The following is a 285,482-nucleotide window of genomic DNA, read 5'->3' on the forward strand; positions in this document are numbered from 1 at the left end:
ATTTACTGTTTTTAGTGACCAGTGCCAACACAGCCTAAGAAGGAAGATGATGTCATTTCGGTGACAAAAGGAGCTGGTGAAACTTGTTGGCAGCCCATAGGCAGGGAATGTGTGAATATGTCAAACCAAGAGAAGCAAGTGCTGTCTTTGATTGGAATACGTATGGGAAGTTTGGGCTTTCAGAAACTCTACTTTTGCCTAATGAGTGCATAAAGCTGGGCTAAGAGTTAGAAGTTGAAAAGTTTTGTATCCAATTTGGTTATACATTTTTATCTCTGTGACTGATCAGCTTTGGAAGAAGACTTCTCACTGTTTTTTACAATCTTTTGTCTATCTATGGGGAATTGTAGTTTGAAACAAGAGTCCAATCAAATAACGCAACACCAGTGCACTCAAATTGTCTTAGAAACAGATATTTCCTCAGTCTGATGGGTTCACCCAGACAAAGGTTTATTCACATTAACTTTTTCTAGGGGGAAAGAAGGAGGAGAGGGTGGTATTTATTTGAGGTCAGGGCTTTGGGCAAGGCAAGAGACTCAAATTAACTGGCTGGAGTCTTTGACAGGTTTTGGTCAGTGACTGCAAAAAATGTGTGGGCAGATGTTAAGCTGAAAAAAGTCAGCAAAGCCTCATTGCACTCAGTACAATTGGATGGTTCCACACCAGCTGACACGGGGAAAGCTTTGTCTTCTTGCTCTTCCAAGAAGGCAGGAAAGAAAATGAATACCAGCTGACTGAGTTCACTAAAGAAATGCCAGAATGTGGCCTCGTGTGACCAAAGTAAAGGTGGTGTATCTGCCTCACTGTTCTGGTAAGGGCCTCTTGGTGTGCAAAGGCAGCAGCAGATCCAAGGGCCAAAAGGCTTTAATATTTTCAAGGATGCAGAGAAGCACCTGGAGTTGGAGATATGTCATCAGAGAAAATTTATCTGAATTATCTTAACAATGTTCTCTCTGCTGGAATTCAGAAATGTGTCTTCATCTTGAGGGAGAAGATACCAGTTTGCAGGATGTAGGGAAGAAAGAGATCCAATCTGTGAACTGGGAACATCTGGCTAACACTTCAAATGAGACATTGACATCAAACACTGCACTTTAGTTAAGTGCTACCTCCCAGAGCAAGAGAGGGAAGAGAAGAGGGTGAGGAGTTGAAGGAGTGAATGGTAGGAAGTCATCTGAGACTGTAATCGCTCCAAAGGAGGGATAAATTGGGGCGTTTATTTGTTTATGTGTATTTACGCATATGTGTGAGAGTGGAGCAGACGGGGAAGTGATACCCCATGTGTATCTGTGAGACAGTACAAGTGAGAGGCAGAGGGTGGGTGAGAGAGTTGCTCTAGGTATAAGCAGAGGGAAGGGGAAAGGTGTACAGGGAAGGGAAGCCAGATTTTTTTTCTTTTTCCTTTGTTTCTTCTTTGACACTTTCTCATTACTACGAGGAAAGTAGAAAGCCGAACCTGTGGGACAGTTTGTGGAACCGCCTGATGAGGTTTTTGTTCTGAGTGAACACTCCAATCCCGAGCATTAGTGACAGCCCGGCAGAGTTCACCGAGCCTCTCGAGTTCGCAGACGTGTGTGCCGGGGCTGTATTTTGGGTACCGGGCAGCTCCTCAGGAGTCCCTTTGCCCGGGCTGTGCCGGGCGCCTCTCCGTTCCTCCTGGCCCCTCGCTCTCTCCCGCCGTTGGACACCGGTTCTCCCGGCGCTGCCAGCTGCAGCGGAGCGGGGCTCATCCCCGCTGGTGTGTACCGGGAAGCAGCAGGGGCCGGAGCCCGGCGCCGGGAGCGGGCGGTCCGAGGAGCGCTGTCCGCGGTGCTGCAGGAGCGCTCCCGCACAACATCTGGCCGACGGGGACTGGAGGCCCCATCTGGGACGGGGGGAACGACGCCGTGGGGACTGGCCGCGGATCTTGACGTCGCGGTGCCCCCCCGCCCCGGCCCCTCCCCCGCCCCGGTGGGTCTGCGAGTGGGCGAAGGGGGCGCACATCTGGGGGTGCACATCTGGGGGCGACACATCTGGGAGCGGGGGAGGGCGGGGGCGGGGGGAGGGAGACGGGGACGAGCCGGCAGCGCCGAGCCCTCCCCTCTCCCCGCCCCTCCGCCGCGCGCGGCGCCGCCGGGACCGGGAGCCGGGAGCCGGGAGCAGGGAGCCGGGAGCTGGCCGGGCCATGCCAGCCGGAGCCCCCGGCGGCGCGGCAGCGTGCTCGGCGCGGCACCATGGCCGCTGAGAACCGCTCGGAGGCGGGCGGCGGCGCGCCCTGGGCTGGGCTGCCCGGTGAGTCGCTGCTCGGGGGCTCCGTGTGCGCGGGGCGGGCGCAGGGCATCCCCCGGATAGTCCCTGCCGGGGGTGTCGGCATGGCTTTAGGGTGCATGGGGAGGGAGGTGCGCATCCCGGGGGGATATGGCACCTGGTCGCCCTAGGAATGGGGACAGGTGTCTCTCTGCCAACTTTCCCACCCCTCCTCGTCCCTCCGGGAACCCCGGGCTGCCCCATGGGTCGAGACCCCCGCATTGGTTCACTGCCCCGGGATGTGTAGAGCCGTGCGGTCCTGACAGGGCAGCGGGGCGATGTCTGGCACCCCCTTCTCTGCTCCCATCCAAACCAACACCGTTCCCGGGATCCGTCGTCGTCGGAACCTCAGGTCCCTCTTGTCACCGAGCAAACGGCCCTGTCGGCACCCTGAGTCGAGTATATATGAGCAGCCTGCAGCGCCCGGGGCAGTCACCCCCTCAGCAGGAAAACTAGGAGGGGGGTTATTTGCCCCCTTGGTACCTTCTCTGGGAATGAGATATTCTGGGTGAGAAACTACCTGAATGCTTTCTTTGCTTCCTTCACTATTCCAACAAGAGCAGTAGGGACACAATCCCATATGTTTTGGATACTTTGTCCCCATGCTGGACAAACCTCTCTGACTGTGGTGGCCACCTCCCAGGACGTGACTAGGCAGAAGTTTTCCCTCTCTCCACAGAGCCCTTTGCCAGGTTGGGCATTGCAAATGGGGCAGATCTTGCCCCTTCTCTCACCCAGTGTGGATCCTATCTTCCCTTTAGCCTTTTCTGGCCCTGCTGCACTCTCCCTGCTGGTAATGACAGAGCGGTACTCTGTTCTCTGTTGGCCCATCATGGACATAGGTCAGGCAGCCACACCCTTCTTTCTTCCCAAAATAATGACATTGGCTTCAAATCAGAAAACAGTTCTTGCCATAGATACTTCTATGGCAAGGAGGAGCAGAGTTCCCTTGTGCCCTGTGGCAGCTGGGACCAACTGGGCATTTGGAGGCTCCATGTTTTGTCACAAGTGCCTCGAGTGCCCTCCAAGAGCGGCCTGGCTTCTCCTGCCACAACTTGCAGAATGAGCGGAGGGGTTGGAAGGGTCAGTACCAATGCAGTTGGGTGGCTTTTTGATGCTGACAGTACCCATCAAAATGCTGAAATACCAGGGTCTTAGAGTCAGGCTTTTGGTAAAACATCACCAGTGACAATGCTCACGTTGAAATCACAGGTGACAGCAAGATGCTTTTTGCTGTCACTACTACTGGGCATTACCTCCTGTTTCCTAACACCCTGACTTTTGTGATCTGAGAACCTGCTGCTGCTCCAGCCTGGTCTAGGCCCCCATGAGGCATCCCACCAAAGAGCAGGGCATCCAGTGGAGATCCTAAGAATCAGCAACCTATTCCTGGTTCACCCTTCAGCTGGATTTGTAGCCAGTGGTCAGAGCCCTGGATGGGGAAGATGGGGATGGGAGCAGGTGTGTGCAGTAGCCCCCAATTCCTGTGGGACTCAAGCCAATGTGCCCTTGCTCAGAGCCAGCAGAGCAGCGGCAGCCCCAGGAGTAACCTGGTGAGTGGGCACAGAGGAAAGCTGGCTGGAGAAGGAGGGGGAGGGCTACCAGTAAAAGTGGTTTGTTTATTCACACAAGGGGCATACCTGTCTCAGTGGGTGGGTCTGTTTTCTTTCATAGAAGAGAAATGAACTGAAATGATTAATTAATCCTGTGATCCAATTACTCTGAGTTTGCAGAAGGAGCATGGTTTTTCTCTTTTAACTGTCCCCACGAGCATCTTATTGATGTCAAGTTTTGTCATGGCCGGGGTTTTGTTTCTTTGCTTTTTTAAATTAAAATGACAAACATCTCCCTAGGGGAAAAAAAAAACCAAGGAAAAAAAAGAAAGGAAAAAAAAGAAAGAAAAAAGACAAAAACAGGGAAGAAAAATAGTGAGACCAGGAGGAGTGGCTGATGCAGAACAGTCCCTAGCACACCTTTGCATGGAGCCCTTCTCTGCCTGCCCTGCTGAGACCTGGCCAGCAGCATCCACAGAGTTGAAGAGGTTTGGTGAGTGCACGGCTGAGGTGGCAGACACAGCTCTGCAAGCAGAGCTCTGCAAAGGCAGCGGGGAGAGCAATAGTGAGAGGAGAGGGAAATGGAGGCTGTATTCAAGGGGTTGCTGCTTTCTGCACAAACGCAGCTCCTCTTTCCACATCATGGACACACAACAAGAGTTTCATGTATGCAAGCTGACCCCTTCTCCTTGGCACGCTAAATCAGGGCTTTGACAGGCATCTTCTGAAGAGGCGGGCATTGTCCTTGAGCCAATTACCACTCAGTCTGACACAGGTCTACGCCCTTGTTGCTCTCCAGTAAGCCAAGGGAGGAGGTTTGCTTTACATTTCAGCATCCATTCTGGGCTGCTCTAAAAGTGCATATTTAAAGGATGTGTTTCGGGGAGACGCGACAGTGTAGGGCCTGGCACAGCAAAGAAGTGGAAGTATTGGACCTGATCATTCCCATCTACTTCCTCTCCACTCTTCAACCTTATCCCAGCATCCCCTGCTGCCTGCTCCTTAGCCTGCCCAAGCACCAGCACCCACCACAAATGTGCCAGGTGTCAGTGGTGAGGTGTGGCTCCACATTCAGGCAGTGTTGAAGCCTCTTTAAGATGGTGACTGGAGCCATGCCAAATCCATCCTTCATCTGAAGGATTCAGGTGACCAGTCAGAAAACAGACACCAGTTTCTAGGAAGACTCGTGTTTTACTGCCCAGGGCCCCAACAGGCCAGGCAGTGAGGGTCTTAATGGATGGCTATTATCTAGCTCATAGCCAAGTGGAAGAGTCTGCCAGCCTTAACTGTCCCTGGGAGCACTACCCACCACAACACCCCTTTAGCCCTCTAGGCACAGCAAAGTCTTGCTGAATCCAGACCTTTGAAGGTACTGAGGTGAACCCTTGGCCTATATTCGGACAAATTCAGTTGCTGAAGCTTGAAGGAGGAGTTAGGCACTTCCTGGAGAAATGAATCTGTGGCGAGTGTTTCCTGGGCAGGCTGCCCCACTTCAGAATCTTGCTGGTGCAGGAGCACAGGGCAAGGTGTCTCATCTACAGATCTCCCCCTTGATGCTTAGAAGCAGGGTTTTAGGAGCAGACACCCGACCACTCCCTGTCCCCCTTGCTAGAGACACCTGGAAGCCCTCTCTCTGTCTGTGTGTGTTGGCAGCCATCCCACCTTGCCTGCAGATCAATGCGCTGGTCCTCTTGGGACTTGACTCTGTGCTAGGATAATCATTTGACCTGTGTTCAGACCCTGAGTCCCCTGGCACAGTGAGCATGAGCAAATGATGCTCTGCTGGAGATGCTCCCCAGTCTGACCCCTTGCGTGCTGGGCACAGCTGCTCACACCTTCGCTCCAGGGCTGCTCCCGGGACCCTCCAGAGATGCCTTTAGCCCCGAGGCTGCACTGCACAGAGGAGGAACTCCAACAAAGGCTCACTTTGTACCTTGCATGATGTAAGTTTGTGGAGAAAATTGACATCACCAGCCTGTCCAAGCCTGCAAATGCAATGGCTGTAGGCACAGAGCCTTGTCCCCCTGGCAATCCCCAAAATTATTGCTGGAAGTCCCACAAATCAGAGCTGTAGGAGAGACACCGGCCCTTCTGCCTTACTGTGATCCTGTTCCCATCACTCCTTTATGTCCTGTGCAATGTTAGCTCCAGTCCCACTTGGTGCATGAGGCAGCAGCAAAGATCCCCAAGTGGCTGTTCCCTTCCCACCCCCCTGCACCAGTGTGAGGCAGGCTGAGATGTGCAGCTGCAGAGGAACCTCTCCCACCCCAGGCGCTGTTTCCATGACTCAGAGAGAGCTGGAGAGGGACAAGGGGAACCACAGCTCTGTTTACTTTTATTCAAGAGCCTCGAAGAGGAGTTTCATCCCAGGTCAGCTGATGAAAGAAGGGCAGCAGCTGGGAAATTTGTCCTTTAAAGGCAGGACTCGGTGTAAACCATGGAGCTCCTCATGCGCAGCAGGCTTGGCCAGAGCTATCGCCATGTTACTGAACTGTCAAGGCTGGCTGTGCACCTCTAGCCAAGAAAGCCAGGCAGAGAAGCAGCCCCTCTGGTATCACATCTGCTATTAAATCTAATGTATTTTATAGCATCTTGCACCTTGGCGGAGGAGGTAGCTGGAGATTGGCACAGGTACCTCAGCTGGAAGTGTCTGGAGGCAAAATGTCATCAGCAGATTTAAGGTTCATGGCAAAGCTGGTTTGTGTTGGCCATTTAATGGGTTAATGTCTTTAGGCTCCTTAAGCAGAATTAAATTGACTTGTCTATGGGAAACTCAGAGCTTCAGTTGTGCAACGCTGAGGTCTGAAAACATCACTCTGCAAACACGATGTCCCGGGCTCTCACATCCGCTCCAGGTCACAGGGCAGCTCTCTAGAGGCATGCATGGCGCCAGGCTTCGCTGCCCCCTCACTTGCAGACCCTCCCGATGTTGATGTTTGCTCCCAAGTCCCAGGCAGTACGTCAGGCTAGCTCTGCCGAGGAGGGATAAAGATCCTTGAAGGATCTTTGCATGACTGAGATGGGAAGGAGCATCTCTAGTACCTCTAGGGTAGTTTAGATCCTTGCTCTGCTGGCAGTTACATCATGTGCAGTCCCAATTAAAGCCAAAAAAGTGCATGCATGTGTGCAGAGAGGAGGGGAGAGCAATGAAACTCTTCTGGCACCAACCTTTGACTGACAACAGGCATGAGTTACCTGGCCTTGGGCCTGTCTTTCTGCAGCACTTAGATGCAGCATTTAGCACAGTGGTCTCTACACTGCTCGCAGAGCACAGATCACCCACCAAGTGATGCTCAACTTATGAAGCCCTCTGCTACCATGTGCAGTCAGAGGCACCTCCTTCGTCTCCATCCCTCCCCTCCTCTGTTGTCACTATGGATGGGGATTTCCTACCTGTTCTCCTCCCCTGGCCCCCACACTTCCCGTTCTGCCTGTCCATACTCTAGTCTCTGCTGACCACCTTCTTCTGTAGCTCCTCTCCCTCAGTCTGTACCTTAGCTCAGGCATCACCTCCAACTCCAAACTATCTAGCAGGTCTTGTGGCCAAGTGAGGTCTCATATATTCATTCCTTTTTCATTAGCACCTCAAAGATTCCCACATGCTATCTGTCCCCAGGACTAGGGTTCTCCTCTCTCACATACACGTCCATCCAGTAGGGTCCTTGCCCTTGCCCAACATTCTGTGCTTGGCTTAGGGCATCAGATATCTTTTCTCTCACCCATTGCTCAGCTGCTTCATTCGTCCTCTCAAAGCCCCACAGAGCCTCACATGGCTTCATGGAGTAGGGGGCTCTCATTTCCATTGTCAGGTGTTTAAAATTTCGGATGAGGTGCCCTATGGTACCTCAGCTCTGGGGAGAGTTACAAAGAAACATGTTCTCCCTGCCCTACTGACACAGATGCTCTGCCAGAGCAACACTGCATCCCTGACTGTTTGAGCTGCATCCCCACCCTATGGCTTGTGGGGACCCTGTGAGGACAAAGAGGGCGAGTGCAGGGTGCTGCAGGCCTCTGCATGGGGGCCAGCCCCTGCGTTATTCAGCACCAGCACTGGCTCCTGGGATGGGGCTGAGGGGGTTGATTCCCCATGTGGGTGGTGGAGACTTGGTGTGGGTAACCATGGCTGTGTGGGGCAGTGGCAGGGTGAGGGGGCTTCCCCAAAGAGGGGCTGAGTCCTTCCCCCTTGGTTTCCCCAGGCAAGGCCTGTCCCTGGGGCAGTGGGAACTGCTTTTATAAGCAAACAGACTTGAGATCTTGCAACTCCTGGACCTCTAACCCCCAGTCACTCCTCCACCACTGTCCCTCCTACAGTCATCTGATCCCAGCCACTAACCTCTCCCTGGGGAGAGCCCAGCTAATCCAAGTAGTCACTTGTTGCTGTAATCCTCCCTCTCTCCCTCCTTCCCCTCTGCTGGCTGATCCCAAAGCCCTTCCCAGCAGTGGGACCTGTAGCTGCAGCAGGGTTATTTCTGTTGCACTACCTTGAAACAGCTGGGTTCTGTTAAAGATTCAGCCCAGGCATATAAAAGAACGTGAGCATCTCTCTGAGGCAGAGAGCATTAATGCAGTGGATGGGAGGGGGGAAGTGTGGCTCCAGCCCAGGCTCAGCTGGAAGCCCAGCACCTTCCTGGCTCAGCAGCATGGGCTGAGTTCTGCCACCAGCTGGGAGCTGCAGCCCTGGGACAGTCAAGAGGGCACTCGGGGGAGGGCACTGTGTCTCCCTCTGCCCCACTGTGGGATGCTGCCATGGTGAGCCTTCTCCCTCCATAATGTTACCCATCGGAGCCAGCTCAGGCGTGGGACCTGCTGGGGGAGCTGCTGGTGCCTGGGAGCTGCAGGCTGGGCACTGCTGGGTAAGGCTGGACTTTGGCTTGCATGGCATTTGCCGTGCACACTTGCTGATAGCATTCCACTGATAGGTTATTTATTTGGCCTAATAATTGGTTGACAGACGGTTAATTAATTGTCAGAGTGACCAGTGTGCTGGTGTGCTATTTATAGGAGTTACTTTCAATCAGTTTTTTAAAAACACTTTTTCTCCAGCTCGCTTCTTGTCTGGTAATGCTAGTGTGGCCTCTTACAAGCTGTGTATGACACAGGGCATATTAAGGATACAGACAAGACCGGGGGGCCAGTTTGGGCAGGGGTTGCAGCTCTGTCAGCTGTAGGATGCTGGTGAGCCTGATGGGCTGGGCACTACCTACATGAGCAGCTCATAAGCCTCTGATGTGCAAGTGCTTCTCACAGCCAAGTGCATGCCACCTTGGATGCAGTGCCTGTTTTACTCTGAAACGCAACAATAGCCACATAGTTACAAGCGGCAGTGAAGGCAGGGGAGCTCCTGGCTTGCTTGGGGCAGGTGGTGAGATACAAAACTTCAACACTCTCTTCTGGCCCCAGACACAGTGAATTTTCAAAACCTGATGTACAAACACGTGTCAAGAACAGGGGGTTCTCTGACCCTCTCACTTCCCCCCAAAAGCTGGCCACTCCTGTGGCACTCTGCTCACTGCTTTTCCAGTGGCTCCAGGAAAAGCTATCAGAGACTCTCAACATGTAGGGATGGAGGAATGTGCTTTGCCTCATGAGAACCAGTTGAATAGCAGAGGAAGAAAGGAATAAATTATTCAGTGGAAAAATAAAATGCCTAGAACCACCTCATATGCTACTGACAAGAAACTATTCCTGTGCCGTGATGGCTCAGATCTCCCTTGGAGCAGGATAAGGACTTCAAGGGTCCATCAAACCTTGATGTGCCAGAGGAGTGAAAACACAGTCACCAGCTGGAGCCAGGAAGGAAGGGGGAGCCCTGCCATTTTAACACAACATTTAGACCCTCATCTCTCATCTCCTTTCTGTTTTTCCAGTTGTTTATTGTTTTCCTCATTCCGGATGCAGAGGCACAGAAGTAGCCTGACAACAACCCTCCCCCTGCCAGGCACAGGGCCTCCCCTTGGTCCTCTCCTGTGTATTGTATTTCTACAATACACAGTTAACAGTATCTAGGAACTCTGTTTTCACACTCTGAGGGGTGTGAATCTGTCAACCAGAACAATCCTTCACTAGCTCTAAACTGGTGCCATGATTCAGGAGCTAATTAACAGCTATTAGATAATGCAATTAGCACCACAAACTGTCACCCCTCCCTGAGTATCTCTTCCCTTTATGGGCATGAGCCATAAATGTTCAGCATCTTCTATTCCCTCCTTTTTCTCTCTCCTCTCCTCCATGTGGTGATGGCTGAACTAACTGCCCAGACCCACATCGCATCAGCAGTTTGACATGACAGGACTAATCCCATTAATATTTTCACCCTCGCGGCACTTTGAGGAAGGTAAAGACAAGCAGGGGGCTGCCGTGGGGCTGGCCAGGCTCTTTCCAACTGTGACACCAAAGGTGATGTGCACTGGCCCAGCCTTCTGCATCCAGCCAGAGCAGGGGGTGATGTGTGCCTTCTCCTGGGATGCGCCTGCAGTGGAGGGGGTCAGCTTCCCTTCCTCCTGGAGACAGGCAGCACCAAGAGCCCCACAGGATCCAGCCAACCAGGATCTGGCAGCCACAGCCACCCCATCCTGTCCCTAGGCTCGAAGTCTCTTCAGTTTTGCTGTTGCTCCAAACCAATGCAGATCAAAGGCCCATCTCCTCTGGGAGCAGCTCACACTCATAAGTGGCTCTTAAAGTAAGGGTTCCTCTAATTCCTCTCCTTCCTCTAAATGTCTTCCTCCCCAGGCTGGTGTATGAGTGTGGGGCTTGTTTTACGGTGGGGATGCTTGAAGAGCACACTGGGTGTGTGCACAGCCCTGATCATTCCCAGAGATCTTGCTTCAAGCTGCATGTGGATCAGATGTGCCTCTACTCCCCCGCCCCCCTCCCCCCCCCCCCCCGCCTTCCCCCAGCGCTGAGGCTGAGACTGGGATGGAGGCAGTGCCAAAACAGGAAGGGGCATGGCTGGTGGTGACATGAGGGACACAGGCTGTGGAGGGGCGGAGGGAGGCTGTGCAGCACAGGGAGGAGAAGCAGGGAACACTGGGACAGTAGGGCTACTTGGTCCAGGAGCTCATCCCATAATTTGAGGTGCCACCATCACATGGGTGTGTGTAAATACCAGCCTGTCTAATTGTCTTCGCCGCGTTGGTGGGGAGGGTGACCAGCTCCTTCCACACAGGGAGCAGTAGAGGCAGGAGGGAGTTAAACCCTCCATCCCACACAAGTTGAGTGCTCAGCAGGTGCTCAGTCACTAACTGCACCTAGTGGAGCACCAGCTTCTAGCTAATTCAGACTTTTTGGGTACAGGGGGATCATCAGCAGTCCATGACAGGGCTTTTGCCTCTTCTACCTGGCAACAGGCTGTAAGGCAGTTTTCAGGAGCTGAGAGTCTGGGAAGGCTTGCTGGAGTTGCATATAAGGTGTGCAGCAAGGAAATAGCCAGAGTTTTCTGCTGTATCATTGGATATCACCCTGTGACTGAGGAGGGGTGGGCAGCACTGGCTTTGCTCTCTTGTTCTGGAGCTGTCTCCTCACCCAACAGTGGTGGCACCCACGATTTCAGGTAGCAATGGGGACCCTGCTGTGCCAAGCACTGCCCAAAATAGTTGGACCGCATCCAAAGTACAACCTTCTCTGCTTGGATCTGTGACTACCTGTGCCTTATGTCTTCATCCATAACATGCAAGATGCTGTGTGGGAAGGGAAAGTTGTTTCACTATCTTGATGACGCAATTGCTGAGCACTGCAGCAGCCACAGAAACCCTTAGCCCGAAAGATGCTCTTGGTGAAGAGTTGGAGACTCCTAATGGCTTTGGTGGAGAGGAGAAAACCAACCATAAATCATTGCCAAAAGTCTGAGAAATTTTGCTGTAGCTGGCTGGTGCAAGCAAGTGTGGCAGAGCACCCACTGAGCACTGCAGACATAGGATAACATGCACAAGCTGAAAAGCCAGTTGGTGTCACAGATAGGAGCCTCAGCCCCAGGAGCCCTTCTGAAGTGATCTCTGAGCTTTGCAAAAGGCTAAGTCTCCTCCCTTGTCTACGGTGTCATCATGAAGGTGGGAGGCAAAAGAGGATGGAGACAAGGAGGGTGATGGGGGGGGCATGAGGGGAGGGAGAGAAGAAATGTGCTCCCGGAGGTGCAGGCAGCGAGAGCTGGGCGCTGGGGTACATACAGGAGACATTTAGTGGGGAGACCCCATGCCTGGAGAGGTTCCTTGGTGTCTGGGGGCTTCACAGAATTGGGAACAATGACGTGGCTGGCATGAGGGTGGAGATGCAGTCACATTGGTGAGTTTGTCGCAGCACCACAGCTCTTTTGTGTGCTCCCTCCATCCTCAGACACATCATGCAGATGCAGACAGATCTGTGATTGCTTTGAGGGCTGTGTCCCTACCCAGGCCCTACCCACCCAACCTGGATACTCTCCATGTCAAAGGCAAATGGCAGGATCTATCCCCAGTGCCTATGTAAGCGTGATGCATGGCTTGGTCAACTGCTCTGAGCCCTAACAAATTTGTAACATCCTTGGCCAACTCCCAGCTCTGGACTGAGCTGTCTGCCCTGCTCAGGAAGGCAAAGGCAGTGCAGAGCTGTCCCAGTGAGTTCAGAGAGGGAGTAGCAGACAGAAGAGTGAGATAGTTGGATGAAGAGAGCAGAAAATGGGGGAGGAAAGGGACGCTCAGTGAGCTGGGGCATGGCAGAGAATAGCCAGGGCATCTGAGGCGAGGCTAGTGGTGTACACATCTACAACTTGTATGTGTTGCTGTATGTCTGTGCTGTATGTATCCTCACACCTTTAAGCATTTTCACTCCCTCTCCTTCCCTCACACAGGTGATTGCTTTATTTTTGCTATTCGGTGAAGGTTCATTTTCAAAATGCCCATGTAAGCCCTCCACCCTGAGGCTGCAGTTGCCTCTGCCTCATCACACCATTTTGCAGCATGACCTCTGGGTGGCATCCAAACGCACGTGTGTGGGTCTGCGTCAGCCTTTCCTGCTTGTCTCGTGACCTGTATAAACAGCTTTGTAGAGTGGGTTGAGATGGACTTTTCTTACTTTGGGCAACTGAGAACACAAGCACCTGTCAAGGCCGATAATTAATTAGATGCACTTAGAAGAGGAGGCTGGTTCATGAACAAAAGTGAGAAAAGTGAAACCCTCATTTTAGCAGAGACAATGGAAAGGTTTCTTTTCAAGATTTTCAGATTCTTCTTGGAAGAGCTGGGGTAGATGTCTGCATGATTGCTAGGTTGTCTGATCGGTTTGACTAGCTGTTACAAGAATGACAGTTAAATCTCTCCATCTCACCAAAGTGAAGAAATTAAAACTCATTTCAATTGTACTGAAATCAACCCCCAAACTGCCATGATTATATATTTCTAAGCCATTTTATATACTTATCACCTCTTCTGACATCCCTGGCTGGGTGCCCAGGAAGGATGGCAGCAGAAACCTCTCTCCCTCTCCCTTGATGCATCCCTTGCACTTGGAGCTGGGTGTAAAGCTGGGCAATGCCACTAGGCTTCCTCCCTCTGTTGGTATCTAGAATTTAGCATATACCAAAGGGTACTGCTTTCTTTTCAAAGCATTTTGTCTTCATGGACCATATGTAACAGGCTCAGAAGGTAATGGTAGAGAGGTATTTCTTTGTCCCTCACCCACTTCTTTCCCCTGCACCTGGAAGAAAAACTCCACCGCTATCGTGGCTGTAGCCTTGCTAATGCAGAAGCTGCCCAATGGCTACATTGGTGCCTGGCTTTAGCATCTCAGCAGCCATGTTTCCATTTAATTATACCCGCATCTCTTTAGAAAGTGGTTATATTAAAACCTTGGCTATTTGCTGATGGCAGAAATCTTCTACCATCACCACAAAAGAAAGACAAGGGCATTTATTTTAAAATACTTTAAATAGATGAACTGATCCCTGCCAGACCCCGTTTGGAAGAGGCGCATGTTAATGGCCTTATACACTTAGCAAAATCAACTTCAGGAGTCCCAGGCATTGGAAACCAGCACCACACCAACTTGTAGACACATGCTGTGCCAAGGGCACAGTGTCCCACTGTGTGGACACCCACTTGCTCACTGTTTTCCGCTGGGTTCCTGGCAGCAGCACCCATGGGGCTGGATGGGCTGCCTGGCAGGACCACTGCCCTGGGTGCCAGACAAAGCTGCTGGAGAGGCTGCCCTTGATGGCTCGTGGGGTTGGGATGACCCCAGCACCCAGGGTAAAGCTGCTGAAGGCCCAGCATGTTTTGGGGGTCTGTGTGGTGCAGGAGAGGTAGGTCCAGTGGGAAGCTCTTCTGTCTAGTCCATCTCCCTCAGCACCTTTGCTTTTCCTTCACCTTCCAGGAAATTCCCCTTTGTCCCAACACAGCAATTTTGGTCTACTGATTTTTTTTTTTTAAGGTCCATTCTACTCTTACCTTGGGGAGTTAACCACAGGCATCTTGGTTTGGATGAAGGCAGTCTTTCTGTCCATAATTCTCATCACCTTTCATAAATAATTCCATGCTGAGATGTCTGACTTCACCCTGTACATCTCCATGGCTGGGGTGGCAGCAGCTGCAGTGTGATGTGGGACTGGGGTAAGGGGCCATCACTTACCAGTGTCACTGACTGATGGCACTCACGCAGCTCCTCCCTCTCCTGCGCCTGCTAGGGCTGCGCTGTGAACCGGGCCAAGCCAAATTACCCATTTTCAGCCTTGGCTTTTCAGCCAACTGCATCCAAGCAGTCAACCTATTGGACAGGTTGGTGCCCCCAGTAAGATGTTGTGGGAGTCACACAAACTCCTTGGGTCTGAAGCTGTAGTGTAACTTGCTGTTTTCCTTGTCACAGATTTCATCTTCCAGAAGGAACTGTTTGCTGCCAGAGACACAGGTGAGCTGAGCGGGCCATGGCACAGGCTTTGTGGATTAACCCCCCTCTTGGGGAATGCTTTGGGGAGCTCAGCAGGACATGCCTGAGGCATACCATAAACCCGCTCTCATCTCTGAGGCAGGGCACTGGCTCCAGGCTGTGCTGTTCTAGCAGCGAGTGCTGTGTGTGCATCACTGCTGGGCTCTGCAGCCCCGTTCCCCCAGAAGACCTTTGGTCTCTGCGTGCCTCTCCGGGGCACATGAGGTCTGTGCTCCTGCCAGGATGCAGTTTCTGGCCCTGCAAAAAAGGACCATCTCACCCTGGCCAAAGGGCTGTCCCTAGATCTGACCCTGCTTCTCTCTCTGCAGCCTCTGTGCCTCCTCTACTGCTAAAAAAGGGACACAAAAACTGCCTCCAGAGAACTTCTGGGGGAAGGCTGTAGTGGCAGAGAAAGACCAGGAATGCCTTGAGATTTTTGAGCACTAGCCAAGAGCAATGACGGCCTGGGAAACTGAGGAGGCAGCAAATGCTGCCAGCACAGGCCGGCAAGTCTGATATTCTCCCTTTCTTTCCCCGTTCCCCTTGCAGACTCCATGCACAACCTTTCTGCTCAGCCCTGGCAGGCAAAGATGGCCAACCTGACCTATGACAACTTCACCCTGGGCAACCGCTCCGAGGTGGCCATCCAGCCTCCCACCAACTACAAGACAGTGGAACTGGTTTTCATTGCCACAGTCACTGGCTCGCTCAGCCTTGTCACCGTGGTGGGGAACATCCTGGTGATGCTCTCCATCAAGGTGAACCGACAGCTCCAGACCGTCAACAACTACTTCCTCTTCAGCTTGGCCTGTGCGGACCTTATCATCGGGGTCTTCTCCATGAACCTCTACACTGTCTACATCATCAAAGGCTACTGGCCGCTGGGGGCCGTGGTGTGTGACCTGTGGCTGGCTCTGGACTATGTGGTGAGCAATGCCTCTGTCATGAACCTGCTCATCATCAGCTTTGACCGGTACTTCTGTGTCACCAAGCCCCTGACGTACCCTGCCAGGAGGACCACCAAGATGGCAGGGCTGATGATTGCAGCTGCATGGATATTGTCCTTCGTTCTCTGGGCCCCTGCCATCTTGTTCTGGCAGTTCATTGTGGGCAAGAGGACAGTCCCTGAGAGGGAATGCTACATCCAGTTCCTCTCCAACCCAGCAGTGACCTTTGGCACGGCCATTGCTGCCTTCTACCTTCCTGTAGTCATCATGACAGTGCTGTACATCCACATCTCCCTGGCCAGCAGAAGCAGAGTGAGGAGACATAAGCCTGAAAGCAGGAAAGAGAGGAAAACCAAGTCCCTCAGGTTCCTCAAGGGCCCCCTGGTCAAACAGAACAATAATAACTCTCCCAAGAGGGCTGTGGAGGTGAAGGAGGAGGTGAGGAATGGGAAAGTGGATGACCAGCCATCAGCACAGACAGAGGCCACTGGCCATCAGGAAGAGAAGGAGACATCTAATGAGTCCAGCACTGTCAGTATGACCCAGACTACAAAAGACAAGCCTACAGCAGAAATCTTGCCAGTGGGGCAAGGACAGAGCCCGTCCCACCCGCGGGTGAACCCAACTTCCAAGTGGTCCAAGATCAAGATTGTCACCAAGCAGACTGGGAGTGAATGTGTCACCGCCATTGAGATCGTCCCAGCTAAGGCTGGAGCCTCTAACCACAACTCCCTGGCCAACAGTCGCCCAGCCAATGTTGCCAGGAAGTTTGCTAGCATTGCCAGAAGCCAAGTGCGGAAGAAGCGCCAGATGGCAGCCCGAGAGAAGAAAGTCACCCGCACCATATTTGCTATCCTGCTAGCCTTCATACTCACATGGACTCCATACAACGTGATGGTCCTCATTAACACCTTCTGTGAGACCTGTGTACCTGAAACAGTGTGGTACATTGGCTACTGGCTCTGCTATGTCAACAGCACCATCAACCCAGCCTGCTATGCCCTCTGCAATGCCACTTTCAAGAAAACCTTCAAGCACCTTCTCATGTGCCAGTACAGGAACATTGGCACAGCCAGATAAACTGGCACTCAGGGACCACTTCAGTAACATTATGGAAGCCCTTCCCTTTGCCTCCTTTGCCAGCAGGGGTTCCTCTGCTCCCCACTCACAACAGTGCAGACTGTGCAGTGATTGCAGATGATGCCCTTCATCTAATGCTGACAAAGATCCAAGGCACCTCTGAGCTGCAAGTCCTTCCAGGGCCTGGGGACTAGTGTGGGGAGCCAGCAGGAAAGCCAGAGGCAAGAGGAGGAGATGTGGTCACCAGGAGCCCTCCCCAGCAACATGCTCTTGAGATTGGCCAAATGACATCAGCATTTCTCCTAAGACTGGATGCAACTTCTCCCCTGGCTGACTGTCTCCAGGACATCAGAGCTTGTCTGCATGCAGATGGGCTAATGCTGGATGCTTTCAATGGGCTTTTAAAGTGTTTATTACCCAAGAAACGAAAAGAAACCAGGGCCAAACATTTGCTAGACATCTTGTACCAGGCTAGCTCAGACATGCTAATGGGGAGCCCTACTGGCCCAGCCAGGCCCCCTCCCAAGGCAGGCAAGATTGCACCCTAACGTATGGCAAGCTCCTTCCTTTCTCCTGAGAGTGCCATCGGGCATCCTCATGCAGGGACCCAGGGCAGAATTTTTCCCTGGACTTTGACTCCACTGTCCTCTTCATGCCCTTTCTGCCTTCAGCCAGCAAATGCCTGGACAAACAAGCCAAGTATCTCAGTCCTGGATGAGGAGTGTGAAGTCCAGTCACCTCCTGTGGTGATGGAAACTAACTGCAAAGAAAGCAGTGGTGTGGTGCAGGAGTTAGCTCCACAGCCTGGGGAATGTGGCCCCTGAGAAGTGGGCAGCAGTGACTGTGAAATTAACTGTCCTTGGGTGGGACAGGTGGGACCTGGGGGCCTTGGAGGCAAGTGGGAAGAGAGTTTACAATGTGGCCAAGTTGCCCTGTGTTTCATCTGGACCATGAGCAGGTCCCCAGTCTCCCCATGGTGGGTGTGGGAGGCCTGGTGCATGGCTCTGGAGGCGGGAGAGGCCCTCTCCTGCCCGGATGCAGCAGGATGCTCCAGGGAGGCTGAAGGAGCCAGTTGCTGAGCTTTGTAAATGGATGTAATGCTGTCGTGGGTGTTGTGGCAGAGCCCTCAGCATGCGGGCTTCAGCCAGCGTCCCAGCCTCCGCCCAGCCCCACTGTGTGTGCAACCCAGGCCATCCCAGGACTGCTGCTCAGCTTCTTCCAAAGCCAGGTTTCTGGAAGCATTGGTGGACACAGCCAGGTGTAGACAAGGAATGGGACAGGGTCACTCTAGCACTGGCAAATTTTGTGTCCATATTTCTTTCCCATCCTCACACCAGGATGATGCTGTGTAACCTGGAGAAAGGTTGCCCCAATCCAGATGGAAACCCCTCCACCACTGCCTTTAGGATAATTCACACAGGTGTGCCCAAAATGCCTGGTGGGCTTCTGGGTATATTCAAATGGTTACAACTGTGGCCCAACCCATCCCATCCCATCCCAAGACAAATAAAGACCTTGGATCAGAAAACAACAGCCACAGTGTGAGGAGTAAATGAGTCATCACCTGGGTGCTCCTTCCCAACTTCCCAGTGTCAACTACCGGTGACATTTCCTGCAGTGTGGGTGGCAGCTCCATCCCTTCTGCCGAGGTTAAGGTGGGGCAGCCTGAAGCGCTGCTGAGAAGAGGCTGTGAGGTCTGACCCATGTGTTTTCTCCAGGACCATGCTCATGTGGCACCCAGGCAGCCACCGCCAGTTGCACAGTAACTTCACTGGTGGTCCCGGTGTGGCCAGCAAAGCTGGGGTTTGCTGGGGTTTCCAGCAGCACTGCATGGGGTCAACAGGTTGGTTCTGATACTTTTTTAAAAAAGATTTTTATTGGAAAAGAAAACAAACCCCATTTCCAAAAGGAGTGAGAGCTCCCACCCAGCACCAGTGTTGGTGTGGCAAAGGCAGAGGGGCTGCAGCCCCAGTGTGAACACACATGGTTAGAAGGGATAGAGGAGAGGAGACACAGTGGTTCCTGGGGTAATGGTTGTGTTTACCTCAGCTGCAGGTAATTCGTGCCCTGGCCAAAGGGATGCTAGAATAAGCCTCCCGAGCTGAGAGCAGTCCTCAAGTGAGTAAGGGGCAGGAGTAATGGAGTTACTCTGGCATTCAACACCCACCCCTTCCCTCTGTCACCGGTAGCTGGTGGAGGAACAATAAGGCTCCTGGACTTGCCAAAGGATGTGCTAAAGGCAACTCATTTGTGCTGGAGGGTGGAAAAATGTGTGTTCCCATCCCAGCTCTCTGGGCACATCCCAGCGAACCCCAACACGAGCCGAGAGGAGATGAGTGAGAGGCATTGGCAGTGGCAGTGGGGTAGCAAGGACGGAAGCAGCCTCTCCTGCACGGTGGGTGGGTTTGCTCTCTACAACACTAATGATTAAAACAAGGCATCTCAGAGAAACAGGAGGTCATGGAAAGGAGGAAGGAGAGGAGAAGGAAGACTGTAGCATGGGCCAGCTGCAGCTGGGCATCCAGTCCAGTAGGCACAATGTTTAGGGGCCGATGAAGATGATGGCTTCCTGTTCTAGTCCTTCCCCTTGCCCTTCTTTGCTGCATTCGAAAAGCACAGGAGACAAGAGTTAGTGTATCTGCTGGAAGTCACTGGTCCCCCAGACAGAGCTGTGGTAGAAATGTAGCCAGCACAGCCAGCATGGCACAACACAGCAGTTACATCCTGGCAGGAGGCTACCCAACATGTAAACCCATGTTTTTCACCAGTCCCAGGGAGGAGAGCAGGGGATCCCCATCCCACCAAAACTGGCAATGACTTGCGAGGGGACCACGGTTTTTCCTAGCAGTACTTGCATCCCACCCAGCCAGCAGCTGCACTTTGGGGTTGTCACATGTGCAGCTGCAAAGGAAAGAACAACCTATGTAATTCCCCGCACCACCAGCAAAGCTCAACTCCAATGGGCCAAGATACCTCTGAAAAACCCTTACCTAGGGTCCCAGCAGGACCCTTCTAGGGACAGGGGTAGTGAGAACTGACCTTTGGACTTCGACTTGATCTTGGAAGAGCAGGGCTTGGTCACAGAGACGATCTCCTCACACTGGGCATTGTACAGGGCTTTCTTCAGGATGCCTGAGCGAGTCTTCAAGCCTGTCTGAGCACTACACCCTCCCCAGCTCTCAAACTTGTACTTGCAGTCAGCTGGATGAGAGGGGACAGGCATCAGAGCTATTTAGGACCTGGTGTGGGCATCAGCCCCCATCACCCACCCCAGCATGGTCCCCAGCCACCCTACCTCCATGTACCCACCTCCAAATTTCTTCTTCCAGTTGCAGGGGATCTTGCACTTGAGCTTCTTGCTCTCATCTTTGCAAGTTCCCTCACGGTAGCCCAGGCCACAGTCCTTACTGTTGGGAACACAAGGTCCCCAGCGCCAATCCTCACACTTGGAGCCATCCTTCTTTGCCTTCTCTGTGAGGAAGAGAGGAGTGGGTGCTCTCTGCAAGGACAGAAGAGCATGCCCCAGGCTGCCCCCACCCGACTGGCTCCCTGCCCCGGGCTGCCCCCTCACCTTTCTTGGTTTTGCCAGCCTCGGTGGTGGCAGCCAGCAGGATCAGTACCAGGAGGAGGAGGAGGCCCCGAACCTGCATCCTGCCTGGGAAGGAGGGAGAGGGTGAGGTGGGTGGGAGGTTGGGGTGCAATGTGGTGTCGAGCAGAGGGCATAGTGGGCTGTGGGCAGCCTGCACGGGGGTAAGACAGCAGCTGCCTCCGTTGCACACACCCCCCTCTACGTGTGTGTGTACACCCCTGTGCCCTGCTCATTGTCACCTGTTAGAATATGTGCATTAATTGCAACAGGCAGGTTGATTGTATAGCTCAGTAAGTGCCTCCCACCAGAGAGCTAGAGGGCTGAGAGATTGTTCCCATCCTTGCAGCCCCCTCATTGCCCTTGTGTGTGGTTGAAATGCTCTCCATGGGGACCCCCACACTCCACACAGCAGCTGGGGAAGGTCCTAAAGTTGGGTGCCTGTGGATTCTTTATTGAGCACCCAGCAGGCTGTCCAGGGCCAGGGGGCACAGCTCCCATAATATCTTTCTCCAGTTCCAGAGGATGCCGGGGGGGAAAGAAAAAAGCCTGGGAAAAACAAACTTGGTGCCAGGCAGGGTCTGAGAGTCAAACCAATGGATTAAACACCAAAAAAAGCAGTGTGGGACCTTGTTGGAGGGATGGAGTGGGAGTGCTGAGCCCACTACTGGTGCCACCTATGCATACAGGGGGGTGCACAGGTGTGCATGCACTTGGGAGCATGTTGGGGACAAGGGTGCACACACTTAAGGGTTTGACTCCTGGGACCCTGCCCTGGTGGCCTTGGAACAGGTGACAGCTCCCCTCCAGCTGCCACCATGAGACTCTGTGGGATGCTGCTGGCAACACTGGCGTCCCAGCTTGTGCATATGTGCAGAGCTGGCATCCCCTTCCCTGCTCCACTAAAGTCCTTTAGGATGCCACCCATATCTGTGAGGCAGCAGCCAGCCAGAAAATAAATCGCACCTGCCCTGGCTCTACAATGGGCTTGATGTGCTTGGCAGGACTGGGCTGTAGAGGACAGGGTGAACTGCAGGCCCAAGAGGACATCAAAGCAGGGAAGAACCTGGGATCAGTGTTTGCTCCCTGCCCCCAGGCTCCCCGGGCAGTGTGCCAGAGAGAGCAGCATCCCACATTATTCAGGCTCCAGTGCACTCACCTTTCATGCATCCGCTGCCAAGCTGCCGGCTTCGCTCTGCATTGAACTGTCACAGGGAATTACACAGACTGGCTGGCTGAGGGCACAGTCACAAGGGTGAGATCTGCCTTCCCCCTTACCCAGTCGGGCTGAGAGCCATCCCGCCGAGCACAGCTTGGCTCAGCTCTGTTCCCACCCACCTACCTTCAAAGAGGACAAGAGCTCAGCCCAGATGGGCTGGTTATAGATGACAAGGCTGGAGCTGAGCTGAGTTACAGACACAGCTGTCCTGCTTTCTGCAGCAGCTCTTATAGGGCAGCACCTCTGACATCTGCACATATTCACAGCATCTCTCTGGCTTCAGGTTCTCTGTAAACTTCTTCCATACTTGGCTGCAGAGCATTTCCCTGTGCTCCTTGCACCTACTTCCTAGCCCAGTGCCTTCTGCTCCGGCCCTTCAGACAAGGCCTTCAAGCCCCCAGGGCAGACAGCCCTAGCTGCCATGCTCACCCCTGTCTCCTTTCCAGGCATGAACACTGTCTGCTCCCTCTGGGTGCTGTGGGGCCCTGCCCATGTGTGCAGAGGGATGTGACAAAGGGCACTCTGAGGGCAGACCAGCTACAGCCACTGGATCTGCTCCGAGGCTCCGCCTGGCATATCATATCTTCCAGGCAAAAGTCTGCTGAGATCTTCAGTCATGGCTCATCCTAATGCATTCACAAGGGAAAGCGAGTGCAGTTTTCCGACTGGTTTTCCAAATAGCCTGATCCCTTCTGAACACTACGCAGGGCTAGGTAGTGCCACTGGCTTCTCCTAATGCAGGCCACACCCCCTCCCCAGCTCCTCTCCCCTCGCTACTGCCCCGATGCACTCCAGGTAGCATGGCAGCTGCTGGGTTTGCAAGACCCCTTGCAGTCCCTCTTCCAGCAGTGGGACCTCTTGGCTGGGCTCAAATTGCAGATGGCTCTGGCAGAGGTGGGCATGGGACTGTGGTCCTGCCTCCGCAGGCTGAGCTGCTCTGGGCAGGGAGCCCAGCACTCGGGAATCCCAGCGCTCGGGGAGCCTGTGGCCTGGAGTGCCAAGCACACAGAAAGCATCAAGCTCCCTGCTGCCAGGAAAGGGGAGACTGAGCTTCTCATCGTGAGCCAAGGCCTTAGCATGATCAGGAGGTTCTGCTGGAGGTGCTGAGGGGAGCAGACCCGGGGGGCTCTGGGGCTTTCCAGCAGGCGGCCTCACCTTCAGCTCGCGGGAGGAGAAGGTGCTCCAGGGAGAAAATGTTCTGCCCGTGCACTAGGGGCAGAGAGGGGAGCACCTCTGCTCTTTGCTCCCACACCAGAGTAGACACTGTGCGTGGCCCCAGCACAGCCCTTTCCCCTTGCCCCCCGGAGAGGCTGGCGGTGGCCGAGCCCCGCTCCGGGGCAGCTCCCCAGGCTCCAGTAGGTGCATCTCCCACCAACTGAGCTCTCCCCAAGAGACAGTAGGGTGCTTCCCAAGAGGACTGGGGCTAAGATACCAGGCCACTGCCTCAACCCGTCTGCTCTCCAGGTGCCCTGAGTCCCTCTTAAACTCCATCCTCCTGCATCTCGGGGCTCTTTCCCAGCTCTCGCAGGCGATCCCGCACCCCGGGCTACGCCGCCCCCGGCACCCCTGCCCCAATCGCCCTTTTCTGCAGCTCCTCACCAGGCAGGGCCATGTCCCCCACCAAGGCAAAGCCCCTTCCCCCTGCGGGGAACCCTCAGCCTGGATTACTGCCGCCTCGCTGGGGAGGTGAGGGGGAAGTCGCCTCTCGCCTCGCCGGAGTCGCCCATCTCCACGGCGTGGGGCGGGCAGTGCCGCCGTCCACGGGGGCTTGGGGTGGGGGCCCGACCCCGAGTGCGGGGGTGGGGGGCCACACTCACCTGCGGTGCGGAGCGGAGCAGCGCGGTGCGGAGCTGCTGCCTTTGTGTGGTGGCCGCGTGCGGATCCCTGCGCAGCGCACAGCGGCCCCTGACGTCGGGCTCGGCTGGCAGCAAAAAGGTGGGTTTTTAGCCCAAAACTTTTCTCAAGCTCCTCCTCTGCCCCCCTAGCCCCCCCGGCAGGCAGAAAGGCAGGGCGGCGGAGGGGGCAGGCTGGCCCCTCGGCCGGCGGGGAGGGGGGAAGGCGGGCAGGCGGTGGCTCGCTGGTCTAGGGGGTGTGCTGGGCCCGGGGACGTCAGGTCCCGCGGGGCACGGCCCCTGCCCCCTGCCCGGTCTCACCTTAACGCGGTGCTCTCCCACTCGCAGCCACTGCGCGGTACCAGGGAAGCTGTGAGAATTCAGCTTAACACGCACCCCAATATCGCTGAGTGGCCGAAGGGGTGCACAGCTGAACAGCCGGTCAGGGTCTCTTCTGGGGGCTGCCGCTCTGAGACACGCTGGAAGGTGGTCCTGGGGCCTCGATGGAGTGAAGGGAACCACACCGTGTTTCTGCCAGCTCCGTAGATGCCTCTTTCCCCATCAAGGCCACTGGCATCGATGGACCGACCTTTCATGGTCTCTCCCTGCTTGCTCTGCCCCTCGTGGGAGGGCACTGGGGGGGAGGTAGTTGCTCAGTACCCAAAGCAGCACATCACTAACATGCTGGCCCAAGCATCTCTCCAGACCATCCCTTGTGACCTGCCTGCCGGTCCCCAGCTCAGCCATGCTGCAGCCCTTCTCCTTGGACCAAGCTGCGGTATCAGACTGCTGGTGGGGGATGAAAAGGACCTTGCAGATATGACTGCTCCCTTCCCCACATCTGCCCCTTTTCTTAGGAGGTGAGCTGAGGCAGGGGCCAAGCCAATTCTCCTCTGGAGTTAGCAGTCAGAAAGGTGAGTGTCATGCCAGAAGAATCAGGCTGTGGTGGGGAATGGAGCCGTTTTGCCATCCTTATTCTGGAAGAAGGTTGCTGAAAGCAGGACCGGCACAGGTGGGGTTGCAGGGCAGGAGGGGCTGGTTTTTATGAGCTGCTTTGAAACCAGCTCTCTTCTCAAGAGATCAGTGCATTTAACTCACACCCTGCCAGCAGTTTCCTGAACATCTGCAAAGGTTTTGAGGAGGCTGGCAAATGTGGGAACATGGAATCTCCCCTGCCTGCTGCATACACAGCAACAGGTACTGCTCTGGGTGGTGAGGGGTCTGGACATGCTAGGCTGTACATTTGAGCCCAGGATGCAGAAATGGATCCTGACAGCTGGGCAGGTAGCAAGGCCAACAGCCTCCCCCAATTGCTGGGCCTTTAAACTAAAGCTGAAGAAAGCTGCCAAGAAAAACTTCACTGTAAAAAAAATGGGGAAGGACCTAGGTGTGCATCACATTTGCAAGTCTGAGATATGGGACTGTGATGAGCAAACCAGGGCCTGGTAGAAACCTTAAAGAACTAGGTGTGGAGTGAGCAATGCTGCTTTTCTTCAGCTGTCTCTGGCCAGGAGCTGGAGATCTTGCTGGGGTCCCCAGGGCAGAGCAGCATAAGGTATGGTGAAATCCTGTGCAAACTTTCACTCCTTCCCTTTCCAGCCATTCCCAATCCCCTCCTGTTGCCTTCTTGGGCTGGAGACCAGGAGACAAGTGCTGGCCATGCAGGAGAGCGGGGATGCATTGGTGCACATCAGTCTCAGTAGTGCCTGTGTTTGATCCCTTTGGGCCCTTTCTGAGGGATGTGGGGTAAATGGCTCCTTCCCCCGCTCAAACAAGCAGCTGTGTTTGCAGAAAGGGGCCTCATGCTGAGGGAAGGAGGAAAAAGAGGGAGTGTGACCAAACCAGGTGCATTTCCCCACAATTGCTCAAGCTTTTTACCTCTAAAAATGTCACAAGCTAATTCATGGCGTGTCAGCTCTGCTTTGAACATTCCATCTTTGGCCAAAGCCTGCTCCTTGGGAAACTGATAGTGCACGGTGCAGCACTGCTGCACATTGGAGAGGGACGACCGTTTTCCTTGTTGAGGTGTGTGGCAGGTAATCATTAACAGAGTCAACTGCTGTCATCCCAGCTTGCTTGCATGGCCTTCTCCAGCCTGCACCCATGCACCCTGTGTATATATCCCCAGGTGTGTTTCCATCCCACAGGAAGGCAGACAGACCTCCAAACCTCCAACACCTGACTAAAAGGGAGAAAGGGGAGATACCGAGGCCCTCTGCCCCAAAGCTACACTGCCCCTTTCCTAGTACTCCTCATCACAGTGATTATGTTACAGCTTCTCTTCCCCACCATATACCTGACACTGGGTCAGGTGCAAAAGTAATTGCCATGGTTACTGACAATCCTCACTGTTGAGACATGGGCCAAGTGCTGGGGTCTGGGCACTGAAGCAGATTGGGCCCCCTCCTCCCAGTTGCATGTAGGCTGGGTCCCAGGGGAGGCCAGGACAATTTGGTGTGCCTTATACCTGCTACGGATCCCCACTGTCAGCTCTGGGCAGAAGCTGAAAGGTTGAAGACCATAAAGAGAGGCACAGGGGTGGAAGGGGCAATGCAGCCAGAGAAGGAGGCTGCTTCTCCAAGCAGAGGGGGCAGCAGGAGCTCCAGGCAGGCTGCCAAACTGCCCTCAGGAATCCCAGTTCAAGGTACCAGTATAGCTCCTCATCACCCACCATGTCCATCTCTGGCTCCATCATCAGCACTTCACCAGCCAAAGTGATTACATACCTTCTCCAAAGGAAACTATGCAGGAGAGATGGTGCTGGCCACAGTCATCCTTATGAGTCTGGGGCTGGAAGCAGAAGTGTCCCTAATCCTCTGCTTCTGTAATTGGAGAGCAGTCCTCCCACCAGAGCGGCAGAGATAATCCCTGCCCTCAGTGCTCAACACCGGACACAGGACCAGTGGGAAAACAATAGGAATAGCCCCTGGCAGGCTCATCTCCTGCAGAGCAGCATGGCTAGGGACAGCTCACCACAAAAAAAGGCCAACAAATGGTTTTAAATTGGACAGCTTGCACACTACTACAGTGGCTGGATGCCACTGTAGTACCCACCACCCATTGATTGCTGTGGGCTGCATAGGGCAGGGCAGGGCAGCTGCTGGGGCTGCTGCCTTTGCCCCAGGGAGCAATAGCAGGCTGCCAGCTCCTAACTCACAATTCCAAGCCCTTCTGGATCACTTGGGATGGCAGTGCGCTTTCTCCCTGTTCTGTGTTACACTGAGTATTGATGTATGACATGGAATGGGGGAGAAGGTCCCTAGGGACAAAGACCCCATATCCAGCAAAGTTCCAGAGGCATGCTGTGCAGGGAAGTGCACAAGGGCCTGGGCCCACAGGGAACACCCAAGAGTACCCCCCAGGTTAAGATGGGGGCAGGGGCCTTGGGGTATGACCTTGTTGGAGCTGTGCAAGGCATCACTGGTGCAGTACTCTATGCATTCTTGTGGATGCAGCAGGAGATGGGAACTAAAACATCAATCTCTTTATTTCAATGGCAAGAAACAACAACATCCAAACAGTCAAAGTTGAAAAGCAATGGGAACACAGGCTTGTGCCAGGCCCTGGACCTGCTGGAGCCAGCATCCTCACGGAGTTACAAAAATACAATCCTACAACAGCATCTAGGAAACACAGACCCAGGTATTGCACAGAACTCCTGCCCTCAGTGAGCAGGGCAACCAACGCCCCCTCCGTCTTCAAAATACCAGCAGGCTTGGAATTGCACAGCAACTCAGCTCACGCATGCACGGAGGGGCCGGGGGGGAGGGGGACAGTGTGTCTCTCAACTACCTGTACAAAAACTATAAGGGAGAAAGGGAGAAGCTGGCGCTGTAGATGCCTCTGGGCAAAGCTGGGTGTCCCATCTGGGAGAGCAGTAGTGTGGACCTCTGAGAAGATGACAGTGCCTTGTTTGTCACTGGTCTGCATCCCAACTCTGAATGCATTAAGATGCTAATGTTATTAACTGCCAGTGCCACTAGCCCCTGCCCCTCTGCACTGCCCTCTGCCTCTGTTCCCCACTACAGTATCCCCCATCCTCAAAGGGAACTCTGCCCCTGGCCAAAAAACCTGAAGAGTATTCTGGTTCTCTGTGGTATAATTACCTTTTTTTGGTATTGGTATTAGGAGATTCAAATGGTGCCATCTGGCACTACCCAGTGGGTGCAGCTGGGTGTAAGTGCAGAGGGACTGTACAGACCCCACGCAGCAGCAGCAGTATCCTCTCCCAGGATCCAAGCTGTGAACAGCAACCCACTTCACTGCCCACCTGAAAGTGCCAAGCAGGTTTGCCAGGCCCAGAGCTATCAGCTTTCCTCCTCTGCTGGCACCTCCTGGTCTCAAAGAATGCCAGTTCTCTGAAAGCCTTGCTGAAAGGCTGGCTTGATGCCTCTGCATCAAGTGTCCTCTGCAGGGGAGATGGTTGTGGTGCCTCATGCTCCACAGCAGGCCCCCCTGCAGGCGTGACTCAGGGCTGGGAGCCCATATGCTTCCCAGGTTCCTTGTTCTGCTAAAACTGGAGACAGTGAGCTGGTAGCCTGCCCAGGGACTTTGAGCCTTCGCTGGGTGAGCTCTGAAGTTTTCCCTGCAAAGTCCTGTGCCCACTTCAGGGAATGGCAGGACTTGGACTCAGAAGATGCATGTTGCCAGGTTGAGGGGCATGGGGGGGAATCCCTGAGAGCAGCACTGACCCCAGCATTGCTCCTCCAGCCCCATGCACAGACTAGCATTGAAGGGGAAACTTAAGCAGGGAGGGCAGCTGAATCCAAGTCAGCATTTGGGAAATATAACAGGCTTCACCACAGGCACTACTCAGGGTCAAGTGCAGCTCTCCACCATGGCTACATGCTGCAGTAGGCTCACAGAGAGATGCCCAGCAGACACTGGGTGTGCAAGCTGTCCCACCCAGCCCTGTGGAGGGAAGGATAGTGGGACGGCTTGGTAGCCTTCCTCTGTGCCATCCATACTCCGAGCCAGAAGAGGCAGGGGCAGTAAGTTGTGCTGCTTCCCTTGCAGCAAAGTCTGAGGCTCATGGCCTCTGCTGTCTGCCTGCAGAACCTGTGTCTCCTGCAGCTGTGCCAGACAGGAGAGGAGAAACAGGACCTGAACCTAGCCAAGCACCTAAAAGAGGGGCACTGCCAGCAGAGAGAGGGGCTGAGAAATGATATCCCACAAGAATCATAGGCAGGAGCCTGCAGAGGGGGCACTGGCATTACTCCTGTGTACAAGAGTGACTAGGGGCTTCAGCCTGGCTTCTGCCTCAATATGGCCAGGGGATAGAGCCCATCTAGGGCAGGGAATGTGGTGAATGAGAGGTGAAGGAGTGGACGCACAAAGAATCAGGCTTCAAGTCCGAAATACCCACTGTCCTTATAAACAGAGTCCCAGCCCAGCCTGGGGCAGAACTCTGCTGTATCCATCTCCAAGGACCAGGTTGACATCTAGGGAGGGTTGGGCCAGACTCATAGCACTGCCAGTTGGCATTGTCCTCTTGTCCTGCCCAAGCTGGCTTGGGCTAAGGCACACCAAGCACTACACAGCTGTCTCCTGGTCCTCCCGCTGGATCATCTGGTAGTGCTGTCGGTTCTCGAGGTAGGCAGCTAAGTCAGGGTCATTGGCTTTCTCAGCACGGTGCTTTGGGGTGTCTCCCTGCATAGGGGAGGCAAGAAGTCAGTGCCAAACACTGCCTAAATACTGCCTTGGCACCCAAAGGTACCCTCATTCCCCCATACAACTGGGTCCAGCAGAGCCTGCAGCCAAGCCCCAAGGCAGGTGGTAGCCAAATGCCCATGTGCTCACCATGGGATGAGAGCGTGGTCCTGAGAAGCCTGACTGCTGCAGGACTGGAAACTGTCCCCTGAAGGGCCATCAGCTCTAGGCATGGCTAGGACAGAGACTGACCCTGGCCATCACCAGCCACTCAAGAGGAGACAAAGGCTGTTCCCCAGGACCTGCTCTTTCCCTACACTGGGGAGGCAGGAGGGAAAGGATAAGGAATGAGGGGTATGTCTGGGGAATGCCCAGGAATACCAACCCCCCTTCCCTCTCTCAGCCTGGCTAGCACTCCTGCTCAATCCTGCTCCCGGAGGAGGATCACATTTCACCAGCTTATTGCAGCCATCTGGACTGTGTCCACTAATGAACTCCCGCACTCCATAAAAAGCAAATCTGTTAACAGCTCCCAGCTCCATCTCCTCTCCCTCCCCTTGCTCCTTCTCACCAAGTGCCCAGGCTCTGCCGTGCCACTGAGAAAAGCCACAGAAACCTGGCACTCTGCCACTGCCATTGAAAACCAAGGCTGGAAGGGACACCCGGCCTGCCCCACTCATCCCCCGGTGCCCAGCAGGCCACAGGCAGCTGCAGCAGGGTGCCTGGTCCTCCAGAGCAGCCCACAGCCACATTTCTCTAACAGGAACAATGATCAGACATGTGGAATCTCCACTGGGCCCGGATAGGGCTGCCCACAAAAGCCCACCCATGGCTGCAGTGGTGTCATGCACCAAGAAATCCCCTCTTTTGCATGTGCACCCCAAGACTGGGCGCACCCCATGGTCCTGCACACATTCCCCAGCAACCACATCATCAGGGGGACAGAGACCACTCTGTGCTTCGGTGCTGGCTCTCCTCAGGGACCTCCTCCTCACAGCCCCCAAATGCAATTGCTCATTTAACAGAGGAGGAATTGAGCTTCTTTCCTGTCCCCCTGCAGAAGCCCCTCTGCAATGCTGCCTGCAGCCTGAAACCAGAGCTGCCAGGGCCTCTCTGCCCGGCTGGGCTCAGGCATGCCAACTGATAAGGCTCAGCCTCCCTCACCACTGCAGGGAGTGGGATCAGCCCACTCTGAACCTGTGCTACAGGTCTCACACCGGGGTTTCTAATGAGGTGGGTCCTGCCTGTGCAGGCAGGCTGTGACCCAGAGCCCATGCGAGGTCAGTGCAGCGGCGCAGAGGGGTCCCCAGACAGCTACAAACCCTGACATGCACAGGCACGTGCAAGCTCACTCCCTGGGGCAGGCAGCATGCCTGAGTGAGGCTCCCTTTTGTGCTGGCAGGCTGGGGACTGTTCCCCTCCTTCAGGCAAATGAGGGGGCTGGGGACAGAGAGGAGCTGTGCCCCCAGATCTGCTCTCTCCTCATGCCTCTGCCAGCCAAGTCTCCATCCAGCCCAGCCCCACTCTGTGCGCTGTGCAAAGCCTAAGCCTTAGACAGGACCAAGGAATAGAGATGGGGAGCCAGAGATTATCTGTACAGCATCTCCCTGGCAACTGGCAAACTGGGATTGTCTAAATTTGACCTCCAAGCTCCACTAGCTCCAGCAAGTTTGCACCCCTCAGCTGGGCTCTGAACCTGTGCCCCAGACCTGTCCAGATTGGACCTTCTTGGCTTGTTCTACATCTCTTCTCCTACAGCCCATCACTACAAGTCTCCACCAGACAGATCTGACCACATTCTCTCTGCTGCATGCCAGCCCTAGGAACCTCTTGTATCAAAATATGGCCTCAAGCCCCCCCCTTCTGCGGCATCTCTGCCAGGGCTGGCACAATTCCCTGATGCCAAGGCACAGCTCAATTAACATAGCATGTAAGGGAAAGTGCTGCCACTGCCTGCTCCTGCTCCCCACGGGCCAGCTTCACCCACTGAGAGGAGCTCCCAGCTCCCCCATCATGACTGCCTGTGGGGGAGAGTGGGGGGAGTCCTGCAGCTGGGAGGGAGCTTGCAGGGAGAATGTCCTTGCTCTGACCCCGGAGGGTGGGAAGGGGGAGACAGGGATGAGACATTCCAGCCCCTCGCTTCTAATTTAATAAAACAACAGGGAGAGAAGTGCAGCGAGGAGAGGGATTTAACCCCTCTGTAGCTGGACTCTGCTGGGCAAGCATGTGTGCTCCATGTCAGGTCCTTTCTGGCTGGCAAACACCCACCCAAAGCACCCTTGCTCTGCTCTCCTGCTGGCCCTGCTCCTGCCAGCCCTCTGGTCACCCCAGAAAGCCCCACTGCCACCCCCTCCACTGTCACCTGCAGGTCTGTCTTCATGAGCGAAGCCCCGGCCTCCACGATGTAGTGGCAGATAGTGCGCTGGCGTAAGGCTGCAGCCTGGTGCAAGCTGGTTTCACCGCTGGGGAGGAGAAAGCGGGAGATGTGAGATGTCCCCCCAAATGGGGACAAGCAGCACATGCGGGTGGTAGCGAGAGACAGCAATTCAGCGGCAGCAGAAGCTGATGGTGGGTTGTGTGCTTGTCCAGGAAGCCCTGGCAGAAGAGGGGGTGATACACAGGGGCAGTCAGTCCAAAACGGACTGGGAATCATGGCTGGTAATAAGAGCACAGGCAGCTGAAGTGCCCAAATGACCGGTCACCTCGCAGAGGGTCTGGCCAACAGGTAACACAAGTCAGTCAGCAACTTACTTCTCCTCCTCTGTGGCGTCAAGGATTTCTGAAGGGGCTGTGGAAAGAAAGAGTGCAGGGTGAGTGAGATCCACCACAGGGCAGAGACAGACCTACCTACTCCCTAGTCACATTCTGCATTGTTCCATAGAGGCTGCTATTTTCATGCTGCCTGACAAAGTCCCAACTCCAAAGCACTCAAGTCAGCAACAGCATCTGAGCCCAGCTGATCCCAGGGAAGAAGTGTTGGTTGTGGACTCATTATAGAGAAATATCTAAAGCAGCCTGTATTTCAGTGGGAGCTGAAAAAACTGGGAGCTGCCAAAAACAACAGGTCAGCTGCCCTGACTGCAGAAGCAGGACACTGAGAAATGTTTCTCAGAGACATGATGGGTCCTGCCAGGATGCAGCAACAGCTGTGGGGACACCCAAGTACTGGCAAACAGATGCCAAAAGGGTGATGTAGCAAACCCGGAGGGAAGGGATCTAAGACCAGGAGCACTCCCTCCAAGCAGAGGGTTGGGCTTTTTAAGCTGCCAGGCTCCTTTGCTAAAGGTGGCACTCTTGTCCCCAGCTCACCGTTCTCGATGATGTATCTGACGATGTCCTTGCTCCCTGATTTGACGGCATGGTGGAGGACAGTCTGGCCTGAGGAGTCTCGCACCATCAGGTCTCTTCCAGCTCGATGCAGCTCTTGGAACTACAAGATTCCCAGATTGCTCAGGATGAGCTGCCTTTCCCAGCTCCAAGACCCAAGCCCTGGCACTGTGTCCCTGAAGTGCCTGACAGGTTGTGTGGATATCTGAGGCTGACGGGGAGCTTTGTCCAGCTCAGCAGTGCTGCCAAGTCCCTTTCCTATGTGTCCCCCAGGAAAGGAACACAGGTTCTTGCCAGAAGCCTGCCTGTTTTCCAGTCACCACTCCTGAAGGAAGGTCCTTGACAGGAGCTGCTCCAGGGCAACTGGGGTTTGCATGGTTGGCAGGGTTTCCCTTAGCCTGAGGGGCATGCCAGCTGAGAAGGCTGCAGGGAGGCTGCCCAGAGCCAGCCCTGGCTGCTCATCACAGCAGGCTGTGGGAGCACCTACCTTGCTGAAGTTGCCACCCTTGGCAGCTTCTATTAGAAGATCATCTGCAAAGAAGGGAGATGTATCAGTGTCAGAAAAGTCAAGCTGTAACACAATTTACCTAATGCTGGAGACAAGGGTTGGGCACCAGAGGTGTGGAGCAGTCTGCTAAGGGTACAGCACAAGATCCTCCAGGTGCTAATCCCTTGGTCAGACATGGCTCCTCCACCTTCAGGAATGTAAGGGACAAGTCAGGGGAAAGAAGGAGACATCACATAACTGGGGGTGCAGCGAGACCTCAGCCCCTGTGAGGTGCATGTGCAGTCTCTGCCCACGGGCAGGATAACTTGTGATGGAAGTGGGGAGCAGATCTTCTGGGCATCAGCCAGCGGCCAAGATACTCCTCACCAATGACTCACTCACACTTCCAGGCTCTGATCAAGCTTTGGGAAACTCTTTCCATTTGCTCAGCTTGGTGAGGCCCCTGTCCTAGTGTTCCCACCTCCCCAGTTGCCCAGTGGAGACAGCCTCCCAACCCAGCTTAGAGTGCTCAGCTCTGCGGGTGAGAGATTAACCCCTTGCCACATCATTTCCTGCACAGTGGAGCCGGGAAGGTGCCTGGCTGGGCTGCTCCACTAGTCACTGTCAGGTGTCTCCTGCCCTCCTCTGGGGTCACCTGACCACAGGGCTCCCTGCTGCCACTAGCACATGGGCAGCAGGGCTCCTACCTGCTCACCAGGGAAAGAACAGGCCAAAAAAAACATGGCAGGAAAACAAAAAAGTACGACCTGAGAGGGTGTGACAGGGGCTGGGACACAACTCACCTCTGTGTGGGAGGCAGCACTCAGGCTCAGCGCTGGAAGGGAAGAAGAAAAGGTGTAACTAACTCTGCCAGTCCTGGCAGCAGATCACCCAGAATACACGACGTGGGTAGAGGAATGGCTGTGGAGAAACCTGCCTGTGGCACTCCTTCAGCAGGCAGGAGGAGAAGCAGACCAAGAGATTGCTCTTTGGCCATGCCATCTACTTCTTCCCTGATCTGGGTTCTTCCCCATCCCCACTGCCATTTCTACTGCTGCTCCTAGCTCCATTGCTCTTCCATACCTGAGGCTGGCCTTAGCTGGACTGAAAGACACCCATGTCTTTTGCCCCATGGGCCAGGTGCCGGAGCTTTACCCCATGCCTCAGCCACCCGGTGATGTTCCACTGCTTATAGCAGCACTGGTAGAGGAACAAGGAAGACAGGATGGCATCTCACCCGTTGGTTTAATTCAGCACTGAATTCCTGCTCATTTCTTGGGAGCCCCTCTGTAATCTGGCCCAGGGATCAATGCTGTGAAGCCAACCCTGCTTCTCTCATCACTGCCCATCCTTCCTGAGGTACCTCATTCCAGACTCACCTGGGGGCAGGAGAAGAGGGTGGAGAGGAGGAAGAGGAGGGGAATGCGAAGTGGTGCCCAGGGGGTGTGGCAGATGAGTCCACGAGGTCGGGCATGGCAGGAGAGGTGCTCACAGTCTGGGTGATCACTAGCTCTGGGTCCAACACATAGAGCTCGTCCTGAGAGATCTCTGTCACATAATTCAGGTGCTCCTGAAAGACACAAGTCAGGCCTCCTCAGAAGCAAGACTGCCTTCTGCATAGCTCCATCCCCTCACATCCCGTGCCTTGCAGCCCACCCACTTGCTCAGCAAAGTGGTGGCTTGAAGAGTCCTGTGCCTGGGAACCTTCACATCTCCTTGTCCTTTTCAGGCTTCCTATCGCCTTGCCAACTTATCAATGCTGTAAACCTCATCTCCATGTCCTCTTCTCCAGATCACTGGGGAAAGCATCTAATGTTGGTGAGGATGACCCCAGTCAGTGAGTTCCCTGACCAGTCTTGCTATGTTTGCTATTCCTTACCCACTCCACTCTAGGGCCCTGTGGGCAGCTTCCAAGCCAAGGCTCTGTGCTACCAGCCACACTTTCTCCCTTTTCTCCAGGAACCTGGAGGTGCTGGCGCTGGTCCTGAACCGGGTGTGTCATGCCATCCCTTGGGGGATGCCACAGGGCAGGGCAGCAGTGACCCCAAGTCTATGCCTGCCTGTTGGTCTGCATGAAGGTGGGACACCCAAGCACCTTTCCAGCAGATGCCAGGGGGATGATGGTGGAGGACGAGGCTGCACTCACCTGTGCACGGTCTATCCTGTAGAACCGATTGGCCGTGGTTGCTGTAAGACAGGGACAGAACGAGACAGGGTGATTCTTGGTGTGAGACAAGGAAGACAGCCACTTTCCACCACGGAGTGACAGTGAGCTATCCAGCCACTTCATGGCTTGCACAGAGGGCACAGCAAAGCAAACAGCACCCCCTGACCAGGAGCTAACAACTTCCCTTTGTGACTTTGCTGCTTTCTTCTTCTTGCCTCTGTGACCATCATGCCCCTGTGAAACATGCCTTTGCTTGCTATGCCCCCCTCAATGACTCCTGGCAGGGAGCTACAGGGAAGGCAAGAACACATCTAGCTGATGCCATGGCCTTTCTGGTGGCTTTTGTGTGCTCCACCATTATCCTAAGCAGATGAAGCTCAGGGCTGTGCAGTGCACATCTCAGCATTCACTTACACCAGGTGAGGAACTGCTCTGCACATGGTGCACCTTGTTGCACAGTGCTCAGAAGTGGGGGCACTATGGGGGGCTGGGAGAAGGGGGAGCTCAACCTCCTGCTGACCTGACTGAGTAAGGTCCCACAGACTTCCATGAGGGCATGCAGAGCATGTGACTGCAGGCACAACAGAGCATGCCACCACCAGCTGTAGATCCAAGACCCTGTCTCCTAGGATGGCAGGAGAGCTTCAAACCAGCCTCCAGCCTGTCTGAGTGGAGCCCTCTTCCTTAGAGAAGAGATCACCACAGGGGGAGAGGAGGTCCTACAGAGCAAGTGGCTATGCTAGAGCCAGACACATGCAGCCACCACTGCTGGGGGAGCAGGGAGGGGTTGAGGACTTTGGACATCACCAAGGGAGAGCAGGACAGGTAAGAACACAGTGCCAAGACAACTGGGTTCCCATGCAGGGCATCAAGCATTTCCCCTATGTCCTGCCAGGCTGCTAGTGTCAGTCCAGGAGAGATTGCTGTCATGGGACCCTTGGGGCCCCAAGGAAGTCTTTCTGCAAACAGAGTCAGGATGTGCCAGAGCAGATGAGAGAAATGAAAGAGCCACATTTATCCTGTCCTGGCTGGAGATTTACAGCCAGGGAGCTACTGTTCAAGGCCTATAATTTAGCCACTTGAACAAGCCTGTGCTGTGTTGAATGAAGCTCTGGCATCTGACACATTTTCCCAAGCTCAGAACCTACTGCTGGGAGATTAGCGGGAGAAGAGGAAGTGGCTCTGGTAGAGCAGTCTTGGTAGTGACACATGGGAGCAGCAGCACCAGCAACCCCACATGCAGGGCTGGAACCTCAAAGGGAGAAATTGCATCCTCTCTGCCTAGTATGAGGTTCCCGGGCCCACCTTTCAACCCATGGCTGTGCTCTGCTGTGCTCTACACCCTGCTGCTGGGAAGTCAGGGAGATGAAGTGCAACCAATGGGCATTTCTCTCAGCCAGCTTCTAGGTACAGAGGGAGCCTCTTAGTCAGTGAAGGCAAAGGGAGAGGAGAAAGCTACTTTTCTGGCAGGGAGGAAGAAGCAGTCAGAGCTCAGCAGGGAGCATGCTCCCCTACAGCACTGGGATGCTGATGGTGTGCCTGGCTCCCAGCATGCGGAGCAGGGGGGCCCCCTGCCTGCATGACACAGGAGAGCAGCCCTAGCAGAACACAGGCTGCCAAGCTGCCTTCAGGTCCGAGGGCAGGAGACCAGCAGACATCCTTTGCTTCACTCCTGGTCAGCAGCCAAAGACAAGGCCTGGGGCAAAGCACTGCTGTGCTCGACCCCAACATCCATAGGTTCCAAGCATCACATGGCCCCCTGTGGCTTGTCACTGAGTATCTGTCCTCTCATCCCCCAGATTCACAGAATCATCAAATTGTTTACTTTGGAAAAGACCCTTAAGATCATTGAGTCCCACTGTTAAACCAACACTGCCAAGTTCACCACTAAACCATGTCCCTAAGTGCCACATTTACACATCTTTTAAATACCTTTAGGGATGGTGACTCATCTGCTTTCCTGGGCAGACTGTTCCAATGCTTGACCACCCTTTCAGTGAAAAAATTCCTCCTAATATCCAATCTAAACCTTCCCTGGCACAACTTGAGGCCATTTCCTTTTACCCTGTCACTTGTTACTTGGGAGAACAGGCCAAACCCCAACTGGCTACAACCTCCTTTCAGGTAGTTGAAGAGAGAGATAAGCCTTAGCCTCCTTTTTTCCAGGATAAACAACCCCAGCTCCCTCAGCCATTCCTCCTATGGCTTGTGCTCCAGAACCTTCACAAGCTCCATTGCCCCTCTCTGGACATGTTCCAGCACCTCAATGTTCTTCTTGTAGCAAGGGACCCAAAACTGAACACAGGATTCGATATGTGCCCTCACAGTGCCAAGTACAGAGGGACAATCACTGCCCAAGTCCTGCTGGCCACACTATTTCTGACACAAGACAGGATGCCATTGGCCTTCTTGACCACCCGGACACAATGCTGGCCCATATTCAGCCAACTGTTGAACAGCACCCCCAGATCCTTTTGGCTGGGCACTTTTCCAGCCACTCTTCCCCCAGCCTGTAGCAATGCCTGAGGTTGTTGTGACCCAAATGCAGGACCTGGCACTTTGCTTTGTAGAATCCTCATATCCCTGGCCTCGATCCACCAATCCAGCCTGTCTAGATCTCTCTGGAGCCTTCCTATCCTCCAGAAGATCAACACTCCTGCCCAACTTGGTGTTGTCTGCAAACTGACTGAGGGGGCACTCGATCCCCTTGTTCAAATAACTGATAAAGCTAATAAACAGAATTGGCCCCAATAGTGAGCCCCAGGGAATGCCACTAGTGACTGGTCACCAGCTGGGTTTAACTCCATCCACCACCACTCTCTGGGCCGGGCCATCTGGCCAGTTTTCTACCCAGTGAACAGTGCAGCTGTCCAAGCCACGAGCAGCCAGTTTCCTCAGGAGAATGCTGTGGGAAACGGTGTCAAAGGCTTTACTGAAGTCTAGGTAGACAACATCCACAACCTTTCCTTCTTCCAATAAGCAGGTCAACTTGACAAAGGAATAGATCAGGTTAGTCAAGGAGGGCCTGCCTTTCACAAACTCATGTTGGCTGGGCCTGATCCCCTGGTTGTTCTGCCTGTGTCGCATGATGACACTCGGGATGATCTGCTCCATGACTTTTTGTGGCATGAAAAAGGCCTGTCAGGCTGACAGGCCTGTAGCTCCCCAGATCCTGCTTCTGGCCCTTCTTATAGATGGTCATCATATTTGCTAACTTTCAGTCAACTGGGACCTCGTTAGCCAGGACTGCTGGTAATTGATTGAAAGTGGCTCAGTAAGCACTTCTGCCAGCTCCCTCAGTACCCCTGGGTGGACCCACCCAGTCCCACAGACTTGTGTGTGTCTAAATGGTGTAGCAGGTCACTAACCATTTCCCCTTGGATTATAGGGATTTCATTCTAGTTCCTGTCTCTGTGTTCCAGCTCAGGGGGCTGGGTATCCTGAGAACAACTGGTCTTACTATTAAAGACTGAGGCAAAGCTTAAGTACCTGAGCCTTTTCCTCATCCTTTATCACTGTGTCTCCCCCTTCATCCAAAAAAGGATGGAGATTCTCCTTAGCCCTCCTTTTGTTGTGGATGTATTTGTAAAAACATTTTTACATTTTAATCTGGCAGTAGCCAGATTAAGTTCTCATTAGGCTTTGGTCTTTCTAATTTTCTCCCTGCATAAACTCATGACATCCTTGTAATCCCCCAGAGTTGTCTGCCCCCTTTCCCTTCTCCTGAGTTCCAACCAAAGCTCTGTCTTTAGCCAGCTTGGTCTTCTTCCCTGCCAGCTCATCTTTTGGTACATGGGGATGTACTTCTACTGAGCCTCTAGAATTTCCTTCTCAAAGCATGTTCAGCCTTCCTTGACTCCTTTGCCCCTTTAGGACTGACTCCCAAGAGACTCCATCAGCAGTCTCCTTAACAGGCCAAAATCTGCCCTACAGAAGTCCAAGATGGCAGTTCTGCTGGCACCCCTCCTTATGTCGCCACAAATGAAAAACTATCGTTTTGTGATCACGATGGCCAAGGTGGCTTCCAACTGTCACATCACCCACCAGCCCTTTCCTGTTCAAAAATAGCAAGTTCAGCAGGCCACCTTCCCTAGTTGGGAAGGTATGTCAGGAAGCTACCTTCCACACACTTTAAAAAATTCCTAGACTGCTTCATTTCTGCTGTGTTGTGCTTCCAGCAGTCATATGGTAAGTTGAAGTCTCCCACAAGAACAAGGGCTGGTGATGGTGAGACTTCTCCCAGATGCTTACAGAATACTTCATCTGTCTCTTTATCCTGGCTGGAGTCTGTAAGAGACTCCTACCAGGATATCTGCCTGTTGGTCCTTCCCCTGATTTTTACCCATAAATACTTAACCCTACTGTCACCATCATTAAGCCCTAGACAACTGAAACACTCCCTAACAGTGGCTACCCCACTGCCTCTCCTTTCTTGCCTGTCTCTTCTGAAGAGTTTATAGCCATCCATTGCAGCCTGGTTGCGTGACTTGTCTCACCATGTCTCCATGATGGCAACTATGGCAGTTTCCTGCTGCACCATGTCTTTTCAGTTCCTCCTGTTTGCTGCCCATGCTGCATGCACTAGTGGTAATGCACTTCAGTTGGGCTACTGATTCCACCACCCTAATTCCTATGCCCTAATTCTCAGGTGCCTTTGTGGTTTCTAACCCATCAATAACCTTTGCATCTTTGCTGCCACATGGATCTCCCTCCTCTACTTCCACTGAGATGGCAGACCAAAGGACCCTGCTAACGCATCATCAGACACAGTCAACACTCCCAGGGAAGGATGATACTCACAGTCCAGGAAGCACCACTTGGGTGAAAGCTTCTGGAATGACAGTGTCTTTGGCTTGGCTCCATCTCCCTCCTGCATAAAAAAAGAGAGGACAAAGTTGTATCTTTTGGCCTCCCCATTTCTCTTCACAGCATCCCTCCTGCTTTGGGAGGTTCCTGGAGACACAGAGGACCACAGGTGCTCGGATGTAAAGGAGAACTTGAACACAGGCACAGCACAGAGCGACGGGGAGCAGAACGGGACAGACTGGAGCCAACGCACACCAGCCCACCGTGGAGAGGTGTCACAAGACAAGCCCATGAGACTGGCACAGTGGACATAACAGATGGGCCCAGTGGACAGAGTGAGGCCATACACACCTGAAAGAGCAGGCACTCTAAAGCAGAGGGCTGTGGAGGGAAATCCTGCAGAAAGGCAAGGTGTGCTGTTACAGCCTGTGTCTGGCTGGCCCCCAGCCCCTCTCTCATCCCATTGATGTGCTGACATATCTGGCTTTACACACTGCCTGGCCAAGGTCCCTGGTCCCTGCCTGGCTTTAAGGTCAGAGCACAGTGGATGTCCAAGGAGAGAGAAGAGGTAAACCGTGAGGTGACCAAGGAACACCACCCTCAGTGCACAGTTTTAGAGATGCAGGAGGTAGCAGAGGCATCAGTCTACCATGTTGACACTATAGGAAACTGTTACCCTCTGAGCCCAGGAGCCATGTGCCCGCCTGTGTGTGTCCTCACCAGTGCCTGTGCACAAGGTGGGCAGGGGACAGACATGCAGAGCAGAAAAAGAGCAGAAGAGGCAGATGACAGTGTGCCAGCCCAGGCAAGCAGCTCCACAACTCAGCCCTGCAGGACACTACGCACACGCTGGATAGGATTCCCTCAGGCACAAGAGCCAGCTAACTGGGGACTGAGCAATGTCCCTTCAATCTTCTGGGTGAGAATCAGATTGAGCAGTGCAGCATCAGGAGCCACACTATGGACTCAGAAGGCATTGCTCACTAGGAGTAAGAGTTACACAGTCTGTGTACAGGTCACAGACGTGCTAGCACATTGGCAAGAGCGCAAAAGTTAGTACTTGCAAATGAAAAGAGTTGGAGGGGTTAGAAACCTAATCCAGGAACCTGGAGAGGGCAGAGCTGTGCCAGGAAGCACAGAACCTGCAGAGGATTGAAGGGTGATAGACCCCCACAGGATGGGTGTCTATTTCCACTACTCCATAAATTTTCTGTGTCACTGACACTCTGGGCTTGGAGAACACAGTCAGAGGAGCAATGTTGAGAAAGAAGCTGCCAAACAGCAGGGAGCTACAAGCCATCCAGCTTGGGATCCTGCCTCCACCACATGGTGAAGGTAAACCATGACCTGAAGCAAGAGTGTGGGTGTGTGGGTGCACGAAAGTCAAGAAAGTTTAAAAATCCTTTCCCTGAACCCCTCCATTCTTGGCATCCAGCCACAACCACTTCCCACACAGAGACTCACCTCCTGCAGCTTCTCGATTTGGGTCCGGCACAACTCCAGGTCACTGTCTCCTGGAACTACGATGATCCCCAGTGGCACAGCTGCATGACAGGGCACAGACACAACTCAGGGAGCAGCCCGTGCCCCATCCCCAACACCTCGTGCAATTTAACTACAGGCTTTGCTTTAATTTCGGGTACTGAAGCTCCCGCCCCTTGGTCACTCAGCTGGTCACTCACAGGCTTCCTTGAGCTTTTCCTTGTCATAGTTCAGCGCCTCATAGTCACGCATGCTGATTCGGCTCACCCGGATCCGCAGCCGCTCGGGTACTGGCTGCTGGCTGTGTGCAAGGGGGAAGGAGACGGAAGAGATCAGAAGGTGACAGACCACTCTCTCCTTATCTCCCTCATCCCTCCAAAACAAGCAAGAGCACAGTGTTCTACAGACTGGGTGGGGAGCTTGGCATCAGCAGCTTCTCCACCACCACGGTCTGGCCATATTTCTGTGACTTGATCCTTTCCCAGACCCTCTACAAAAAAGAGGATTGAAATGCCTCCATGAGTCATGGATCAGTCCATCCCTTCCCTCTCCAACCCTTCTTCCCTGGAGAGAAGGTGGCAGATCGACCTGAGGAACCTACTCATTGAGCAGAGGCATGGAGTTGCGCCGCTTGGTCTTCTGCACCATGTTTGCTTGGTTGCGCAGGGAGATGTGGATGCAGGAAGCTGCCAGCTTGCAGGGTTCTCCATCCACCTGCATAGGGATGGCCTTGGATGTGGTGAGAACCACCTGCCGGCACTGACAGAGCCGCTCCCCATGGCCACCGACCTGCAAGGCAGCCTGTGAAAGGGTCCATTGTGAGAGTAGAGCATGGACTGAGGGGTGGATGAGGGGAGCACCCACTGGCAGCTAGATGTTTTAAGTGAACCAAGTTCTGAGGGTCTCAGGTCTGATTTCAGAGAGAAGGGACCCACAGAGGCCAGGGCATGACAGCACCTCACCTAAATGTCAGAGAGCAGACGCTGTCACACAGGCCAGCACCACAGCTTCCCCAGAGAGGATCTGTGGAGCTGGCTGACACCTGGTCAATGGGACTAGTCACTTCCTTAGTTGTTAGCTACAACTGGCAAAAGCACTGACTTACCAGGGATGTCATGGTGAAGCCAATAACTTCAATGCATCCATCATCATGGCGCTGAGGCTCGAAGTCATGGTGCTCTCCAGGGTTGCCCCAGGGCATGGTGCCTGCACAGTACCTGTGAAAAGATGGTAAGAGATGCATGGACAGGCACCCCAAACCCAGGCAGGGATCTGCAGCACATGAGTGAGAAGGCCAGCATATGAAGACAGGTCCTGGGACTGCTCACCTTGGGATATTCAGGAAGACCAGACACTGGGGCTTCAGGTCCTGAATCTTGGAGGTCAGGTCTGTCCCATCACACTGGAGACAATACAGAGGTGTTCAGGTTGCTTTAAGGGGGAGCCTGGTCCATCCTACCCACTTTGGAAGAAATGGCCTCCCTCCTCTGCTCCCTACAGTGACTGTCCTCCAAGTCAGAGGAAGCTGATGTCCCAGGAACATATCCACTCCCCAACACTGAGATACTCAGTGTGCCAAGGGACCACTCCTCACATCTCCACAGCTCAGCCCTTCACTGCACCAGAGCACCCCAGCATACTCACAACCAGCCTGACATGCTTTGCCAAGTCCTTGGAGCTCCCAGTGAGGAAGTCAGAGAAGGCCGTCTGCCAAGGTAAGAGCCAGTGTTAGTGTCCAGATGTTCACCGAAACGGGCAGCCAGGAAGCCTGCCACTGACCTGCATATCTCAGCTGCTGAAAACCACAAATCCCCTTTTCATGCACTGGCAGAAGCCCTCTCCTCCTCCTGTCCCAAAATGACCCAATACATTCCATTTGCTATACTGCCTACCAGAAACCCTGGGGCACCTTCAGTAACATGCCTCAGTATTATTCCCTTGCCAGCCCAGTTCTGACTTCAGGGAAGAGCTGGCAAGGTGAGTCTCTGCTAGTGAAAGGCTCAAGTCACAAGAGACAAATTCAGTCTCAAGTTGTAAGGAAGCATCACAAACCAGAGCTGATGTGACACCATCTAGAGATACCAGGAGGGACAGTATGGGTCCCCTTTGGGTTTAACTGTACAGACAGGAAGAGAGACGCAAGCACGCCAGATGTGAGATGGTACAGAGCAGCATTTGGCCTTTAGTATGCTCAAGTACCAGCCACCCAGACACTTGGGTAGAAGGTATATTGAGGATGGGGAGACAGAGGAATAAATGCAATGCTGAGACGCAATCTAGAGGTGAGATACGGGAAGGTGGTATAATTAGCCAGGGAGCTGTAACTGGCCCAAGATATAAAATAAAAGAACAAAGTAGTGTGGGGACTCTATGGAAAGGCTTCCTGTTCCTCTGCAGGGGCGACAGCCTGCCTCCCCACAGCTCTGGGGAGGTCCTGCCTGGGTGACCAACTGTGAGCCAGAGAACAAGAACAATAGTGGCAGGAGATCAAGACAGCAACTGTACTGCAGGCCATGGAGCAAGCTGTACTGCCAGCAGCACTCGCAGCCAAAGAGGAGCTGTGACTCCCAGCACTGCAGCCTTTCTCCAGCAATTCTCCAGCTTCAGGGTGGGTGAAGGTCCATGTAACTTGGATGAATGAGTTTAGGGGGCAGACAGGAGGCAGGTCCATGCCTGTGCTCCAGATGTTAAGGTTGCTATGAAGGCATGCTCAGATATCCTCCACACACTCACCCCAGCATAGAACATTTTATTCCGAAACCGGCTGTTGAACTTCTCTGGGTTGGCCTCTAGGGAAAGGATAAAAAAGTTCAGGTCATTGGCCTGCACATGGAAATATTTCACTTGCCAGCTCTCCCCAGACATAGTTCTCCAGCCAGCCTCAGCCAGGAGTCAGACCCCAGCTCTCTTCCTGTGCAGGCAACCCCTCTTGCCGCTCTGCAGTGTCAAACTGCCCCACATGTTTAACATTCAGGGGAATCTCTGGGGAAATCCTCTTGTTCACTTTCCTGAGGAACCCAAAAACATGAACGGGTCCATCCCACAGACCCTGCCCAAGCCCTGCCACTGCCCTGTACCTCGGGATTCATGAAACTCCAGCGTCACCCGTGCATCAAAGCCAAGGCTGAAGTAGTTATTAAAGACATCCAAAGGCAGCTGAAATGGAAAGGAGGAATAAGGATGAGACTGCCGGTGTGTGGCCGTGGCAAAGATGAGGTCAGGTTGCAGCAGAGCCACGTACAGTGCTCATGAGGCTGAGGGAGCCTGCTTGCCTTCTCCCCAGGAAAATACAGAGGTCACCAGCATGAGATGATGGATTGGTCCCTGGCTCCTAGGCCCAAGGGAACACACTCTGCTGTCTGAGATATCTGCAAATACCCATGTATCTGCTAAAGAAACAGTCTCAGAGAGGACTGGGTTTATACCTGTTGCAAGCTATGGTTAAAAACCTCTGGTAGACATTTAGTTCTGAACTCTACATGCCTTGCCACGAGTGCTGTGACTCAGAGCCATGATGAGAGCAGTGAAATTGCAGGAGGGAGAGAGAAACACCAACCCAACACTCTAGCCCCAGGTGCTAGGGCTGCCTGAGCCAGTGGGAGAAAGGAGAATGCAGACCCCCAGCACAAGAAACAAATACGGAGAGGAGGTGTCCCACCTTGTCAGTGGCTGCATCATCCTTTTCCTCAGGGTTTGTGTCAGGGTTTGGTTCCACATGGAGGTTCCAGCGATCGAGCTGCACTATGTTCCCATCTTCTACATGAGACAGGATCTTGGACAGAGGCTCATCCGTGTAACCCTGGTGAAGAGAAGGACTTGGTGAGTCTCATGCCTGCTTCCCACAGAGATGCCCCAGAGACAGCAGGCTTTGGTAAGACATCCCAGAGCATAAGATGTAGAAGAGATCAACTCTACTTGAATGCACAACAAAGTGGGACTTTAAATTTAAAACAATATATCTTCCTTCTAAAAATCTCCTGAAGTTTGAAATAGTGATTGCTTTTGTTAACATCCTACTAGACTATTATCTAATGCAGAACAATTCAAATGTTAGAAGAATGGTAACATCCAAATGGCACTTATTTGTTGATCTGTTTTATGGGAAGTCAAAACAGTAGCCCATGCAAAATCCCACCCATGTGTCTGGAAGAGGAGCTGAAGTGCTCAGCCCTTCTCTATCAGCAGTGGGCTCTCATGCCCATCACTTACCCCACCCCAGTTCAGTGTTCTGGCCAAGTCATTCCCTGTTCCCAAAGGTAGGATGGCCACAGGAGGAGGTGGGTTGATCCGTAACTGGTCCAGAATGGAGAGTATCCAGCCCACCTGCTCAAGCAAGAGAGTGCAAAGGAGTGGTTATTTCAGGGACCAGCAAGCAGGCAGAGGTGGCTCAGAGCGCTAGTGATGGCAGAGATGGGGTCCCCTTAGCCACCACCAAGGCTATTCGCAGTCTTTAATGCTCCAAACAGGTGATGCAGGAGATACTAGTAACCCCAGTGAAGATATTGGCCTCCCAAAGAGCTACAAATCCAGACGTTACAGACTATCATTCCCTGAAGCAGGGCATAAGGGCACCCACAGTATCCAGTGCCACAGTGCAGTTTGCCCCATTCTGGATTACAATAAGGAAGGGCTGCTTCCTGCATGGAAGGGCATGGGGCAAAGGGCATCACAGGCACCAAGGGCCTGGGGGACTCACCGTGCCGTCTCCCCCACACGCCAGGATCCGGAGGTTGTGGACTTTGCGGTACAGCTCCAGCCTGCAGGGAACGGGGAGGTTAAGGAGGGAGGGAAAAAGTACTGAAGGTGTTACGCAGCAGCTGCCTCACAGAGCCCTTGGTATTCGCAAAGTGTCTCCCCTCCCATTGCCACAGGTGTTCTCAACAGTGGGCAAAGCCACAGTAACTTTGGTTTCACCAGCTCTTGCATAGGAAGAGTGGAGTGTCCACAGGCTGTGCACACACAGATAACCCAAGCAAGGAGACAAGACTCACACAATGTTAATTAAATATAAGGAACTAAGTCTGGGGACCTCACCCCATAGATAGTCTCTTTGCCACTAGCCTTCAGACTAGACCAGCCCTCCAGCAGGAATCACCGACTGACCACAAGCTAGAGAGGCCTCTCAAAATACTGGAGGTCTCTTTGCAGGTGGGAGCTATGGAGCATCAAGCAATCTCTGGGGCAGGGATGGAGGAGAGAAAGATGCTGCCTCCATCAGTACTCACGCCTCCTTGGGTCCACCTTGGCTGAGGTCAAAAACTTGCCGTGGATTGAGATACCACATGAAGGACTGGATGATCTTGGCTCCCTATGGGGAGAAGAAAGACATCGGGTAACAGGGAGTTCCCAGTGGACAGTGGAAGAAGGCATCTGGTCCTGGGGACAGCCCAAGACAACATCATTCTGAGAGGCACAGAGGCAAAGCCTGGCCTAGGTAGGAGTTGCTGGGCAGAAAACTGGCATTGTGGTGATTGCCGTGCCTCTTCTGCAGCTGAGACATCACCAAAACCATGATGAGACCTTGGCAGTCAAATGGCAATGCCCTCACGGAGATGCCTTCTCAGGGAGACACTGGGCAAGGCCATACCTGATTCCCACCGCTCTTGGGGTTCACAAACACCAGTAAGGGCTTCATAAGAGGAGCTGGCATGGGCTTGATGACAAAGGGTTTCCACCTCCCTTCCTGCAAGAGACACCACAGGTCATTCAACAAACCTGGGAAAACGCAAACTCCCACCTCCAGCTGAGCCCTAACATCACGCAGGTCAGAAGGGTGAGGAAGAGAACATCCCAGTCACCCCATAAGCCTCATAGCTGGAATATACCCTACCAGGAGGTATCCGCCCTCCAGCTCAACTTCCTTAACCTCAGCACAGACCCAGCAAAGCCCCCCCTTTGTTTCCCAGCCCTGCTCCTCACTGTTCAGTCCCTCTGCCCTTCCAAGACAAGGTTATTCCTTGTCCCCTGATCTCTTACCTCGGCCCCCTTTTTGCTGGATTTCCGCTTGAATGATGTCCTCTTCTTCTTCTTACTAGATTTTAGTGGATTCTAGAGACAAAAGAAATAAACATAGCAACTCCATAAGGAGCCACTGGGCAAGTGGGAGTTGTGAAAGAGCCACAAGAGCCAAAATGACTTACCTGGGGCCGTCGGACCCGCAGAATCCAGGTGGGAGGAACGACGACAGCAGCATGAGCCCCCAGCGAGCAGGGCTCTTCAATGTGTTGCAGCATGAAACATGACACTTTGCTGTGATACTGGGGAATGAGAAGACAGAGAGAAAACTCAGCTGCTCAGTTTTCTAGGGACAGCCACCATCTCCTCCCAGCTCCCACATGCCAATACAAGGAGTGCTGAAGGAAACCATACAGAAATTTTGTAATGGGAAGGTAACGAAGAGAAAGTTTCTAGAAGGAGTTCACAAATATCACAGTACAGCCTCAGTCAGTAGGAGGAGCTGTTAAGGGTAGGCTGCAGAGAAGCAGCCTGGGGAGTCTCAGCAGAAAGCAGAGGTCATTAGGTGCAGAACAGGCTGGGCAGGCATTCTATGGGGGCTTTGCTCACCGCTTGCTTGCACCAGGAACAGCTGATGGCTACAATCTCTTTACTGTGGAAGGCAAACTTCTGCTGAAAACCCTGTGGAAGAAAGGATAAGAGGCTTAGGGAATTCCCTCTTCCACTTTCTACCTTCCAACAGGACTTTCCCACCACTAAGAGAGAGATTAACAAAGAGAGCATGTCTGCAGCTGGAGCCCTCTAGATCCCTGTCAGATAGCCCCAACCACCACTATGGCACCAGGGAGGTCACTGTGCTCTGCAGGGGTGTCCTTAATGCTCAAAGAAAGCATGACAGGAAGACAGTCTCCTCCAGGATTGATTGGGCCCAGGGGGAAAACTATGTGGGAAGCATTTACGTAGTGCTTCACTGAGCAAAACAGAGCACGTGTCTTGGTTTTACTGCCAAACAAGAATGGTGGGATGTCCCTGGTTCCCAGCCCTGTTCTTGTCTCTCATTTGACCTTAGATTTCCTGAGGCTGAGAAAAACACCCCAAGATACCTTCTCACCTTGCCACACTGCCGGCATTTCCCTTCCTGCCGCCTCCGGTGCACCCAGTGATGCCGGACAACGATGGGCTAAAGGGAAAATGAAAAAAGAAAAGAAAAAAAAAAAGGGGAATGAAAGGCCCAGCATGTGAAGGAATTCAGGAACAGGCAGAAATAATGGACCCAAGCCACCCAGGACCACTGCTCTTGCAGCAAACCCACTGCTCACAGGCACCAGCCCCAACCCTCTGAGAGAAGGCAAAGCCAAAGAATTGGGGGCATGAGGCCAAATTAAGATGTTCAGAGAAAAGGGAATCAAAACCAGAAGAAATAGGAAGGAGGAGAGGGAAATTGAAGACTGAGAATCACAGAAAGCAGACCGAAGAGACAGGGAGCAAGCAGTAGCACATCTCAGTCCCTTAACATCTCTGTCCAGATGCCCCTAGTGCCAGGTGAAAAACCTGCTGGTGGAAGGTGTGAAAATCCCCAGGGAGACACAGTTTGTGCCCATAGAAAGACAGAAGTGCTTGCAGCTAAGCAGAGAACCTATCTTCCCCATTCCTCTAGGACAGCGGCGGACCCAAAGCCCCCCACACCCACTTCTCCCTGATCTTTGCCCCAGGGCAATCCTGCAGCCTGCCTCAGCCCCAGGGTGGGCAGCAAGCAGGCACCTCTACCCTGCCTGCAGGCTCATGGTGGGAGAGGGTTGGGACTTGCAGGAGTCACTTGCAGTGAGGGACTCAAAAGTTTTGCAAGGAAGCACCACATGTCCTAAATCCTACCCTGCTCTTCCAGCCCTGGATTAGGAATGGCACTGCAGAGAGAGGAGCAAAAACAGAAGAGGGAGTGAGAATTCACAGGCTGTGGCAGGGCCCAACAGCTCCAATCCTGCTCCTGACAGCTTTTGGGATCATGATGACAGAGGTACAAACTGGTAGGAGGTTTGGGTCAGCTCCAGTGTTGCCTGCTCTGAGTGCAGCACACTAGAGAGGACAAAGAGACCTGTTGGCTTTAGCAGACATGAATCTAGTAGGAGCAGAAGGGGGGCTGTGCCTTGAGCTGAACTCTAAGTCCCAGCAGGCACATCTAGAGAGAGGGCTGACCCCAGCTGAGATCCCTGGCACCACAAAGGCCAGAAGAGCACATTTCTAGGGAAATGGGAAGGAAGAGGCCTTGAAGGAACTGAGAAGCATTAGAAAGACAAGATGGAGAAGCAGAGTTTGAGAGAGAAAAAGAAAAATCAAGAAAGGGGAGAGAAAATTTGTAGAGTTTGGACAGAAGAAAAATACAGATAGAAGATTGAGAGAGGTAGACAGCTGTCAGCAGAGCCCCAAAAATAAGTGAAGCACAAATAGGTGAGCTAGGCTAAGAGTGACATGGGAAGGAGATATGGCAGGAAGAGCAAAGCAAGAAAGGAAGGTTTAAAGTGATGCTGAAAGCTTTGCTTTCTGATGTCACACTGGCATTTGAAAGCAGGTAGCCCTGTGTTTGAATACCTTTCCTCTACTGCATCTGCTGTGCCAGCACAAACACAGTGTGGGGGCAGCTGTGTTACCATTATGGCCCATGACTGAGCCATCCACACCCACTCCAGAGCACTGCATGGGCTACACTGACTCCATAGGCTGGAGGGTGAAACAGTTGCTTCCATCAGTGCAGCTCAGCAGACAGGTCCCAGGCCACCTCTTACACCCAGTACCTTAAAACATGGGCTAAAGTGGTCTGATAGCACCACTGCAGACATCTTCCACTGCTACCTGCAGTACCTGTGACACCCCAGTCAGGGCTGAGTGATAAAGCAAGAAATGAGCCCATACTGCTTCCTTCCAAATTGCAGACTTGGGAACCTGCTCTTTGCAATAGCCCTGCCTATTGTGCCTGGGGACCAACATGAGTGGGAAAGTTTATTCCAGAAAACAGTCTGCAGGTTCTCGCCATGCAGATTCAGGAACTTCAGAACATGCAAGTCATCGTATGCTTTACATTCCTTGTCTGCAAGCTCCCCACTCCTCAAACTCAGTCTGCACTGCTGCTGTGCAAAGAAACATTCCTTTTACTGCACCACCTCCTTGGAGCAGGAGGCAGCATGATGCCTGAACTCTGATGGGCAAGATGCTGGCAGCATCTGGTGTCTTTGTCACCACACTGGAAAGAGCAAAGGTAGATGTGGGCAGTGTCCGAGGCACATCTCTCACCTCGCGTATGTTCCGGGATCCTGACTCCCTGAAGGAAGGTTTGCAGCGGAAATTTATCTGTAGATTGAACACACATGAGAGGAATCAGTAAAACCATCATACCTCAAGGCAACCTACTGGAGTTTACTGTACTACAGCAAGGCCCAGAAGTTCTAGAGCTGTTTGGTACTTGCTGCCAAACCCTCACATATCTCTGTTACTGAACAAAATGGGGCCAAGGGTCCCAATCATGTCACTCCTTTTGGTACTGTCTCCTCAGAAGACCCCTCTTTGCAATTACACACTGCAGTTCCCCAATCTTCTTGTGTTTTATTGCCAAAAAGGAAGGGCTGTTACAGTTTTGTGAGCTGCAGAGAGGGCTCAACAGGCTCTACTCACTTTCTCCAGCTGTTCAATGCAGGGTGTATGCACTACAATCTTGCAGGCTGCACACTTACGCCTGGAGAGCGGTTTTTGCTGCAGGATAAGAAAAGGGGAAATAAAACATGCATGTGAGTGAAAACACACAGTGTTCTGAGGCCGGCAAACTCAGCTTCCCATCATACCTCCTTCATATATTTTGGGATACAGAACATGCCCCATAGTAAAGTTAGACACAGCCTAGACTCCTTGCAAGTGAAGGGATCTAAGCATGTGCCTACAGCAGATGCTCTCAGGCCTGGCACAGAACAGAGAGGTATTTTCCCCACTGTCCTGTCCTGCAGTTCTTGGTCTCTTCTGACACTGCCTGAGAGCACCATGGTAGCTGGTCTGGGAGGCACCTGTAGGGCTTCCCCAGTAAACCCCATGAGCAGGCACCGTCACATCACTGCTCCATCCTACATCATAAGTAGGACTGAACCTGCAAGCTGGGAGGGAGGACTGCAGCAACCCTGTAAGAACAGTGCTGCCTGCAGGGGCCTGGGTCTCCAGCACACATTTTTCTCTTCCATTGAAAGGTCTTGGATTCAGATTATTCTTATAAGGGTGTGGGATCCTAACACCCTCTCCCTGGAATACTCTGGACAAGTGGCAGCCCTGCGTCAAGTTCCTATTGCAAACTGAGCACCAGCACTGGCAGAAACTACAGACTCAGCCCTCCAGTGTGCAGAGGCAGGAGGGACACACTCCCTGCCTTGGCAGCTCCCCAGACCTCTGCATGTCCTGCATCTTCAGCCTTTACCGGGGAGGTGGGTGATCCCAGGTGACTCACCAACAGCTTTGCCATGCAGTTCTGTTCCCCAACATAGCAGAAGTCCCCAGAGACATTGGTCTCAAACCAGATGTGCTCCCCATATATTGCAGTCTCCTGAAAGGCACAAGACAACACATTTCTCTGAGAGTACCCCCAGACAGGAAACTGAGCCCCTAAAATGCTTTATGCAAGGGACAAGATACTAGACAATGCTAGGGGGTAGGAGGTATGCCAGGTTGGAGCTAGGGGTAGGCCAGGAGACAAGATGCACACAACAGAGAGGGACAACATTCGGACAGAGGAAACCTCACAAAGCTGCTGCCATGGCCAATCTGTTGGAAATGAAAGGGCCCCAGGAAACTAACTCCTACATCCCAGTTGCAGTGTCCTGCACAGGGGAGCTGATTCATCACCCCCTGAGAGGAGGCATTGGGACAAATTCAATGCAGGGGACTCTCCTGAACCAGCTTCTGCTCTACAACCTCAGGATGCAGCTTAAAGCCTGCCAGGCTTTGCTTGTAAAGGAGCAGAGACTTGCTCCTTGTTGCTTGGCCCCAGCCACCAGATCTCAGCTGTCAGAAGCAGAACTGGCAGTGGAGTAATTATGTCATACTCCCAGGAACCACTTGTGTCTGCACAGCTTCTCCTTGCAGCATCAAGCAGTGCTGCCAGCAGCACAGACATTGGCACCAGCTGGTGGCAATGGCAGAGGCCATAAATGTGTCAAAGTCAGTCACCTGGGAAGCCTCAACCTGGGAAGAGCCTTCTGCTTCTTGGTTGGGAGCCTATTCCATGCAATGCCCAGCAAAACAAGTTACAACTTACGCTCCAGTCCACAGTGCTGCGTATCTGCCTCTCCGAGTCGCTCCTCAGGGCTAGTGCAGGGTTTGGCTGGGCTATCATGTGCTGGAGGCTGGATTTGGCAATAGCTTTCCTGGAAGACACAGTGAGGCTGCCTATTAAATCAAGGTAGGAGGAATAACAATCTGCTTCTAAGATGCAATGTCAGGCTGGAGCAGACAAGCTTCCTCAAGACCAAGTAGCTGGAAATGAGGCGCATCTTGAGCACAGCTGGCTGAGGAGTGCCTGTTCCTATGACACAGCGCTGTGGGATGAAGAGGTGCTGCCCACATTGCTGACAGCTCAGCTAAAGACACCTTGTACCCAGCAAAAGCACAGCCTGGGCCTGCTGGGTCAATGCCCTTGGGGATGACAGTTCCATTGCAAAACACCCTGGAAGTCTCCAACAAGCTGTGGTGGGAAAGCTGCCTTTGCAGGGACAATCCAGAGCCCCTGGCCCACAGACGCTCCCTGCAGCTCTCCCATACTAACGCACATCAGAGCTTGGGGTTCTTGCAGGGACCAGCACAACCAGCCAGAATAAAAGCCGCTGTTTGTTTGCGGCTAGCGAGCTTCTCCCAGATGTGCTAGGGTGGAGGAAAGGAGCAGGTGATCCAGCCAGCAGGAGAAAGTGTGCACCTCCAGCCCACAACCAGGCCTGCCATCTCCCTCTGGCCCCAGTCTGGCAGGAGAGGACAACCGCAAACTCCAGGGGCTGCACTGAAAGCATCAGCAGCAGCACTGGCCCGAGTGGAAGATGCTCAAGGTATGCCAGCAGCACTGCAAAACGCCAATGGTAACCAAGGCCAAAGGCACCGAGTCCCTTCCCTCCTTCCCCACCAAGCCTGAGTCTGCATCCAATTTCTCCCCTCCCCAAGGCACTGATTGCCCACTTGCACGCTGTCGCCATACATACAGCAACCGGGGGCTCCAGCCATCCGGGGCAGCGTGGCAGGTGGACTCCGGTCCCAAGCACTCGGGGAAGGTGGCAGAGGGGCACCTGGCTCTGGCCACCCCTGCACAGTGTTGGGCCAGCAGCCGTGGGTGGCTGGAGGGGAGCAGCCCAGGTCGGAGGGGATCACTGGAGCGCCGGCGCTGGTTGAGGCGGCGGTAGCGGCCTGGTAGGCCGTAGGCAGCCCGGCTGTACACAACCTCGGTGGGCAGGTGGTGGGAGGAGGAGCGGCGCAGGCAGCGGGGGCCCCATGACAGCAGCCCCCCCTGGAGTGGCCGCAGCTGGGGCAGCATGGCCAGCCATGTCTCCTCAGCCCAACGCTCATGCTGGCCCTGCTCAGCTTCTGCTGCTGTGCCACCATCCTCTAGAGACTCGGATGTGGAGATGTCAGCATGGGGAGCCCTGTTCCCCTCCTCTCTCATGGGAACGAGGCTGGCCAGGAGGACAGAGGGACCCAGCAGTTGGGCATCAACGTCTTGTGCCTGGCCCCCACGCTTCGCCTGCACAGCAAACCTGGGGCTAAGGCAGGGCGGCGTGGTGCTGGAGCGTCGGCGGGTGCCAGGACGCCGGACCAGGCCCAGGCAGGAGAGGGATGCCTCTGGAGTGCCTGAGCCGCGGCGGCGCTGGGCCAGCATGGTGGAAGGCAGCCCCACCTGGGAGCGACGCCTGGCCTTGCCTGTGGGCACGGCCACCACGCTGGTGTGCCGCAGCCTCTTCCGTCCAAAGTGCCGCCTAAAAAAGGTTTCCATTGCAACTGGATGGTGGCTGTTCAAAGAGACCAGGAATTAAGTAGGCTCCCCCATAGGTCCCCAGGCCAGGCTGTGGGGGTCAGGGCAAGGAGTCAGGAGAAAGCAGGGAACAGAGGGCTGAAGCGAGGAGTGGGGGACATGGCAATGCCTCCTGGGGCACGTGGCAGGGTCCTGCTCCCCACAGCTCTACTGCTCCCTGAGTTTCACTGCTCAGCCCAGGGGGCTGCGATGGCAGGGCAAGTGTTCCCACCTAACTGGAACCCTGCTCTCTACTGTGGGATCAGCAGAGACCCTGCACCCCAAGGTACCAATGAGCCCTGGCACTTCAACTACCCCCACTGCTTTTCTGATGCTGGTCCATCTGGTTTCCCCACAGGAACCACTCTGGCTAAGCACCAGTCCCACCAAATTTGCAGCAAATTGAAATTAAGCCCTTGTGAATCCTACAGAAGAAAATGAACCAGGCAAGTAAAAGCAGTGCAGGCAGATTTGGTAGGTCTGGCTAGCTCCAGTGCTCCCCTCTTCCAGAGCTAGTGCTTTGCTTCCCACCTTCTGGCTGCCACCTCTCTTCAACTGGTAGAGAGGATTTATTCAAGGCCAATTCAAAAAAACCCCACAGTTTGGTAGAAGCAAACTTCTGGCTCTTCAGCTGCTCCCAAGGCAGGGGACTCTGGATCATGGCAGCCTGCAAGCACACATAAGCCACCACCACCACTCTCAAGGATTTCAGTTCTGTACAAGGCATCTCCTGTACCCACCACAGGGTATGGGTGTGCTGCTCACCACTACGCTAAGACTGACATCTGCTCCACTTGCTTCTATCTTCCTTCCTTCTTATGCTCTTTTACACACTCACTTGCAGGTCAGCAATACCAGAGGATCTTCAGGAGAACACTCTGGCCCAAACTTTTAAAGTCCCAAGGCCCACACAAACAGGCAACCTTGTCAGAAGCTTCTTCCCTTTTTATTTGGGAAATGCTGTAAGATGGGACATATTTTATTTTCTGGACAAACTAGAGTTTTTGATAGTGCTTGTAGCACTAGGGGCTGTACATTTTTTTTTAAAAATGAGTACAAAGCTGACTTTATATTTTTGGAAAAGACCAGGCTTGGTTTGGATTCCTCCAGCCTGGTGGGCAAGGAAATCAGCTCTTTAGTTTGTACAGTCTCATCACCATGCCTGTACTCAGTAATGTAGCACAAAGAGAGAAGGAAGGAAGGACAGCGACGGCCTCCAGAGAGCAGCATCAGGGCAGCTAAAGCCTGGCTGAACTGAAAGCAAAACCAAAGCGTCACCTCTTCAGAAGTATTTCTCAAGTCCCACCACTGCAAGCAATGCAGGCAGGCACTTGGTCACCAGAAAGTTCAATCCACTGAGGCCCATGCAGCTTTGCAGAGGGCAAAAGCACATTTTGCTGATGACCCTGATTCCAGCCTGTCCCCAACACTGTAGTGCTTCATTCCTGTCCACTGCCCCCATTGTCTGCAAGACGATGCACAGTAAATTGCATAGAATCTAAGAATCCAGACTTCCCCCATACAACTTGAGGCCATTTCCTCTTGTTCTATCACTTGTTACTTGGGAGAAGAGACAGACCCCACACGTTGCTACAATCTCCTTTCAGGTAGCCGTAGAGAGCAATAAGGTCTCCCCTGAGCCTCCTCTTCCCCATGCTAAACAACCCCAGCTCCTTCAGCCGCTTTTCCTACGATTTGTCTTCTAGACCCTTCGTCAGCTTCATTACCTTTCTCTGGACATGCTCCAGCACCCCAATGTCCTTCTTGCAGTGAGGAGCCGAAAACTGGACACAGGATTTGAGGCGCTGCCTCACCAGTGCTGCAGCATACAGGGAGACAATCACTTCCTTAGTCCTGCTGGCCACACTATTTCTGATACAGGTTAGGATGCAGTTGGCCCTCTTGGCCACCTGGGCACACTGCTGGCTCATGTTCAGCAGGCTGTTGACCAGCATCATTACCAACAGGTGTTAAAAATTGTCTGAACAAATAAAACATTAAAAAATGCAAGTGAGAATGCTGCTTGGATGTGGCACACTGCAACAGATCCTTTTTGGCTGGCTTTAGCTGCTGGGGGAGACATAGTGACCAACTGCACCCCAAATGAGCTGAACGGCTGCTCCCTCCTGTCCCAGATACTCCACCAGCATCAAGCTGCTGTGGGCAGGAAGATCTCACAACACAGCTTCCTTCCTTTTTGCACCACAGTCTCGTGAGGAAATCTGCTAGAACAACCTTGGCTTGACATTTATGTTTGAGTACTAGCTGATTACCAGCCTTTTTATCTTCAGGGTTGTCTGTAAGTGGCACACAGCCTCAAGCTCCAACCACCAATGGTGAAGGTTATTACAAGACAACCCTCTGACAGCCCATGACAGCAGGACACGGCAGCTCAGATACGTTGGGTGAACATATCCCCACCTCTTGCATCTTATTTCCAACCTGAGCTCCAAATGGTGTACTGCAGGTGTTGAGAGCTGCTGCTGGCAGAGCAGATGGACAGACTGCCAGGGGTGCTCAGGGTTGATATGCATCAGCAGAGCTGCATGCAGAACAGCCAGGGAACCACACACTGGGCGGAGAGGAGCCTGAGAGGAGCTAAGCCCTGGAAGCCCCTGGCCTAACAGCAGCACACTTCTGGGATCTGCACTTTTTGCCACTGAGAAAAAGATGGAGAAGAGCCAGCACCTGTGGCTGCTCTGCAGACTGCATTGCTCAGCTCAGTTAGGTAAGGAGGCTGGATGGAGGCAGCCTGGCATTTGCAGGGTACAAAGGAAAGGAAGTACTGCTGTGTACACTAGGATATCAAATCTACTTATGAGCAGATATGCACTACCATTTCAATCTCCTCCTGTGAATAAGGAAAGAGACAGCAGCTCAGGTCTGCTCATGATTTTCAATCAGAGCTCTTGGGAGGTGGTTTTTTTTTTGGATAACCAGAGCCCTGAAAGTCTCCTACACTCCCAGCCTGGTCTCAGTGGGCAGACACACTGCTGAAGCAGGAACATGTCCTCGCAGGGTCTAAATGCCCTTGGAAAGTACAGCAGGGATTGAAGAGGAAAAACTCGCATCTTGTAACTTCAGTGGACACGGAGCTCATGGATCAGCTGATTCAGAGACATCTCTCCAGACATCCAGCAGCCATCCCTCATGTGGTGGTGGTAGTTCTAAAATCAGACAGGCTGACTCCCAGGGCTAAACACGCAGTGTCCATCATGGTATAACTTCTTGCCCCCATCAGGAGGAGCACCTGGATATTCAGCTCCATTATTCTGCTTTGCTTCACTAGCCTCAAGCAAACTCCCATATACTAAACTGAACAGGCCCTCTGTGCCCTTAGGTACACAGAGCGATCTTGTGCCATAAGCCCGCTTGGCCCTTTCTCCACATTATTATTCCCTCTGTCCCTCTAGCAACCTGGTCTATTCCTGCCAGTGCCCAGAAGCAAGAGAGATCTCAGGTTACCTTCATACAGTGGCATATCTGGCACCTGTCCCCTGGCACCAAAGGTGACAAGAGGACCCTACTGCAGGACACTGCTGGCAGCAAACACACAAGTCTTGAGTCATAGAGAAGCCTGGATATGAAAAACACCATTAGCTCCTCCTGACCTTTCAGCAAATCTCCAGTTAGTCGACTGGAAAGCATTTTTTCCAACCACGGGACTACAAGGAAAACGAGTCAGAGTGCTTTGCCCTGTTCCATGACGAGCACCTGTCCTGATGGCAGCTGGTTGGGTTCCTGCATCCTGGCTTGCTGTGGGTGCTGGGGACCTGCTGTGGCACTGGAGCTGGCAGCATGTGTGCAGGAGCCCGTTTCAGTTTACAAGCTGTCTTCACCTGTCAAGGACACTTGACTTGTACAGATCAACCATAAGGAAAGTATAACTGTTATTATTAGCCACCCCTGCATGACAGCCAGATCCCCTGGGCTTCTGCCTCTCTGTCTCCTCCCTGCTAGGACATCAGAGGGACTGAGGGACAAGAGCCTGGGAGCCCATCCAGAGAGCTGCTGCTCATCCCCACCCCATCCCCACCCACCACTTGCCTTCAGCCTCGGTTTCTATCACAAGCTTGTGCAGCCCACATCCCCCTTTCAGTGCTCTGATATTCAATCTTCCCATGTACGTTGCTGTCCTCATACCACCCTTCCTGAGATCCCGTCCCTGCTCTCCCATGCTGCTTCCCACGTATCAGTCACCAGCCTCTCCCCTTAGGGCTCCCTGGCCAACCCTCTCTGAAGGGCCACAAAGAGTAACCTGCACAGATGAGGTCTGCTGAGGAAGGTGCCCCCGTGCCAGACATGGAAGAGAAAACACTGGACAAGACATAGTGTAACCTTCAGGCTTTTGTTGCAGCAATCAGCAAGCTCCCAAACTGTGCAGTTTGTTTCTACTCAGAATTTCCATTCCAGCTGTCATCTCTCCTACCATCATGCAAATAAAAGAGTCAGGAACTCCCCCATGTTGGGTCCAGCAGGAGCAAGGAGATGGGGCTCCCCCCAGCACAGGGGCAGGGAAGCTCCATCCAAACCATGAGCCTTTCAAAGTGTCACAAGGGGTGAGCTATGGGCTATGCTCAACTGTTTGGGGATTCATACATTTGATCTACTGCAACAAGTGCCATCACCTATAGGGGCCACAGCACCTCACTCCCAGGCTTCTGAGCTGCAGGAGCATGGCATTCCCAGGGCAAACCATGGCTAAGGACATCCTTGGTTGCGCTGTCACCCTTCAGGGGAAGAGATTACTGCTACAACTTTAAGGCTGCCCCTCCAGGCTGCAGAAGCCCATTTTTGGTCCTAGCAGGGCACTCAGAGGGGAACAGGTCTCCACCTATCTCTCAGTGAGCCCTGGGTTTGTTCAAGACAAATTCAGACCTCTCTTCTAGTGAGAAAGCAAGGAAAGTGCTTAGAAACCAGCTGGTGGTCAGATGCATGCAGCTGCAGAGAACCTCCTCCCAGTCCTGAGGTCCTTGGGGTCTCTGCATTGCAAGGGCTACTGGGCATGGACAGCGAGAGCAAGGCACCCCTGGCAATACCTAAGCAAGTCTGCTAACTTGTTCAGAAGCCTGCCAGTGTTACTGGGCACTCTGGCTGACCATCCTGGAGGCCCTGGGACAGCACTGCTTCACAAGGGATGAGCAGCTACATCAATTTGGCCTCTGCACCCATCTTGTGTGTGGCTCAGCAAGAGCATAACTCACAGCCTCCTGCTCTCACACATAGACACCTCTGTTCACAGTGTCACAGCACTGCCAGCACTGTGGACCTGACACAAATATCCTATCACCCCAGACATGAAAGACTAACAGGATACCTGCACAAGATGACCAGAAGCAAAACCTGTCCACAGGCTTTATTTCGGGTGACAGAAACTTCACAGTACACCTCAGCATCACCATTTCAGCATCACTTCTGATTGCTGGTGCCCTGGGCAGATCACCATGCAGTTCACACCAGAGGTGAGACACAGGCACTAACCCCACACCATTTTCGGGTATCCACAGTCAGTCAGAAGCTGGGGACACACGGAGGAGATGCAGCCACTAAGCTTCCTTCTTTGAACTAGCAAGGCAGGGGGACGGATAAAGCACTGGGGACCAGCAGCTGCCTTGCAGGGGGATTGTAGCATGGTAAAGAAATGAAACACCACAGCTTTGCGGTTTGCCATGGAAGGCTTCTCCAAGTGGCAAAGCCAGGTGGAAGACCACTGCCTGGCCCTGCCTCAATCAATGCAAGGCAAAAGCCATCTCACCTTCATGCCTGGCCCTTTGAAAGACAGTGTTCTCAAGTTTGGTTTTCTGGGAAGAGTATGGGCTGGGAGCAAAATGGTCTGAGACTTTTTTTACAGTTACTAGCATTATCCCAACATCCTTGTGGCAACTCCATCCTGCCTCATCCTAAACTCTGTATGATGCTCTGGTGCCACCTCCCCTTCACCACCTTCTCAGGGCAAACCTGAGATGTCCTTTATAGTATATCTGCCAGACTAGCTCAGATCCTCTACTTACGCTTCATAAAGTCAAGAGTTTGCCAGTCCTAGGGTTCAGAGTAACGTGACTTCTTTCCCAAAATCCACGGAAGACAGTATTTTGTCTTGATTTAAATCAAAGCCATTCCCTTTGAGTCTCCTGGGCTGATTCTGGGCATTCATATTCTTGACAACTTTCCACCACCACAATGTTATGAAGTTTATATGCCACTACAGTAAATAATCTGCCTCCTGGCAATCAAAAAACCTGACAGCACTGATATAAACAATCTGTTGCTGCATTTGGCTAAAGAGCCAAACAGCAAGACTGATAGCCTCGAGCTGTGAATTAACCAGGAATAAACGCAGAGGATGAGCCACTGCTATCAGTGATGCAGGGGTCGACGGAGAGGCCAGCCATGCAGTTTCTATTTTGGTCCCATCAGCAGGACCAACAATGCAGGCTGGGAAGGACTTGGAGTCACTTTCTTCTCTCTCTCTCTCTCTGAGCTCCCTTTCCAAAGTGACATGCACAAAGTAAATCAGCGAGGGGGGGCTTAGCAGGATGTCCTGGTGGTTTGGGTGCCCAGCTTGTGGTTTCTTTTGCAGATTCCCATTATTGTCCCCAGTGCTGGTCACTTCCTTCAGTATGCACAGCTTTGTGCCTCACAAGGCAGGACATGCTACTTAAAGGGTGGCCAGTCCCACGGCCCAGCTGTCTGATCCAGGCCCCTTCCCATCCCCCACCCAGCACAAACAAAAGTAGAAAACGAGGGGACGAGAAAGAAGAGGAGAAGAGAAGGGGAGAGCATGGGGAGAAGCCCCTGTGACCTGATCCGGAGCGGTGCAGGGGTCCTGCAGGTGCCGAGCGGGTGGCGGTGGCCGCGCAGCAGCTGTGGGCCAGCCCTCCCCTACCGGGCCAGCCCTCCCCTACCAAGTCCTAGTTTGGAGAGCGAGTGCTTGGCTTCTCCCTCCGCTCCTCCCCGTGCTGCAAACCCTGACAGCGCTCGTTAAAATAACCAACTGCACTTCCTCTCAGAGCAGCCCCAAGGCCGGCTCGCCCCTGGTCGCAGGCGCGGCCACCAAAGGGGGGTCAAAAAGAGGGGTCCCTCTGGTGCCCAGCTGCCCTCCAAATACCCAGCTGTGGCTCGAGGATGGCACTGCTTCCCTGGGAGCGGCAGGAGGACAAGGGGAAGAACGCGCCTAAGAGGCGATTCTCTCCCGCCTCCTTGGGACCTGGATAAAGGGGTTTGCACAGCTGATGAGATCAAAGCCGCCTGCCATGGAGAACCTGCCTTCGTGCACAGGAGGTAACTTGCTCCTGAGTTATAGACAGTCTTTGCTCCAGGCAGGCTCCACAGACGTCTCAGGAGCTTTCTGTCTTCCCTTGTTGCTAAAACTCTCCATGGGACCCTCTTGTAGCCAGGCTGGGGACTTCCCCATCATGCTTCACCACTCTCCAGGTCCCCCAGTTGTCCCTAGGGACCTGCTCCCAGCCAAACACAACCCAGCTCCCTTTTGGGGCCACAAAACCCACGTCCGCTTTGGTCTTTGTAGAGAGGGGAGGGAGGGTCATGCCACAGGCCAGCTCACTCCAGGACGCGTCATCAACTATTGTTATTTCGGTCACTTACCCGGTGATGGGAACCGATAGACAGACACACACACACACACACACACACACGGCTGTAGTGAGTGAGTCAGCCTGAGTGGCTGCAGCTCGGACCTCGTCCTTTCACACCCCCTCCCGCCTGTTCCTTTCCCTTGCCTACATGTCATGGCTAAAATTAGGCAGGGAGCTCTTCTCCTCTGTGTGTAGGAACGTGCATGTATTTGGACCGTGCCCAGTGCTCCTTGGGGCCTGGAGAGAGACTACAGTAACAGGATCATAACAAAACGTCATGGAGGCTGCAGCCTGTGTGCCAAAGGCGGCCAGCTGCCTTCCCTGATGGGTGTCTTGAAAGCAGTTCACAGGAAACCATTAACCAGAGGAGAGCCAGGCCTGAAGGCTGAGCTACCACCACTGCTGCCACCTCTATCACAGCAGAAGGAGTGAGTAGCCTTTGCAAAGCAGGGGGAGACAGGGGTAGGAGAGGACACGTGAGCACCACCAAAGCTGCTGTGGGGATTGCATTCAGCCCTTTTCTCACAACGCCAGAGGGGAAAGGGAGCTGGAGATACCCAGGGCAGGCAGGAGATGTTCGCGCCTGCTCAGTCCTCTCTCCCCTCAAACCTGGCAGCTGATGAACGATGGAGGGCCCTTTCCCTGCACAGGGTATCTACACATCCTTTGGACTTTCCTTCCCACTTCCAGGAAAGAGCCAGCTGCCACTAGCAGTCAAGCAGGTCCCAGCATCCTTGCAGCCTCAGGGTGGCCACGTTGCCAGCTGCAGAAGGGCCCCTAGGAACAGTCCCCTGTCCATCACTAAGACCCATTGACTGGGACTGCCAGGATGTTCTATCAAAGGGGAAATAAAAAATGTGCTATAACTAATCAATCATTCAGAACAAAGTAGCCTGGTAAGAGATATGTGCAGTTCCTCCCCGGCCCCCTCTCCAGCCAAGGAAGGTAACAGAATCACAGAATGGTGTGGGTTGGAAGAAAGTTTAAAGAGCATCTTGTTCCAACCTCCTGCCACAGGCAAGGACACATTCCACTAGACCAGGTTGCTCAAACTCCATCCAACCTGGTCTTGAACAATTCCAGGGAGGGTTCAAGCTTCCAGCTTGTCTCCAATTGCCCTGTACTCATCCTGCTCTCCCTGTTCCCCAGGGTCTATGCACAGTAGACACCCCTGCTGACATCACCTGCTGCTCCTCACCCCCACCACAGTCCTACCTCCTTCCTGGGCTGGCAGGATCTGGACATGCAAATGTCAGAAACAGCCTGGAGGGGTGACAAAGGAGGATTCCAGCTGGCCCCAAAATCCCTTCCCAGTCAACCAGACCAGCAAAAGACCAGGTCACTAATTCTCCAAGTCCCTTTCCCTAGAGGCAGCGGGAGTAGAAAGCCTAAGAGCCCATTCCTCAAGCCAGTAAACCTTCTTGTTGCCATTCTCCTCCTTCCCCCATGACTTACTTAAGCCCTCAGCCTGTAAACATGCACATGGGAGAATGGGTCATGATGGAGACCTTTGGCTCCCTGTGTTGCTGTCACAGGTTTCAGTCTGCTGTGTTCAAGCAGAAACCACTGCTCTTAGCTGAGAGGCTCCCCAGGCCCACGCAGCCCTGAGCAAGACTTTCCAAGTGAGGAGACCCTGGTCCCACGCACTTGAAACCACACCACAAGTGGCAGCCCCTGCAGGTGTTTGGAAGGGGCAAAACTGCTCAGCATCCCTGAGAAACCTGGTCCCCAGTGACCTCTCCACACCACAAAGCCTGAGACAAGAAAGACACCTCCCAAGCCTTCATTGTGACCCCGTGACTAAGCAAAGTACATGCTGATTTGCCACACAAATGGCATTTGTTGGTTTAACTGTGAACTTGTTACTGATATCAAGTCTAACCTTTAGTTTCACTTTTTCACCTTGTGGCAGTGACTGTCTTTTATTCTGCACCTCACATCAAAACTAAGCACCTCATATAAAAATTAAAGTAATTCCTTTTAACAACGTTAAATCTATCTTTTTTTGGTTTCGCTGAATGTCAGCTTCTCTCTCTGCAACAAATGAGAGGGCAGGAGGAAAAGCTGATTTTTTTTCTCCTCCACCCTTTTTTTTCTACATGCCCTCAGCATATCTGCTCTTACGTGCTTTGTTTTCTTCTCTCACCTTAATATCCCCACATCTGTCAGCTTCTGCAGCAACCATTGTCCTTCAAAGAGGAGATCCCAGGCAAATAGGTGATGCTGGTGCAGAAAGTAGACCACTGTCCTCCTCCTGGAATGGACTAACACTTCAGCATAGACCTTTAACACAGGGCTGCCTTGCTTTGCTCCCTGAGTTTCTCTGCTCCTCCTCCCACACCCACAGAGCAGCACCGAGTGCTCTGCAGACCTCCAGTGTTGGGGGAAGCAACCCAGGCTTCAGGTGCAGAGGTTGTGTGGTTGCTGCTGTGTGACTCTGAGTGCTACCAGGACACACCAGCCCGTGCAGCGGGGAGCTGGCTAACATCTGCCTTGGCTGGAGGCTTGCCTCTGAGCATCAGCCAGCCCGTGGCAGCAGCGGACCACTTTAAGCCATCAAGCTCACCAGCCACTTCAGCCATGGCAGCACAAAAAAAACTCCGCACAGATGCTTTGCCAAGCCCTTCCTTGCAGAAGAGAGGAAAGCAAAACCAGGAGCAATGAGTCAAGTGACCCTGCAGAGGGGACACGTCACAACACCCAGCTGAAGCCAGTTACAGGGAAAGGGCTAGAGTTGCACAGCAGAGCAACAAAGAGCTCTGAAGACCGACCCTGCCCTCTGGTGTTCAACCCAAGGCTCTTTGAACCTCTCCGAAACCCCTCCTCCTCCCCTCTGCAGAGCACTAACTGGCCACGCTGCCTCTAGCTCCCAACACCTCCAACCACTCCCAAGCAGCCCTGAGACACAAGTCTTTTGTGTCTACAAGGTCAGAGACACAAACTGGAGACCAAGTAGCAAAGTCAGAAAGGCCCAGGATGCCATGCAGACAGGGTGATACTCAGAGAAACCGTATAGCAGAAGCCACGAAGCAGCAGTCCTCACTGACAATCTTCTACTGCAGTACTTGCACATGTGCGGCCAAATCCTGACCAGGCTGATGTGCTGCTCTGCAAAGACCATGGTGTAGGGAGCCCAGGAATGGATGTGGGACTTGTCTCTACTTGCTGATCTCCTCGGGAGCACGTGTGAGTGAGGTGTTGGTTAGTCCAGGAATTGGCTCCCATGCAGCAACTACATTCCAACAATGGTGATTGTCTCCCAGGCCGTGATTTTCCACCATTTCTAGCAGTCACAGTCCTACCAAACTTCAGGCTGCTTCAGCCATTTTACTAAACCAGCCTCAGTGCTGTCACCTTAGGTCTTCCAAGCAATCAGCATGCACTGTGCATAGGTGCTCACGCCCACAATGGTTAGGACATAGAGGAGGAAGACCTCAACTGACCTTCAATCCAAACACCAGCAAAACAGGAGCTGAAATGTTAATCAATGAAAGTCCAGCCATGAGCTGCCCTTTAGAACACGGTTAGTGACACAGGCAGCAGGCAGGCAGCCTGGCTTTCAGTGGCCTTGGTTAGTACAGACACAAGAAGGTGAGGTAGGGTGAGACGGGGGTGGCAGCGAGGAAAGCTCTTGAGAAGAAACACTGTGGCAGCTGCTGGGACTGCACAGCCTGTGGCAGCTGTTGGGACTGCACAGCCTGTGCAAGCCAATAAAAATATCACATACTTATATACTGCTGGCCAGTGCTTTATCCTCCTGGATCCCCATCAGGCGGGCTGGCTGCCCTGAAGACAAGGGAAGACACCTTTGTGGGGCAAGTGGAGTCTGGGGACACAAAGAGTAAGCACTCCCCAGGAACATGCCTGGCTACCTGGCACACAGCACTATCCTCCCTCTCCACAGTTTTGCTGCCCCAGTGTCATCCCCCCACCACACATGCTCTCCCCTTGCCTCGGCATTTGCAGATCCCAGGGGCTCCAATGGCACTTGTGCCATCATCCCTGCTGTCAGCCATAGAGGTCAATGCAGGCAACGTGCCCATGGAGCTGGAGTCAGCAAGGACATTTCTCCTTTATGAGCCAGTCACCAAACATCAAGCATTACACTCCTGCTTCTGGGATACTAACTCAGTTCAGAGTTCCTCCGGGAGTAACCTCTAGCCCAAGCCAGCTGGCTGCAAGAGGGCACACGACTGAGGGACCAGGGCTAGGTTGGCACAGAGAGGAAGCCCTCCTTCCCTTCCTCATCCCCTTTGCTGGCCTGGCTCCTGGCAGCCTTCATTCACCTCAACCGCTGGGTCCAGGCATGTATTTGAATTTCAAATAAATCATGAAGGTACTCTCCAAGCCTTGCACAGAGAAGCATTGTTTGGGCAGGGCAGAGCAGCTCACCTGCCCTCAACCCTCTGGCTAGGCACAGGCACCAAGCCCTAGGAGCCCTGACCCACCACCAGCCAGGGGCTGGGGAGCAAAGCTCTTAGTGACCCAGTGCAGATGGAAAGCATTTTTTTGAGACCTCTCTGATACCTGCCCCCACCACATCTGGTTCCTCGCTTGTTCATGCAACAAGAAAACCTGTGGGTGTGTAACATTGCTTGAGCCCAGGTGGGGGATCCTCACCAGCAGCCTGTGCTGGAGCATCTCCTGGCCCTACGCCAAGCTGTAACGCTGCTGGGAGCCGCACTGGGGAGCGAGGTACCTCCTTCCATGCACCCTGGCAGCTCTCAAGGGACAGGAGCCCCGTAGCTTCTTAATCCTGCCATCTGCCAGCCTCCAATGGGTGCAAAATCCCTGCAGAAAACACTCCTCCCCCTCACCCCCGCCACATTTCAGCAGCAGTAGCTGCCATGCGCCTGCTGTCAAGAGTGCGCCACACCATATTCCCTTGTGTGGTGACCTCAGGCTTGGGCAGTAAGAGGCTTAGCGCTGGATCTGAGAGGCTCCTGGCCAGGGCCAGGGTGTCAAGGCAGGACAAGATACAAATAATCTGACTGAGTGGGAACTTTCCCATGGAGGGGTGAGCACATGGCTGGCTGCATGGCCCCCTGTTCCCTCTCTGGGATGGCTACAGGCCATGCCTGGAGGCTGGGAGCTCAGGAGGAGACTGAGATGTCTTAGGTACTTCTGCTCTGTGACTCTCTATCCTCGTCCTGTTGTTAAGTCCTGCCCTAGAGTGGAGGTGGGACCCTCCACAGCCAGGGGGGAGCAGACAGCAAGGAGTTCCCCTGCTCTCTGGCTCCAGATCCACACCTGAGCTGCAAACAGCAAGCGAGGGGTGGACTGTTCCGGCACCCACATTTCCTGTGGAAGCCAAGCTGCATCCAAATGAGAGGAAAACGTTCTGCAAGAAGGCTCTGTGTTAGTTGCCCTAACTTCCTGGACCAGCCAGTCAGTGGGACATGTGACTCTCCACAAAGCCATAGCATGTGTCGGAGCCATGGCTGTTTCAGCCCCGCAAAGAGCTAAGATGCAGCTGGCAAACAGGGAAAGGGAGATGGTGTGAGCAGAGTGATGAAAAGTGTGAACACCAAGCTCTTTCCTATTGGCTTTGGGTGGGATTTTCATGCCTCTCTGGCTGGGTGCCTCTCCGTGGGGCTGGGACTACAGCCTGCCACGAGCTGGCATCCTGCAGTACTGCCAGGGCAGCCCTCCCAGAGCAGGGTTTCCCACACCAGTGTCACGTAACTACCACCCCGTACCCACATCTTGGGCAGCAACCCCCAGTCTCCCCAGAGACAGGTCCCCAGCTCTCACAGCTGGGCAGAGCTTCTCCAAGATGGGGCATGCTTAGCTCATTTCCCCAGGCCCTGAGCCACTGGGAAGGGCTGACAGCCATGAGATGGGCAAAGCTCAGGCAGGCAGTTTCCAGGTGTGGGAGCAATGGTCACAGGTAGAAACTGGAACTGGCAGTCTAACCCAGACAGCACAACCTGCCTGGCAGGCAGGGCTGAGACAGGAGGCCCATTAACTCTTACTGTCTGGGACAGCAAGGACTGGGAAGAGATCCTCTCAGTTCCTCATCCTGGCACAATAAGGAAGAGTTTCTTCTGGGGGAAGACATCACAGTTAAATACAAAACTAACACCCTCAGGCATCAACCCCTAAACCAAAGGCAGCAGGAGAATAGTACCGTGTCTAACTCACATCCAGTGTGGACAGGAGGACTCCATCCCCACTGGGCACTGGCCTGGCCAGCGCAGCTTCCTTGCTTGTCTTGGCAGAGCTTCACCCTCCACTTGGTGTCCTGGTGGGAAGGAGAAGAAAGCCTCCCAACTCTCAGAGAGATTGCAGCTGCTGCCAGGTCTGCAAGTTGCACCAGAAACACAGGCTATTACTTTTGTAATACTGGAGAGCTGGTCCAGGGAAAGCTCTCAAATTCAGGATTGCAAAGACAAAGCCACTTATTCCTCCAGAGCCTGGTGCCAGCTCAAGAACTAGCAGGACAGGTTTCCCCTATTTCTCCATCTTCTCCATGACCCCGAGTCAGACCTGCACCAGAGTCCCTACCTCTAAATGTCTCCAGCAGAAGCCATTCACCTCCTGCCAGCCCTCATCTCTTCCAAAAAAGACTGTTTATGGGCCCAAGGCTCAAGGGTCCTCAGCCTGCAGCCCTAGCTCTGCTCTTGAGCTCAGCATCTCAAAGTCAGCATTGGTTTAAAGAACCAGCAAGCAAGCGAACGAGTGGCTGAGAGATAACTCAGGAGCTTCAGCTCACAGACTCACCTGAGCTCCACCACGACCAGAGCTGCAAGTTCAATTTAAAGGCTTTGCCAAGTCTCTGGGAAGACTGCCTGCTCCCCAGGCACGGCATGATGATGAGTGAAAGAAATCCTACACTGTACCTCCCACCACCTGCCAGAGTTCAGGCTGCCTTTCATGACAGCATCGCCCCCATAGCAGTGGGCTGGCCTCCCCTTACGAGCATCTCCTTAGTCTCCAAGGGGACCCACACAAGCAAACAGCTCCCAGACTCTCCCTGCTTGCACTACTCATGGCTTTGCCTCTCCTCTCTCAACACTGTCTCCTTGCAAAGACCTGTACCCGCTTCCCAGTGGCTGACTCTCTTCCCACTGTTTTCGCTCAAAGTAGGAGAGAGGTCCATCATCCTCCCTCCTCTCAGCCCCTTGAGGAGATTACCGGGTTTCCTGGAAAGGATGGTCCAACTCCTAAGAAGATTAAGTGGAAGGTGTCCCTGCCTATGGTGGGGGGGTTGGAACTGGATGATCTTAAAAATCCCTTTCAACCTAAACCATTCTATGATTCTATGATTAAAGGTCCTGACACCTTCTCCAGCACAGGCACATGTCACTGTGGCAGCCCCTGCTCTGATCTTGGGAGTGCAGCAGAGCTGCCAGTGGTTGCCAGAAACTGGTGAGACAAGGCAGGTGGCAGGCATGGACCACAGCAGGGAGGATCTGAGTCTCTGGAAGCAGCCAGACCCACCACACTCTGATCCTTCCCTGCCCTATCCCACAGCCCCACCATGAGCTGGCAGCTGCCCCAGCCTGACTCTGCTGGGAGGCTGCATTGGCTGCCAACAGGCACAGCTGCTCAGGGTGCCTAGTGCTTTACTTTTTTCCCCCAGTGAGATAAAAAGTCCCTGAGTTGCCCCACAGGAGGTCAGGCCCTGAGCAGAGATCACAGAGCAAACACGGCAGCGGAAACAACTCTCCCAGCACATCCCATCTGCCCTGCAAACAAGCCCAAGTGTCACTGCAGGAGACAGCTGGGGATTCCCAGAGGTGACACTGGCCTGGGCCCAACTAAATGCTACCCAACACCTGTGAACAGGACGGGGAGCAGAGGCTGGAGGGTTTCAGAACTAGAGACAAAATCTGCATGCATGGAGGAGGAGTAGGAAGATGATTGCTCAACAGCTAGCTGGCAGCAAGGTAAGTTGTGAAAAAGCCTATCCCGAAGGAAGCACTGCTCTCAGCCTGTCAGCCTGCAGAGCACAAACTTCAGGACTCTCACCATGTCTGGTCTTCGCCCAGGGCACCTGGTGCTTACCCCACTGCACAGTCCCTCTACTGCACCTGCACAGAGGAAAGCAAGCCCACAGGCCAGGAAGTTTGAGGGTACCCCCACATGGCAGGGATGGGGAAGGCTGCACTGCTGTCCCAGTGGCACATCATCCCCAGCTTTCACACAGGCGCAAGCATCAAGCTGCGAAAAAGACAGCGACGAGCAACGCCCCAGAAACACGTAGGCGGGTGCTCGGCTCAGTTTCTTGAGTGCCGTTTACCCACAGGCTGTGCCACCCACAGACCTTCCCTGGGGCAGTGGCAGGCACCCCCAAGCTCACGTGCAGGCTCCAGCACCAAGTCTGCCAATGGGCCACAGCCAAAATCTTGGTCCCCTGCTCCCTGCTGGACAACCATCTGCCAATTTGTCCCACTGGTGGCTACACTCCCTGCTTATGCTGTCACATCAGACCCAGCCATTACACATACCTCCTTTGAAGGGAAATGTGTTACAGACCCTGAAGCCCACAGGAAAGACCCATTTCAGCATCCTACCTCTCCGGGATGGGGGAGAGCAAGAAACAGGTTTTGTTCCCAGTACTCACACTCCTTCCCCAGTTCCCCCCTGGAAAGGGTAAACTGTGCTGTTCACTCACAGCACAAGAAATGGGGCACCTAGAAAGGCAATTTAATCCTAACCACCTATTATCTGATCAGCCTCAATCTCTTTATCAGCCCAATTAAAAGAATTACCCATCCATGGCCCGGATGCATGTATTGTGCACTTGTCTCTGTCGGCTCTAGAGCCAATTACTCCACCCTCCTGTAAGGCAATTACAAGGTACAGAAATAAGCCTTCTTGCAAAAGGCTTGCAAAAGTACCACCAGAGGCCAGAGCCTGGGGGCTCACTCCTCTGTTGCTTCAAATCTCCTCAGGGCTCATCTGCCCTCGGGACAAGACAGGCTCTCTTGCCATTTTGTGGACCCCTGCCCCCCCAGCCATGCCTCCCAGTGTCGCTGCAGGCAGAGCTCAGTAGTGCATGCCCACCTCAGGAGACTTCTCTCCTTGAAGCCAGCGCTCTCCAGAGACCCATCACTGCCAGGGAGCAAGCTCCTGCCCATTGCCAAAGCTTCCTCTAGACCCAGCTACATATACTCTAGGTAAAGCTCAGAATGGAAAGGGGTGCAAAATTCCTCACTAGTGGCTGTTGGAAAACATTTGGGGGTTAGGGGCTGGTTGTACTTCTTGACAAAAGAAAGTGCAGCACAGCCTTCCCCACTAATTCCCTCAGAGGAGGTGAAGAAACTTCAAGGCATCGTCTGCTCCAACGCTCAGGTGGGCATGAATTTAGTGGCGTGCAGCCAATTATCCTGCATGAGTTCCCATCGAGTCTACCTCCCACAGGCATGCGTGGGAGCCCCTTCAATCTCAGAGGTCCGTGAGAATCTCTCCTCCCTACCCTGCAGGTCCAGGTGCTACATTCATCACCCTGAGCCAGGAGGAACTGGGTCCCTCGATCAGCAGTAGAAAAGCAAGAGAAGTATCACCAAACAACCCAATGGGCATTTCCAGCCATCTTGGAGGGCCTGCTGCCTTCTCCAGCTCAGCACCTCCTGCCTGCCCCACTTTGTTTCTCCCCCATGTGTCCACACTGCCAAAGGTTGTTCACATGTGGAGAACTTCCCCTCAGCTCTGATATACATGGTAATGGCAGCCTGAACCCCTGGGAGTCAGAAAGAGATGCCATGCAGTATTGGGGACAGGCCAGAGACTGACAGGAGCTCAAGGAAGCCACTGCCGATAGCTTTGAAAACAGTTTAGAGAACACTGCTCTGTGGCAGAGTGACCTTGCAAGCCATCCACTCCCAGTTCCAGCATGGTTGTGGAGGTTGAAATTGGGGCCTTTCCCCTCCATTCAGCACCTGTGACAACACTCAAGTGCACTGGATCCTGCTTCAGCTGTTCTGGCAAGTTTGTCACAGGGCCACCAAGATGGCTCGAGGCAGGAGTTAACAGATACAAAGAGAAGATGAAACAATGGGGGCGGTTTGGCCTGCAGAAGAGAAGTTCAAGGGGGAATATTAATACCATTTTCAGCAACCTAATGGAAAGATACAGAGAAGACTGAGCCAGATGCTGCCCAGAGGTGAACAGTGACAACCTGAGAGAGAAGAGACACAGGCTGTAACAAGGGAAACTTGAATATTTACCAGAGGAAAAAAATTCCCAAGGAGCTGAACTATGGGAGCAGGTGTCCCACAGAAGCTGTGCTCTCTCCACGCTGGCGACACTCATAACTCAAGATCAGCAGCCTGATCAAATATGACCCTGCTTCGAGGCGGCAGGGTAGACCAGGTGATCTCCAGAGGTCCCTTCAGACCTCAGTTATTCAGTGTTTTCACAGATTGGCAGGGGCACCCCTTCGCTTACACGGTCCAAGAATCCCCCAAATCCCATGAGGCCAACACTGAGGCTAAGGGAGGCGCATGGAGCCCAGCTGGCTCTGGGAAGGAAGCACGGGAAGCCGGGATCCCAGCCGGCAGCACGGGACCAGCACAGCCGTCGCGCGGCGCGGCAGGACTGCCAGTCAGGCGAAACACGGGACGGGCGCGCGGGGATGGAGACAGGCGGGTCTGGGCGAGGGGAAGCGAATCACGCGGAGATGAGGCTCCGACTCCATGGGGAGGACAGCGAGCGCAGCGAGGGGGATGCTCCCCAACTTCTCACTGCTCGTGCCAAGAGCTCGAAAGGAGGAAAACGCAACCTCGTCCCGCTCCATCCCCACACCGTGCGGCGCATCCCCCGCGTGCGCTCGGCCGGGCCTGGTGCAGTCCGGCGGCGGGAGGCTCTCCGGGAGCCGCTGCTCCGCCGCCTCCGTTCCGGATGCTCCAGCCGCCCGCAGCCAGCCCTTGCCCGGGAGCTTGGCCCTCTCCGGCCCCGCTCCGCCGCCAGGTGCCAGGGCGCGGGGTAGGCGCCACCCGGAGCCCGCCCGCCCGGCGGCACCCACGGTCCCCCCGCTCGCACCGCCCGGTGCTCACCTGCGTCCGAAGAGCCTGAGGCCAGTGAAGCGCTTGTTGCTGTGCCGGCGGCTCAGCGGAGCCGGCGGCGGCCCCCACTCGGGCTCGGCGCCGCCCGACGCTCCGGAGGAGGTGGCTGTAGCGGTGGCGGCGGCAGCGGTCTCGGAGGAGGCGACGGCGGAGGGCGAACCGCCGGGCGGCGGGGACCGAGCCGCCTCCATGGCCGGGCTCAGGGCTCGGCGCCGCCGCTACCGCGGTGCCGCGCTAGGGGAGGGCAGCGGGGGCGGGCGGGGGGCGCGGCCGGCCCGGCTCCCGCCCCGCCGGGGCCGCGGAGGGCGGCCGGGCAGGAAGTGCCGCCGCGCACCGGCGGTCGCGCCGTCAGCGCCGCCTGCCGGGAGCGGGACTGACGGCGGGGTCCGTCCCTGTGGCTCCGCGCCCGGCGCCGCCAGCTCAGGAAGCCGCGTGTCGGCCCCGCCGCCGCCCCGCGCTCGGGAAAAGGCTTGGCGGCGGGAGCGGAGCCTCCCTCCGTCTCCGCCTCCCATTGTTCACCACCGGACGGGGGGACGGAGTCAACAGCCCCGCCACCGCCCTCTCCGGGGACCGGGAGCCACCGCCGGCCTCGCTCTTACTCAGCCCGGCGAGTGCCTGCCCCTCTTCTCCCTGAGTCCAGGGGCACCTTGGCCATCCAGCCGCCGCCTCGGTGGGCAGGGGCTGGCCTGCTCTACGTGGCTGTCAGTCTAGGCAAGGAGCGGCTCTCCCAGCCCTCCTTTGCATGGAAAATGTGCTGGCCGCAATGGCAGCTTCACCGCTTCCCAGGGGTGTGGAGCCAGACTGAAAGCCAGGGCTACGGGAGCTGCCTGGGCAAGGCCCCGTCTGCCTGCCACACGGTGCTTCTGCTGACCATTAGTACCCTGGGGCAGGTCCCGCTGGAAACTTCGAGCACCAGCCGTTCCCAGAAGGGCTGGTGGGGATGGGGACACACTTTCCAGCTCCCCAGGAGCGTGACGGCCCAAGCAAAGTCCCACTGGCCCAGTGTGCTCACAGACTGGGCGTCAAAAGCACCCGCACAGCTCTCCAGCATCCTGACTGGGAGGTTGTGCTGCGCAAGCCCAGCAATAGCACTAGGAGAGGAGGAGGGGATTGCTGGTGAGGCACCAGGCAAGTACGGGAAGCCTTTCCCCCAACCCCTGAAGCACGGGCTGTCAGCACCAGCCACAGCACCTCAGTCCCCCAAGAGTAAGAGGAAGATGGTAGATCCCAGCTCGGTGGGTACCTCGTATCTACGTCCCCCGGAGGGCTCTGGGGAACGTCCCAGGAGCGATGCCGCCACATCTGCCGCACCACGAGCTGATGCGCTCAGCCAGCCCGGGGTTCACTCTCGCTCTTCCTCCCTCGGCAGCTGCTTTCCGGAGTCATCCTGAGGGCAGGTCCCTGGCTGTGCTCCGCCACGGCCGCCTGCCTGGGGCCTCGGCTTTGTTTGCACCCTCCACCTGGTTCCTCTCTCTGCACTTCCTGGAAGTGTGAGGGCGGCTGTCATTGCAGCCGACTGCGCTGCACTCTTCCCACGGCGCCGGCCACCTCCTCTGCTGGGTCCTCTCCAGTGAAGCCTTTCGCGCACCCTCAGCAAGCAGGAGCATGCCCTGGCACGCCAGGCTGCGTGCCGAGGAGCTGCGCCTCCCTTGCTGGGTGGCTCTTTGAATGCCCCCATACTTGAGACAGCCTGCTCTCCCAAAGCTGCACCAGCACCACCATGCAAACTGGGCCATGGCAGTGACAAGTCCTCCGGCCACCCACCCTGTGCCATGCACAACCCTTCACGGCACCACAGCACTCACAACCCCTAGGTGTGTGCATCCTCTCTGTGCGGCGGGTCTGAAAACACCCTCCAACCATGAGCGTCGGCTTACTTTGCACTGGAGTTTGTTGAAAAAACACCGTGGTAAACCAGGGATGGGCACTGTGGAAATCAGAACCATCCAGGAGGCTCCCAGCCAGCCTTCAGAGAGAGGAGAGACGCCCTGACATTCATCATCCATCCCCCAGTCTGAGGGGACACAGCATGAGCCTGCAGACCCAGCCTGTCCCCACCTCCGAGAACTCCAGCTCTTCACAACCAGATGCTACTTGGTCTAATCTGGCCCCAGGAGAGCTTCAGATCATCAAGGGGGTCTGTGGACAGCTTCAGTGAGCCACAGAAAAACACGCAAGCAAAGCTGGTCCTGGCAGCCTGCACGGATGGCATTTCAAAAGGGGCACGTGGTCTTGCTTTAACCTCCATCATCAAAAGAAAAAAAAAGAAACATCAGCAGACCTTGATCTCACCAGGCAAGCTCTGAAACTGAACACAATCTGTGCTAATTAGTGTACAGAGAGAGGAAAAGGCAGGTCCTGGATGCCTAACTCCAGCTCAGAGATCATGGAGGGAAGAGGTTTTGTTGTCACGGGAAGAGTTTGTCATCCCCCCTGCTTTGCATGCCGTGATGGGTTAGGTGCATTTGCTCCCTGCCTGCGGACTTTTCCGCTTTATGTTCTGTGCTCTGTCTCATGGCATTGACGTCTAGCCCTCTTACCCAGGAGCACCGGTGCTTGGTGAGGCTGTCAGAGAAGTAACACGCCCTGCCCTGGGACTTGCACCATCCTCTCTGTGCTGTGTCTGTGTGTCCTTCCACAGTTCTGTCCCTTGGGCTTGGTGCAAAACTGTGGAGGATCCCCTAGAAAGGCCAGTTCTGGCTGTTCTTGGGATGGAGGTCACTGTGCTGGGTGATTTTGTGAACCAGCACCCTTGTCTCTGCACTAGTCGTGCAGCCCCTGGTACAGAAAAGATTAAGCTGCCTGCTTCACCCAAACTCAGCAGGATACCTGCCTGTGGGATTTATTGTTAACTGGGATCAAGGGGTGGCCAAGGGAAGGGATGTCCCTTGGTTCAGGGATCCCAGCTCTCCCCATGTAGGAGTGTTTGGATGCAGTCTGGCATTGCCTCTAACCTCCTGACTGGCCTGCTCTTGGGGAGTCCCACTCCACAGCCCCTCTGCACACCCCCACTGCATGGAAAGCTGCAGTTGTGGCTATGGGGACAACCAGGGGAGGCTAACTTGGTGTCATCTTCTGCCTCAGGGAGCTAACCTGGCTTGCCTGATGTGGAAAAACCACAGCAGGAGAGAGGACAGAAGTATCCTCTCTGGCAGCAGCAGGGTCTTGGGTTAGCTTGAATCAGGGAGTGTGTCTGGTCTTAATAGCACTTCCCTCCGACTGTGCCAGCCATCTCCTTTCCCCGACTGCACAGAGGGATGCGGAGACAGATGTCTCTGTCAGAGCAGAGCAGGCTCGGCTTGCTGGAAATGAATGGGAATTTGATTATGCTGCTCTGCAGAGCCAGGCTAACACGATTAAAAGGCCAGCAGGCAGGACTCAGAGGAAGGAGATCCCCTTTCTGCCCCTTTCTCCCTGCAGAAGGAGAAGGTCTCCTTTCCTTCCTCCCCAACCCCTGCCCTGCCCAGGCTGTTCTGAGACTTCACAAATACCCAGAGTCCAGGCAGATATGAAGGCAGACAGAAGAGAAGACAGCAGAGAGTTGCAACCAGCTTCCCCTGGGCCCCTCAGTGCTCCTACCTCCCTCTCTCCAGTAGCCCCTGCCAGCTCTCCCCTCTGTCCTGCCTGCCCTGTGACCAAGCTCCCTTGCTATTTACATTACAAAGTAGCCCCCTCTGCTCTGCTCTCTGTGTTATATTTAGCTCCCTGGCACAGAACAGCCTGTGAGATGCGTTAGCTGTGTCCTATCTGCCAGCCTGGGGACTGCGCCGAGCAGCCGAGGTGCCCCACATCTCCCTAGTAGGGATGGGAGCTGGCAAGTTGATACCCCTCTTTGCTCTTCAGAGGCTAACACTAGGCTGGGGGGCACAGAGGGACACAGGACCCCCTCTTCCTCCTGCCAGAGATGCCCAGCCCATGCCATGAGGAGCCCTGTGTGGCGTGGGCTGGTCCAGGTTCTACCTCTGGAGATGGCTGAGAGCAGAAGGGCACTTGTCTGACACCCTGCACATCTATGGGGCAGGAGACATGCAGCATAGCCTGTGGGGAGCCCATGCAGGAGCTTTTGTGCGCTTGTGGTTTCCTTTCCGGGTAAACACCCCTCTGATCTTGGTTGATGGGAGCAGTGGCAGTGACAAAGGATACTGCTGCAAGCATCACCCTGAAAGCAGCTGAGAAAGTGAGGAAATTGAGAGGGAGCTCAGAACTGCTTAGGAGAGGTTGGAGGGTGCTGCTGCGGCCCACCAGCACCTGTCCCGGGCCTCCCTGGACCCACATCACAGGGTTTTCCCTACAGCAAAGTTCTTCCAACCTCTAACTTGCCTTATTGCCACCAAAGCTGCCTCAGTCTCAAGCTAGAGATGATCCTGCCCCACCACAAAACCTTGGTGGAGACACTCAAGGGAAGGAGGAGCTGACTTTGGACTCCCATTGGCAGAAGTTACTCTCCAAGGGGTGAGGTACAAAGCCTTGGTGCTTGCTCCAGGTTTGCTGCAGTGACAGAGGGCATTGGGTCCTTCTGGCGTTGCAGAGGCACCTCCCTACTGGGAAAATTGTCCCAGAATTTGCAAATCTGGTGCACAAGCCAGCATCATTAATGTTTGGCACGAAACTGCTACTCAAAGCCCTAAATATAACCTGAGTGCTGAGCTCTCTTCTACCCGCCCAAGGCGCCTCCATACACCGTGGCAGCTATTTATGGAAGGAACTTTATTTCCATGGGATTAATATAATTTCTGCTCATTTCAAAACCTTTATATAGCAGCTTATGCCGCCTGCCCCTTGTGATGACTAATGGGTCCCAGCAGGAGCAGGCAGGTTGGCAGCAAGAAGACTGAGGCCTCCAACCTTCTCTTAACATTGAGGACACTTGTAATGCCCGCGGCCCACAGAGGAGCTCCTCCAAAGTCTGTACCGGGGTTCAGTAAGTGTCTCCAGATCCAGAGAGCACAGCAAAGGGATTTCTGTCAGCCCCCCAAAGCTTCTCATGCTGTAGGAGGGGCACCTGATGGAAAGTTGGCCAGACTCAAACCTCCATGGGTTTCACAGGACAGCACAAGCAGATCTTCCACCCCAGACTCTTCCTCTCCCATTTCTCATTCCCTTCGCTTGGCTGCCCAAAACGCAGGGTGAAGGAAGCAACTCATCCCAAGCACCGTTTCTTCCTTCGCTGATGGCCTGCAGATAGCTGCAGCATTCCCTCCAACCCCCCAGAATCCTCTCTTCTGCAAAGCCTGCACTGAATGGAGCAAAGTCTCTTGCAAAGAGATCCCTAGTGAGGATTGAGTAGAACAGAGGTGCTTTGTGTAAGGGCAGCATAGGCTGGAGCATGTCAACAGAGCCACCTGCTTGGGGTGGCTGGGGTGGCATGGGTAGGATGTAAACAATCCCCAGCAACGTTAGACAATTCTGAAGCATATTCAGGCTGATCAAATTAGGTTGCAATATGGTCCCTTTCCTCCCCTGGAGGGGAGGCTGGAAAATTGCAGCTGGCTAATCCATTCGCAAAACTGTGCACATCTGGAGGAAGACAGCTAAGAGAAGAAAAGCCTGCTCTGCCCTCTCTTCTTGGCACAGTGATTTCTCATCCTCGGTGGCATCAGGGCAGAGCCTCAGTGAGCAGCTCTAAGTACAGAATGAGGACCAGAAGAGCTACATGTTGCCCCAGCTCATGGCAAGGATCGGGGAGGCAGGGCACCTCAAGGAGATCTCTGCCACCCCAGCTCCTGCTCGTCACCCACAGCAGGAATAACAAGTGCTGGAGATGAGTCAGCTCAGGGGCCCCTCCTGCTCTGCAGGCACTAATACACTTTCCTATTAGTTCTCATTACTGCAGTATTAGAGAGCAATTTCCTCATAGCTTGCACCGCAGCCCTTGCAAAGGAGAAAAAGAGCTGCTGTACACATGGGAGTGTGGATGGGGGTGACTGACAGCTCCTGCCCAAAATCTGCCTCCCCAGAGGAACTCTGCACCCCAGGGTCCCCAAGTCCCAGACTAGAGACAGGAGAGCCCATCCAGCCTCCATCCACCATGGCAGTGAGCATGGCACCAAGATCCTCCATGTCAGTCTTCCACCTGCTTGTAAACTATGTGGCACTTGCTAAGCATGGCATGACATGGTGACACGGCCAAGGCAGCTCAGGAGAACCGTAAGGAGGCAGCTCCTGCCTTCTCCCCACTACTCAGTCCCAGACCCTCACAGTAACCCAGGGTCAGTCCTGCAAGTGCTCACATTTACTCTGGGCAGATACAGGATCAAATGATTTCTCCTCAATTACACCTAAAAGCCATTCTGCTAAGATTGGGGGTAGTAAATAGTAGAAGGGCTCAAACGCCCTTCTAGTGAAAAAAAGGGGAGGGTGGGACCCTGGGCCTTTCTCACTGTGACAGAAAGAGTAGAGCTGAGGTCCTGGAGATGCTGACCAAGCAGGATTATGACATTATGTTTGGAATTGGGAATAGGAGCTCACTTGAGTGTCACCAGGCAGTGGCTCCCACAAGCTGTAAGCTCTCTGAGAGCTATGAAAACCACTCTTTGCTTCACCAGCTTTGCTTGGCTATAGCAGAGGTGGGTAAGCAGAGCAGTCCTGGCAGAAGAGTCACACCAAAAAGCAGGACAGATCTCCTCTTGCTGCAAGGTGCCCCCAAAAAACACATTTATAGCCTAAGCCCTAATCTCAGGCCCTTCATCTTTGTATCACTGCTCAATTTCCCCAGGTGGGATCAAGGTTTCTGGACCTGGAAATCAGGAAAGGGGACATTTGCCTTGGGGAAGAGAAGGAAAAGGAGAACAGGTGCTATGAGAAGTCCCTTGTATTCGATGCACTGAACAACAAAAAGCTGGTGCTGCAGAGAAAGAGGAAAACTTCCAGCCCATGGCCCCATGACAGAGCTCATGGGAGGCTCTTGGGCACAGACTGCTCCTGGGAGGCATCACAGCCCCAGGATGGGAACAGGGAGTTGGATAGAAGGAAAATAAGGGGACCTGCAAAAGTGACAATGGGACTGCCACTGCAGAGGGAGTTGTTGCATGGATGGGGAGAGATGGGACTAACTGGTTCCCTTGTCTTTGTGCTGAGATGGTTTTTGGTGAGAAGGTGCTGGTGGTTAGTGGGAAGAGCCAACCCTGACCCCATAGGAGGGAGATGCCCCAGGGCAGGGCACTCCTCTGCCCCAGCCCAGCCCTGACACTTGGGGACCGAGGTGTTCTTACCTGTAAGAGGCTTGCTTTCTGATGGCCAGTTGGAGGAACTGCTCCTCCACCTCTGCCACGGCCACTGCCCCTCTCATCTCCTCCCAAGCCGGATCCATGCTGTGGAGGCCCAAGTGCTGTGCTCGCCCAGTGCTCTCTGCATCTACTGCTCCTTGGAGACTTGCTGTGGCCCCCCTGGCCACCTCACCATCGTTCCTGGCAGGGGAGAAGTCTCTCCAGCTCCCGGGACCTTCAGCCATGGTGAAGTGAGGTGTCTCTCTAGGCGAGGAGTCCTCCAAAACTTCTTGGGCAGCCTGGTCTTGCCCCACAGAGTCCCACGGTGCTGCTCTGCTTTGCCTCCCCGGGGCCGTGGGACAATCCCAGTGAGGCTTAACTCCCTGAGGAAGCACAAGCACGAGAAAAAGCAGCGTCCAACTTTTTGCGGTGGTATTTATCAGCCTCTTGATAGTAGCTTGGGCAGCTCAGGCACTGCCACTCCGAAGCGGAGGAATATCTGAGAGAAACACGGAGTCGCTGGTGCTGCTTCTCGGAGGTGCCGGCACTGAGGGCAGCGGGCAGGGAGTGGGAAACACAGCGCTCGCCGGAGAAGGGGTCTTAGGAGAGAGCACGGTCCGGGGATAGAGATGCTTGCAGCAAGCGGAAGAGAGCTTGGGTTGCCTTCTTGCGAGGGTCCCTCTCCAGCCACGTCCCTTAGTGTCCCCAGCAGCAGCAGCCGAGCAGGAGCAGCAGGCAGAGGTAGGCAGCGAGTAAAGTGCCTGTGCACTGCAGCAGCTCGCAAAAGACAAAGCAGAAAGTGAGCGTGAGTGTGTGCTGTGTGCGTGGGGAGGGGGCTGCGGGGAGCTGCACGGAGCAGGCAGCCTGGTGTCACCTTAGAGACACTCGAAACTGGCACTTAACCCTTCGGAGTCTGGGGAGGCAGAGGAGGGTGACCACTCAGCCACCCCTCTCTGCTCACAGTCCAGCTGGCATCTGCCTGCCTGCAAAGGCTGCTCAGGGAGCTGGGTCTGAGCCACTTGTCTTAACCGGACCTGCCATCAGGTGAAGTCAGGCAGCCTGGAAAACTGCATGACAGCAGTACCAGCAGAGCAAAGTACCTGTTATTTTGTCCAATTATCCAACATGGATGAGACCTGTCTGGGCACAGGGTCCCTGACTAAAGTGGTACTCAACCAAGCAGGTATGGCCGTAGCATGGCCTCCCTCCTCCCAGCTGGCTCAGCTCCTTGCCATTTAGGAGGCCACATTATCCCTGATTTTTCCTAATTCAAGGCATTTTTTAACTCCAGTCTTGGCATCCAGAGGTAGAAAGGCCCTTCTGTTCTCTGCCCACATCCATCAGGAGAGTTGCATCATCTGTTTGTCCTGGGTTGGGACTGAACTTTGTGACCACAGTCCCAGCTATGGCCTGCCTCAGCCTTGCCCACTCTGGTGCTGTGGATGCCAGCTGGGGTGAGAAATCCCCACAGAGCTCCCATATGTGCCTGATTTGTTCTGCCCCAGATTCACATGCTGAGGCTTTACCTGCTAGGCACTGGAAAATTTGAACTTCAAGTCTATAAGAGCTAGCCCCTGCATCATGACAGGGCCCGACAGTCATGCATTACACCAAGAACACATTGCTGTCACCCCTAATCCCAGTGTCATCCCATGAAGGTCTGGCACGACTGGAGCTGGAACTCGTCCTCAATGTGCTCTGACTGTTGTATTACCTTGGCAGTTGTCAGGAGCAGCTCATTCGTCTTGCCAGCACTCCCCATCACCTCCATGTGGCCCTGTGACATCTCTGCTGCAGGGTGCTGTGGCACAGCATATTCCCATGCCATTCCTGACCCCAAACTCGGAAGCAGCAGAGGCTGGAGAAGGGCTGTGGCTTTCCCTGGGAACCACAGCCCAGTGGCACCTTCAATTCAAGTTACCTAACCTTTGTCTGGTCTTAAATGAAACTATGACATCTCCCCCTCTCTATTCCTGCTGGAGGATTTGCGCCTCCCAAGGGGTACAGCAGCCCCCGTGCCCACTCCTCCACAGAACCGTGACTGGCAGGGAGCCCCACACCCTCTTTGCTGTGTGACTCAGCCCCTGCAGCCCCCACAGGGCTTTTGTTCCCCATTAAAGCTGGAGTGCTGCTGGCTGAAACCTCCCTGATGAGCAGAGCTGGCCCTGGGAAAGCAGCTTCACCCTCTCTCGCTGGGACAGAGACCTGCCTGGGAGCTTGCCAGTGCTCCCTGCATGGATGCATGGCCCTGCTCCGTGTCCTCTTGCTGCCCATGGGCACTGCAGAGGCTGGGAGCAGGCTGTGGAAAGGGAGAAGCAGCAGGTGCCCAGCTGGTGCAGAGGGACCTGTGGCACCTCAGTTCTTTTCTCCACCCATGGGGCAATGCCTCCCTGTCTGCCCTGGGGCTGTCTCTGGCCTGGCGGTGCCCCTTTTCCCATGGACTTATGAGAGTCACCTTCACCTGTGCTGGCCAAGCTGCCAGGGTAGGACAGAGCTGGGCTGCCCAGAGGAGCTACTGGGGATGCAGGTCCACTCATGTGCTCAAGAGATTTTGGCAAACATCTGTCTTATCCCTTATGGTTAAAGGCCACCAAGCTGAGGAAGGGAATGGCCAGTAAGGGATGGATGCAAGTTGAAAGCTGGAGGAGAGCAGGCTCCAGACTTCCAGGTGGAAAGGAGTAGAGAGTATTTCTCACTGGTGGATGTGTTGGTGCCATAGGAAAGGAGCTTCAGGGTGGGAAGCAGAGGCTCTTATTGCAGGAAATGTCCCAAGAGCCAGGCAAAGCAAAGCTCTGGGGTCACAGCGCCTTTGATCAAGGCTGAGAGAGGGCCTGGACAGTGGGTACCTCCTGCCTTCCCAGGGGGGCTGATCCTGTGCTACAGAAACCTCCTCTGCAGGGAGGAGCTGGCCCTTTCTATCCACATGCCAAACTGTACAGATGTCACACAGGCAGGGCAGGCCAGATTTTGTGTGTCTGGAGGAGACAACACAGGATATGCCTGCATGAGGGAATGTAAAGGATTTCTCAGGCTTCTGCATCTTTCTGTGCCCGCCTGTCTCAGCAGGACGTTTCACATGTCTGTCACAAATGGGGTCACCCTTCACTTGGAGCTCCCTCAGGACCTGGGAAGAGCAGGCAGATGCTGCCTGGGGACAATGTGGCTGGGCAGTTGTGTTGGGTCAGTCCTGTCCTCCTGGCACCTAAGGCACCCTTCAGCTGAGCCAGGTCACCTGTTTACATAGCACTCACCTGTGCCCTGGGTAGGGGTTTCCTCCTGTGTTGGCACATGGAACAGTGCAAGGGTATATTGGTATTACAATACAGACCCCATCCTCATTTTTGCAGGCACAGGCAGAGCATGAGCCTTCTAGGAAGCAGCATTTCTAGTGAGTACAGCTCTGGGAAGGTACAGTCTCCTCCCCTGGGCAGAAGAAGAGGAACCTCCACCCTGCTCACCTCTAAGCCCCATTCCAGCCACCAGGTTAGAAAATCAACACAGATTTGTTGAGGCAGGCTGGGTCAGTGTCCATCCAGGTGCCATTGCTGTTAACAAGCCCTCAGTACCTGTGACCTCCCCATTCTCCCCAGAAGGTGTCCAAAGCCCAGGCTCCTTGCCAGGCAGCAGGACCAAAGCCTGCTGATCACATGATGGATCCATGTGAGTGCTAGCACACTCCCAAATGGGAACAGCAAGAGGGACCGTGCTGGGCTTAAGAGAGTGGGGATACTCTCCTGAGATCGCTAATAGGACTTGTCCTTCTGTAACAAACAAAACATACCCACGAGGCTGCTGCTATGCAGTGCCAGTGACCTGCTTGGCAGTGCTGTGCCTCAAAAACCAATTATTTTCTCTCTTTTTTTTTTTTTCTTTTTTCAATTGGCCTGCTAACAGAGAGCAGTCAGGAATAATTTGTCTCTGAAAAACGAAGTCCATGTTCCGTTAGTGCTCCTTTGCTCAGGGGTTGTAAGTGTCGAGAGTGCACAGGCTTCCTAGAAATGTGACCCTAAATGAGCAAAAGCCCATCTTGGCATCGCAAAGCTTGACTGGAGGCACTTGGAGCAGACCAAGCGCAACTGAGTGAGGCTGAAGGTGACTTGTAAAGAAGGTGACTCTTGCTTTGCTAATTCTCTTGTTCTGCTCTAATTATCTGCTGTAGCCAAACTGGTAGATGTGATTGGCTGGCTGCATTTCAAGAGGCATAGCAGGGATCAAAAGATCCTAATGTGCCTGCTTTGAGCAGCTCAGAATTATCTAGTAGACTGCAGAATTAGGAGGATTTGTCAAGATGAAGGGGAATTTTCTCCTGATGGAAGGGGGTTCTGGTTGCTCTGGCCACGTCAGTGATAAGGCACCAAAGCCTGAGAACTTATCCTTTTAAGAATTTCCCTCTTGCACCTGTTTTCCAGTGTGGATGAAGGATGCATGCCAGAATCTCCCTGGAAGGCAATTCCTAAAGAGCTGTGTGAAGTTTCACAGGGGTGAGCAGAGCAGGAGCCACTCCCTCGGATGAAATCTGGTGAGTGCAGAGAGCAGCCCCACCCCACAGTGGGGGAAGGTGCATCATACTGATGCAGGAATAGGAGGCTGCTTTTGGACAAGGTGTAACAGGGAAAACATCAAAACTAGTTCTGGCCCAGGACACAAACTGCAGGGCAAGGCCAGGCATTTTCTTGCTTCAGTGGGTGTGCAGGGGAAGGGAGCTCTACAGGGGTCTGCAAAACCCACGTCAGTCTAACCCACCACTCTTCAATGACCTGTCACGACAGCGTGGCATCAACTTTACTCTCTCCACAAAGAAATTGTAATCCACAAAAAGAGACCTTTGCAAGCCCCAAGCCTCACATCCTTCTGCTGTGGCAGAGTCAGTCCTGCAGTACCATCCCAGCCAGAGGTGAGAGACAGAGCCACTTTGTAGCATCCCTGAAAGGGGCTACTGCTTGGGCTGCCTTCCAGATATGGAGGGCCTGACTGCAAGGAAGAGTTGTTTCAATAGCCAAATTCTAATGTACCCACTTGGAGCTTTCTAGAAAATGAAGATTTGTTTTCTAGATCCTGTTGCCTTGTGTTTCACATAAAATCAGGACAAAACAAACCAGTTTTCACAGATGCCAATGGACTGTCAGAAGTACAGTCAGCCTACCAGCCAGGACCCAGGTCATTGCCAGTCGGAGCGCAGCTACTCTGCTTTTACAGTTAATGGAAGGATTTAAGTACTTTTTCAGACAGGATGGGACCAGAGCTATGTCTTTGTTGTGCAGACCCCCTCACAGTCCCTGCACCTCACAGACTTTCTTCCATGATCTTCCTCCTTTCAAGAGGATGATAGTGGTATTTCAAAGGGGGAAAAGGAACTGAGACAGAACAGTTCTGACTTGTTCAGAACTGCAGAAGAAATGACAGTGCTGCTGGAAATAAAACATGCAAGTTTGCTTCTTAGCCCCCAACACTGAGCATGGGGTCCCAGTACTGAAGCAATTCTGCACGTGGCCTGGGAATGGAACAGGGAGCAGGAAGTGAGGAGCTGTGCATGTGGGCTGGCGTGACCATGCCTCAATGAAAGGACCTGTCAACCCAGGATTGATGCTGCAACTTTTTATTTTATTTTTATTTTGCTTCACAAAGCAAATGCAGAGCAAGTGATAGGAGGAGGAGAAAAGGTAGCTTGGAAAAAAAACCTAAAAAAAAAAAAACAACAAACAAAAAAACCCGACCAACCAACCAAAAAAAAAACCCAACCAAAGAGGAGGGAAGAGGCAGCTGCTGGAGTATAAGTGGAAAGTGAGCTGCTACAAGAAGTTCATAGATGCTAAGCCCGCACTAATTCTTAATAAAATACAATACTGAAAATAGGATCTGAGAGTCTCCAAAATACAATATCTTAAGGGATCGGCAATAATACAAAATAAGGTTCATTATGTACAAACGAGTTCTGCTCTTGGTCTCTGTACAACGGTGGGAGTGAGAGGCATGGGGACATGCTCAGTGGAAGTGTTGGGGTGGAGGAAGGCGTGCTTGGACCCGGCAGTGGTTCTTTGTGCTGGGGTGAAGGTGGAGGTTGGGAAATGCAGTGGTATCTGGTGACCTTGAGAAGAGCTATGCTGAAAGGCACCTTCTTCCTCACCCCACTGGCCACACAGGTGTGGCTGCAGCTAGCTGTGTCCACATTTTTCCTAAATGGCTTTGGGGGCAAAACCAATTTTCAAAAGGTAGAAAAGAAGGATATGAGGGCCCTTCCCTCACTTCTCCTATTCATTGAGCAAGAGGCATCCCATCCTTCCTCTCCAGGGGGCCTTCTCCACTCCCAGACTGGGTGAAGAGGAGAGGCTGGGGCAGTGCAGAGTGAGTCCAGGGTGCTTGATGAGAAGCAAGTGGAAGAGGAACCTGCTGTGAGACCTGACAGAGTGCGCAGGGACTCCTGTGTTAAAACATGGGGCAACCTGCCACATCGCAGATCTCCAACACTCATGTCCCACGTTGTCCTTTCATCAAATGGCAGCTGAGGGAATGGAGCGAGGAGACACTTGAGCCTTTCTACAGGGTTTTTGATGGGGAGGGAGAAGGATCAGAAATGAGTGTCTGGGTGCTAAAAAGGATGGCACAGGCTTGAGATGAAGTCACTTCAACACCAAAATTGGCAAGTCTGGCCTGAGGGATGGTATGACAAGCGTTTGATACCTTTGGTGTCAGTACTTAGAAGGAAGAGGTCTAAAACTGTCTTTCGTTACCCTGGCCAATTCCAACATGCCACCCCTTTCCTGACAGATGTACCTGTCTCCAGAAATGCCAGTATGTCCTCAGCGGTTTTCACAACACTATATGTTGTGTGCACACGGAGGATGTGAGGGGAACGATGGCTAATCTGACAGACCTCCAATGGGTTTCAGAGCCTTCCTTGGTGGTTCCTAGAAAGACTCCATTTGTCATGAGGCCAAATTGGGGATGGAGAGCTGGGATGGGGGTCAGATTATAGGAATGTGTTTCACTCACTCTCAAAGGAAATGCCTCCAGAATGGAAAGTGAGAAGACCACTGACCTGGTTAGCACTGCACTGTAGGGCCCAAGCTGGGAACAGATGGAGAAATACCACTCCTGCCAAAGCAGGGGTGCTGAGGGTGGGGAGAAGTGGGTTGTGGGGGAAAATTGTTATCTATTTCAGAGCTCTGGTTGTCTAGAAGCTGCTGGCTAATTTTTATGGTGATTTATCTGTCTGGGATCTGTCTCCCCCACTCCGTTTGTGTGCAGATTTTTGCAGATATTTGGTGTTGAAATTACGTAGGCATGTCCATCAAGAGAAAACTAGAGCAAGGAAGAACTAGGTTTTCTCTCAATGGAAGGAGAAATATACTAACTGATGGAGGGCAAGGAATGAGCTCAAACTCTCCAGAGCCATCTCTCCAGCACCAGCATCACCCACTCCTAAGTCTCCCAGGCAGGACAGTAAATCCAACACACTCTCTCTCTCTCTCCAGGTGCATCTGATGTAGCCAAGGGGTACAGAGCTGGGGACAGCCCCCTGGGTCTGGAGGCTTTGGGGAGTGAGCTGAGTAGTTTGGGGGCTTCCCCTGATCTCCCTCCACTTCAAGGTGAGCCCACATCCATAGGGTAGTGCTAACTTAAGCAGGAGGTAAGGCCAGGAGAAGAGGGTATCCAGGGCTTCTCCAGAGATCTACTGCTGGTTCTGGCAGTCCTGTGACTCCCCTTAGAGAGATCATTACTAATGGGAAGAATGGGGAAGGGGAGGAGCTGAACCCAAGGCCAGTTTACTAATGTCTGAATGCAGTGTCCTCTCCAGCCAAGTCCCCTCAGTTGCTTGGTGAGGAGGGAATCCTGCAATCTGACAAATGAGGCCTTGAGGTCCAGCAGCTGCTACAAGAATTCAGTTGTCTCACTGGAGCTTGTCTCCCTGAGGGAAAGAAAAGACAAAGCATCAGTCAAGGTTCATTGCAGCCTCCTATCCAAATTCACCTTTCTGTGTGCCCAACTAGTTTGCTCTGATCAGGAGAGCAAACTGACTCCTTCACCAGGTCACTGAATGGAATGCAAACCTGGGACCACCTGAATCATCCAGCCCTCTGCAGCTCTATGCTAGTGGGGCGCTGTTTTATGAAATCTCAAACTTTTGCTTTAGAAAATAAACTTGTTCTTATGCTCTCTGCCAGCACCGGCCTCCTTCAGCCACTGCTCTTAGCTGATTGCCTGCCCCAGGTGGCTCAGTTGTCCTTAGCTTGCAGCAGAGGGGACAGACATGCCTGCTGCTTACTCCCATACGCCATGCTGTATTTTGGGCTCAGAAGGTGGCCCCATGTGCTTACCTCTCATGGAATTGCTCTTTGAGGTGGGTGAGAGTTGTGTCAGTTCGGTTCTGGTCGGGACCCTCCAGCTGGGTTTTGCTCAGATATTTGGCTGTCTCATGTGTCCTGGCCAGATGAGGCCTTCCCTCCTCAGATTGCCTTTTTTTAGCCTCCCACCCCTCAGGATGGTCCATGGTTAGGAAGGAGCTATAGCTCTCTTCTAAGGAGCCAGCACCCTCATCATAGAAAAGAAGGCTCCGTGACTGAACTGGAAAAAAGGAGAGCATTGGTTAACAATGAGGATAAGGTCTCTTGCAATGGGTATGGGTCATGACAGTGGTTTCAGCACATGCTCACCCAGCCTTGTCCATGTCTAACTATGCAGGATACCCTCCTCCCCCCCAGCTTCAGGAGGCAAATGAAGACAGACCCCTGGACACATAGCCTCTTCAGAAGACAACCAGTCTGCCCTGGGACTCTTCCTTCATATTCCTTCCTTTGACACTTGCCATGTTTTAGGACAGCAGTTAGCATGGAATGACAACAGGCCCCAACAGAGTTTTTACCACTGACAGATTAGGAATCTTCCCTCACCACAGCCCCAGCATATGGGATAGGCACAGAGGGGAGGATGCTATGCCTGAGCAGGGACTGTTGAGAGCAGAGCCAGAAATGGTTTGACAAGTTCAAATGGAGGAACCACATTAGACTCACTCTTACTAGTTGTGTAAATGTCTGGTGCTGGTGTTGCTTTCACTGTCTGTGATGCTGAGGAGAACTCAGGGAGACAAGGCATCAGGGATCCCAGGATCAGAACGAAGCAGAGTGCCAGCACCTAGAGAGGAGATCAGCACAGAGTCAGTGCCGCTGAAGAAATGCCATGAAGAACCATTCCCCTCCACAGCACACAAACATGAGGCTGTGTAAGAAGATCCGATCAGGCTGACAATTGGGTACCTGTGGTCCCCCAGGATGGGAAGGGACATGCTGTTCTAATCTCTGCCTCAGATCTAAGAAGGGAAGTCAGAAACTTCCTCTTGTTGCTTTATTTGGAGTATTTCTGGTTCAATAGTGAGAACTTGTCCATCCAGTTGAGAAGAGATAGTGGAAGGCGTAGCTGAGAAACAAGCTGAGAAAGAATGAGACTTAAGGGACGAACTCTGCCTTGACCAAAGGGAACCTGATCGTTGGCTCAGCAGGAGCTATTGTGGGTTGTAAAGAAAACAAGCTCACTTGGAGAAATCTGTGAGGTACCACAGGACATAGCAAGGTGAAGCTACTATCCACGCGAGGATAGAAATGACAGCAGAATTACAGTTGCCTAATACCTGATAGTAAAGATGCTGAGTCCAATGAAAGGGTTAAATTTATGCTTGGCATGTAGGTATGCAGGACCATGTGTGCAAGACCTTCTGCTGTCAGGCACACCAGTCAGAGCTACTAGCTCAACAGGAGAAAGGCATATGAAATCTCCCTGGAAATGCCCCTCAGGTAGGTCTGGACCTGTCTGGAAATTCTGTTGTAACTGTAAAGCTTCAGAGTGAGATGCCAGTGCTGATTTTAAGAGCCTCTATAGAGCTTAGAACTGTCAGTAAAGAGCAAGAAGGGACATAGGGGAAATGGTACAGAGCCAAATGCTTATTACCTGAACACCCATGCTGCCAGCTCAGTACTCAGACTTAGCAGCCAAAGAGGCAATGCATCTGTTGGTGATTTCTACTACCTATGTATATACTAGCTAAGTTTGACCTGGGGGGACATCTGTGGGCACAGCCAGCAATTGCTTGACTGCTTTTTGGAAGTTCACCTATTTCAGAATAGCTGTGCCTAATTAATGCACAGAAGTTGGTACATCAAGGTAATTTTGACCACCAGTGGATTCCAGGAGATATGGAAGATAGAATAATAACACGAGGATACTGCACTATGTAAAGAGGGATTTTAATTGTCCAGACTCTTCATGGCTGGTTTTAAGGAAGGACATTAAACATGGACAGCACAGATGCTGTCTAAGTACGTCATATCAGGCACACAAGGCATTTAGAATCCTTTTTCCACAAAAACAGAGAAAAAAAAATTATGAATAAATGTTGCTTGGAATTATCACAGCCAAACACACAACTTGCAGAAAAGGGAGCCAGCCCTATGAAGTCTGTTCTTCCCTTCTAAAACAAAACAGGTTTTTGGGCTGGGAAAGAGCAGTATACTTAACATCTTGCTTTAACATGGCTTTCAACTGGGGCTTTGCAAAACAGCATTGGTTTTGCTCTGTTTTGTTTCAGGTTAACTCTGATGCTCTGATTCAGTTCTAGTTCAAACTCTACAACACTTCATAACAATAACTTGTGTTTTGACTCTGAGTACAATTCATCTCACAGCTTTTGACCATCTCATTACTCGACCTCTTAAAAGTGAGGGAAATCAAGCTAGAGAAAACTACTTCAAAACCAGTTGGAAAAGTGGAGGAAAAATTAATCAAAAAAAGACATACTGAGACTGTATTTATCAAATGGTTCACTGTCAAACTGTGAGGAAGTAGCAGATGGAGTAGCAGAGAGATCTGTTATAGATCTGGCAAGATTCAGCATTTTTAAGCTTTACTTGAACGATGGACTGTATGAAATCTGCAGATGGGAAGGACTACAAGCAGACTGGCTTTTGGTCAATATTCAAATTCAGAATGATCTTGATCATGGGAAGAAGTGGTCCAAGAGAACAGTGGGAAGATCTATACAGACAAATGTGGAGACCTGCTGAAACCTCCAAGGTGGCAGGACTGATTAACAGAGGAAACACATCAGTGACTACACGTTTCAGCTGTTCTAGAGAAGAAGATCTGGAAGTTAAAATGGAGCACCAGACAGGCCCAAATCGGTGTCACTTTGCAAAAGGCAAATCACAGCCAATGAATAGACTTCCTGGCTGGATCTGTACTGGCCTTCAGGTGGAACACTGTGTCCAGCTTTGGGCCCCATACTTCCAAAAAGATCCAGGGCCACTGAAGAAAGTTTGGAACAGAGCTCTAGGAACAGGCAGTGATTCAGTAATTCAGCCTACAAGGGAAGATTGAAGAAATCATAGTGATTTAGCAGAGTAGACTGAAGGGAGTTGCTCAAAACCAAGAGTTTTCCAATATGTAAAATGCAGATGCACAAAGGGGGAGTAAACAGATCTTGCTTGGGCAGAAGAAGTTCTAATAGGCTTAAGCTGTTGCAAGGGAGATTGAGATGAAATAGCAAGAAAGCTTTATCTGGAAAAGATAACATAGTACTGAAATGGTTTGCCCTGGGAGGCTGAGTACTGCTTACCACTGGAGGCCTTCAAGAACTGGCTGTACAAATATCCAGCAGGAATGACACAGAGCTAAAGAAGAAGGGTAGTCTGCTTCACTCCTATGCTGCAAGGCATGATGATTCTACATATCTTTTGTGATAAAAAGTGCTGTATTTGAAAATGGAAAATGGGAACTAGGAGGCTTAAGAGAGGAACTGGCCAAAGATAGAAAAGCAAATTACAAATTCTTGAAATGCTTGGAAGCTAGGAAGCCTGAGAGAGTTGGTGTGTGGGCTGGGATGCCTGGAATGAAGGGAGCAGCAAGGAGAGATAAGACACTGTTGGGACGCTAAATTAGGTATTTTATCAGTCTGTGGCACAGGGGATATCTGGCACCTCTTCTGGACTTGCTTATTCCAGGTAGTAGCATTGAAGATTTGCTGCAGCCACGGATATTCTGATGAGATGCTGCATTAAGGAGCAATAAGCCACTGGGCTCAGGTAGGTCACACCTGAAAATGTGGAAAGAACTCGAGAATGAAGACATAGAGCAGCAAAAAGAAAAGACAGTCATTAAAATCTGGTCTGACATGGGAGCAGCAAAGAGTACCAAAAGCTTGAGCAGATTTCGAAAATGCTGGAAATTATAGAGCAGGGGCTCTGGAACTATGGAAACTGAACCAAGAGCAAGAAACAATCCCTCAGGACACTGAGGATACTGAGAAAATGGGGCAAGCTTCTCACCATCTGTCTGCTTTTCGTGACTGTTAGCAGTACAAAAGTGATTACCAGATAAAGATAACTAACTCTGACAAATTTGTCATGACCAGCTACTATGACAATCCTGCTAAGACATCACAAGGGTGAAGGTTATATTTTTACCATGGATCAGAAACTTTCCCCCAGCCAAAACTGAGATGAAGAATAAGCAAATGACTCTATTTATGGCTACACCGTGGCATGTCCTAAAACTCCTCAGTGAAGCCAATATTATTTAACCATGATCCTCCACTAGGAGAAATGAGAGGTAAACAGGGATTACCAAAATAACAGACAACCCTGATTAATTTTGGTTAGTCAAAAGGGCAAACAAAGAGAATTCCAGCTGGATTTAACAAAGCCTGATGTGCAGGCATAGCAGAACATGTCATTTCTTGGTAATAAACACAAGCTAATGCCCACTGGGATGAATACTTGGACTGCTTGTCCACCTTGCTGAGTTAAACATTAAGCATTACCAACTCAGCAAAAGAAAACTCTACCCACTACGATGGAAGCTCATTGAAGATTTTTTCTGAATGGCTGATAGCTAATGAAAGGCAAACAAAGTGCCATTTTGCCCAAAGAACAAGACAGTGAAAATGCAGGAATTATTCTAATGTTTCTGCATAAACAACTGACAATACCAATGCATGTATGACCCAAGGCCCAGCTCTGGTGACTATAATACAAAAGGAGAGAGCAGATGTAACTGGCAACACAGCAGGGCAGCAGGGAAAAGGGCAGAGGCAATCTACAAAGCTGTCTGGAGAAGCATGGCCAATAAGGAATACGGAAATGAAGCTTATACCATTAGACAGGTCCCGGTCTGCGTGGAAGCCATTTTATAAGGTCTGGAGACTTTCCCAGCTACCAGAGCCTGCAGCTTCTGTAACTGCTGGAGCAGAGTCCTGTGATAGGAAAGAACGCATATCAAAACTTGATAAGGAGGCAGCAGCCAGTAAGCGAGGCAAGACTATCACTACTCTCTTCATATTTTATCTTGATTTTTCCTCCTTCTGAAAACAAGTATCTCCCCTTTGCTGTATCTTGCCCAAGTTCTCTGAACAAACAGACTTGGGAAGTGAGAGACAGAAAAAGATCTCACCAGCAGATCCACCACCACCTTCACTGCACCTACCCATTGCTGTGAATGTCTCATTCATTTAGGACTCCTGGCTGCCTCAAAGCCCAGCCTGTCAACTCCCAGAGCAGTGGAGGGCCAGGGTACCATGAAAACCAAGCTCTGGGATGGTGACTGAGCTTTGTAGACAGCTCAGGCTTTTGGCACAGACTTGTCTGCTCCCACTTCACTCACTGACACACTCTGAAGCTCCAAAGCATGAGGCAGAGAGAGAAATAAGAAACAGTTGTGATCCACTCCAATTTATTCCGTCTTGGCAAACTCTGCAGAGGAATACGGGCAAAGCCAAATCTTGAGTTCAGCAATTAATCATTCTCTGGCTGCTCTGGTTGGAACATGTACTAAGGTCTCTCTGCCCCATTTAACTGTTCATGGGCATCCACACACATAAACATAAAACAGTGGTGTTACCAAGAGCTACTGAACCCTTCACTGAGCTGGTAAAGGAATCTGGAATGAGGGAGACTACAAAGCACAGAGTTCCCAACAGCTGCAAATTACTGAAATGCAGACTACTGCTGAGTTTCCCTGGGGGAGCACTGACTGTTTTACACAAGTATGTTTGAACTTTTATGAAATGCCAGGTCCTAGGGCCAGGTGATTGCAGGAGAATCCCGGCTTTATCTCTTTCCAAATCCTCTTCAGCTACCTGTACACGTGGAGACAAGCACACAGTGTCCCACTGGCAGTGCTCAAAAACCAAATCCAATTAGAAAGAACACAATGTGTATTTTGAAAAAAAAATCTCCCGGTTTTTAGGCCAATCTCCTGATTTTTCAGGGTGGGGCTAATGCTTTTTCAGCAGCAGGGCTGCCCACACTCCCCAGAGAGGCCAGGGGGCAAGTTGTGCCTAATGCATGAGAGCAGCTGGGCAGCTGTATCTCTGGCAGATGGGAGACCTCTGGCTCTTGCACACCTCTGCCAGACCACACCTGACAGCCCCCAGTCCTGGCACCAGTGGCTGGCCTGAAAGCCAATGCCACAGCACTCATGTCATGGATGGGAGGAAGGAACGCGGTAGAGGCGCTAGGAGTTCTCCATGAGCTGTAATGGCAGCAGAGGAGTGGGTGAGGAACTGGCTCTCTGGCTGTGGTTCTCCTCTTCAATTCAAGCTGATATAAATGGGGCTACAAAAATGAGCATCCCCTTCACCAGCCCTGCACTTGACCCTGCCCTTGCTCACACCTGCTGCACCCAGTAAGGGCGAGCAGATCTGGGCCCTTCTCCAGCTCCTGCTGCCCATCCCCACTGCAGGGGTGGGAGTCTTCATATTTGCTTCCAAGGAAGCAAATTCCCCTGGTGATCAGTTGGCCAGCTCTGCATATTTGAAGCACGGGTGCTCACCAGAGCTTTGGGTGAGGGACCTCTGGGGCTGTGGGAGCAGCTTGCTCCTTTCAGGGGAGCAGCAGCAGCAGCAGCAGCAGTGAGGGAGATTCTCTGAGCTTGTTTTGCCCAGAAGAGGCTAAGAAATGGCTGGAACACCATATGCACAAGGAATTACCCTAGATTTGGTTGGAGCTATCTTTATTAGAGGAAGGGCCTTTCCCTGTATTCACCAAGTCTGTTCAGCTTTCTCAAGAGAAACCTGAAACAGCCACAATATGTCCAGGGCCTTGTATTCCTCCAAAGAGCCCAAAAGCAGAAACAATGGGTCTGAGAGGCTGGTGTGAGAGGTCTCCCTTGATACATCTGTCCTGGAGAGAGCCAGAGACCTGGACGGCAATGTGGAAGGCAGCATGAGCCCAAAGGGCTGCAAGGAGAAGGAGGAAAATATAAGGGATATGGGAAACGCCTTCCCTCCCTCCCCTTGCTGCGGCGTGGCCTGGTCATCCCAACACAAACATTCCAGGCTTGCTAACCAAACCCAGCTGCCTCATTGCTGTCACAGGCTGAAAACCAGTGCCTTGCTGAGCAGCACCCATCTACCAGGAGCTGGGACAGCCTGCCTTTCTCTTCTCAGCCCTCTGCCCCAGCACTCCCTGACTTCCCTTCCTGCTCACCCTGCCCTACCCATGGAGGGTCAGGTCTAGCCCCTCTTACCTGTTCGCGTTTTCTAAGGTCTCCACTTTTTTCCAGAGTTCATTGTTTTCTGTTGTGTATGTCTCGACCCTATGGGAATAAAATGCATAAGCCAGATAGATAAAGAATGTAGTGCTTGCCTCTCTTGGGGTGTGGAGGCTCAGTAGCCTCATCCATCACCTGCAGATATGGTCCTGGAGTCAAATGTTACTGGCCCAATGTTGCTGCCAGCCCTGATGGAGCAGGGATGAGACTGCAGGTGAACAGTTAAGTGTGACAGTTCAGGGTTTCCCGAGGTTTGGGAGAGAACATTTGGGAGTAACATTTGGTTACAGGCAGATCAAGTCAGGATAGACCCAAAGTTACACAGACATTTCCATCACTTCCAAACCCCCCTAAGGAGCATGAAAAAGGAGGAGGAGGACAAAGTAAAACCTCTCCCACTCAGACTGAGAACCTGCCCTGGCTGTGCACCCTGGCTGTGAAATCCAGGCTGCTCCGTGCAAACGCTGGGCCAGTTACGACTGCAGACACTTGAGGGCAGCAGAGAACCTGCAGGCTCCGTCCTACCGCTTCCCAACTGCAGTGGTTGGGCTGCAGCTGGGACAAGGGAAGGGGAATGCCTCCACGCCTGGAGGAAGGCAGGCCAGGGACACAGCCTGATCCTGACGGAGGCTTCCAGGACAGCCTCTGAACTAGGCGTTCCGTGCAAAAATTGGGCTTGCAGCAAAAGTGTCAAACTGAATGGTGAAGAGCCCAATTACAGGTTCTGACTAACCAGCTTTTACAGAAAGCCAAGCTGACCAAAGACATGTTCCATTAAAAAAAATCACTGAATGCTGCTTTTGGTTCACATTTAAACCTGGCATTGTTTGAAAGCCATCTGTCATAGCAATGCTCCAGCGTAACAAACTGCTGAGTACATACAGGCACCACGCACGGCCACAGCTGGGAAACAGGCCCCAGCACCAAACGCCCTGGACCTGTCCCTTAAGCAAGGCCAGCCAACTCCCCAGCTCCAGCTTGAAGGATCTGGGTGAAGGATCTGGGTGTCAATGTGGGACACTAGCTGGAGATTATGTGCTCTGATGCCTGGACACACACATGCACACTGAGATGCTCCGTGAGAACCTGAAGATGCCTCAAGTCATCTGTTTTAATTAAGCATTTCTGTGCAACTAGAGAAGATAAACAGGTAGCATCAGGAAGAAGAGTTAATTAAGGTTGGGTTTGGGGGTTGTTTTTTTCCATTTGCTGATCTCAGATGGTGTTAGGAACTGAGAAGAAGATAGTATTTATACAGAAACATGAATTTGCTCCTGGATCCTAGCATTCTTCTTTGCCCATTATGGGAATGCCCATTAGGGGTTGCTAGTACAGAAGTTATTTTCTACCCTGTCAGTGTTATGTGATGTCACCATAAGCTTATGCCTGCTATACATGCAGGACCTCAGGGTTGCAAGGAGAAAAAGCTAATGCAGAGAGTGTGGGGAGGGAGTGTGGGGAATAACTGTAGTGCAAGGTTTTTGGGGTTGGAGCTATCCAACCACAGCAAGGTTTTTCTTGCTGTCAAGTGCTTGTGTGTCCGCCTTCATGGGAAGAGAGGGGGAAAAGCCATGGGTAGCACTCTCAGAGAGCCCACTGCTTGTGGGACAAAAAAAACAGAAACAACTTCTAGTGGGGAAACAGGACTCTTACCCAAAATCCCACCTTGTTGGCAGCCAAAATGGCTTGTGTTTTGCAGGGGATCAGCCAAACTAAGCAGCTGGAAACATAAAATTTCTTGAGCAATCTTTATCCCACAAGAAGGTTTCTAGGAAGGAGGGGAATAGGGGCAGGATCCCAAACCAAACTCCTGTGCAGCCAGCCTTGCAAGAAATCATACTTTCTTAGCAATTCACAAAACACTAGAAAGGAAGATTGTGCATGGACAGGATTCCTTTTTTTTAAAGATAAGACTGAGAAGAAGAAACTTACTTTTTCTCTAGACACTCCACATACTCTTTCTTCTTCCTGCGACTCTCCTGAGCAGAGATCTGGGAGGGAGGCAAACCATCAGAGAGGAATCAACATCATAAACGTCTGGACATTTTGTGGCTCATGCATCTTGTCTGTTCCCTGCACACACAGCACTCTAAATGGGGAAGTCGCCTTCCAGTCTGTCATTCCTACTGGTCTCCAGGCCAAAACTGGGAGGGATGGATGCTGTAGGTATGCAGCCTTTCTTGGCCTGTAGGCCACAACCATTTGTTGCAGTATGTCCCTCACTGCTGAAAGCATCTTTAGGGTTGCTTTGAACTCTTCTGACTCACATGGGTATGTGCTGTGGCCATCTGGGCTGATTCTGCCCCAGATCACTTATGAGTCACCTGGTGATTAATTCAGGCTCTCACCATTTCTCCCACAGGATGCTTTCCTATACCAGTATAAAGTCTCAGAGCCTCTGCTTGGCTCATGAGCTCTATGCATCACCCATCCTGCATCAAGCAATGGCTCTGGTTTCCCTGCCTCCACCAGCAAGGGAACTGACCAGGCCAGTTAGTCTGATCTGTGATGCCTTGGCCTGTGGGCCCTATGAAGGCCACACATTCCCAGGAGCTGGGCTGGAAGCCATACTTCCCGGATATGGCTGTATGCAGAGCAAGCATGCAGAGATGACCCATGGCACCATTTTTGTGGGTTGGGAGGTTCGTGCTAATGTACCAAAGGCAGGATCCCACCTCTTCTGAGCTGCAGTGCAGCTGAGGAGGTGAGGGTAACTATAGCACTGGTCAGCTGAGGATGCTCTGGAATCATGGGAACTGCATGATTACATTTTTTGCAGTCACCTTGTTCTTGATTTTCCTCCTGACTCTCTTCAGTGCTTTCTCCTCTGCTTTGGTGAGGGGCAGCTTGGTAGGAATGGGGTAACCCTCAGCAATCAAGGTGCGCTTCTCCTCTTCAGTCAAGAGCAGAGGGCCAGAGGTTCCTTGTAACTTCTGAAACACACAGAGAGCATCCATCAGTGCCAGCAAGGAGTTCTATCCCAGTGATCCTCTTTAAAGCCTTGCAGAGCATCCAGAGGCTGTATACATCAGAATAGAATACACTGCTTCCCACTGATACTAAATAGGTGCAGGACAGTGCTTTTTTTTGCTCTCAACCTGATCATGGGGGCACAGCTCAGCAACTCTTTTCCTCTTTTACTTGGGAGGGGATCTGCTCTTTTGTGGTGAGGCTGGCTACACAATTCTACTGCAGGACCCTGCCAAAGAACTTTTGGGCAATGGATAAAATGGTCTGCTTACGGGAATTCTCAGTAGTTCCTTTCTCCCCCATTAACCTCCTCAGAAAGTCCTCTAGTGCATAGGCCATTTCCCAAGGTCGGGGGTGAAAGACAGTACCTGCTAAAACAAGGTAGCTGATGGTAGGTATTATGCAAGACTCATTGTGCCTCTCCTCACTCCTCACCATCCTGTCCCCACATCCCCGTGCTAAGACATCACATTGCTTTGCCAGAGCATTGCAGCTTGGAGACCATAACAAGAGCAGGATCCCCTATGTGAGCCTTGGAAAGCCTCCAAATCCCTCTGAGCACCAAGGAGCCCTGTGTCCCAGTGATGTCCTGCTGCCTCCTTACGTGTGGTGCTGTGAGGAGAGGTGAGGAGGAGATGGCAGTAGAAGAGCGAGCAGCAGGCCGGGCTGGGCTGGAGGGAGGCAGGGACCGAGGGCTCTGAGATCCATCACTGTCACTGCCATGGCTGCTGGGTGGAGTTGGAGGCATCTGCGCCAGGTCATCTACTGAGAAATAAGGAGGTCAAGTCAATGGCTCTCATGTCAGCCTGTTGGTAGAGGCATAGGAGAGGGTAGAAGAAAGGAGAGGGTGATGAGTTTCACAAGATGGGGTGGATCTGAGAACCAGGATGGACTGAGCACTGCCCGAGACAGAAGTGAGACTGACCTCAAATGTGCTAAACTAGGAACTGCAGGAGAGCTGGTAAGGGCTTTGCCAAGACACTGAAGGTATTTACAAAACAATAAGGTACTCCAGTTCAACCAAAATGAAGTACAAAGCCCATGATGTTCACAAGTACAGGAAGCTCTGTGAGAGAAAAGCTCTTCCAAAAGCACTGCTGGGCTCACACACTTGACAGCACACTTGATCCAAAGGGGCTCGGGTCACTCAGTTAATTTCCAAGCACTTGAAAACTGTCCCCACTTTGTACTGGAGAGCCCTGGGGGCCTTCATGGAAGTGGGAATATGCCTAAGGAATGTCTCTCTGCGGTAGTGGGAGTTCCTATAGTGTTTTCATTTGTGCATCGGCAGATTTTCAGATGCTTGGGTTTCTTTCAAATTAAACTGGATCCTGAATTTCCTGACTTTCAGATGGTTATTTTTGGATAACTCTACAGTCTCTCTGAGGATTTTAAAGGCACTCTTGCATATTTCCAACTCCGAAGTAGCCTGTTTTGCCTGGGAGTCCCTGTCTGAACAATTTCTGTGTGTGGCTGCTGGTCCAGACACCGATCTGCATTGGAATAGTGCAATGCTCACTCCTCTATTATTCTGTGCCCCAGCGCTACCTTGTATGCATGGCTCTGACCTCAGGTTATTTCCTGAGAAATAACCTCAGTTATTTCTCCCTAAATAATAACCATCCATATCTGAGTAATATAGTTGACCAGGAAATTCTATCTTCTTACCTGTAGGAACATTTAGAAACTGGTTCACCTCTTTGGGTTCAGCTTTGATCACAGGTGCTGGAGTCATTTCTATGGGAATCTGTGGAAAAGAAGCAGAAAGAGCTTTTGGGCACTGCCAAACACCTCATCTCCCCTGCCCAAAAGGCTCCCACCAGTTCTGTTCACAGTCACTGCTCCCCTGCTGCCTGTCTTGCCCCACCTCACAGCTCTGCTCCAAAGCAGCCTCTCACCACACATAAAGGAAACCAAGAGTTCAAACATAAGCCTCTGAAGTCTCAGTTGCTGGGCACACAGAGTGCAAATATGTTTGCAGAGGAAAAGGCAGAGGCAGATGCTTGTGCTGCCAAGCAATGCACTGAGCTGAGTACCTCCAAAAGGGAGATGACTTTTATCCTTGGCAATTATTTTGATAGACCCAGACAGTGTAATTTAAACCAACCCGTGTGTTACCATGCAAAGTCCCTCTTTGATCTGCCTTTATTATAAATGGGAATATAGAGGTTATACAGAACAGAAACAGAACAACCACCCTGTCCTGCTCACATGATTTTCCCCAAGGCCACTGGTCAACTGTTTCCAATCGGAGGGGACTGAGAGTTGAATAAAGAGTAGATTTATTCCCATCTGGATTATGCTGCCCTTCAGCTCCCTTGCTTGCCAGCCCCCTGCCCACCATAGGTTGGAGTTTTTACACTAAACAGACACATTTCAAACTCCTCCAGACTGTAAACACAGCTGAGAGAAGACCATGGAATGGCTGCTAAGCACACAGCAGAGCTTTGAGGGCACAGCAAGTTCAAGCTGTGTAAATAATAGAGGAAGTTTGTGCACAGTTTTGGCTGGAAAAAACCATTTGTTTTGGATGGCTGCTTAAATGGGAAGATGATCAGCATGAGTGAAAAAAGGAAGTGAACCCCAGAGATGCTCTACTGTTATCTACTGAGCTGCTCTTCAGGATAGGCAAGGTCTGTGTGAGACTGATCAGACCTTCTCATGAACACAGCTGGACTCAAGGCCAGCCAAACTGAGCCCTTGACTTACACCCAGATGCCAGTGGCATAACTGTACCTCCTTCAGACAAACAGATTTCTTAAAAATCTGGAAATGACAAAAAGAGTTGGCCCCTTGTTTCATAGAAATAATAATTCCTGCTGCTTCATAGGAAAAAGCAAGCAGGACCTGGAGTGGAACCTCCACTTCCAGTGAGCAGTTACGAAAAGTGAGAGGCCAAGTGACAAGTCCAAAAGACAGCGGCAGAGGAGGGGTCTATACTCAGGAATAGTGGGGTCACTGGCACCGTACTACTTTACACTGTTTTCTGAAAAATGAAAATAAGCCAAGAGTGGCTATAGAAATACTGGCAGATTGGAGAGGACAGATCTCCATCAGGTGCAAGCTTAAAGCCTTTGGTTTTTATGCCAAGGAACTGGGCTTATATTTAACCAAGATTGCAAAGCCTCCTCTGCTGGAGAAAATCCTTGTTTCACCACTTTGGAAGGATAAGCTGTCTTCTAGCTACACTGCAGAGATCAAGAACAGTTCTAGCCAACATCAGGAATGCTGCTCCTCTGACTGCCATTTCAAGAGGAGAATGACAAATAATGCAGTATCTGGGCTTTGTATCACCTTCTCCTCTCTGTCCAGCAGCTAAATCACCTTGCAGGACTCTGCAGTCAAATGGCTGAGTCTGCATCACCAAGGGTGTCGCTGTGTGAGAGCCCAGGTTCCCAATGGATCTTAGATGGGCTCACCTCCTCGGGGACTGGCAGTCTCTGCAGAGGGTTGAGGTTCAGCACTGGTATGGAGCTGGCAGCTAGCTGGGACTCAGGCAGGTCTAGAGCCAGGTTCTGTTCCTGTTTCACCATGATGGAGCAGAGCTTGGGCCCCAGCGACCACACTCCATTCTCCAGCTCTGAAACATGCACAACGTGAGAGTCAAACTCTAGCAAGAACAGGGCAAGGAAAAAAAAAGCCATGCAGACAGCTTCCCCCTGACTGAGGAGGCTGTCTTTCCAAGTTTAGCACTGTAATCACACAAGCACGTGCAGGCCCACAACACAGAGTACAAAAGGGAGTGAACCCCCAGCGTGTGGGGAGCAGACAGGACAGAGCTAGAGGAATTGTATCTCTGCTGTGCTCTGACTGTGCAGCCCGAGCTCTGGAGGACAGCTGCAGGGTTTCTTCCCCTAGTAATGTCTATGTCTCATCCTCTGGAGCTTATTTATATTTAGGGCTCAGTGAGAGGAGGATGCTGGGCTGTTGCTCCTGAGGCAGCATGGCCAGCATCACAGAGCTGCCAGGTGTGTTACCAAGAATAGCACCATCTCTGTCCTAGAAAGCTGGTGAGAGGGCAAGCATGATGACAGTAAAAGGCTGACAGTGCTGCTTTGGCCTCCAGATGATGTTGTGCCATCATCTGGATGATGGGCTTTTTTGCCTGACAGAAAGGAGGAAGGTCCATTTCTGTGGAAGGAAGCCCAATGTGGCACCTGCTCGTGAGGCTGCTTCCACAGCTGGTCCCCTCAGTCTCACCTCTGAGACTCTCTCCTTCACCCAGCACTGCTCAGCAGAACTGCTGCCTGCAGCTGTGCTGTGCTGCCATTGCTAGCAGGGACAAGAAGCAGCAGTGAGGGAAATGAAGTGTCTGAAGAGAACTTGCTCCCTGCCTGCTCTGTCCTGTGCACATTTGAGACGTGAGCCTGGCTTGTCACTGGAAGTAGAGATCACAGGAACTGGGATTCAGGCAGCATCGGATAAACTGCAGCTCAGATGGGAAAAAAGAGTGCTAGGCAGGAAAGCTGCCTGGACTCTGCTCTGAAGTTTTGGTCTTTGCTCTTCAAACACTTCAGCCTGCCAAAAAGCTACTCCTGGCTGGCTTACAGCCTCCACCCTCCTTCTTAATCCCCATGCCTTCCCTTTCCCTTTTTATCTGACAACCAGAAACACATTTGGCTTGACACAGGACAAACTATTGCTAAGAGTGTCACCAGATAGTGCCCCAGTTGCCTCCACATGAGGCCATAGTCCAACTCACTCTCTGACCCCTCTGCACTGCTCTCTGCATGCAGCACTCTCAGTCAGACCCAGGGATGTTGCCTAGCTATCTGCTGCATACAGCAGCTCTGAAGTGCAGGCCGCAGTACAGAAGATGTCCTGGCAAGAGGAGAGGGGGAAAAAGGTCCTTCTCAGGTCCAGAAAAGCCTGCACAAAGAGTACAAGCAAACAGCTGTTCATGTGGAGCTGCCATCTGATCTAAACTTAAAGGTACCTTAACAACTCAGCCTCTGTTGCCTCTTGGAGATGCCAGGGCAGAATCCTGCCTCCGGCTTTTGCTTAGACAGAGTGGTGTTAAAGCCTGGGCAAGGATTATATCAGTTAACACAGTGCTGTCCTTGCCAATGGAATATGTTATCTTCCTGTCTTTGGTCTAGCACCTCTTATTTTCTGCCTAGACAAGTATCTCTAGCACATGCTCGTTTCTTCCAGCTGCCTCTGTGACTGGACATCTTCAAGCACAGACACAGCTCCTGTGGCTGCTCTGTGTGTGTATTAGCTGTGAGTGCTGCTCTCAGTGCTGCTAGATCACTTCCTAGAGCTTCCCACAATGCAGCAGGGCCAATGTCATCAGGCAGCGTCTCAGGCAGGGCTGCACTGCACAGGCATAACAATAGAGGCTTCTGAGCAGACACAGAGTGGACTGTGTTTTCTCTGTCCTGCAAAGGACACAAAACCTGCAGCTGGTAGTGAAGTCCCCTGGTATGTAGACAACCCCCCCTGCATACCTCTGGTATGCAGACAGACCCTTTCTGATGGAAGGAGGCAAGGTGGTACACAGCCATGAGTGTTTGTGTCCAGAAAACGTGGACTGACTTCTGCCTGTCACAGAGATAAAGGACCTTGAGAGATCTTCCAGTCTATCCCACTGCTCTAGGCAAGTTCAACCACACCTGTGTCAGTCCTGACAGATGGTTGTCTGACTTGATCTTACTGCTCTGAAAGGCAATGAAGCATCCACAGCTTCCCCCATTTAAACTCTTCTATGGTTTCACTATGCCCAGTATGGGAACATTTTGCCTTACTATGATTTGAAGCCTCGTCTTCCTCATCTTCCCTTTCTGTTGCAAAGCTCTGCATTCCTCTTTTTCTCAGAGGTGTGGGGCACCCTCTGTGGGAGCTGCTGCTGAAGCAAGGGAGAGCAGACCACCAAGAGCTCTCTCCAATGAGACTTGACTCAGTGAGAGAGCAGCCCCCAGTGCTGTCAGTCCAGACAGGCTAAGGAACAGACACCCAAATAAGTATGTGCTGTCCTCCCATTTCCTGTCTACATTCTGACCCTGCTCTCTTTCCCACCCTCTAAGATTTATCTGGGGAGTGATTGGGTTACAGAATCAGAAACACATAGGCCATCAGAGGGTCAATAAGGGATTGAGGAGGAGGCATCTTGTGTGGACACATCTGTGTTCTGCTGCCTGAGAGGATGTTTCAGAGGCCTGGCCAGTCTGTAACCACTGCAGATTTCACTATATGCTGGTGGATGAGGCATCCCAGGAAGCTCCCCCTCTACTCTAGATACTCTGTACATATTAGGAAGAAGTACAGCTGAGAGATATCTGTAGCTGCTCTGGGTTGAAGAGGTGAGGCAAAGTGCAATGAGGAAGCAGGACTTGAACAGGAGGGCTGGCACTAGCCTGAGGCTGTTCTGCACAACCCTGGTTCCCCCTGCTCCTGGCATCAAATCACACCCTGCAAAACTGAGGGACGGTACTGACAACTGAAGAAGCCAGTCCGTATACACAAACCATCTGGAAAGCAGACTCTGCTGATAAGCGGGGTCACAATGCACCCAGTGGCTTGCTCTAGCTGACCTGTGTTTGTGGGAACCATGTGGGAAGGGGCAGGATTTGGAAAAGTTTTGGAGATCTGCAGAAAAGCTGGGAGAAAGCTGATTAATAGCAAGCCTCAGCCAGCTCCAAGCCTAGACAGAGTGGGGGCATTCCTGAGGAGCTCTGCAGACCAAGCAGAGCTTGCTTAATGTTAAAGAAAAGCCATTCCTGGACAATTAATTTTAAATGAATGTCTAAAAGGACTGAGACCGGATGGAACCGTGCCAAAAGGACTGCACAGTGTTGTAAATACTGGATCTGACTCAGGGCTTCACTAGAATATGACTCACATCCAATTATGAGCCAAGAAAGCCCTGGAAAGATGAGCTGAATTACTGAGCTGCAGGACTGGGTGCACAGATAGTCCTATACCTGCCATATTAATATTAGGCCTTACTTCCTGTATAAAGCTGATCTGCACTCTCAAGAGAGCAAGTGCCAGGTGCATCTCAAGCTCTCCTGAGTTGAGTGCTATACACTCTGTGCTGGCCTCTGCCCAAGGGTATCAGTGTCACACTCCATTCACAAGAGTCATAGTCTTGCCTTTGAGACACAGCAGCTGAAGGAGGGGCATGTCCAAACACAGAGGAGAGGAGCAGAAGTGGTAATAAGTGTCTCAGAGAGGAGTCCCTGAGGTAGCTTCATGTATGCAGTCTTAATTTTCAGAGCTTTCTACAAAATCATCCTTTTTCCTACTGTCATTCCCAAGTCTCTTCTCCTCTTATTCATTTTCAGGGGCAAAATAAAGATGTGTTTATTTGTTCGTGCTGGTTTGTTTTTTTTTTAGTTGCCCCCTCCAAGACTGTACTGGAGTTAAAGCTAAGGAAGAAGAAATGTAAGTGGAAAGCTTTTTTGATACTAAGGCAGAGCTGCTTGGCCTGCCATAAGCCTCTCTCCCAGCACCTTTCTGAGTTGCCCCTAAGGAACGTGGCAGACAGTTGTGCCTTTTGAAGGGACCAAAGAGGCAGTGGAGGCCGGCCTCCTCTTCTCCTACCTTGACATTTGTACCAGAGAGCTGGGATCATTGCTGGCCATTAGAGGGAAGCCTCTGTCCCAGGTCTCACTCTTGCTCAAAGGAATGGTTTTCTTCTGTGTATACTGAGCCTATGCCACTGCTTTTTCAGGCAGCATGGTGTCCATCAGCTGTTGGGACACCCACACAGTCCCACAAATTACAGGACTCTCTGCAAGGACGGCTCTAAAAATATCCAGCCGTCATAAATTATGGTGAAATGAATTGTTTTAAAAATAAGTCTTGAAATTACTGTCCCTCTCTGTCTCCTGCTAAAAAATCTGCCAGTAAAGAAGCCACTTAGCCTTCCACATGTACCAGCACTCATGCTTCCTATGTTCAAGCCAAAACCCTGCTGCCTGATGCCAAAATGAAGCTAGATCTAGGGCATCCACACCCAAGTTTGCAGGATCCTAAAAAGACATTGTCTATTGCTTGTCAGAAGCTGGCAGCACACCGAACCACAGCCAATTATCATCCTCATAAATAACAGTAAGCCCGGCAAAGGAGCAATGTGACTGTCAAAGCACAAACGGAAGGAAAAAACATAGGCTGTATTTGACAACTGCAGATCACATTCTTCCCCAGATTAGCCACGTGCAAGCCCAAGGAGTAGCCAGTTTGTCCTTACACATGGAAGCCAGCCAGAGCCTCTGCTAACAGATGTGCCCAAAGTTGTGCAGTGTGCATATCTCATGCTCACCATTAGTATTATCTTCAGCCTTGACAGGCACAAGGGGGCTCTGGGGAGCAGAGTCTCCACTGAGGGAATAGCTGTGCTCTGCCTGGATGCCTGGAGTGGGTGGATCCAGGTCCATGTCCAGCAGTGGGTTCTTCTCAGCCAGTACTGGGTCATCGAAGAAACTGCTGAACAGGTCATTGGAGAAATCCTCCATGTTGTCAGAGAAGTGATCCAGGTTCTCTGAGAAATGCTGAGAAAAGACAAAGGGAGAGAGAGCGTTAGTGTCAACTCCAAGGGGGATCTGAGAGCCTTCCTCTGCACTGAGAGCCAAACCTTAGTGACAACAGATCCTATTCCTCGCCTGCATCAGGTTGACAAAAACACCTTTAATTAAGACAGAAAGGGACGTGGTGCTGTATATCACTGCTTGTTTATCTATGCCACAAACACTCGTGAAACTTCTATATTCTCTCATCTCCCCCTTTCTCTGTGAGTACCGATCTGCATCTTCCTAGCACCATCTCGCTGTGACAACAAACTGAATAGAGCACAAGGCAAGAAATTCCTATGATGACAAAGTGCAAGTGTGGCAGAAAATCATGGTCTTCAGTGCCTGTCCTTGGCGACACTTTCTCATGTTCTCTGCCAGCAGCAATAGGCACACTGATGGCCCAGAGAACATCAACCCAGCTGCTGATTTCTATCAGAGAAAAAAAGATTGGTTGGATCAACATAACAGGAAGGCCCCCTGTTGTATTTAATTTCCTCTGGGATTTAACAGCCCCTCTGTGGACCATATGAGGTTGTACTCCAGCCAGATAATGCCTGTGAAATTCGGCTCCCCAATGAAGTTTAAACACTACAGATGGGCTGTTAACAACAAACAATCATTCCACTAATCATTCCAGTAACAGTTAGTAAATCTGGCCAGTTCTGCTGCAGAGCTGGGCTCCTGATACTACAGTGAACCTGCTTCCTTTGAGGCACATCCTCCTTTTCAGAAGTCAAATCACTAACTTTTCCATTTGCTACAACAAAGTATGGGTTGGGCAGGGAGAAAAATGATGGCTGCCAAACACCAGCTGAAAAATTATCCCATTTGTTGGCAGATTGAGGCTTCTGGCTCAGGGAGAGGAAAGAAAAGACAGATAGATTCAAGTGACTGTATTACACAGACGGAACTGTGTAACTTAAATGAACTGGAGAGAGCTCAGCAGAGTCAGACTGGGTCTGTCCCCCCACCCCCTGCCTGGAAAAGCATCTGGGTGGGCAGAAAGGCATTGAAAGCAGTATATTGAAATACCAAGAGTAACAGGGTATGGATGAGAGTGGGAGAGAGTACACAGATTCTAGAGTGGAGACATGAATGCCAGTGAATTCCAGTGTGAGAGCTGAGCTCAGGAAGGAGCCTGGCTCCTAGAGAAGCATGGGGTGCATGCAGTCCTTTCTTTCATCAGTGCTAGGACTGAGGGAGGCGGTGGCCAGAGGACCCCGGATGCCGGAGCCTGTAGGTTCCTGCTCCTACAGGAATGTGTATTTGTTTTACCAGAGCACAGTAGCTCTGTCAACATTCCACTGGCTGTCAGAGGGCTGGGGAGTGAAGTAGGCTTTAGCTGAACAGACCCATGCTTCCAACAAGTGGGGGAGGGAGATGGTGAGCTGTAGCAGTCTTGAATATGTCAATGTCTTTTACCCTCCAACATCATCCCATAGCTGCTCAGTTTAAAACCTCAGATGCTCACAGAGCATGCTGGAAGTGGGGGTGGAGTCCCTCCCACGTGCATTCTGCCTGACACAGGTTTCTTTCCCTTTGCTTCCTTCCCACTTGTCCTCTGACTGCCTGGAGTGACAGCCCAACACACCACCATCCGAGGCTTCCCTGGAGGGCAGACACTGCATGTGAAAGTAAGGCAGAAAAGGCATGCTCATGCTAAATCCCAGTGTTGAGGCCCTCCCTGGATGTCTGGGCTGAAGTTTTCTCCACTTGTTCCCATAGCAGACACGAGTTGGCGAGGTAGCTTGGTAAAATCTACCCATCCATTTCCAAGTTGCCTAGAAGCATTTCTGCACTTGAATCAAGTGACAGAAAACACCTTCCATCCGTGCAGAGCATAACTTCTTCAGAGGGACCTGAGTCAGCAGATGAAACTGGGTTAGACAGTTATCTAAAAACCACTAGAAAAACAGGTTTTGTCCTATCCTACAGCATAGAGGGATAAAGACTTTGGAGTCCTGAGCATTAACCCCAGAGAGCGCCTGTTCATGTAACAGCTGTTCTTTGTCTTGTGTTCTCTAAACAACACAAGCAAATACAGGATATGAACACGATAGCCTTACGGTAAGGGCGAGAATATAACCACAGAGAAGTGAAGGGATTCAGAGTTCTGGCACACCACAGCATAGCAGAGCCAGGATAAAACAAGAGGCATTCAAATCCTATATACTGTTGTGACCATCAAAACTAGAACCACTGGTAGCCCTGGAGGAGAAGCAGAGCTGGATGGACAGCTGTGGGGAGAGCTGTCTGCAACTCTGCCATGTGCTTAAAATTTCTTTCATGACTGTGCATTAACAAAGGCAAAGGTGGGAGTAAAGAGAGTCAAGAGAATGCATTTATGCAGTAGCTCCACAGATTATCTTTTAGTGGCATCCCACCCACACTTAGAACAACCATCTCTCTCAGTCAGTCAACAATCTTTCCATTGTAGGACAAACCTACCTGGAGGGAAGAGGCAGAGATGTGCCTCTGGCTATATTCCTAAACAAAAAAACAGGTTTGTTGGAGGACCTCACTGCTTGGAAGCAAGGATGAAGGCAACACTGTTCTCCAAGAGACATGGGAGTTAGGTCCCCAAGAGACCATTCTCTCCCAAGAGACAGAGACCTACTGCACAGGACAGGGCAAACATAGGTGAGAAGTAAAGAATTAAACTTGCAGCTTCCCTGGGCATCCAGAAATGTTGGGGCACCTACCCCTCTCTGGGCTATGGGTCATATCCTCCATCACAATTAAATACTGGCAAAGCTTTCTCACCAAAGCAGTCCCATTTCAGTTCTCATCACTCATACATATACCAATCCAACATCTCCAAACACAGACAGTGGAGAGAAGGATGATAGCCTATGAGATTGGGAATAACTATGGTTATTATCAAAGGGGGCACCAAGGATCCGACACCTTCAAGGAGCAAGAGCACCTATAGCTGACACAGAGCTGAAGATTGCTCTTTTACTCAAAGCAGGTGGCAAGAAGCCGAGGAAAGCATAAGCAGGAAGGGTAAAGCAAACAAATATAATGACATGGCTTTGTAGCTGGTTATATCCACAATGGAAACTACAGGACCAGCAGGAAGCTGTCACCACATCCCAGGAAGACTGCTGGGTCTCTGGGTTGGCTCCATTTCTCCTGAATCCAACAGGTATTGTTAATTTTAGATTTCTTATTAATATAAGACACCTGTGCATGCAACCACATGGTAAGAGGAAAAAGAGTCCTCTTGTCCAGATTCAACTGTGATGGGCACAGTGAAGACAGCCCAGAGTTTATTTTGGATAGATGCCATCAAAGCCACGGCTAATTAGCTCAGTTTGAGCCTGCTAACCCAGAACAGGCAAACTGTCCCACCGAGCCTCATTTTGGGAGCTGCACTTATCTGGCAAAACTCAGAGGCTTCAGCCATATTCTTCCTTTGCACGTGTGAGAAAGAAGGCTTCAGGAAACTGCATGTCCCAGGGTGTGGTGTCTCACAGCTGTGCAGATCATGGCAGAGCATGAGCTTCTGAGCGATATACAGAAGCAGGTTTATCACCTGACCAAATGGATAGCAGCTTTATCCTGGCTGGAAGGTCACATGCCAAAGAAGGTGCTGGGTGGCCACCAGTGCTCCCTTCCCACCCAGAGTGGGGCCAGCACAGCTAAAGGCCTTCATGTGCTGCCACAAAATGACACAACCATGCTAGGCTTCGGGGAGACTTTTGCTGACACAATGGCGACAATGATCTCAGCAGACCAGGGAAGGTCCAAGAAAGAGTCCCCAAAACTCAGATGTGAAGGAAGGTGGGATAGACGGACATACAGGAGCAGAGCAGGCTCATCCTCTCACAGCCTCTTCAAGATCTAAACTCTTCGAGAGTGCCTTGCAGCCAGCACCCACTCCTCAGAAGGCTGGTCAAGACATTTGTGACAATGAAGGACTCTGCAACTCTATTGAGATCATCTCGGGTAGATTTTGCGCAGATGGGCCTGGCTTTAGTAAGGAGGACCAGTCAACTGGGAAACTTGACCCTTACCATCCTAGCCCAGAGGGAGTGGGTGTGCAGTGTACTGGGGGAAAACAGCTTCCAGATGGGATACGAAGCTCACAGCATAGTCTCATTTTGCATTATTCTCTCCTGTTATCTCCCCCTCCCTTTCACACCCTCCTTCCTTCTCCTTCTAACTATGCTCCAAAGCCAAGAAATAGCACGGGATGTGTTTCCAAAGCTGTATTACCAGTGAGCGGTCAGGGAGGGGGCAGCCAAGGGACAGAAATGCAATGGCGAGGATGTGCTGGATTTCCTGATCCAAGCCTGATTTCTAGTTTGGATCTAGGCTAGGAGTTCTAGGAGGACGGGGAGGCAGTGCCCAAAGAGGATTAGCCAGTGTGCACAGGTATGGAGAGGCAATGACCATCACATCTCTAGGCCCAACAGAGAGCCTTAAGCTGTTCTGGTGCCACAGGAGAATCTGCTCAAGCTGAGGCCATCTCAGCTATGGGGAGAGAGTGAGAATCTGTCAGCTGCTGGCTTCTGCTCCCTCCCACTCCGGGTGATCAACATAGGCACTGACTCTTCCAAACATATTTCCACCACATGTTTTCACCCTGACCTCATGCTTAGGGTTGTCTAAATAGCACACTGTATGTGCGTGCGTGCACTTCTCATTTGAACACCCTTTCCTGTTGTACAATAGTTATCTGGGGAGCTAATGTAAGGCATTCAGACATCCAAATGCAAGCTGTATGTTTCTCCCCACCCAGAGCTGGTGTTAGACCTCTGGAGGCCCCAAGCAGAGACTGAGGCACTAAGCCTTCTCCTCTGCCTGGGCGTGCATGGAATGCCTTAAGGTGTCACTCCTGTAGCCTAAGGGCACTCTGCATGGATGAGGAGGGGATGATTTCCTCTCCCTGGATCCAGTTCTCTGTAGTCATCCTGGCTGCCTCTGTCCCTCCTTTTCCTTTTCATGCTTCTATCCTTTGACTGTGACTTTTCCTTTCCCACCTCCAGCTGAGTTGTTTGGAGACAGCCTCTCTTCAGGATCAGCCTGGTTCTCACAGCCTTTCTGGTCCTATCACAACGGTCTCACTCCAAAGAGAAAGCAGCGAGGGGCTAATCCAGCTGGGCAGCAGCCCAGGCCCAGGAGACGAAGGGCCTTTGCAGGTTGGAGGTTCTGCTCGTGCTGGCAGGCGGTGAAGATGGGGAGTGGATTCTTCTGAGTTTTCTCTTTTCTTTTTGAAAGTATTTTTCCTCTTTGCTTGCCAAGATAAATCTCCTGTCCCAGCTGTGACATCTGCATTTCCCTTCTCTGCTTTCACTAAGGAATGAAGCCCCCTGCACTCCAGCTGCAGAGCTGAGGTTTTCTTTACATTCCAGGAAAGAAGAGCCCATACACTCCAGACAGTCCTTCTGCTCTCTTTAAAATGCAGAGAATTTTAGACCTTATGAAAGTGAAGTTCTCAACAATGTTAACAAGATTCAGGCAGGATGGACAGATGCTGTGAACACTTCTCCACACAGTCCAGTTGGTGCATGTGCACCCCGAGGGGCTCAAGTGATCATCCAACCACCTCTTGGCTCTCTCAGATCCCTCTATGCTGACCTGTATTGCTCTTGCTCTCTCCCCTCATGTACCAGTGTTCCCTGCTCCTCCATGCCTCGTCTGCCCAGATCCCTGATCTGCTTGGACAACTTGTCATTGCCCTGCTACCCCCTTGCTATTCCTGCTTCCCTGTGTGCCATGGCTGAAGCACCAAAGGCCAAACTGTCTGTGGGCGCCATTGCCATTTCCCTCCAGCAGCAGGACGGCACTTGGGCCAGCAGCACCTCTCAGTCTTTCCCAGAGACTGTGGCAATGCCCAAGTCACCTGTGATTACTTTCAGCATCACAACCTTGAACTGCATGGTGGACCAAACTGAACCTGATCTAGAACCAGGCCCAGAATTTGCTGCTGTGTGTAGAATCGCAGAGTCACAGAATCGATTAGGTCGGAAACGACCTCCGAGATCATTGAGTCCAACCTATGACCAAACACCATCATGTGTGCACATGTAATCACCACCTCCCTGGGCAGTCCACTCCAATGTCTAATCACTCTTTCTCTGAAGAAAGTCTTTCTAATGTCCAACCTAAACCTGCAGCTTAAGACTATGTCCTCTCGTTCTCTCACTAGTTGCTTGGGAGAAGAGGCCAACCCCCACCCAGCTACAACCCCCTTTCAGGTAGTTGTAGAGAGCGATAAGCTCTCCCCGGAGTCTCCTCTCGTCTCTGCAAGGCTCAGGCACAACTCGCTGTGGAAACCTCCTTCCACCGCGCATCCGTGCCAAGGTCCTGGATTTATAATTTCCAGCGCTAGGCGCCACAGGACCTAGGAGGGACCGACGGCGGCTCAAGGTACAATCAGGGGAGGGCGACTGGGGGCGCGGCGCGCAGGGCCGGGGTGCCGCAGCCCCTCATGGGCCGGGCGGTCCGGCCCGGCCCCCCCGGCGCGCGGGACCGCCGCCGGCGGGTAACGGTCGCCGCGGCGCGCTTCCAACGGCCCGCAGCGGCGGCCGCCCATTGGCCGGCGCCGCCGAGCGGCGGCCAATGGGAGGCGGCTGCCAGCGGCGCGCGGCGGGCGCGAGGAGTGCAGGGTTAGGACGGAGCGGCGCGGGCCGCTCCTTCTCCTGCCGGGATCCTTTGGGAGCGCCCCAGGGAACACCGTCCCGGCCCTTCTGCAGGCACCCTCCGGCACATACGGCTCCCACGGCTTGCTGTAACCTTCCTGGCAAGCAGGAAGGTTTCCTGTTTTTTCCCCCTCCTCCCCTACAACCCTGGCAAGGGGGACAAAGCCATCAGCTGGCGGAGCGGGTGATGTTGTTAAAAGCATGTGCACAACACAGACCCCTTCGAAATTCCGTGGCCGAGACTGCAGCTGTGTAATAGCTCAGAGTTTACAAGCCTGCAGTTCATTGGGAAGGAACCTTGGGAGGCACCAGCTCAGGAAGAGAGGGCAAGTTAAGTATTTCACTTCAATGTTTTTGCTCCTGAAAGAATAAAAAGAAGGGAGAAAAAGGAGAAGTTGAAATCTGCTAGCCTGTGACTGGGTTTCCCAGCAGCATCAAGTGGATGCACTTTGAGTGCTGCTGCAGTCCCCACATCTGGCTCTAGTGTTCAGCATAAACAGGATTAGCAGTCGGCATTGGCAGTGGTGATGTGGGAGAGATTGGGAGTGCCCTGCAAGAGGAATGACTGAAGCAAGGCAGAACGCAGGCCGACGTGAATCTAAAGGCAAGTGGCACTGCAGTGTGGCCATAGTGTCGTGGCCATCTGTGTGCCCTCCAATCACCTGCGGGTGCCACAGTGCAGGGCAGGTATGCACGTGCTATAGGGAGGAGGGGGAAATGGCAGCCACCCCGTGGCAAAATCGGCTCCACTGGCCTGGAGTGGGAAGCAGCTACAGTACATAGTTTGCTTATTGCATGAGACTTGCTGAATCTGCAGAGACAGGAGCACCCCTCCTCCCAGAGCAGCAGCACCATGGAGGATAATTAGGAATGCCTCCGCTTTTCAGAGTGCTTTTACTGTCTGTATGCTACATACACAATGAACATCCCAAATTTCCTTTGGCTTACAACTGCCTTGCAGCTGACTGATTAAAAAAAAATTAGAGCAGGACTTAAACCATGCGCAGAAGCGGACACAACCCTCTTGGGATGAAACATTTAGATCAGCTGCTCTTAGCCCTCATTTGGCAGAAGATTTGGGATGTATTTCTAGGAGTCTGTGAAAGGTAAATAAAAAGTTTGTCCTTCAAGGCTTTCTTGAACTTGGAGAACTGAAGACACCTGCTTGGTGCAGAACAAAGTCGCTTTTATTTCTGAGCCATCATGGTGGCAGCTGGGCTGTGTTCAAACAGAGATGCGTAGGAGCTGTTCTCTGTGGGAATACAGGTACCCCTGGGCAAGCTGGCAGGGGTCTCTTCCTCTTCTTTGCTCCTTCCCAAGCCAAGGTCAGTACAGTTTCCGGGCAGAGACTTCACACAAGCAGTAGCTTCTGGAGAGAGAAGCTGTATTGTCATCTCTGCTCTCTTGGCCAAATTGGTGCTTTGTGTTAACATGGCAGCCTCAGCTGCATTTGCAGCAGGCTCTCAGTGACACCCTAACTCCACACCATGATGAGGGGCTTTTACCTGCTAGAGTGTCTTGGGGAGGAAGTTCATGTGAACTTTATGTCCGTATGTGTGAAAATAGAATCCATCAGTTTTGGGAAGGCCCTATCTGCTATGTTATCCTGATCCACCTTCATCCAGGTGTGCCCTTTGCAGAGCCCAAACACATCCATCCCTTCTCAGTCACCACAGAGGCACAGCAGCAAGAACACAACTGGGTGTCCATAGCCATGCCTGTAGGCGTGCAGCATCCCTGCACAACCTAGGGATGCATCTCTGGCCCAGCCTTGCAAATCTAGAGGCAAATCTACCCTGGAAAAGCCTACATGGATTTAATTCTGTGTGGCATGTCTGCCTGAGCAGTTTGCAGAACAATTCTGCTTAATGGTGAGGGATGTGTGGTGCAATGAAAGGCAGCAGACGGGGCAAATGAAAGAAAAGACTGGTTTACTCTGCATGACTCTCTGTGAACAATCCTGCCATGCTGACGTGAAGCTGGGTCACAGTATCACCAAAAGACATGAAATGCAGAATGAATGTTCAATACAATTGAAAACAAATTAGAGAGGTGCAACTGCTCAAGCTGAGCACCAGTCAGTGGGATGGGAACATTTGTATTCAATAACAAAAATAAGTTAGAATAAATGCCACTCCACTATTGCCTCCATCTTTCTTGGAAGCTTCTGGCCCTGCCCAGTATGGAGTTGCCAGAGTTGGCAGATCTCTGCTCTTAGACAGCCTGTCAGCCTCATACCATTATGAGCCTTCTTTCTGCATCTTGCAGGAAATCAAGAAAGGCACACTGGGAGATAGAGGAAATCTTCTTTGGGAGATAACCACAAAAGGAGGAAAGGTCTGTATTATCTTTACAATCATTTTCATTTGTTTAATTGAAACTGTTTCTCTTCAGTGCTCAGAGAGCAAAATCAGAGATAATTCACATTTTGTCCCCTGGCAGGTCCCTGTAGACCCATAAAGAAAAGCAGGACTTGGAAGAGGAAGATAGTTGTACTCTATTCAAGTCCAAAAGCTGAGGCATGCAGCTAATACCAAACATTACTGGTGGCTTTCATTCCTTGGGCCTTTGTAAAGGGCAATTACAGAGCAACTAAGTATGGACTAGCTGATTTGTGACTCAAGGATGTGAGGGATTTTCATGCAAAATCTTGAGAGGGCAAGAGCTGGAACTCTCTTCAGTGGCCAGGCTGGGTTTTGCAAGCAGCAGACTGAATGGGGTCCCGCCCCAGGACAGTTTTCAAAGCAATTCAACTTGGAATGCAGATTTCTGACCTGCTGCCAACATCCCAGTGGAAAATCTGTGCCCTGAGCAGTAGATAGGAAATTAAACTTCAGCTTCAATGCTGAGGGTATCATTTTCACCATAGCAGTGGAGCTGCAGAAACCAGAGTCTCTGGAGAATGGGGAAACCCTTCCTAGCCCACAAAGGGCAGTAGCACCTCTAAGACCATTTGTCACTACTGGGGCATCCTGGATTAACACCATCCTGGGGTAGATGTTGGTGTGATGTTGGTGAACCAGGGGGTCAAAGCCCTTTATTTCCAAAGATGAGGATGGATATCTGACTGGTCAGAGATCAGGCAGTCACTTCAACCATGGGATGAAAATCACTGCTGAAGGAGAAAGGAAGTCTGTGAAAACCCTTTCACAACACCTGGCTCTCGAGCTATGCCCTCTTCAAGCTGGACTTCTTCATGATGAGGCCCAGCAGCCAAGTGCCCTGTAGCTGTTCAGAAGAAGTAGAAATGTGGAGATGCATGGTATCATGCACTCAAGCTTCTGAGAAGAAAAGATCCCAAGTTCCTTTGAAGACAGGAAACCTATTATGCCCTGAATTCCTGCCGTGAAAGTTCCTGTGTCTGAGATCAAGCAGACATCTGCATCCCAGCATTGGAGTGGTGTCTGCAGAAGCTGGTGGATTTATGAATCCATTTTCTGGATGTCCCTGGAGCAGCACAAGGAGATGATGCACAGTTTCATGGGTTTTAGGACCTAGAGGAACCAGTCTGGTACTCCAATATGGTTCCTTACAGTGCTGAGTGCAGGAGCTGCATTCATGTCTCCTGCTTCAAACTCATCATGTGCAACTGATCTCAGTTTAATGCCTCCAGATAAATCCACCCCTTAAAAAAAACACAACCAAATCAACTGTTGTAGAAGCTAAATACAGTCACCAAACATATGAGTCATTGCAAAGAGGAACTCTCTAGCTTAAGTGTCCAAAGTGTTTTCTCAGGCTTTTTGCTCTTAGATAAAAAAGTCCTTACTACCAGAGATCTTCGTGAGAACAAATCCAACTCACCATTTAATTTGTGGAGTGTGGTATGGCATGGCCACCCTGCCAGGTTATTCTACAGACAGCAGAAACAGCATTGGTCATATTGCAGGCAGGGAAAACTTGAGGACTTATTTAATGATGGCAAGTGGTGGTCACGTAACTCCACGTTAGCAGCAGATTCAAAGATTAAATTATCTTTCTGTGTAGTTAATTCCTCGATTTTAATGTAATCAATTCACAGGGGGAAGTGAGTGATTCCTGTGGCAAAAGAAGTTACAGCCCTGCTGTGGTAGCCAGTGCAAAGTGCGAGCCTTAGAAAATCAAGATAAAATCTACAGTGGTTTGGTTTCTGGACATCCTTTCAGACATGGCCTTATTTTGTAGGTATATAATCCAGGACCAGAAGCAACAATAACTATCCATCATGTGGATAACGTAACAGTGTCCATCATGGTTTTATGTGCAACAAAAGAGAAGAAGCATCAGTGAGAACATCCCTTTCTGTCCCTTAACCCCAACACTAAGTGAATTTTCCCAAGTATGGTGTTTTCCATATAGATGAAACCCTTCACAAGTGCCCAGTGTGTCTCCCAGCACAGATGCAGCCAGCCCTCTGTTCCTGCCTGGATGCTTATAGCAGCAGGCATTCTCATGCCAACCTCTTCCCTCATGCCTCTGCTCCCTGATTCTCCCCTGCTGTGCTCCTCTTTTGCTGCCTTCTTGTCTCTTCTCTCTGAAATGGTGCACACATTTGGCTTGCCTTCATTGTGTGATAAATCTCACCCTGCATCTTGGGTTCGTTTTCTGAAAGTTTTGAATGGTGTGTTGGAAATGCTGTTGGACAATAGGAGCTCTTTGAACCCTGGCCAGCTGGACGGGACTCCTTGCGTTGCAGCTGACATGCAGGCTTTGGCGGTCTTTCTCGACTCTTTCCTCTCTTCTCTTTTCTTTACAGCATTTGAATTGTCCTCAAACTTCATTTTTTGAGTGGGCAGTGCATTTCTGAATCTTTTCATCATTATATTATTATTAATTGTGGTCATGACTATTTCTCCTTCTGCTGGCACTCCTGGGTGTATCTCTCCTCTCTCACTTAATATCTTGGGTAAGACTACCTTGGCCACAACCCACTCAAGCAGTGACTCAGAATCCCTGGCCCACTCCCAGCAGAGATGCAAGAGTTTTGCCAATTGGTTTAAAATGAGGCCATCGTTTTCCAGAGCTACTCTTGCACTCAGCAGAGCTGAGTTGGGTGGAAAAGCTCAGCTCTGTGGTTCCAGGGAGTCCATCACTGGTGGACAGGCAGTCCCTGGGGTATTATGAAAGCAGAGCCCTGCTCCCTTTGGGTGCAACCAGGACAACTTCTGAGCCAGGCAGTAGGATTCTCTGCTGAAAATAATTTTGCTCCCTAAGGGTCACTGCACTCAACTTCCCCATTCCCAAGCCTGTGGAGGAAACAAAGCTAAGGGAGGCATGTGGGCATGATGTGAGGGAGAGAAATGGCATAGCCTGAAGCAGGCCCCTCGTATCTCTGGATTTGAGATTTGCTTGCAGCAGTGGTACGCTGTAGAGAAACCCCATCTTCATCCTCCAAGCATCTCAGTTTTTCCCAGCCATACAGGAGCTTGGGAATTGTCCTGATTCTAAAGGCAGGAGGGGACCTACGGCTCAACTGTTTGCACCTACACAGATTGAGTTTATGTAGTGATGAAGGCTGCTTTACGACTGAATACCTCCTGTAACTTAAAGACATTCAAACAGTGTACTCTTACAGAGGTGGACATGCAAACCTTCATTTCATGCGCTGGGAAGGACTCAAGAAAAAAAGAGATGGCTGGTCTCGGTGAGGCATGGCTGTCTCTCACAGATCATAGAGAGAACCCGAGTCTGAATTCTTCCCACTAGACTGCACTACCTCCTGGAAATGGCACATAGTGATAGAGGGAAGGGGACCACAGGCCTTCTACTACCAAGAGTGGGCATATGGCAGTGTCAGATCATGTCCTTCCCATGTGCTGAGAAGCCCACCTGCTTCACAGGGCAGCTGAGAGTCCTGGTGCTCTTTAGTGCTGGCAATTGCAAGGGAGAGAGACTGATATTATCTGTTGCTTTTTACTCACATCTACCAATGGGAGGAATAGGTCTTGGGTCAAATAAATTTCTCTTTCTTCCTGTTCTGCTGCAAGGCCCAGTCGGGCAGGGAAGCCCACAAGCATCCAGGAATGGTGGTCCTGCCAGCCCTCTCTGTGCTGGTGTTGAAGGCTGAGCAGACTCCTGAGCTCAGCTGCAGCAGCCCAAGCAGTAGGCAGAGGTGTCACCCTCTCTCCAGCTGCAGCACGGTGCAAAGCACAGCTGGTTGCCTGTGCGGAGCTGCCTCTCCCTGGCTGGCAGGCTGGCTGCAGCTGGCCTCCGCTCCCGCCGGCGGGGTGGCATTGCTGCTTCTGCTTGAGGAATGCAAACCGCCCGAGTGCTCTTGAGGATCGGCCAGGAAAAGTCCACAAATAGCAACAGGAAATCAAAATGCCCGCTCCAGACATGCACTAGATACGAGGCCATCCAGCACAAGGAGAAAAATCAAATGCTGGACAATGGAGATTACATCATGCTGTGGATAAACCTGCAAGCCTGTCCAGCTGGGGCCATGCCAACAGGTCCAGATGGCTCAGAAATGCTAACTGCATAGCTACCTCTCTCTTGTCTTCGCTTTTTCTTTCCTCTTTCTTTCCCTATTCTCCATCCCTTCTGGCCTCCTTCCCTCTTCCCTTTCCCAAAATAAAAAAAAAAAAAAATCCTCTGACAACTCTATGTAATTCAATTTCATCAAATGTCAGAAAGGCATCTGAGACCGGTGGATGGGCAACTGGTCTGGACACGGGTCTCTGTCACTTACTTGTAGATATCGAGGCTGTGACCTCATCACACTATGTAGCTGCTGGGCTTGACATAGTAACGTATGCCTTCATCTCACCTGGGACTTCAGCTCCTGGCCACAAAGGAGGAGGCTGCCAGGGCTGCTCCCCTGGAGCCTGAAGCATGTAGGAAAATTAAGAAATCAGCATTGCTCCTGCTCTGCTGCAACTCACACCCCAGCTGCTTGCAGCTGCCACTGACTGCTCGCTGTGGCTGCAGTTACAAGGGGAGTTTTGCTGTCCTCACTAGCAGCCTCTACCTACCACCCTGGCGCTAATTAGTGACAAAGAAAGGAGCGCAGCACCCTCTGTTCTGTCCCCAGCATTGACCAGAGCAGCATGTGCTGCTACTCAGCTCTCTCTCAGAATGATAAAAACAGGACTCAAAGACATGTAAGGAAAAAGTGAAAAGTGTGTGCTTTGCCAGGTCTGAAAAAGGGCTGCAGGCCATTTACTCATTACTTACTGCTAATCCAGCTGCTGGACTGCTGCCAACTATATTTGACAAAACCTGAAGAGCAGGAGAAGCATCAGAGAATGGAAAAGCAACCTCTGTATCACTCTTCCCAATGGATGATGATGATCCTAACTTTACAACAAGTCTGGCAGACTTACTGCGAGAAAAAGGCACCTCCAAAGAAAGGGAAAGTACAAAATGATGCGCTGAGAAGCAGGAGGGATGACATGGGCCTTGAACGCCCTGCTAGGGGACTGATAAAGCCATGACACTCTGGTATTTTTAGCTTGTTACCTCCTTCTCATTTACAAACCAGGGGAGACATAGTCTGGGAGCCTGGGAACTCAGCCCAGGCCTGACCATGCAGCAGTTTTGGGCAGAAATGTAACAGAATGCTCTCAGCAAGTTGTATCAAACCCAGGGAGAAGTTAGGTTTTGTGACTGAGCCAGGATCTGGTTGTGCAGTGGAGGATGAGGTATGAGTACAGCTCATTCACTGGATTTATATAAAGCACAAATTGTTTGGTTTTTAGTAAGGCCCAAAGAGGTCAGGCCAGCAACAGCATGGGCCAAGTACTTTAGTTTAAATCCTAATGCTGACCAACACAGTCACTCAGATTGACACAGAAAGATTACCCTGGATTAGTTTGAAGTATCTGAGGTCAAAATCAGACACATGCAGTCCACAGGGACAAGGAACGGGAGAGGGGTGAAGGAGCTGGGAGATCAGTGTAGAATAGATCAGCCAAACTGAAAATGTTGCTAATATCATATATAGCTACAAAGACCTTCAAAGAGACTCTAACCAGGGAAGTAAGGTAATAGCTCCTTTGAACTTTTCCTGGAAGATATTTACTAGCGAAACCCCATCCCGGTCTAACTTTTCATTGATCTGCTTCACCTATTGATGACACTGCCCCATGTCAGTAAGAACATGTAGTTTTTTATAGCAAGCGAAAGCTGCATCGCTGGAAGTGATGCCCTGAGGATCACACACTGAGTAACTGGCAGAGCCAGGACTACGATACAGTTCTCCCATTCCTGACAACCTCACTGCACTACTGATCATAAAGAGAGAAAAAAACACAACAAAAACAAACCCAACGTCATTCAACTGGTAATTCAGTATTTGTGGCTCAACAGCACCTCGTCAACTCTCAGAGTTTGCCACATTTGCTTGGAAAGAAGAGCCAGATTTCCAGCACTCCCCGAGCAAAGAGCTCCCAGATCGAAAGACTGAAAAGTCTTTGAAAGAAACCTTCCATCAACAGTCTTTACAAATGTCAGAGCTGGTTTCCTCCTCCCTGAGCTGCCTGGCTTGCAGTTCCTCCCCCAGGGCAGCAGTGAGCTCAGCCAAAAGTACTTGCCCAGCTCCTTCCTTCAACTGTCATGAGTTTACTGGACTAATTTAACATTAAGCTGTCATGACATGCAAAAATTAACTACTGAGGCTCTAGACCTGGGTCCTCTTTGTCATCCTGGTCTCCCTCTGCCTCAGCTACCTCTTCTTGAGGGGAAAGCTCTTCTCACAGGAGTGAGAGGACTGCAAATATTGCAGACACAGGAGCAGGTTCTCATGGTAGACTCCCTGCACCTCGAACAGCAGAGATGTGTTATTTTTGATCTGCAGTGCTTCCCTCTGGATGTGCCCTGCCATCAAGAGGAGAAGCCATGACACTGGCGGGGAGCTCAGCATGGGGGAAGTTGTTTGGACATCAGAGAAAGCTCACCTGCAGGAGGGATGCTGACAATCCAATATGACTGTCCAAAACCAATGTAGTATCCAGCTCCCTCCTCTGTAAAATGCTTGATGCCAGGCCCAAGTTGTAGTTCTCCTCCAGCCTCCCAAGGGAGCCCTGACATTCCAGTTGCAGGGGAACTCCTGACACAGATTGCTGAGCTGAAGGTGTTATGTTTTGCATCTATTCTAGGAAAAATGCTAACTGCATTTTGAGCAGGCTTTGCTAATCGGGTCAGCCAGACTGACCTAAGCAAACATTTTTCCTAATCAAGACAAAGTCACAGTGTAAAGAAGCCAAAAGAAACTTTTCTGAGGTAGTCAGGAGTAAATTTCCTCTGGAACAGGATGGACCATGATCGTAACGAATGACCTCACATAAGCCATCACCTTTGAGTGCTAGAGATGGGACTAATTACCCCAGTACTGTTTTAAATTACATACTAATTTCAGGGAGAATAGCCTTGCACAGTACTGTACAGGGAATTTTTGCAGTCTTAAAAAATGATAAGATAAAATAGGACAAGAAATATAGGAGTGAAACAGTGCGTGGATATGTGCAGTTCCAACCTTCATGAGACCTTGTTCTGGCTAAACGACATGTCAAGATCAGTGTCAAGCATCTATCACTTGGACAGTAACCAAACCAGAGCAGCTCCTCATGATTTCAAAGGCAGATAGCCCTGGAAGCATTTAAGAAAATAAGAGTAAAGGAGATACGCAAAGAAAGAGAAAAGAAGATGGGTAAAGAAGTCAGAAAGGGGGTGAGTGAGAGGATAAGGCTGGAGTGTTCAAGGAACTACAGGAAACGAAAACTTTAAATGGTGTGACCCTACAGGAAAGCAGAAAAAAATTTTTCTTGAGCAGCTGGGAATAAGTTAGATAGCTGTAAACACTGTATGGCAGACATGGGAAGCAACTGGGTTGAAAGACACAGCCTGTCTTTCAGTATGATACCTGCAGTCCCTTGCCACTCTGGCCATGCCCTTGGCTCTTCCCAACCTTTCAGCTATTTCTGCTCTGAGGGACGTTGCGAAACATTCAGGCACCAACCCAAGAAAATACCTAACATCTTACAACACAAGTTGAGCTCCAAAGACAGGAAAAAGTAAGAGAAGGGCTTCATGCAAGCACCCACCCTGTCCTAATGCCATCTTGAAAACACGATTCGTAATTTCAGTCAGAGGATACCAAACATTGCAAGCACAAGAAGTCACCTGCTGCAGCGGGACAGAGACAGTGCCAGCACAGGGCTCAGCTGAGAAACATGGCTTTGGTTCCACCTTTATTATCAGTCCTCATCTCCCATGTGAAGACATGAAGTCCCAGCACTTCAGACGTGTAAAGAGAATACAGACCCCAGCAGAAAATGGGGATTGGTGGGGTTAGTAATCCCAGGACTGAGATTGGCTTGGAAGTGAGGACTAACACACTTGGCTCCTCCAACAGACACTTCTCCTGAAGAACAATGCTGGCCACAATGTTGCCTGTGAAGTGTAGGTGACTGCACTTGACCTTGCAGCACATGCCTGGAATTTCCCCAGGAAATCTCCCAGCCAATGAAACAGCTTTCGGCCATTTCTTAGGCACAGCTCCATTGCAGGTGCCCTATCTGCTTCCCTGTAACTCTGCAGCAAGGAGAGTCACCAAATGGCTTTTGTGAACCATCTGGTTTCTTGCAGTGGACTGCACAACAGTACAAGGACACACAGGCTTTAGTGGGTTGATTCATCCCTTCCTTGGAATGCATTGGTACAAGCTGGTCTCGAGAATCATATCTTTGTATCAAGCACAACCCTGTCTGTGGTTGTGAAAAGAGGACCTGCCATGTGGACAAAGACAACTCCGGAGAGTTAAGCCTCTTTCTTTGCTTCCTTTAACACTGAGAATTCTTTAAATAGGAAACAAGTAATTACCAAATGCTAATTAAATACTACAGTCTTAAAACCTACAGGGAAGTACTGACAAAAAAAGGAGCAAGCACAGGAGTAGATCTTTCTCAGAGGAAATATAGGAGTGTATCACAGAGGTGTCAGCCTGGCTTTATTTTGAACAGTGCAGCTACACCTGTGGCTATGAAATCCCTACTTCTAAATTCCCCTTTAAGTGGCTGCTTCAGAAAAACGCTTTTCTTTCCCAGTTTCCTTCTCTATACCAGAGACAGCTCCATTGCAGGCTTCAGCAAGACCAGTGCAGCACCAGATGGGACCAGCACAGCACTGGATGAGACCAGCGCAGCATGGGATGGGACCAGTGCAGTACCGGATGAGCTCCCAGGCAGCAGAAGACACTTTGCATTGATGAACCCAACACATCTCATGGGATTCAAAAGCTGCAGACCCACCATGCTTAGGCATTTGTACTGGTACAGGAGGAGGTTCAATGGGTTTTCTCAGAGGTTTTCTGCAGTCTCATCTGTATGAATGAGGCCTCAGGTTTCCTCCTCTCTGAAAGGGGTGGTGGCACTGAATGGCTGCCAGGGGATGGGGATCACCTGGCAGACATGGTCTGAGCAATACAGCATCTCCCAGCTGGTACTCCTGACACCCTTCCTCAGTGGGAGTGGACTGTATGCACAGATGTACTTCCACCTCCTGCCAAATGCTCCCTTTGTTTACTCTCCAAGCACTTCACCAAAGTCCTTCCTGTTTCTCCCCACTAAGACTGATGGCTCTGGCTCCACTGTTTAACCCTCTTTTGGACACATGCCTTCCTGCAGTCCTGCTCTGAGTTGCAACCTCCTGGCTCTGGCCTACCAGCACAGTCAAAGGGTTCTCCCACTTTGGCTGAGCGTGTAGGACAGTGGATTCCAGCACGTGCAGGCCGTTGTCCAACAGATGAATGTTTTATTTTGGAAGACTATCCCAAATATTTATCATTTTCCTGGCAGGTAGGACACATGAATGATCCACAGTCTCTGGAGAAAGTATTGACCTAGTCTTCCAAATGAAATTCAAGTCTCTCCCTCTCTTCATTACCAAAATGGAAACATGTTTACTGGTGGTGACCCTGCGGTGATGATGCTCAGAGACCCATGGACTGCTGTGTACAGTTCTGGTTTCATCCTGCTGCTAGCAATTCTGCAGGCCTAAGTCCCACCATGAGACAGTAAGGAGCAGCAGGGACATGAAGTGGAGGAACCACAAGATGGATCCAAAGAGACTAATGAAATAGGAAGATCTGGGAACTATTATTTTAGGATTCATCTCCATCAGGCCAGGTTTGATGGCCCCACCAAATCTCTCTGTATCTATGCTCCAGATCCTCCAGGAATCTAACTGACCAGTTCCAAGCAAAATTTAAAGAAAACAGCCTTTCCATTCCCAGTACTTGGCTAACTAACCACAGGTGTGTTACTGAATAAATTTTACAAGGCATAGGAACAGAGGGCCAAAATGCTTGCTGCATGTGTCCCCATGAGAGACTACCATCAGTTCCAGAGAGCCAGCCTCCCATTACAGCAGAGCTACCGTGTCTAGCAACTGGAAGGGCTAAGAAGTGGGTGATCAAATCTGCCTGAGTTCTTTGTCCTCAGTGTGCACCAAGATGGTGAGGAGCATACAGAGCATGAAACTCACTCAGACCAAAGGTCAGTCCAAGACCTAAGCACCACTTAAGCGCTATTTATGTCCCTGTAGTATTCATAAGAGGAATAGAAGTGTGTACAGGCTTCTTATAAGAGTGGCAGTCATCCATGGTGAAATAGCCTCTCTTCATCTTCAGAGGAAGATTCCCTTATGAGTTGCACCAGCACTGCTCTCAGCCTGCTCACTACATACAGTCCTGCCACTTTCCTTTCTGCAGGCTGGGTCAATATTGAAGGAAAGAGCATACAGTAAGCACAACAACCAGTTTGCACTCAAGGAGCAAACCCACAGAGACAAGCAGTTCTTCTCCTATTCTGCTGTCCCCCCATAGGCTCCAGAAAATGCCACTTGTCACATTGCTTGGTCATATAGGATAACACACTGAAAGAGCATGTTACTGTGCATTCCCCAGAGGTAGTGGGTTAGCACTCCTCAGACAGCCTGAACTGCCATTCTGCAGCTTCTAACAGTGGAGACCTCAGCTAGCATGCAGGCTATTTTCTTGTCTTGATGTCTTTCTTTTAGAAGGAGGTAAAGTATATGCTTCGAAAAGCGTAGAGTCAAAATAAAGCTGTGTTTACATAAATATCTAAAGTCATCTTTGAAGGTGTTTTTTGTACTATAAAACACAGAAACAGAGGGAAGAAACAAACCCACTGGGGTACTGGGTTAAAAAGAAACACGTGACTCCTGTTTGGCTGCTTTATTCTGGCTTCGTTCTGACACCAGAGTGCCACAAACCTAGTGAAGCACAGTGGTGAATCTGACTCAACAGATTAAGTCTTTTGAAGAGTTTCACAGCGCTGATAGGAGCTGAAAGAGAAAGTAAGAGCTCTCTGAGTGCAGCTGTAATAGACTGTAAGCGAATAGATGAGTGCTCTCAGAAATTACCAGAAATGCTGGACTGGGCAGGACACAAACAGGTGAAATTGATAAACAGGCACTGCATGAAGGATTAGCTTCATATGGTAGGTCCTTCTGGTAGACAAAGATGAGCAAAGCTGCCTAAGTTCAAGAGCAGTATGTGGCCTCCTGAGCAAAAGGGGACTGACAGTGCTATTAGCCATCCTATTTAAGTCTGGCTAGCAGAAGCTAAATGAAGAAAGACATTTTGTGTTCCTTGGAGGTTTCCCTTCCAATTACCAAGCAGACACCACTCTCCTTAAGATTTAAAAAAAAAAAACCCAAACCCCATCATATAATCATAACCTCATGCAGGTTGGGTGGGAGCTCAACTTCCTCACCAGTGCAGGTAGGCTTCTGCTAGGTCCTCCTGGAGCTGCCTCTCCTCCAGCTAACAAGTCCAACTCCCTCAGCCACTCCTCACAGGAGAAGTTCTCCAGCCCCCAGTTATCTTTGTGACAATCCCCTTGATGCACTCAGCTTTATTTTTCTGGTACCAGTCAGTCCAAAACCGGACACTGTATTTCAGATACAGTCTTATGATTGTCAAGAAAAGAGGGATAATCACTTCCCTCTGTCTATCTACCATTGCCCTCCTGCTCCCAGCTGCCTTTGCTACCAGGGCACAGCAGTGCCCCATGACCCCTGGTGGGTCAGTACACCCATCCATCCCAAAGGCAGGAATTGGGATTTGTCCTTGCTGAGTTTCATGAGGTTTCTGCCAACCTATTCCTACAAACTGGATAGGTCTCTCTGAAGCAGCCCCCACACTTATTTTTTTTTTCTGCTGCAAGCACACAGACCTTTTTGAAGATACATCTACAGATGTGCCTTCATTAATTCTTTGTCACAACTTTAGATGAACAATACAGAGAACCATTTTTTAAAGACCAAGATGACTCATTAGGAGTGCCAAGACTGACAAAAGAGGAGTAGTTTAGAGACATGTAATTCTTTCTGAAAAGGAGCACAGCCTCTGCAGTAATATTCATCCATCTTCTCTTTCTGCTTCCTTTCTGAACAAAGGAAATCATCCTCAGGAAAAGTTTCACAATTTATGGCCAAAAGTCCTGGCCTGCTTTAAGAGAAATGTCTGCTGAACAACATATAGAAAAGTTTGCCCATCGTTGAAGCAAAGGCACTGGTAACTTTGTGGGCTATTGTGCAGTGATGCTTTGCACAGTTCTATGTAAAAAGAACTTCTCCACACATCTCAAGATCCCAGGAGATTTGCTGGATTTAGTAAGAAAATCTAAGTGTATTCCTTCCCCCACCCTCACCCCGTTGTCATGCAGAGTGAGAACAAAGAGGGCGATGTATTATATTTTGGTTCTTGTATCACCAACAGATTTGGTAGGCGAGAAGTGGCTACAGAATCTCTTATATTTATCATCTGCAGCAAGTTCAGCTTGACTCTTGCACTCCAGCAGAAGTTTGTGGTGCTGGCAGTTGGGAAAAAAAATCCACACACACACACAAAAAAAATTTTAAAAAAATTCATTCTACTGTCAGCTGAGCACAACGATGCCTGAGTCACTGCAATCTAGTTAAGGAGAAGACAAGGGCAAGCTACTTCCAGAAGCAGCTCTCCAAGCAGAAAGGCTATTTAAATGAGGCGGGACAGACCCAACCTGCCCACGGCCACCACACACTTTAAACACACTGTCCTGGCAGGTGGCACCAGATGGCACTCTTACACAAAACCTTCTTTTTCACAGGGTCTGCTTGCAGGCAGAAGTTGTGTTTAACTATAAAGAGGTACCACCTATACTGGTTAGGGGTTCCCTGACTTCTGACTGCAGCCCATGTTACAGCTGGGTAAAAGGGCTGGTGCCAATACATACTATTTTCATTTCAGTAAGGGAATAAATGGTCTTGCCATAAAGCACTTCTTATCAGCATAGCTTCATCCACACTGGATGTATGTGCAATTAGGGAAAGCACAAGACTCCTAATGAGAGGTCTCTCAGATATAAGAAGGCAAGGCCTTGCAGTGCGAGCGAGCACTCGGTCTTGGGATGATGTGCCATTGGAAGGTCTGCCTGAACGCACCAGGACTCTGCTGCGTCCCACAGAGCCCAATGGAGTCAGTCCTTGAGGCAGAATGGTATCTTGGAAATTAGGAGCTGGCGAGATTTCTGAGAGATGGAGCTGCCTACATAATCTCTTTCCCAGATCCAGTGTGCCTCTGCACACCAAGTGCAGTGCATTTAACATTTATGCAAATTCTGCATCTCTACTCTCTCCTTCACAAAGGAGGCAGCAAAAAAGGTTTTAGATATTTTTTGCGTAGGAAAGCAGGAGTAGATTCATCAGTGGATTCATCCTCTCCCTGTCCTCTGTTCCTATTGCAAGGAGTCCCCACAGTGCTACATTGGGAATGTGGGAGGTGCCAGTATTGTGACAGGGGAGTTACAAGCCATAGCTCAGATCTCTCTGTCCAGGGCAGGCACAGTCCCACGGCTGCAGCCGCTGAGAGGCCAGTGGAATCCCTGCATGCCCAGGATGATGCCTTCCCTCTAAACCACCTCTAGGGTGGGGCCCTTGCCCCTTCTGCCTCATGGCTGAGTGCTGCCTGGCAGAGGGGCTGCAGGATCCGCAGCACAAACTCCCACAGAAAGCTCGGGCTGTGCAGCGAAGAGCCTGTGCACGCTGCTCAGGGAGAGCCGCTGGACTGAGGACTTGCCTGACTCTTGGGAGAGGCTGGACGGTTTCCCTAGAGGTGAACAATGCCCCTTTGGTTTCTTGAGACTGGCAACACATTTTCCTCCCAAGTCACTCTTCCCTCTCACCCTTCTCTCCAAAGTAAATCAGCCCAGCCTTAACGCCAAGCAGGAGATGCTTCATCTCCCAAATGTCACTCTGAGGAAAAGTTACAGTCAAAGAAGAGCAGAGGCGCTGAGCTCAAAGCTCTCCCGACGGCACCCGGCCGTGCCTCCGGTGCTGCCCGAGCCGACCCAAGGCAGGTTGTACACGCTCCGCCTGGCACCGCACGCTTCTCCCCAGCCATTAGGCTCAAAAACCCGCAGTGTAGAAAAAAAATGGGATTCCCCGGTGGGGTCTCCCCGGGCGAAGGGGGTCCAGGGGAGCACTCGGGTACCTGCAGCCCCGGACACCCCGCATCCAGGGCCAGGACCCCGTGGCAGGCGGGGCGAGCCCGGCGGCACGTCTCGTCCCCGCTGCCGGGGCCGGCCCGCCGGGGCGGGGGTGCTGCCGGCGGTCCCTTACCACATTGCTGAGGAAGTCCGCCTCGCTGAAGTCGCTGAAGTCGAGGAAGCCGGTGCCGGCGGCGGGGAAGAGCCGCTCGGCAGGGAAGGGCTCCAGGATACTGTCCATGGTGCCCGCGGCGCGGGGGCTCGGCCGCCCCCCGCGCTCGGCCGCCCGGGCTCACTGCGGCCGCACGGTCCCGCCCGCCCCCCGGCGGCGGCGGCCCATGGGCGGCGGGCGCGGGGCAGCGACCCGCCAGCCGGGACGGGAGCGGAGCGGCGAGCGATGCCGCTCGGGGCGGCTGTCAGTGCCCCGCTGCCGAGGGGCCGGCCGCGGCCCGCCCCTGCCGCGCTCCGGGAGCCGCCGGGGCGGGACTTCCCTCGCAGACACCCCCCGAGGCAGCGCCCCCGCCTCCCGGGCAGCCCCCGCACCGCCGGGAAGCGAAGCCCGCGGCTTCCTGGAGCTCCTCGGGGCGCCCGCGTCCCTCCCGGGACGGCGTAGGGACCCGAGGGCGCTGCTGGTCCCTGGCAGAGCCGTGTCAGTTCGACGAACTGAACAAACCCTCCTTTCAGCAGCCGACCGGCCGCTCCTCTGCATCCCTTGGAGAGCAGCGCCGGGAAAGATGGGCATTCCGCGGGGTCGGGGCCCGAAAGGCAGCCGGCAGGGAGGTCTCCTTGCCTCCGCTCCCCTTAGCGGGCTTGCAGGTAGTCCTGGCTGTAGCAGCCCATGTGGCTGCTCTGTAATTAAAGTTGGGCACCATTAAAGAGCTTCCGGAAGATTATATGGTTTCAGATAAATAGGATTATGGATCCCTGTCCTCTCTGATCATTACTCCAACCAACACTCAGGAAAACCACTTATAATAATCCTTTTGAAGAAGCCCTGATGTTTTATTAATCTCTCCCTGTGTTCATGGCCCCAAAGAGAATGGACTGGAGTTCCAGCTCCCAGCAGAGGCTTTTCTTGGTCACAGTCATATGGAGAAAAAAAACCAAACACACTTGTGCATCTCTCCAGGAGGGAACCTGCCTGAAAGTTGCCAGCAGTGAGGGTCCTGGTAGAGAAGTGCTGATTTGAGGCTGGCTGGAGCCTGTGCTTGAACCAGACACTGGGTTTTCATCCATCCAGGCTCTTCCTCCACATTCCCCATGGATGTCAAGACTAACAGCACAACCCAAGGTGCTCCTTGGCTACTCATTGCACAAGCAGCTGCATCCTGCACACAAAAGCCTTTATACTTGCACACACAATGGACTCTTTCAGTTACATTTACTTTTACCTTATGTTTCAGTCAAGTGTAAAGAGCCTTTGGGTAAAAGGTCAGAGACATAAATTCAGCCAGGATGGAGTTGTGCTGAGAAAATAATGCTGTTCCTCCTTCCTTAATGGTAAAGAAACCTCTTTGTCAGCGTGGATGCCAGTGGGTTTAAAGAGCAGAACACAAAAACCTTTGCCACTGTAATATAAGGAGAAGAAATATGTCCAGACCCTTCAGCAAGAACCAAACCCATCTCCAAGGAAGAGGAATGATGTCTTTCCTTTAACATCCCAGTCAGCAGGGTTCTCAGCTGCGAGGGGTAGAGAGACAAAGCCCTGCCCTAGCAATGGAGTGACAGCCCAGGGTCATGGAGCATGGGCAGAGCCACAGCAGGTGCAGCTTCACCTCCCACCACTAACCAAACACGGATATTGCTTCTCGAGCTGCAAGGACTCACTGGTGAAACCAAGAGTTTCTGGTTCAGTGCCTTGACCAAGCTAACACAAGGAAGCCTCTTCTCAGGACACATGCTGTATTTATCCTCAGGCTGAGGAAGCTCAGACCATATCAGCGAGAGTTTGCACAGCATGGGTGGCAGTGTCATCAGAAAAGGTCAAGCAAAGTAAACCTCACTTGTTTGTCTGTGCTCTGAAGGGAAAATGCTTTGGCACATTCAGACAGGGATTGTGAAATCCATTCTGAAGATTAAAATGAAACCCTGCTTCTATTCAATACTTTTAGTACCGAGCATAACTGCCCAGATGCAGCACCTCTGCCTATCACTGCTGCACCTCTGCAGGCAAGGAAGAATCATAATGAATCTCCCATTTCCCTATTGCTCTGTCCCATCTTGGAGAGCTCTGACAGGGACCCACATCCCTAGCACTTTTGTAGGGCTTTGAAACAGACACTGCCCATGTCAGACACGAGTGCAGTTCATTAAAGGCAATGCAAATGTTACCTCGGTAGTCAGAGAGTGTTGCTGCTGACCCCCTGGAGCCAAAAAGGAGAGGTATTTCTGCAGGCAAGCAGTTTTGTGCTCCAGAAGAGACCTGGGGACAGATAAACCGTTGATGGGTGAGGGGAGGTGATCACAATTCAGAAAAACTCAGACATGCTGCTGCAGCTGGCTGTGAGTGTCCACAGTGACGGGGAAAAGGACAGGCTGAGCGGCACTGTTGCAGCAGAGGCTTGGCAACTGTAGTACTTCCGACACTTGAACAGGGTTAACAGCATCTCATGGCTGTGAAGAAGGCAAAATGCCATGTGTGGATACAGATGCAGGAATCCTCCTACAAAACCTTTAGGATGTGAATTTCCCCTTCCACTCTGCAAAAGACCAGTGCAGGATGTGGTGTGAGCCAAGATACCATGTCTCTCTGAGGTGCCACTCCTCGGGCAAGATGGGGCCTAACTGGGCCGGGTCCAGAGAAGGGCAGTGGCATTGATGGGAGAAAAAGTGAACCCCAAAAAAGGACTGAGGGAATTGGGCTGCTTTGGTCTAAACAGACGATTTTCATGCCAATAGTCTTTAGGCATTCAAAGAGCTGCAGGAAATAGGAAGGCAAGAAATACTCTCTATTGCCACACTGGAAGGGACAAATGGTAACAGGTGAGTGCCCGGGAAGTGGCAGTGTTACCCTCACCAGAGCATCTTTAAAAGCAGGTTCTGCAGCCATCTCTTGGGACACAGGTATGGTGGATCAGGAACCAACCTTGGGGCATGGCCTGAATGACATGATGATTCAAATTCCTTTTCAGCTCCATTTTCTCTGAATTTTTACTTAGATTTACTTGTAATCTGATTATAGCAGAAGACTGAAATAGCAACCAAATATGTTCGGATCGAACAAGTCACACTGACAACAGTAAGCCTTCCCAGCCTCAAAACATTTGATACTGCAAATGCACATGTACGACCAAGATCGCTTTATCACTGCTGAGAAGCAAATCATCATCCCAATTATCATAAGAAAGAGATCCCACTCTCCTGTGCTCTGTCCTGCCTGGTCCTGCTCCCACAGCCTGCCTTTATGCCTATGGAGAGAGAATCACAAGTCCCTCATCACACCACTTTGCATTTGCTTTGCCTTCACCCTGCACCATTGTGAGCAAGACATGCAAGACAAGGTAAGCAGTCCCTGGGCTTGAACACATGGACAGCAATCCAGGCCATTCTGTAGCCTGTCAAGTTGAAGCTTTTGGCTTCCCCACACCAGACTGTGCCAGGAGATTTCACAGACTCTTGAGGATGAGTGTTTCTTGAGGAATGTAGGGTGAGATGTTGGTGATTTTTAGTCTGTGGCATGCAGGCTCTGTTGTTACGGGACGGGTCATCTGCCTGGTGATTGCAGCCTGGACAGCTGGTATGGGAATGATTCATGCTGTTAGAACAGCTTGCTCTGGGGGTCAGGCTGGCTCCTCTGGACTCCCACCACAGCCAAGCTTCTACTTCAAGTCTGGCGAAAGATACCATTTCTCCTGTTTATTTTTCTGGTGTTGGTGTTCATATGGATGGAATATCTGGTTTCTGACACAAGCTGTCTTCCTAGCCACAAAGGCTTTCTGAAGCCATGCAGGTTCCATACTTTGGCCCTTCAGCAGCTCTTTGTAACAGTTCTGCCTTTATTTCACTTTGTCTTTTCTCTGGATTTGATTATTTCATCATATATTGCTTTGGTGTGGTTTTGTCACTGTTTCGTGCAACACAGACAGAGGGAGCAACTGCTGCGTTGTAGGTCCCCTCTGCTTGTGAAGGCCCACTGAGAGCAAGGTGAGGATGGAAATGGGACTTTCATCCTAGTTTGAAGATGCAGCACTGCAGTCCCCAGACAGGCTCTTAGGAGTCAGATCATGTGAGATGACGCAAGCAGTTACATATCCAGCCCTTGGGCTGTGATTTCTTCTAGGTTTTTATGGGTACAATTAAAAAACCAGGGAAAAGTCAAGATGGGAGGAGGGATACAGCAAAATATCCTCTAGCAAAAGGTAACTTTTGAGGAAGGACTTGTAGTCCCTGAAGCCTTTCTCTGCCCTCTGCTCCACAGCCCCGCCTCATCCAGGATATCTGTCTCCCTTTTGATTTCCTTCCAGTGGCTGGTTTAAACTCTCTCACACACACTTCTCCATCCAGTCACCTTCAGCTGCTTTCCTTCCTCTTCCTGTGTGCTCTCCCAGGCAGGTACCCAGCACACCTGCTCCCACCACCAGTAAGCAGCAGTAGGACAGAGAGGGAACCCAGCATGGAAATCACACCTGTTGCAGCTCCCTGCTAAAACCTGTGAAACCAGAGTGTTCATAAGTCTGCTGCCACAGCTGAAAGAGGGACTGAATTGTATTCTGCCTGTTGCTTTGTGGGCAGCTACACAGAACACCAAATTAAATGTCTGCCTGCAAGCAGACACATTTCTTCAGTGACCACCAAGTACAGGTAGGTGCGAGCCATGCTGGAGCACTGCAGAGAAGTGCAGACACACATGTGTCCATGTGATAAGGAAATATGTACCACAACTTGTGCTTTTCCCCCCCGTCTTGCTTGGGAAGTGGAGGGGAAAGTGAAAAGCATATTAATTGCACATTTGCATAGGGCAAACCATGAATACTATGGTTTCAGTGAGCACCCTAATGCTATGAGGGGAATGAAAGGGAGGCTGCAGAGCTCAGCACTGCAATTATTATTCTTTCTGGGGTGAACTGGGGGCCCTTGAATAGCTCTAAATCAGCCTTGCAAACAAGGAGTGAGTGACAGGCAGGTAAGGGGGGAATGCAAGACCTAAGGGAAAGGAAAGCCTTGAATACAAGACACCAGATCCTACCAATATCCCTCCATGGAACCCCTTTAGTCTCCTGGGAATGTGGCTGAGCTGCCTGTGGCAGGATTAGCTATGTCGGAAAGCAAAGCCCCAAAACAGTAAATGGATACAGTACTATAACATGAGATCTGAAAACTCACCACTTTGAAAGTAACTGATACAGGGGGAAAAATCTCTTTGTAACTCCTTCACTTCTTCATGGCAGAGTAAGAATGGTTCTTTGCCTTGTCACACACAGTCTCCCCTCACTGCTCTACACTTCAGAAAGAGTACAGACTGGCAATCTCCCTGGAGAATCAGATACCTTTCAGGGTGACTGAGGGAATTGTAACTTCAGTATGAGGGCAGTTTGTTAGCATTTGAAGACACTGCAAATTACTCCCCTTCAGGAAGCTCAGGTGAATGGGAAGCTGCAGGACAGCAGAGGAGGGTGGCTTCCTCTTCTTCCCATGCACCACTTTTTATTTACTCTACTTCCAAAAGGGAGCTAGGCAGCCTTCACAGGGCTGGAGACAAGCTGAACAGTCATTCTGAGGGGGCTGTATTGTCTCATTTCTCTTATCCATTTTCTACCACTCAAACCTTTCCCTAGGAAGCATGAAGAGTAGAACTGCACACTGTTTGACTGACTTTCACCCCAAGAAGGTACCTTGCATCAAGGAGTGGGAAGTAGATAGCTTTGGTACTGGAGGAAGCTGAAGAGCTGCTGGAACAGAACCGGATGAGTTGGGGCAAGGAGATGGCAATAGCTTTGCTCTGACACACTGTATGTGCCATATGGAGTCAACTCCAAACCCCCAGTTACCCACATGATGACTACAGGGCACTCTCTGCAGATTTGTGCCACTTGATCCCTCAAGCATGGTGGAGAAGCTGGACACTCACATCTTGGCTACATCCAACAGAATCTGCCTTGGTCAGAACCAAGCAGATCTGGGGCACACAAGTCAGTCAGGGGAATTAAGGGGACAACATACCCTGAACTGTCAAGGGTTAAAAGCAAGGTCTGGATCCACAAGCAGTCCTGCAAAGAGAAAAGCACAACCCAGAATTCAGGCATGTCTCACCCCCGTTCAAATGACATTGTTTCAGTGCCGTCTGCCTCACCCCTCAGTGGTAATTACAGACTTTCACTACAGGGAAAAGAGAAACATGGTGGAGGAAACCTTCATTATAGATATACCCTAGAGAAAAGCAACCCCAGTGTAATGTCTCAGGCACCTTGCCAGGATCAGCCACCAAAGCAAAACACATTTAGGACAAAAATAAAAGAGGGAGAAGTGTTAAGTGATTTGGGAAGATCAGAAGCCCACCAGGTTGGCTGCTGTACAGTGCTGGGTGTGGGGAGCACTTTGGAGGAACTGGAATGCCGCCCTGCTTTTAAGCAGTGTGGTTTGCATTTATATTCTTCCTTCCTTTCTCCTTCTCTGTGTGCTTGTTTTCCCTGATGTCTGCATGTGTCCTTTTGTTACCCCTGGCAGACACCAGTGGGCTTGGAATGGATGGTGTCCCTAGGCTTCCTAGCTTGATGTTCCTCAAAGAGGCAGATAAAGCTATATGTGTTCTCGGCTGACGCCTCTCCCCTTTGCACACCTAACTTAAGATATACACTCAAGAACAGGATTTTTGTATTCAAAGCCAGGGGCTCCTTCTCACCTTGTCTGTATCACAGGGGCACAAAGTTTGAGTTCTCTTAGAAAGGATTCAGGAGCGTTTTTCTTCCCAGTAGGTCATGCATCTGACTCATGCATCTGCCATGACCATTTCCTGTTGCTGTGGTGCACCTATCAGGGTTGGCGATGGCCCGCCCACAGGTGGCTGACACCTCTGGCAAAAAAAATTGTCTCATTTCTGTTGCTTTTTTCCTCATCCCAACTTTTGGTTGGCAAGTGACATAGGCCCAAACTAAGTTGCTCTTTTTGCCCCTGGGCATTCACATGTGTGAAACTGGAAACCACTACCATGACATGGTTAGCTGAGTGTTTGTAGGAGAGCTTAGTGACAAAGTTTTCCTGCAGAGCCCTTTTTTGATGCTGGTGGTAACACCTTGTTCTTGCAGGATCTGGGGTTTGATGCTACATTAGAAAGATACTTCAAACCAATAGGCCTTGACCCCAGGCAGCTACCAGCAGGGATAGGAAAGGACCAGGAGGAGAAAAACATTCAATCAGATTGCTATTAAGATGTGTTTAGGGAACTGGCTGAATTTTAATTGTTCTTTCCTACTCGGTGAGTGAGCACAGGAAAAGATTTACCTTCTGGCCTTTCCATTTGGGCATGTTGACATTTCCAGGCGGCGCTTTCCTCTGATGGAGAGGTTTGACGTCAGGTGGGCTGATTAAAGCCTGCAGTGCCTCTGACTCATTTGGCTACGGCCTGCGCAAGGGGATTTGTAATGTGTCTCTTCTCTTTCTATCACTGGTTTTAAATAAATAAAGCTAAGCTCAATTCACAACTTCAGGAAAGATGCAGCTCGGCTCAGGCTCAAATATGCATTGCCATGGCAACAGGTGCTGTCAGGCACATGCAGAATTGTCACTCTCAGCAGCAAACTCCCCTGCACGGGGCTGGTGCTGGCTGCAGGGAGGCAGGGTGAGGCTGGCACTGTCTACTCCACTTGGAGTAGTGGAGTAGAGCTGCTCTTGGGAGCTGGCCTCGCTGCTCTCCCAGCCTCAGGGGAGTTTACCTGAGCCAGCCAGCTGCCCTCTTACTGATCAACAACCACTTTGGGGGAAGACCTGCTAAGTGGAGTTTGCAGAGCTCCTTGCTTGACCAGCATTTCCAGGCTGAAAAGCCCCTAGTGTGGTTTTTTCAACTTGCAAAAAGGAGGAGAAGAACTTCCTGAATCAACAAGTCTCATACAGCTGCTGCCAAGTGTGGCATGCTCTTCATACACAGATTGAGATGTGAAATAAAGAGATAAAAATTATCAGCTGCCTTCTGGAAGCCCCACTGAGTAAATCCCTCATGCTTGCTAGAGATGCCCAGCAAGGAAATAGAGATGGAGAGAGATGTGGTTTCTGCAGCTGACTGTGGGGTAAACAGATTAGCCAAGGCAAGGCAAGGCAGTAGAGTCCCTGGCTCCTCTGTCCCAGAATACCTGTGTCTCCTTGGCATGCTGAGCAGGTGCTATTGTGTCCTGTAGAGCTTTTGATTAATTAAGAAATTGATTATAGCAGCAGCCCAAAACGTGAAGCGTGAAACGTGGCCAAAGGCAGCAGCACTAAGGAAGAGGCTCTTTGAAGTGCTCAAGAACTCCCTGCCTTGCGGAACTGCACCTGTGCATCTCTAATGTCCACTGATCACAGAGTCATAGAATCATCAAGGTTGGAAGAGACCTTTAAGATCATCAACTCCAACTACCAACCCAGCACTATCACTGCAACCTTAAACTGCTAAACCACATCACCCAGCGCCAGATCCAGACACCTCTTCAATACCTCCAGGCATGGTGATTCCACCACCTCCCGGGGCAATCTATTCCAATAGGTGCCTGACCACCCTAAAAGTGAAAAATTTTTTTTTCTAATATCTAATCTGAATCTCCCCTGTCTCAGCTTAAGGCCATTTCGTCTGGTCCTCTCACTGTGGGTACAGTAGATGAGACAGGCCCCCACCTCACTACAACCTCCTTTCAGGTAGTTGTAGAGAGTCATCCTCATAAGACAGGTTTTCTAGGCCTTTCATGAGCCTTGTTGCCCTTTGCTGGACACACTCCAGCACCTCAATATCCTTTTTAAAGTTAGGGGCCCAGAACTGAACACAGTACTCAAGGTGCAGCCTCACCAGTGCTGAACACAGGGGGATGATCACTTCCCTAGTCCTGCTGGCCACACTATTTCTGATACAGGCCAAGATACCATTGATCTTCCTGGCCACCTGGGCACACTGCTGGCTCATATTTAGCCACCTGTCAAACAGCACCCCCAAGTCCTTTACTGCTGGCCAGCTCTCCAGCCACTCCTCAAGCCTGTAGTGCTGCCTGGGGTTGTTGTGACCCAAGTGCAGAACCTGGCACTTTGCCTTATTGAACGTCATGCAATTGTCAATCACCCATTGATTGAAACTGTCCAGGTCTCTCTGTAGAGCCTTCTTACCCTTGAGCAGATCAACACTCCCACCCAACTTAGTGTCATCTGCAAATTTACTGAGAGTGCACTTGATTCCCACACCCAGGTCATCAATAAATATGTTAAACAGGACTGGTCCCAAAACTGAGTCCTGAGGAACACTGCTAGTGACCGGCTGCCAATTGGGTTTAACTCCACTCACCACAACTCTCTGGGCCCAGCCATTCATCCAGTTTTTTACCCATCGAAGAGTCCACTCATCCAAGCCGCAAGCAGCCAGTTTTTCTAGGAAAAGATATATAAGAGAAATTAGAGGTTCTGGTTTGTGTGGTAAACAGGGCTAACAGTGTTGCCAGATCTTTCTCTCTCCAGGTATCTCAGGACATTTAGCAATTTTCTCAAAGCCTGAGCACCTGAAGTCCTGGGAATGTGAATGAACTCTCACCTCCCCTGCTCTTTTCTTAGGTGACTTCTGATGGTTGCAGGGAACTGGCTGAGAATACAACCCCCTGGCTCCAACACAGGCGGGCAAACCTAAGAAACCATCATTTACTGGTTTCAATCCTGTTATTTTTAGATCACACCGATTGACTGAGCTCTGAATTACAGTTTTTGGTTTGGATTGTGGGTGATCACAATGCACATGGAAAAGTATTTGGGTGCTGTTCCACTGACCTGAGCTGCACCAAGAGGCAGCATATAAACTGTTGGACTTGTGCTGGGGCATGAAGGGGCAGAAAACAATTTAAGCCTAGAATACAGTCTTCTCACATAGATCTCTAAGATCAGGGAAGGGTTTCTAAGTTAATACTCATTTTGTAGGTTTAATGTTTCCCTGTGTCCCAAGTCATACCACAGATGATTTAAAATTAACCTTACCTCCTACAATCACTGTACCTGCCACATTGAGGAAGTTAATAGCATCAGAAGAATTTGAACTTGTGAAATGTTTTTAGGACTGCATTTATTGAGCCACATTTCCAGGACAAATCACTGAAATCTGAGAAATCTAATTTACAACACAAATTCCTTTGTTTTGTGTGTCTTTCCCAACTCAAATTCAAGTCAGAAAGTCCTGGGTTGTGTAGTAACTCTAATCTAGCAGAACTGTGGGTGTAAGAGGGATGAAAAACAATTGCATGAGGTCTCCAGGGCTGGTTTACCATGACTCCAAACCCTAAATTGCTCATCCCTTGAGTGTGGTTTATGACTGCAATGGATCCTGGCAGAGCCGTGTAACCAGCACTTAAATAAAGGGGAGACAGCAAGCCCTCCTGAATCAGTGGCATCTGTTCTGGGAAGGGCTGACCCACAAACAGCCACAGCAAAAAGGTACTGAAACCCACTATCTCCTCCTAGAAAAAGAATTGAAGGTCACAAAGTAAAGACCCCTGCAACCAGCACTGGCCTCTGATTAAAAATAAATCCTTTTGTGCACAGACAGTGGTTTGAGAAGGGAAAATACTGGACTGTGGCGAAACATTGAAGAGTTGATGGCTGGGGAAATCTTGGAGTGGAAACACAAGTGGTATCAATTCAGGTACAGCTCTATATCCCCAGCCATTGGTGTCAATGTACAGGAGTCCTCCCTCCTCTTACACTTAACTTCTTCCACAGTAAAACTCATTTTTATGGTGCTTTTATCTGGGATATTGTGAAAGTAACTCAGTCTTAGGAATGACAGAGATGAAAGTCTGCTTGGTGTCACCAAGCCACCTCTGGAGCCAGGAAAATCATGGTCCTCTGCAAACAGTTGGTGCTTTGCCCCAGTATGACAATTAGCATCATTATTTCCACATGATGGGGGCTGCCACTGTCTCTGCCAGAATGATAAACAAAACAAAGCACTGTGGTGTAGTCCTCCTAGCCCCTGTACTGTACTCTTCAAGGCTAGCAGACAGCAGCGATATTCGGGTATTTACCAGGCTCACTTCTTCATTTAAAACTCACCAGAGGAAATACTGGTGAAATACATTATGTGAATGGCCTACATAACTTACTGCTGTCACTTTTAACCGAGAAGGAACTGCAAACAAAGGAACTGATGTTTATAGGGGTGAAAACATCCTCTGTTATTTCACGGAAAGGAAGGGCATGACTTACATTCCCATAAACCCTTTGGAGAAGACATAAAGTACCTGAAGCAGAGGTTTGAAAATGGAGAACTGTTAAAAAACATCAGCACCCTAAGCTCCAGACCAAACCAGAAATTTTCCTCATGAGCAGGTTAATATATAAATATACATCAAATCTTATCTGTACTTCTGCGGAAGACCATTAAATTTCCAGGAAGTACCCAGTGCCTGCCTGGCACAGACCAAGGGAGACTGTGATCTGAACAGCAGCTCTAATGATCCCAGCACAGAATAACTTGCAGTATGCTACATAAATATTAGTCCTGGTGCCAGCAAGTAGTTTTGCCTGGTCTTTTGCTGCCTGGTCAATCCCATGTAAGCCACTCTTCCCTCACTTCAGGCTGCCATCCTCTCCTTCTTGACCAGATACCCAGTGGATTATTTTTGTCTCAGATCACATAGTCCCAATGGTACAATTACACACTGACCTCAGAGACTTGCTTTTAAAATTACCCTTCTTTAGTAAACCCTGTGTCTAGTGGGTTGGGTGGTTTTCTTATTTTTTATTTTTATATCTAAATGGTTAAATAGTGGGTGTGGTTGGGGAGAGAAGAGAAGAAGAAAGAGAAAGAAGCAGACAGAGCAAACAGTAAGGGAGACAGTTGTGAGGGTCACAAGTGTGCTCAGGAGAGGGAAGGCCATGTGCTCTGGGGAGGAGACACTTGGCTTCCTCTCTTTCCTCAGCAGCATCCTCTTCTGGAAGATCAGTTCTCATTATCACCAAATGTCATTTCACCACAGAGACAGTGGCAGTCCCTCTTCCTTATAGCTACACCTAGGGACTTATTCTTGCAGCCACTACCTAAACCCAGAGACCCAACAAACCAGCATCCTTCAAACCTGGTGTGAAACTTGGGACTTTCCTGTAAACACTCACTGATGCTGAATATTTTCTAAACAGAAGAGAACAGAAAAGCAACTCAGAAGGGCTCTGAAGGTCCTAAATGTGAACAGACCTAGAACATGGATAGGCAATCACAACTGTAGAGATGTGTTCACAGTGAAACACACGTAAGGACAGGTGTCATCTGTCCATATTGCTGCTCAGCTGACAATTCCATCTGAAAACCTTCATACAATGCACAGAAACCTCTTCAGGAGAGATGAACATCTTCTTTGAAGACAAAGAGTCAGAGGAAATAGGACACTGGTCTGTCTTTGCAAGGGAAAAAAAGGGAAGCAACTCACAGTCTGATAGGAGGAACTTCGAATCTACTATAACATCTCACACCCAGGGCGTGCACACTACTTTTTAAGTTTGCTAGACAGTACGGCTTCCCCTCCACATTCTAAATTGCTTTAAAGCCCAGCTGAAATGGTTTTAAAGCTGACTGGAGCCACAGTGAATTGGCTCCAAGGGACACAAGGAGCATTTGCTGACATGGTTGTGAAAGCTGACCTTCTAATAGCCTGCTGCCACCCAGGCAGTGACAGCTCTTCCAGCCACCTTGTGCTCATAATGGTCTCCTTCTTCAGGCGTGCATATCACTTCCACACTGTTCCACATACCTTATCTTCTGTAGCCTTTTCCGCACCCCGGCTGTGTCTCAGTCCTGACAGGGTGGGCTTCCATCATGTCAAACCTCACCAACAAAAAGCCAGGAGTAGTACTTGCAGAAGAGGCTTGCAAACGGTGCCCCGAGCTGCAGGTATTTGAGAAGAAGGCATCTGTCACTCGGGTGAGCGAACCTGAGACCCGGCTCTGAGGGAGTTTGATTGCTTAAGACATCTAAACATCATGAGACAAGAAACGATCTCAGCATTTTTGGTAAAGTCAGTTTTCTAGCTGTTTGGCAGGGGATAGTCCTCTTCCCTTTGTTCTTCCTGCATCTCCCCTTGGGCACAGCATCTTTTCCCCCTCTCCATTTACTACACCTTTATGTTGGGGCTGTTGCACAGCTGGCCTCACCCATGCCTGTAGTAGTTGCATTTTACGGTGAGTGAACTGATTCTTGGTTTGGTGAGGGGTTTTTTTGTCAATTTTGTGAAACGTTTTGAAGCCTGTGAAACTGAAATGGACTTGATACCTGCTGGAAGAGATGACAGGCTGGTTAGCACAGCCATGGCTGGGGCAGAAAGCAGTATCAGAGCTCCAGTTAAGCGATACCTATAAACGCTGTCAAGGGACACAGTGATGATGAACAGGCATCTGACTACTCACCACTTCTCTCATTGGGTTTAAAAAGCTAAATCCATCTACCAACATTTGCTGAATAGAGTTTGTTTCCCTGGTATCAGTCAGCAAGACATTAGTCAAAGTTATTCACCTATATAATAAAAAAATTCAAATTCTAAACTCTGCTATTTTTAATGAGCTCTGGCAAATTTGCCCCCTCTTATAGTCCTGGAGTCAATCAATTAGCAACAGCCTAGGGAGAGGCTTAATTAAGCTCAGATAACACAACAGAGGTTTCCCCCACTTGCCCTGCCTCTATACACATCCTCTGTTACACATCTGGATAAAAGCTTCACTGCAAAGCCTGGAGAGAGCAATTGCTGCAAGCAGAGTGTCTGAGAGCACATCTGAGCTCCCAAAAAGCGTTGCAAAGTCTTGCATCATGCAGAGGCAGGAGAAGCCAGAGAAGCTAGGAAGTGAGAAGATCCACTCTGGCAAGCTGCTGCCACAGGGATAGGGTGTCATTGGGAACAACAAAAGGTGTTTTTACTGAGGAAACGTGGTGCCACGAGTTATTAGTCTTCTAGCAGAGGCAGGAATTCTAGAGCTGCTCTGATGGTGCTGCTCTTGCAGCAGGAGCAAGCCAGCCACTCAGGACTAGTCTGACAAATCTGGCTCCAGCTGCTTGGCTTTATTAACAACAGAAGCCCTGGAGGGGTGGGATCCAGAGGCATCACAGCAATTTTTTCCCCCTTTCCTAAGTACAAAAGACAGAAGCGGAATGTAGCTGAGGAATGCTTCACCCTTGAAAGGGATGTAATAAATCTCCTTGGATGTGATATTTGGTTTATTTTGTGGGAGTCATTCAAAAGGAAAATGCAGATTGTGGAGCTTAGTGCTCAGCCTATGCTGGCAAAGGATCCCCGACAAAGAATGTCCATTGGCAGGGAATCTCCTGACTTTGCAAGTGAGCAAACGCCTCTTTCTCGGTTACTCTAAAGGCTGTTTTGTTATTATATAAAAGATTCTATAAAGCAGATGGCAATTGTTTCTTCTCCAGATCCACCAGAAAAAGTACAAGTAATAATCAGCCCAATTTGCAGGAGGAAGGATTTGGGCTGTGCTCAAGAAAGTGCTTTTTTCCCAGGAAGGTCTCCCGGGCCGCAGGGGGCTGCTGGGGAGGCTGTGGTATCCTGATCGCTAGAAGCATTTCATGCCCACGCCAGACACTGCTCCTGGGGGACTCCACCTCGGAGAGGGGGGATGCCTTCAGAGACTTCCTGAAGTCCCTGCCAACCCTCTGGTGATTATTACTGTATGATTATTATTTTATAGCAGGAGTTGCCACTTTTGGGATAGGGGCTTAAGGAGGTTTCTTCCCATGCCGAAGGTCACTGGACCTAAGGACATGTTAGCAGGCAGAGGTCAAGGAAGAAGAAAACAGAAGGGAACTGATGTGCAGACAGGTTGGATCTACTGCAGCAGCATGGCAAAGAAAAAGCCCAAAAGTGACTGTGGATCTGCCACAGAGCAAGATGAGGCCAGGCTCACTGACAGAGGTGGGCAAGGAAGAGGGAAGGGATTACTCCTGAGCTCTCAAGTCTACCAGAGAACTCCCTAGGGAAGTCATGACAGAGGCCAGTCGGATGGCAGTGAGCCATCTGGGAACCCTAAATCAGGTTTAAAGGGGACCTGGTGGAAGAGGAGCAGGCTGCATGGAGCCAACTAGAGCTGTTTGCAGCAGTTCCACCCTTAAGGAAATCACCACAGTGGAGGGTAGAGGGAACAATCAGCCATTTGGGGTATACAAGCTGGTTTTAAATGGCAGAGACTTAGTTATTGCCATTGGTGGTAAACCTTCAGCTGTAAAAAGCCCAAAGCCCTTCCAGCTGCCCGTTTGGACAGGAATGGGGTAGTTGGAGCAGGCAGATCTGCCACTAGAGCTCCAGGACACCTGGGGACAGATGGAAGCGTGGTCCATACACACACTCAGTGACCTCTGCTGTGAACCCCAGAAACTGCCCAGGCTACCAGTGGTGGCATCACTGATGGAGACCACAGTTCAGAGGGGTCAGCAACACCAAGCTATTGTTTTGTTGCTCTGTTCATTCTCCAGAAACCTCACTCCATCAGGTTACTGCAGATTCCCCTTTCTCATCTGCTTGTGAGAAGAGATTAAAAAGGAGATGATTGTAACATTTTGGTTTCCTAGAAGAAAACGTGTGTTTGAAGCGCTCAGTGGAGGGGATAAAGCCTCCACAATAGATTTTAAGAGCCCTTCAGGTTGTTGCCTGTCATTGTCACCTGCTGGAAATTACATGTTTTCAGTGTTTCCTTTCTTGTCAGGGAACACAAATATCTTCTGTGCTGCACCCTGTGTTTTCACATGGAGAGGAGGTGCCTGTGTGAAGCAAGTGACCTTATCAAGAAATTAGCACTCTTGGGTTATTACCAGGGCTGGATTGAGCACTTTGCTGCTGTTATCATTGCTATTGATTTTACATTTATAGAGAGCTGCAAATTTACACAGTGCTTAATAAACACAAAGTTTCCTGGACTGCAACTAGTATAAGAGAACTGGGAGGCCTTTAAAAAAAAAAAACAACCCACAATTTCTTTATAAACAATTACATGGTATTTCTATGTTATTTTTTCCACTACAGTGATAGGATGAAGATTAGGGGAGCTGCTACCACACTCCTGTACGGCCTCACACACATCAGGACATTGTAAGAGCAAACAGACCTAACATCCTCCAAGACAGAATGCCAATTTTATACTACTTATCCCACTTACATCATCCAAAGTTTTGGACAGAGAGGTCCAAAATGTGCCATGTAAGAGTGAACCAGCAGAAGACCTTGGGTTCTACTCCTGCTGTGCCACTTAAAATTTCACCCACATTTTTCAAAGATGCAGCATTTTCCTCCTGCAAAAGTGGGGTCCAAAAAGTCTTATACTGGGATACAACAGGGGACATTGCTGGACTGAGGTATCTGTAAGCAGTAAAGTGATAGGCACAGCACCATTATCACCACAAGTATTTTGACTGTGGACAAATTATTTGTTCATCAGCTCAAAAATGAAACCCTTCTGTCTTGTGGGTGTTTAAAGAATATGTTTTTTCTAGAGAGGCCTCTGAGAGCAGAATTAATGTCCCCTCCACCATACATCCAAAAGCATCGCTTTGTGGGACACTTCATGGCGGAGAGACTCAAAAGAAGGAAAAGGAACAGCAAACAACCATGGGGACAGGGAGGTTGGAAGTTGCAAGGGAAAAGTGGAGGTCACGAGGCCTTAAGAAAAGGGAAAGGAGCACATGCTGATACCAAATAATCCCTGATGAATTAAATACGCAGGCTGAACAATTCTTGGTGAAAGGACTGGGTTAGGCTCCAGAAGATGAGGCATCGCATATTGGTGATCAAAGGGGACTAGAGACAGCAGTGAGGTTAAGCCCAGTGTTTGAGAAGTGATCAGGTAAGTGGAAACAAATGCCTGAAGGTGATTTTTAAGAAGAAAAAAAAAACCCAACAAAAGAACAAAACAAAAAAGGCTCTAAATGCAGAGATGATGAGGTACAGCAGAAACCCTTTGAGATATATGCTCCCTGGAGGTGGGCATACCTGCCAGGAGTTTGGGTCCTCTGCTGCGAATTCTGTCTTCATCTCCTCATAAGGAGTTAAAGTTCTGCCACTCTTCACTCACTGCTTTTGCAGCAGAGCCCTGGCTGTGAATCAGCCATACCGCTCACGCAGTTTACCTTGGCAGGCTGTGAATGTCCTACTGCGGGCTACAGGGTGTGGACGAATGTGCCCAGGCCCTTTCTACACAGCTTCTCCATATCCTCTGGAGGCTGGCATGGATGAATGGTTCAGCCTTGGAAAATATTATCATCTCCCAGAGAATGCTGGTCCTGACCTGTACCCCAAGGAAGCCAGACTGCACTTGGGGAAAACTTAAAAAGAGGCGAGAAGCAAAGAACTCAGCTTTTGAGAAGTTCACCTGAGAACATTCCCTTACATCTTAGCCTTGATGCTGTGCTTCATAGGCAGCCCAATACCTGCCTATGTGCCACACACAGTGTGGCCTGACATATTTTTGGAGTGCTGGGCATGTGCGGATGTAGCGGATTTATTTGTCTGTCTCTTCCACCAGACTATCCCAAAATACCTGATCAGGCATTAACAGATTGAGACTCCAAGTTCCCACAGCAGAGTTTCCCTACCAGGTACTGCATGTAGCGAGAAGGACCCTGAAGCAGTTTGAAGGCCCTGGACCTTAGTCCAGGCACATCCAAGAGCAGCTCCACAACCACCAGTCCAGGTATCTTCCTGAACCTCTCACATAGAGGCCCAAAGGTAGTCTGTCCAGTTCTATGTCATGATCCCACAGGGAATTGCATATTGTTCTAAATATGAATTTTTCCTCTGTATGCTACTCCGTACCTTACCAAAACAATCATGAAGGCTATGCCATGGTGGTTCTGCCGTGCACAGTGTTACTGCAGAGCTCTTGCCAGTGCTCTCCACGAAACATTTCAACTTCACTTTAACTCATCATTGCTCCATCTGTACATCTCAATGCATCTGCCAGGCACAGATAACATGATTCAATTTGGAATTTTTCCACATGGGCCAATAGATACCAGAGTCTGTATACGAGCACAAAGAAGTTATTTTCAGCTTGTCTCTGACATCCAATTCCACGCATCAGGCTTCCAGAGATATATAAATCATGGAGGTGTCTAAAATAACAGGCCCCAAGGAAACATCTGTCACCTCCACAAGCTTGTGAGGGAAGAGGATGAAGCATTCAACTCCAACATTTACTGAATTTTCTTTTAGCTCTAAGAAAGTAGGGAGCAGACAGTATTTGTGGCACAGCCAGCTGGATATTCTCATTGTCTTCATGCTGCATTTGACCTGTGAGTGTAACACAGGCAATAGAGATGCTCAGAAAACTGGATGACATTTGTGCCACCTCACCATTATCTTTAAAAGAAACAGATTACTTCAATTCCTTTTTGTTTCTGTTTTCCTTCTCAAAAACTGACTGGTGGTTGGCCCTTTGCACCCCATCTCTGAATCAAAGGAACACAGAACTTGCTGTGCTGGAATCTACTGCTGGCTGCTCTAGTCTTGAAACCTGCCACCTCCTGAAGCATGTGGGCCAGAGCCTTGCCTGTCCTGCAGATATTCACCTTTAGATGAAAAATGAGGAAGAGAGCTGTGAAGTTGTGGTTTTGCGCTCTCTCTCTCTCAATCCTCGTTCTGATCAGATCTTCTCTCTGGGGCCACCACAACTCCAGTTAGTCTTTGCTGCTCTTTCTAGTGGAGAAAAGAGCGACGGAGCCTTGGAAGCAGAAGGAAAACACCTCCTCCCGCCCAGCCGGTCCCTCAGCCGGGGCCGCCCTGAGCGCCCGCCCTGCGCTCGCTGACGAGGCGCCGTGCGTGCGGCGCGCGGGCCGGCCCGCGGCGGCGCTGCCCCCTGGCGGCGGGCGGGCGGCAGTGCCGTGGCCGCGGCCGTGCCCGCGTCTGCCTCGCGTGCGCCGCGGGCGCTGAGCCGAGCCCTCCCGACACGGCCGAGGTACTTTTGGTAGATGATCAGGACGGACCCCACTGCACGGGAGCTGAATATTCACGCCTCCTATGTATCTCACGACCCCAAAATTATCGGCGATGTTTCGGAAAGTTTCCGCAGTTTGTTCCTGAGAAACCCGCTGTATTTAACGTGATTTTAGTCAGAAGAAAAAAAAACCAAAACCAACCCCAAATCCGCAACACTTGTCCCTGCCGCGAGTGCCTCGGCTCCGGGCAGGTGATGCCCAAGCGGAGCGGAGGGTGCCGGGCGGGACCGGGCGGCACCGGGCGGCACCGGGCGGCACCGGGAGGCACCGGGCAGCGGCGGCGGCGCGGAAACGCCGCAGCCGGCACGGCCGCCAGGGGGCGCCGCCGCCGCGGGCACGGCGGGGAGGGCGGGCCCGCGTGCGCCGCCGTGCGCGCTCCCGCGGGCAGCGAGGGGGCGGGAATCGAGGGGATTCGGAGGGAAAGGGCCTGGAAGGGCAGTGCTGCCGGTTTAGAGCTCAGCTTGAGCTTCGCCCGGCGGAGCTGCAGAGCCGGGGTCAGGCCTGCCCATCCCTCATCCCAAGCTGGCCATTCCAGCAGACAGTATCTGCCTTCCCTCCGTCCCAAAACAAGGGCATGGGAGAGAGGTCCTCAAATAACTGCTCAGGCTTAGAGGCCACCTCTTCCAGCTCAAAATGTTTCACTAAGCCATTGGAGAGGGATATTTTCCTTAGGGTATATAGGACAAAGGCGATGCTGAAGATGCCTCTCATAGCAAGAGGTCGTTGCGTAAGCGTTCCTGTACATCTTTGCATCACTGTGCTGATGGACGAGCACCAACCTCGTCTGAATGCCAAAACAGGTCCACAGTGTAAACACGGAGGAAGATTTTGAAGGAAGAGATGCCTGAGCTGTCCAAGCTACCTGTTTCCTGCTGAATAAAGCTGATTCTGTAACTGAGATGTTACAGAATGAAAACAGTGGTTCAAACGGTTTTCACTGGCAGCTTGGCTATTAAGTGGTATGTTGTGATCAGCGTGACGTTTCATGCCAACTGCAAACTCGCTGAGAGGCTGGGGAAAAACCTAACACTGAAGCCCCAGTAGCCAAGGCTATACTGGTAGGAGTTGCTACCTGGCAGCTGGCTCCAGTCTGCCTCCACTGCCCTGGCAGCAAGGTGACCATGCAGTGAGAAGTGCTCCTGCTCGCTGTGTGTCAGTATGTTGATGGTGTCATGTCATCTGTTCCCTGCAGGAGCCTGGGGTTGCACTGCAGAAGGATGGGATAAGCCAGGAATTAATTCTTTCCACTTTTGCAGCCTTTTGACTTATGTTCTGAATTGCATCAAACACCTCCCTTTTGCTAAACCACCCAATATTTAAAACAAAATCCAAACAAAACTAGAAAACAAAAGTGCAAAGTTAACCAGGTTAGCTCCCTGCCCTTGTGAAAACTAAAGGATTCATAGTGCTTGGCTGAAGAGAACACCCCATATTCAAGAAGTGATCCAAGTTGTGACAGGTAGTGGATAATTAGAAGAACATGGGGAGTTTCACAGACATTAATGTTCTCAGTGACAGCAGACTGAACTGGCAAATATACATTTGACAAAGTGATGTAAAAGGTAGCAGATCACCTTAGTCAGATGGATAGAAGAAGGAGCTGCATAAGGGCATCCTTACAGATTCTTCACACGTGCAAGAGCTGATTGCCAGTGCCATTGCTGTGTCAGTATCTTTAATGTTTTATCTTTGATGTTGGCTCAGCACACTCTAGGACCTACGGTTTCTGCATAGAAGCAACTCTTTAGGCTGCCTTGGGTTGCCAGGCTGTCTCCAGGTCATGCAGAGGAAGAAACATCCACAGAAACAGGAGGGGAAATCAGTGGAAGATCTATAAAGGGATGCTAACTTATGAAAGATCTGCTAAAAATGTGCCGGTGAAGCTGAGCACACTGAGTTTGTGTGTTGCATTTGGTAAAAAGCTACACAGAAAATTGTCTGTATGTAGACTCAGACATATAAAGGATTATAAAAGGCATGTCTGGGCTGAGCTGTCTGCTCCACGGAGAGCATAGGCAGAGCTTTCCCAGCCACAAAGCACTGCAGGGACTGCAGCGAAGTGCAGCAAGTGGAGCATCAGACACGGGAGACTTCAGTGTGAAGTCCAAATCATGAACACATGAACTGATGATATGAAAGAAAGAACCAGGAAGCTGCTCAGGAGCAGCTTGTCCTGGAACAGTTCACCAAATATCCTATCTCTTTTAGCAGATATTCCACATGCAGTTTCTCAGTTGTAGTGCGTGCTTTTTTAAAGGGGGAAATATATGGATGATTGACCAGTTCAAGAGATGGCACTAAGTTCTTTATACTGAACAAAGACTGAGCTTCTAGGGACTGCAGATTTTGATTTGGCTAAAAAGTAATCAGAACGAGAGCCTGGAGAAATTTAGCCCTGGAAGATTATTTGGTTTGGGTTTTTTTCTGCCTACAACAGTACCTGATACTGTTTGTGATACTGTCATCTACGTTAATAAGCAAATTCCCTCAAACAGCAGTCAGCCCTAGTATATCCCTCTTCTTTTTCCATCTCCTTGGCCACATATTGCTTGCTGTGCTAAGTGCTAAATGGCTCTTGGAAAGTGCTAAGAGGGTGTTGAGAAAGGGCTAAGCCCAGTTTCACAAACAACTGCCTGTACAGAGAAATAGTCCCATTGATAGGTGGTGCCAGGAGGCCCAGCAGCAATCTGGTTGAAGACCCTTGTTTTGACAAGGCTGGAGAACTGAACTTCACAATTGCCTTCTTAAGATAATTTAAATGAGACCTTTTCATCTTGTGGAAGTGACCCTAACTGAAATGAAACCACTGGATGCTTTGTCAGAGATATTTGACAAGATCAGTGTGTTCCTGCTAACCAGATCAAGTTCCTACTCTGCCTTCTCCACCAGAAACCACCTCTGTCATCAGTCCCGGCACCTGATAATTCTCAGAAGTGAAGAGTAGTTCCTGGAAGTTGATGGGAACAAAGCCCGAGGCCCACTGGGCCTGTTGTGAACTTGGCTTCTGAAGCCCCAGGCAAAGTCAGGAAGAATCCTGTATTCATACTACAAAGAGGCACCGAGTTGCCAGTGCCAGTTCAAACATTCTCCAGCTAAACACCATTGTCCGACCATCATCGGCCAGGAAAAAAATGGACTGATGTTTTTTATCTTCTCCAACGAATGGCAGCATTTTGGGGCCACCAACAAGCATTGGCCAGTGCCTAAACTGCAACCTGCAAGTAGAGGAGAAGATCCACCATACAAGAAGCTACTTACTTGAACAAACTTTTCAAGGAAGGGGAGCGGGTGTGGTCTTTCAAGTGAACTGGTTTCCTCAGTGAAACCTGCTCAGTCTGTGGTTGCAGCATGTTTATCTTCTGAAGTGTTGGAAGATGTGGCTCTTGCCCTGTGTGCACATGAACTGGGATCACAAGACGCCTCTTTGCGCTATTAGTCACTGTCACTTGGGGGATCTCTGTGACACTGGGATGTGGCACACGGGTTTACTCCAGTGAGTGCTGGTATAGACTGGCTTCCAGCCCAAGTAAGCACACACTCTGTGACTAATGGGTAAAGTTACTTATTTTAAATCTAAGCCAAAAGGTTTGCAAAAAAAACCCAACAAAAAACCCCCCTTCTTTAGTTAGTGATTATTTTGTTTATTTTATGGGATGCTTCAGATGCTATGAATTTCTGTATAAAATATAGGTAGCATCATGAACATTGAGGGTTGCCTTGATAATTGTTTTAATTTTGTAATTAAATTTTGCAATTACTGCAGGTTAGATGCTTGCTAATACATTTAAATCAGTCCGATGAATTGGTTTTTTATACTAACGACACATTGTCAAAGCACATGCTTCCCTTAAGAAGCATAGCATCTGTAACTGTTTTACTGAGCTATTTGGGTTTGGAAATGTGTTTATTATGAAAAATGCCACGGAGCCCGTTATATCCTATGTAGTGTTTGCCATGTAAGCTATTTATAAGGCAAGCTATTTATAAGGAAAGCCATTCATAAGGAAAGTTAGTTAGAGTTATTTATAAGGAAAAGCTAGGCTCCTCTCATTTTATAGTTGGAGATGTTGTGGCACAGGGACGCGTGAAAAGTTTTCCCAGTGTCATGCAGCAAGTCCAGTTAGTCCCAGTTCCCCCTACCTGCCTACTCAGCCATGGTGCTCTTTGTTCCTCTCCCCCCACTCCACAACAAACAGGATGGTTCAGTTTTCTTGCATTCTTCAAGCTATGGTCTACTGCAAGGGACATAGCTTCGTGAGTAATGATGGATCTCCATAGAGCTTCCCAGATTCCCAACTTTTACGAGAATCCTATGTTTTTTGATTGATTTTCAAGACCAATGTACATCTGCTAATCCCATTTTGTCCAAAATAAAGGTGATATTAGTCACTAGATTTGGCCGGTGGAGGTTAGCAAACCCATATTTGCCACTCACCACTGGCTAGGTTTTCCTTCTCCTACTTGAGAAACAGGGTGAAAAACTCGGGGGGTTCCAGAATTTTTCTGCGTTTTTGGTTGTTTTGTTTCCTCAATGAAATTCAAAGCTCTGGTATTCAAAGAAAGTGCAACCAGCTCTAGGGAAAATTGAAAACGTGGAGGAAAATATTGTCATTTTTTCCCCCACTTAAATCATAACAGAGACTAGTAGCTACTGAAACAAAAAATGTCCACATGAATGTAGGCATACAAGCAGAGACTTCCTGCAATGACAAGGACTTAGGCACTTTATATTGCCTGCCAGGATCTTCTCATCAGGATGTTCAGAAACAGCTCAACAGAAAAAGCTGGGGACGTAATTCACGGCCTTTTACCACCAGCTGCCACAAGGTTTCTCTATAACTTGCTCTGCTTTCACTGTCAAATTAAATATTGGCATCTGAGGGGTTTACAGCAAAATAAGTAATTTTTTCTTAATTTCTGGAGTGGCACAGTTCGGCTGTGGCCATCCTGACCAGGTTCCTTGAGCTTGTTTCCATCTGCATCCTACATTTGCTGCCCACTGTCAGCCTGATCATACCTGCAGCATCCCTGGATGAAGTTGGTCACAGTATGGTGAAGGATGTATGGTGAAGGACCCTGTGCATGGCCACCTCCGTAGCTCTACAACTTTCATGCCCTTGTGCCTGAATGATAGGGGCTTCATATCTTCCCAGGATCTCTGTTTTGAAGCAGAAACCTCTTCTTGTTTCACTCCCAGCAGTCAGGGAGAACATTTTTTCTTTACAAGCCAGTGGTTACCGTATTGTTCCCTAGTCTTTTCCTTCTTAAATAAACCTTCTTAATCTTTCAAAATCTCTTCTCAAGTTTGCTGCTCAGCTGTGAAACCTTCTATTCATGTCATTCTCCGGCCTAGGAAGAGCAAACCAGTCATCTGCTGCATTGTGCACCCAGCACCCTGCATTAGCTCAGCCGTTTTTTTTGGAACAGCATCATATTGTTGACTCCTGTTCAGTTCCTGGCTGACACCTTGAGATGCTTTTCTGCAGTATTGCCGCCTGGCCGCTTATTCACCATTTTCTCTTTGTGCTTTTGATTTCTTCCTCTTAAGCGTAGCACTTAGCACTTTTCTTTACTCAGTCGTTGGTTTTCTCCAATTTAGCAAGATCATTTTGAATTCTCAGTCCATCCGCCAAACTGTTTGCATCCTCTCCCAGCTAGATGATGTCTGCAGATTTTATGAGTACTCTTTATTCCCTCGTCACAGGTTGTTAATGAAAATACTGCATGAAATGGATTCCACACAGATGTTGGAAGGGCCTAGTTTGAAAATTCCTCTAAGTCTGGCAGAGAACAATTGATAACTGGGTTTTAAAGCTATTTTTTTTAATCAGCCATGTGCCTACTTTATGATAATTTCATGTAAACTGTATTTTCTTTGTTTGCTTAGGAAAATGTCGGGTGGAATGGTGTCAAAACCTTGTAAGAATCAAGATGAACGACAACTGTTACTCCCTCCTTACCTGCAAAGAAGGGTGTATAGAGCCCACACTGAGAAAGGTATTTTTGTACAGGTTTGGGCTGTTTTATCAGTTTCCAGTCTTCAATTTAATCGGTGCAATTTTGTGTGTAGCCAAAGCCCAAGAACTGTCTCCACTATCCCCATGATTAAAGCTCATTCAAAATTCCAGCAAGCTTCAATAAAACATTTTCCTCCCTTGGTACAACAATATATAGTCAAAGATCAGGGATTTTTTTTATAATTCCAAATTCAGTGAGGGAGAAGTTGGCACTAATACACATGTAGCAGTGAAAAACGCCTTTGCAAACCCACAGAGATGTAGGTAGATTCTTGAAGACATTTCCTACTTTGTAAAATCCACATTCAAGAAAGCAAGCTGATATGTGCTAATAGTTGTGTATCCCATCAGTCTAATGATTTTAATTTATGTACTGTTCTGTGCTGCTATGAAGTTCCTGATGCAATCAGTATCATTGCAAGAAAGTAAAGCTGTTCTTACAGATGAGTTACAAATACTCATTAGCCATCAGATGTTACTTTAGACAAGCATTTGCTATGTCTTCATTATATTATGCACTTTTCTTGCTGTTTATTGGTCACCTCTGTGCTTAATGGCTTCCATCACTCCAGTATGTAACCAACTTGATCCCACGTACATTTATGTTAAATTGTGGCCCACCTCTCAGAGACCAGAGATCCTTTTTTTTTAAGGGAAACTAGTACTTTATCTGAAGGAATGAATGGTTATGACCGTAATATTGGAAGTGACTAAACCACTATTGTAAATGGGATAAAAGGAAATGGCGTGTATTTTGAGAACAAATAGTAATCATTGACACAGTAATTTGCATCCCTGGATGTTCTAATAATGACTAAGTATCACTTCCCCTTGTTTGCATAAGGAATAGGAGGCAGCAAAATCCAGTGATTTGGCTAGTACACCACCAACAAGCCGCTGGAAAAGAGAAGATCTGGATGTAGATAATTTTTCTTGCACCTTGTTTGCCTGTTTTCTGCTACATGTTTGAAATACTGCATTACAACAAGTGTGAACCCTCCCAGTGCTAAAAATTCTTTAAGGGCTTCTCTAGTTCATGCCAGAAATAGCCAGCAAGAGTTGGTGAAGACTGTGGTGGATTTGAGAGGAATGGGGCACAGTGTGTTGGCTTCAGAAGAGCTGATTTGGATGGGTGACTTGGAATTCCTGAGAATTTATATGTATTAAGTGCCAGCAGCTTCAATCTGTGCTGTCTTGCTGATGGAGATAACAGATTTTTGCTGCCAAAGGAAACTTTCTGCTCTTCAGAAACTGACTGTAAAGGACCAAAGTATATTCAGTGACCCTTCTGCTTCACGACCAAGTTACGTGGATTTAAATGGGGGGTACTCACTATGGGTAGATCTTAAGGGTGTATTTATACAGTGAGCAGCTCTGCACAAACATTTCTAGACAGGCAGTCCCCAAGAAGTCAGAACCACTGCATCAGAGGCATGGAGTGTGTGCAAGCTGAAAAGCAAATATGTTTGATGTCTTAATTTTTAGAAGACAATTAAGCATCTGAGGTATGATTTGCTTTGTACTGAATAAAGGGAGTGCAAAATACCATCAGTAGGACTGGTGATAGCATTCTAAATTGTCTTTGAATTTCACACTGGCTGCGTACCACAGGACAAGGGTAAACAGCAGTTAATACAACCTTTACTTAGCTTCTCCTTACAAATATTAAGGGTGAGGCAGTCTCACACTGACATATAGCCAGATATAGGCAAGACAAACCTAGAAAAGGTAATGACTCTTTATCATAACTATTTATTTTCATATGGTTATGGGTCCAAAGAGAAGAGCAAATTGGGTAGTTCCTACAGACTTCACAGACCAAGAATACGATAATCTTTATCAAGGGTCTGGCTAGCGCTTCTCTCCAGCTCACATAGCTAAACATGGGGATTAGACTTTACTGAATATGAGGTAAGAGTTATTGGGAATGTGTAGGGTTCAGTTACAAGAAGCAAAGGGCAGAGAGCAGAACATCTAGCTGTTCAATAGTTCTCAGACCAAAGAGAAGGAGCAGAGCTGGTGAGGGCCAGGCTTTCCTGACAGAGTGGCCACTCTGTCACATCTGTGGGCAAGCATCTTCACAGAAAGGAAGGTTGGAAGGGACCACTGGAGCTGATCTAGTCCAGCCTCCCTGCTCAAGCACTTTACTTACCCAAGAGCACTTTACTCAGGATTATGTCCAGATAGCTTTTGCATATCTCCAGGAAAGGAGACTCCCCAACCTCTCTGGGGAACCTGTTACAGTGCTCAGTCGCCCACACAGTAAAGAAGTTGTTCCTCATGTTCAGGTGGAACTTCCTGTGTTTCAGTCTCTGCCCATTGCCTCTTTTCCTGTTGCTCAGCACCAGCAAGAGTGGCCTGGCTCCATCCTCTGACACCCTCCCTTCAGACACTTAAAGATATTGATGAGGTGTCCTCTCAGTTGTCTCTTCTCAAGGCTGAACAGGCCAAACTCTCTCCGCCTGTCCTTGTAAGAGAAATGCTCCAGTCCTTAATCATCTTTGTTAACCCTCCGCTGGACCCACTCCTGGAGCTCCATGTCTCCCTTGTACTGAGGAGCCCAGGACCGGACACAGTACTCAAGATGTGGCCTCACCAGGGCTGAGCAGAGGGGCAGGATCATTCCCTTGAGCTGCTGGCAATGCTCTCCCTAATGCCCCTCCCGGATACCATTGGCCTTCTTGGCCACAAGGGAACACTGCTGGCTCATAGACAGCTTGTTGTCCACCAGGACCCTCATGTCCTTCTCCGCAGAGCTGTTTTCCAGCAGGTCAGACCATGCCATCTTTCCAGCAGATCATCTTCATATGTTTCAGTTTTGGTGGAAACAAAAAACCCAAAAAACCCCAATCAGTTATTTACCCCCAGACTGACACCCACCTGACAGTTTTTCAGGGGTACTGTACCCTCCTCCGGCTCTTTGCCTTTGACTTACAGCAAAAGTGCTGCTGGGATTGTGAATAACCCTGTTATGCTGTGTGATTGGCACCCTTTGGGCACCACTGCAATAAAGATGAAGGAATATTTGTTTACATTTGAATAGGAGATCGGAAACTCACTGATTCTGACTCATTGCCACAGCACCAGATAACTAGGAACACCCTTATCTTTTCTACTGCATTTTCCAGCTGGGTTTTTTTTGGTTGTAGTTTTAGTTTCTTTCTCACCCCCTACCATGTCTGAGTGTTTTTGTGACTCTTAGTTCTTTTCTCTGGTTTTGCCTCCCTGGTCTCATTTCTCTTCTTTTACACTCTTCCTACTCACTTCAATTCCTCTTCAGCTTTCCCTGTGACTTGTTCTCAATTTCTCATTGTAAGTCCTTTTCAGGTTTGTTCCTCTCACAAGTTATCCCAAGCTGGTCTTTCTACAAGTAGAGGGTGAGGCAGAGATGTTTGCCTGGAGAGGGGCACTAGCAGGAAGAAAAATCTAGGGGCCAGGAAAGTTGCAACTGAGTAAGGAAGAGGACAGAGGGAGAGGAAGGCAGGAAGGGACACTCACTGGGATACAGGCAGCAACAAAGAGAGGAAAGAAAAATGTCGGGAAAGGATAGGGAGAAAAAGATGGCAAGCTAGGGAAGTGCATACACAAGAGCAAGGGGAATTAAAAGGATGTGAGAAAGAATATGCATTAGGAGCCAGGAGAGAAGGGAGATTTCATGGAGAGGAGTAATTAAAGGTAGAAGTATTCTTGCATTTAGGGCTGAAGGGAAAGAGAGGAGAAAAAGAAGGAATGAAAGAAAAAAGAAATTAAAATCTTAGAATAGGTGTGTCCATGAGAAAGAAAATTAAAGTACCTAGAAAACAAAAGACAACTTTATTTACCCAAGTAATCTTAAATCAGAGCATGGAAAAAGGTGAAGATTACACAGTCTTTCTTGGGAAAAGACAGAAATATGGGAGGAAAGGAGAACAGCCTCAGACTATTTCATAATTCCTTACTAAAACAGCTCTAAACTGAATGTTAATAAAAATAGTAAAACAGCAATACAAACACACGCTTTCTGAAGCATTGAAACATTTTCAAGCACACTGTCACCTTTCCTGGTCCCAGCCCTTACTGCCGTTACTTCCTTGACATACTGTAGAACCTGTCCCTACACAAAAGACATGATGTAAAGCCACACACTTGTTACTGAAACAGCAGTAGGGAGGCAAAAAGATCTCTCCATGTGTAAACCCCATTACCCTCCCCATTACTTAACATAATCTGCCTCAGGCAGCAAGTAAAATCTTCCAAATATTCACTGCAATGAGGGATAGGGAGTGAGGAACTCATCTTTTCAGACAGATTTCACAGTCTGTTTTTCTCTCTTTGTTCTCATTTTCTCTCTGGTTGTTTATTTTTCTTTTAGCCTTCCCTGTAATGTTTTTCAGCCCTATTTCACTTTCTGCCTGCTATACTCAAACAACTTACTCGGTCTGGGATTGTATTTTCCTCATCCACCCTATACCTTTTTGGAGTCCTTTTGTTGCCCACGCCTCCTCTCCACCTTTCTCTCTCTCTCTCTCTCCAGGTGCTCACCTCTGGAAGCTATCTCCTACCTTCACCTGCCAACACACATGCCTTGCACATGTTACCAAGACTGGCACTCTCCCTGATGATCTCATGTAACTTCTCCAGGTGCCTTCAGTATTTTATTCCTTCTCATCAAAGGGAAGTATCTAAAACATTACAGTTCCTCCTTGAATACTGGTAGAAAGGACTACCCCCTCTGCCATGTATATGGCCATCACATGTCCATTCTCTATTCACATTCAATGATTGATCTCATGTTTCCACTCCCCTCCATTTCATATTCAAACATCCCTAGTATATTTTGATCTTCTGTTCTATGTGAATTAGGAAAAGTGAAGGTTCATTTTTTTTCTTTTTACCCTGTTATGGCTGTCAGGCCTTCCCCCATCCTGGGGTGCTCTGCCATGCTTTTGAACTGCAACAAATGGTAAGGCTGGAAGATCATAGAATCATCACAGAATCATAGAATTGCTAAGGTTGGAAAAGACCTTTAAGATCGTGAAGTTCAACCATCAACCTAGCACCACAACTATGTTCACCATTAAATCATGCCCTGAAGTGTCATATCTATAAGCTCTTTGAACACTTCCAGGGATGGTGACTTCACCACTTCCCTGGGCAGTCTGTTCCAATGATTTACAACCCTTTCCATGAAATTTTTTTCCTAATATCTAATTTAGACCTCCCCTGGTGCAACTTAAGGCTGTTATCTGTCATCCTGTCACTTGTTACCTGGGAGAAGGGGCCAATCCCCACCTCACTATACCCTCCTTTCAAGTAGTTGCAGAGAGCAATAAGATCTCTCTTGAGCCTCCTTTTCCCCAGGCTAAACAACTCCAGCTCCCTCAGCCACTCCTCACAGGACATAGGTCCTCCAGACCCTTCCCCAGATTTGTTGTCCTTGTCTGGACTCATTCCAGCACCTCAATGTCTTTCTTCTAGTGAGGGACCCAAATCAGAACGTAGTATCAAGCTTTTGGAAGAAGAAGCCTGGCAGGAATGCCAGTACCTCACCAGGACATTTTCTTAGCCTCACTGTAGCTTGCAAGCCTCCACCCTGCTCTGCAGCACAGGGACCAACCACCCTCTTGGCTTTGACCATGGAGGTGCTTGCCATACCCAAGAGTGCTGTGTTTCCCACCCATCAGCTAAGCACCACCACTAGGCCTGGGTGGAGACACGCGAAGCCCATATAACTTTGGAGTTGGGTGTTTTCCTGCGCTCCTCCCATCAACTGCATAAAGGTTGCCAGAAGTAATTTGGACCAGGGGTTTCGCAGGGGATGAAGGCATAATGGATCTTCCCAAATCAAGAAGACAGAGACAGTGGAGATGGTGCTCAGTACCACATGTGTCTTCCAGCTAAGTTGTGGGAATACACTTCCAGATCCAGATACCCAGAGACCTCCAAGATCTGCCCTTCTGACACTCACCATACCCAAGTATCCTGGCAGCACCATGGAGTTGCCCTTGGGCAACCTCTCTTCCACAAACTGAGGTTCTCTGGTCCCTTCTATATCACCCACTCCTGTACTCCAAAACCTGATCTTCCTTAAACTAATTCCCCATCCAGACGGTTGTATCCTTAACCTCAATACTAGCACATATTGAGGCAAATGGACTCAGATCTGGAGACCTCCCCAAATGTTGAGTGCCCTCCTTCTATGTGCCCCTCACAGAATCAATGCTCTGCAGTGAATCTGAAGCATCCTGTCAATGCTAAACTGAGATGTCCCACATCTCAGGGGCACACAGTGCCCACATAAGGGGCACTTCTGAACTGTGGCAGTCTGAGGTGTATTTCTTCAGGCATTGTCCATATCCCTGCAAATGAGTAACCTCAGCTGTTACTCCCAAACCAAGCATGTCAGTCCCCTTGTAACTGAGGTGAGCAGTCCCCATCTTAAAACGCTAAGGAATCTTAGTCCTCTAAATTACTGTGGACCACTCCAGATGCAGGTGTATCCCCCAGGTACCACTCTGCCCCATCCCACACACTGTTGAGTTATCCCAGATCCCCACAGATGAAAGTGTCACAGGGATCTTCCTCACCCCACACCACTTGGAGTCTCCTTTGAAGTGATTCAACCAGAGATGCTCCCAGCTAAAGTCAATAGAAAGGAGCTTCCTGCATGCACTAAGCTGTGGCAATGTGGAAAGAAGCAGTCAGCAGTTGTGGAGGACTCCTTAGTACTGTATTCAATTTCTTCTTCCAGGTGAAGATAAGGCCCATATCTGAATAATCCTAAAGCTGCATGCTCTGTGCTGGGCACAGGTATAACCACCCTGCAGATGTTAATCTGAGGGTTTGGGGTGGCAGGTGCACATTTTCTCACTGCGTGCAGTTTCAGACTGAGCTAAGGGCTTGAGTTTGTTAATGTTGGTGCTGTATATTGCGTTTCCAGGGGCAGAAATAGTCAGTCTTTTCCTTGACTGTGCCAAACAATGCATACAGTGCCAAAAAATCTGTGATTCTTATCTGAATCAGGTGTTGATACTGTGGCAAGCATTGTTCATCTAGGACAATCCCACCTTGCAGTGGAGAATCCCCCTGCTTCCCACCACAAGCTTCTATGTATCATTTCAAAGCACATCTATGGGGCAGCTGTATTTTGAGACAGAGGATGCAAAATGACACTATTGTTTATCTATCTAATCACAACATTTTAGCCTCACCATTGAAACAAAGAAGGAACCTCTAAATATTTCAGAGGCACAGCAGAGGAGCAGGACAGACTGGCCTCAGAGGCAGATTCCCCATCAAGCAGTTCACTCCACCAACCTAAAGGGAGAGACACAATGAACTGACAAGCCAAAAATCAGAAAAAAAAAATCTCTGCTGCTTCTGCAGCTGCCTGATGGTGAAAAGGAGCCATCTCGATGACAGAAGGAGATAATCCACTGACAGCCGGTATGCTAGTCAAGATAAATAAACACAAGCTATTTGATCCCCTCTAAGGACTGGACAGTAGAAGGGGTCTAACTTCCTATCCCTTAGCACTTCACAAATAGCAGAAAAACATTTGTTTCTGGGGAATAATTAATTTCTTTCAGTTCTGGTTGAAAGTAGAATTGCTGAAGGGTGGTGTGGGCTGGAAATGGTCTTAAGTATTTTGACATTTTTCTTGAATATCTCTCTAAATCTATAGAACAGGCATTTCTTCTCCATGAGGGCATGTAGAGTTTGAAGTCTCTCATTTTAGCCATCAAGATTAATATCCAGTCTTCTCACCTCTGCCAGGAGGCATTCCCAAAAGAATTTTAAACTTTTGAGTGAATTCCACAGAAGTATCCATTCATATAATTACTCTCTGGCCCTGTAAGTTCAGTTTTGCTCATAACTGAAGCCCTAGAAAGCAGTGAGCATTCCATGCACATGGGGGAAGACATGGTTCATTTGAAACTAGAGAGTTAAAAATACATTTTGCCAAGTCTTGGTATTGTATTTAGTAGTGCAGTTGTTGCCATGGTCTAGGGATAAAGAAGGGCAGGTTTTGAAGGTAATATAGATATTATGAAATCGACTAATATTGCTGGAAAACACAAACAAGCTTTTAGGCACATAAGCCTTTCTTTCTTTTTCAAACTGGAGGCTTCAAATTTCATATAGATATTTGTAAATAGAACCTAGTTGTTATAACATGCATTGCTTCCTCTCTGAAGTGCTGTCACATAGGCCATTTCACCTCTCCACCTTCGGATGTCCCCTCAGGAATGAGAGATCTGCTGCTTATCTAAGTTTACGTGGTTCATGGAGAAGGGTTTGGAAAGAGGAGTGACTTTTCAGTGCCTGCCAGTAACATCCAAGGTGGAAGCAAACCAGCCCAGCTCCCAGTGGCCATCCCTTTTCTCTTGTGCGCCTCAACAGAATCAGTGATACTTCATATACCTTCACCAACCTATTAACAAACAGATGTCCTCGTGCCTGAAAATAAAACCTCAAGACTGTGATGCTTTCTGAACTCTTCCCTCTCCTCTTCCTCTTCCTCCTCCTCTTTTTCCTCCTCTTCCTCTATGTAGCAGTGGCCCCTAGTGGAAGCTGCAGCGTGGGTTGGCCCCGGTTTCCATGTCTCCAGGGAAGAGGCTACCTGGTACAGCTGCAAACCCACCACAGGGGCCCAGCAGAGCCACACGAGGCCCTGGCACCACCAGGCAGTCTCCAGGCTGGCTCCTGCCTAGCATGGGCTGCACGCAAACAGTGCTTCAAGCAGTGCTGATCAAGGATCCCGTTTTGCTTTGGTAGGGCCATGCAGTCCATTTCCTCCACAGCTTTCAAACAGCCCCCTTATGTGATTCCTGTTTGAACAGTACGTTTTTATTAAAAGATAAACTGCCTCTCATTCCCAAAAATGTGATATGAATGACAATGTAAGGCCTGTTTTCATTCTCAGAAGAAAAAAATCCCAACCCACAGTACAAGAAGTTTTACTTTATTCAAGTGAAGAGCAAAGTCTGTATAATATTGGCATACATGAATAGAGAAGCCTCTTCCACTGATTTTTTTCTCCTCCACCAAAATATTACTGCTTCCTTTATTCCTGAACTCATAAAAGTGACAATACTGAAGGAGACCAAAGGTGCATCCTCTATAGAAGGCTTTCTCTCATAATGTCCCAACCTGAGTATTTAAGGAGGACTGTAAGAAATGGGATGTATCCAGAAGGATCTTCCCCCTAAGAGCCTCTGGCAATCAGTGGTAAAAGTGCTTGCTGAGTCAGATGTTGCATCCTTCAGTAGATTTGTTTCATGCTTTTCTGAACACATTTATACTTTCAGGATCCATGAAATCTTGCACCAATGAGTTCCAAATGTGATTATGCATTGAGCAAAAAAGTATTGCTTTTCGTTTGTTTAAAAAATTGTCTAATTGTTTCACTCAGTGCCACTTACTCTTGCAACTTGAGGGATGGTGAATGATCGCTCCCTATTTTCCTTCTCCATGCTGCTCTCCCTCTAGCAGGCCTCTTATGTTCCCTCTCAGTTTTATCTTATTTTATCTGAAAAGTCCTAGTTCCCGTGTTGGTTTTTTTTCTCAAGGTGAAAGTTATTCCCTATTCCTTCTGTTGCCTTACTAATTCTATCTTTTTTGAAACAACATCCTTTGGTTTGCTCTGAGGGGGTTGGGCACATAATGACTTCATAAATAGGCAGAATACAAATTTTCATTGACATTTATAGACTTCAGATAACTTCCAGCTCCTTATTTAACTACCTGGCTGATGGCAAGCACGAGTAGATGCTTTCAGAAGCCCCATGGAGAGTAAGATGACCTGGAACTTTGCAATGTTTTCAAACTATCCTAGACTTTTATTCAAATTCAATATGGTGTTTCCAAGTCTGCTGAGAAAGAATCTAGTCAAATTATGTCATGTCATGACATGACAATCATGGTACAATCATATGTCATGATTATTCTGGAAATTACTCAAGAATATCTGAAGGACAATGCAGTCATTGGTCACAGCCAGCATGGGTTCATGACAGGAAAGTCCTGCTTGTCAAACTTACCTTCCTTTTATAATACATTAACCCACCTAGTTGATCAAGGGAAGACAGTTGATGTAATCTTTCTGAATTTCAGTAAAGCTTTCGATACTGTCTCTCACAGGATCCTTCTGGACAAAGTGTCCAGCCCACAGCTGGATAAACAATGGGTGAGCAAGTGGCTCACAGGTCGAGCACAGAGGGTAATAGTGAATGGGGTAACATCAGACTGGTGACCTGTCACTAGTGGGGTTCCACAGGGCTCCATCTTAGGCCCTGTGCTCTTCAACATCTTCAGAAACAACTCGGATGCGGGACTGGAAGGAATACTGAGCTAGTTTGCCAATGACACTAAATAGGGAGGAGGAGTTGACTTCCTCAGAGGCAGGGAGACCCTGCAGAGAGACATCAAAAATCAGAGGACTGGGCAATCACCAACCATATGAAGTTTAACAAGGGCAAGTGCTGGATTTTGTGCCTGGGACAGGCAACCCCGGATGTGCATACAGACTCTGAAGAGTGGTGCCATGGAAAGGGACCTTGGGGTCCCAGTTGATGGCAAGTTGAATACGAGTCAGCAGTGCCCTGGCAGCCAGGAGGGCCAACCATGTCCTGGGGGGCATCAGGCAAAGCATCATCAGCCAGTTGAGGGAGGTGATTGTCTTGCTCTGCTCTGCAGTGGTGCAGCCTCACCCTGAATATTGTGAATAATTTGGGGCACTACAATATAAGAAAGATATTAAACTGTTAGAAAGCATCCAAATAAGAGCAACAAAGATGGTGAAGGGCCTTGAGAGGAAGCCACATGAGGAGCAGCTGAGATCCCTTGTCTTGTTCATCCTGGAGAAGACTAAGGGGAGACCTCATTGCAGTCTGCAGCTTCCTCACAGGGGTAATGGAGGGACAGACACTGATTTCTCTCTGGTGACCAGTGACAAGACCCAAGGGAATGGCCTGAAGTTGTTTCAGGGAAGGTCTAGGTTGAATATTAAGAAAAGGTTTTTCAGCAAGAGGGTGGCTGGGCACTGGAACAGGCTTCCCAGGGAAGTGGTCACAGCACCAGGCCTGTCAGAGTTCAAGAAGTGTTTGGACAACACATTCAGGCACATGGTGTGACTCTTGGGGCTGTTCTGTGCAGGCTCAGAAGTTGGACTCAATGATCTTTGTAGGCCAGTTCCAACTCAGGATGTTCTGTGATTCTATTATTTCCATCTGATTGTCTAATAGGAGTTTTGAAAGCAACAGTGTTTTCATTCTGTCCCTCCTTATGAGAGAAAAATACATTTATATTTACGTGTACTGTTCGTATAGGGAAGCAATGCCAATGAGATTTGTGAATATATTGACATTATCTAACTGTCTTTTAGCTGAAAAGCATGATGTTGGTGTATTTTACTGTTATTAATCAATTTTGAACACAAAGAACACACAAACAGGTTTAATTGCCTAATTCCCTAACTCTTGAGTGATATATTTTGCAACTTGCCTATCACTCAAACAACAGAAGAATTGAGTGGAAGATATTAAATCAATTATAAATAAAATATCCGTGAGGACCTCTCTCTCCAAACACGTGTCTCTGAATTTATGATGTGGTAGCTGTATTGTAAGACATGACTAAATAAAAAGGGCAATGTCTCGCTGTGCAGACGTCTTCCCTGTCCATCAGGTTTATTGACTCTTTTTTTGATCTTATTTTGCCCCTTCTCACTCAGTTCAAAACTCAGCCACATTAAACTCTGGATTATCCCAGAAAGCAGCAAGATAAGATAACACAGCCAAAGCAGAAACCCAGAAATAGCCAGACCCATCAGGGAAGCTTGGAGAAGAAGGTGTCATGCCATCAGGAAGGACTGGTGACTCCAGAGGCTGTGAAGCGCAGGGGGCCACAGCTCCTCAGAAGATGCAAGGCTGTGTGGCGTGGTGGTGTGTGAGCGAGCCCATGCTAGTTCAGCATCAGTCATCTTGGGGGGATCTTTACCCACAATACACTTAATCCCAGACAATCTAGAGATGACTAACGCTACTTATTGTTGGGCCGTGAAAACTCACTCTGCACATTTGCACTAGCATTGACCTTTCTGTCCACTGAGTCATTTTTAACTCTTATTCTTGCATGCAAAGCCAGGCAGAGCTCTGCTCCTAGGTTTCCCCTTCCTCATCCCTCCATAACACTTTTTTCACAGTTCTTCTTCCCTCCCTTGTCCTTGTGCCTATGCTGAGCTACTTTTCAGCACAGTAAAGTCAAGACAACATGTAATAAATACACAGGATTCCAGTAGTTTAATACTTCCCAAAGCTTACTACTTCTTTACTATGTTCAAACATTGATATTCTTCTTGCTACATTACTCTATAGGACAAAATCATGCTAAGCTGGTAGTCCCAAACTGGCAGCTCAAATATATGTCTAGTTAAATACTTAGAGAACTGAATTGCTTCTTAGATGCTCCATCCACTCAAACTACAAGCTTTTTATGTATCTAGCGATATAGAAGGGTTTAGGGGACAAATTTACAGAAATATTTTTGAAAACCACAATCAGTATTTATATTTGAAGTACTTAACATCTTGCAATTATCATCATCCTGTAGTTTCCTTAGGCTCCTTGCCTCTCTTCTCTGGTTTATCATGTCTCTCCTTAAGGTGCCAAAATGACCACTAACATCTGAGAAGACTAAACAGACATGACACCCCTTCTACTGGTGTTTAATTGTTTACAGAAATGCACTTTTTTTTTTTGATGCTGTTTGTCAGAATGTCTGATTTCTATGCATGTGGGAGGCCTACCTGTTGCGATATCTATACGTCTGCATTACAACCTGGTAGCTGCTGTCATGGTCTGTGGCTCATGCCTTTAGTTTACCACTCTGCCTTTCTATTTGCTTATCAGGCTAGTGACACACTGATATGCTCCATTACGAAAGTTGCAAATTCCTTTCAGCGGGTCCTTGAAAACATACTCAGTGGTTTCATTTCCATTCATAGCTTTCCAATTCTATTACATTTTTCCTCTCCAAGTTCCTCAAAGACAGGAGAATTCTTCTGAAGGATCTGGAAAAGGGTATTTTGATGGAGACTAATCACTAGTAGTCCAATAACCTCCGGCTGAAAAATTTAGCAGGGTGACCAACATTACAACAAATCAGCCTGAATTAGGGGGCATTCTGTTGTTTAACAAAAAGGACAATGAGTCAAAAAGAGTTTCTTTTACCTGATAATGGAACTGCAATTGCTCCTAGGATACTTCATACCACTGGCTTAAAAATGAGAAACTGTTGCCCGGACCATTTGCATATTGGCACACAATCTCTAGTTCATTGTGATTCTAAACAGTGTACAGGATCCATAAGCATGCTTAGTCAGCCTGGTCAGCCACCTGAGAGCCATGAGCAATGTCCCCTTTATGACTGCTCACTTCTACTTAAAGAGAAAAGATAAAAAAGGCAAGGAAACCCATTACTCTTGACTCCCAGACACAGGATTGCTGCTCAGATCTTCCTTCAATCTGGAAGCAGCCAGACCACCAGCCTCTCTGAAAGCAGATGCACCTTCCAGAAGCAGAAAGCAATGGCTGATGAAGGGTAAAATACCCTCTGGCCTCCTGTAATTTCAGATCTGATACAGAAGTAGTGGTTGAAATATCCAGCATTTTGCTAAAGGTCAGATTAGATAAGGAGATTACAACCTTTCTGACTTTACATACTGAAACCTTAACAAGACTGAAAGCCTAAGAGGGAAACCAAGAAAGAAGAGCTTTGGGAGCTGTTGGCAAGTATGAGACAGTGGTGGGTCCTCACAGGTGCCCTCCACTCTCTGGGTGCAGCAGGCCAGGCTCTGAGCTACAGTCCTCTACTTTCTGTATGAAATAATGGATATCTCTGGTAACCAAAACAGTAATGATCAGGGGAAGAGATGGCAGGATGGAGTTATCCTTTCAAGGCCAACCTCAGAAGAGCTTGCATCCCCAGTGAAATCTCACTACAGACATAACACTATGCTGCGCTGACAGGCTTTCCCTGGCTCAGCTGCTGGGGGCAGCCTGGAGAACATGAATTTTGCAAAAGGAACAGGGCAGCCTGAATGTTGAATTACTTTTCCTGGAATATAGGTCCCAGCCAATGCACTCCTTACGACCGTTTTTAGCTCATCCTATCTGCCTCCCAGGCAGAACATCAGAAAAGTGAGATTTGTGGCTGCACTGCTGCTGCCTGGACCGACTGACAGCTGATGAGTAAGCAAGTCGTTTTGGGATGAAACGGGGTAAGCAGGGGTCTGCTTTATTGGCTGCTGTAAGCAATAGCTCCCGTGTAAGGCAATAATCCATGGTTGAAGTCAGAGGTTGTTGTGTTAAGCAATGCAATTTCCACTTAGGCTGATATCCTTAATGGTGAATGCCTCATGTGAGCAATGTTTTCAGGCTCTAGCCCCAACTGGTGGTCTAAACAGTCTGCTTAATTTTCCTTATCATCTGGAAGTGAGTGATGCCCTATCCTTCCCTGACCCTGAGAAGGGGGAGATATTTGCTTGTAAAAGGAGCTCCTTGCCTGGATCCTGCTGGAGAGATAACCCTGTGTTCAAAAACCGATGAGAAAAACAGAGATTGCCGGCTGTTTTCTTAGGCTGGGGTACGTCTTGCCTGAAATGGTCTTATGGCTTTCTCTTTTAAGCACGGCTGCACAGGCTATCTCCTCTCTTACTTGCAGCCATCTAGCATTCCTGCCAAAAGCACAGTGAAAAACAGCAATAGACAAGTAACTAGCTCTTAGTTTAGTTTTTAAGGTAGTTTTGTTGCTGAAAACCAGGGGAAGAGAAAATGCTGTGTGGCTACTCTATTGTCAACCTAATCTGTGACCTGTATGTTAGGAGCCAGAGCATTTGCTGCTAATTCCTTTTAACAAGAGTTGCTACAAGACTGTTTCTGCATGTTAACTAATGTCTTCTCAGACTTTGTCCCAAGTATTCTCAACAAACAGCACTGCAAGATGGGATGGCTACAGCAAAGCTGTAACTTGTAACTTGATGTAACTTGTTATTTTGAACACTTGGTACAATAATTGTTAGCAATGACTATTACTCTTGATGTGCCCCTGCATTAATACTTTACATGTACTGTGCTTCTTTCTCTGAAATTCTTCAAAACTGGTGAAATAACATTCAATGAGAAATACCATTTAGCAGCTCCTTACAAGTTCTCATCAAATCCTGTCGATTTTTCCGAGTTTTACACTAATTCTGAAATTACTTTGGATTAGCCTTGTACTTCTAAGTGCTCTTAGGAAACAAACTTGGCAAAGAGGACTGGACGAGCATCCAGGATGATGTGATCAAGCAGAAAGTGCAAAATCTGGACAAACCAAACTATGACTTTTGATGAGCAGTATCACATTTGGAGGCAGAAGTGCATGGGTCAACTTTGTGCACAAAGACTCAACAAGCAAAGGAGGGAATTTTTTTGCTAGGCTTCTAGCAAGATTTCTTTTCACTGCAAGGAAATTGTGCTAGATATCTCTGTACGAAGCCAATGAACAAGCATTTGGCTGTGCATTTGATGGTATCATTGCTTTCCATTTCGTACATGAAACCACTTCTAATGCTACAAGAAGGTGAATGCTTCACATACACCTGTAGTGGCCCTTTTTGCTGACATGGAAGGGAAGTAGCACAAAGGCAGGAACCACTTCTCTTCAGCATTGCAAGTCTGAACAAAGGAGTAGTGTATGTACACTTCTTTTAAAGGAAAAACTTTCAGCACGTCTGTGATAATCAGGTGGTTTAAACTGCTGAGTTCAGTTTGGTTGACAAGAAGTCCAACATGACCCAGCAATGTGCAGGGTCACATCCTGGGCTGCATCAAAACACTGTGGCCAGCAGGTCGAGTGAGGTGATTCTCCCTCTCTACTCTACTCTCCGGAGACCTTATGAGAAGCTGGAGTGCTTTGTCCAATTCTGTGGTCCCCAGTATAAGAATGACACGGACCTGCTGGAGCAAGACCAGAGGAGAGCCACAAAGATGATCAGAGGGCTTGAGCATTTCCCATGTGAAGATGGGCTGAGAGAGTTGGGGCTGTTCAGCCTCTGAGGAGACCTTATAGCAGTTCTCCAGTACCTAAAGGGGGTCTACAAGAAAACTGGAGAGGGACTTCTGACAAGGCATCTAGTGATAGGACAAGGGGGAATGTTAGCAAGAGATTCTTCACTGTGAGGGTGGTGAGGCACTGAAACAGGTTGCCCAAAGAGGTTGTGGATGCTCCAACCCTGGAAGTGTTCAAGGCCAGGCTGAATGGCGTTCTGAGCAACCTGGTCTTGCAGAATGTGTACCTGCCCTTGGCAGGGGTGTTGGAACTAGACAACCTTTAAGGTCCCTTTCAACCCAAAGCATTCTATGATTCTGTGCAAATCATCTGAGCCACTCTACCTGGCTGTGACCCAAAGATTACTGTGGGCAGTGTGTGAGTACCCATTAGGGTTTGAGTTCTAAGACAAACAATGAAAAATTTCTGTGTGCATCTACAGTAACAGCTAATGATTATTTTTCCTTTGAACTTTGTCCAAAGTTCATCTCCAAAACAAACTTTAGGCTGTGTGTATTGACTTCTCAGCAGAATAAACAGGCCAAATCTCTAAAAACACTTAAATCACTCATTCTAGCTTCATTTAACTAGCTTGTTAACCAGAAAGAGAAAAAAACAGTGAAATACATTGGCTTTACTCAGTTTATTTCTCTGGTGTGTCTATCAAAAAAATCTGAAGGAAAAAAGCAACTCTGGTCTTATAGTTTTCAGAGTAAGCCGACTCCCCTTCTTGCTTCAAACTCTAACTGAAAGTAAAATCAAAATCCAGGCTGCCTTCGCTGTAACACTCAGCCTCTACAGCTTGAAGGGCTGGTAGTAAAGGTTTACTTGGAGGGGGGGAAATCAGAGTTTTGGGGCTGGGATTTTCAGAGTGTTTAAAAATTGGTTATGGACTCAAGACTGGAGGGGTGAGGAGGGAGGTGGCTGGATGGTGCCCCAGCCCCAGGAGAAATCACAGTAAACTTACAAGCAGATCTGACAGTAATAGACCTTGTCCCAGGATTACTTGGTCTGTTCAAAAGCTGTATAAATAAAGTAGAAAGAAGTATAAAAAGCAAATATATATTCATTAGAAACTGCGTAATATCTTAATTATACTAACCATACATTTCTTGACAGTGTTGGACACATGAAAAATCTACTGCAGTGGCTGCTAGATTTTTGGTAGTCCTGTCCACGTGCCCTTCCTTACCTGTTATTCCATGAACTGTGTACCTATTGGTAACTATTTCACAAGCACTCTGATATATTCTGTGTTTTTCTTTTTTTAGTTCTCCATCAGCCCTGCTGTTCAGTATCATACCTGGCTTGAAAAAAAAAAAAAAAAGAGAAAGAAAAAAAAAGACGGTGTAGGAGAGATTGTCTCAAAAAGCCAAACAAAGTGACATTAAAAAAAAAGGCATTTTTGGATTACTCTATTTGCTTTGTACCTTTTCCTTTTTGTTCCTTTAAGGTTTGTGTCTCTAAGGTCACATCCACAAGCCCACAGGCTAGAAACTTCATTAAAAAAACAAACAAACAAACCTGAATTTCTTGCATAATTGTATGAGTCCAGGAGCTACAGCTTTAAGAAGGGCACTAAATGTTGTAAAGTTCACAATTAAATCACAGAGAATTGGCAACCACCTGATGGGGAAAATAACAGTAACTAAATAAACAGTGGCCCAATATTTTTTTACAGTTGAGAGGAAACCTTGCTGTAAACGCTCACTCACATTGAGCCCACTAGAATCCTCCAGATGATAAAACTGTGCGTTACTGCCCAATTACGACAAGCGCCCGAGTTACTCATCATGACTGCTTTATGGATTTAGTTTCACAATAAAATAATGAGTTCATCGTGACTTCCTGAAGCATCTGCAGAGATAATGCAAACACTTACTTTTATTCACAACTTGTGAGCATTCTGAAGAAATAAAGTGATGAGAGAGGCTATTTTAAAAAAATGGAGTTCGCATTGCATCAAACCCGGTCTTTTTGTGAGAGCTCACGCAAAGTCCGCGGCGTCCAGAATATGTCCCACTGTTTTAGCAATGGTGGCTCCGAGATAAAGGCCGGGTTTTAAGAATTTCTGAGACTTCGGAGACTTTCAGAAGGCGGAGACGCACAGGGGCATGCCTGTAACTTAAGCCAGTGTATTGCAGATAAGGACCGACCCCGCACAGGTCAGCTGCTCGCGTTCGGGCAGCCCCCCGCAGCTCATCGTGCCCAAGCTGGCAGCGGGGCGGACGGTGGTCCCCGAGCCGCCGGCACAGGCGGGCCCGGCACCGCCCCTGGGGGCGAGGGACGGAGGGAGGGAGCGAGGAGCCCCCAGGTCACGTTTATTTGATTTTCACGCCAACGGGCACCGCAGAAACCTTTTAATCCATGGCGTGCAACTTCCTTGCTTTGAACCTGCTTATGAAAGTTTCTGACTGGCCATGGTTTTTGGTTTTGGTTCTCTTGTTTTGGTGTTTTGTTTTTTTTTTTCTTTTGGGAGGGGAATTAGAAAACGAAGGAGAGATAAAAAAAAAAAACACAAAACAAAACAGGGAAACTGATGCGGCGCCGCTCGCACGAAAGCAAATGGCAGCATCGCCCGGCACTGGAGTAGTAAGTTAATAAATAAATAAGCCAACCCCGCTGCGCGAACGGCGAGGCGGGGGAGGGAACACCCTCCTTCCCTGCCCGGCCGCGCGGAGAGCGGGTGCGCTATTCCTGCGAATAACATGGCAGGGCCGGCGGTGCGGGAGGGGAGGGGAGGAGGGCGGCTCTTGGCCCGGACGGCCGGGCCGTGGCGCATCCGCGCCTCATCCAGGGGGATGATCATCCAGGGGGATGAGGCCGCCGCTCTCGCGCTCCTCCCGCCGCCGCTTCCTGCGCGCGCCCCCCGCCCCCCCCGCGGCCCTGTTGCATCAACTTCCTGTGCGGAGCCCCTCGCGGCGGGGCCCCACGCGCCACGGCTCCCCCCGCCCGCTTCCTGCGCGCGACGCCGCGCGCGCGCCCGCGCGCCGCCCCCGCCGAGCCCCGCGCGCCGGGCCGGGCGGGCGGGGGGAGGGAGGGGTGATGGGGGGGTGTATGGGGGGGGGTGGGGGTCGGCAGGCGCGCGGCCCCCTCCGCCCTTCGCGCTGCTCCCCCCGGTCCCCGCGCCCTCACGGCCGCCCGGTACCGGCGGTGCGGCGCCGCGCGGCCGCCCCGTGCCCGCCGCGGCCGGCGGCGCCGCTGCTCCGGCAGAGTTTGGTGCCCTACTTCACTCTACTTTAGTTTCACTCACTTTACATCCGGGCTTTTTCCCTAGGCAATGGGGGCCGCAGCACAGCCCGTTCCTTAGGCAAAGGGAAATAAATTCGCCGCACCGACACGTCAAGTAGTCCCCCCCTTAGGAGAAGCCGCCGAGCCCGCCCTCCCCGCTCCCCCCCCGGCCCGGACCCGGCCGGCGGCGCCCCGCCGTCGCAGCGGGGAGGGGGGAGCGTGGGCGTGGGCGCAGCGGTCCCCGCTCCCCCTACGGGTCTCCGGCGGCGGGCCGGGCCAGGCCGGGGCGGGCGGGGGCGCGCGCGGCGGCGTGTCGGGAGCGCGCCGCAGGCAGGCAGGCAGGGAGGCCGGTGGCGGAGGGATCCCAGCGAGCGGTGCTGCGGCCGGGCCGGGTGAATGGGATTGAAGAAGAGTTCAGCTTCTCGGCTTGTTTTTGTGTCACAGTTTCTCTCCTCCTGCGCCTCTCCGGCTTCGTGCCGCCCTCCCCGCCCGCCCTCTCCTCCCCGCCGCAGGAGGAGCCCCCCGCGGAGAGGGGGAAGGAAAAGGACCCCACAGAGGCGAGAGCGAGCGAAGAGGAGGAGGAGAAGGGAGCAACCTACCATCTTCCACTCCCCGCTTAGCTTAAAGAAAGTGAGAGGAGGAGAGAGAGAGAGGCGCCCAGAAGAGGGGGACAGGGAGGCCCAGAGGAGCGGCGGCGCCGGCACCCTCCCCCTATGAAGAAGAGTCCTCCCCCTCACAGAGAGGTCCTGCCAGGGGGACCCCGGCCGGCCCGCAGCACCACCGCCGCCGCCAGCAGGGTGTAGTATCCCACCTTTCGGATTCGCCTCCTCCTCCTCCTCCCTGCCCCCCCCCGCCCCCCGGGCGCCGTCCCCCCTCTTCCCCCCGCGCCCCCCGGGATGGCGCCAGCGCGCCCCGCACTCTCCGGCCAACTTGGCGATGAGGAGCAGCAACTTCGCCGCGGCCCCCGGCCCCTCCCTCGGGGGGGTGGCGGGGAAGAGCGGAGCGTCCCGGGGCGGCCCCCCGGCCTCCCCGGCAGAAGTTTGCGAGCGGGAGCGGGAGAGGTGGAGGAGGGTGACACTTGGGGTAAAAGGAGGAGGTGACACATTGGGGTTGGGGGGAGGAGCAGGGGAAGGAGATGACACATTGCACTGGGGATGGGGTGGGGGAGGGAGGCTTATCCCCTCCCCTCCGGTTTCCTTCAGGATGATTATTTCCAGGCCCTTTTCTCTTGGTCGGGTCCTTCGCCGCGATGCTGTCGGGGAAGTTTTATTATTATCTGGGAAATGATGCCGCTCTCGATGATGGATAATTCGTAGTAAAGCCTCTGCTGCGTTTTTTTTGTTTTTTTTTTTTTTCCTTCCCTCCTTCCTTTCATTCGTCTTTGTGGCCCGAGCAGCGCCGGGAAAATTCCGTTTCTTCAGCAACTTGTTATTCCGGAGCCGGGCCTGCCCCTCTCGCCCTGGGGCTGCCCTTCCCGCACAGGTACGGGGCCGGGGGCCGGGGGTGCCCACTCCTGCTCCGGCATTAGGTACGGACACTTCCTTATTTTTATTTTTTCCCTCCCTCCTGCGCCCGTGTAGGTGGAGTGGGGCTCTATGTGGGACTCTGCCATTTGGTGTAGTCCTCTTGTGCATGCTCCTTTCTTCACTTGCCTTTCTGCGGGATTTTTTTTTTTTTTTGGTGGTAGTATGTGTTTTGATTTTTTTTCTGTTCTTTATTATTCCGAGCTTCGCTGTCGGTAGAGCTTTCCCCCCAACCACCTTCTGCAGTTTGGTGGGTGCTGATGGGATTGTACAACGAGGTTTTTTGGGTGAATTCGTATTGGATTAATGCATGGAGCTCTTCATTCAACTTCTTCTCAAGTGTCAAAAAATGAGGCTATGAACAGATGTGTTTCAATATGGAGAGATTTCCAAGTTCCTAATTCTTGGGGGTGGAGGAAAGAGTGCCATTGGAGAGTGGCTTTTGTTTTCGATTGGTGAACAAATGTCATCACATTTCAGTCACGTGCTGTAATATTCTTTGTTCAGCTATCAAAGTATGATATCTCCTACACCTGTTCCCACTTTTTATTTGTAAGTAACGGTGATTGCCTGCAAATCTTATAATTGTGGATAGGAGTGCTTTCCCCCTTTCTCCTCCTGCTACCCCCTTTGGATATTTGTTTGGGCCCAAGCGCTGAGCTTGACAATGAACTTTTGTTCGCTGTGGAGTCTGCATGTGAAAAGGTCCCACTGGGGGTAATAACTTGGCGTGTCACGGGAAAGTTGTGTACTGTGATGTACGGCAGGTCTGAGCGTGGAGAAATCAGGTGGGGATGTGCGCTCCGTAATGGCAGGGCTCCAGTAAGGGGTAGGCTCCTTTGGGCCAGGGAAATTTTCTTGTGGTGTTGCTTGTTATCAGGTTAAAGGATGGATTCTCCTGTACACCAAGACAGATACATAGATTTATAGATGGATGCATCTTTTTTGCTTAGCTGTGGATTTTCAGGTATCAGAAATAAGAAGGATTTTGGCTGTCTGTTTACTTTTTTTTCCCCATTGTGCTCACTTCTAACAATGAAGACACCTGCTTAGTTTCAGTTTTGTAAGTCGTCTTCCTCTGGCTTTCCTGTCCTTCGCCGGGTTAGTTGGTGAGGCTGGATCTGCTACATAGGCAGGGGAATTTTTAACTTTGATAAAGATGGGCTTATTTTGGGGCTTAATTTGTGAAAAAAAAATAACATTCTTTTCAAAGCCTTAGGAAAAAAAAACCCAACCCTTAAAAATATAAAATTCATTATTTCTACCAGGTTAAATGCTAAAACGTTTATATTAAGCTTGTTAGTGATCACGTATGATATAACTTTATAGGCTATATTAAATAGTGATATTAAATTACTACTGAGAACAGGATCTTGAAAAAAGAAACAAAAAATATGCATAGCTACTCATATTAGTTAAAGAAGTTAATTACCGCACTTAAGTAGAAAGATCACAGACTTTTTGAGAATTTTATTCATATCTGTGCATGCTTAAAGATAGCTAAATGAAACTGCCTCTTTGGGGGCACTTTTTATTATTGTTTCCTAGAAAGGAATTCTGTAGCTCAATTAATGAAACTTTAAAACTGTATTTTAAAAAAATGATGTGATTCTTCCATGTTTTTAAACCTTTCAACTTTACTGTGGTAGAGAAATTAGATTATTTTATGATAGTTACATCAGCTAGGAGTTTGAGCTCATACAGAGGGATTATGAAGCAACTTCTTTATCCATTGATTTCATGTTGCATAGTAGCATGTGTAGAGTGTCTCTTCAAGGTCTTAAGAGACCCGTTTTCTAGCAGAAGGTAGGTGCTTGCTCACTGAGAGTACTTGCCACCAACTGGATGTCACCTATGTCATATCCCCGCTTTTTAGCTCTACTGGCCCAAGTGACAAGAAACTTGGAGTGGATCCCATTGTGGATTTTGTTGATTTTTCGTTTAACTAGCAAAGCTAACGTGTATAATTCAAAATGTTGTGTTGAGGAGTGTTTTGTTACTAATAATTATTTTGCCATTAGTTATTGTAAGATTTCTACAGGAAAGCTTTTAATCTTTGCTCTTCTCTATGTGCTCCCTGAACTGGATTTGTTATGAATTGGAAGAAGGCATTTGAAAGTGGTTTTCTTTCTTTAGGGAATGAAAATAAAAAACTTTTCTTTCAAAGAACTTAAAGCAAAATGAGGAAATTAAAACTTATGTTGCTCAGAAAAAAAAAGTACTGTTGTGTTTTCCAGCATCAACGGTGCAATCTCTGCTTTGAGTTTAGGTTTTGTAACCCTAAGCCGTTCAGCTTCAGCTGTGCTTCAAGAATTGGGCCTAAATAGTTCTTACTTCAACTTCTCTCTTTTTTTAGAGATGACGTTTTCTATGTGCCTGTTCAACTTAGGAATTATGGTTCAAAAAATAGTTAAAAATGTCTTGGAGTGGATCTGTACAAGGGATACAATTTTCATGCACTTTTTGTTTGTTTGTTTTTGAAAATAAAATGTGTTTTATTGACTCCTTAGAAAGTTGTAAAATTCCGTGTTCAGTTGGAAAGCTTTGATAGTGAGCCTGGCTATCACTTGGGTTGCTCATGCGGTTTGTTTATAATGAACACATTGTAGCTGTTCAGTTCCTTTATACTTATTCTCAGAGCCCTGAAGAACTTTATTTGGTCAAATGAATTGATACTGGAAATTATTTACAATGGAGATTTCTCTTTCATTTTAGTCCAGTTTGAAGGAACCTTGATGGCCTATCTTATTTCATATGTTATTGGCATTTTTTGTGGATACCAGAAACTCAAGATGACTATCATGTGAGAAACACATGTTGGTGACTTAGTCTTTTTTACTATTGTTTCTGGTTTGTTGGTTTTACTTGTTTAAAATCCTCCAGAAAGAACTTCATAGCTGTGATAGGGCTTTGCTTTTTGAGGGGCCATCATACAGGGATGTGAACTGTAAAGCCTCTCCTTCGAGAGAGGCTTCTTGTGTAGAAGGAGCAGTGCTAAAAACCTATTATTAAGCTTCTAATAGTATTTCTTCACTGTCCCCTTCACCCTTTATGCTCACAACTGTGCAGTCACATGCGTAGCTGTATACTAGAAGTGTAAGACTCTACAAAAGGCCTGGCTCCTGTATGTTCGTGAATTGCCCTTGTTCAATTACTCTGTGCCAGAAAGCAGCTCACATCCTGTTTCTGATGTATTTTAACAGCACAAAGGTTATTTAGGAACAAACCATATACTGGAAAGGTGGGGCAGAGCACAGAAGGGTTTTGAGATGTCCGCTGAATGCAAGGGGCTAGATACTTACTTCTTTACCATGTAAATAGAGGGTATAAAAGGATAGTTTTTATAGGTATCTTACATTAATATTTCATGTTCAGTATAGCACAAAGCCAGTGTTTGGCTTATGCTGGTGGTAGAGAGATGCATTATGCAGGCAAAAAAGAATTTTATTTACATTTGGCGGGGGGTAACTTTGTGTTTTCTTATTTCCCTTTTTTTTTTTTCCTTATTGCAAGTACAGTCTCATTTAAAAAAGAAAAGAAAAGCCCTTGTGTTTCTTTTGAAAGTTTTAAATAATTTGTGGCTCCTGCACCGTACCAAGTTCTCACTGGACTCCTCACTTGTATGATTTTGAGTTTGTTTGATTCTACTTTTGTTATGTCAAAACATTACAAAAGTGAAGTGGCAAGTATAGCTCATAGAATGGCTGTAAAATGTATAGAAATCGAGAGTTTTTAAAATGTATTTAGTGATGAGGAAAAGTGCAGTCAGATTTTGCAGTTAGAATTGTCTGTCCCTAAAATAATTTTTGTAGCTGTAGAAAGTTCTGGCAGGACCCTTCCTTTGGTCTGAGAGGATTGACCCGTCTACTGTCCTAACAAAACCTCAAGTTTACCACAGAGTCTTTTGTTTTAATACTTTGATCATGCCAGGCTTTGAGGAAAAGTGCTACTTGATATAGTCTTCTCTGCAGCATTTATTTCCTGATTACTGTTTATATCATTTTAATATCTCTGATGGAATTATCAAGTACCTCGTGCCTTAAAAGCTCTTTGCCTATAAGGTTTGACCTATTATTCATTCCCTCGTGCCTGAGATTTCTTCTTCACTGTTAATACAAGTACTCACTCCTGGATTAGAAGAGTTTGGATGCTCAAAGCATGCTTTAAAAAACCTCACACCAGAAAACAAATGTTCCTCCCCCACCCCCGCTAGACCCCCAACCCCTGCCTGATGTTTGTTGTTACTGGTGGGAATGCATTTATAAGTGGTATGCAGAGGAGAGAGACTCTGCTTCGTGTGATCTCAGTTGTAGGCCACGCTCACATAGCTTCTATGCTTCTTAATTTCTTGAGATGTTTGTTTTCTTATTCTGCCCCTCCACCTGACAGTACTGCACTTGTAGTCAAAAGAGAAAGTTTGCTTGATGCAGAAGTTATGATGGCTGCCTCTAAATTGAGGGACTATCTTTGCAAGTGTAATTAGAAATAGGTTTTGAAAATGTAGTCTGTGTGTTTCTTGAATTGCAGTATAGATATGTCAATGGTTAAAACAAACAAGGGCAGATTTGAGCCTGTGACTCTTTAAGATGGCCTGTGCCTGGACTCAGTCTCCAGGCCTGCGAGAGAACTCCAGCAGAGCAGCCAAGCTTTCGGTGGTTTGGTTTCCTTGTTTCTGCCTGTGAAATACAAGCTGTCAGTAGGAAAGGGAGAAGGAACATTGATTCCTGCCCTTGTTCCTCTTCAACACTGCAGATCCAAGCGTTGTTAACCATGTGGATCCCAAAGGCAGTGTAGTTACAAACAGTTAATTGAGGAGATCAAGTGGTATCCTATTGAAGCTTTTAATTGTTTTAACAAAACTTCTGAGGAATCGCAATAATTATTTTCTGATAAACTGGCTGATAGTAACTATGGCAACAGCTGTCTTTGGCCTATGGACGGCATTGCTGTGTTGACAAAATCTTTAGATGCTCCTGAGGCCTCTTGACTCAGTAGGGAAGTGCATCAGGATGACTTTCGGATGATTGAAGCATCAGCATTTCTTTCTGTGGGATGCTGTCTTTCTCTTGGCCCAGCCTTTTCCTTTTGCATGGTCCTTTTTCTTTTGCATGTTTTTGCAGGTGTGCTGCCTGCTAGCCTGGAAATGCTGCAAAGACTGTAGTGTACTATGAGGACTAAGGAAGCGTATAAGTACTTAGATGATATTATATGTGCATATTACTGTTTTTTAATAATAATAATCCAGAGCTCAGGGAAAAGGGAAGGAAAAGAAACGAGGACTTATTCATTTTGTTCTCTGGTTGTTTCTTTCTTGGGTGAAAACCTTCTTAAAACATACTGGTAGGGGGAGCTGCCTTTCCCTTTACTGAAGTACAGCGTATTCCTCTCTGAGGCCTACGCTGAGACACAGCTATTTAATTTTCAGCTAAGCGCTGCTTTTTCTCAGAAGAGAGGCAAGCCCCTGCTTCAGCATGTTGTAGAAATGGAGGAAGAGTGCAATTTATTTCCAGATTACTAAATTCTGGACAGGGAGAATATGCCCCTCACCAAACATACTTTTCTTATTGGTATTCAGAAGAGTATGCTTTAATGTTATTAAATGTAACAGTATTGGGAGAAAAAACCCCATAAATTCTTATTGTATTTTAGTAAAAGATGTTAAAAAGCTACGACCCATTCTGCATGTTTAAAAGTAGCCAAGCTGCTGATTATTCTTTAAGGACTGTTGGTTAGCTGATGTTTATTTTTGCTGAAATCTTTGGCCTCTTAACTTCAGTATAGGAGAACTGGATATCAATCCAGCTTACCTGATGATTAGTAGCAGCAGTGTCCCCCTACACTATGTGTGTTGTTTGTGGGCCTCTGGAAGTGTGCAATATGGCCTACATCTGGTCTCATCTTCAGCAAGAATGTGGCTTGTGGAAACTACAGGCCCCAGTGTGCTATGCTCTGTTTTTATCAGAATGGCCTGCCTGGATTATGGTATCCTAAGGCATCCTGGGATCTGTAGTTTTCATGAGCAGAAATTGGAGATTTGGAGTGAAGAGTTAAAGATGCTACAGTGTTCTAGAAACCCACTCCTCAATACCTTACACAGTTCTTGTTGGTCAGCTTAAGCCTGTGTAGCAACCAGGTATTTTTATTTACAAGTCGAAGACAGTTTGTAATTGGGTAGTATTTTTAGAGAAAAGCAGTGGATGAAGGGAGCCTTCCAACTGCTTATGTGTTTTTGTGCAAAGAATATATTAATAATTGCACTAACACCTTGCTTTGTCTCTGATTACAAGTATCTTGTTTGATGTTCTGGGAATTTTTAATCTTTCAAAGCAGTGCTATGGATGGAAACATACGGCAGAAGGAGATTTCTGTTACTGGCAGTATGGCAGCCATGTTGTTCTTTCCAGCTGCTGCCCAACTGTCGCAGTGGGTTTCTGTCAGAGTGAAAGGGAATTTGAGTGGCATTTTTACCTGCTGAGATCTCGCTTCTCCGCTGTGTTTCTTGAGAGCAAGTGATGACATAGGTGCCTTATGCAACAGAGCAGGAGACCCGGTTTGTGTTCTGGCTGTAGGGGCTGGTGACTCCATCTCTGGCTCCCAAGGGGACACAGAGACACACACACACAGGTACCGGCAGGTGCAACCGACAGCAGAGCACATCTGGCAGTTTTTGTAAGGAGTATTTGAGTCTTGACCGCTGTGCTTGAATTCACATCAAAGTAAGTGACATGTGTCTGAACTAGGGGTAGAAGAATAGTAACTTTTCAAAATGCTTGCTTTTATATCCATAAGAACTGTGTATTTTCACACAAAATGCTCAGTGGGATTTGCCACAGTTAACATGGACATTAATTTGATTTCAGTTGTTCAGCCAGAAACAAGTGTAGTGTTTGCTGTAGTCTCATGTGCCATGATTTGGATGCTGCAGTTAACTTTCAAGTGAGTGAACATTTAACTTCAACTTTGCTCTTCAGTTTGTATGAGAGAGAGATATAAAAAGGTTTATATTTAAGTGCCAAACAATACGATATAAACATTTTTTTATGTTTTTAGATAAAGTAATTAGAGCTCCAGTCTTGCAAAAAGTCACATGTATTTTACATTAAATCCTGCAAAAGTCAGAGAGAATAACTGAATGCCTGAAATCAGAATGTATATAAGTAGCATTAGGATTAAGACCTCCAAGCTTCTAATGTTGGAAAGTATCTTGTTTGTAATCACTGTAATCTAAGTCTGTGTGACAAAATCCTTCTTTTAGTAAGTGTCCAGAAATTCCATGCATTGTGAATTCAGAGTTCATATTTGCTTCATAGGTGTGCAAAAAAACCCCAAAACCTAAGGAAAAGCTGCTTCCTCTTTCACCTATACAGATTATATACATGACAGATACTTAAGTGATAGTAGCTTTCTTGAGACAGTGTACTTTGTCAGCACTGATGCATTGTACACGCTGTACGTTGCTGACATTTCTGTTTAAAACTGATGCAAAAAAGTAGATCTACAGAGATACATCGAAAACCCTACCTACACTGTAACTGTAACAGACTGTGTAAACAGTTAGTAAAATAGTTCTCTTTATGTGTTCCCAGCCCCTTCATAGCCCATGTGAAGCAAATTGCTGACAGGACACACTGTTAGCTGAAATAGTTACTATTAGTATCTTGACATGATTAGAAAGGCTCTCGTTGTTGCTGTGCAAGGATGAAATTCCCTTTCATTGGCTGATTGGACCTACAAAACAGGCAGGAGAAGAAACCAAGATAAATCTATAGTAGTGGAAAGATGATGTATCTTGTCCTTCAAGGACATTGTACCCTCTGTAGAAAGCCTGCGACAGTGCCCTTTGTAAACACTGCTGTATCAGGGTATTCTAGATAAGGAACATGGGTAATAGGGATGTACAAAAGGGTTTGATGCATAGTTGTAAATAAAAAACTGTTCTATAAGTACTTCTTATCTCTTAAGAGCAAATCTGTCCTGATCTGGGAAGAAATCCTGGCCCTGCTCAAGCTGATGGGAAGCTTCACGGTTGAATTGAAAGTACCAGGATTTCATTCTTTTCCCCAAAAAAGATAGTTTTAAGTGGATTTTGCAGGGCTGAAGCACTAGACAAAATTTGAAGAATCTACTGTCTGTTTAAGATGCTGCTGCTGACCCTTGGGGGATCTCACACTGAGTACTTTGGCTCCCAGTGTCTTTGCTATTCCTTTAAAAAGTGGCTAATATTGAGCTCTTGTAACGCTTTGTAAGAACTTGGAATCTATTAATTCAGGGCTTTTGCTTAATTTGCTAACACAACAAAATTTTACATGAAAGCCAGAAATTAGTCCTTGATGTGTCCAAGAAATACTTTTTGTCTCTATCCCTTTTTGCCGGTGTGACAAAACTGCCCCAATTGAAATGTTTGGTCTAAAATTTGAATAACCTGACTTGTGATGGATTAACAAAAAAAAAAAAAAGCCCAAACAATAAAACTGCAATAAAAATCCAGCTCCCCACCCCGCACTAACAAACATTTCTCATAACTCTATAATAAAGGGCTACAATGGCCTGTATTACTAATAATGAAGCTTTTTGCTAATTTACATCTAGCTGGAGCTCCAGATACCATTTCACTGCTGCTTAGCTTGCAGTAATTGTCTCTGATAAGCATCTTTATCATGTAAATCTATTGTTGTGTGTAGCATGAATTTGCTGTATTAAGGATGCTCTTCTCAGTGACCCCAAATGGAAAGGATGTGGCTACCTGAGCTTCCCTTTTTACCTTTCAGAGAGTACATTCTGGTCAGAAATAAATTGGGAGGCACCAGCAAGGTTTGTGCTGTTTCTGAATGCCGAGTACCCGTCCTTGAGTCAACTGCAATTCCCAAGGAGGAATCCCACCACATCATACCCCTTATTTTGAATTCTTAGAGAATTCCGCTGAAGTCTGTGGATTTGTCACTGTGAAAGTTGTTTCAGAATCAGACTCGGTTTCCGTTTTCCACCTGCATTTTGGCATATTTCACCTGCTCTACTTTTCTTTTGAATGTCATGCTCTAAAGTAAACATGGAAATCTCCTCCCTTCCCATAATTCTCATCCCTGTGTGGCTGTTTCTTCTTAAAACTTACATGGTCTTCTCCCACCTTACTTCTCACAGGAATCATAGTTGGATGCTTGACTGTTGATGCAGAACTCTAATAGATTGTTCAGTGTTTAATCAAATGGTTTTTCCTATGGTGATGAGCTGCAGTTTTTGCAGTCAAAACCTGGTGTTACTGACCTGTTAGATGCGTGTGCAGGGTTAGTGCCCTACTGTGGGAACTGTATCTTCTCAGCTGTGGAGTTGATCAGTGTAGGTCAGTGAGGGTGTGAATACTGGACCTCAAGTTGCTTTGCACTGACATTGTCATTGCTGCAAAATTGCATGAGCAAAAATACTGATCTTAGGTTTGCTCCTTCCTGAAGTAAGGTAAAAGTGAACAATTCCTTACCGTTTGGGACCTTAATCCACACTTCTGTGCCTGTGGTTGTTTTTGTTAAAAAATGCTGGGTTTCCTTTATGCTAGATTTATTGTTAATATGTTGGGTGACTTCCTCATAATGTGTATAGGCTGTCTTACTCTTAAGACTTTTGAAAACTTAAACTGAGGAACGGAACAAGCATCTGTTAAATCCCTGTTTGTGTGTAGAACGTACCATGTATTAGACATGCCTCTGCTTTTTCTCAACCATACCAGCAACTCCTGTAGTTTCTTCAGGAACTCTTGCATAAATTGAGAAATACTACCTGCATGTTTTTTAACACATTTTTTTCCATATTCCCACATATACAAGATGCATTTTAATCCTTCAGCTGTGAAACCTCTTTGGTATTCCAGTAGGCACTAAGACTCACATGGGTTATCTTGGGGATCAGAAGTTGTATTAGAAGGGACTTAAAATTACATGATGTAAGTTTCTGGTCCTCATTACTTTCCCCCCACCCTCTATTGTACAATAGAGTTTAAAGTGATAGGAGCTAGGATTTTTCTCAAAGGCATTTGAAAAGCGAAAAAAGCGCCATCCTTGAAATGGCAAGGAGAGGAATATGTAAGGACAATGTAATGAGAGCAGTGCATGAGAATTTGTGTGTGTGTGTGTGTGTAGAGAGATGTGTTTAAACATCTTTTCTAGTACAACAATAAGATAATTAAAAATCTAGGCATTAATTTTTAAACAACAGAATTTATTTAAAGGGTAACTTTGCAAAGCAGTTTCCGTAACGATGGGGACTATACTGATATCACAGTAGTGTGAGTGTTGGTCTTGATGCTGTGGTGGCATACGTGGTAGTAGTTTACTGCTCCCCACTATTTTGTCCCATCTTAGTCTCAGCTGTTGTGGTAAGCCTTCTTGCCATGTGGTGGTTGTCTCCGTCTCCTAGGACAGTGTTGGAGTGGGGCTGTTATGTACATGGGATCAGTGGGTCCCAGGAGAGCAGGTGAAGGTTGTGGTGATGTTGAGTGTTGAGGGGATGTGAAGGAGGAGTGTCTCTCAGCAGCATGTTACCACTTTCTCCTCTGGGTGAAGCACCCTGGGGATAGGTCTTGGCTCCTTGGGAATAAAAGTAATTGACTGCCACAAAGAGCCTTCTTCTAACTGCCAATCCTTTTGTTTAGAAAGCACAATCATACCATGCTCTGTGATACCCTTTCACCCTCTGTCACCATTGTAAAGGTTGAAAATGATAGACCTTTCAACTGTTTATAGTAGCCACTGAAATTAGATAAACCTACAGTTTATTATTCCAGCTTTAAGTAAACAATCAGTTAAAAATCCGTGGCAATCAGCATGAGTAAAACTGCTTTGGACACTTTGTTTTTCTTGTAGCTGAAGTCTACTTTCACTGTACAGCAGTCTTGCACTTTTCTTCCATTAAACACTAATTGTATGCTTATGTGATTCCACCTTAGATTGGCCCAGTGATTCAGTGCTATGTTTGTAACATAGTGTGTAAATCTTTTTACTTGTATTGAATAATCATGGTTTTGAGAAGAAAGGAACTTCTATTAGGTGTATGGTTACTTGAATTCTTCCTTTCAGATTAGTGACTACCATCAGTACTCCCACACTGAGTGTGACTACCCCAGCTACAAATACCATTCTCCAGATGCTACAGTTCCCACTTATGTACTTTTGAGGAGAAGGAAGAAAAAAAAAAAAGGCTGTTAAGGGGTAAGGAGGGAGAATATAATAAAAGGGAAAGGGAAGACATAATTTGAGGTTGATACCTGTACTTGTATATTTACAAGGAGTAGCAAGAGTGCCAGCTGACTGGTATGTAGGGAAAGGAAGATCAGAGCACATCAGTGTGATAATTTTGGAGTGCTTCCTGTTGACTTGTTAATACAGCACGGAATTTGGCCCAGGCAGTCTGCTGTTGTGAATCAGCATAGTTTATTCACTTGAGTATAGGTGTGCCTGTTATTATTTGAGAATCTGCTTCACTTGAAAGATAACAGGTCAGTCTGGTAGGTAGCACTATTCCCATGTTTCCAGTGAGAAACTGAGGCACAGGGAGAAATTGATTTATTCTGCATTGCAGTAAATTTATTGAAGACTTTAAGCTAGGAATAGAGGCCTTCATTTGTGTGTTTAATCCAGCAGAATGCCTGCTTCGTTCACATCCTGAGTGTTGCTATGTCATGAACAAAAGTGAGCCTAAAAATGATTCACTGATTAAGTATGGGAGGTGTAAAAATAAGTAGTGCTTGTCCCAAAGGAGGCGAGATTCTTGTAAAACTGGTTGTACAAAATAAATAGGATACTTTTTTTGTTTTTAAGTTTTGGGTATTTTTTTTCCTCAGGTTATCTTGGGTTAAGGGAAAAATGAAGGGTTGAATGGGGATGGGAGACCTTCTGATGTGCAGGGGAGAGAATGATTAATAAGTGTGGAGTTGAAATCCAGTGAAATCTGAGTTGCATAGGTGAGCACTGGTGCTGGGAATCAATCCTAAATTAAGTTCTGCAGAACCTGAAAAAATACAGAAGAAAGATGAAGATGGTGGTGGTGGTTGTTGCTATTGAAATTGTTTTTGTCCACCTTTCTAGCTCCATCACATTATATTACAATAAGAAGAAATTGTATGTTACCATGTAGGCAGGATTGTTTTTACAGATACTGTTACATGGGCATATCCTAAATGTGTCCAGAAAGTCAGAGTTAAGGTTTGTGCTTACATTTACCAAACTTAAGCTTCTTCAGAATGTATTTTGTCTATGACCCAGGTGTGAATGAGGTTCCAGTAACTTTACTGCATAGCATCACTGTTTCTGTGTCATACTTTGAGTCTGGTACAGAGAAGTTTACATATCTAGTTGTGAGGAATGGTTCAAGTAACAGTGAGGAACTACTGCCATCAGTGCTGAAGTCTTAACCGCTCGTTAAAACTATTTTGTGTGCAGCTTCTGTGAGCAGAATTATTCAATCCTCCTAAGTGAGTACTGTTCAGGGACAGATATCTTGTTCTGTTAGTTTGGAGAAATGTTTTTTCCAATTGAAAAATCGGCAGAGTCGACAATACTCAAATTTCTGCATTTGTCCCAGCTGGCTGGGTCCAGCGTTGCTTCCACTAACTCTTAGTGCTGCATAATAAGGACACTATATTTCAATGCAAAGATGAAAAGTATGGCTCCCTTTTTGTTATATGCCTCATGGTCTACTGTAAATGGTTCACTAAAACTGTGAGTCTGACGTTTAGGACTCCACATGATTTATTCTGTTAGGTTCTTGGGCTCTGGTGGGATGTTGAATCATGATCTTTTAAATGCATGTCTCTTGTTCTTTAATATCTCCAGTTACAGCCCTTAGTGGCACTGCTTGTGGTCTCTGCTGGTATCTTAGAGTATTTGTGGAGCTTAGAAACTTTGGGATATGTCCCTCTAATTACATTAGAGTTGTTCGTGTTTTGAGGTGGGTTTTGCATAAGCCTGGAGTTGACTTTCTGCACTAAGCCAGTTTAGTACAGTGCCTTTACTGAAGTGTTTGTATGTTGTGACATCTCAACTCTGTAACTGTGGAGACAGCTCCAAGGCCAAACACAAGGCAACTTTAGTAACCATTGCATCTCATACTCTGCAGTGTGACTTCTGTGAAGTAGAATTATGGTTTTGGTCATCTCTTGATTTATAGATGAATGTAATGAAACCTCACAGAGTATCTTCTTGTGTTAGCAATTCAGTGATTGGTGTGCCTCTCCTGTTCATGTGCAGTTAATCCCACATACATCACCACTGCTTAATGAAATGATGTTTGTAAAATAAATCTCAGATATACTGCCTTGGCATTGAAGGCCTGAGATCCAAAGAGATGGTGTTGGCTGGCACTGTGTTCTTCAGAAAGAAGACTTTAAATTCTTGTTCTCTGTATTGCCAAAGAAAGCAGTTCTGCTTTGTATGTAAGTGTCATGGAAATGTGAATCACACAACTTCATGAGAACTCTGTTGCACTGCAAAGGTCAACCTGCATCATCACTAAGACCAATGGCTCGGAATTGCAGAAAAATGGGCATAAATCTGGAGACATCCATACAGTGTCCAGTTCTTCCTCCATCTCCACGCAACCTAATGTGTGAAACAGAAGGAAAATGAACCAAAATGATTGCTTTTATTTTGGAATATATAGAAATCAATTGAGTTTTCCTGTATAATAGTTGAAGAAGTATCAGCAGATATGGAGGAAGAGCAGAAACTCACCTTGAACTTGTGAGGAAAGTAAGAGGATAAGCATTTGTTTTTTGTGAGCAAAAAATGTGAATGAGATTTGACAGGAACTGTTTGCTGTTCTTCTATATCTAGTACTAAAATTTGCTTTCAGTGAGACATGGGACATTTGAGAAAAAACTTTCCAAGTTGTTTATCAGGAAGACAAACTATATATGTGTGATGGGCTTTAATGGTGGAATGGAGAAGAGAGAAATGTTGCCCCATGGATGATCAGCAGAAGCACTGAAGTGTGAATAAACTCAGTGGACACTCATGATTATATCTTCTTGTGGTTCTTCCAGGAATACCAACAAATTCAACCTGGACAATTGAGCCTATGGCAGCACAGAGTGAGAAAACATCTAGTAAATCTGAAGTTCCCAACTACAAATAAGACTACCAGTTTCTTTGAATTGTTAGTTTATAGTGCTATTTGTTGCTGGTGTAGTTTGCTCAAATGATCTTTAGGATGGCAAAGGCATTTTGTTGTTTTTTTCTTTCAGCAGGGCCAATTTCAGTGTTGTTACTGGTCTAGATAATAACTTCTCCTCCCAAAGCAAAATGAAAGAACTCTAAACCAACCTCTGTGATTCTATAAGGAGAAGGTTATTTAAATAACAAAATGATGCTAGCCCCTATGTGAAATGAAACCAAAATGTAGCACAGCCTGAAATTCTTATTTTCTTGTGGGTTTGTGTGACTTAAGAGATTTGTCGTGTAAACTGAATCGTGGTCAGCTTTCTCACCGGTGTAGCTGAGCAATAATCTCATTGAGGCAATGTCTGTGTTTATGAAACTGATCACAAAGCTTCTACTCTTTTTTTCTTGTATGTTTTTATCCTTACTACTTGCTTGTTCTTGATAAGGATGATAAGCTTATTGGGTACATCCATCTTCATCTTACTGCCTACAGCAGTACTGGAAAGTGGTGTATACTGGACACTTGCTTTGTTTTCCAGACCTGTTGTAATTTGGGCTTTAGAAACTGAAACTTCTCTGTTTCTTGCAGACTGAGACCTGCTTGTTTATCCTACGTGGCTTTCAGTTTGGCTATCTTCAAAAGCTCATCTGTCAGAAGAGAAGGAAGCTGACAGTGATGAGAAGGCAGACATTCACCGAATGGTTTAGGCAGTGCTTTCTAGAAGGATCAGCAGTACTTCTTAGCAGAATTCTGTTCGATGTTTATCCTGGGCCTCAGCTTGAGTTTATGCATTTTCCGTGACAGTAGTACTTTTTCAGCTACACTTCCTTATTAAAAGGAAGAGCATCCAGTACTGCTTCAGGGTTAGATAGGACCTGATGACTTTGGCAAGTTCAGTTTTCTTGAAAAGGAGTCAGACATTCATCTACATGTTCCTTTTGAATCCATTGGTTCAGGAGATCTTTCTTCTGGTCAGCTGGGAGGACACCAAATTATTGCCAGTCTGAAATGGGTCTTGGCAGTTTTTGCAACAAACATCCATGACTTATGTTGAGTGCTGCTTTCCAACTTTTTGTGTCTTTCTCAGGAGAGACTGCCTGAATCTCCTTGGGTTGACACCCTGATTAGTGAGGGGTTTATAGGAAAATTTTTCAGCAGTCTGATAGATTATATAAAAACAACCCCCCCACACCCCCTTGGAATGCTTGATCATGGCTTTATTTCACTGTTGCATTATATTACACAATAAGCATAAACAAGTTTGATTTCTGCTTCACAAGTTGCAATTTCTGCTTTTAACACTACATGCTTGAATTACAGCCTGGTTTATTTAGCAGAAAACCAACCTCCAGAACAACCTAAGACATATACCAGCATGGCTGCTCAATGTGATTAAACTTAAGGACTAACATATTGTGGTGGACCAAATGTCCATCTAATCCAGCATCTTGCCTTTATCAGTGTCTAGCAGCAGCAGCTGACTGAACTGTGTAGGAAATGGGTGAATTCTGTCAGCCGCTGAAATATTAACAGTAGATTTCTGACAGTTGTGTAGCCGCTGCCTGAGATGGAAGCTACATTTGGGCTATCGCACTGTGAATAGCAACATCAAACTATTTATAGGTGAATTTGTTGCCTTTTTGAACTCGTCTGTATCTGTGGCTTTACATAGTGTTTCACAGCGTCCACTTCCATGCAGTTTAACTGTGTTTTCTGTGTGTATGATGGGTTGATGCAAGAAAAATAGTTTCATTTGTTTTAAACATGCTCCCTAGTTGTCATTCCTCTCCGTGCCATTCCTGGTTCTCCCCTTTTTGAGATGGAGCAGCCAGAATTACATGCAGCATGCATCACAGCAGAATGTTCCCGGTTTGTTCTCTGTTTTTTTTGTAATACCTTCTGAGAGTTGAACTGTTTGCTTGCAGTAATCTTGAAATCTTTTTCATAAATAGTCATGCCTAGTTTCAACTAATTGTTTTATATTTATAGGTGGGGCTATTTTTTTCCTCTGAGCATATTGCTTTGCACTTGTTGACCCAGAACAATAAAATAACAAATGAAAATCAGTCATATGGTATTATCACATCCCCTAAACCTCTTTGAAGTTTGCTTTAATTTCAGCTATCTGAAGTAGTGGAAAGCATCACAATGTCTGCAACCTTACTCTTTGCCAGATCAGTTAAAAGTATGTTCACAGACTTTACCATGATCCTTGTTATGCTTACTTCTCTGCTCTTTGACTGTTTAATGTTTTCTTATTATTGGTCTTTTTAATATAGTCTTGAGTAGATCCTCTCGCAGATTTTACTCTAAGGTGATGTGAGGTATACAAATAGGTTCACTTCATTTTGTTTTTGTTGCCACATGATCTATGAACCTTTTGCTGTTCAAGATGTATGTCTCCCAGCATGTCTCCCTTTTCATTTGCTTTGAAGTTGGATGTCCAAAAGCTTCATTTCATTAAGATTGCAATGGTTTATATGAATACTTAGAAGAGAGTGTTGCTTAGAGATGTGGGGTTTTAGGGTGTTCTTGGTTTTATTTTTTAATTCTGATTTAAATGGCCAATGCTTTGTAATCTTAGTATCATGAATTATATCACCTTCATGATGTAGGTAGCAGGTAGTGGCATTCCGTGCCTCTTTTTTCAGTTCTTTCCTCTTCCAGTTTTTGGAAGTTTCCATCCTCCTTTTTAACCAAGTCTTTGATGTTTTTATTATGACCAGCTGTGAGTTTATTTTTTAATAGATACCAAGAATCTATTGCTTATCTCATTTTGTCTTGGTAGGATTTTATTTTGTTTTATTTGATACTCTGGTTTGAAACTCAAAACTTCTCACTCCCCCCGCATTGATCTCGATGAGTGTTTTTTAAGGCAGTTTCACTGTCAGGCAAATGGCAGGTGTTAACTCTTACAGGTTTACTCCTTGTCTAACTGGAATATCTTCGTTTGATTTTGGGGGGAGTTTGTATTAATTAGTTGAATTTTTAGGAAAGTGGAAATAGACACTTTGCAGAGAAAAAATATGGCTAGAAAGTAGTGCTTGTTTTGATTATTATGCCTCTGCATGTGAATTTACCTTTCCTTTTCTGTTTTAAGTATTGATTGGGAGTTAAATAATTAGACTGACAGAGTAGTGCATGTGTTCTTTCTTATCATGTCTTGGAGGTAGGAAGCAGGACTGAGACAGACACTTCTGTCCAGAAGACTCTTAGCCTGGAGGACAAGAAGACCAATACGTCATATATGAACATCCAGACTAACTTGACAGAGGATATTCAAATGAACTAGTTCAGAAATTTGCAACACACGGTACTGCTGATTTGCCTGGTGTAAGAGTTGCATCCTTAACTTCACCTTTGTTCAGTGTGTACAGACTGTACGAATTTTCAGATATCTAGGTGGTTTAGATTATCACTGGGGAAATCAATCCTCTTTCAACCTCTTGTAATTGCCTTTAGTAATTTGAATTACAATTTCACATTGTTATATTCAGAAGCTCTTAGCACCTTGTACTCTTGTGTGGGTGCGTACTTGTGATGCTTCACAAGTTGTGGAAAAAATATTTTTTTAGTAGGTTAGAATTAAGCTGTTGTGGAATTTGAACAGTCTCTGGTGTACTGGGTGACTGCAGCAGGAGCTTAATAACTGCAAAAAGTTTAATTCATAAAAGTTACTGTTACCTTGGCTGCTTGTGTAAGAACTTCCATGCAGATTTTGAAAAAGTAAGACTGATGGGTTTTGATGTTCATGAACGAGAAGACTGAATAATGTGTTTTGGTTTTGTAGCTTATGAACCTGAACTGAAGTTTGCTTTGGTTCTTGGTCTCTAATTGGACAAACCATTGTTTTGTGTATTAGTGAACTTTATTCAGACACTTTTAAAAACATACAAAGCCAAGAAATGACTTGCATTGTTATAAACCAGTTATCATTATTGTGTGTTAGAATTTGGAAGATGAAACTCTTAAAGCGACTTGATAGAGGCATTTCAAATGAACTAGTTCAGAAACTAGCAACATGTACTTCTGCTGATCCCAAGGTCCTTTTGGTCTGTTCACTAAAAAACTATCCTGTCTTCTCCAGAAAAAAAGTATTTCTTAGCATCCTTCCCTCTTCCAGGATTGGAACCTATAGTGTGTATGAAAGGAGGATGTACTTCCCCCATAGAACTTGCGCCAGATATTATGTGTTTGGTAATGCAACTTGAGAAAATAGAAAGGGCTTAAATAATTGAAATTCCTAACGTTTCTCCAATAGATTATTTGAAAATATGCCATTTAGCACAAGTTAAAATGACAATAGAGACTATTACTCACTGGGAGTGACTTCCAAGACCTTAAATACTTCATGTTTTAGAATTACTTAAAATGCTCCAAGTTTGGTTTTGGGATTGGATCTTAAATATCTTCTGCCTGGTACAAAGGTGTATATTTTCTTGCAGCGGAGGGGACTGAAAAGGGTGTGGAGGGTGGTGTCATTCTTCTTTTCCTTTCTTCTAGGGCTGGTGTTTCTTGAAAGACAAGGGGCTGAAACAAAACATGTAATTTACTTGAGGTATATTGTGCAGAATAGAGAGGGGGAAACAGCTGCTCAGGTTTTGAGATCAGAAAACAGATTCGTAATGGGAAATAGAAAACAGGTCTTTCCAAGGTGCATATATAAACTTGTTCTCACTTGTCCATCTTTTCGTGTAGCCTGTTGTCTAATAATTCTTTAGGACTGTCATAAATGTTTTATGTATCAAGTGTTGTCAGGGTTTCCATTGCAGTGAGCTAGTTAACTCACTGTTTAAATAATTATGTATTTAAAAAGAAAAGTTGCATGTACTCTGGATCGTCTAGAAAATCTTTTCTTTTTGAATTGCTGTGAACTGTTTTGTGGAAGAAAATAACTTTTGTTTTTTTTGAGGGGTTCGATTTTTTTTTTTTTTGTGTGTGTGTGTGTAGAATTTTATTTTTTTTAATAAAAAGTACAGTGAAACCATTTTTGCCTCCAGTATTCAGGTAAAGTTTGTATTTTTGTACTTACCTCTGAGTCTTTGTGTTTTTTAAAGTTTTTTTGTGTGTGTGTTTGTTTATTTATTCATTTATTTAATGCAGTATTCTGATATATGTTTGACCTCCAGAATGTTACCCCTTATTGTTTGGCTTGGTGAAGATGAATTTTGAGATTTCATCTGTACCGTAGTTCATGCTGTTGTGTTTTCCCAATAGTTTTGTGTCAGTCTCATGAGATTGTGTCGCATCAAGTAGTTTACCCAAATCTCATTCAGGGTAAAGCTATTAGAAAATGTGGTTTTTACCTCAGTGTTATTCTCAGTCTTGGTTGAATGAGAAAGTTCATGAGGTATAGAGACAAAACTCTTTTTTTTTCCTGAACCTGAGTGTTGCAAAGCTACAGGGTAGATTAGAAATCTTTAGAGCAGGAAGGGGCTGAATTAGATTAAGTGAAAGGCTCAAAGTAGTTGTCAAAACGAGACCGAACTTTTTCCTGACAGAAAAATCAGATTATCTATAAGAGAACACTTGAGGTACTCGGACCACTGCTTAATTGCACTTTTATTTAATAGCTTTGTATGAAAATAAACAGGAAAGTAAGGAATTTGTGTTTAAAGAGAGAAATGTGTGAATATTCAACAGTGGTGGACTTGTTATCTGTTGAGAGAATGGAGTAATCTGAATATTCAGTGCCCAGCAGGACGCAGGCAAGAGGAGGGTGTTTTTTTCCCCTTAGAGGTATGCTGTGAAACAGTGATGCCGCCTGGCAGACTAAGTGCTGTTGCATTCAAGGAACACAAAACAACAGCCGACAATGGCTCAGAAGCTGCAGGGTAGCTGGTGTAGTAAAGAAGGAAAAAAATCAGGGCCAAGTCTTGCACAGTAAATTGTGATGCTGTTGTCTTTTTAAATACAGACATTAGAGCTGAAGAAAGCAGAGGGAAAAAGGTGATGCTGGAATGATCTGGTAGTTAAATCTAAGGGAAATGGGGAGAAGGGGTGGACTCCTGTTCATCTACAGCAGCACTGCACAGAGCCTACCTGATTTAGGCCTAGCGACAGCGCGTTGGAGGCCTTGGGAAGGCAGAGAGCTCAGCAAGCGTGTTTTCTCAGTGTGACGTACTTGGGAGTGTGTACAGCCTGCATACTAAGTGCGAGTGGCTGGGTTTGACTTTGCTCATAACAGTTCTAAGAATGTAATGAAATCCCTTCTCACTCACGCTTTTATTTTGGGATAGAGGGGGAGAGAAAGGAGCTTTCAATATTCTGTTGAGTTCAGAGTTTGAAACGAGCATGTTTTACCTAATTCTGTTTACTGCCTTTTTATTTAAGCCGTGAGTAAAACATGTTGATACCTTTTAAGTGCTCTATTATACTTTATCGGTACACAAACTAGAAACTCGTGAAAACCCTCATAGTCTTTACCTAATTAATCTACAGACAGGGAATACTAATTGTTAGATGGTCTTAAGCTGGTTTGCTTGGTTGTTTTTTTCCTATGCTCAGGAGATCAGGAATGCCAAAATGACAACATGGTTTAATGAAATAATAGCTGGTGAAATAGAAATAAAATTGGCTAAAAGCAAATTAAATTCAAATGTTGAATGAGAATGTTTTTTCGTAAGTGTTAGCAGGCTATACTTAAAATGGGTGTTCTAGTCAAGAGGAGAGGAAAATGTGATACCTGTCTGGTAGCAGCAGAGGGTCCCAGCCACCTTTTATGGAGTTCAGAACACCCAACAGAATCAACAGGAGTCCGAGGCTGTTTTACATAGAACTTTGTGAAATTAAATTGCCAGTATTCTTTCTAGAAAAAAATTCACTTCTAGCAGGTGAGAAGCATTACCTTTTTCATCTTGTTCATAAAATCTGAAGACAGATTAAGAAACGAGCAATTGTTCTTTTGATACTTTCAACATTTTTGTCATCTGTTTACTAGTAAATAATTTTCATATTGTCTTCTGGCAATTTTTTAGAAGCCTAACATTAAAGCAAGTGATCTGTAGTGTTGTAAAGGCAAGAATTTATGTAGTTTCTCGTTTTGAGCCATCTCACCTCCTGTTAAAACATAGCAGTTTTAACTCTACATAAGATAACTCTACATAAGATATCTCTTAGCTCTACATAAGATAACTCCTGTATTCTTATACATATTTTTCAGTATCGTAAAATACAGAACACAAGAATGTACATAACCAGATAATTTTCAAGTTTATGCTCCTGTACTTTATATAAATTAAATGGTTTCTTTTTAATGCATGTGCTTAAATAATTAAATTGAAGAGTTCAGTTTATTGTAAGAACTGTGTCAGACAGTGTGGACAAGGGTCTGCTCCAATATACTGACATGAAAGTTGACCCATGGCAAGACCAGCATAGGTTGGTTTAATTTTAGTGTTTAAAGAACACCTGTGCTGTAATGAGACACACCGAAAATAACAGCGATTTCTATTCTGCCTGAGTAACAATCAGAACATACAGAATTCAGATGACTGCCAAACTCAGGTACATCTATTTCCCCAGTAGTTCTATAGGTTTTCCAGTTTCAAAATGAAAAGGATGTGTCTATGTGACTGTCACTGAAAGCGTAACTTACAAGCCAAACTTCTGGCCAGGTAGGGAAAATGAAAAGATCACTTCTTGATTGCTGTAGTTAGAAAGAATCAGCAAAGTGCTCAGTCTTGTACCCAGTACAGCTCACTGGAACTCAATGACTGCTGAAAGTCTCCCTTCTGCTGCTAGCACAGTGCCTCTACTGCTTAAGCTTGTGCTTGATGTTCCCCTGACCAATCTGTGAATTACTTCAGCTTTTTGTGGAGTGTGATACTCCCTCATTCCCCCCCCTCCCCCCCCCCCCCCCCCCCCCCCCCCCCCCCGAGAAAGTGGGGACTGCTTGTGGTAGGACCTCAGGCTGGAAGAGAATATAAAGGAGAGTGCCTTGGTCAGATAGATCAGCTGCCTGTGTGAGTGTTCCAGCTGCAGGGTAAATTAAATGCAAGTGAAGAAGCTGGAGGTAGAAATATAAACTGTTAGCAGAACTGGGCTTCACTTAAGTCTCCTGATGTACTGTTAGTCTGATCTTTTCTTGTGCATGCTTAAAAAACTGTTATTTAGGAAGTTTCATGGACACATTGAGAAGAGAGCTTTGCTGAAAGTACAGCATCTGATTTTGAAAGACCTTTATAAGGAATTATAAAAGATTACCTGTTGTTGTAAGGTGCCCCACTATATAATTGCTTATCACAATTCATCTGCATTTTTAAATGTTTGTTATTGCATGTGTACCTGGCCTCTGTCTGATATTTGTGGAAGGTAACATCAGTAGCTAATCTCCCTGACTCTGTCAATGAAAATCTTGCTGCTGCTCCTTGTGGTTCTTAGCCATTGATATTTTAAACAGAAAGTTCTTATGATTGCAGGGCTGGTCTTTTTTCTTCATTGTAAATGCATATTGCATTTCTTTGTTCAACAAATTATCACATTTTGCTTTTTTTTTCTTAAATTTAAAATGCGTTGTGTAGTTGTTTCTGTTTCTTGTTTGTTGTTTGCAAGTTGCCTTTCATCAAAATGTTTTAACATGAATTTATTCACTTAACTGATACTTCCTTTAAGTAGTTTTCACTATACTTTGTAAGCATGAAAATGGTGTACAGATAATATTTATAAGCTAGAAAGAAAAACAGGGTCTCTAATCGGAGCCCTACTGCTCTGAAATATCTTCAGACAAAAAAGTCCAGACTCTTGGGATTCTGTATAAATGTAACATGAAGACTTCTGTAGTGCAGAATGATTTTCTATAATATATGTGTTCATTTTAAATTAATTAGTTCATACATTCATGTTGGATAGTCCTTTAAAAATTCATATTCTTTCAGCTTAGTTCTCTCAGTTGTATAGTCACAATACTTTGCTTTACATTGAAACACTAGATTTAAGAAAACGTTAATTGATTTGTAGTCACTGTGTGCTAATATGAAACCAAAAACTTGCTTTTGCTGGCTTGTGTTTTTGACTAGCACTTTTACTGTTTCCTCTCTAAAGCCTGGGAGAATGCTTTGAGTCATATGCACTTCATTTATCCTGCTTCCTCTCTTCAGGAGAAGGATCTTTTCCTTTTATATCTACTGAGGATATGTGTATGTTTGGTTAATTCTGTTCCTCATCTTTTAGTATCTTGCTCTTTTAACTTTTTTTTTTCCCACTCGTTTGGCATTTTTCCCCCTGCTGGCCGACTGCGGTAACAGCGCTTCTTTTCCTTTGGAAATGGAAGGCCGAGGCTGTCCTTGAATGTAATTGCTGTGTGGTTGAAGCGCAGGCTGCTCTTCTGAGACCTTTTTTGTCCTCTGAACGTCTCTCGGAGATGGATAAAATTCAAAGAATACTCAGTACCAGCAGGGGACGTGCACATACCTGAGGTTCTCCTCATCGGAAGTGCTACTGCACTTCCAGCGGTAGTCAGAGGTAGCTCGTTTTGCATTTCATGCCTGCAGTCTTACAGCACTACCCAGATCATCTCCTTTCGTACTCTGGACCTCTTCCCAAAACTCTTAAAGTACTTCTGCCTCGCTAATACATCATTCCTACAAGCTAGTTCTTTCCAAGATAGTGGATTGCTACAAGGGGAGAAAGAGTTTGGCAGTCAATAAGAAATTTCTCCTCATGTTTAAAAGAATAAAACAAGAATTCAGAGATCCCTCCATTCTTAATGGAATCTGAGGGGGAAAAATTACTTTAATGAGTATTGGGGTAGAGTTTTCTCAATTTTTTCTTGTTCCTTGTATCTTCAGTTATTAAATCAATTACTAGGATTTACTGTGTGTGTTCTTCCTTGCGACTCCCTTTCCCCTCCATTTTCCCAAATAGTCCCCTGTCTCTGAAGTAGAAAAGGAAGGCAGGAACTTCTCAGTGACTGGAATGAGAATTTTTACATACCTTAAGAACAGTGGAGGTTAATGAACTGATTTAGCTAGGCATACTATTAAAAAAAATTCTGTTAACCACCAATCTTAGAATATCTTCCCTTTACTTTCCTTATAAATTTTGAGACCAAACAGTGGACTAGTATAGCTAGGAGGGGACAGCTCTTTGTGTTTTCTATTGACCTTCTGTTTTTTTTTCCCTCACGGCAGTACTTTGTAAATAAATTGAAAATAATTAAAAAAGAAAAATTTCAGTTTTAAGACTTAACAGATTAACTGACATGATTTTGAAGTTTAATTGATAAACAATGTTTTTTAAAAACAAAACAAAAAACCCCCCAAAACCCAAAACAATCCACATTTCCAGCAACTTTATGAAATGTGGAGTAATGTGGCAAAAAATTTTTAGAAACAAGTACTAAACTGACTTTCACTGATTTATATCTTTACATCATTTGCATTTTGATTTTGCAAAAAATTTCCTAGCTTCCTGCTTCAAATATGAAACTTTACTGTTGCACTGTTAGTAAAGCATAAACTTACAGACATAATTAGGACTGGGGGTTCTCTTACTGTATGTATAGATTAACAGTTCTTCTAAATAATAAAATAATTCACTAAAATAAAAGTTCAAGTCATACAACTTTTTTATATGAGCAAGAATTTAGCTACTCTGCATAGGAGGTGATTTTTTGTTTTTCTAAAAACTGATGAATAATAACTTCCTGAGCAAAGTGAGGCTTAATGGTGTCCTTCGTATTTCTCTGTCGCAGTACTAGAACTTCTGAATGCAACAGTGCTGTAAAACATCCCCATGCAGTAGTTTCTGGGTAGAAAAAGGAGAATTTTACTGCTGGTGATTTTATGAATGTCAGATTAGATAGGGAATACATTGAACCCTTGCTGTAAAGTCAGGAAGAACTTCTGCCAGGCTTACTAATGGTCATAGTTTAGAGAGGCTTCTCTGATTCAAGAAATACGCTAAGACTCTGCAAAGAAGAGAGGTTTGTGCTTGGGTAAAAAGTGCAAAGCCACATATCTTGAAACTGCTCAGGTGAGAGAGACGATCCCGAGATTTTAAAACATATTTATGCTAACTTTCCACTAGGCCAAATGTGGTTTATCGTTTTGCTGGAGAGTGTGATCTCATCCCCCATCTCACCTCTGAGATGCTAGGAAAGAGTGCATTCAGGAAGAGTTACTGATGCCCAATAGAACTGTAGTCATAGGACAAGCAGAGCTAAGAAGATAATCATCTTCTGTTTATGTGTTTGATGCAATGGCAAGCATCGACTGGTATTTTAAAAAGCAGATTGTGCAATGGTTTTATCTTTACACTAGGGATGGCCTTTTGAACTGTAATGAGTCTTTTAGCTCATTTTCTATATGTTAAATTTAGTACTGCTTCAGTAAATGATGGTGTCACACACTTTTATTTAAACTTAGTTTGAGGGTCTAGAAAACGTTTCAGAGAAGGTGAAGCAGTCTGTCCCCAAGTGAAATCAACTTTGGTGCCTTAAACTCCAAATTGCATTTGTTTCATGGCTAATTATAGCAACCAAAGGAACTTGGAGGCAGAACTGAAGCCTGTAGTTTGAATCCTATAAGTTGCCGGCATGCATAAGTAGAAAATCCAAGGCTCCTTGGTAACTCTTTAGTGGACGTTATCTACCAGTATTGTGTGGGGATAGGGAAAGAGGAATAAAGTGCAGTTATAAAGGAGTCATAGGGATGACAAACTGGAAGGCATGGCTGGTACGCTTGTGTGTGCTTGAGTCGGTTGTCTTGGGCAGTCCTGTTGGTCCCTTTAACTTTAGCCTGGCATGTGTTACTGGGGCTGACTGGGAGTTCTCCCAGCTGCAGCACAGCAGGAAGATCAGATTCCATGCACTGGCACACAAAAGGCTTTTTTTTTAATCACAGAAGTAACAGCACGGCTACTGCTAACTATGGTCATTGAAACATGAACCTTATAGTAATGTAATGTGAAATAGCTTGTATACCCCCTGTTTGGACTATTTTTGGTCTTTTTCTTAAGGCTGCAGAAATCCATCCTCTTATGGAATATGAGTGGTTTCATTTCTGACTTGAAAATCACAGTAAAGTAACTGCTATGACTTGTTTTCCTAGAATATACTGAGAGAGTGCTCTCTATATACAGGATGCCTTTCAAATGTGGAAAGGAGAGTTGTTGCTTTGAGGAGTTAACATCTTAAAACAAAAGTCCAGAGAAAAAACTTGGAATCTATTCTGTGTGTGGTGCATTTTACACAAAACTCCCCCAGCCTAGTTTCACTTTTTTAATTAATGCTTTACCCTTAACATTGTCAAGCAATGCTCTGAAATGTGAAAGAATATCAGGCTTAAAATTGCCTGTGCACAGCAATTAGTCCTTTTTTGTCTGAGTTCATCCTGTGCATTGAACAGGGCCAAGGTCCTATTGGCAAAAAATAAAAAATAATTAAATATTGTAATGTGATATGAACGTATGAAGTTCCATGGTCTGACAGCAAATGTGTGCTAGCTTCTAGAGTTAGGAAAAAAGCTAAGAAAAAATGGCTACACATGACAATTAATTTTTCCCATTTTTTTCCAAACAAGTCACTGGTTACAGTAACATAAGCTTTATTGTGTAAATTAAAGATAATAATAAGTTATAACCAGACATCTTAATATACAGATAATTAGCATTTAAATAGTCTTAAAACTTCAGGTGCTGTATGCTAAAATGTTTTCACCACCATGTGTTCTAGTGTTCTCAGGGACTGCCAAACTTTAAACATAAGAGTTTTGAGATCTTTGTTTTTGTAACAAGTCCATGAAATGAGTAACTTTTCTCCTTATTTGCCAACCTCAACAAAAAGCTTAAAGTTGATCTGCAGGATATGATGTTTTGGTAATGGTGGTTTATTTTTTGTTACATAAGTTATATAGAATTCTTTAAAAGTTTAAGAACCTTTTTTAGGGTCTGGAGTGGGTATTACTACTGTAAGTGTATGTATATATCAATCTGCCTTTCCTGTTAGTAATATTGATATTAGTAGGAGTAACATCAGATTGTCAACAATCAGTCTTCCTAACAAAAATATATTGCTAAAACATCGCTATTTTATTTGGTTAATGCTAATTTTAATTGAGTTTTGTTTTTAGCTTGTGGTAAACATAGGTAAGCATTGCTCAAGCTTTTCTTCAGGTCACAGATCATATGTATATTTTGGGAAGAAGGCAATGGTCTTAATATGACTCCCAGAGCTGGGGTTTAAAAAACACCCAAAAACTGCAGAATATCCTGTAATAATCTGAGCCTTTCAGACTCCTGCCTTGAACAGTTTACAGCACATATTTCTAGAGCCTTCAAAAGGCTACCTCAGTAAATTTGATAGCTGAGATTTTGTGATACATTTCTGCTTGTTGAAGTTTTTCTTAAGAAACCCTGCATAATGCTAAACTCTTCAGACTTCTCTGTGGATATGAGTGATTGTGAGCTGCCTAGTCTTAACTTTCTAATGTGTTTTACTGAGAGAAGAGAGAGGCAGTGTGAGTTACTGTATGTACTCTTGCTGTGAACAGGAAATAATTTCACCTATAGAACAGACTTTATATGCTACCTTTTTCATTAATACTATTTCCATGTTGGTTCCCAGTATTCACCAAAGCTACAGATTTAGTTCGTCATATGCTGTTCTCTACCATAAAAATGTTAAGAGTAGTTGAAAACTTAAGTTTGTTTAAGATGCTTGGAGTTACCAACTGTGGGTGTTTGTTCATCATTTCTCTGTCTCAGTTCTCTATCTAAGAAAACTTACCTGTATCAGGCACAAGTTTTCCTATGGCTCTCTTTAGTGTGCTGCTTATGAAGAAACCAATTATTTGTTGTAGAGCTTAGACATTGAGTTTAAAAAAGCATGCAAACTGAAAGCTCAGAATGAAAAGAAGTATTCAACTGATGCCTTATTCTTTAAGCTTGTCCTCTACTAAATGAGGCAGAGATGTCAGTAAAAATACTATACCTGCAGGAGGGCAGAATTAAGGTATTTTGTGTTGCCAGAGGTTTGACTTTCAAACATTAACCTGTTCTAAACTCTTAAGAAAAAGCCTGTAATAAATTACGAATGGAAAAGGATGCAAATGTATTTCCATTCCCTGTCTAGGTCCTCTCTAAGTGGCTTCTCCAAGGCAACACAGTAATTCACTCAGATAGTCACGTTTCAACTCCTGGTGTTCCTAACTTTGTCCTTGGGAGCCCCTGGGTTCTCAGTCTGGGGTTGCAGCCCTTCAGAGTGGTTAAATGCAATCTCAAGGTTTGTTACTGTGCAGCTTTTTTTCCAGCTTGATGAAGCTGGAGTCCTACTATGGAGGCGAGTCTCTACGTAGGGGGGTAAAAAGGAAGGAAGGAACAGTTGCTGTTATTTTTAAATGACAGCTTTCTCATCAGTTTGCATGTACTTGTGCTACAAGTAAATTGATATTTTTCTTTTTTATATAAAAATCATGTTTGTTTATTCTAAGACTGCATTTGTGGATGTGTAGTACCGACTGTTTTCTTTAGCTTTCCAAAGTCAGTCATCTACAGCAGTGAGATTTATTTTAAATTATTATTTTATTAATAGCATGGGCATATAGTTGTAATTGCTTGTTGAAGAGGGACAGGTAATGATTGCATAATGAAAAAGCTTAGTCTGTAGATTTTTGGACCAATTAAATAGCTGATTGATAGTGGGAGGTGGAGGTGACAAGTAAGATTTTAACATCAAAAAAGAAACAACTAGAGTTTGAGAATCATACCTGCCTCTTCAGTGCCCTCAACAATGAGAGTATTTGAAATTCTCTAGCACCCAGAGTGAATATAACCTCAAAATAGTCCATACTCCAAAGTTCATAACCTGCCATGTTAACAGTTGGATATTATTTAAACTAAGCTGGAATTGCTCTAAAATTAAACATCTTCGTAATATTGTGTTGTTCAAAATGCACAATAAAATTTGAGACTAGGAGACTGACAATACAGTCTCTACCATCAGTAGGCTTCCTGTTTTCTGTTCTCAGTGTTCATCAGCACACAGTTCTCCTGGTTAGTAAATGGAAACTCCTTCACTTGTGCTGATCTCCAATGATTAGCAAGAGATAATTATGTGGCTTTTCTGCTACTGTATCTTTTTATAAGGCTGGGCCTTAAACTTCAGCCCTGTGGTGACTTGTGTGCGGATAAAAACATATATGCAAAGGTGTTGTTAGCTGTGCAGTTGAAGCTTAAAATATGCTAATATTCTAGTATTTTACTAGAAAATTGGGAGTATTTTAGAGACTTTTTTTTTTTTTAGCATCAGGCAAAGTAATTAAACAATGAGTTATCATTTATATTGTGGCTGTCTTTTTAGAACTCTGGCTCATGAGTATTTTATGATTCATATGAGGATGACTGAAGAGGTATTACCTTGCTATGCTACTAAATATTCTTCCTGTGATGCAGGCAGTGTAATGGACAGTGTATCTTCTCAGCCTCCACACTTCATGGCCTACTATGCTGGTTTAAACTGCTGTTGATTTCAGTTTACATTAGTACTCTGGGGTTTGAGCTCTAGTGACTGTGCTGTTGTTGTACCACCTGCTCTACCATATTTGTTCTGTTGGTATATCCTCTGGCAGAGGTGGTGGGCAGATGTCTAAGGTGGGTAATCTTGTCATGTTTAGCTGTGGCAACTGACAAGACTTGTGATTCAGATCTTAATAAATGTGATAAAGTGGAAGTATGTCCACCACGGGAGGGGGACACTGGCCTTGCACAGAACTAGAAAAGCTTGTACCTATAATCTGTTCTCCCCCTAATGACAGTAATAGTTTGTATTTTAATCCAGATTAGAATTGTAAGTCTCCTTGGTTTTCCCTACCATGTCAAACGGATTTTCTTTCCAACTGATGTTTTATAGTTAGCTTCAGCATTTAAAAAAAAAAAAATGCCAGCCCCGCTCCCCAAGAAAAAATAAACAAAAAAGTTCCTCCTAAACCATCAACAACCCTTCTCCCTCCAACTTTCCAAATATTTGAATTTCTTTTTCTGTTTCAAGCTATAGTTAAAATTTATGTAATAATCTTTTTTTTCTGTTGCTGTTTTTATTTTGTAGGAGAGAGTGGAGAGCTGAAAGGGATAACTTACTCAAAACTGGTAAGTACTTCTTCCTAGGGCTAAAATGGCTTACCTAAGAATAGATGATATGAAGAGCTGGCATCCATTTCTGGAAAAGTTTGATGCTTACTGAAACTGAAATCCTATCTGTTCTTGTATTCATAAATTAAATCTTAAAAAGTAAATGTTACTGATGGAAGCCTCAGTCTTATAAATAAAATCTGTGTAGGACTGATATTTGGGCCCAGGGGTCTCTAAGTACAAGGGACATTTAAATTCATCTACTCAAAAATAATAATGTTATGGTTTGGGGGTTTTTTTCTATGTAATGTGAACCCCAAATTTATTTTAAGGGGTTTTTGGTGCAGAAAGGCTTCTCTCTAAAATTCTAAGTTACTTAGAGACCTTGCATACACACAGAAGGCATTCATGGCTTTTGTGTGTGTCCTGCCTTTGTTTATATAAATATCAGATGTGTTTCTAGTGTAGCTTCCAAAAGAGCCATAGTTTAAATAGCATTGTGATAATTTAGATTCTGATGTGGATTGTATTTAATTGAGATAACAGAGAAGTGTGAATGCACTTATGTGATTATTATAGAGCTTAAGGTTTCATTCAGTCTCTGAATATTTAAATAGTCTATAAACATGTGCTACCCAGCCCAGTGCGTTGGGGTACTTTTCTGAGTATGTTCAAGTCTTGAAGCAACCACTTAAGAAATAAGTGATTATTGGGAACAAAGGAATGCCAGCAAGAAGTTGAATGGAGGACTGCTGCCGCCTCCAGTTGTTGAAATCCATCCAAAAAATGGTGAATTTACCTCTTGCTCTCAGTGTTCTTTCTGGCTGAAACTTGGAAGTACATCTGGATGTACAAGAGATGCATGAACTTGTCAGTCCTCTGCTTTCCTTTTGGAAATCACTGGTTCTACCATTAAATAAAGAATTTGCATGTTTTCCTTTAAAAACTAAAGGAATGAAGGATTTTTGCCGACCAACCCATCCATGCAATTTCAGTCATCTACAGACTTTTTAATTAAAATAATTCCACTGTCGTAAGAGTAAAGTGGAAAATGCACTATGCTTTATGATTAATCCAGAGGTGGTTTTATACCTCTTTGAATGTGGTATTGTAGGTAGTTTATAATGCCACTGGACTTAAGTTTTTAAATCTTCCCTTGAAGTTCAGTCTAAAAGAATAAAATTTCAAAAATACTAAGGATATGTGCACTTGTAAAATGTGTAACCACTTGCTTATGTAGTTCTGTACCTCCTTTCAAAGGAAGTGTGAGCAATGTTTAACCAGATGCCCTGATAGATATTTCTATATGTTATTCTATGTAAACCAGAAAAAATACAGTCTGGGTATTACTGGATGTAAGGAATGATCACTTTTTTCTTTTTTTATATTGGTTGTTTAACACTGGGTGTGTAAGGTACTTGAGGGGAATTCTGGACAGGGATAACTTTGGATAGTTATTCTTACTTGGGAAGGGAAGCTATAAGCGCGTGTTCCAGATGGAAACAACTGTATATATTTCATATTCAGAATTTGGCAACTTGATCAAACTTTTAAATGAAATACATCTGTTCATGTCTATACCCCTATACACTTGACTAGGCTAAGCAACCACTTATTTCTGCAAAGCAGTGTCACTTTTTTCTTAAACCCCTTAAAAAAATAATTTTGAAAAATCTTTCTAGCTGTTCAAGGCATAGATGCAATTAGCTTGGATTAACTTTTATGTACCATCAATACTACAATTTCTATCTGTCAAATGAAGTTGTGCATTAATAGTAATTACTCAATCTTTATATTTTTTTTTACAGAAGTACTATGTCATTTTTGCCATGAACTAGTATTGGACTTTACAGTTACATGTATTAAAATGATGGATATTATTTATATTGTCAGTTGAGATAACTGTCTCTTCCACTGTTCTGCACTAAACTTTAAAGTTGGCATGTAGTTACGGAGTGATACAAACTGTTCATCATGTGCACCTTCTCATTTGTTGAAGACACACTGAGAAAGAAACTATGGCCATACCTGCCTGTGTCTTTACCCCAAAATCAAATTTCCAAGGCTCATGAAAGACTTCTTTTCTCTGCAGTGGGTTCCAGTTTTCATTAACCAATCTCCCACGTGGTTTTCTGAAGCATAGTTTCTTTTGAAACTGCGGTGGTAGGGACTTAAAGCATGATATCATTATTCTTGTCAGTGAGTGGAAGTAATAATCCAGGATTCTGTTTTCTCATTACTGTTTGTGGTAATAGGTCAGGGAACTATATGTAATTTCCATGTATCCCTTGATACAAATTACAATTTTATAGAGAGTAGTGCTGCAAAGGCAGCTGTTTTCGCTCATCTGTGTCACATGTGGGAGAGGCCCTTGCAGCAGGTCATTTCATGTGTTGGCTAGAAAGTCTGATCAGGCCTTTGTTATTTAAATAAGTGACTTTAAGCTAACAGCAGACAGCACTGACAAAGAATGAGCTATATAAATACAATGCTTTTTAAACCCCCTTTATAGTCTTCTCTTTTTGTAATATATTTCTTTTTGAAAAGAGAAATGATTAAATAAACAAAACAAAACAGACACCCTCAACCTTTTTATTTTCAGGAATGCACAAACTTGTCCAACACTTCAGTTTACTGTACTGAGACAACATAAAGTCTTTAACTTATGGGAGTTACTCTCTTTTTACAGCCTACATGTCTAATCTAAACTGTCAGTATCCTTTTGAAAACCTCGTAGTCTGGTTATGAAGGCCTCTGAGTTGGCAATACCTGGGCAATAATTGTGAGCAGGTTGCAAAAAATAAAAAAAGGAACGATTTTAACATTACAGAAATTCTTTAATTATGGTGTCTGGATGGAAAAGTGACTAAAAGGATTGCTATATAATGTTTTCCAATGGCTTTTATCTATATGTATTTATAGATGGTTTTTACGTAGGTTCTACTATGATTTGAGCATATGGTAATCTTAATTGTGTTTCAGAAGCTGATACTTTTAATGTATTTTTGAACAAAAATCTCTTGTCCAACTTTCAAGGCTTTTACAAATATGTCTGATAATGCTTTTCTATGTCAGAGGTTGGGGGCATTAATTTGTTTGTAGTACAAGTGAAGATGGTAAACTCATAGTTGTGATCTAAAAGTAGAATTCCAAGATGAAAAGGATTTTAAAATTAATAATTTTGAAAAAGTCTTGTGCTGCTTTATATGAATCTTATGCTCCTTCAGAACAGATTTCAACTGAAATGACTAACTAAACACAAACTTTAGGCAGTAGCTTATTAGTATATTAATGTTGTTCTATCAAATTGCATGCGCACTGTCCCATCCAAGAACAGCTCTACAGTATCATGGAAGTATGTTAATGCAGTACATTGAATGTAACAATTTGGGTTGCAGAATTTTAGTCTTTGGAATATGTTTACATCTACACAGATTTTTGAAACATTCTCAGTAGTTAAATTTTCTGATTTAATGTGCAACTGCAATAGGATATTGGTAGGAAATAGCTGCCAGCAAACTAAGATAAGGGACAAAGAATGTCAAGTTTGGGATATGTGAGAAGTAACAAATTTGGCTAAATGACTCCAAGGCAGGCATTTTGTAGAGCCTGTAGATTTCTTGTGTTCAATAGACTGACTGTGTTTAGGCTAGAAAGCTGCATTTGAATGTAGTTCACTATTGAATTCCCGCTCTGTTATAATCTCCTTTATTCAAATTGTCAAACCAAAACAAAACCTTTTTTTTTTTCCATAGGACTGGTGTTAAAGAGGGAACCAGAAACTAAAGGCACTGGAATCAGCAAAGACACTTTTAGAAAAAGTGGAGAAGGTAGAGAATGGAGCTGCAGACTCTACAGGAGGCTCTGAAAGTGGAGATTCAGGTTCACCAGGTAATTTGTATTCTTTCTTGCTTTAGACTTTCAAGTAATAGCAGCATTAGTATTGCTGACTACTAATGGGAGCATTAAGCAGTAGCACTACAACTATAGTAATAATTGTTTTATAAGCTCAAAATACTTAAAAATTTTATACTCTGCATTTTGACCCCACCACCTGTTGTTTTTTAGCAAATGTGAAAAATCTACATATCAATCTGTGGGTGGGGATTTTTTTTAATATTTTGTAGCAGTAATAAAAACACTTTGAGAACTCTAAATTCAGCAACCTCTATCTGAAAGGTTTTTCTAATGTTCTGAAGCCAACTGTGGTATTCAGTTGGCAATGGAGGAATATGGTGGAGGAACTTTAAAGTGAAGTGTATGTAGTACTGCATGATTTCATCTGGTGCTTCTCTTCTGGAGTGTCTTCTACTTTAGTACTTTCTAAACTTGTATATTTTTGATAACCAAAATGTTATAGTGCTTGGGCTTGGAAATTTTTACTCTGGGTCTTTTTACTGGTAGACTGTCCAATACTATATGGCAGTAGAGTTGCATTTTGCAGTTCTGTTACAAAGCAATTGAGGAAATATTAGAAATAATAATAATAAAACCTAATTTAGCAAATGTAAGAGGACATATGCATATTCTTGGGACAGAATTGTTACAACCATAGACACAGAGTAGCTGCCAATTTGAAATGTTAAATTTATCAATGAATCCTTTTCTAAACACAGTTCTCCAAGTATTCATGGAGCTCTCCAGATATCTGAAACTCACAACTGTTACACGGTGGATTAAAAAAATATATCACTGATCAGTTTAACCCATCATATAAAATTTGGAAAATGTTTCCTTATTACTTGGTGACTTGTCTAAAAAGTGTTCTTGATGCAATGATGAGCAGATTGCAGGAACTCAAATGGGTGAATTGTTAAAATGAACTATGTCTGCTTTAACAAAATAAAACTTACAGCTCTGGAGAAAAACTTGAAAAAGCTAAAGATGGATTTCCAGAACTAGAGATGAGTATTTTGCTCTCCTCCCAAGGCCATGGCATTCAAACAATGAAGTCTTGTTATGGGGGTAAGGAAGTTCAGAAATTACCCATGCCATTTTGCTGCAGACATAGAAATATCTGAGGCCAGTAAGTAATTTTTTCAAGTATTACCTTCTGTAAAGCGATCAGAACGCTAGTCTTACTTGTGTTTGTATAACAGTGTTTACCTCTTGTGGGTATCTTCATTCCCCTTTATGCCTAAGCTAACCAAAAATTTTAAGACTGTGAATTTTGAATAATGTTTAGCATCTGTTCATAATGACAATGCTGAACAGGGATGAAGATTGGAATATGTCCAAAAAGACTTTTTTTAACAGCTTAAATTTTTTTTGACCCTGTTTGCTTTAACTTTAACCAATCCTCATTAAAAGTGAGCTCTGAACTGAAATAAACTTTAATTAAATTTGGATTTAGTTGATGAAACTAGAAAAGCCATTATATCAAAAAGTTGTCTTAATTCAAGATGCCATATATTTCTATAATTAGGGCTAAGAACAAGTATATGTTTACGATGGAAAATAACACTTGCAACGGCATGTTGAGTGCTTGAGTAAACTTTTGTGAACTGTTGTTGTCAAATGGACACCAATAGAAATTAAACTAGTTTTGGTACAAAAAGAAGAAATCTTCCAATGAAATGCTTGAACTTTCTTGGATAACTTTGAATTTTGTAATCCTGTTCAGGATTTATGGAGCAGTGTCTCTTGTCATCTTTTACTTATCTAGTATTTCTTTTTCTGAGGACTCTCTAGAAAAGCTTGCCAACACTCATACAGTCAGGGTTTTTTGTCCCATTGCAAGTGGTCACGGGTGTCTGTGATCCTGTACAGAGTTCAGCTCAGCACTGTGGTCAAAGCCTCCCAGGTTCCTGGTGCAGTGTACTGCTTGTGACTGCTTCCATGGCTGTACAAAGTGATGTTCAGTATGACTGTGGTTTTGTTTGTGGAATAGCTCCTTGTTTCCTGCCTATTCTATTTCATCTCCAGAACTGTCTGAAGCTTTCAAAATGCTGCTTTGGCAAAGTGAGTCTTAAACTACCAGTAAGGACCCAAAGGAAGTGTTGTGTTGTTTAGAAAAAGCTACTTTTTTGGTTTCATTTTTACAGAGAATCCTCCATGAATGACATCTGACCAGATCACTTGCTATATCAGTGTAATACAACTTGATTATTCAAATAGCTTCAATGTCAAAGCTATATTGATTGTCCTGAGAAGAAATGCATCTAATCTAAGTACTTCATTCTGCTACTGTGTTGACTTAATTAAGGTTATTTTGAAGCAGTCTGCTCTTCATAGTTTTGATCACAAGAGGTGTTAAAGAAGTTATATTTAGCTATTCTTACAGAAGGATTGGGTTTTGTGGATGATTCCTTGAACTGATGTGGGGAAAGAACCTAAACCATAGTTTTCCTTATTTCTTACCAGAAAGATCAGTATGTTTTAAAATATCTAAAATTTAACTTGTGTTTGTGGTCAGTGCAAAAGAAGATTTTTTTTTTCCCTAGGATTGCATGATGCAATGCTTTGTGATTCATAAATTTAGCAATGCCTTGTGAACAGTTTACAGTACTGACTGTATTGTCTTACAACTGTGTCTGCAGGAGCACTTTGTATAAAAACTAACAGATCTGTTGCTTGTCAAATTCTAATGTTGCAGGAAGCAGCAAGGAAAAATAAGCTGAGTGTGCCTGTGACGCTGAATGGCAGCATGACGAAACAATAATGCTCAGCTTAGATAAATGCCAAGTGATGCACTTTGGAAAAACAGGCTCAGTTTTACAGCTGCAATAGCAGGCTGTGAATTGGCAGTTAGAACAGTGGAGGGAGTTCTTGCAGTACAGAGTACCTGAGCATTGCATGCAGTTTTAAACTTTGTCTCCAGATGATAGAGGCAAACTAGAGAAGTACAGGGAAGAGTGCCAAGAGTGAACAAAGCAATGGAATGATTTGTGCATGAGGAGACTCTCAGTCTGAAGAAGTGATGACTGATAGGGGAATATGTGTTGTGGAAAAAATGTAGGAAGAAGCTGAATAAAGAAGCAGCCATAGAATCATATAATATTGAGTTGGAAGGGACCTATAAGGATCATTGAGTCCAACTTCCAACTCCTTTTGACTCAAGTCAGCTCTGGTTTTCTGTAATTGTATTAGTCTCTCATGCTTGTATTGTGAGGAGACAGATTCAAAAGAAAAAGGTCATCCTTTTATGTAAGAGTCCTTTAGTTTAACTTGGAAACTTATTGTCACAGAATCTAGAGTGTTTTCCTGAGTTTAAAGAGTAATTAAGGCAGATAAATCAAAGAAATGTGTGCTACAAGCTATTAAACCTAAGACGTAATCTTTGAAGACATCAGAGATGTAAATTTTTGAAAGATGAGAAATAACGCTGTATGCTTGTCCAGCATGGACTCTCTGCTAATGCATCTGTTTTTTGCTAATGGCTACTACTAGAAAATGCAGCAGGTAAACCTGTGGTCTGATGCAAAGTTATCTTTTTTTTTTTTTTTAGTACAGTTTTTAGGGTATGAAAGGAAATAAACTTTTAAAGAGAATTAGCTGACAGTCTGAATTCTCTGAGTGGTATCAATGAAGGCGGAATAGAACATGTGTTTTTCTTGCTTACTTTGTCCTTCTGTTTTTCACTCCTTTTCCTGATTCTGATGAGTAAATGAAGAAGAAAGTAGAGATTTTACATGGTTCTTTGCATGTGTGGAAGGGACATGGTGATGTGATGAATAAATGTGGCTGTAACCAAAAAAGAAATGGGGAATTTTTGATTTATCTTGTCTCTTCAATCTGGGCTCTGTTTTTTGTCGCTGACTTTTTTCTTGCTTAGCAATAGACAGCATTCTCCTGCAGCTGCCTAAAGGAAGCGAAGGAGGAAGAATGGTGAATGGTTAACAATCTGTCTGCTTTCCCTTGGATGTGGAGGGCATCTCTTCTACAATGATCTCAATCTCTCTTTGAGGGAGAAAAGTGGCAAAGATACTTCTGAACACGGGTCTTCCATCTGGTACCAGCCGAGCCAACACACAGGCGGAGCCATAGTACTTGAAACATTGTGCTCTTGAATATACAAACAGCTTTTGTGCCTGCAGTGATTATCTGTGATGTGTTTCTTGTGACTGCAAGCAAAGAAGGCAGCAGTTCTAGAGGAGACACAGCTATTAGATTATCTTACCCAGCTGGCTTAAATTGTCATTAAAAAGCATCACTTATTCAAGAGCTATTGAGGAGCAGAAGTGATGACTTAGTACAGTTGTTTTACTATATTAATAAGAATGGGTTTGGAAATTATATAATACTGGACTCCAGGCCTTGCTATTGAAATGCTGTAAACTAAGTATTTTGCTTTTACAAAAGTTCTTCAAAAATACTGACTTTTAAACTCTTCAACAAGATCTGTAATGAAGCCTTCATTGTATTGTTACATCTGTTTTCTTTCTAGAAATTGGTTGCCCAAATGAAGCAAGATCCACAGGTAACTATTCATTTTTATATTGGATTATTTACCCTTAAAAATGCAGGAAATAACAGTGCATGAAGCTTGAGAATTTTAGATATTTCTTGATCACATTCTTTCTTGCTAACACAGTGTTTAGAAGAAAACTTATGAACAAGTTTTGGAACAATGACTGTTGGACAGTTTAAAACAAACCCAAAACTCTTGCCATTATGGAGTTTTTACCTCATATGTGTCCTTATTGGTTTAAATCAAGTGACCTTTGTGGGCTTTGGTGCCGTTCAAATGTGCAGTAAGTTTATGATTCTATTAGAAGCTGTTCTTTATAAAAGGTGCTATTGTTAGAAATAGCTTTTTTATTTTTTCGAGTATAAGAAGGTTCACGGTACAAGAAGTGAGAGGATATTCTGTCCAAGAAATTTTGTTCAAATAATGTAACTTAAGGCTATGTCCTTATTGCCTGTCTTAGGTATCTTACCAGCACTGTAGTGTCCAAAGAGTGGGCACTTGACCTTGGGAAGTTTCAGAGCTACTGAGGTTGGATAACTAGACTCCTTGCATAGACAGCAGAAGTTATCCCTTTTCCAGTAACTGTGTAAGGTGACTGGGTTTTTACTCTACAGCAGTTAAGCACTCTGCTGAGTGGGGAATTTTGTGGAGTTCTCAAACCAGTCTGAAATGTTAAGGAGAGGGATAAAGGCAGCTCACTTGAGGCTTGCTATTAAAATACTCCCATCTCCATACATTAGTAAATGCCCTGTAATTTTTCTGAATGTATATATTTTTTTTTTGAGCTCAGTGAAGAAGACAGTTTTTAATAACTGTCAAGTAGCTGGACCCCTGACGGGGAAGGTTGAATTGGAAGTGGGGTATATTGGAAAATCTCTTTTCTAGAACTTCCTTATTCTGATGGGATTTAGGTAAGGTCTGTGCTACCCTTACTCGCTGGGCAGATGTGCTAACAATTAGACTGCAGAGCAGTTTGTTTTCAGTTTATATCTGCTGAAAGTGAGGTCATGCTGCGAGCAGCCATGCAAAGTTCCAAGAGTCAAGAAGAGTAAACCTGGTCTCTGCTTCCAATGCTCTTAATGCATTTTTATCCTAGATTATTAAGTGGAATCTAAAAGAAAGGGGGATGACTGGCAATATCTGGTTTTGCTAGAAATGGAGAAGAATATCTACAAGCTGAGATTGTAATGCATTTCAGAGTTGAATGGAGGAATATAAAAGGAGGGAATATGCCCTGAGCATGTAGTACCTGTAATGGTATTAGTCCTATGTTTTAATTTTTCTATGTAGCACTGAACCTGCGTAATCTAGTGTAAAATGTTTAGATGTAAATGAGAACAAAAAAAGTGGAAAAAGAGAAAAATTAAGAAATACTTGCTTCCCTGCCATGTTTCTGTAGAGCTTCATTGATTTTAAACAATGGACAGATGTTTTTTTAAGTTTTATTTTATTTTTAGTAAGAAAGAAAAAGTCCTGGTAAAAGTTGTTTCCTGTGTGCGTCTTTGTAGTGATGCTTATGGCTTTCAGATCTTAAGTTTAAGAAAAGACTAGGCAAAGTAGTGATATGAATGATGTGGTAAGGCAAATGTAATTCCCTTTAGTACAGTCTAGGGCATAAACATATGTGGAAATTAAGACTTAGATATGTTTACCTTTATTTGATATGTATGTCAGTTAAGATTTAATAGATATGTTTGATGCTCTATGCAGTTAAATGTATGATGTCTTTGCACAAGTAGCATAGGTGAGAATGTTTTAGATAAGATACCATAGCATGCTGTTATATACAGTATGATGCTGTTGTTCTACATATTAACAAACATTTCTCATTTAATTTGTAAACTTGATGAAATGTACAAATGTGCTTTTTATAGTGTGATAAGCACTAATGGATGTTTTAATGAAATCTTCAATCTGGGTTGTCACTCTCTGAGTGCTGGAAAGGTCCTCTGATTATTGTTGCACTCAGTGACTTAAATCAGGCTTTTTTGAGCCTCTCGAATTTTATTGGCTGTACATCCAGAGGTGCTGTATTTGTAGTACACTATGCAAAAACAAAACAAAAAAACAAACCACCTTCCTGCTACTACTCTATGTTAACAAATGGAATATCTTTCTCACAGATATTTTTTCTTTCTAATCAGAACGCTGATTTGAAGAAACAGCTTCATGAACTTCAAGCCAAAATCACAGCTCTGAGTGAGAAACAGGTAGGGAAACGGATGTATTTTTAACATCCTGTTTTAAAGATGTCTCTTTTCCTAGCTTCCAAGAGAGCTGCTAAATTTTTAAGTGCAAAAATAAGTGTGGGCATTGAGACATTTTTGATTATTATTGGATTTCTCAACAAAAGATAGGATGAGTTATTGTGAGTCTATCAGACAAGCAACTCGTTTAATCAGTGGAAGCTATAGCAATTTTTCTTGTGTTGAAACAAATGTTTTATTTTAAGGGAGATGGGAAAATGGATAAATTTTGTCACTTCCTGTGTTATTATCTTAGAACTTATTCTAAACCAGACCATTCTGGTTTAGGCACATTTCTAGATTTTCTCTTAGTTTGGCCCTACTGTGTATATGGGTGAGTATGCTGGAATTTTTCTTCATGTCTAGCCCAACTAATTCAGGTCAGTTATGGGTACCTGATAGACAACTTGGAAATTAGTTGAGTGTTTTTACCATGACAAATTACGCCTCAATTGTCTTATGTTTGCCATTTGGTAGGAATTCTCTCTGACAGGTCTAAAGTATGAGTAATAGTTACAACTGAATGTTTAATAGAAAGATTGTTGAATTTGAAGATGTGCTTTGTGGGTAACTACAAGAAAAGTAAGTAACACTGAGAGATCTACAAAACTTGTTCTCTGTGAAAAACCAAAACAGCAACACATATGCAAATCCCTCATACACCACTCCATCCCACTCCCATGTAAACTGACTTAAGCAGTTCCTTAATTGTATTGCTTATAGTGTTAATAGTGGAACCAAATTAGATCAATAGACAACACCTTTGATGGGGTGAAACATCTTAGAGCATGTGCAGAGGTAGAAATATAGGTAGAAATGCATCAGTGTCACGTCTAGATATCTGTGTTCATCTGTTCCTAGCTGAATGTGTTCTGAGAATTACCTTTCATAAGAAAATGGGCAGATAGTATTAACATTTATCTAAAAATTCATTTTACTAAAAAAATTATAGTATGTTTTGGTAGGGGAACAGTGAATCTAGGAAGGAACATGTAAGTATAATAAAGAAAATGATTTTTTAATGAGAATACTAGTTCAACAAAACCTGAGGTTTTGCTGATGTGATAGCATGCCTCTCTTGAAGACGATTTATTCTCTAGAACCAGCATGAGCCTCTGCATGTGGCTGTGTCTCACAGCAAGCCGTTTCAAGATTCTCTGGTAAGCTCTGGATGCCCATGGTAATTTCAAAATTAGCTTGTCTTGATGCCACGAAGCAGGTCATATTGACTCCCTGTTCACATGATGAGCACAAACAGGCAGTGAGATAGGGAGTGCGGTGTAAGAAAGCAAGTACATCTTACCAAACCTTTTAAACCTGTATTTGCAACTGTTTAAAGTTAGTGTTACAGTGGTCTATGCTAACATGTATTTTAAATTACCCATCACTAGAAACGCAGCTGTATCTTTTCTGCTGACAACTACAGCTCAAGGTACTAAAACGCACTTGCCATGGGATGAACATGGGTTAAGTTTCCAAAAGACTTGGAAATAAAAGTTTCTGACTTCCCTTCTACCACACAGTGAACACGGTCAATATGAAGTCACAGTACAGTTTACTTCCTTGTATTTTTGTTGGTTTGATTGTCAGAACAACAGTAGTGAACTTCTCTATGATTGTTCAAGGTTGAATATTTGTTATATCTACTGCTGGACTGTAGAACTGCCAGTGTCCCAGATGACAATGTTGTTCAAGTAGTATGGCTGCTCAAATGCAACAATCATGGCAAATGTGAGTTCTGGGAAAATAACCACAATTTCCCAATGCAAAGAAGTGCTCACTCCCTCTTATTTGAAGGAATCTGTTGCATAGACAGACATCTGTGGCTTAGCAATGTAGAGTTGAGCAGCATCTTAGAGACTACACAAAGCCCTTTTTTCTGTTCTCACTTTCGTTTCTCTTTAGGAAAAATAATTGTTATGAATTGTTTTATGGGGAGAATATTATTCAACAATTTAATTTTCACACAGTATGAAGAAATGTGCAATTTTACATAGTAAATAAATGCCTTACATTGTGCAGTGCCTGTCTTAAGAAGGAGTGCAACATGTGTCATCTGTCCTCTTGTTTAGAGCCAAGTAGTTTTGATGCCTGATGTTCAGTGAACAAACTCTGAGGGCCTGACTCTACTGTGGACAATTACAGGAGGCGTAATTGTTCAGTAGTCTTTTAATGAAGTGTGAAAAACTAAAGTTCCAACCCTGTGGTGTTCCTACTTGGAGACAGTGGCATGGAGCTGAGACTCTGGTGTTAGAGAGGTAGAATAATGAAATATTTCTGGCTTCTGAAATGTTATGTCACCCTAATGCACGTTTTTTCTTTGCTCTCTTATTTAATGAAGTTGCCTGAAGGCTTGTGCAAGAACCAAGTCAGCGGTAGGTTAGCTGAAAGCTTTTAGTTGCTTTAGGACTTCTCTCCATTTCTGAAGCATTGTGAGAGTAGTGCCGACACTTGCTGCCAGTTGCTGCAGTGATTCATAGTGGCTTAGGTGTCTTGCTGAGAATTAATAATGACAGTTCTGTTCAGAAGTTTGTGAAATTGAGGAGATCTGGCAAAGTACAAAAAGAAGGCAGGTAGGCTGTACGTGTGTAGGCTTAAACATAAAGAGATTTGTTAGCTGATGCAGGGTTGAACTGTTGCAGCATAAGGTATGTCATATATTCGTATTTTTTTTTGAAAATGTCAAAGAGGTGAAAATAAATGCTTTGATTTGTTTCACCTAAGAGATGATGGAGCAATGTATTCTAAGTGTATTTATCTCATGAAAGGAAAACTGCAAAAGGAAAAAAACTTTAAGATAACTTGCATTTAAAGGGCAATAAGAATTTTCCTTTGCTAGTCTCTTTATGGTATTACCATAGAGTTCTAATCTATGCTTACCTTTTTTCTAATCTGAGGGCAATAAGGTGAATTCAGTTTAACAGACTTACTCCTCAGCTGTAAATATGAGAGCTGCAGTTCAGAAACCTTGAATGCATTGGTTTTAATACTGATTTCTTCTTTCTTCTCCCACCCCTCTCCTCAATATAGAGAAGTCAAGAGTAACTTTTTGCAGAACAGTTGTAATTGCCAAATCTAAGCTTGAGTTGTAAATGTGAATTAATTCTGTTGCTGTGGAGCACTGTTTTTTTAATTATATTTTCATGTCTTTGGAAGAAAGTCATAGTTTTAGCAGTCTTTCCTTCACTTTTGTTCTATGATAGTGTCTTCCTTTGGTGTTCTGATTTTTAGACTTTTACCTGCAATTACTTATCAGTATTCAGCTTTTGACTGGGTGAAATATAGTCTTTACAATAAAAAAACATAAAGAATGTATTTTTTAATTTTTCTGTGAGGAAGTTTACCAGTGTATACCTTTTTCTACTTTGGGGAGGTGGTGGTGGGGTTGCTGCCAGTGATACTAGTGAAAGACTGAAGTAGAGCAGTCCTAGCACAGAGGAGCAGGAGGTATGTAATTTTGAAGTAGCAAGACTACCTCTTTTCTCTCATGGTTAATTTAAAAAAAATTATTAGGAACTTAGATATTATTATGTATCATAACAGTACTTATTTCCAGTGACAAAGAAGAGGTCATGTTTATTTGACTAAAGAACTGTAAAGAAAGAAGTGGGCAGGAAAAAAAAAACTTTTTTTTTTTTTCTTTAGCAATATCAGGTCAAATACAGAGGAATTTCTACATGTGTCCTTATCACAATCTCTTGGAAAAGTTGAAGCAATATTCTGTCTTAAATGTGGAAGAAAGCTTACAGGAGTAGTCTTTTGACTTTATAGTAAAAAGGTGATGGTGATAAGCATGTACTAAAGAAATCACATGGCTCTTTCCCTTGTATTTGAAAAGAAAATGGAAATGTCTCTTACTGTAGTTGCAGTGAAGTTCTTTGAATCTTTAGGAAAACGATGTTGTCAAAACTCAGTTGTTTTCTAATGCATTTGCTCATGACGTTGAAAGAATAAAGTGGTTCCCTTTGTTATTTTGATTTCTGAAGAGCTGTATATGTGTAGGAAAAAGTACTCAAAAATAGTTGTTAGCGTAGGGATACTTAAGGTTTTATTTTTTCGTAGGGGAAAAACTTTATATACTTTACTATGAAAAAGAGTTGAAACTGTGGAATATAATTAGAAAAAATGCATACTATAAAAGCAAGCTTATCCCTATTATTATGAAGAGGCAAATCTAGTGAATTTTGCTTGTATTTAAAGCTTACAGCAAATTTGGGTAGATGAGTTTATTCTAAATCCTGTACATTCAGAGTGAGACTCCTTTTAACCTTGCCACTAAATAGCAAGTAATGAGAACAGGGATTTGGGGAAGATTTAGAAAATGGTAGTGTAATTTAACCATGGTTTTGTATAGTTGAATAAATGTAAACATGTGGTTTAGATTGACAAAGGAAACTTGTTATTTAAGTCTTCAAAAACTGTCAGGAATAGCTTTAAGCATTAATGTTGCTATATTTATTACAGGTACCATAACTGAGTAATGAAAAGATTGGTAATGTGCATAAATTCATCCTATGAGACTGTTCTTCTTGAACAGTTGTCAATCATAGTAAAAGTGAATTTTTATGGAGGCTTTTTGAACACATTACCAGAAAATTGTACCCGAAACATGTTCCATTGTGTTCTGTAAAGAGAAAAAGCAGTGATTTGGTGAGAGGAAGGTAAATGCAGGAACAGTGGAGAGCAGAAGGGAAACTGGGTACAGTTAGCAGGTAGCAAAGAGCACTATGAAATGCTCGTGCCTAAGAAGATAGGCAAGGTATGCCTGTAGGTTGTAGATACGCCTGATGAACACCATGAGAACTTCAGGGCTCAAAACCTGGAAATAAATAATGAAGTCACTTACTTCTCACTCCTGTCAGTTTTGTCTGGAGTTTCTGATACCTTCTTTCTCCAAGATTCATCAAGGGCATATTAAAATTCCAGTTACTTGGTCAGCAATGGACCAAGTGTACAAATATGCCATATGAACACTTAGTTACTAATAACTTGAGGCAGGTGATGCCTAATTTTAGTTCCAGTTGTTTATCTGGAGCTGTGCATATTATTAAACACTGATCTTTTTTAAGTAAATGGCATGAATGATAAAGATATGCTAATTTCCATGTAACTGCAAGCATCCATTTATACCAACTGTTTATAAAGCAGTCTTAAAATATATGAAAAACAACTGTTTGTAGATTCCTTTCTTAGATGATATGGAGTAGTCACTTATTTTTCCTGCCAAAAAGATACTACTCTGCCTGGACATAAGGAGGAGTGAGTTAACTGCCTCAGTGAATTGTCAGGCCCTTTTGAACCATGTGATCAGTGTGAGCAGCACCTGCTTAGAAGGTGAATGTTTGAGAAATCTGCATAAGCTTACTATTTTAATCTTTGGTATTTATTTAAATTGCATCCAAATTTTGTGTGAAAATGTGAATATGATGGCTTCTCACTAAGTTATCATCTTCTATATTCTCAAGATATACTAACTGAAGCAAATTTTGAATGTTGCACAGATGATTGTAGGTAGGCAGAGTGCATGCATCTCTCTCTGCTGCCTCTTTTGCCGTGAACTCTCTTGCAAAACTTATGTTATGATCATTTGTATATGACTGAAATATTACTAAGCTATCTCAAACCTTTTGTAATGCTTAAGTCATGATTAAACCCATACTGGCATCTAAACTTGGATTTCCCATTTTTCTCTTAATGTAACTCCATCTAGACCTTCTCACTGTTGGTTTGTGAACTTAATTTTTGCATATCTATTAGATATGTACATTAGCACTGAGGTAACTCAATTTAGGAAATGCAAGTGACCATTTCATGATATCACAAAAGAAGAAAAACTCTCCACACCTCCCCCCTGTTACTCTTCATTCAGCAATGATTTTCTGGCCCAACTTTTAATTCTTGAGTTCATACTATATTTAAGCCAGATTTAGAGGCAGCTGGAGAACTTTTTTAATTGAACCTGGTTGGATACATCTTTCATCTCCATATAAGCCAGGGCATAACTCCAAAATAGCCTGCTCTGCTTGAAAATCACCATTGTAGATGGAAAACGGGCAATTAAACTACCGTATTTCCTTGAAAATCCCCTACTGATGGCGAGAGTTGGTTATTAGGTGTTCCTGCATGTTTTGACTTGCTGGATAACCTCACACATCAGTAGTTATTTCAAGGCCTCCTATTCCCTTTTCACTTTTATACTTGAAGGAAACACAAGTGAAGCATTAGATGGTGATGACTGGGATTTAGGTTGTTTTGTATAGCACTCTTAAAGGCCTCTTAGTTGGATGCTGGGAAAAGGGATTAAATCTACTAATGAATTTTTATAAGTGAAGACAGATTAAAGTAGTCCATTCTACTCTGTTCTGCATGCTTCAGTGGAACAACTTCATAGCCACAGAAACAGTATTTTGATTTATTCTCGGTGTGTCAGGGTTAGAAAAGGAATCAAATCCAGGGATCTGCTTTTCAGAGCCTTATGGATCTTTAGTTGCTATTGGAGTTATTTGGTCCCCAGCTCTTGTGAAGTGTTGAATTTTGGAAGGGAGAAGAGAGAAAAACAGTGTGTCCAACGCTTAGAATACAGACAAAAGCTTGTCTCTGCTGTTTGTGCTCTGCTGCCAGGTACTCAATTTGAAAATAAACCACTTCCTGAGATTGTGGGATTTTTTGAGTTACTGAGTGTAGTTACAGCTATGGGCTAAAATACTTTTATTAGTAAATATTATCTTTCATGGTACTATGCCAAGAGCAAGACTGACTAGGATAGACAGTGTTAGGTGGTGTTTTCCAACTTATGGGTCATGTGTTACACCCTCACAGTGCATTGTGGAACCACTCAGTTCAACTCCTCATGCATAGTTTTGAAAAGGACCGAGATGAATGTGACAATGATTTGTTGTGTTTTAGAGAGAAGATGACACTCTAAGGAAGCATGAGAGGGCCAAATGCAATTACACTTTATAAAAGGTTTATTTTCAGGTTTGACGTTTCTAATTAAATGTTATCTACCCTTGTTACTTAGTCACTATGAATTTTTTTCCTCATTTTATTGTGGAGACTGTGATAGGCTCAGGCCTTGAAGGGCTTAAAGAGAGAACAAACCTACAGATTGAAAGGGTAAGAACATCCTTTATGGAGTTTCATGAAATCTGTGTGCTTTCTTTTCTATATTCACACAGTTGTAGGGAGAGAATGCGTTCTTCATCCTTAGGAAATGTTGTGGTTTACTGAAATGATAATCTGGTGTACGGTTTTATCCATAGAAATAATTAAGAGTGTTTTATTATCTTCAAATAGAATGTCAATGTGAATCCACCTATTTCCAGTCATTATACACAGCCACTTCCTTTCCCTATTGTATTTATTTCTGGCTTAACTTTTCAAATGCTTGTTCTGACTTTCAGAAACTCCAAAAAGTGTACAATCTCTTTAGAGCAACTCTTCCCCTGCTTTTAGATAACAAGTTAGCAGAGATGTCTGATGGGGTGGGAAGGTAGGTGGTGGCCAGATGAAATATAGGTTTTCTTGGTGTGGTTTTGTTTTAATTAGGTCTGTTATTCCCTGAGTTTTTTCTCTTTTATGCTATGTTTGTCAAAACTGGTGGTGATGTGTAAGGTGTCTTTTTCAACTTTCCCCCCTGATTGTAGTGTAACAGATTTAGGCACTGCTGACTCCACAATTATGATGGGAATTTTGCGTGAATGAAGTTTGAATTACTGTGGGGATCAGTAGAGTGTCAAAGACAGAGTACTTCCCAGGAGGCAATTCATACAAGGGAACCTAATTTTTACTGTTCTGTGTTGCCTTTATGAAGGCCCACCTCTCACTCTACTGACTGTAAAAAAACTTAGGAAGATTAGACTTCAGTTCATTACTTGTTTTCACTACAGCATTGATCTGATGTATTCTATGGAAAAGAATTCTTGTTCCATTCTTTTTTTAATAGTGAGAAATTCTGAGTGTCTTGTTATGGTAGACTTTTGAAAAGTAACAGGGAGAAAGCCCTTGAGTTATGATGAGCATATCTTCTTTCTCCTGTAAACTCCCTCCAAAGCTAAGTGAGATAAGTTAAAAATAGTTAAGTAGTTGTTATTCTTATTTTTCCCCCCCGCCTTTTCTTTCTCAAAGTTTCCTCAGTAAAATATTGGCAATATGTCAATAGTAAATGGACACTACTGTGTAAAAGAGTTGGACCCAGACTGCCCTGTGTAGCAAGGAGAAATAAGCCAGCTTTTTCCTTACCCAAAAAGAAACACCTCAGTGATGGTTTGTACTGCTTATAGAAGGCAGAAGTTGTTTACCTTTTTTTCCTTTACAAACAAACAGAGAAAAATCACATCAGAACTATAATATGTAGTGTGAATTTTTGAGACATATGCTTTAGAGCTGCCTGATGTCCTGCAGAATAGCAAGTGACTATCCTTTTATTTTAGACTTCTGAAAATTCAAACACTTGGCAGTATTTGAGCCTGTGGAGTCTTGCTCCATCCATGCACTCTCTTTATAAATTGCTTCATTTTCATTCCAGTATGGCAGCTTCTCAGAGCAGGAGTTTGTCCTTTAGAGTTGTGGCCAGCTCAGAGTGGTGTGGAAGTGCGTGATTGTCAGCAGCTTTCTAGCATCAAAGTTCCACACACACCTTTGGGCTGGTAATAAATGCTTCAGTGATCAGCTTGGACAAAATGACGTTCTTGGATTCTCCAGCTCATTCTCAGTTTTGTCACATATCTCAAGAAACAGAAATATATCCCATTCTCCAAGTAAATAATTTAGGGGAAGTGTTTTATAGCATCCCAGAACACTAAGCTCCTAACATTTGTCTGCTGTGCAATTAAAATTGTGTGACCTAAAGGTACTGCTCTCCATTTGAAACTTGGAAACAGAAGGAGCCTTTCAATTTCTAAGTTTTTTTCCAAATGAGAACTGCTTACTGGCCGTCCAAGTTTCAATGCTACCTGTCATCTAAGGACTACTTTCTCAACACCTTGTCTTCTGTAATATGCAGGAATCCAGCACCTAAAGGCTGGTTTGATAGGTGCTTCTTTCATACAGCAAGACTCTTCAGAAATTAATTATTGGCATGTTTTACTGTGTCAGTATCGTCCACTTCAAATAAATGAAAATCAGCAAAATCTCATTCTGTCCTAAATGTTAGAATTTCTTCTGCTTACCTGACCAGGACTACTTTTCATATCTTATGGAGAAAATGCCTCTGTGCAGGAGATCTGGTTAGCATGTAAGTGTCAATTAATTCTACTGATGTTTAGAGAACTGAATATTATTCCCTTATTTTGAACTTCTACCATGTTGTTTGGTGACCTGTCAAGGTACTTTAATTAGGTCTGCTTTTAACAGAATCATAGAATATGCTGAGTTGAAGGGATCCATCAGGATCATTGAGTCCAAATCCTGGTCCTTCACAGAACACTACAAGAATCACACCACATGACTGAGAGTGTTGTCCAAACTGTGTCAGGCTTGGTGCTGTGACCACTTCCCTGGGGAGCCTGCTCCAGTGCCCACCCACCCTCTGGGTGAAAATTTTTTCCTGATATCCAACCTAAATGTCCCCTGACTCAACTTCATGCTGTTTCCTCAAGTTCTCTCACTGACTATAAGAGAGATCAGTATCTGCCCCTCCTCTTCTCCTCATGAGGAAGTTGTAACTGCAATGAAGTTCTCCCTCTGTCTCCTCTTCTCCAGGCTGAACGGACTAAATGACCTCAGCCACTCCTCATATGGCTTCCCCTCCAGACCCTTCACCATCCTCGTGGCCCTCCTTCAGATGCTCTCTAATAGCTTAATGTCATTTTTATTTTGTGGTTCTTCAAAAGTTGCTGTGTTAAAGGGTTTCAGTGCAATATAGTGCTGAAGTGGAGGAGATACATTGTAATCAGATACTAGGCTGCTTTTGAAAGAGCAAATGAGACTAATTTATATTTATAGCTACAGACAAGTGATTTGAAAGATTTTGTCTTTAAATGTAACTTAGTGTATGTTAATTTCCTTTATATATTGACTTAGACATGACTATCACAAAATAGATTTGGAGTTTGTAACAGTTTTCTTTATGGAGAACTGACAAGAGAGTTTATAAATAATTTTAGTAATTTCTTTTAAATTACTTTTAGATACACTCCATTAGTTGTGTAGCTTTTGTCTGACAGTTTCAAGAGTCAAGAATGAAATTTTGCAAAGGTCTTAATTTTTGAGCAAAATACAGTTTAGTTAAATGAGAAATGCTGGTACTACAAATTCAATTTTGATCTATTAATGGAAAGATCTTTTGGAGAGGATTTTTATAGTTATGATAGGTTGTGTCTTTAGGAGCTATTATGAATTTGTAGATCACTTTGGCTTTTCTGCACTCTTTTGTTTAGGGCTACGTGCATCTCCTATTAACAGCAGTACTGGGTCAGGCCCTCAGTGAGTGTCAATTCAGATTTTAAAATTCAAGAAATCCTATGACTAGAGTTCAGTGAACATTAATATGAAGCCATTTTAATTTTTGGCCTTCTGTCTATTATTCTCAGTTTAGTTATCTGAAGGCCTTTAAATCTCACTTACATGGAGAACTATAAAGAGAAAACTTCAAGAACCCACAGAAACCGACACTTAAAATGCAAACGTCTCGGGGTGCTGCAAGAAGTCAAGCAGTCCCACCAACTACAGACAAGCAAAATGGTCCATTGGGTAAACTAGCCTGCCAACTGGATGGATCTGCAAACAGCCTATTTTTTTTTTTGTGGTCATCAAAACTTACTAGATGTAATATTAGTCATAAAGCTAAAATACTTAAAAGAAAGGAAATAAATAGCCAAACATTTTTAGAAACAGGCATACTAGCTGGGTTTAGCTTACTGGTACTCTACAAAGAGTTTTCCTGGATAAACCCGGCAAAAACACAGCTGATAGTATTGTTGTGTCTTTGTTTTTGTCGTAAATGCCAAACACATTGCTTTTATCCTTTGCAATAGGAAGGTGCATTATGGTAATATAAAAATGTGTCAGGTTCTGTATCCCTAAACCTTTTTTTTTTTTTTTTTTCCAAGAACTCAGGCAATAATCAGAGTGTTGAGTTGGACAGCCCTGCAGCAGCAGGGGTGTGTCACTACATGGGACATTAATACACTATACCTGTTTATTTTTATGGTAACATCACCTTGGACTGCAATATGGCAGTGATGAGTTTAATTCTATGTGTAATATGCTGGGGTTTATATTTGAATAGTAAGAGACAGTTATTGTCCTCATGCTCAAGAACAAAGTTTTGCACTTGAAATTTTACATTGCTTTTACTCTGTTTTTTAGTTTTGAGTATAAATGCTAGTTTTAAATTACATTCCTTCAGAACAAGAGTTAGTATTTCATAGGCTTGTATGTTCCCCACAATAACCAGGAGTGCTCTCAAAGCGCTGGTGCTGGTACACGGTGCATATGAAGTAATCTACATAGCGCTTTTTAGAAAGTAAAGGGTAAATAAACAGGTTTTGCCCTTCCCTCATTCTTTGTCCTGCTTATCTCTTTTTGCTGTATTAAGTGATGTAAACACTTTATTCCATCATTTCATAATCGGTTTGGCTTTAGCCAATCATTTGGCTTTAGCTACCTGTAATTAAACACAATGTACTTCTCAGAATAATCTTTGTGGGTTCCAAATTATTCAAAAGTTGTTTGAATGAAAATTGCTGATCATTTGAAGCCTTGCAGGTGATAGAATCTCCTTCACCTTCATAGTTCACTTAATTATATCTTTGAATGGTGGCTGTTCTGCTAGCTTTTAAATTTCTCTATTCAGGAATGTGTGTTTTAAACAGCATATGTATTATGGCACTTAGTAGATAGTTAGCTTCCCTTCTGACCTCTCCTGAGTTAGCAGGAGACCCACTTAACTGACACATATACAGCCATTTTGAGCCTTAGCTTTCAAAAATATTTTAGTAGGTCAGATGTCTCCAAAATTTTATTACATCCTTTATTTGCCTTTAAAATATTAATGATCAGCTCATGCAATATGCTGATTAAGACTAGAAAATGCTGAGACAAAAAGTTCATTTTAGCACTTATGGTACTAGAGGTTTCTCTGTGTTTAGTTACATGTATCAAATCACATTAAATATTCTAAGGTCTCCTTAGTTGAAGTCTGTTCCTTGAAAAGACAAGGTTTGACTAATTTGTTACATAATTTCTCATAAACTTCTGTATGAGAGGAGAAATGGGTTGTGGGTTAAAAATTTACCCCAGTCTGAGGCATGTGGCAGTGGTATATTGTTGCTTGTTTAGGTTTTTTAATGCAATTATACCTACAACCCACAGGATAGAGTGCCTGTGCTCTCTAGGACTGGCTGGGATAGCCAGTAAATCTGAGAAAACAGAGCCCTTACCCCCTCCCTCCTCACCTAATATTTTGAAATTAGTTGTATAAATTTCTATAAAATTAAATTTTATGCTAACAGTGTCTGATAACAGCACCACATTCTAAGGCCACACAGTAATACTGGGGGCTGTAGTAATCTTGGGCTCACTTAGTAGAACTCTGCACTAAGACTTGATAGCATTACTGCCATGTCAAGCTAAAAGATGAATGCAATTAACTTGGACCAGAATGGGGAAAGGAGTGTGTCTGAACCAAAAGCGAGGAAGGCAGGACTGTAGAAGCCCTGGGGGAAAGCCCTGTTAGCAACCAGCTCTGAGGACAAAGTTTGCACTAAGGTTGATGTTGCTACTGAATCTTTTTTCTTATGAGTGGATTTGGGTGTGGGGTGTGTGTGCTTCTGTTTGAAGATTTGGTAGGAGCTTGGCCTGTTTGCAGACTGTCTTTGCCTTATTGGGGTTTGGCGGGAAAGAGAAAGCATTTGTACCTCTGACTGTAGGTTACTCTCCCTTATTAAAGTTACGACATAAGGTGTTTATTGATACCAAAAGAGAAAAGTTTTACCTCTGGTGTATGGGTTTGGATTATAAGAGCAGTTGCACCCGAATGTACTTTCAACTCTTCAGAACAGTTGCAGTCCTGTTTGTCCATCTAATCTCTGTTTGCTCAGTGTTTCCCAGTGTCCATTACTGCTTTCATACCTGCTTTTAAGGGAAGCTGTCCAACTGTGCCATGTGTTTACCTCATTTCTACTTGGACTGTTTCTATTCACTGGAGATAAAGTTCTTTTTGCAGCCCACTTACTATTTCTGGAAGTCAGCAAATAGGAGAAACTTTGGAGAGAAGGAGGGATGAATCACCTGAAAGGATGATGCAGCTTGTGCATATCCTGTTTGTGCTGACAATATGCTGTGGTGGTTTGCAACGGAGAAATGTCCCCGAAGTAGGTGTGTGCTTTCAATGTGCTGGGAAAGATGCAAAGAAAATAGCTAGCAAATGTAATGTAGGTAGTAAATAAGAAATAAAAATCGCCTATTGTAAGGCTTCAGGTAATTTCATGTATGTATTTAAACGGCTTTGGTAAGGAGTCCAATTCAGTTCTATAGAAAACAAAGTAATAAAATATCCTTAAATGTAATTTTTTTCCCCACAGTGCATTCTGTTACCTTGACTGCCTTAAAAATACAGAATGTTTTGAAATCTTTTCTTTTGTAGGGCTGAGTGCATTTCCATAAATTATTTAATTGATGTGTGATATGTAATGTATAGAAAGAGTTAATCTCTGTCTGTGTTGCCCATTATGGAATATAAGCATTTCTTAAAGAAGCTTTTTTACATTTTGTTTTGGCAACAGGCCTTGGGTAGCTTAGACTAGAGAAGTACTTCCTTTTTTTTTTTTTTTTTAATAAATGCTTGACTTTTACTGAAAATACCCCCCAAACCCACTTCTTAAAAACTTCTGTTTTCTTTCTCTTTTCCTAATGGTCCTTGAAAGACTGTAAGCAGGTTACTGAGGCAATATCTATTTAAGAGCATCCTGTGGTTGGGCTGATGATAACACTTTGTAGTGTCATTATCTGGAGTTACTGAAGCACTTTGCAGAAATGAGGAGAGTCAGGTTGCACTTCTTTACTTTGAACCACTCTGAAGCCAGTGATTCCAAGGCACCGAATTCACTATATTTGGAGACAAAACTGAGTTAGTATCCCATACCTTGTGGTATGTGATTTGATATGATTTTGTAGGTTGTGATTATATGACCACTTTGATTATGCTTCAGATTAGACAGCTGCTGTGAAAGTAGCGACCTGTCCTCCTGCTTGGTCTAGCTGATGGCTTCTGCTGCTCTCTTGTGCCAGAGCTAGTGCTCATGTTGCTGTGCAGTAACTGGAGTCAAAAAGTTGTCTGTCTGAACATTTACTCTGAGATGTACTGTTTTCCGAGCATGATCCAGTTTGCTCACTTGGCTTGTGTGCAGTTGAATGAACACAGCTTTCAGCATAAGGGAAGTGGCAGAAAGGAAGGGCTAAAACAAAGGAAGGGTGAAAGAGCTTTCATTGGACATCTGCCTGAATTTATTCTGGACCAAACAGCTGTGTAATCACAGCTTTGAATCCAATCTGTGACTTTGTAGTTTCCCCTTCCAGAGATGCAGTTAGGATAAATATATCTGCAGCTCCTAATGGCAGAAAGGAAGGTAGACTGTATCTGTCTTCCTTTTCCCACTTATCGACACAGTAGCCCTATGCATGAAGCAGGCACAACACATGACAGTACATCCAGATGACTGGGAATGAAGTATAGAGGATGGAGATTGTTACAGTTGCACAAGCAAAATTTCTGTTAAACCTTTGCATTTTGTTTGTCACCGATGATACTATTTTCAGTATAACCTAACATAAGAAGTATGAAGATGAAGCACAAAAAGAAATCTAAAATAGTTCTTGAGTGTTCTTTGAAGAACTAAATTCATGCAACTTGAGTTGTACATAAGAAGAACAACTGAGAAGTTTTTTGGAAGCTGGCAGCAGAGAGCAACCTGAATTCTTAAGGCATTATGATTTTTGTTTATCTGATTTCAAACAGAAGTAGATGGAGACAGAACTTCTTAATTCTACTTGAGAACTTACGTTGCAAGTCCTGAGGGTTACAATATAGATCATGTACACTTGGGCCAAGCAGGAAGCAAAGAAGTCTCTTTGAAATCTCATACAGTCAAAGTCTTTATTTATGATTTAATCTCTGGCTTTGAATAAAACAACTATTGAACAATAGAAAATCAGACCTAAAAGATAGTCCACTGTGGTATCATCATTTCTGCTCCCCACTTACAAAAAAGGAGAAAGTCCCTAAATTGTCCTGAGAAGGATGTGAATTTTCAACAGCTGCTTTTGTTTTCAGTGGTCTTACACAGCCATAGCTACAGTGAGAATTTGTTCTGTACTCAGAGCTTGGTTAAAAGAGTTGGGTGATTTTTTATGCATGAACTAGAATAGAAACAAACAATGGTTTTTTCCTTCTAAGTTCTGCAGAGTTGATTCAACATAAATTGATAGTAAAGCTATTTGCTTGGGACTTTTGGGTTGTATTGGTTTTACATGGCAAGGTTTTGGTAGCATGGAGGCTGCAGGGTTGGTTTCTCTGACAGTCTGCCAGAAGCTTCCCCTATGCCCAGCAAAAACAAGATGGACCAGCCGCTGGCTGAGACCGAGCCAATCAGTGATGGTAGTAATGCTTCTAAGATAACGTATTTAAGAAGGAAAAAAATAAAATTGCAGAAGAAAATTGCAGCCAGAGAAGGGAGGAGTGAGAACACATGAGAGAAATAACTCCTCAGACACTGAAGTTGGTGAAGAAGGAGAGCTGACACTCCCGGACAGCCTGTGTGGAAGACCATGATGAGTCAGGCTGTGCCCCTGCAGCCCATTTGAGGTCCCTGGGGGAGTAGAGGTCTGCCTGCAGCCTGTGGAGGACCCCACACTTGAGCAGGTGGAAGCCCAGGGGAGACTGTGACCCTCTGGGAAGCCCTTGCTCTAGCAGGCTTCTGGCAGGACCTGTAGAGAAAGGAACCCACACTGGAGCAGATTTTCTATCAGGACTTATGACCTCGTTGGGAAACATGCTGGAGCAGTGCATTCCTGAAGAACTGCACTGCATGGAAGGGACCCACACTGGAGCACTCAGTGATGAACTGTAGCCTGTGGGAAGTACTCATGTTGGAGAAGTTTGTGGAGGACTGTCTCCCATGGAAGGGGCGTCACATTGGAGCACAGGAAGGAGTCCTCCCCCTGAGGAGGAAACAGTGGCAGAAATTGGATGTGAGGAACTGACTTCCTGTCTCCTTGCATCTCTGGTGTGGAAGAGGTAGAGAATTGGGAATAAAGTTAAACCTGGGAAGGAGGGAGGGATAGGGGGAAGGTGTTTTTAAGATTTGGGTTTACTTTTCATTATTCTACTCTGATTTCATTGGTAATACCTTAAATTTAATTTCCCTGAGTTAAGTCTGTTCTGCCTGGGACGGTAATTGCTGAGTGATCTCTCCCCATCCTTACCTTGACCCATGAGCCTTTCATTATCTTTTCTCCCCTCTGTCTAGTTGAGGAGAGGAGTGATAGAGCGGCTTTGGTGGGCACCTGGTATCCAGCCAAGGTCAAACAACCACAAGGGTGGATTTGTTTGGCTTTTTTAGACTTTAAATGTATGTGCAGATCAAGCTACTAAGTTAGACAACACTAATGTTTGAAAGTGTAGCTGAGTCTTAACAGAAAGCTAGCTGTATGACTTACCCAAAACCACATTCATAATCAAGAATTCTAGAGGGTAACTTTAGTCTAATGTTTTAGGGCATCATTTTGGATTAATCCATTGCAGTAACTCTTAAGACATTTATCACTTGATAAAAAGAAGCTCAAGAAACTAAAAAAATGCTAAAGCATGAGCATACAGACATTCTGATTTAATTAAAAAGTTACCTTTTTGGGCAGACGCTTCTAAGAGGTTTCCTGTTTTTTACCAAGCAGGGCAACTTCTGATTTTTCTGGAGTGTGATAAATGGGAAACTGTAGGTACAAAGGGAGCTACAGAGGTCATATAGTCCAACCTCCTTCTCAAAGCACATACGTACTTCATGAATACAGAGTGATACCACTCTCCCAAAAGGGATTGATGGTCTGGGCTTGCATTATTTGAATAGAAGTATAACAGTTGTTTTCCCATTTGTATTACTTAGTATCCCTGTCTGAACTCAATGCATGTGCCATCAGTCTTAATATGTTCACTTATGTACTTGACAATTTATATTCCTGGGATGGAAAACTCTCTCCATTTCAGCATTTTAGAAGACATTTTGAAAACACTGTTTGTTTTTTTTCCAAAACTCATCCAGGGCATTAACATTGCTGCAGCTCTGCTGGCACTAACACCAAAAGGAGGGGTGCTGTATGCAATTTTTTTTTTGTTACTGCGTTGTCTGCTAACTCTTAATGTGAAAGTAAGGAACCACTGCCTCTCTCCTGTGCATCCAACCATTATTAACTGCAGTAGATCTGAACAGGCACTATGACAAGGAGATAAATGTTTTCATTTGTCCCTCTGCAAGGTCTTATTCTAGTCTGAAAAGACTGTTAAACTGAATGTTCCAGTGTCAGTGTTTGAGAAGAGATCTTTCTTACCCAAGTCTAGTCTAGAGCTGCTGCTAAACCTGTATTTATTTTTTTAACTTACTGTCTTTCTGTGAGAAAGTGAGGAGTGCAAAGCTTACTGCATTTTCCCCTGAGTGTCAGCTCAGTTTATTCTCTGTGTACATATAAAAGATAACTCTAGAGCGAGCTCTGTCCCTTATACAGTTAATTAACCCCCCTGCTGTGGGCCTAATATGTGCCCTTGCTGTTCAGTGATGTGTGCGAATTGACTGAAGAACACACATTCTTGTGCGGGCTATACAGAGGGAGAGAAAGCCTCCAAGAAAAACAGAGAAAGATGATGGGGTAGCATGTGGCTTCATAATGTCATGCTGAATACTAGTAAAACTTGCAGAAATTGGGAATTTCAGTTAAAATAGGTAACTGCTGAAAGGCACAGCTTACTATTGAATGTAACAACTAGTCAGTTTTTAAGACATTACTTTAGGAACAAACAATAATAGATGAAAACATCAATAACCTAGCAATGTTCTTCAGTATTTCAAGTGTTTGAAAACTCTCTGGTAACTACATAATCTCATAGAAGTAATTGTGAAAGGACTTACTTGTGCTCTTAAAACACAGATGCGTGCAATCCTAAAAGAAGACAAAATGCAAACTCTGGGAAATCGGTAAAAACAGTAGCAAAGCTGCTTGTGTTTAATGAAGTTTAATGAAAGATAAATAAAATAATTCCTTTGGTGTGTATTTTTATGGCAGAATTAACCTGGTTAGTTCTCAGGAGTTTTTGCAGTCCAGTTTCTACACAAACTTCTATACAAATGCACACACCAAACTTCCACTGAATTTGGCATGGTTTGAAACTCACCTTTGCTGCAGCAATTGGGAGTCTCCATTAAGCATGGATAGTATTTTTTTAGACTCATCTTTTTAATTGACCACTTTTGAATAGCATTATAGTAATTGTATTTGGATAATTTTTTTGTACTGTCTTTCCAGCGTGTATCTGGAAGGGTAGGCAAGTTCTAAAACTGGGAAAGACTTACCACTTGCTACATACAGGGCAAGAACAACCTTAGCTAGGGCCTGAAATCCTATCAGCAAATAGTAGGTAGTTTGTTACCTATGAGAAGACAGTAACTGGAATATAGCAATAGTATCCCTACTCAGATCAGCTTGAATCTGGATGCCAGTCACTCTAGTGAACTCCAGAATTAATATGGTAAGTGCTTATCTCACCTTCAGGGATGTGGTGGTGTAGAAATTAAAGCCCTTCTTATGTCCATCTTGAAGTGTTGGTTTCAGCCTTGTTTCCAATTCCCACCAAAAGCTTTCCTTTTGGTTTCTACTGTGTTGATAGCGGCACTGTCTGAACGTTCATGCTGGGCCAGGCCTGGCTCCTGGTTGTTTGGGTTCCTTTATGCAACACTGCCTGTAGGAACTGTCCTGTTCTAACAGGGCTTGTGACTGAGATGTGGGTTGACCGTTGAACTTAAACATTTATTCTGAGTCCTATTACCACCCTTGCATATATATGTTATGTGGCATAATTCTTCACTAGGTTGCTCACTGGATATGTGAATTCCACTGTGAATTTTGCTTAATTGTGAGCTGGCAGATGTCAGTCTGTATTAAGAATGCACAATAAATAAGATCTTTGCTGTTTTCCTGTAATTTACGTGCACCTTCATCCCATCTGCAAATGCTTTTACATTTTGCACGGTTGATGGAGAGGGAGTCAGAAGAGTTTCAGTAAAAAGAGGCAGGAGGTATTCCTCCACATATTGTGAAAAAAGGCATGTTGACACACTATGACTGTGTAGAGGGCACACGGATGCTCTCTAATGTGGACAACCTTCAGACCAGGGATAATCACAGTTTGATTTCTAGTGTTATTGAACTGTTAAAAATACAAAGGGCTTTCTGTTTAACTAGTGTCCCCTAAAAGACTGGTTTAAAATTTAATTACACTTATGATATGCTGATCTGTGTTGTTCACCCTAAAGCATCCCAGCTGCTCTGAGAATGATTTTCTGTTGCTTGGGAGGAGGAAGGAACTGGGAGGGTACTAGCGAAAGGAAGCGGGGAAGGGGGAACTATAGTTTTGGTCATCCTCATTATAAAGTTTTTCAAAAAAGAAGAGAGATAAAGATACTTGCCATCTGTATTTTCCCCTTACTATTTCACCATTTTCTTTCTTCACAGAACACATTTGCAGCATATTCTATTCAGTGAGTAGGTAAAAAAAAAATCATAGTATCGAAGTTAGGAACTGCAGTGAAATCTAATTCCTACTTTCCTGTCATTCACTGGATGTAGTTAGAAAAACCTTTTACTCCTTTCTGCCAGATCCCTGATCAATTAAACATGGCTCTGAGTATTTCATCAAGGGACTAAGTAGCTGAAGATACATTAATTTCTGTTTACAAACTATCTAGACTATGCAAAGAGCTGTGTTACTATTAAATATAAGCAATCTGATGCTACACCATGGGCACAGAAGCACACTGCTGTCCATATAGCTGTACATATGGCCATGTATAAACTGTATGTGTTCTAATTTTTAAAAATATGTCTTTTTTAAGATTGTGGTTTTTTAAATCCTTCCTGTATGTGGAAAAACTTTCAGATATATTCTGGTCTTCCAAGGGAAAACACATGCAAGGCAATAAAAGCTTTTTCTCTGGGCAGTAATGTTTGTTCAAGTGCATTACTTCAATACTGAATTTATGGGAGGGAAGAAAGAGAGCTTCTGCAGGACCCCTGCTTCTCTCCCAACAAAAACAGTTAAACAATTCTAAGCTAATTGTAAATTTAAACATTCTAAGATGCAACATTTTAACAGCACATACTCTGCAAACAAACGCACTAGTATTAAATTGGGAGAGTTTAGGCTTGATTGAACCTCCTTGCAACAGGATGGTAGTTCAAAAAGGCTGATCAAAGACTAGCAGTTGAATTTTTTTGTTGAATTTAAAGCAGGTATAATCTAGTTAGAAAGAATGTCTTGATATAAAGGGTTTTGTTGTGCCGATTTGGGTAGGATGTAATGTTTCTCAGCTTCTTGTCTTCAAGTATGCTGTAGTAAGAGTTGTCAGAATCAATCTGTCTGAGCAACTGATCTCAAGTTTGAACTGGATTTCAGTCAGTTTCATAGGGATAAATTTATGCTGGCCTGAACCTTAGTGCCTAATGAGAAAGCTTTGTTAATGTATGGCAAAGAGAGAAACATGTTTAAAGCTGTTAGCAACAAACCCAAACTTGCCCAGTTCCATTGATTTACTGCAAATTCAATTATTAAATGGCCTGATATAAATCATTAAATGCACATTTTATGGTTCTGAGAGAGATTAATTTTTCATTGTTTTCCTCACATGTAGCCACCTGATCTACAATTTATAGTTCTGAGGGCTAGGAAAATTATTAGAGGATTGTCCTTCAGGATGCTGAGGTGAAGTACATCAGTAATCCCGTTTGGAATCTTTGCTTCTGGCATCATCACTTTTAGATATAAATATTCATATTCCACCTGGAACAAAAAACTGCTGATTTTCCAAAGTGGGTAGTTTTCTTTAGAAACGAATCTTTTGGCAGTTTTCATTGTGTGTATGTAATGCTACATCAAAACTGGAGAATTACGTGGCAGTGTTTGTCTGTAGGTGCATTCAGCTGAAACTTAGATACCTTGACAGATCCACATATGGAGAGAGCTTGTTCACACCCATGTAAAGGAGGCTGCAAATGGGAAAAAACATTATATTGTGGTGTGGACATAATTTGCCTTGTTCTGCTGTTTTCTTGCTCACTTTAACTAATTAATTCAGAAGTAATTATGCTGCAAGTCACATAAAATGAAGATTTTATTCCCTTGTGTGTGAAATGAAAGCACAAAAATTGTTTCAATATGTAGAGTTGTAGAATGTAAAATTTATACTTTGTAGAATTTACTTCTGTAGACTAACTTATAACAGACTTTCCAGATAAATTTGTTAGTGTTTGCGTGGTTCTTTGAAGTATTAAATTGTCTCATAAGCAATAGAAAAAATAGTGTTATAAGCTACTTCGGTTGCTCATACATAAGGAAGGGCAAATTCCGTTATAATACCATTGGTTTGGTGTAGTGCCATAGTGTCTGGACACAATCTAGATGCGTGTAGGTGGAGAACCATCTGTGTAGATGAGCCTACAAATATAAACACCTATTTAGGACAAGGTCTTAATGTTCGCTGGCTTCACATGCTTATCTGGAACATACTTCCATGCTTCATTTTGCTATGAAATGAAGTGTGGAAAGGAAGAAAATAGACTGAGATCTACTCCTGGTAATCTTTACTTTGACATACTTAAACTTATGTAGAAAGTTTTGAGCTTCTTCAGAAAAAAAAATGAATTTTTCACATCCTCCAGTGGTTCTTTGGTTTTGGTTTGTCTGTTTCTCTTTAATGATGTCTTTCCTTTGCTTTGAGAGAAACTCTTAGAAGGCAATGGAAATTTAATAATTGATTTTAGTTATTTGCTTTGTGTTGGGAGTACAGAAAAAGAATGAGTGAGTGGCATCTCTGCTGGTAGGGCTCTGCCTTAAAGTATCCAGTGTATTCCTGTTGCAAGTTGCTGCATTGTCAGTGGAGGGAAGGAACATATTGAATGTTTAGATTATACCAATTCAGTCCTGTATCATATCTCAAACTCAATCTTGTAAGTTATTATTTTCATCAAGACATATGACTGTGAACAGGTCTGGTTCAGGAACGGAATTATCCTCTGTTCTGTTAACTGATTTATTTTTTGTGAACTAAATTTGGAAAAGGTTAATAGGTTAATAGGTGGAATGGCTAATTTGCACATAAATTTACACTTATAATTCAGGAAACTTCAGTGTACTCAAGGCCATTCATAAACGTCAGAATAAAAATGGCACAAAAAATGCTAGACAAAGTTGTTTTGATTGCCCTTGTGCCACTGATAACTATTGAACATTCCCTTCTGATCATTCTAAGGATACCTTTCTGAACTGCTTAGCTAATTTTACAGAGGGACAAGGTTTTTTTTTTCTTTTGTTGTTAAAAATGATATTAATTTCAATTTATCAGGAGAAATTCTGGATTAAAAAAAAAGTCTCAACAAATATTTTCCTGCCTTCTAAAGCAGATTGAGTAAAATAACAAGATTAAAAAAGTAGATCAAACTTATTGAACAGTATCTTTCAAAGTTTGTTTGAATTTGACTTGATATGAAATAGAAATTCAGAATTTTATTGAATAAATTCTGCGTGGATGGATTCAGCAATATTTAACAATAAAAATTTGCAAAACTTTTATTTAACTTTTATAACTTAAAAAATGTCTGATCTGCTAAATGGAGCAGAATATTTACATGATACAAGTAACCTATCAAAGAGTTTACCTGTGGGTATTGCTAATTGTCTAGTACAATGTGTAGCATATTCCTGACCCTCCCCAGGTTCTACTCTCATCAGTTAATACATGTTCTGTTCACTTGAATTGGTGCAGACTCAAGCATCCCATGGAAAACTTGTATTTTCTGAATATCACTAAGAAATAAAATAATTGAACTCTAAGTCTCCTTTCATGTTTTAAACAATAAATTTACCTCTGTTATCATCTTGAAATGGTTCAGTCAAAATGGAAACAGGCCAGAGGAGAACCCAAAAACATGCTCCAGCCGTGGACAGCCTGTGCAAAGCAGCCTTCAGAGCAGCATTCCCAGCAGTCATTGTGAACAATATTGATGGCTTACTCTTAAAGATAGCAATAGAAGAAAGGTGACAGTGTTCATAATGCTTTTAATCACTACACCAATCACAGAATTTTATGAATATTTAAAAATTATTATTAGTGATCATGTAAGGCATAAATTAACTGTGTAATGTATTTCTTTCATTAGTGTAAAAATGCAGCCTCTTAGTAGAAGTGGGTGTGTTCTTAAGCAGTTTTATTGGTCCAGCTCTCAGTTTTCACCTATCCAAAAATGAGACTCATCCACATTTGGAAGGATGTCAGTTAGAAAATAAAGACAGTTCTTGAAGTGCTTTTTGGGGTGAATACACACTGAATTGGTGAAAAATAGTCTTAGAGTATTGGGAATGAAAAACAAGCGTGTAGCTCAGGGATTTAGTCCATATGTAAAGGAGAAAGTAAAAATCCTGGAAATAAGCTATTAGCAACAACCTTTAAGAGTAGTTAAACCAGGCAATTTATGAAATTATATTATTTGCAAAGTTTTTGACAACTTTTCTGTTACATCCTAGTTGTGTAAAGATAAAGCTGATCAGAAACTAAATTACTGATTCTGGTATGTGTGTTGCAAACACAGGAACTGCTGTCCAAACAAAACTGCGTTTAATAGTGGTTTGGTTTTTTAAAAATTGTGGTATGACTTAATCTTGCTTTTTCTAGGCCTTAGTTCTTTCTAAAATATATTTTATTTGTAATCAGCCTGAGTTTGCCCATTTCACATTTGAGAAGAGCTGTGAATCTCCAAAGTTAGGACTTCATGACTTCCATGAAGGTGCAGACTATGAAGTACCTACTCACCTTCTGCAAATGGAAGATAGACTTTGAAGTAATTTGGATTCTTGTGGAAATTTTGTCTTTATTTAACTTTGAAATTATTTTTTAAAGATCATAGCAGATGTAACAGAGTATAAAACTATAGCTAGGCTCTAGAGTTCTTTGGAATAGAATGTGGACCTTTTGAAAAATTTTTAAGTGTTGATATTTTAGTCTTTTATTGGACTGGTACAAATGCAGTCCTGTTTGTTTTGAAACATTGGTAAAATGTGTTAATTAAAACTGAGTAATCTTTTTTAAAATTGGAATGTAAATAGTGAAAATTGTCTGAGGTTTGGTATTCAGCTGGTGCAAAGTGAAAAAAAAAAGTAGCTCCTTTTATAACCTCTCAAATCTCCCCCACTTATTTAATGAGATCTTACTAATATGAATATATCGAGAAACTATGTTTTATTCTGGTTCTCTGTGATATCTCCAGGTCCATTTTCCAGTATTAGGCAGTCATTCGCACAGTGTTTGTCAGATATGCCATGTCATCAGCTGAAAAATGGCCAGAATTATCTCATTTTGTAAAGTCCAGATACAAATGATGTACGTTTTCCTATTTATTTCAGTGGGGCCAAAGTTTCATTTCTCCTCTTTCTGTCCATTATTCTTGGTTTTCTTTTTCTCCTACAGACAGTGCAGTCTTTAGTTTCTATGTTATTGAGTGTGCAATTTTTAGATTTTTCTTTTTTTTTAGTATGTTCAGTCCATTGGTTGTAGTCATCTAGGTCAGCTATAAATCTGGTGCTTGCTTTCTTAGCATCTTAAGACATGCTTTTTTTTTTTTTTTTTTAAATCCCTATGAGCAAGCCTTATTCCATGCCTTGTCTTAACCAGTACACTATCTTCAGCTCTGTTCTAGACATGTCTATTATGACAGAAGGAATAGAGACTTCTTTCACTTCCTAACATATAGCTGTTAAAATAATGCTTCCTACTTGCTGATTTAATTGTCACTCTTATTTTTGTATTCCCCCTACTGTTCACCACCCATATTTGCATCAGATTTGAGCTCTTTTCAGTACTTTCAAAGTTCTATATAATTCTGCCCTTCCCTTACTTATGTTCCCTTGATGAGTTTCCTGTCTCTCCCCCACTCGCTCCACTTCTTTAATGTTCCCACACATCCATCTGTCACTTCTTAGGCGGTTGCTTCCATGTCATCTTCCATGTTACCATCTATGCATCCTATGACCTCCCAGGACTCATCTGTAGAAGTGCCTAGATTGGCTGCCTTGAAGTCCCGTTTAAGAGCAGACTTCACTGACACTTTTATGGAGCTGAGTTCTATTTTATTAAAAAAAAAATAAAATCCTTTCTGTTTATTATTCCTCCTTCTGTAACTTGTGTTGCTGTATCTATAAACTGTACGCTGCTCATATTACCAACTCCCTTTAAGTGCCTAGACGGATACCCGTATGCAAAAATGTCTAGGATAATTTAAGGCATTACCAGCAGCAGTTATGTCTTGCAGCACCTCAGCTAATCAAATACTTCAAATGTTTTAAAACCTGATAGTGACAAAACCTGGGGCAAAGTGGCCTCGAGTTTTCATCTGCAGATGAACAAGGAATTAGGAGTAGGGGAAGGTAACTTCTAAAAGGCTTATAGACAGACTTCCAAGACGGTTTCTGCTGGAGCCCAGGTTGTCTGGAAAGCAACTAGTATGTTGTTTGTGTATCAGTGCTATCCAATGGGTTTAAACAGGTATAACCTCAGAAATTGCATCATGCTTGCCAAGATTAGTAATGAGTTTCTGTGTGATGTGTGGTATCAGTAAGGGTCCAGGCAGGAATAGGAATCAGTGCTAATAATGACAAAACTTGAAGGTCAAGTGAGAAGTTCTGCATATTATTTCTTTGCTTGTCTGTGTCACCTATATTGATACCGCAGTCGTGGTCAAATTTAGGCATCTACTGAAAATTTTAACTTGACATGATCTTGTTAACATTGTCTTAAGAGTACAGGTAATTGGGTCTTGGGGTTTTTTTTCTTTGTTTCTTTTTATTGCTACAACACTGTTTTGTCTTTAGTTGTAGAATCCTGCCTGAAAATACCTGAAGCAAACAGCTCTGTCTTGTGTTGCTCTAAAAGAAGGAAGACAAGATCAACCTTGATCAATGGCTTGGTTCTGTAGCTTGATTTCTTAGCTGACAACATAGGCTTCCAGCTTTTTTGAACTTTATTTTAAGCACCAATAGATGTGTTGTATGTGTGTATTTCAGTATTTTAGAGGAAGTACGCAGTAGGAAAGGTAGTATTTAATTGATCCCACTGAAAGTTCTCAAGTACAAACTGTGTAATAACATATGTGTATATTGAAATGAAATGATGTGCCTTTACTGGAAATAGCCGCTAAACCAACTAGACTTTGAGCTTTTTGGTCAAGGAGCTTGTAGAATCGTGAACGCATCCCCAGTTGCTTGGAGCGTTATAATCATTAACAGCCCTTCAAGAACCTTTTCAGCTGTGTACTTTGTCTTAAAAATACCATTTGTAAGGATATAGTCTGATATAGTGGTATCTGAAAATCCAGTTTTGACAATAGGATGAAATAAAACTAATATTTTTCTGAAAAAAGTAATTTTTCTATAATCAAGGGAAAATATTTTAAGAAAGTAGCTATTCAAGTGGGAATGGAGTAAAGGCTTAATGCATGGAAAGTGCAAAACCAGAGATCACTTCTTATAATTTTTGTATTAAGAATTTTTGTATTAAGAGAGCCACCCTTTATATAATCACTCCAGAATGTTAATTACTGTAAGGTATTTTAGTGGCATTTCTGTGCATAACACAGATATAAGTTAGTTTTAATTATCATTTTGATTTTTAGTTTGTATGTAGTTTAAAATGAGCTGGCAGACTTTTGAGCATGTTTTTCATTATGTTGGTGTTTGAGGGAGTACCTCAGTGAGTTGGATAGTTTGTGTTGCTTACATGATACAGGCACAGACTGGACCATCTTGTGGTTGTTACTGCAGGCTTCGGTGTTCGGGTGTGTATATTATTTCCCTCTGTCTAGTAGGACAGGTAGTTTAGTTGTTTGTCTAAAGACAGCTGAATTATAATACTAAATATTTAATTTATAGCAGAAAGTGTGAATGTACAGGCCAGTTAGTGTGTACACGTATATAAATCAGGTAAACAGTAACAGGTTAGTGTAGGATTGCGTTAATTGTGAATAATCTTAAAAACAAAGGTATTTGTGCTTGTCACACATATTGCAGAGTGTGGAGGAAATATGCAGAAATCATTATATCATGTTAGAAATCTAATAGAAATGGAGGGAGAAAGCAGAATGATGAGAGAGCTGCTGCTGCCACTGCTGCATGGATTGGCAGCCTATTTGTAATCGGACAGGCTGGTAGCTAGATTATTGTTGGCTGTAACACATATACCAGTGATGATTGTTTGTATGTATACATTAAGCATTTTATTTTTTAAAGCAGTGTGTATTTTTCACATTCTAAAGAAACTGAATAAATGCGCCAAACCAAATTTTCAGTATTTTAAATTGTTTTGAATGGTGTAGTACTTTCATATAATGAAACTCTGTTTAACAGTTGGTTACTGAAATTTTGCTTGAGTAGAACATGTTGGGGTAGTAGGGCTTGTTTACATGTCCTGAATGCCATCTGAAAAGATAATGTTATGAGAGATCACACAAATCTTGGCTATATATGAAAATGGGTCTGTAACAGTTACCAGCCTTCATGTTTTGCTTTTTTCCTGATTTTTAATTGACATTTTAAATGCATGCAGTGGTATTGCCTTAAAATTATGTTTTTAAGTATTAGGGCAATTCCATTCGTAAGTCACATGGAGGAATTATAATGGCAGGCATTCATTCCACTCAGTGGTGATTTCTGCCTAAGTGTCTCCCTAGTACACAAGAGCATATAGCCCAAGTGACTTGTTTCATCACTCAGATGCAGGAGTTTTACCAACTGATTTGATTTCATGTAAAAGTCATTTCCCTCTAGCCACTTACCTTGCCAGTAGCCCCAACTCCTTTATTCTGGAACGCTTCAGAAATCTTAAAAAAAAAATCTTTATTTTTTTTACATTTTTTTTACAAGCTTCAGAAACCTTAAAAAAAAATCTTATTTTTTTTTACATTTGGAATTGTTTCATAGTAAGATTATTCTAACCAGGCCGATGTACAACTAAGCAGTGTAGAGTATTGCATTCCATCTTGACCTGATCTGCTGTTTAGAGTAGTCCTGACAAGGAGAGGGATAAAATATTTTTAAATATTGAGATAATGTAGTTAGTTTTCCTGCTTTATCAAAATATGCTATGAGATTGTAATTGATTTATTATTTTAACCCTTGAGAAAAGTTAGCTTTTTTGGGACAAATGGGAAATACAAGGATAAAAGCAATCTTTTCTTTACAAAATACCTAAATAAATATGAGTGCAAGATCTTCACCATGCTGCCTCGTGGCTGTGAGTTCTAAAAATTATTAAACAAAATTATATTATTTCCAATAAAATTGTTTACTTACAGTTTTAACATTCCTTGGCTGTTCTGTTTTTAAAAGGACTGAGGACTTTGCTCTTTCTGTAGCATTTATTCATTCAACTTTATCTGAATCAGTTATGTGAGTCTAATTCGTATGGAAATTTTCCTAAGATTTTGTGTTGTTTCTTACTGAATTAACTGTACTTTGGTTGTTTCTGAAATCAGAATTAGGAAAATACATGCTTAGGATCCTAGGCCCACTGCTAATTTAAATAGTGCCATGTCATTTGTGTATTACATCTTTGGTTCATTTTTTTAAAAATGCCTTTTCACATTGTGTAAAAACCGAAATTCCCTAAGAAACATTACAGGTTTTTTAATGTCAAATATATTTATTGATGGATTTTGCTGTGTCATTGCTGTGGTAAGCATCGAAAGTGCCATACATTGAAGGAAAGCTGGTTAAAATGTAATTTCTAGGATTTCTTTTTTCATCTGTTAAGATAGTTATAGTGTTTACATTTTAATATGCTGGTGTATATGAAATTCCTCTTTCTGTCACTTACATAGTCCTTCATCCTAAATTCCTTCATACTCTCATGGTATTTTATGTATATTCTCAGTGCCTATTTCTCCAGTAATTTTTTCACCTTGATTCCAACATCATCTCTTTGGCATCTCCCCTATAATATCAAGATCTATCGGAAGTAAAGTTACAGGCATATATTCATCTTCTGTGAAGAAGACCTGTTACAAAGGCATGGTTTTGTTTTCTCTGCAAATTTTTGACCTTAGCTGCCTGTTGATTCCTCAGCAGTCCAGCAGACTGGTGGCTTCCTGCTTTGATGCATTTCAAGAATGCCTAGGTATTGCTTGTGTAGCTCTACTATTTGCTGTTCACATTTCCTCTTGTGTCTCCTTATTTCCATCTTTCATTTCACCTGTCATGTTTGATCCTTCCTGCTATTGGTTTGTGAGGGGTGAGTTTTCCCCTTTTGAAGGTCACATGGTTGCCTCTAATAACCTCTTCAATCACACTATTAATGAAATTGGTTATTTTTTACATTTTTGCTTCCTATTCTGTATGGGTTCTTTGCTGATTTTCTGGTTTCTGTGAGCCTTTTTCACTTGGTAAAAGGCTTTCTGGTAAATTCTGGGGTTTTAGTTTCCCTGCTTTTATTTTAAAACATTTTGACCCACATAATTTTCCCAAAGTTTTAAGTTGTCAGTGTTTGGAATTCCAGGTGTACAACACCTGCCCTTTCCCAAAGTGATCCTCTCAGGGCAGTATTCACACACATTTGTGTGTATGTGTCTGCTTAGCTTGTGTGTTTATAGGAGTTTCCAGGCACAACGAGAGAAACTGGTGTGGAGCTTGTGATGTGAGCCAGGGGGTAGTTCTGGATTTTTTTCCTCTCTTTCTGAAGCCTAAAGTAACACAATGTAGGCAGCTGTGCCGATGCTTTTAAGTTTCTGGCTTACATTCAAAGGGAGTGCTTTGCATTAGAGCATCCCCTACCCGACAGACAGATACCACGGTTGGAGCCAACATCCCCATTTCATGGCGTTCCCCGGTCAGGCTTTCTTCTCCCTTTCCTCTGCTCCCCTCCGTGCTTCAGTGACCACCACCTTGTGTCGTCTTTCTGCTACTGCACCGTCTTCTCTCGGATTCTGTGTCCCTGGCAGGAATCTGTTCCAGCCCAGGAACAAAGACCAGACCAGTTCTGGGCAAATACATGTCTTTTTCATTTCCATGGGCTCACATATGTCAGCTGTATGTTGGAATATGTTTTCTTTCACCACTCCTCACTCAGCACCCACAGTGAAGTGTTTCTTTTGTAATTATTTTCACAAACTTTTTGTTTATGGCGGATGGAATAAATCAAAGTCACAGTGAAAGTGCTGAGCTAAAGCAAGATCAAGTACAAAAAATCATACTTGATGTATGTGTAAGATGTCAGCTGAGAGAAAGTCAGTTCACTGGTTATTGGAAAAAAATTCCGTGCCTTAATGGGAAGTGAAGGCAAATTAAGAGCACCAATGTCCTGCCAGGAAGTTATTTACTGTGAACTGATATGGTATAGTATATGTACCATTCTCCTGTGGTGAATAATAAGAAAAGGCAAAGAAGGCAATGGTAGTCTTTGTACTTCTGTACCACAGAAATCCTTGCAGGAAAGGTGTACTCCCTATATAAGTCTGGAGCCACCTTTGTCCTGCTTAATGTTAAAACCAAAGCAAAAGTGGTCCCAGTCTGGTGCTTTGTTGTCCTAATTCTGACCAAGGTGGCATTGATACAGTGTATGATTCTTCATTCTTAACAGTATTAAATAAAGGCCTCTCTGTGTTAGTATATCCAAAGAAATAACATGTCATAATTAGCTATAAAAATGTATATAAGATAATAGGCTAGAGGCTACAACAGGACGTGGCCAACCACGATACACAACTGAACACCCAGTTCATTAATTATGGAAAACAATGTAACAAAATTTAAAAATATAATAATACAATATTATAGTGTAATAAAAATGTTAACCCACATTGCCAAATGTCTAAAGTTATACTCCTGGAGAAAACTTGTTTTCACAGGCTCAGAGTCCCATCTGCTTTTATTGATATTAGTGCCTTTAAAATTAGTCTTTTTTGCTTAGGCCTTGACTTTACATTTGGGGGACCTATACTTGCATTTTTATTTCTAAATTAATCTCTCTGTTTCAGTTTTCCCATATGTGAAGTTAAGGAATAATGAATACTTTACTTCCTATCAACATTACAAGGTTATTGTGAAGATTAATTATGCTTGTAAACATTATATAAAGGCCTGAATATTGCCAGCAGTATTACTGTGCTTTATTAGGTATTTGCATGGTTCATCCTATAAATAAATGTGTAATGTTCAATGATGAGTAGTTAGCAGTTGACAACTTAAAAAAAAAAAAAGGAAAAAAAAAGATTGTTCATTTAAATATCTCCTTTTATTTTAAAATGCACCTACTTAAAATTATTGCAAATCAGTGTCATGTCCTGTTTCAATTTGAATAAATCTAATTTTAATAAAGATAATATTAAACAATACAAGATTGTTTCTGACATCCTAAAGAACTCAAATGAACTACTGCATGGAAATCACTTGGTACACTCCTGGAATTAGTGTGTTTGTGTTAAATTGAACTATGACAGTAGTAGTCCCTTCTGCAGGTAATGAGCATATTTTCTCATTTATGTGTGTTCGGTTAATTTTGGTTTATAATTGCTTCATAAAGAGCTGAAAAACAATAATGAAGAAACTGTTTTCTATCTTAATCTACAAGTAAAAAGCATCTGAAGAAAATCTTGAAGGACGTGTTTACTAAAAACAGTTCAATTTTGTCTTATCAGATGGCCCTTCTCTGTTTAATGCATCTGTTTTAAGTGCAAATCGTGCCTTGATAAACTTCTGTTCCCCTCGGATACACAGCACATTCAGTATATTTGTACAAATCTTCTTTAAGATGTATAGTGTTCTGGTACCATAATGATATTCTTCTTGCCACAAATTATAGTCAGAGATTAAGAGAAGAAGATCTAGTAACATAAAATAGTAATTTTTGGACACAGATCGATATAATTTTAAAGTAAAAACAAAGCTAAACATACATTAATTCAAATTATTCACGTGTAGGTTACTGAGTTAGCAAAACATAGATAAATGTTTTAGGGACTGTTTTTATTGCATTGTTTTATAGATGCACTGCAAGTGAGAAGCAGAGTTTTTTTCTACAAAGTTAAAAAGAAATAAAAATTCAGAAAAGATTAAAACTCAACTGTTTAAATGAAGATTTTTCTGTTCAAAGGAAAAAATGAAAATCAGAGTCACAAACTTTCCTGTGCGCCTTAATGAATAATTTGGATTTTAATTTATTTAATTCACCCGATAGTGTAGGGGTACCTACAGATCTTTGCGTCTGGGAGTCACAGAGGGCAATGGCATTGTTTGAGTCTTTCTCTCAGTGTCCGTATGATCTGTTTTGTTTATAATGTCACTACTGGATGTTCGTTTCTTTGTCTGAGTACCTGGAGAGAGAGGTGTGTTACAAGCAAAGGTCAGCATCATTGTGCTTTTGCTGCAGCGTTGTAGGTAGCTGTAACTTGTTACTGTTTTGTTGGTTGTTAGATTACCTCCTTGCCTTCCCTGTGAGACAGGTGTGTTTTATTCTAGCCATAGGTGAATCAGCAGGGGTGAAGAAATCAGTAGCAACCAGGCTGAATTTTTCAGTAATGTAACAGTGTATTGTAGTAACATGTAACCACAGCCTTGCCATTAGCACCCAGAAGGAATGTGTAACTCTCCATTCTGGAAGTACGCTAAACCAAAAGTTTACATTTTGCTATTTGATTTTTCAAGAGGATGATTCTACAATGCATTACTTTTTTAGTGAAAAATTTTGTCATTTCAATATGTTTGATAGATTTTTGTGTCTTTTTTAATGGATGTACTTAAGTGAATAGTCTTTGGAAGGCTTGATATGAAGTTTTGTATTCTAGTCACAGCATGGTTTTGTCACACCTGTTTATGCATATACCATGATTAATATTCAGCTGATATCACTCTGATGTAACTTGATTTGAAGCCGAAGTCCTGAGCTCATCAGAAAGAGCTTCTAGTGGCAAATGAGAATGCTGACATCCCAGAAATGCTTTAGAAGGCTTTAAAAAACGTGAGAAGTAGCTTTTCTCTGTATATTTAAGAAATTAAAGCAAAAGCCAACTGTTTAAAACAAAAAATGGCTGGCCCTCAGACTCTATAATATGTATGTCATAATGTACACTCAAAATGACTATATTGATTTTTAATCATCAATGACATAGCTGATACGATGTGGGGAACTTCAAAACCAGGTATTTTAAAAAATAATATTGTGTAAATGTATCCCAGGTCAAACTTCCGTAAATGTCTCGATACTCGTTGATAGGTCTAGGTTTCAAAACATCATTATTTCCCTCTAGAAGCTGACCTTCCAAAAGGTAATGATGGCCTCTGTATGTTTCTGGAAGTCTAGTTTTGAATTATTGCTTAGTCTCCCTGTTCTTTTGTAGCCTTAACTGGGATCCTGTCACAGTGAAGATGTGCTTTTGCTACAGATACACGTGATACATGTGATATGTGTTAGTTTTGCAGTTGTTGTGACAGATCTTGTAACTTTTGCCAGTGCCCTGCACTGATCTATGTTATTGTAATTTGTCATCTCTGTGAGAAAGAGGCTTGGACGCCTGCAGGTTATTAGAGATGAAGAGGAGGAAAGTCTTACATTACCCTTCTGTCATGCATTCAGTTACTGTTCTTACTGCCATCACATTGTCTACCTGAAGTTACACAGAGCACCTACACAAGTACACATGAACATTCATTATCATTGTTTGGGGAACTGTAGTAATTTCTTCTGCAACTGTGTGTTACTTCGTTGTGTTTCAGAATCCAAAATATGCAATAAATGTACTATGAATTATCCAAAGGCATCATTTGGATTTTTCCTAGTCCACATACATGTTTGGGAGTTTTGTAGCTGACTTAAGTGGATTCTGTATGTTGTGCTGTATGGACTTGATACTGGAGTTCACCTCAATGTGAAAATGAACTTGATAAGGTACTTTTAGAAGGGGTTTAGAAAATATTAGTGGACATGATAGACGTTTCAGAAGAAGTTTTGTACAGATTGAGAAGGGACAGCAGCTGCTGCTCCTCAGCTTGAATGGCAGAGGGAATTGTGACCTGCTGGTCAGCCACCCTGTACAGATAAAGCCTCATCATTTTATCAGTAGCTTCTCGTTAAAGCTACTGCTTATACTCTGTCTTCCTGCATTTGGAAAGAAGGTTTTTGGAGGGGGGAAACAGCAGTTAGTGGCATGTGTTACATTAGAGTACTCACTGACTCTGTTAAAGGCAAAATGCAAATGAGAAAACCCATTGGACTTCTCTGACAGTGCTCATTTGCTGGAAGCTCTCATCTTTTGTAACATTTTTTTCTCCCTGTAAGAAATGGGGAAACATATTTGTAGTCTTAAGGTATAGTTACCCACAAATAACAACCTCATTTTTATTTTTTCTGAGGCAACTGAGGGTAGAAAATGTTTTTAAGAAAAAAACATTCCGAGAGTTATTTGAATGGCTTTAAACAATTTATTGCTGTGCATGTTGCAACATAGTAATCTTCTGCTTATGGTTTGTCGAGAGTGGGTTTTGCAGACCAGAATTTCTGAGTTGTGATATTAGAGAAGTTCTAAGAGTTCTACTCCGTACATTCTGTATGCGATTTCTCATTAGTTTTTGTACAGTGTTTCAAGAAAATGCTAGAAATACTTGATACGGAAGCTAATACCAGTTGCTTAGGAAGCTTTTGAGGAAAAGAGATGTACTTTTGTGTTATCTCGAGCTGAAAGGGGAAATGAATGTCATCTGTCACTTTTTGGGCAAATTGTCCAACCACAAGGACATGTGCAGCCAAGCACTGACAGAGTAATGTGGGTAGATGCCTAAGTGTGCAGAGAAGATGGGATTTCAGGCATTCTTTCTCTTCAGGATTTGCTTCAGGCAGATTTGGACTGATGGGACTGCAAGTGTGGTAAATATTTCTTTTGTGCTGACTGTCCCTAAGCACTGACTGTCCCTAAGCACTGCGTAGGTACCGAGGTGGCCCAGCATGGTCATCCGAGTCTGTGTGTTTGTAGCCGGGATGATGCATTCGGTTCCACGCTGTGGAGCTGTGCTGCACTAGTCAGTAGGAAATAAGCTTAGAAAAGTAAGAATGAAGTAACTTGGAACTCAGTAGCTCCAGAAGCTAGAGTGGCTTTTCTTGTATGACAGCTCGTTTGGATCCAATTCAGTACTAATGGTTATTCCTCACATTTCACATGTAGGTGGTGACAAATGGCTTGGCTAGCCTGTTAGGTTTGAGGCTTACATAAAATAGTTTCACCTACATTTTTTACTTTCTTATCTTTCTATTAGTCTAGAGGAAGCAAAAGCAAGGAAGGAGATTGGGTTGGTAAATTGCCATTGCTTTTCCATTTCTCATAGGTGTAAAAAGTGAAGGCTGAAAACGTCTTTTGTACAGCATTATTACTGTGTTGCTGGGTATGAATTGTGGAAAGTGAATTTACAAGAAGTAGCTTCTTTCTCAAATTCAATACATTCTTTTATTTAACTGTTGTGATTAGTGTATTTTTATTGTTTTATTTTCTTTAAAAGTATTTTAGGTTCCAGGAAGATTTTAGGCAAAGTTAATATTAATGAGTAATTTGAAAAAAAAAGTTTTAATTATTAATAACACCTCAGAAAGTCAGTAATGTACTGGAACAAAAATGGTAGCTTCCTGAAAGAAGATTATTGGAGTAAGGCTCTTCAGTCGGTGATTTCCAGCAGTATCCCGGAAAACAGTTGAGCAGAGTGTTCTCGTTCAGCATCTGGTATTCTCATTTTTAAAACCTCTGTTTTTTCTGTTTCTACACTTTTTTTAAGAAGTGCTTCTGTTTTAAGCAAAGAGATGTTCTTCTCTGGAGATTAAACAGAAAAATTGTTACATTTCTCTTTGATTCCTTGTGTTCTGATACATGTTTTTAATTACTATGTTGTTATTTTTAGCTAAGTTCATCCTTGCACCTTCCTTATGTAAACTTCCTTTTCACGTGATTCTAATTTTATCTAGAATTTTTTGTAGCGTATTCCTCCTTACATGTTCAGACCCAAATTGAAGGATAAAATGTTTAGTGTTTTCAATCTTTCTGCATTCACCAATATCAGTTTAGCTCAGCTCTTCCAACTTTTAAAGGCTTATTTTTACTTAATAATGTAAACAGCCAGAAGACCTAGTTAAGATTAAAGTCTTAGTATATGAAACAATTGTACTGACAGTTGGTTTTTTTTTCCCCTGGAAACCGTGCAAAAACGTCAGGAGAAAGGAAAGAAGGAGTTTTTTTTTCTAAGTGCCTGGATACATTTAACTGTTTTATTTATATAGTCTGGAAGCAGCAGAACTATGAAATTAAAAAAAAAAATCAGTTCTTGTTCTTTACAATGCTGGAGTTTCTGCTGACCCGTCAGCCCCTTGGGCTTCTGCTCCCACAGAGCTGCTGGGACAGTGGAGGGCGATGTGCCTCAGCCTCCACACACGGTGACATATGGTGTGTGGGACATCATCAAAATACATGAGAAATGACTGAAATTTCCAACACCTGTCTTCTGTTGTATGTCCTTGTACTTTCAGTTATGGTATTTTTGTCAATGATGATTTTTTTTTAGAATATATTCATGTGGATTAAATCCGACAGTTATTTATGAAAGAAAACTAAGAAAAAAAACCACTGAATGACCAACAACAGATTTTGCTACTGGCTGCTACAATAAATATGCTACTTTCTGTCCTCGTGCAAGTGGATTACAGGAAGGTTTGAAACAAGAACCTTTCCGTAGCTCTCAGCATAGCTCTGTCTTGACTGAGTTAGTGGAATAGTGGAAGAAGTAACAAAAGCAATTTGTTAGTGTGTTTGCCAGAAGCACAACTATTTTAAAAGTAGCATTTGAATGTACGTTGGATTTCCTAGGATCTCCTATTTTAAGTAGAAGCACCAGATTAGAGCTGTGGTTTTATGCAGGACAGTCAAATGTATGGATTTGACCTGTCATCTTAAATGCTGGACTGGATGAGTCTTTTTTCTTTTGTTTTGGGACTGTGTTTCATGCCTGATATTGCAGAAATACCCTTGTGCAATCTATGTTAATTCATTTATAAGGCAAAAGAAATGGTTTGTCACCCTTACAGGTTGAATGGTTTGTGTCCAGGTTCAATAATAAAATGTTAGAACTGAACAAAAACGTGAATAGCAGTGAGTGAGTGTTCCTTGCCTTAGAGTTCACTGCACCTTCCTTAAGGCCACGTATTTTGTAGAACAGTTTTTCTTGACTTCTGCTTAGCAGAGATACCTGTCAAGGGGACTTACTGACTCAAGATCTGAAACATTAAAATGTACAGTGCTGAAGAGGTCTGGAGTACCTGCTAAACAACTGGTACTGGCACTTCTTTGAGTGGTGATTGTTAGAGGCCTGGCTGTCAGGCCAGCAGTGGGAGTGTCTGCTGCTCTTGAGTGTGAAACCTTTTGTGTGCATGGATGTGACTAAACAGATTGCTGTTAGGAGCACGTGGGAACTAGTATTTGTTTTCAGGTGTCTCGGCATACATCACTCATCAAACATACATCTTCATATGGAATGCAGAACACATTTAAATCATACTTTGCCATAACTCACAGAAATGTAGAACCAGATTTCTTGTAATATTAGCTTATTCACATTCCTTATATATATGTAGGTGTGTGTGTTTTGGTGATGTTCTTCTCATGTGAAGACAGATGAAACCGGACCAGCTCTAAGTTGGAGGAGCTTGAAAGCCTTTTGCCAGACAGCTGCTTGGCGGTAGCTCCATTGGCCACAAGGGTGGATAGGTCTGAGAGTGGATGTAAAGTTCACGTTTGGTTGTTCCTGGCGGTGAGCAGTGCCCAAGCTCATGCGCCCTCTGTGCCACATCTTGGGAGGGACCCGTGCCTTGCTGGGGTGCCTGGGCTGCTGTTCCCCTGGCTTTCCAGCTGCCTGGAGCCACTGGAGCAGCGCCCAGCAGCTGGAGTGGGATTGGCAGTGGAAGTCTCCAAAGTCTTGTTTGGTCTTCTGTTAGAGCCTTTGCAAATGCCATAATGTGCATTAGGAGTAAATAATGTCGCACAAGAGAGGTTTAGTGCTGACTATGGGGGTTAGATCTAGAACAGCTTTGTTAGTTGAGCATGAATGAAAACTTTACAGTGTAACATTAGTGCTCCAGCTTCACTACAGACAGCTTTAGGTAGGGTTTGAGATCGGAAAAACCTCGTAGGAAGTTAAGTTCAGCAGCGTCGGAGCGCTTTTTAAGTTGCTACAGATTTTGATCTCGCTGGTGCCTGCCGAGAGCCGCCGGAGGGATGGCGGAGCGTCCCGGCCGCCTCCCGCCGTCCCCGCTAGATGGCGGCCGTTCCCTCCCGGCTCCGGCGCCGCGCGGAGCCTCCCGCCCTGCGCAGGACTGGGATTTCTGCGGCCCCGGCTCTCTGGGACCCCCGAACGACAGCGGCGCGGGGGGGCTCACCCGGCATGCTTGCGCTGGGTGTGCTCACCTGTAGCAGTGCTACTTTTTAATGATGCGTGTAACTGCTAAGCTTCTGATCTCGCTGATTTGTTAGGATTTTAGAAAGGGAAGGTAGAACGTAATCTTTCTCTGTTGAAACAGGAATTTTCCCAGTATCTTCCAAGGAGAAAAAAGTTTCATAATAACTGAATTAACAACTAAATGATTTGTTAGCCACTTTGGTCGTTTGGCCACTAGAAAAGTAAAGTTGAAGAGGTGCTTTTTACTTATTTCTGGTTTGGTTGGTGGTTTTTTGGTGTGTGTGTTTGTTGGTTTTTTTGGTTTTTTTTTGTTTAGGTCCCTTTTTTTCCCCCACAATCCATTACTTTTAATTCTGTGTAAGATAAATTTGTGAGGTTTTGGAGTTTTTTGTTTTGTAGCAGTTTCAGCTCATTTTAAAAAAGGTAAAATTTTGCATGTTTTTGGGGTTTTGTTTGGTTTTTTTAGGGAGGAGGGGAGGGCAGGTTTAATGTGAAATATCTACTCATGTGCATTAAGTAGGTCGTTTCTTGGAAGACCAGTTCTTGAGGATGTCAGGGTTCCTGTTACTACATTCTGTTAAAGTAAGTTTTTAGTCTGATGGTGCAAACACCATTGAGTGCAAACTTTTCCAGATGCACTGAGCAGGAACAGCCAGCAGTTTAAACAGCATGAGTTTGTCTTCAGTGCTTATTTTTTACTGACAGATTGTTCACGTTCAACTTTTTTACTTTTAAAGACCATTCTGATGCTAAGTGATTGAAAATTAATACAGAAACATTTGTATCGGAAAGTTCTTGAGAACATAAGTTTTTCCAGTATGCACATGCATAGTATAATGGAGTAGATTTGGAAAAAAATACAAGAGCAGAAAACAACAGGCAGGAGTGTTTGGTACTCTAATTGTGTTTTGAACAAAGTACAGCAGCAAAAGTATTTAGCTGTCTTACAACAATACCTACTCATTCAGTGTAGTTAAAGACTTTGCATAACTGAAAATAAGAACATCAATTTGGTATCAATATTATTAGGACTTCACGTAAGTGAAAACATGAGCTTAGATTTGAAACCTCTGAAAAATGTCAGGTCCAGAGAAGCATGCATTTTACAGATGCAACCACTTAAATGTTTGGGCATGGAAAAGCTTACTTTTAGCTATTTTGGGATTTATAAATGTTAATATATTTTGGTTTTTAGTCTGTAAAAAGCCTGTTAGTTATCTGCTTTTCATCTGCTTCATCCTATTCTGTTCAGCAAACTTTGATGTATTTCTTCTGTTTTAGATGTGAATTTAACAGAGGTCATCTTATTTACTTTGTTGCTTGTGCATCTTCAAGATTGATATTACTGGTTCAGTTCTAAAATTATCATTTACCAGGTACTAAAAAACATGCTGCTTTAGTTTCTTGTGCAGGTGATTGTATTTCAGTATAGTCATAAAGTGAAGACAATGGAAAAGCTGGACGTCTAGAGATCCTTGGTTGTTTTCTAGTCTCATGTACATTAATAATCCAGGAGAGATTTTTTACTTTTTAGATTTTCCCCTGTAAATGTGTCATTTCTGGCAGAAAATATGTTACAATACAAATAGAAATTTTAATGCAGGTTTACCAATAATATCTTGGCCCCCCTTGCAGAAGGTTAAGTTCAGCAAAACTCAGTGTTAGGGCTCCTTTGGTGCTGGAGCTAGTCTGTATGCATTGTTTGCAAATAGTTCAGTATTAAACTGAAGTCAGTCAAAACAGTATTCAAATTTGAAAATATTTAGCTGGATAGTATGGTAGAGCAGGATTTCCTAGATGCTTTATGAGGTAACACCTTTGTTTCTCCATTATGTTCATAACCGACCAAGCAAGATGCATATATACCAAGGGAGATCTGCTGTGAATCTTGTCACTGTGACAAAGGAAATTATAATATCTTTGATTCTAAGAAATTACAATCAGGAATGCAAGCCCTTTATAGTTGCAGAGTGGAAAAAGCACTTCTCCAGCTATGAACACATTGAGTACAGTCATTCAGTTTTAATTGAAAACTGTCACTTGGGGAGGAAGACGTGGGTGGTATTTGTCAAACAGAGTGAATGTCAGCAAGGGCAGAGGTGCAGCGTGGTATTGCCTGTGCTAGCAACAGGATACGCATCTGTAAGTGATTGCTGCTGTCAGCAAAGTGGAGGATGAGTGTGGTGGACAGATTTAGTTATGATATCAAACAGCAGTGTATGCATACGAGTACTGGGGCAGTAAAAGAGGGATCTTTGGAGTTGAGGGAGAGATGTTCTGTCTAGGGAATCAGCTCAGGGTTTCTAATTTCAGCTGTGCAAAAAGTAGTGTAAACTGTCCGGAATTTGTGAAAGCAGGGCACATGCCAAGCATTACTTACTCAGTCTCTTTCTCTTGTTGATGGGGCAAGAGATTATTTATTGTTTAGTTAGAGTATTAGAAGAGTTGAACACCATCCTAGGTACAAATTCCTTATGGGGTCAGTAATCAGTTATGCTGTTGTGGTTGCATGGAAATCGGTAGTTGAATGACCCAGTGGAATAGCAGATGCTGTGCAATTTGCAAGTACAACTTTCATCTGTGCCATATCACTGCAGAGTAGAAGTTCATCCTTTGAAATGTCTGGGGTATGTGATTGGCGGTAGAGTTTGTGAGAGGAATCCACTGGCCTGGTTATTTGTCCCAGTCTCTTGACACTTACACTGAATTATGATTAGAGTAACTTTAACTGTGTGACATCAAGCAGCTTCTTCAATGCAGCACTACCATCCCTTGCAATATACAAGCTCCTTCCTACTTATTTGCTATTCCTGTTAAACTGTTACAATTCTACTAAGCATTAGCACTTTGCAAATTCTCTTTTTCATTATACTGCTTCTTGTTTTCTGCTTTGTATGTGAAACATAGGTAGCAGTTACATGATGTGGCTGTACAGCCCCAGCTGGATGGGTGAAGTGTAAACAATGTAGTCCACGTTTAAGGCTAATCATACCCGTCTGTGTCATTTGTCACATTTCTGCATCCCAATTTGTCACTTCCAGTTAATTCCCACTAGCTGTGCAGAGTTGTCAGGTATTTTAATTTTTATTACAGATGTGTAATTTCAGCCCTCCGCTCTTTCACCCTGCAGTATTGAGGTGCTCTGGTCGTTCTGCATATACTCCTTGCAAATCACTTGTCTGAAACGCTGTTGCCATCATCACAGCACGTCTCCCTGGCTCCACTCGCCGTTGCACAGGCTGAGGGAAACATGGCAGAGCAGGCAGCTTTTTTTTCAGGCGTACCATGCCTTGTGCCAGCCGTGCTCCTGTCAGCAACCTTGCAGCATCAGGCTGTCATGTTTTCGGCTTTGAACGGCGGGAGGGTTTGGGGTGAAAGAGGAAGGAAGAGAATTGCTGAGGAGCAGGTGACAAGCAGGTGCTAACCTGGGTGTCTCAGTGCACACCTTAGGCACGTTCTGTAAATCCACGGTGTCCGGGTCCTGGCTCCTACACGGAACATGGGGAGAGGCTCAGGCACCTGCAAGAGGCCCAGCTGACCGGCGTGAGAGGTGGTTGTTTCCAGCCGGCAGCCCCGGGTGCTCCTGAGTGATGAGGTGGCACTTGCAAGCCAGACTGATGAGTCCTTGTGTAAATAGTAGTGGTTAGCCGTGCTCCAAAGGGAATGATTTATGACGAAAGGGTGTCTGCAGTTTTAAATAAAGTGTTACAACAGCTGCACAGACACAGATTTTAGGGTTCTGTGTTCCAATTTTAAATGTTACAGTCCCTCTAATTTTGGATTATTTTGACTAGGCACAGCTGTTAAGCCTTTCTCTCCTCTTTTCCCACTCTCTCCTCAAGGAACATAAGCCTCTAAAAGTCCACGGTTATCTGTCATAATGTGAGCCTTACTGGCTATCATATATTTAATAAGTGCTATTAACTACCCGGTGATTAAGTTGGAAGAAAGAAAGGAGAGTAACTTGAAGCAGGACCGTAGCTAAAAAGAAAGACAATACCTTAGCTTGTAGCAGAAGATTTTTCAAAATAATGTGCCTAAAAATACACATTTATTTAGAAATTCTTTAACTTCATTTAACTTCTTTAACTTCATTTGTTTTGGCAACCACATCTGAAAAGCTTATGAAAAGCTTTTTCAAGTGCTTTTTCAGAAGGTATTTTACTCATTTTGCCTAAACTGCCTGGCCTGTTACAGTTATTTATCTTCCCAGAACACTGAGTTAATCAATGCCTTTGAGAAGTAAGATCACCTCACCCGTTTAACAACTGACCAGTCAAATTAGTAAGAGACATATTAAATGTTTCTGCAGTTTTGTTAGTGTTAACTAAAATATCTCACTATTACTGGCTTCATTTTTTCAGATAAAATATGGAGTATTTTCTGCATCTGAATGTCTTTTGCAAAATGTAACAAAAGACCAGATCAGGGATAAACAACAGAAAACCAAACCATATCACAAAATATAAATTATGGCATTAAACAAGCCATACAAAACAGTGGATAACAAATTTGCCAGTTCATAAGGAGTTACGTAAATTAATAAAGTCATGTTATTTTTGGATTTGTTTTTTGCCTTTCATGTTTTATGGTAATTTTCTGGTAGTAGAGTTTTAATGAAAACATTTACTCATGTAAATGAGAGTTTCAGTTTGCTCGTGTTAACAATATTATTTATTTTTGTAAAGAAAAATCCTTCCTTTCTTTACCATCTCCTTTCAGAAATCTTTTGGAACTTACTGAGGAAATGTCATCCTTCCTTTGACATTCATGTTTTGTTTGGGTTTTTTCTTTTATTTTAGTTTCTGTGAAGTAGTGTAAACTCTAGCTTAATTTGATCTGGCATCCCCGCAGTTGAACATTTGTAAGTATCTTGTATTGTGGCCCATCTGGGTTGTCATAGAAACCAGAGACCTCCATCCTCCTCATTGTTGTTGGAAATGGAATGCAAACAGGGCATCAAAGTGACGTTTTTCTAGTACAAGTGAGAGCCCTCTGAAGAGCCAAACAGAAAGGGTTCTTACTGGTTTTGTGTTCCTTTGGCTTGTTGTAGCAGTTGTTATATAGTACACCCTGTTTTCTCTTGAATATCTAGCAGCTGGGTAATAGAAAAAATGTGAGCAACATGAAAAAGCCAAGCTTGTGTGGTTTATCTTGTCCACAGATTTTTCCTTTCTATCTTTTCTTGATGTATTTGTCTTGGATTGGGGCTGCTAACTAGTAAGGAGGTCGGAGCATGTTACTGCAAATCGTTTGCGCTGCAAGGGGCTGAAAGAACCAATTATGTAGCACGTACATGTGGTTTAACGTTTGTCTGCACTGATCCTCTATCCTCTTACAAGAAAAAACAGCCAAATAATTCTGGCAAATGTGTTGAAATTTTCCACTTGCAAAGTAGTAGAAATGCCGAGTGACTGTTCTTCAAATCTGTATGCGTTTAACAGATATAATTGTAAAATCATATACCGCTTCCCTTCCCCCACATGCGCTCCAGCTGTGTACTCAGCAGTTCTGCTGGCATGCTGGTGAATGGTCCTGTCTCCTCCCCTGGACAAAGAACCTTTGAAATCGCCGCTGAATACTAACCAACACTGCCAATTGTACATGATCACGGATTTCCAAAATAGGTTGAGAAATAATTTTCTAAATAGCGACTTGCTCATCAACTGAGAGACAGCCTCCGTCAGCACAAAGAGGGCACAGGAACACTTTGGTTTTTTGTGTGGGAGAAAAATCTTAGTACAGTCTGTTCATGCTGAGCATGCTGTTGCTGGCCTAAAAGCAGCTGCCTGTATACTCTACGCTGCTGGTGCGGTTTCTTGAGCGATATGGGTCACTGGGCAGACTTCTGGTCTTCTTTAAATTGATTAAGGAAGTCAGTTTCTGCCCCTGTGCAAAAGGTGGATCCTCCAGTTCGGAGGGCTACGTGGTTTGAGAATCTGTGCTGCAAGTGTTAAAGGCTTGGAGCAAAAACTCCTCTTTCATCATTGCTCTGGTAAATTGGAAGAGGAAGACGAGAAATGTGGAGGCAGAATGCTGCAATCCTCCATTATTTGTCTAGCTCATAATAAATACATTTGAACTGCAGAGCAGGAAAAAGCCACTGAATTATTATCACTATTTAGATAGTATTAGTATGTGTTAAATATTTCAAAAGATTTTTGCAGACTAGATTTTTGGCCTGCAGAGCATACAAGCTAATCATGCAACCTACAAGTGGGGAAACAAAAGAAGAAAAACAGTTAAGAATGTGGATATGTAGAGTTAAATCAAGCAAGGTTTACCGGTCAGTTCTTGCATATGTGTATATGAAATATGGACCTTTTTTCTTCAATGAAATAGTTATTTCTGATGCACTGAAAAAAAAAAATCTCAAAGTACTCCCTGCACTACTGTTTGTGTCACCTCAGACACCCCTCTGGGCATAGGCCTGACACATCATTGAGAAGGGGCTTTAAAAGGGGCCTGTTTGACCAAAGTGCTCTCTCCTTTTTCCAAGTCAGTCTGATAAAATGCAATGCTGTCTTCTGCAAGCCTTCCCTGCCAGTGAGAAAGGACTGATATTTGCTTGTCTGACTTCACTACTTTTCAGTTCAGCTTTACATTATCTCTGAGTGCTCAGAATCACAGAATATGCTGAGTTGGAAGGGACCCACAAGGACCATTGAGTCCAACACTTAGCCTGCACAGGACCATCCCCAAGAGTCACACTGTGTGCCCGAGAGTATCATCCAAATGCTTCTTGAACTCTCTCAGGCTCTTTGCTTTTGCAAACCTGTTTCATCTGACTCTTTTCTGTGTTTCCTGATTATTTTTTTTTTGAGCTTATTTTTTGTTTTCTTCTGAGCTTCCTTGCCATCAATGACAGCTTGACTGTCTTCCTATGCAAACTGACAAACGTGTTTGGGGTTTAGGGTGGTTTTGATGCGAACATATTTATATGGTTCTCCAAACAAATGCCGTGAAAATTCTACAAGGCTCATAATGAATAGTGGCTATACAATGTGAAGTCAAGTATTTCTGTTTGCACATTAAAATCTTTACACTGGGTTAGGGCTTTGTTTGTTTGTTTAATTTCTGCAACACCTGTCACACACTGACATTTTTGTTACAATTGGTTGACATTTTCTCAGCCTTTGGACATGGTGTTTCTTTTTTTAGAGTAAAGTTAGATCACTAGTTACTTACATGCCCTTGCATGTATTTAGTGTTATAAGTGTGTACCTGATAGATCTTTTAAAAGCCTCTTTCCTCTGATTACATCTTGTCTCAACTCCAGATGGATTACAATAGAGGATAGTTTTACTAAAACAAACACATAAATATGCCCTATTTTCTTGAATTTGTGCTCTGTTGTATTTTTTTAGAAAACAGAAAGAAATCCTGAAGCTTGCTTCCCCAAAGCACCCCTGCATTTCAGCATCAGTTTGATTTATTCAGAGGTAATATGAGCGAAAAAGTTATCTCAGCTGTGCCTTTTGTCTAATGGGCCCCCTACCTCAGAGCCCGCAGAACCTGCTCCCTAATGTTGAAACTCCCTTCGGCTTCTTATTTTACAGAGGTTATCTGATAAAGAAAGTTATGTGAGGGCTTATTTTTACGGTCAGGAATTTAAAAGGGTACGTGTTATGTGTGTAAAACTTTATTAGACTCTTGTTGCAAAGATAGTGCAGCTTTAAGGTAGTTCTCTGGGTTAATAATAGTGCTTGAGATCCCAGTATGAGTAAAGTTACCAGACCTGAGGACACAAAACAAGATGTCTTGCTGTAACAACCTGTGTTTCAGTTGCTAGGTTTCTGTAGTCTTTCAGCCTTTCTCAACAGCACAGTGTGTGTTTCCTTGAAAAAAAAAATAATCCATTGATGCGAAACCATAGAGAGGAAAACTAGTGTTTTGTGGTTTACAGTCTCAGAGACAGATGTGATAGGTGTCTTCAGCAAAACATGAGAGCGACCCAGTGATGCTAGATTTAGAAGTCCAGGCATTCTGAGCTAATGCTTCCAAGCATATTCACAACTCAGTTGTCATGCAAGAAATGCTGAGTGAACGCCAATGAAATAGTACTTCTGAGTTTCGCTAGGGTTGTCTGATACCTCCTAGTGCAGGTTTAGCTAGTCAGACCAGTTTGTAGCGTGAAATGTGTTCATCCAGTAATATGTTGCATGTTCTCTGCAGTAAGTAGCAAGTCAAACATATGGTGTGAAAAAGAACTTGCACTTCATTATGTGATGAAAATATGTTTAATGTTTTTGTTTAATTTTTTTTTTAAATTAATTTGCCTTTTAAATCTAATATGGACCTGCAGAGGCAAAGAAGAAATCTTAGTCTCCCCTAAAACCACGCTTATGATGTATATTTAGTATTGCATAAAAAGGAATTACAGGGGAACTTATTTTCTCTTTCTTACCTCGCTTTGACAGAGAACTCCTTGGAGAATTATAGAAATTCATCAAAGATTTCTTCAGAGTTCATTTTACATCTCTAGCATTTACAGTCTGTCTTTAAAAGATTTAACAAAATCCTAGTAACAAAAATTCACCTCCCAGAAAAACGAAATTCTGAGAATTTTAGCTAGTTGCACTAGGACTCTTTTCCCACCATTTGAAATGGGATTCTCACATTCTTATTTTTGATATCAACAATCCCTCAGTCTTCAAGGATTATTACAACACTGCAAAAAGCCTCGGCAATTCTGTTCTGGGAGTTCGTCACCACACTACGTATTTCTGTATGTGTTAGGTTAAGGGATCTGTTCACCCTCCTCATGGGCCCCATAAATCCTTGAGAGATCTTCCTGATTGGCATAATACAAAAGGAAGATACTTGCATTATTTTTGAGAGGTCTTCTGTAAAAAGAGAATGATAAGGCAGCGTAAAAAATATTTCCTTCTGAAATATTTTCTAAGAGATGTTGGGAAAATAACTAACATTACCAAAAAGTTCTGAAGAGGTACACTTATCAGGCATTTATTAGTTAAAAAAGTCTCCATGAGCTGCAATGTTGCATTCTTCACAGTTGAGCACAGCCCACTTGTCAGAAAACAGTGTTCCAAATGGTGGAATCCAGCGATGGCTCAAGAAAGTGGAAGCACCTCTGCAATCCTTTATTCTGAAAGCAGTTTCAAAACAAGATGCTTACAGCCAGGAATTTTGAAGCTTTAAGTCATGATTCTAGTACGTACTCCAAAAAAGATGAGAGAGCAAATTACAGAGGCATTAGGTACAATTCATGTGTACATAAATTCAAAATTCTTTTTTACAGAAGTGGGAGCCAAGTGTGGCACAGAAATGTGGTTCTGCATTCCTTCACAGTGCTATCCGGACTTGAAAAATTTTAATCCTAGCTCAAACAAGATTTCATTGCGTTACAGCATTGAAGCATTATAGATAAATTTTTACAGAACAAGAGATATGGATGCTTTAGATAATTTTCTTCAATGTCCTAATCATGTTTGTTTCAAATTTATTAGATTTAAGAGTGAACATCATCTTTAGTAGAGAAATTATATCTGACAAAATTTATCTTGGACTTTGTTGATATCAAATGTATCCCAACAAAAGCATTCCTTATTCTTTAAAAAAATTGTTGTTATAAAGGAACTTGTGTTTGCACTTTGAGCAAATGTATCATAGAGGGAAGAACTAACTGTCCTCTAACTATTCAGCTTTCTCGAGGCAACCTCAGCAGCGTTCAGCTATTTCCATGAATTCTGAATTTATGTAATATATTATAGGTTTATATGGTACAAGTTAAATTGGATTCAAGACTGAATTGGCATCTTTAGATTAAATTTAAGAAAATTTGAGAAAGGAGGTCCAAATTCTATTAGAAAATTACTTAGATGTGGAAAGTGGGTCTGAAGGTCTTTAACGATCCCTCTTGTAAACCACGTCTCCTTAGGGTACTTTAAGTGGGTTCAGTAGCAGTGTTTACCTTTCTGTTATAAGAGAAGAGCCACCTTTGTTTCCTTTGTACTGGAGGGGATCTTTGACAACATTCACCAGAACTCTGAAATAAAATTTGTGGACCATTCTGAACAAGGATAGGGCTGGATTTATTGCTTGGCTTGTAGGCAGTCTCTGTAGAAACAGAGTTTGTTTCAGACACTTCAAAGTTACCAAGTCTTAGAAAACAGCAGGTCATTTTGAAATAGTAGCTAAAGGTCGGGAAACTTACCATAGAAGTTATATTTATTTATGGAGTTACATGCAAATGCGAGTATCACAATACATTAAAAAATGGGAGAAGGATGAGAGAGGATAATGGAGCTAATAGCAAAAAGAGTATTGCCATCACTCACTTATATAGACCAGTTCTGTATACAGCTTTATGTTGTGAAGTCATTTGAAACAGTTAAAAGTTCCAACGGATAGTAGAAAATGTCATCAGATTTTGTAGTGTTTAATTTATTTTTACAATAATTTGGATTCTGTTCAGATTGTTTATAATCCCTCCTTCCAATTTTGTTTCCCTTTTATCTGTGTGAGCATGTGCTGACACCGTTACTCAGTATACACAAATGCTAATCTACCTTCATGCACATGGAAAATAACTTTCCTGGCACTGAGTTTAAAACTCCCATAGAATACATTATTAATCGAAGAAGTCTCTCTTTTAGAAAAGCCTATCATTTATGTGGTCACCGTTGAGGAGGTTATAAAATGTAATGCTGTTTGTTACCAGTGTGGTCTTCAGAACATACAGCAAACAACCCCAGATACTCAAAGTGCATTTAAAAAAGATTTAAATTTCAAAAGTAGTTTTTCTTCTTTATGCTGTGGTTGCATACATTAACATGATCTAATTATGATACAGCGACAACTTCTTTTCTATTGCCCTGCGTGCGTTAATGCTCTAAATGCGTTTCTTTTGGCAGGTCTCTGCAGTGAGGTGAAAGCATGGTAACTGTTCAGTTCCACATTGTGAATAATTCCCCGGTTCTGCATTTGGCTTTTTGTGGTAGATCATGCATCTCTGAAGTTCAAGGGGTAGAATTGTGAGGGAAATGGGTAGGGTGAGGCTGGTGTCCATCTCTGTATAACTCAGCCGAATGTGACTGCAGCTCAGTAACAGAGCCTCAGCCCAGCTTCTGCTAAGTCTGCCCAGCTGAGCTGTTCCTTCAGTTACACGTGCCGGCCTTGCAAACGCTGCCGAGCCTTATCAAACACAGCCAGTTGGTGCTGCTGGTATGAAAGCACAGGGGAGCTCTCATGTGGAAGGTTAATGGAGTATAATTAGAAAAAAGAATGAACTGCTCAACCACTCTATCTCACTGTACCTGCACTGAGGGTGACAAGTGCTCTGATCTTTTATAAACCCTAGAGCAGAGGTTTAACAGACTAAAATTATGACAGTATAACTGTCAAACAAGCAAGTACGCTGTAAAGAAGTAGTATGAACTTATAGGAATACGAATGTTTATGTTCCGTTGTGTAGTCTCTATTAGTACTTTTTCCATGCAGGATATTGTCCGTACTTTCATAACAGGTCTCAAATATATTTTCCTGTGAGGTGTTCATTGAAGCCAGAACGTTCTTTCTGTTCTGTTTGTGACTTCTTCATATCTGCATCTCACATAACCATTACCTTACAGGATGAAGTGATGGCTCTATCCTGAGGCATTTTGATACCAAGGAATTAAAATTTCATAGAGAGGAGTTCTGGCAGAAGTAAGAACAGTTACTGGAATTTATATTCCAGGAAATAAAAAAACCCTGAGATTACATACATAAATTGAGATTGGATACTAATACCTGATCCCGTTAATTAAGTTAGATACTGTGTATGTCTGTTGAAAACTATCGTGTTCTTAAAATGGTTTTTTGTGTTTTATCAAGCATGCAAATTTTTTTTTCTTTTAATAGAGTGCCGATAAACTTTAATTATGAAACTGCTACTAGGAAGCAGAGGGAAGACGCCACACATCAATTCCAAAAAGGGCAAGGAGGTTAACCAGTTTAACTTCCTGCATGTTAGAAGCCATCATATTTTACCTCAGTAACCCTGTGAGATGTCTTCCGACTTCAGGGAGAATTGGAAAGTTTGGTTATCAGGGTACTAAGTTTTTGTCTTCCACATCTTTGTTTTCCAGAAAACAGGTGTTGTATTAGCCTGCCAGTTATTCTGAAGGCCCTTGCAATGTAAGCAGGTTGATTAGGGGAATTTTGCTCAACTAATCCTAGCAGGTAGTCCATATCCTGCATTGCAGTGGAAGGGCAAAAATATCCCAGCAAATTTGACCTGGGGATATTTTTTCCCCATTCTAAAATCAATAATATCTAAATATATAAAGAAGCATACAATAAAAGGCATCAAAGAAAGAAGATAACTTGCTTTGTTTGGCTTCTAACTGTGGCCAGTATCTTGTACTTCAGGAGAAGATGAGAAAACAGTCGTGAGCATATCTGGTTGTTTGTCCCTCTGGACATGTTCTAAAGAATGAGAGTGGAGTTTCAGTGCTGGAGGAGTGTGCTGGGAGCAGGCACTTGCACTGTCCCTGGTAGGGGACAAATATGAGCAGAGTCTTCCCAAGTCCCAGATCCCTCTCCCCCTCACATGTACTATACAGTCTGCTCTGAAACTTAGATTATGCATTTCCTTTACAAAGCTGTATAACCTTGTCATAGAGGCTTCAAACCGTGGCTAGCTGTTACCTCTCATATTAGGCTTTTCCAACATTTAAGCATATCTGCATCTTATTTCAAGATTCAATTTGTCCACCATCAAATTACAGCTACAGAGTCATCATTTTACATTTTTCAGAGAAACTAAAACCCCTCCCATCGTTGCATTTGCTTTCTTTATATAAATATCTATACTCCATGAGAAGTCACCTCTCAATAAACTGTATATGCTGAGCCTCAGTAAGCTTCACATTACACAGTGCTGTTTGTTGGGTCCTTGATTATGTTGTGGTTTTCATTTGAACTGTCTCCAGTAGCACTGCATCTCTCAACAAAAAAGGTAGTTTTCCATTCTTCTGGCAAAATGCCTGTTCTTTAGTGTATTATAAGAGAGGTGGAAGTTCAGCAAATCTTTAATTGTTGAGTAGTTTTAACCTTACTTAGTGATGTACCTTTTGTGCCAAGATAAACAAACACAGGGACAAAGTCCCCCTCCCCATAACATTTAAACTGGGACGGTAAGGAGGAACCATTGCTTTGTTTTTAAGACGGCCACTGTTGTCTGATCTACAAACCTTGATACAATTGGAGGACAGTAGTTTGTGTCTTCTGCAGTGATTTAATTTGATGTCTTCTCTGTGAAGCAGGCATTTTTCTTTATTTTGATCGTCCTTGGTTAACTAAAGAAAACAGTAGAGCAGGTATATTTAGCTGAACAGAATGTCTGTATTTGATATAGTAAGTGACTAGGAAGAAGAGAAAATCTCATTTGAGTGGGGTGAAACTGTGACTTTTTGCTCTAATAACTTATTCTACTTATGAAGTGGAAGTCAACAATGAATTGTGATGTGATGTTGTTCATGAGAGGTTTTAATTGAACTGACGCTAAACAGTATTTAGTTGATGACATAGGGACAATACTGGTGTTAGTTTGTGATATTTGTAAAGCAACTGTGGAAATGAAATATGAGATGCTGCTAACAACATCAGAGTTATCAATAGGGGTTGGTACAACATAGTTTGAGCATTTAGGTCTTTCTGTTCACAAAAGAACACATTTGCATTCTGTGGTTCAGTAAAACTAGTCATCTTTGATACTTCTGATCACGCGTGAAGCGCATGAGCATGAACTGTGTGTGTTGCCTTTCATGAGGAGGAGAGGAGGTGTGATTCAGTCATGAGAATAGCTGTAGGGTGAACAAGAACCCTGCTGAAGCTGATTAATGTTTAGTCAAGGATTGATACTGTGCTGTAGAACGTTGTAAAATTACTTTTTGACTCCTTTTCACTGGGGTTATTCAAAATATGAGGAGTTACCAGATTAGAAAGTGCACTTCTATTTAGGTTTTTTGTTTCTAAATCATGAAGTAAGTTTACTGTTTTAAATTTCTCTACTTTGTTTGCTTAATGCAGACAAAATCAGTTTAAAGGATGTCATGTTATTAGGTAAATCAGAGGTAGGAGAAGAGAAGCAGCAGGCCCAGTCTGGCAGAGGTAACTAGCTACTGCCTGTAGATGTGAATGGCTTTTTCATGGGGGTGATTGTTCCTGTGTGTTCTCCTGCATAGAAATAACAATCCATAATATTTTTTGTTCTGAAATTTTATATCCCAAGCTTCAGTCCATGGCAGATTTTACAAGGCCATATTACACACTTTTAGTAAAGTAGGTTTAGTCAGGGATCATATAAACTTTTTTTATGTTGAAGTACAAAGAACCCTTGTTTCATTTCTGCACAGCTTGGATGGCTTTCTTATTTTTCCCTAAGGAGATTTCCCTCCCCTCCCCCCAAAACAGACAAAGGGGGGGTAGAACAATAAGATGGGCAAGATATAATTAAAATGAGCACCTTTTCCAGTGTAGTCAGCAGTTCAGTTTTTTAGTTTCTTAAGCCTTTTCATGTTGAGCTGAACCCCATATCCTTTTAGCAGTTTGTATTTGTCCTTAAAAGTACTTCTGCGAAGCAGAAAAACCTAAAGTAAGACAAACTTTGTCAAACCTTGTCAAATTTAAAAATAAAAAATTAATTTCATTCCTTTCTTTCCATTCCTCCTTAATTGCATTCAAAGTACTGCACTTAACTCTTTTTCCTGTTCTGTTTTGACTTTATCACACACTTAATTCCCCATTCATTAATTGCTTCATTGTTTAATTATCGTAGCTGTTTTTTCAAGTTTCTTTCCGTTAACAGAAGTGGTAGGGTAAGGAACTAGATATTACAGTTATTTAATACATAAGCTGCAGGAAAACATTGTATGTGTGCTGCTCCTACTAGTTCAGTCTCTGCACCCTTCTTTGTGCAAAAGTAAATATTCTAAAACAACAAGATGGTGATACATAAGGCATTTCACAGTACAGCATTCCCTTCCAAAAATTAATTGGTCTTGTGGTATTGCAAATGGTAAAAGACATGGTACTGAAAATTCAGCAATCGAGAAGTCGTATAAAGCAGAATAGCACAGCAGCTATTTTTGGCCACTTTCATTTATAATCCTAGCTATATTTTTAAACAAAATTAAAAAAAAAAAACAGAAGCATTCTCCTCTATTAAGAATGAAGGAATGAACATTGTTTTCAGAACTGGCATAATCCACTTCTGAATGATTTTTAGCAACTTCAAGTGATGTTTCTCTATCATAAAGGAAATATCCCATATCATTTTCAAAATACATATGTGTTTCAAAATACGTATGTGTGAACTGTGTATTTCTTTCAGGATCACACCTGCAGTAATTATTTTAAATAGTTTTAAATATAATTAAATGTAGTAAGTCTACCAACATTTTTAACGACAAATACTTTCCACATTATGCCAGTGCTATCTAACAATATTTATCTGACGTAACATCAAAGTAGATTTTTATGGAAGTAAGATTTATTTGAATTCTGTTTTACACAAGGTACCATATGCCATAGTCAGTAATTGTTTTAAAGTTATTAAGACTGCAAAGGAAGCTCATGAATTTAGGGCATACCAAATTTAACTGTACTATCTTGGTCCATCTCTAGTGCTCATTCATATCGTAAGAAATCTTCATATCTTTGTGCAGCTTTTAGCTGTGTTTTCTGTGAACTGAATGCAGTACGTGCTCTTTGGGACAGTTACTGGAGTGTTGGCAATCCAGCCATTGACTGTGTATGGTTAGATATCTGTGTATTTACAGAAAGCTTAAAAAAAGTTAGATTTTTAAACTATACCAATAAACAGTGTGCATTTCAGTAATCATGTCCAGGAGGGCATTTAAGTACGAGATGGAGGTGGTCTCCCAGTTCCACTCCTACATTTCCATTCAGCACACAAGCACCTCTGCCTTGGAAGAGCCTTTTCTGACTGAAAAATATAGGTGCCACTTGGATCACCTTTAAGAAGTAGGAAATTGTATCACTCTATTTTCTTGAAATAAAATTATTTCTAGTTTAGTTGGTTTGGATTTTTTTTGTTGATAAAAAAATCTGTAAGTAAAGCACAGCCAGAGGTGCAGAATTCTGTAAAAATACAGGATAACCACAGAAATAACTGTAAATATTTCTATAGTCCTTTGATCATTCTTTCAATGGAATTTAATTCAAGCTGCTTTGCATGACAGGGTTTTTATTCTTACTGGTGTAGATTCTGCATCACCAATGTCTATAATTGGATTTCACTATTTTAAAATTTAGATACCATCTTAAAGCGTTAGATGAGTGTACAATTATTCTCCTTGCTTGTAATCTTTCCACTCAAAAATTGCATTCCCAAAATGCGCTCTCTTTGCAGGTTAAAGTCTAGTTGTGCTGATCTCCAAAATCTTTTAGCTTCTTTCTGCCATGTAAGTTTTGATATCTTTTGGTTTGGGTAGTGGTAGGGAATGAGGCTGCCAAAGAGAGAGGGAGGCTGGAAAGGAAGATTGCAGAACAGTAAAATTCCTTCCATCCTCCCCACTCCCAAATTGGAGGTTATTTGAAATCAGTACTACCTTTTACCATTTCATTCGCAGCAGTTGGCAGTTTTTATATCCCAGAGAACATTTCTTGGTCAGTGGAGGGCACAGGTAACAGAGGATCTGTAATAGCTGACTTCTTGAAATTGGAAGAGCAGGAAAGCAGGTTACTAGCAGGCAGTTGAGCAGTTCAAACCACATCAGCCTCAGTTTTGAGATTGAAAATATATGTATTGCAAGGCTGTTTAGTACTCTACTTCTCTTTTTTAGAATATATTTTAATTTGTATAGATTTCTGAAGTTTAAAAACAGACCGTCCTTAAGATATGGAGGCTTTTTCTGAACATGTTTCCTGAATGAAGAGGAAAATGTGTCACCAAATATAAGAAGGGATCTAGTATTTTAAAAATAGCTGTACTCAGAGAACTATTTATTTCTTGGTTGACTGATTAAAATGGAAATAATGCTTAGCTAATAAGGATAAAAACTTTAAACCTTACTAACTTTTAAGTTTGCTCTAGGGACTTTGCTTATCCTGTAACAATGTATTCATGATAGTTTTTATATGAGCACAGGGATATCTTTTGACACAGATATATGGCCAAGAAGATTTATTTTCTGCTTAATCAAACCAAAATAATCTTCTAATGCTGTGTTAGGATCTGGCCCATGGCACAAATGAGAAAGTGGTATGGCTAAATGTCACAATATTGATTGCAATTATTACCTTTAAGAAAGGGTCATATAAGACGTCTTGGACTCTGTGAACTCAGTGGTGTGAATGGTTCTTGATGAGATTAGCGATAAAGATGTCAAGACAGCAAAGAGCTATGAGATGATGTGTTGTGCTTACAAGGCACTGTTAGACAAATGAATTTTGAAGTAGTCTTTTCATACCTTTGTAGTATGGCAGAAAAAGAAACTATTCTAGGAATATAAGGAGAACTAGAGCTTTCTGATATGCAGAAAACTGTTATGTTGTGTGTATGATGATGTGTTTATGATTGAGTTAATCTCAACTTAAAATTTTGAAGTTGTCAGTAAGAATTGAAGGAAAAATGGCAATGATTAAATTTTTTAAGAGTTTTGTGGTTCTTTTAGATAACCTCAGTCTCGCTGACACTCATTCTCTAAGGCATGTAGCTAGGACTTTATATCAGCCTTGGCAAACTTCAGTCATACAGACAGTACTTCCTGCAGCACAAACTGTCTTTAAAAGTGATTAAGAACAGTCAAGTAATTGAAGAACAGTTTTAAAATACAGTCTTAATGAAGTCTGACAGTAGACAAGAGTTTCTTTCATAGTGCCCTGCTGTTTAATTCCCTGCAAAATGAGGCTCTGCTGACATTGCTGCAGACAGACACGTGCTGGGGCTCTTGTGTGGCTGCAGAGCAGCGGTTCCAGCAGGATGCTGCGAGGGAGCCGTGTGGTGTCAGACCAACGGCGTGGGCTGAGGCTGTACAGAGGAGGACGCAGCAGAGGGTAGTGCTGAAAATGGGAGTAGATCTGCTCTGAGTTTCTGTGTAGGTGCAACCCTGAGAGCCTCGTCTGGTTTTGCTAATTCAGCTACATAACTTTGGAATATGTTGTCAAAGTCTCTCTCTTCATAACTACAGAGAATCCCAGCTGTCTTGCAGGTAGTAAAATGATTTCTGTAGTCTCAGTGTAGTACTTTTACTGGCGGTTGGAAGAAGAAGCTTAATAAACTGCGTAAGCAATTGGCATGCAGTGCAAACTTCAGTTTTACTCTCTGAATCTTAAAAGCATTAGATGTTTCTTCCAATTTAATATCTGCATAATGGATATGGATGGCAGGATATGCTCCTGCCAGGCAGCTCTCAGCAGCCTTTAACAGGCTAGCATAGACTTCCAGAGCAGTGGCGTTTTTCCACTCACGTTATCCATCTTGTGCCAAATATGCTGAGCCTCAGTTTTTGCACAAGGCACTGGTAAGAGTTATACTTCGAGCCTGTGTTTCCCTGGCTCTGCGGGTCATGATTTGGGCCCAGGGGTGGAACAGGCAGCATGTGAATGCAATGTGACTCACCTTACTCCTGCTCCCAAACTCAATGGCTCTTGCCCTGCTGTAGCAGTATGGCAGAGGAGTCCTCCAGCCTACCTCTCCCTCTTTTTTTCTTTTTAATCCCTTTACCAATGTTCCTCCCATTGTAAAGAACAAGATGGAAATTCATTCTTGGACTATTGCTCCTGATTTTCTCCAGTCAGGGAATCAGTAGAAGAGCACCATTATCCCTGAATTTCATACAGGCAGCTGTGGAAGACAATATTCTTCCTGTTCATGCCAGGTATGGTAATTCTTCAGCCTCCTGTGCAGTGTATTTGCAGTCCATTTTTTGACAGGTATTCTATAGGCATGTTACATTATTTTCTCTCCTACTTTGCTGCCTTCTCCTCTCCTTCCCCTAGGGTTACTCTCTGGAAATGTTTTCTGAGCTCTTGTGTCTGCTGACATGGCACTTTGATTTGCAGGTTAACATGGTTGATCTTTTCAGAAAGCAATTTTAAATGGTTGTTCAGTTATTACATATATGAATAAACTGATAGGCACAGGCCATTTAAAACTATATAAAGTATCTGAATTAGGAAAATGCTTCCTACACTCCTATTATTTGCTCCTTGTTCTGGAAGGGAACAAACAATTTTCAGCTTTTAGGCTTTGACAGCTTTTAGCACTTCACTGGATGCAGTGTAAGATAGTTGTGTCATGCTGCTGTCCATTACCAACTCCCTCAATTTTCAGTGAGGTTGGACCTGTGTTTCTCTTGTCAGAGCTGAGCTTGCATCCTCAGCCAGGGCTGTGGGTGTTGTAGAAGGCAGGCAGTCCTTCTTGTGTACCTGTGAGTTGCTGAATTCAGTCTTTTGCTAAAAGGTCAATCGTGAGCTCACACACTTCGACCTTATGAAACAACAGTGGGGTTTTTGTTCTTGTGCTTTTTATTTGGCTTTTTAAAGTTCCAGTTCTCAAATCTGTTGATTCGGGAACCTACCCCTTTTGTTATCTTCTTCTGGGCTCAAGGTACACACTCAGTGATTGAAGCAGCATGCAGTTTTAGCTCATCATAACTAAGAGACCATAAGTCTCGAGTATGTCAAGAACAATGCACAGAACAGATACTTTGTTAGCTCAGAGTGTGGTCATTTTGTGGAAATAAAATTTGAGGAAAAGTATTTTTCCAGTTAGTTGTATTTACGATACACCCAACAAGATGGATTTTTATGTTTTTATCTCCATCTCTGTTTTGTACCATGTCTTAATAATAATGCTTCTAAACAAAACAAACCAAAATCAAAACATTTGGTATTATCAAAATGGTTGTTTGTTTGGTGGTGGTGGTGGTGGTTTTTTTGTTTGTTTTGTTTTGTTTTCCTTTCTATATAAGTGCAACTGCATGGGGCAACCCACTGTTGGCACCTGGCTCTGGTAGAGGTTTCCTACCCATTTCTGTTTCCACTAGAGCTTTCTCAGTTGAGCCTGTATCACATCTCTTGACTTCATGGTCCTCTTTTGAAGCCAACTTTGTTGTGTACTTGCTTTGCAGTGTGCATATGCTCTTGATCGAGAGGGCTTAGGTATATAGCTAAATGTTTTTAAAGCTGTCCTAACTTGGGGTGGTTGGAATGTAGGAAAGAAATGTCCATTTTTGGTTATGCCTGCAGAAGGTAAAAAAAGCCTCACAGTGTTTTCGTGCTTGTCCACACTAAAGTAAAATATGAATATAAATTGTGATTCCTTATTATGCGTGTAGCAATGTGTATCTGAGGCTGCAGGTCACCTCACCTGGCCTGCTCCTAAATCTTGTTACTGTCTAAAGATACACAATGGCTACCAGGAGAAGAAACTTCTTTTTAAAATAATTTCAAACTTTAATGGAAGCTATATTGTAACAGGAAGCCTTTAAGCTGGGAGCAATAGATCTGGGCCATTTCCTTCCCATGTACGTAGCCCTCTCTGATTCTTTTTCGGGTGACAATATTATTGAACAGAATGACCACACATCATGCCCTTCCTATTTCCCACTTTACACTCCAACTGGCTGTCTGTCCACTCAATTTGGTACAAAATGGTATGCCCATTGCCTTGAAGTCAGCTGTGAAGCTTCAACCCAAAGTTACATTTTTGTCACTGTTTAGGAGTGATGTATGTTTGAAGGAATCAGAAAATTTGGAATCTGAATGCTAACATGTCTCATGTAAATATAGGTTAATGAGCTTTTGCAGTGGTTTGTGAATAGGCTGAATTTTGGTGGATGGGTTTCTGCAAGGACAGCGAGGTCACCCTACTGGGCTGCTGTACTCCTCTGTGGCCTATTAGATAACACCAATATTCAAAATTCTAAAAAGAGAAATCCCACTAAGCTTTTGAGCAGTTCTTTATTTACATTAAATAAATGTATATTTAGGTGCTATTATTTTCTCTAATATGTGCAGCTAAATAACTGTCATCATTTCTGTTTATGTTTTTGTTTATCTGGTAGAAAAGAGTGGTGGAACAGCTTCGAAAGAATTTGATAGTGAAACAGGAACAGCCAGACAGTAAGTTTCAAATACAGCCATTGGCACAGTCAGAAAACAAACTACAGACACCACAGCCGCAACCACTACAACAGCTACAGCAACATCACCATCAACAGCAGCAGCAGTCCACTGCACCCTCTCCAAACGTGATAGGATCACAGGTAAAAAGCCACGATAATTCTTTTCCTTGCTAACGGTGAAGTTCACTGAAAATAAAAAAAAGGGAAAAGTGTGGAGAGAAAACTGCAAACTTTCACTTACATTTGTTAGTGTATCAATATGAATTTCTTCTTCTATGCATATGCAGATATGGGTCTTGTGGGGTTTTTCTGCAGTAACCTCCTGAGTCAAAAAAATTACGTTGTGTTAAAAAGTTGAATCATAACTTCGCAGAAAAGAAGGGTGGCAGTATCACCTTCCTTAAAGTAAGTGAAAGTTTAGTAAATGAACCTGTCTTTTCCACAGTTGTATGAATGATTGTCTAACCATACCCAGTAGGTACACACTGTATGAGGTGTATGATTAAAATCCTTTATTTTTAAAAGATGAACAGAATGCCCACTGGATCTGTGAACAAAATGTAAGAAAACAGTTCCCTCTTCTTTCTGCTTGGTTTTTTTTTTTTAAACAGATGTAACTCATATCAAATAATAATTACCTGAATTTTCAAGGGTTTGTCTGAGAATGTAGATTGCTAATTGAATAGTTTAAGTTTTAGAAAGTAGGGTCTTTATTGGGAAGGTAAATTTCAGTATAATATAGGATTAGAGACATAATCCCATAACTCTAAAGAGAAAGTGGTCTGCTGTCATTGAGAGGGAATTTTCAAATTTCTCCTGTTCAAATATTTAAAATCCAAAAAATGTGCTAATAAAATAGTTAGAAATTGCAGGGGGTGTTCTGTAAAAGGAAGTGTATCTGAGATCTTCTTTTCCTGTTGATGCAATCTTAAGAGTTCATGTTTACCGGGATAGGCAGATGGCAGAATTCACCCGTGAAGTTTACTTTATGCACATTGCATTGAATCACACCCACAGCTTTCACCAGTTGGGATTCTCATTTTCCCTTTTCCTGAAAGCAGAGGAGGGAGAAATGGTTGGACTGTTAGTTCTCTCTTTAACTCAGCAAGTTGGTTTGGATGCACTCTAAAATGTATTTGTGAGGCTTAGCTAGTTGTATTTTTGAGAAAAGAATATTGAAGAAATGAAGCAAATTTAACTTAAGGTAAATGCATTTCTGATCAGCAACAGCAATATCTAAAGCTAAAACACAACAAAGAAGTAAATATTACCATGTCCTGAAGTATTTCTAGGCAAACAATAGATCAGTCTTAGCTGTATCACTGATCTCTGTTTTTCAGTCAGGAAACATGGCAGCAAATGCAGTTTCATGTGTTTCTCTGTATTCCACACTTTGCATTCATGCATTAACTTCCAGGTCATCTCCTGGGTTGTAAAATTTAAGTTAAAGAGCCCTCTAGCGAAAGAGTCCAAAAACTGCTGCATCCTTCTGACTACCATTGATACAGTAGTACTTGGAAAGTAATTGCAAACTGAAAGGCAGGTTGTCATGTCACTTGGACAAATAAGCCAGTTTTTATTCTTAACACTTTTATATTTTTATTTATATTGGTAAAATTCTGAAGTACCTTCACTAGTTTCTGCACACATTTTGCATCTGAGATTGTGCCTCTGTCTTGTTGCCTCTCAATCTCTTTCAGCAAAGAAAGGTCAAAGATTTTGTCTCTCTAGAGAGTTTTTTGGTGCCTACTTTTGTAGATAACACATTTTTCAAGGCTATATCAGTAAAGAGAATGCTTTCAATTATTATTTTCAGAGTAATCAAATTTAGAAATCAGTATATGCCACCTTAACAGTGACATTTCAATATACTTAATATAGTCCAGTAAGAAGGGCTTTTAAAATTTTCATAAAGCAACAAGCCTGCTAAGAGGTCATATTATTGCAATATTATGTGAAATAATGCAGGCTTACTATGAATGTCACATCAGTATGAATTCATGCATTGACTACTTTTTAGAATAACCAAGGTAATTAATGCTCAGCAAAGTAACAGGGATATTCAAGTTCTGTGATCTTCTGACTGGAACTATACTCTGAGGTATATATACTATACTATACTATACTTAGAGATTTAATAGAACCCCTTGAAAGAGTCAGTCTTGTGTCACATGATTGATTACACCTTTCTTTAAAATGTTTATGGTTGAATGTAATGCTTATGAAAATGATGCCATATTACATCTCATTCTTGAATAATGTTACTGCATTATAGGAATAGAGCCTCTTGCTTTGGAGAAGGTGCAACAGAGGTCAATAAGAAGCCCTTAGATCTCAGATAAAAAGTTAAGGGAGTTGTTCATGTTGCAGCAAGGAAAATTTAATTATGTCTGGATTTTTTATAAATGTATAAAACATACATTATCCTGTAATTTTGCATTATACAGTGATTTTTTTTCATACTTGGGCATAATTTACAGGATATAGTTTAAGCATTATGAAATTAGAGGTGTGAAGGTAAACTTTGTGTTTTTTTTAAGGAAACAATATTGGTGAAAATACTGAGGAATCCAACTGGAAATATATTGTTTTATTAGAAAGAAGAGAATGGTCTTGTATGATTAAAATCAAGCAGTCTAAATCAGGCATGTTCAGAACACAAATAAGACTGCCTGATCCCTGGTTTTCCAATATTTCCTCTGTAGAGCCTAATCATAGAATCATAGAATCAGCTGGGTTGGAAGGGACCTCCGAGATCATCAAGTCCAACCCTTGATCCACTACCACCGTGGTTACTAAGTGGCACTAAGTGGCACATCCAGTCTTATCTTAAAAACCTCCAGAGATGGAGAATCCACCACTTCCCTGGGCAGCCCATTCCAATGCCTCATTACCCTCTCTGTAAAGAATTTCTTCCTAATATCTAACCTAAACCTCCCCTGGCACAGCTTAAGACCATGCCCTCTTGTCTTGCTGATGGCTGCCTGGGAAAAGAGACCAACCCCCACCTGGCTCCAGCCTCCTTTCAGGGAGTTGTAGAGAGTGATGAGGTCTCCCCTGAGCCTCCTCTTCTCCAGGCTGAACAACCCCAGCTCCCTCAGCCTCTCCTCATAGGACTTGAGCTCAAGTCCCTTCACCAGCTGACATCAGGAGAGAATGGTGATTACTTAGTACTAAGAGCATTTGATCATGCCAATAACTGTTTTGAAGATGCAGTGCCAATGGAGTTTTACACCAAAGAGAAAAGAAGTAAGATCACTTGCCATTCTGTCGAGTGTCACTTGTGAGTTTTCGGTTTGCATTGTGTTCTGGTTTTATATGGAGACTCTCACCTTGTTGCTTTTTGAATGAGATTCATAATGTCTGTTTTCCTTAGCGTCTTAGAAGACAGTGCATTTTAAAATAAAATTATGAAATAATAGTTGTTTTAACTTTGGAATTTATGGGCATAATGTATTTAGGCATTTCAGGTAAACGTGATTCAAACCCACTCTTTTTAAAACAGGCCAAGAGCAATCTCGGTGTCACATATATGTTCCAAAACTAGCCCATTCCACAGAAGTTAAGGTTAATTGCCTGCAGCTGGACAGACTAACAGACAACTCTTACAACTTCAGGACAGCTCTGCCAACACTTAGAAAAGAAAGTTCAGTGCTAGATACCTGTATGTATGGCTAAAACTGAGATTGGAATGCCCAAAATAAAAATATATTTTTGTTTTTAAAGAAACCAGCTTATGAATGTTTTTCCTCTCTTTCTCTGATTATGAGGATCACTGTAACTAAAGTTTCCATTTGAAAATTAGAGGTTTACTCGATGAGAAGCTGATTTGCTTGTATGTTCCATAAACTTCCATCTTATAGGTTTGATATTGACAGTGAATGTTTGGAAGTAATATGAAACTAAAAGATCCAAAATGCATATGCCACTAACACTTAACTGTAATTTTCTCAGGAATTTGTTTTGATCAATCTGCATTGCTACAGATGATTAAACCAGACCAAACAGGTTTGCCCCAAATGAGAATGCTTTCTTGCTATCCAGTTTTCGGAGGTATAAGATAATGTCCTTGTCAGAACAGCAGGTAGATAGGCTCAGTGTTGCCTTTTCTTTCTCACGCTGTCTGTTGTTTCTGACTAACCAACCCACGTCCTGTCTGATACAGAGTGTCTCTGTCTCTTACAGTGTATTTTCTGTTTCCCTTAGAAAACTGTAACTACAGCTTCTATGATCACCACTAAGACACTACCTCTCGTCTTGAAAGCAGCAACTGCGACCATGCCTGCCTCTGTTGTGGGTCAGAGACCTACCATTGCCATGGTTACTGCTATCAACAACAATCAGAAAGCAGTCCTCAGCACTGATGCGCAGAATGCACCAGTCAACCTCCAGACAACAAATAAGGTCACTGGGCCAGGAGCTGAGGCAGTCCAAATAGTGACAAAAAACACAGTAACTTTGGTAAGCGTTTCATGTGTTTGCCCTGCAGATATGTGTGGGTTTGGTTAACAAGAGGACTATCGGAAAAAAAAATAAACAGTCAGGTTTTTGCACAGAAAGGAGGACAGTAGGGACATGTTATGAGTCTTCACTAGTTGACATTGTTAAAATGATAGCCTACAAGAAAAAAATTTACTCTCCATGTTGGAGAGTTTTGTTTGGGAGAATACTGTTTTACCTTATAGAATTAAGTCAGTGCTATCATCACCTGTGTAAAGTTTGCCCTGTTAGTAATTTTTATTCATGGGGCAGCAGTGATTGCTTTGTCCTTATCTAATCTATGTGGCTATGTTCTGCAAAATTCCTACTCTTCTCTTTGGTAAAGTAGATGTCAGACTTTCTTCATTTGATCAGTTTGGGTTTATATCCTAATGTTTTTTTGAGTCAATCTTGCTCTGAAAACCAGGCATTGTATAGCATCATGACAGGGAAATTTTACTTCTGAAGTAAGGGCTATGGCTTCACTAAACATAAATCCAATTTATCCTTACTAAAAAATACAGTTTAATAATGAAAATGGAAGTAATTTTGCTTCCTAATGAGGCATATGTTTGTGATCAGAATAGAGAATTTGAGTGGACTATTTGAGTGGAGTTTTTTCTACTGTTCTTTTCTTTTCCTGTGTCATCCCTTGCACCACTCTCATCTGTCCTTTGTGTCTGTGCTTCATTTCTTTGCTGAATAACTCACTTAGGTTTGAGGAAGTGATTCTGTTTTAATAATAGTCCATGATCTATGTTTCTTTAGCAAATTTCATCAGAAATACCAGAATATTTTCTCAAGTATTAATTAATCATTACAAGACCTTTTTGAAGAAAATTGTAGTCTTATGTGGGTGGGCAGAAGTACAGATGGGTGTAAACTAACATGGACATTAATTTCAGAGAATCCCCCCAGGTACTCAGGGTAGCTTGTCATGCTGTTCAGTGGTTAATCACATGACAGCTCCATGCAGCAGATTTCAGTTAGACAGGGAAGTATTTAGGATTCCTTAATATCATATCTTAATTGCTTCAAAAGAATGGCCTACAATTGAAAATGTCAAGTTGTGTATTTAGAGCCCCTCATAGTCCCATTAATATTACCGAAAGAACTGTAACTTCCAGATCTTTACTATTTGAATGAGATACTCTCTTATTCTTCTGTTTGCCATGCACTGTGAAAGGACTATGGTTTGTATAGCTGAACAAAGCTGAATAAAGTCTGTTACCATTTCCTGTCTGTTGTAAAGTCAATTTTTAATGATTAAAACAAATAGGAGTTTTTATTATCTTCAAATGAAATGGTTGTAGATTGCAAAGCACAGTACAGTTGAACTAAAAGGAAAGATGCCTGCAATTTATGAAGCAAGGTGTGTAGGAACTAGAACCTAAGATTAGCTCTGTCTTGAATATTAATGTTCCTAATGAGAACCTGTTTACAGAGTAGAAAACCAAGGACATCAGGTCTGAAAATACATTCAGGGCGTTGATTTTGGTGAACAACTTCAAAGCTAACTTCCTCTTACTGAACTGTCTTATATTCTTATAGCAGGTTCAGGCTACGCCTCAGCCCATAAAAGTGCCGCAGTTCATCCCTCCTCCCAGACTTACTCCTCGTCCAAATTTTCTTCCACAGGTGAGTATACAGAAAACAAACAATAGAAGAAAGAAATTATAGCATAGATAGAAGATACTTTTGACCAACACTGTGTCAGTGTTTATTGCTGATCTGCTGGAGGTTTGGGGATGATGCCAAATTGGAGGATGCAATACTCTTGAGGGCAGTGCTGACATTCAGAGAGCCCTCGACAGGACAGAGGAATGGGCAGCAGGAATCTCTTGAGCTTCAGAATGGAAAAAGACAAAGTCTTGTGCCTGGAATGGACTAAACCCCTGCACAGGTACAGTCTGGGGACTGACTGGCTGGGGAGCAGCACAGCTTAAAAGGCCTTGGTTGACAGTAGCTAAACTGGTGGCATGCCCTAACAGCAAAGAAGCCTAGCAGCATACTGGGCTGTACCAACAGGACCACAGCCAGCCGATTAAGGGACGAGATTATCCACCTTTCTTTAGTAACCATAAAACTGCATCTGATGAACAGCATGCAGTCTTGGAACCCCTGGTTGATAAATTTGATTGAAGGATGGGAAGGAAGCTGGGGGGACAGGAATATAGGAATTGTAAAGGGGAGCTGAGGGATTTGGGCTTGTCCATTTTAGGGAAGAGACTTTGGAGGCACCCTAACAGCAGCATTGTTTCCAATATCAATAAGGAGATAAACCAGAAGATGGAGACATAGGTGCTTGGCAGGAGAATTACAGGCAGTGGTCATAAATTGGAACAGGGAAGATTTAGACTTTATATATATATATATAAAGATTTATATAAGGAAACAGTTCTCTCTCTCTTTGAGGACAATCAGGAGCAGAAGAGGCTTCCCAGACATGTTGTGGAAGCTCCATCCTCAAAGTTTTATAAGACCTATCTGGACAAAGCCCTGAGCAACCTGATCTGCATTTAGTGTTGGCCCTGCTCTGAGCAGGAGGTCAAGTTAGAGACCTCCTGAGCTACCTCCAAGCCTGTATGAGTTTGTGATTATTAAATTTGCATATGATCTTATTCACGTCAAATGGAATGAACCCATGGAACAGGTGTCAGCAAAATCAAAGCATCACCTAAGGACTTAAGTTGCTGTAATTGTTGTTTGCCACTTATGAGTGAAAAAAACCCCACAAGATGTCTCTGGATTGTTCCCAAGTATTTCTGTGTTGCGACAGAGAGTGTGACCTCTGTTGAAGCTGAGCACTAAAACTTGTGGTTTACTTTATTTTTATGGTTTGGGAAGGACGCTTAAAAAAAAAGAATCATGGAGGAACTGTTTCATTTGTAAGAATTATGTGGTGCTGTGAATAAAAGTCTAAATCTTTTGCAAAATGAAGAAGGAAAGTATAGTCTGATATCTGATTAAGATTTGGGAATGGTGAGATCTGTTGGAATGTGACCTAGTTTTCCATGGTAAAATGCTTTATGGAGTATTAAAGGTGGATAGGACAATAGAAATCAAATAAGGAAAAGAAAAGATTTATTTTCAAAGTAATATGTTCTACTTCTGTGCTCTGTAATGATATGATAAGTACAAACTTAATAATGGGCAAGAAATAAGCAAGTATTGGTGATGGAGTTGGGGAGTATTCTTGTGGCTCTTTCATCTGATAGAAGAGAAATGACTGCATTTACCTGTAGCTTTTAGTACTTTCTATGAGGGATTAATGTATAATCTTGTCAATTTTTTTGCTTCACAAGATTGGTTGTACAGATGTCTAAATAAATATATAGAGTTGACAAAGGTAGCAGGTATTTGCTGAAAAAAATAATTATTTCAGGACACAGTCAACTGTTCATAACTTCTTGGAGGTTCAATAAAAAACCCTGAAACACACTTTTAACATGAGCGCCTCAGCTGTACCTGTAAATATTACATGGGTGTTTTGGCTTGCAAAACCAAAATGTTAATTTAGATACAGTTAAGGCACTTGGCAATAAACATTCAGTATAAGTGTCTGTGCATCCAAATACCATTTCAGGGACAGTGACTGCATATGCAAATGTTATGGATGGGTTTTATGTAAGTAGGCTTGAAAATGTGGCTTTTTTTTCTCATAGCATACTTAGGGCACTATGCTAAAAATTACATTATCTAAAAAAATCAAATAACCTCCTGCAGATTGTACAAGCTGAATTGAAAGACTTAGTAAAAAAGTTAATCTGAAATACTGATATTCGAATCTCTCTTTTTTTTTCTTCTTTCATCTCTTATTTTTGTAGGTTCGACCTAAACCAGTTGCCCAAAATAACATTCCTATTGCCCCTGCACCTCCTCCAATGCTTGCAGCTCCTCAGCTTATTCAGAGGCCTGTGATGTTGACAACGAAGTTCACACCCACCTCTTTACCCAACTCTCAGAACTCCATACATCCAGTTCGTGTAGTTAACGGGCAGACAGCAACCATAGCCAAAACTTTCCCTATGGCACAGCTCACCAGCATTGTGATAGCAGCACCGGGTACCAGGCTCGCTGGACCTCAGACTGTACAGATCAGCAAACC

The 285,482-nt window shown here is 45.6% G+C and overlaps 5 protein-coding genes and 1 long non-coding RNA gene across 33 annotated transcripts in view; 2 read left to right on the top strand and 4 right to left on the bottom strand.

Annotated features, from left to right (window-relative positions):
• Positions 1-2,148: 2,148 nt before the first annotated feature.
• Positions 2,149-18,287, top strand: CHRM4 (cholinergic receptor muscarinic 4). Its single transcript, XM_032691215.1, has 3 exons — positions 2,149-2,271; positions 14,670-14,711; positions 15,279-18,287. The coding sequence occupies exons 1-3, from the start codon at positions 2,214-2,216 to the stop codon at positions 16,754-16,756; spliced, it is 1,578 nt and encodes a 525-aa protein (XP_032547106.1). The 5' UTR covers positions 2,149-2,213; the 3' UTR covers positions 16,757-18,287.
• Positions 18,288-18,600: 313 nt separating this feature from the next.
• On the bottom strand, positions 18,601-23,546 carry MDK (midkine). Of its 3 annotated transcripts, none has more exons than XM_032691218.1 (5): positions 23,379-23,546; positions 20,328-20,411; positions 20,066-20,227; positions 19,796-19,957; positions 18,601-19,356 (listed from the first exon to the last, which is right to left on the bottom strand). In XM_032691218.1, the coding sequence occupies exons 2-5, from the start codon at positions 20,404-20,406 to the stop codon at positions 19,331-19,333; spliced, it is 429 nt and encodes a 142-aa protein (XP_032547109.1). In that variant the 5' UTR covers positions 20,407-20,411; positions 23,379-23,546; the 3' UTR covers positions 18,601-19,330. The 3 variants fall into 3 exon arrangements, with proteins under 3 accessions (XP_032547109.1, XP_032547107.1, XP_032547108.1); XM_032691216.1 differs by having other exon boundaries at positions 19,796-19,984; positions 23,379-23,537; XM_032691217.1 differs by lacking the exon at positions 23,379-23,546 and adding an exon at positions 21,502-23,264.
• Positions 23,547-26,855: 3,309 nt separating this feature from the next.
• DGKZ (diacylglycerol kinase zeta) lies at positions 26,856-80,572 on the bottom strand. Of its 3 annotated transcripts, XM_032691220.1 has the most exons (32): positions 53,482-54,456; positions 52,551-52,659; positions 51,744-51,839; positions 50,930-51,007; positions 50,552-50,608; positions 48,378-48,446; positions 47,876-47,947; positions 47,452-47,568; positions 47,288-47,359; positions 46,899-46,994; positions 46,537-46,619; positions 46,008-46,068; positions 45,521-45,634; positions 44,970-45,110; positions 44,389-44,467; positions 44,045-44,100; positions 42,956-43,018; positions 42,640-42,713; positions 42,417-42,528; positions 41,913-42,112; positions 41,512-41,612; positions 41,294-41,373; positions 40,181-40,225; positions 39,824-39,893; positions 35,003-35,043; positions 34,236-34,426; positions 33,660-33,691; positions 32,857-32,900; positions 32,352-32,472; positions 31,794-31,830; positions 31,405-31,504; positions 26,856-29,042 (listed from the first exon to the last, which is right to left on the bottom strand). In XM_032691220.1, exons 1-32 carry the CDS (start codon positions 54,264-54,266, stop codon positions 28,926-28,928), a joined length of 3,513 nt encoding a protein of 1,170 aa, XP_032547111.1. In that variant the 5' UTR covers positions 54,267-54,456; the 3' UTR covers positions 26,856-28,925. The 3 variants fall into 3 exon arrangements, with proteins under 3 accessions (XP_032547111.1, XP_032547112.1, XP_032547113.1); XM_032691221.1 differs by lacking the exons at positions 40,181-40,225; positions 53,482-54,456 and adding an exon at positions 80,103-80,572; XM_032691222.1 differs by lacking the exons at positions 40,181-40,225; positions 53,482-54,456 and adding an exon at positions 72,883-73,109.
• A 5,104-nt stretch (positions 80,573-85,676) lies between these two features.
• Positions 85,677-149,153, bottom strand: CREB3L1 (cAMP responsive element binding protein 3 like 1). Of its 13 annotated transcripts, XM_032691228.1 has the most exons (13): positions 148,192-149,153; positions 139,690-139,772; positions 106,867-107,095; positions 102,020-102,180; positions 100,269-100,347; positions 99,205-99,365; positions 98,414-98,563; positions 97,563-97,621; positions 95,607-95,675; positions 93,234-93,333; positions 89,105-89,225; positions 88,412-88,658; positions 85,677-88,002 (listed from the first exon to the last, which is right to left on the bottom strand). In XM_032691228.1, exons 2-13 carry the CDS (start codon positions 139,714-139,716, stop codon positions 87,966-87,968), a joined length of 1,440 nt encoding a protein of 479 aa, XP_032547119.1. In that variant the 5' UTR covers positions 139,717-139,772; positions 148,192-149,153; the 3' UTR covers positions 85,677-87,965. The 13 variants fall into 13 exon arrangements, with proteins under 13 accessions (XP_032547119.1, XP_032547125.1, XP_032547124.1 ...); XM_032691234.1 differs by lacking the exon at positions 102,020-102,180 and having other exon boundaries at positions 99,205-99,362; XM_032691233.1 differs by lacking the exon at positions 102,020-102,180.
• A 17,962-nt stretch (positions 149,154-167,115) lies between these two features.
• Positions 167,116-174,917, bottom strand: LOC116788542. Of its 5 annotated transcripts, none has more exons than XR_004357675.1 (5): positions 174,709-174,916; positions 173,171-173,312; positions 172,980-173,081; positions 172,648-172,762; positions 167,116-168,435 (listed from the first exon to the last, which is right to left on the bottom strand). It is a non-coding gene; the product is annotated as an uncharacterized LOC116788542 (long non-coding RNA). The 5 variants fall into 5 exon arrangements; XR_004357672.1 differs by lacking the exon at positions 167,116-168,435 and adding an exon at positions 172,084-172,477 and having other exon boundaries at positions 172,648-172,758; positions 172,886-173,081; positions 174,709-174,917; XR_004357673.1 differs by lacking the exon at positions 167,116-168,435 and adding an exon at positions 172,084-172,477 and having other exon boundaries at positions 172,886-173,081; positions 174,709-174,917.
• Positions 174,893-285,482, top strand: part of PHF21A (PHD finger protein 21A) — a 128,236-nt gene continuing 17,646 nt past the window's right edge. Inside the window, exons 1-10 of one of the 8 annotated variants that reach the window (XM_032691459.1) lie at positions 174,893-175,483; positions 176,083-176,214; positions 206,397-206,437; positions 210,175-210,310; positions 214,806-214,838; positions 216,953-217,039; positions 276,836-277,036; positions 281,102-281,356; positions 282,926-283,012; positions 285,202-285,482. The exon at positions 285,202-285,482 is cut by the window's right edge and continues 16 nt beyond it. In XM_032691459.1, the coding sequence (XP_032547350.1) occupies positions 210,257-210,310; positions 214,806-214,838; positions 216,953-217,039; positions 276,836-277,036; positions 281,102-281,356; positions 282,926-283,012; positions 285,202-285,482 (998 nt within the window). In that variant the 5' untranslated portion in view covers positions 174,893-175,483; positions 176,083-176,214; positions 206,397-206,437; positions 210,175-210,256. Of the gene's footprint in view, positions 175,484-175,702; positions 175,770-176,082; positions 176,215-206,396; positions 206,438-210,174; positions 210,311-214,805; positions 214,839-216,952; positions 217,040-276,835; positions 277,037-281,101; positions 281,357-282,925; positions 283,013-285,201 lie in introns of those variants that run through there. The other 7 variants (XM_032691460.1, XM_032691466.1, XM_032691458.1 and 4 more) reach the window with 7 other exon arrangements.

The sequence above is a fragment of the Chiroxiphia lanceolata genome, chromosome 6 (assembly GCF_009829145.1).
Source record: "Chiroxiphia lanceolata isolate bChiLan1 chromosome 6, bChiLan1.pri, whole genome shotgun sequence".
In the NCBI taxonomy this organism is placed as follows: domain Eukaryota; kingdom Metazoa; phylum Chordata; class Aves; order Passeriformes; family Pipridae; genus Chiroxiphia; species Chiroxiphia lanceolata.

What these genes read in the sequence shown, in the direction of transcription:
- DGKZ (XM_032691220.1), bottom strand. Translation starts at nt 54,266, where the DNA reads ATGGAAACCTTTTTTAGGCGGCACTTTGGACGGAAGAGGCTGCGGCAC. An exon ending in GGAAAAGCTCAAGGAAGCCT is followed by an intron (nt 41,374 to 41,511) that starts GTGAGTGACCAG and finishes CCTGTCATGCAG; the next exon opens with CTGTGCCACTGGGGATCATC. An exon ending in GACGCCACAGAGGAGGAGAA is followed by an intron (nt 31,505 to 31,793) that starts GTAAGTTGCTGA and finishes TCTCCTCCCCAG; the next exon opens with CGGTGAAACCAGCTTGCACC.
- CREB3L1 (XM_032691223.1), bottom strand. Translation starts at nt 113,418, where the DNA reads ATGCGCGGTGGAAGGAGGTTTCCACAGCGAGTTGTGCCTGAGCCTTGC. An exon ending in TGAAAGGGGGTTGTAGCTGG is followed by an intron (nt 107,096 to 113,301) that starts GTGGGGGTTGGC and finishes GTCTTTTCTCAG; the next exon opens with CATTTCTCAGAGAACCTGGA. An exon ending in GTGGAGTGTCTAGAGAAAAA is followed by an intron (nt 95,676 to 97,562) that starts GTAAGTTTCTTC and finishes TTATTCCCATAG; the next exon opens with GGTCGAGACATACACAACAG.
- MDK (XM_032691216.1), bottom strand. Translation starts at nt 20,406, where the DNA reads ATGCAGGTTCGGGGCCTCCTCCTCCTCCTGGTACTGATCCTGCTGGCT. An exon ending in CTGGAAGAAGAAATTTGGAG is followed by an intron (nt 19,985 to 20,065) that starts GTGGGTACATGG and finishes GGTCCTAAATAG; the next exon opens with CTCTGATGCCTGTCCCCTCT. An exon ending in GATCAAGTCGAAGTCCAAAG is followed by an intron (nt 19,357 to 19,795) that starts GTCAGTTCTCAC and finishes TTTCGAATGCAG; the next exon opens with CAAAGAAGGGCAAGGGGAAG.
- CHRM4 (XM_032691215.1), top strand. Translation starts at nt 2,214, where the DNA reads ATGGCCGCTGAGAACCGCTCGGAGGCGGGCGGCGGCGCGCCCTGGGCT. An exon ending in GCCCTGGGCTGGGCTGCCCG is followed by an intron (nt 2,272 to 14,669) that starts GTGAGTCGCTGC and finishes TCCTTGTCACAG; the next exon opens with ATTTCATCTTCCAGAAGGAA. An exon ending in GTTTGCTGCCAGAGACACAG is followed by an intron (nt 14,712 to 15,278) that starts GTGAGCTGAGCG and finishes TTCCCCTTGCAG; the next exon opens with ACTCCATGCACAACCTTTCT.